Source organism: Dendrobates tinctorius, unplaced genomic scaffold (genome assembly GCF_039654945.1).
Source record: "Dendrobates tinctorius isolate UK_male_01 unplaced genomic scaffold, ASM3965494v1 ptg000162l, whole genome shotgun sequence".
Lineage (NCBI taxonomy): Eukaryota > Metazoa > Chordata > Amphibia > Anura > Dendrobatidae > Dendrobates > Dendrobates tinctorius.
This window is the reverse complement of record NW_027361829.1, coordinates 67,692,501-67,915,000: the sequence shown is the minus strand read 5'-3', so window position 1 is coordinate 67,915,000 and position 222,500 is coordinate 67,692,501. Positions and strand designations below refer to the sequence as shown.

The following is a 222,500-nucleotide window of genomic DNA, read 5'->3' as shown; positions in this document are numbered from 1 at the left end:
GGCTATTAATATCAGCTCACAGTTGTCTACATAGCCTTTTCTTGTTATTAAAATGGGGGACTCCCCCCAAAAATGATGTAGAGTCCCCTGTATGGTCCCCACATAATTAATAACCATTACTTAATAACCATTATGTGGGCTTCCCCTCTATTATAGATAACTAGCAAAGGCTAGGCAGACAGCTGTGGGCTGATATTAATAGCCTAGGAAGGGGCCAGGGATATTGGCCCTCTCCCAAACTTAGAATATCAGCCTCAACCACCCCAAAAATGACACATCCATTAGATGTACCAATTCTGGCTCTTAGTTTTCACTCTTCCCACTTGCCCTGGTATGGTGGAAAGTGGTGTAATAGTATTGGTGTTGATGTCAGCTTTGTATTGTCAGTTGACATCAGATCCAGGCGTTAGTAATGGAGAAGCGAATATAAGACACCCTTATTATTAACCCAATAGTTAAATGTAAACAAAACATACACAGAGTAAAGGTCTTTATTTGAAATAAAACTCCCCAACCCTCTTTTCCCATTTATTAATATCCAAAGGAAAATAATAAATCAAAGAAATCCTTACATTTCACCCGATAATCCATTTGTCCCATGACGAACCCAACTCAGCTACATCTGTATGCTTTGCTGAGCTGTTACATAAACTTTGAACGCTCAGTCTGGCATCTAAAAGACACTCAGCTGAGAGTGAGAACGCACCTTCAATGCTGAGTGCTTATGTCAGTAAAGTGAATGAAGTTCAGAGCTGATGAACTCCGCTCTCCTCACTGACGACATCGCTTGCTACGAAATTTCTCATGTGACAATAAACATCAGCCCCCAGCTGTCTGTTTAGCCTTTGCTCGTTATTAATAATAGGGGTACCCTGCATCTGCATAATTTTTTAAGGGGATGTCCTTCTTTAATAACCAGTAAAGGCTATGCAAAAAGCTGTGATGACACGACTTTGTTGTAAGGTATCTCAGGCCAGGAGGTCGTTTACTGTTCTTAATGCTAGCGGTGTCCTAGCTATCCCTTTTCCCTGAATTACTTTTAATGGTGAAGACACTGGGGCCACATACTGTACCTTGCTGAACTCTGGAATCTGCCACCTAGAGAAGAGGAGAGTAGTAGTGTATGGCTGTACACCAACCAAACTAATAAGGTAATATGAACAGGGATAAAGGAAACTATCAATCATACAAAAAATGCAGTCACAAACAACAGAGGGAGACACCAGGGAGTGAAGAACGGGAAAAACCCAAAGCAGGAGAAGGAGAGATTTTGCACACAAACGGAACCTAGCAACACTTTTAGATAAATCCACCAAATGCCTTCTCAAACAACACACCCCAACTCCTGGACCATGCAGCATGAAGTTAACTCTGGCAATGCTTATGGGTCGCCTTCCCAGGGCTGCGGAGTACTCGGTACCGGGCCGGTGTCAGGTAGATGTGTCACAGCAGCGGTGACCCAGTCCGTGGCCCTGGGCGCCCAAGTCAATGGCGGAATGTATGTGTAGTTAATAGTTCGTGACGCCACCTGTGGTGTTTGGTAAGCAAGATGTCAAGCCAACACTGCGTGCAGATCCAACACTGCGTGCAGATCCTCTGGGGCTGATGGTGTGTTGCAGCATAGACGGTGTAGCTCCCCACAGGTGAAGCTGTAACCCCAGGGCAGTGTAATTGCAATAGATGAGGACAGGCGCAGGCGGCGCGAGGAATGCTGGCACCCAGATGCTGCGGCGCCGACGCTGCCAGCGCACAAATGAATGAAAGACACCAAGGCCCGCGGCTCCAAAGCTCCACTCACAGTCCTCGGCACACACTGGCGCCTGCCTCCGTGCCGTGTCCTCCGGGCAGAGACCCAATCAACCTCCCGGGCAAGTCAGGATTCTCCTCTCCAACACTCCGCCAACACGTACCCCTCCTGAACGACTCCTCCACCGCGCCTCAAGGTGTGAAGTGGTCCAGCACCGTGGTACTCTGGAGTTCCTCCTGTCAGATGTTCCTAACAACTCTACTCGTATGGCAGACAGCTGTAGCCTCTCTCAGGGACTCCCTTCTCCGGAGTCCTGGCTCTCTATTCAGTTGCTGTTGTGCCCCAAGTCTTAGATGGGAGTAGTGCATTTACAGCCAACTACTCCACCGATGTCTGCTGCAGAACCATAAGCGTCCATACAACCTTGGGGACCGGGCCCCTGCCTTGCGCTGAGAACCTATAGGCAGGGTTCCTCTTCCAACCCAGATCTCCTCTCTGTTCTCCTATTCCTTTGTTCCGCACTGTTCCTTCTCTCTCTTATGGAAGCTTAGTTTGCAGTTCTACGTCTTTCTCCTTCTGTTCCTTTCCCGTGCCAGCTAGCTCAGATCACTGAGGCAGCCGCAGCACTCCTTCTCCTCGGACCCGTCCTCAGACTCTCCTGACTGACTGTCCTTCTCCCGCCTGACCTCCCGTCAGACTGACCTCCAGACTCCACTCCTCAGACTGATCTGATCTGTAATTCTAAACCTTCCCAACCTTTTATATGGATCTCAACTCCACCCACCTCCCAGCACATCCAGTGTTCCAAGCAGGGAACCACCAGAGGTGCTCTGCTACTCTCTAAGCACTGAGCCGCAATGTGGTTGTGCAGAACTACCCTGTTGTGTGGGGTGCGAGTGTTGGAGTGTAGAAAGGAGCCCCCAACTTACCTAGGCGGTGGGGCACTACACCTTAGGAGAAGGTGCAGTACCTCTGTGGCGACACTTACACATCAAAAAACTGCAAAGAGATCCCTGCTGTTTGTAAGGTATCCCAAAGGCATCAATAACTATATATAAATAAAAAAAAACTTAAAAAATGCCAAGACTGAAACAGTCATTTATAAATTTAAAAAGTTGTATACTTTATTAGATAATAAAAGACTATAAAAAATCTAAAATACAGACACAAATGCATACAATAGTGGGTGTGTAATCAAGGGGACCCAACAATAAATAAAATAATAGTGTAAATATTGCACAAGCTGAGTAATGAACATGTATAATAAATTTGTAGTATCATTTCTCCTTGCGGAGCATGACATGCTCCGCAAGGAGAAATTATATTTCTTGGATACCGGTCAGACGCTTCTCTCACAGCCAAACCAGATCTCACACTTTGCACTGACAAGGGGCAGTACCCCAAAACACAGTGTCTGCAAATTGAGATTCTAGCTTGGCTTTTATCCTAAGTCATGTAACAAGGCTCGATAAAGGGTAGACATTGACTTTTAGGATTGCTACTTCCAATAGGTGGCACTAGAGTTCTAGTACTCTTCCTCTCTGAAGAGACAATTTGCATAATTTTAATAAATTTGTAGTAATCATACATACTCAGCTGATATAAGTAAATATGTGCACACATAAAATAGGAAATATTCCCCAATCAAAAGACATGAAACAATCATATAATAAACAATGAAAATAACTTACTCACCAAAGACCCAATGCGCATTTCACAATTGCTTCATCAGGGGTAGCTGAAAGGGTGGTGAGACACTTGTTTACGGCACAGTCACCCAATCAGATACATCCAATTGAAGAAACAACAGGTGCAATATAAATAGAGCGACTAAACATATAGCTTTTAAAAGTAGGCTCACCAAGTGTGGTATGAACTCCAGCACACACGCATTTGAATGTATGATCCAGTGCCGCATGTGCACATTAATAATACTGTACATTTTATAGAGCCGTGCATGCGCATTACGAGTCGCCACCACATATGATGAGTCATTCCATCAGCGCGTTAAAATGATGACGCGCGTGAGAGATCACATGTAAGGCACATGACCACCTGACACGCTGATCATGTGACAGTGTCCTTATGATGATGCGGAAGGGGCATTCTGCGCATTCATGTGCCTATAGAATGAGGATCATACACAGTGGCATAACAAGTGATTACTACATCACAATAGCGTGAATGAGGGAGAAACTATATCGAGAAGGGCCATAAAAGGAAAAGTTAGATAAAATCCTCATAAGACAAAAATAAGATAAAACAATAAAATATATAGATAACCATAGTGGAGTATGCAGTCATGTCACCGCCATGCCACTCATCAGTGCATACTGACATAATATTGAGAGCAACGATAAAGTTACCAATTATCCTCTTTTTCACATAACAAAAATCAATTATTGGGTGCCAAGACTTATACATATTAAAAATAGAATACCATTGTGTAGAATGTTGAAGATGAAAAAGAAAAAGTGAGAAGGTGAAAAGGTCACTATGGGAGCAAATAGATAGTAGAAATAGTTGAATTTTTCAATAAAAGTGCATTCATTTAGTGTTTAGTTATGATACCATTATTCAATGCTTTTCCCAGGAGAACACTCAACTGAGATTAATAAGCATTGAGAGGGTTGAAGGTCAACGTTTTGTAATAAGTTTCATTTCAAAGTTGTTTATATATCGCCCTCTCATACATTTGTACAGGCCACAAGACCCCATTACACAGATTAGCACATGGCTTGATTACAGCATACTTCATTTGACAAAGTTCTTTGAGGGCTAATCTTTGTGAGGGTGAGAGATTATCCATAGCAAGTGATTCAGGGATCCTTTTGAGGCCTTGTGTTACCAATTGGATAAACAGATTGAAAATTGTGGGAATTTTTCGGATCTAAGTAAAAGTGCCCGTGGGTCTCATGTCCCCTTTGCTTCTCCAAAAGTTATTTCAACATATTTAATGCTCGTTGTTCATTTGTTGTGGTGAATATATCCTCTCTGGCAATGATTAGTTGCCAGAGTTCAGTTTATATAGGAGAGGGGAAAGGCAAACAGTGAACAACTGAGAGCTTTTAGGCAGGTAAGCTTCTAAGGGCTCTCAATTGAGTAGATTAACCCCTGCAGTGCTACAAGAAATCTGCACTGATCAGTATGAAGGTGAAGTGCTTCTGGTCAGTGCAGGAGTAAGAGAATTCAGACGGTGTGGTCTTCTGGCTCCTCTCCATTGCTGCAACCTCTCGACATGTGAGCCATTATTAATAAGCTGGGACGATCCATGGATAGTGGCCCTTCCCAGAATAGAAACATTAGCCCTCAGCTGTCGGTTTTCCCTCAGCTGGTAGTGAAAAATGAGGGGGGATCCTACGCCATTTTTTTAAATTGAAAATGCCCAAATTTGTGACAATGTAAAATCACACCAAAGCATGGTAGACTTGGTAGACTACATGAAAAGACAAGTTCCTGGGCAAAGTCATCCCTGTTATAGCCATACTTACGGTATGTATTTAAAGTTCCCCTTTCTCCCAATCTATCTAATCAATTTAATTACCACGAGATTAATGTGAATTTCACATATTTTTGAACATTACATTTAATTTCCTTTTGGGATTAGGTGGAAAAGAAGAAAACATACACATTTGAACAAAAAAAATAAAATTTATTAAGGCACAAAAAGCAAACAGGTCAAAAAGGCATATTTCTGTACGCCAAAACCTGACAAATGTACAAGCAAACAGTAATTCAAGAAAAAAAAAGTGAGACAAAACAACAAAGCAGAAACAGGAGTGTAGACATAAGAGGTAAGTGAGGGAAGTCGACTAAAGGTTGGAAATACACCATGGTTCAGAGGGCTGGGTTGATATCGCTGGTGCGGCCCAAAAATACCATCCTCCTGCCTTGGTTCAAAGTGATTTAGTGGATGTGGTGGCATTTCTGTGCATATATCCTCAGTCCCAGATTTTCGTCTGGCCTTGTCTTCTGGGGTTTGACCATCACGCCAACAAGACAAGGGTGATTTAGGCAGGAGACGTGGATGTGAGAGGGTTATTGGCTGCTGTGATGCAGGCACTGGAGATGGCTGGCAAGATATTGTCGCAGGAGGAGGAAGTGGTGGCTGCCAAGATGTTTTTGCTGTAGAAGGTGGTCGTGGCTTCCAAGGTGTCGCTGCAGAAGGAAGTTGTGGCTGTGGTGATGTTTGTACTGGAAGTGGTGGTGGTGACTGCCGAGTTCTGGTACTGTAGATGGTGGTGGTGGCTGCTGTGATGCTGATACTGGAGGTGGGGGCTGCTGTGATAATTGTTCTGTTATGGGTCTGCTGAATGCCCTATAGTGGGTCCAATGGCTAGTTTTTGTTTGCTCCTGAAGGCTGTCACATTTTGAGGAATTCAAAAATGGCCATCGGAGAATTAGGTGGTGTGGTTGCAGGCAAAACAATTTAAAGGGGGCGACCATGGTCCACAGCCTCAAACAATAGGTAAGATGCTGTTAGGGGCTAGTGGAACAGACCCAATAATAAAGAGGGTTGTTGTGAATGGGTCACCGAGGAGGATAGCAGGCCCAGGCTAAGCCACAGTAAAACAGAGAGGTTGGTAACTAAGTGGATGCAGACCCCTGATCCTGTCCACACAGCTAGCAGTAGCCGTGGAGCATACCTACGATGATCCTAAACGCCTCAGCACAGTTGGAGAGCTAACTAAGCCTAAAGCAAGAGAGGAGAAATCTAAACTGCCCCGGAGCAGACCCCAAAGGAATAGAAAGCCCCCAAACATATCTTGTCGATGAGACAAGATGAAAACACAAACGCAGGCAGAAAAATAGACTGAGCAAATGATGGGGCCCACACTGACTAGACAGGACAGGAAAGGAAAGACACTGTCTGCAATCACGCAAAAAACCCTGCAAAAAGGCCAACATGACTGATGCACAAAAACACTGAAGTCACACGACTTCGCCCCCCACTATATCAGCACTCTGGTATATTCTGAAAGCAAAGCAAAAAGAGACCAATATAAAAGGGGACAAAACAAATTGGCACATGCAGTAACATATGGGCGGTGATTCAGCATAGCCCCAGCTGGAGCTAGCTGACCCGCACAAAGCAGAGATAAATAAAACCAGATCAAATGCAAACAGAATAGCTAATGAACCACTTACCTGGACATGCAGGGAAAGAGCAGGAGACATCAGACCTCAGGGGGCACAGGAAGAATATCACCAGCAGGGATAGAGGGAATCAGCTGTCTTAAATCTCAATCAGAAACCTGAGATCTCCAATCGTCTTCCTCATTATCAGGTGTCAAGCCTCTGTCAATCAGATCAGCTCCACTACCTCAATTTACCACCAGAGGGAGCCCAGAAAGAGAACTCTCAATCTGACCAGCTCCACTATCTTCAGTAATCACCAGAGGGAAGCCAGAGAGAGAATTCACAACAGATGGTATTTAGGTGCATTCACAGCCCGGGGTCCACCGTGCAGAGATCTTAACTGCTGCTCGGTAATGGCAGACATTATATGGTGGTATAATAGAGGAACACACGGGGTTAACTTCACCCAGTTTACCCAGAGGAAAGCGCTAAACTTGCACACTGTGCCGCACTGGCGGATGCAGCCACTTAATGCGGTACTGAGGTGCCAAGAGCAGGATGGCACCGTATGGCGCTGGGTGAGGTGCTGTGAGATGTAGCACAGTGGCGCAAGACGAAGCCACTAATAGGCGCTGACTCTAAACCCTAAAAACATGCGTATCCAAGGAGAGGTGTTATAATAAATGAGTCACCAGTTTCATGCATCCATCATCATTCACACTAATAGCATAAATAGTCTATACTAGCGCATGGCCGAGCGGCCATGTGAGCCTTTTATAGCAGTATCCTTCAGGGACTTTCCTGATGGTCCAATCCGAGCTGCTTGAGGATCTGAGCACATGACCTCAGACCTCCAATGAGAGTTCGTCCCACGGGCATGCTCAGTAGGCTGCAAAAAGGACTCTGGAGCTGCTTGCTGCTGGCTAGTGCAAATTGCTAAAGCTGACCCAGAGGTGGCAGCAACAACCAACCTGAGAGCGCTAGCTTGAGCAAGACGCCGAGATCAATGCCTTTGCTGAGCAGCCTCCTCTGTGGCCAGAACCAAATGGGAGACCGCAGAAGGCAAGGCTTGGGCTTCCTCTCGTGCAGTGGCAGGAACCCGAGGCCTAACAGATGCCTGAAATAACAGGCCAGGCTAATACAAAAATAAAACCCTCCTCCCCATCATCACTGACAGCTCCTCCAACGTCAGGTCCGACAGTGATGTGTGGGGCCCTACTTCGGCACTAGCATAGCTGGCTTATAGGTGCATGTGGGGAGGTGTTGAGGGGCTGTGGTGTGCGTGTGCTCCCCATAGGCTTCTCTTCTTCCTGTCCCCCAGCTCCGACCTCCACTTCTGATTCTTCTCTGGCCTCCAGAAGCTCCAAGCTAGAGGTATTTCCTTTTTTTGGTATGGTCAGATCAGTAAGGTCCAGGATGATAGAGTAAAAACAATTTAAGTGTGCAAAATCATAGAACATTACAAACAAAAACAGACAAAGTGAAAAAGGTATCCACTTACGGACGAAAATCTAGGACTGGTGCAAAAAATTTAAGCTGGTGATAATATAGATATGGTAATTTTTTATAGCCACACCACCAATCTTGCTACACTATGGTCTTTTGCTGTGCAACTCCTTCATCATTTTGTCACCCACTGAAAAGAAAAGTGTAAGAGATTAGAGAGATTATATCAAATTTATAGAGGTCCATGATGCTGTATGCTATAACATGTATATTGTTCATCAATATAATATTCAACAATGCTATATTCAGCTATGGCGCTTCCCATCAATTAATAACACTACTCTTTACTCATAATAGAGAAAGAACAAACAAACAGATCCATAAAATAATTATATTTATTTAAATCCAAAATTAAAAAACAACCAATATCATAATAAAAAAGCAAAATGCCTCAAAAAACAGGATCGGATAGCGTCCACAGTAATATTCCCATATAGGTAATTCTATGTAAAGATATATTCCCAAACAATCACTATAGCCAATATAAATATATAGTTAATCATAAATATGCCAAATCTCTATAATAATATAAAGTGCAGTGCAAATAAATAATCAGATCAATTTATAGGTAGCAAAATTCTCAAAAATATAAATATTGGACTAATAGGGAAGAGGAAACTAGAACAATAGTGAATTAATCCAACTTGGGTAAGTTCATATGGACAGGTAATGCCATATTAAAAATAGGGGAGTCAGATGTCTCATTAAATAGATTATAATATGCAGCAAGTAACTTAAGTAGCTGAGAGTCCTGAAAACGATTCACCTTGTGTGGAGCTGTATACACCATCCTGGTACCCCGACGCACGTTTCACAGCTTGGCTTCTTCCTGGGGGTGTCTGGAGAGGGGACAGCATGAAGTGTGGAATGTGTAGAGGCCATAGTTTATAAGGTAGGAACTTTGGGACAACATATGGTTTTGCAAGGACATAGAGTGTTCATACAGTTCATATGAGAGGACATTGTGTGGGCAATGTTTTATTGGTGAGTGCAGTATGGAAGACGTGTTTCATTACAGGTCAGTATGGAGGTCATATTTTGTGAGGTAGCACAGTGAAGGGCAATTATTTATTTATTTATTCAGTGATAAAGCATAGGCAGATATTTTTATTCATAGACAATACAATCAAAATTATTTTTAACTGTACTGTGTTTGGATGTGCTGCATAAGGTTGGAGAAAATGGAAATATGTTGAGACAAGTGGTGGACCACATGGAGAAGAAAAATGTGAGAATTACTCCAATCAAAGAAGATGTCATCTGTAAGGTACCTGGATGCAAACATATATAGTAATATGGTTCCTGTATGGCCTGTAGGAGCTGTAGGTTCATGCAATAAAAAATGTAAATAGCAGGGACTAATCTAAAATTACAGTTGATCGTTGTACTAAACTTGGTGTTATATTCATGTACTGATGATGGTTCTGGTGTTGTATTCATGTTCTAATGATAGTTCTGATGCTGGATTCATTTACCAAAGTTTAATACAGTGCTACATTCATGTACTGATGTTGGTTATTGTCCTGTAATCAGGTATTGATGTTGGTTATGATACTGTATTAATATTCTGATGATAGTTCTGATGGTGGTTTTGTGCTGTTTTCCTATACTGATAGTAGTACTGGTGGTGCCATATACTGATGATGGTTTTGTTGCTCTATGAAGGATGGTGGTAATGTTGATAGTTCTGATGGTGGATTCATATACTAATGTTGCTTCTGGTGGTGTAATCATCTACTAATGTTGGTTTTGTGCAGATTGTATACAGATTTAGCAATCCATAACTTGCCAGATGATGTGCTACATGACTATGTTATTATGGTAGTGCAATGTCTGACAAAGTAAGGGTTACTAAATCTGCATTTATGTTAGGACCATTAAACTTTTGTATTTTTTCTGAGGCAAAAAGATGAATATATTACGTGAAGGAAAATGTGTATTTCATTTTGTTTACCATTACTTTTATCTCATGGGTAATGGGGGAAGTATAGCATAGCTGGGTGTGGCACAGCGATAAAACATCCTCTTGGAACTAGGTATAAATGAGCCAAGGTAGAAAGAGGAAAAAAAGACAAAGACCAAACACCATTTCTTTCTTACTCTGGCTTAGTTATCATTGACATTTACTGTACATATATTTGATAGTACAGTCAATACTAATGCTGTCTGTTAATACATGGGAGGATGGCCTTTGTGCAAAGTGCACATGTCTGCGATATGTCCTTGTCCTAGTCCATTAAAAAAGTAGTTGTAGCTCTGGTTGGCTGTAAGAGCTTAAAACTAAGAGTCATATGACATTGTAATGAACGGAAGCGGAGGCAGAGATGATGAAGTTCACATTCGTTTTTATTTTTAAAAACGAATGTGACATTTCCGAAGGGGGCGTGACTAGTGAGCCCCGGGCACCCGTAGTAAAGCCCCTCAGACAGGGCCAGAATGGAATACCTGAAGGACACAGGTGCTACCTCCAGTTAGACCCTGAACATGTGGCAGCTGTCCCAGCGGGACCAAAAGGGATAACAGTAGTTACAGCAGAGTCCGTAATGAGCCGGGTCCTGGATCCGGGTAGATGGTAAGGAGTCGGTTCCAGTGACCTTCACACAGTCCTCAGACACGGATAGCTGTTGGCGGAACGGGATGGCTTTCGCCCAGATGACTGCAGATATAACCAGGAAGCACAGGATGCTGATATGCTGTGGAGACAGAGAGCATTAGAAAATGCACAGAGACTGCAGACGCAGCGCAGACAGGTTAGCATGAGAACCGGATGTAGCAATGATACTCGTTGCTCCGGCGCTCTCCCAATGGAGGAGAGGCCAGAAATAGCAGCCAGTGCGCTGCCATTGGTTAATTGCACTTTTTGAATAATGCACGCCATCCTTTTAAGAAGGCAGGAGAGCGGGCGGGCATGCCCTAATAGCCTTAGCTACAGATCTCCTCACAAGACGCCAGGAGGGGGAGGCAGGAGGGAGGCCTGAATGCTGAGCAGCAGCATGAGATAGCGAGGAGGCCGGCTGCTGCCTAAGGACAGCATGTGAGGCTCTAGGTGAGTGCCTATAACGGAGGGCAGCGGCAGACCTGGACGCAGTGCCAGGACGGGGACCACGTGTAACTGGCACACCTGGGCGCCGCGCCAGGACAGGGACTGGGTGTAACAGACATCATTTATTGCCACAATCAAATCAATCATAGAATCTTATAACCAGATCTACTGTGGATGTACTCTTTGAAAACACATTCACCTGTAGATTTGTTTGAAGGCTTAAAATATCAGTATGTCTAAAGGCGTAATATGTACCAAGATGACAAAATCTATGTGGTGCAAGCCATACCTCCCAATTCTTGAAGAACAGTAAGTGGGACAGATCATGCGGCTGTGGCAAATTTTGGCCACACTAATCCATGTTCATTTCATGTAAGAGGGACGGTGGTAGCAACGAACATTCAGCAAACGAACTAGAGTGAAGGGTGTAGACCCAAATCTGGGACTGTTCGCTTTATCAGTAGGGACTAGAGATGAGCGAATCAATTCACAGGACTCCAGTCCAGTTTCTAGGTCAGTGGTACTGGGCAGCTAGACGGGAGGTCGTGAATTTCCAGCATCGCCGACGCAGCTTTTGATTAACCAGGGCCGGCGCAACGTCATCTGTGCATCCTGCTCATCTCCAATTGGTACCTATCGATTTATTTGTTGTTCCTTCATTCACAGTTGTAGCCTCCAGAACTTTCTCATCTTTATGTAACTTCATTATATGACATCTGACTTTTTTGTGTCTGTAAGGCTAGTTTCACACTTGCTTTTTTTTGCAGCGCGTTTTTCCCGCAAAAAAACGCATTGAAAAAACGCATACAAAAGCATACACCTGCTGCGTTTTTTTCAAGCATTTTTATGAGCATGCATGAAAAAAACGCAGCGTTTTTATGCGTTTGTATGCGTTTTTAGTGCGTTTTTACCGCGTTTGCGTTTTTTTCCAACATTTTTAGGTGGCCCCTCACACTACCCAAACCATGACTTTACTAACCCTAACCCTGACCCTAACCCTAACCCTAACCCTGACCCTAACCCTAACCCTAACCCTGACCCTAACCCTTAACCAAACCATACTTAACCCTAATCCTGACCCTAACCCTGACCCTAATCCTTAACAAAACCATACTTAACCCTAACCCTGACCCTAACCCTGACCCTAACCCTAACCCTAACCCTAACCCTGACCCTAACCCTTAACAAAACCATACTTAACCCTAATCCTGACCCTAACCCTGACCCTAACCCTTAACCAAACCATACTTAACCCTAACCCTGACCCAAACCCCAACCCTAACCCTGACCCTGACCCTAACCCTAACCCTAAACCCCCTTAACTAACCCTAACTCTAACCCAAACCCCTAAATTCCTTGTTTAAAAAAAAAAACGCATATGCAAAAAAACGCATACATGAGCATGCCAGTGCGCACATATGCGCATCCATAGGCTATAATGGCCATTTTTAGCGCAAAACGTGCGCATATGTGCGCATGCACTTTTTTGCAGGGCCAAAAAATGCAACATGCTGCGTCTGGAAAATACAAACGCACACCCCAAAAAAACGCAGCGCATGAAAATCGCATACATGCGCTTACAAGCGCGCAGGTATGCGCACCCATGTTAAATATAGGGGAAAAAACGCATGCGCACATGTGCGTTTTTTTCCAGCGCTAAAAAACGCAAATATGAAACCAGCCTAAGCTATGCTTTCATGTTGCAGAAATACTGTGTTTTTTTATTTTTTGCAGTTGTCTGTACCAAACTACACAATAACAATCTACTCTCCCTTATTTGATCCATTACTGGTGCAGATGTGAAGCCACAAAAAACACATTGTACAAGTTTTGATTCTGCACTTAAAACTCCAGATCTAACGCCGTTCGGATGGCTTTACAAAAGGCTTGGCCTATCCTCCGCATTGACCCAGTCATCAATAAATTCACCACCGAAAGACCGTCTTTGGCATTTCGACGGGCAAAAAAAATTTAAGAGACCATTTGGTCTCCAGTCACTATTCTGGTGGTCATAGACCCTCATTCTTGGATTCTTTTACTCTCAGGGGTGGTTGTTCTCCATGTGGTCACTGTGTTGCCTGCCCCAACATATTGCGATGTAATGATTTCACCAACTCGGATGGTGATCAAACCTTCACCATTAAACAACGAATCACATGTACGACAAGATACGTAATATATTACGCAACATGTCCGTGTGATCTTATTTATGTTGGCCTCACAACACGCCAACTAAAGGTCCGGGTACGGGAGCATGTGTTGGGGATTCAGGCGGCACGGGACCACATGGATGAATCCACCCTGAGAACTATTCCCAGGCACTTTAAAGATTATCATAAATGTGACGCATCTTCACTTAAAGTGCGTGGCATTGAGGCTCTGAGAATTGATATCCGAGGTGGGGCCTATCTAAAAGGCTGGGTCAATTGGAAGCTAGGTGGATCTGGAAGTTGCAAACGGTCCTTCCGAGGGGTCTTAATGAGTGTCTGTCATTTGCTCCATTTTTATTTGATTGTCCTCTTTATCCCCTCCTTTTTGCTGCTGCCATTTGGGTGACATTTTTTGTGTTGTTGGTTTTAACATTTCTTTTTATTTCAGTTTTATATTTAGGCACCTGTCTGATGGTTCTTCTGTGGCTTTTCTTGCTGGGTTGGATGGATATCTTTTTCAGGAAGATGAAGATATATCCATTTCTCCATCTTGTTGTATGGAGAATATGGCAGTGTCCAAGGCCTCATACTTTCCCTTATCGCAATACTATGAATGCTAGACTAATAATGTCTTTGTATTTATGTGCAAGTTTACTTTATGATTGAAATCTGGCACATTTTCAATATCTTTGGATATGTATACTGACATATATATTGACACGTATACAGCATTTGTGCGACTTTACGTGTCTAAAATCATGTGTTTCAGTGGTAGATTCGATTATATATGATATGTACGGGCACTGATTACTTGTTGTTGTTATTAATTTTGTAATTTTGTATTATTATATGCTCTGTCTCTCATCTTATCGAATATTTTCACTGCTCATGTGAGATGTATACACTTATTTTGCAGTGTTTTTTTGCTAATGTCCTATTGGCGCTCTCCTATATATTAGATAATTTGTATATCATTGGTGATTCATAATTATATTATTATATTAATGAACTCTAACAGTTGCAGCGTTATCCAGCCTGTTTTATCTAATTCTGTGAGGCTCTTTTAGGGACGCTAACTATTTCTATTTATAGTTCTGGCAGGTTTCCTGTCCTCTGCCCATATCCAAGATGGCCGCGGCCGTCCTTCCTTATTTTTGTACATGCGTGGGTGGAGGCACTTCCTGCCCCGCCCCCGTCTGCCTGTGGTCTGGCATCTGACATCACGGGGCCCCGTGCTAGGTAAGTGCCAGCCTAGGCAGCGATGGGGGACGTGGGGGGATTGGCCAGCGTCACCCCTCATGATTGGTGCTTGTTTTTACATCCCCTCCTTATACCGCAATTAACATCCCATTGACACGCCCCCTGAGGAAGGAAGATCATTTCCGAAACGTATGTCGGGGTCAGCTGAGCTTGGGATCCAGTGTCTCTCCCTTCCCCCCCCCCTGGTGTTTACTTTTGATAATGGGTAGAGTGAGTTTTTTGACACTGTATATCCCTTAGCTCCACTTTTTCTTGTGTCATCCTTTGTTTGCCATTGTTTGTGCTATTTTTACCTGTGCTATTTAATAAAGATTTGTGACCTTATATCATACTTTGGACATCTATGCACTGATTTCCTTCTGCTGTTTCTTACTGATTACAGTGTGTCCTACACTGATTTTCCGTGGGCTGATTGTGATGGTTTTCTTTTCATCTGTATCCACACGTAATATATGATGTTATACTGTTTCAGCCTTGTGGTCTGTCATTTTTGTTTATTATGCTTTCATGTTGCAGAAATACTGTGTTTTTTGATTTTTTGCAGTTGTCTGTACCAAACTACACAATAACAATCTACTCCCCCTTATTTGATCCATTACTGGTGCAGATGTGAAGCCACAAAAAACACATTGTACAAGTTTTGATTCTGCACTTAAAAAAGTACCATATTTTTCGGACCGTAAGATGCACTTTCTTCCCAAAAAGTTTTTGGGGAAAATAGGGGTGCATCTTATGGTCGCAATATACTTACAAATCCTGTGGCGGTGGCTGGGGCAGCAGCGCGGGGGGGCTCTGTGGTGTGGTGGTGGCAGGCTGTGCTCCAGGGCAGTGTCAGCGGCTCTCTGTGTTCTGTGGGGGCTCCGCCGGCATTTCGGCAAAGCCCTAAGGCCCCCACACATCCGTTGCTGCAGGGCCAGGGGTGGCACATGCTCAGATTCATATCTCGTACCGAGATCTCCGGAGATGAGATCTCGGGATGAGATCTTGTTGCCGAGATTTGAATCTGAGCATGCGCCACCCCCGACCCGGCGGCCATGTTCCTGGAGGCCATGTTCCCAGAGGCCACTGTAACATGGCAGCAATGGATGTGCAGAGACCTCCCGGCTTTGACAAAATGCTGGTGGAGCCCCCCACAGAGCACAGAGAGCCGCTGCCATTGCACCGGAGCACAGCTCCCCTGCCCCAGCGCAGCCTCCCACGGAGCACAGAGAGCCACTGCCCCTGCACCGGAGGACAGCCCCTGCCCCAGCACAGCCACCCTGCTCCAGCACAGCCCCCACGGAGCACAGAGTGCAGCTGCCACTGCACCGGAGCAAAGCCCCCTTGCCCTGGAGCACAGCCCCCCTGCCCCAGCACAGAGCACTGCCACCGCACCAGCTTTTGATGGGATTTCCCGGAGGCCACCGCACCTGCCTGAACCACCAAACGACCCCTGTGACCACTTCTGCACCTGTACCGATTATTTCCCTGGTAAGCTGAATTCGGACTGTAAAACGGACCCCCATTTGACACATTTATTTTTCCTATCTTCCTTCTGAAAATTTGGGGTGCGTATTATGGTCCGATGTGTCTTATAGTCCGAAAAATAGTGTAACTGCAGTTTTTTACATGCATTTTAGCTAGGCTCCACATAGAAGTCACCAGGCTTCTTATGAAAAAATGCATGAAGAAAAAAAACACAATTGCATTCTTAAGCACAGAATCAAAGCTTTTCTGTGGTATTAAAAAGTCTTCTTCATATCTGCCCCAAAATTGCATCAAATAAGGGGGGGAAAGCATAAAAAAACACCGGAAACACACAATAATCAGAGAAGATATTGTTATTGCATTGTGTGGTGAAAACATCTGCATAAAAAAGCAGCAGAAAGAACGCAGCATTTATGCTATGTGTGAACACGACCTCAGTGTTACATTTTTAATACATTTGTATTATTTTAGTAAGTTTATAGGATGAACAAAATTCTTATTCTCCCTCTAGAATAAAAATACATAGAAATAAATTGGTGTGTACAATGTACCAGTACAATCTGTCTGTGGAATCAAAGCCTACAATACAGAACAAGTACACAAAATTCTCCCCATTACATCCCCAAAACTTGTAGCTAAGTAGCCTTAACTCCTGCCTGTAATGTTAAGGTTGTGCATTTGAGACCTATGGAGACTCACTAAATAGAAAAAAATAACATTTTTTTTAATTGCTTCTTATCTTTTTAACTACTTTTATAGGAACACAAAAAATCTGTTTCTTCAGCTCAGTATACAGGGAACATAAAAATATATTGAAATATACAATGTGTATATGAGACATAATTTGCATCTGGATTCACTGTCTGCAATATACGTCAATATTACCAAATTCTCCTTTGTATCATTATGAACTGTGGCTCATAGATAAAGCTGCAGTTTGCAAAAATAGAGAAGAGAGTTTGTGTCCTAGGGAGACCTCATCACAAGGCAAAGAAAAAGTGAATAATTTAAATTATGCACTAAGCAGACATAAAAGACCCCGCCCCCGAGGAGGAGCTACGAAGTGATGAAAACGTCGGAGAGAGGTGAGTATCCGCGACAAAGCTCTGACCTGCTGGAACTGTGGGACTGAGCCTTCAAAGTCCTGCTTAATCTGGGACAGTTGGGAGCTATGGAGAAGCAAATGCAAGTTTGGCCTTGTCTGAGAATTTCCTGTCAAGGGATGTTGTTGTGGAGCATAATACAGGTGCCTCTCACAAAAATAGAATTTCATCAAAACGTTAATTCATTTCAGTTCATCAATATAAAAAGTGAAATTCATATATTATATACAGTAGAGTCATTACAGACAGAGTGATCTATTTCAAGAGTTTATTTCTGTTAAAGTTGATGATTATGGCTTACAACCGATGGAAGCTCAAAAGTCATTATCTCAGTAAATTAGAAAAATTAACAAAAAACACCTGCAAAGGTTTCCTAAGCATTTAAAAAGGTCCCTTAGTCTGTTTCAGTAAGCTCTACAATCATGGGGAAGACTGCTGACTTGATAGATGTCCAGAAGGCAGTCATTGACACACTCCACAAGGAAAGTTAATTTCGCATTTCATTTGGAAATCAAGGTCCCAGAGTCTGGAGGAAGAGTGGAGAGGCACACAATCCAAGCTGCTTGAGGTCTAGTGTGAAGTTTCCTCAATCAGTAATGGTTTGGGGAGCCATGTTATCTGCTGGTGTAGGTCCACTGTCTTTTATCAAGACCAAGTCAGCACAGCCGTCTACCAGGAAATTTTAGAGCTCTTCATGCTTCCCTCTGCCGACAAGCTTTTTGTAGATGGAAATTTCATTCTCCAGCAGGACTTTGCACCAGTCCACACTGCAAAAAGTATCAATACCTGGTTTGAAAACAACAGTATCACTGTGCTTGATTGGCCAACAAACTCGCCTGACCTTAATGCCATAGAGAATCTATGGAGTATTGTCAAGGGGAAGATGAGAGACAGCAGACCCAACAATGCAGACGAGCTGAAGGCTGCTATCAAAGAAACCTGGGCTTCCATAACATCTCAGCAGTGCCACAGGCTGATCACCTCCATACCAGTCCACATTGATGTAGTAATTGATGCAAAAGGAGCCCCAACCAAGTATTGAGTGCATTTACTGAACATACATTTAAGTAGGCCAACATTTCAGATTTTAAAATCATTTTTCAAGCTGGTGTAATAAAGTATTCTAATTTACTGAGATAATGAATTTTGGGTTTCCATTGACTGTAAGCCATAATCATCAAATTACCAGAAATAAACACTTGAAATAGATCACTCTGTCTGTAATGACTCTAAATAAGATGAGTTTCACTTTTTGAATTGAAGAACTGAAATAAAATAACTTTTTGATGATATTCTAATTTTGTGAGAAGCACCTGTACTTTGAGCATTCATTTGTTTAATGAATACTCTTCTAAGAGGAACACTTATTTAACAAAACTGTGCCAAATTAACAAAACAATCTTGTATAGGCACACCATTAACCTTCACTAGGCTTCAACAAGGCCTCACTGTTGGACCGAAGGTCCTATGGAAATTCACTTAAGATAGCGCAACATTTTCACATGTATGAGGGTTGATCTTTTCAGAGCCCTTTCTAACCTGCTTATATTAACATCCTTATGGTGTCTTGCTCAATTTAGAGCCCCCTTAGAGTATGTTCACACATTGTCTTCATTTTTGACTGGAAAATTGTATCATTTTACTGTCCAAACAAAATGAATGAGATGTCTGAAATCTCATACAGATGTTGTTTGTTTTTCCTTCCAGATATGAAGCAGTTTCATATCTGCAGCGTGTCAATTCTTTTTAATGAATTGGGAAAAACAGCATCAAAAATGCATAAAAAATAACACATAAAAACACATTTTTTAGGAAGCATTTTTCCTGCATGCAAGAGACGTATTTTTGATGAAGAGTAGAGTTGAGCGAAATGGGTCAAAAAATTTCAAAAGTCGCCAACTTTTGGCAAAGTCGGGTTTCATGACACGAAACCCGACCCTAGGATGAGGTCGGCCACGAGGTCGGCGACTTAAGCGCCAAAGTCGCGTTTCAAAAATTTGTTTTGCGCTCTTTTTCAGCCAATCAGGATCCATGGACACTGTGGGCAACGTGATGACATAGGCAGGGGTCACCACCATCTTTCAGAAGGGCATGCAAGTGATTGGCTTGCTTTGGTGGGCGTCACAGGGGGTATAAAAGGGCGTGCACGCCGACCGCCATGTTACTCATGCTGATCTCAGAATAGGGAGAGCTGCTGCTGCTGCTGCTGATTTTGTAGGGAGAGCGTTAGGCAGGGAAGAAGACACCAAAAACTGCTTCTGCTGCTAGCGATTTTGCCTGTACAACAAACCAGTCACTGTGTGTGCAGTGCAAGTGGAGGCTATATTTTGCTGGATCAGCGGTGTTGGTTGTTAGGCTGCCTTCTAAGGCTTCCTGACGGCTGCATTGCTGTTTGCCCACTGCTCTGCAAACTGCTTTTTTAAAAGCAATCCCAATTTTTTTTTTGTCCTGGTGAGGTACTGAGCGTGCATTTTTTCACACCATACAGCGCTGCACACTCCTCACACAGTACCGTGTAACGGCTGTTATCACAGCCACAGTGAAGCTATCTGTGTGTCACTCTGTAAGGATAAGTCGAGGACATGTTCCGTTCTTACAGACCTGCACCTTCTAGTTTTGTCTAGCTTTCAAACAGTTAAATATATTTACCCTCCGTCAGGAACAATGGATCTGACAGGAGCAGCTCTTCTACTTTCATTTCTCCCTTCTCACCAGATTTTCAGGAAACCCCCTCCCTCTAGATAGTCTCCTGGCTCTAGCTGCTGTATGAAACCTGATTCCACAGTTGGTCTGCAGAGCTTCAGGAAGGAAGATATAGCTGTGCTGGCTTCTCAGGCTCATTGGTCCCGAACACATCACACTTTATAAGGATGGTATGTAATGTTTTTAGTCATTAACCCCTTCACCCCCAAGGGTGGTTTGCACATTCATGACCGGGCCAATTTTTACAATTCTGACCACTGTACCTTTATGAGGTCATAACTCTGGAACGCTTCCATGGATCCCGGTGATTCTGACATTGTTTTCTTGTGACATATTGTACTTCATGTTAGTGGTAAAATTTCATTCAAATAACTTGCGTTTATTTGTGAAAAAAATGGAAATTTGGCAAAAATTTTGAAAATTTCGCAATTTTCCAACTTTGAATTTTTATGCCCTTAAATCACAGAGATACGGCACACAAAAAACTTGATAACTAACATTTCCCACATGTTTACTTTACATCAGCAAACCAAAATTTTTTTTTGTTAGGAAGTTATAAGGGTTAAAAGTTGACCAGCGATTTCTCATTTTTACAACACCATTTTATTTTTAGGACCACATCACATTTGAAGCCACTTTGAGGGGTCTATATGATAGAAAATACCCAAAAGTGACACCATTCTAAAAACTGCACCCCTTAAGGTGCTCAAAACCACATTCAAGAAGTTTATTAACCCTTTAGGTGCATCACAGGAATTTTTTTGAATATTTAAAAAAAAATGAACATCTAACTTTTTTTCACAAAAAAAGTACTTCAGGTTCAATTTTTTTTATTTTACCAAGGGTAACAGGAGAAATTGGACTGCAAAAGTTATTGTGCAATTTGTCCTGAGTACGATGATACCTGATTTGTGGGGGGGAACGACTGTTTCGGCGCATGGCAGAGCTCAGAATGGAAGGAGCGCCGTTTGACTTTTTCAATGCAAAATTGGCTGGAATTCAGATCGGACGCCATGTCACGTTTGGAGAGTCCCTGATGTACCTAAACAGTGGAAACCCCCTACAAGTGACCCCATTTTGGAAACTAGACCCCCCAAGGAACTTATCTAGATATGTGGTGAGAACTTTGAACCCACAAGGGCTTTACAGAAGTTTATAACGTACAGCGGTACAATTAAAAATCATATTTTTTCCACAAAAATGATCTTTTCACCCCAATTTTTATTTTCCCAAGGGTAACAGGACCCTAAAAGTTATTGTGCAATTTGTCCTGAGTATGCTGATACCCCACATGTGGGGGTAAACCACTATTTGGGCGCATGGCAGAGCTCGGAAGGGAAGCAGCGCCATTTGACGTTTTTGGCTGGAATTGAGATCGGACATCATGTCACGATTGGAAAACCCCTGATGTACCAAAACAGTGGAAACCCCACACAAATGACACCATTTTGGAAATTAGACCCCCTAAGGAACTTATCTAGATGTGTGGTGAGCACTTTGAACCCCCCAGTGCTTCACAGAAGTTTATAACGCCCGGACGTGAAAATAAAAAATTCTTATTTTTTCCACAAACATGATTTTTAGTCACCAATTTTTTTATTTTCCCAAGGGTAACAGGAGAAATTGGACCCCAAAAGTTGTTGTCCAATTTGTCCTGAGTACGCTGACACCCCATATGTGGGAGAAAACTACTGTATGGACACACGTCAGGGCTCGGAAGGGAAGTAGTGACGTTTTGGAATGCAGACTTTGATGGAATGGTCTGCGGGTGTCATGTTGCCTTTGGAGAGCCCCTAATGTACCTAAACAGTGGAAACACCCCACAAATGACCCCATTTTGAAAACTAGACCCCCTAAGGAACTTATCTAGATGTGAGGTGAGCACTTTGAACCCCCAAGGGCTTCACAGAAGTTTATAATGCCAGGGCATGAAAATAAAAAAATCGTATTTTTTCCACAAACATGATCAATTAGTCCCCAATTTTTTTATTTTCCCAAGGGTAAGAGGAGAAATTGAACCCCAAAAGTTGTTGTCCAATTTGTCCTGAGTACGCTGACACCCCATATGTGGGAGAAAACTACTGTATGGACACACGTCGGGGCTCGGAGGGGAAGCAGTGACGTTTTGGAATGCAGACTTTGATGGAATGGTCTGCGGGTGTCATGTTGCCTTTGGAGAGCCCCTAATGTACCTAAACAGTGGAAACACCCACAAATGACCCCATTTTGGAAACGAGAACCCATAAGGAACTTATCTAGATGTGTGGTGAGCACTTTGAACCCCCAAGGGCTTCACAGAAGTTTATAATGCCCGGGCATGAAAATAAAAAAATCGTATTTTTTCCACAAACATGATCAATTAGTCCCCAATTTTTTCATTTTCCCAAGGGTAACAGGAGAATTTGGACCCCAAAAGTTGTTGTCCAATTTGTCATGAGTACGCTGACACCCCATATGTGGGAGAAAACTACTGTATGGACACACGTCGGGGCTCGGAAGGGAAGCAGTGACGTTTTGGAATGCAGACTTTGATGGAATGGTCTGCGGGTGTCATGTGCGTTTGGAGAGCCCCTGATGTACCTAAACTATTGAAACTCCCCACAAGTGACCCCATTTTGGACACTAGACCCCCCCGCAGAACTTATCTAGATGTGTGGTGAGCACTTTGAACCCCCAAGTGCTTCACAGAAGTTTATAACGCTCGGACGTGAAAATAAAAAAATCATTTTTTTCCACAAAAATGATATTTTTTCCCCCAATTTTGTATTTTCCTAAGGGTAAGAGGAGAAATTGGACCCCAAAAATTGTTTTGCAATTTGTCCTAAGTAGGCTGATACCCTACATGTGGGGGTAAAACACTGTTTGGGCGCATGGCAGAGCTTGGAAGGGAAGGAGCACCATATGACTTTTTCAACTCAGAATTGGCTGGAATTGAGATCAGATGCAATGTTGCATTTGGAGAGCCCCTGATGTGCCCAAGCAGTGGAAACCCCAATTCTAACTCCAACCCGAACCCCAACACACCCCTAACCCTAATCTCAGCCCTAGCCCTAACCCTAGCCCTAACCCAAGCCCTAACCCTAGCCCTAACCCTAACCCTAGCCCTAACCCTAGCCCTAACCCTAACCCTAATGGAAAAATGGAAATAAATACATTTTTTTTTATTTTATTATTTTTCCCTAACTAAGGGGGTGATAACGGGGGGTTTGATTTACTATTTATGGCGGTTTTTATGTTTGGCAGCTGTCGCACGCTAAAAGACGCTTTTTATTGTAAAAATAGTTTTTGCATCACCACATATTGAGAGCTATAATTTTTCCATATTTTGACCCACCGAGTCATGTGAGGTGTTATTTTTTGCGGGGCGAGTTGACGTTTTTATCGGTACCATTTTCGGGCACGTGACTTTTTTGATCGCTTTTTATTCCGATTTTTGGGACGCAGAATGAACAAAAACCAGCGTTTCATGAATTTCTTTTGGGGGAGCGCGTTTACACTGTTCCGCGTGCGGTAAAATTGATAAAGCGGTTTTATTCTTCGGGTCAGTACGGTTACAGCGATACCTCATTTAGGTCGTTTTTTTATGTTTTGTCGGTTTTATGCAATGTAAACTATTTTATATAAAAAATAATTATTTTTGCATCGCTTTATTCTGCGAGCTATAACTTTTTTATTTTTTCGCTGATAATGCTGTGTGGCAGCTCGTTTTTTGCGGGACAAGATGATGTTTTCAGTGGTACCATGGATATTTATATGCGTCTTTTTGATCGCGCGTTATTACACTTTTTGTTTGGCGGTATGATAATAAATCATTATTTTTTGCTTCGTTTTTTATTTTTATTTTTTAAGGGGTTCGCTAAAGGGGTTAACTAACATGACAGTTTTATAGGGCAGGTCGTTATGGACGCGGCGATACCTAATATGTGTACTTTTATTGTTTGTTTTTTTTTATTTTCAAAAAATGAATTTATTGGGGAATTTTTTTTTTTTTTTTACTAATTTATTTGGCGATTTTTTTAAAATTATTTTTACACTTTTTTTTATTTTTTTTTTACTTTATTACATAGTCCCAGGTGGGACATCACTGTCCTGTGACAGATCGCTGATCTGTCACATCACAGGTCACTGTGACAGATCAGCGATCTGTCACAGGCAGTGCCGAAGGCTTCCTCATGCCTGCGCTTTGCAGGCACTGAGGAAGCCAGCTTCCTGCAGGCCCCCGAAGGCCCCCGTCGCCATCTTGGATTCAGGGGCCTGGAGGAAAGGAGCCCCCCGCAGCAGCGCTGCACATTGCGCTGCCATGGGGGGCTCAGGGAAGCACGGAGGGAGCCCCCTCCCTGCCGATGCTTCCCTTTAACCCCCGGTACACTGCGATCATGTTTGATCGCGGTGTGCAAGGGGTTAACGTGTCAGGGGCGGTCCGTGACCGCCCCTGACACATTGTGCCGGGTGTCAGCTGTGATAATCAGCTGACACCCGGCCGCGATCAGCGGCGCTCACCACGTGGGCGCCGCTGATCGCTGAGACGTACTATCCCGTCCATGGGCATAGGGGCCCAGGTCCCATGGACGGGATAGTACGTCGGATGGCAGGAAGGGGTACTATTGTTTATTTAGCTTGTTTTATGAATTGATAGAGAAAGGTTTGTGGATATTTCATATAAATAAGGCAGATTTTCTTACAAATGAAAGTGTACTTCTCAGGAGTTTTGAAATTTGTATATATCAAAGTTATTACTTTTATGTTGAGTAAATGGGTTTGTTTTGCACCTGATAATGTGTAGTCTCTTTTATTACATCCCTATGAAGGTCTCTGATCACTTTTAGATCACTGAAATTGAGAAAATTAGATATTCTAGGCATTTTTCTAGCCTGCGCTTGACAGGCACATTGTTCCATTATGAGTTAGTGCGAATATTGTTCCTGACGGAGGGTTAAAAAACATGGAGCTTGACAATTTTACGTACACCGGACAGCCGTGTACGTGCACGCTCCTCTCTCAGTACCGTGTAACGGCTGCTATCACGGCCACAGTGAAGCTATCTGTGTGTCGCTCTGTAAGGATAAGTCGAGGACATGTTCCGTTCTTACAGACCTGTACCTTCTAGTTTTGTCTAGTTTTCAAACAGTTATATATATTTGCTGTTTGATCACATTCAAAACTATAGAGAGACAGCGTGTGTCAGTCCGTATACTTAAAAAGCATGGAGCTTGACAATTTTACGTACACCGGACAGCCGTGTACGTGCACGCTCCTCTCTCAGTACCGTGTAACGGCTGTTATCACGGCCACAGTGAAGCTATCTGTGTGTCGCTCTGTAAGGATAAGTCGAGGACATGTTCCATTCTTACAGACCTGCACCTTCTAGTTTTGTCTAGTTTTCAAACAGTTAAATATATGTGCTGTTTGATCGCATTCAAAACTATAGAGAGACAGCGTGTGTCAGTCCGTATACTTAAAAAACACGGAGCTTGACAATTTTACGTACACCGGACAGTCGTGTACGTGCACGCTCCTCTCTCAGTACCGTGTAACGGCTGTTATCACGGCCACAGTGAAGCTATCTGTGTGTCGCTCTGTAAGGATAAGTCGAGGACTTGTTCCGTTCTTACAGACCTACGCTCTAGGGAGATTCCTATTCTGCCCAATTCTATATACACCTTGTAGTTTGTCATACACTAGACAATTTCTGCCTGTGACATAGCGCTGTGATATTCACTGGGCCTCACACAATCCAAAAGTGTCCAGTGTCCACAAGTGTGTGCTGAAATTCAAAATCTCCGTTATCTTCTAGTCACATTTTTCACACCTGCGAGATCAAGCCTGTGACATAGCGCTGTGATATTCAGTGGGCCTCACACAATCCAAAAGTGTCCAGTGTCCACAAGTGTGTGCAGAAATTCAAAATCTCTGTTATCCTCTAGGGACATTTTTCACACCTGCGAAATCGAGCCTGTGACATAGCGCTGTGATATTCAGTGGGCCTCACACAATCCAAAAGTGTCCAGTGTCCACAAGTGTGTGCAGAAATTCAAAATCTCCCCTGTCCTATAGACACCTTGTACCTTGTTTTACATTACTATATAGTTTGTTGGATTTTGCCTACATTTCTCCCAAAAATGAGGAAGGCTGGTGGAAGAGGCCGTGGAATTGGGCGGGGGTTGGCAGCTGGTAATGATAGTGTTGTTGGTGGATCTGATGGTAGTGGCAAAAGCAAAATAGGACCGAATGCAGGAGGTGTTGAGCCTGCGTCATCGTCTGGCTCCACAAGGCCTCGAAGGCTTAGTTTTCTAGGAGTTGGCAAACCGCTTTTAAAGCCAGAGCTTCAGGAAAAAGTTTTGTCTTACATTGCTGACTCAGCCTCCAGCTCTATCGCCTCCTCTTCTGAAGTTGTAAAAAATAAAAGCACTGAGTCGTCATTGGAGGCTCATGTTCATGAACCACACCTTTCCTTGTGTCCTTCACCCCAACCAAGATTGAAGGATGACGAAGGCCATACTAATGATTACTCCATGGAGCTGTTTTCACATACCATGCCTGGATTATCAAGTGAAATGGTGAATTACCCAGGCCAAGATGAATCTGACATGGAGTGCACTGATGCACAGCCACTGATAGATGATTCTGCTGGTACATTCACTCAGAGCACTACATTGTCCTCGCACTGTACAGAACCAGATTCTGACCCTGATGAGACTCAGGTGCCCCTTCCCGCACACTATACCACCATACACGGTGACACAGAGGAAGGTGCACATGACATTGAAGAGGAGGTGATGGATGACCCAGTTGTTGACCCAGATTGGCATCCATTGGGGGAAGAGGGTGCTGCTTCCAATAGCTCAGATGAGGAGGAGGAGCATCCACAGCAGACATCGACATCGCAACAGCTGTTATCTGGCAGGCCCGGAGCACTCCAAAGACAGGTTCCAAAAATCAAAAGAGTTGCTGGACAGCTTGTCCAGAGGGTCAAAATATCATAGCGTGCTAGGCCGCAAAATGTCTGCCAAAGTAGGAAGAGTGCAGTGTGGCACTTTTTTGAACAAAATCCTCATGATCAGGCCAAGGTTATCTGTAAGAAGTGCGCAAAGACTTTTAGCCGAGGGAAAAATCTGAAAAATTTGAATACCAGTTGCATGCTTAGACGTTTAACCAGCATGCACTTGCAAGCGTGGACACAACACCAAACCTCAAGTACCACATGTGCAACTGATCACAAAGAAGGTAGTCAGCAACGCTACATTTTTTCCCCCACTGTAAGCCCACCGGTTAGCACAGCAGCAAATGTTGAGGTGTCATTGCAAGGCCACAGCAGTCAGGGAATCCCACTGTTATATCAACGAAAGACTGAATCTAGGCCATCAGAAAGAACACCAACTCCATCACCATCATCAACCCTCTCTCAGTCCGCCCTGTCCACCGCTACTTCCACCATATGCAGCTCTCAAGTCCAGCTCACCCTCCCAGACACTATGAGTAGGTCAAGAAAGTACTCAGTCTCTCATCCGCGTACACTGGGTTTGAATGCCCACATTGCCAAACTAATCTCATTAGAGATGATGCCCTATCGGTTGGTGGAAAGCACAGCTTTCCGCGAACTCATGGCCTATGCAGTACCACCCTATGACCTACCCAGTCGCCACTTCTTCTCTCGCAAAGCCATCCCAGCCCTCCACCATCATGTGAAAGACCGCATTGTCCATGCAATCAAGCAGTCAGTGAGTGGAAAGGTGCACCTCACAACTGATGCATGGTCCAGTCGGCATGGCCAGGGCCGTTACAAGTCCATCACTGCACACTGGGTTAATGTGATGGATGCAGGGTCCACAGGGGACAGCGGTGGTGGGACAGTGCTGCCTAGCCCACGGTATAGGAAACAGTTGGCTGTAGGCGTTCGACCCTCCTCCTCCAGAAGCGAAAGCTCGTCCACAGAGCGCAGTCGTACGAGCACTCCATCTGCAGCTGCCACTGTTGCACACGAGGTGTACCCCTATCGAGCAGCTAGTGGAAAGCGTCAGCAGGCTGTGTTGCAGATGATGTGTTTGGGCGACAGACACACTGCTGGCCGAGTACTTTCAGCGACAAACTGAGTCATGGCTGGGCAGTGTACATCTTGAGGCAGGCAAGGTAGTTAGTGATAGCGGCCGTAATTTTGTGGCAGCCATAGCCCTTTCAAAACTCAGCCACAAACCTTGCTTGGCTCACACCTTGAACCTGGTGGTGCAGTGCTTCCTCAATAATTATCCGGAGTTAACAGCCCTGCTCCAGAAGGTGCAAAGACTGTGAGCGCACATCCGCCGGTCGCCTGTACACTCCATTCGTATGCAGAAGCTGCAGCGATTGCTCCACCTTCCCAACCACCGCCTCATTATTGACATTGCAACAAGGTGGAACTCCACCCTGCACATGGTTGAGCGGCTGTGCAAGCAGAGGCAGGCCATAATGCATTTGTGGGAGGATACACGGCCAGGCACTTTGAGAGCAGACATGGAGTTGACAGGTGTGCAGTGGTCGAAGCTGAAAGACCTCTGTAAAGTCCTTCAGTGTTTTGAGGAATGCACACGGCTGGTAAGCGCAGACGACGCCATCCTAAGCATGAGCATCCCACTTATGCGTCTGCTCATGCAAACTTTGACGCACCTTAAGGAGCAGGCGTCTGCAGCCAATGTTGACGAGGAGGAAGAGGTGGAGGGAATCCTTGATGACATTCAGCCATTGTCTGCTCAGGGACCTCTCCTGGATGAGGTGGAGGAAGAAGAGGAGGAGGAGGATGATGATGGGGATGATTACTTAGGGGCGGAGGATGCATCTCGTGGGGCAAGTGAAAATGTTGGCGTGGCAAGGTCTGGTACAGGGTTTGTGCGTGACTGGAGGGATGTGGATTTGCCAGAAAGTGCTCCTCCACCCAGCACTCGCAGTGCATCATTGACACTGGTAACATTGGCCCACATGTCAGATTATGCCTTGCAGATCCTAAAAAGGGACCCACGCATTGCCAAAATGATGAACGATGACGACTACTGGTTGGCCAGCATCCTGGATCCACGCTATAAAGGCAAATTACAAAACATCATGCCACAGGAGAACCTTGACCTAATATTGGCTACTAAACAAGCAACTCTGGTTAACCGGTTGGTTGAGGCATTCCCAGCACACAGCAGCCGTGATGGTTCTCACACGAGCCGTACGGGCCGGGGTCAGCTTGGCAGAGGTGTCCGTGGTGCACACAGCAGAAGTGGCATTGGAGACAGGGGTTTCATGACAATGTTGTGGACTGATTTTTCACGGACCGCTCACACAACTGTTAATACAGCATCGATGGAAAGTGACAGGAGACAGCAGTTGTCAACTATGGTAAACAACTACTTTTCCTCCCATATCGACGTTCTCCCGCACAGGTCATTCCCCTTTGACTACTGGGCCGCTAAACTGGACACCTGGCCTGAATTGGCACAATATGCCTTACAGGAGCTTGCTTGCCCAGCTGCAAGTGTGCTATCGGAAAGAGTCTTTTCTGTAGCTTGTATGGTAGTGGTTTCCCGGGCGCAGTCCAATTAAGCCACAGGCTCCACTCCTGGTGGTGCCCTTTTGGACATTCCTTTAAGGTTCAGCTTTGCAATCATACTGCCCTCGGAAGCGAAAAACTTAGCCTTCAGGGACGCTGTTTGGAGGTTCGTGGGAATAACGCCGCCCGATCAGCAGTCGGCATATTGGTCGCCCTCCCAGGGCTGTGGGGTACTCGGTACCGGGCCAGTGTCAGTGGGATGTGTCACAGCAGTGGTGACCCGGACGGTGGCCCTGGGCGCCCATGTAAATGGCGTGGTATAATGGTAAAGAGTTTATATAGATAGTTTGACGCCCCCTGTGGTGTTCGGCAACATAGATGTTAGGCCGACGCTGCATGCAGATCCTCTGGGACTGATGGTGTTGTGCAGCAAAGATGGTGAAGCTCCCCACAGGTGGAGCTGGAGTCCCAGGGAAGTGTAGCTGTAGTGATGGGGGAAAGGCACAGGCGGTGTAGGTGCTGGTACCCAGATGTAGTGGTGCTGGAATAACTGTAGGACACCAGAGCGTGCAGTTCCAAAGCTTTACTCACAGTCTGCAGGTTACACAGATGCCTGCCTCCGTGCTGTGTCCTCCGGGTCAGGACCTCTGCCAACCTCCGGGACCAGAATGGAAAGCTCCCTTCCAACACTTCGCCAACATGTACCTTCCTGAACGTCTCCTTTCTAGCGCTTGTGGGGGAAGCACTCACAGGACCGTGGTTCACTGAAACGCCTCCTGTCTAACAGATGTTCCTCAGACTTTACTTGTATGGCAGACAGCTGTAGCCTTTTCCTTCTGCCTCGCACACGTTGATGCTGGGGCCTCCGAGCCTTAGTTGGGTACAGAGCATTTATAGCTGCTACTTCCCCCAGTTTCTGCTGCAGGAACGTCAGTGTCCCTACAAACTCGGAGACCGGAATCCGGACCATGCGCTCCAGCTAGGAGTGAGCCTTAACTCTGCTCATCCTCCAGCTCCCCTTCTCACGTCCACACACTTCCCCTTCCCTGCACAGAGTGCCCTAACTTACCTCCTCCCGACCACAGAGAGCAGCTCCTCAGCAGTCAGGTTCAGAGGTCTCCCTGCTGGCCTGGAGTGGGAAATGTGTTGTGTGTTGGTTTCACTGCTAGAGAGATCCTTCGTTGCTCCCAAGCTTGACAACACACTCCCTAGGAGGAAGGCAATGCCACAGTGGCGACCGTACTCTTGGGGACGCCACAAGTGCACTGAGGCCCAGCCACTGCTGGATGATGCTGCTAGTACATTGACCCAGACCACTACATTCCCCTCGCACTCTACACAGCCAGAATCTGACCCAGAGGAAACTCAGGTTCCCCTTCCCGCATACTATACCACCTTACACGGTGACAAAGAGAAAGGTGCAGATGAAAGTGCAGGTTCCTTGAGCAGGTGGGGGGGGCATACTCATGGGCGATGGCACTGGCACAGGGCACCGCATAGTACGCAAAAGTGTCTCTGCCGGTGGGAGGGCCTAAACAGCCAAGTGCAGTGAGATGGAAGATGGGGACAACAAGGAGTTCAGAGTAGTGCAGGGATTCCCTAGCAAGGAGACTTATGTAATTGTTTTCAATGTTGGGACAGCAATTTTTGGGGAGCACTGTACTCTGGTGAATGATATATGGGGCCCACCATACACTGGAGCATTCCAAAGGTGGACATCAGACACTGGAGCAGCATTTACAGGGCCCATTATACACTAAAGCAGTAGAAATGGGGACCATTATATATGGAGCATTATTTGGGCCCATAAGACAGTGGAGCTTCATCCATTGGGACCAACATATACTGTAGCATTATGTGGAGCTCATCATATACGGTTTGAAACATTATATGGGAATAATGATTCCGTATGGAGAAATATATGGGCCTCATTACTCTGTATAGCGCACTAAGCGCTGGCCATAATACTGTATGTAGTTATATACTGTCCGTTTTTGGAGGTATTGGAGAATTTAAAATGGATATCAGTCATGAGATGTAAGAAGTGAAGTATTTTTCATTGTACTATACTGCTATTTCTCTGCCGTATCGGAGCATCATGAGTTGTGGTATGTGTTAAAGGGGTGCTCTTTGGCCCTGGGCCCACGAAAACCTGGAGCCAGCCCTCCCCCCCACAACTGTAGCCAAATATCCCCCATTTTTCAGTGCGTAACTAGTATTATGAAGTTAATTAAGGTTGACAAGCTTCAGTAACAAGAATTTATGCTTTTGGCATTCAAATGGGGACTGTTGGTGTGTTTCCTGTCCTCCTCTCACTGCCGACTTTAATTCTCCATTGACTTACATTGGGTTTCGTGTTTCGGGACGACCCCGACTTTTCCCTATAGTCGGCCGATTTTGCTCGACCCGACTTTTGGAAAAGTCGGGTTTCATGAAACGAAACTCGACCCTAAAAAAACAAAGGTCGCTCAACACTAATGAAGAGATGTCTACAGCAAATAATTAACATTTGCACATACCCAGAAACTGCCTGTAGTTGCTTACTAACATTTCAATGTCTGCAATCATTCAGTATAGAACCCCTTTATAATGTCTGTATTTGCCAAGTAAAAAGTCCCTCATTGTGTTGCTTAGCAAAGAACTGTAGTGCTTCAGTAAAGATTAACCCATGTCCCACCCATCATCAAAAAGACCTCATTCTGCTCACCCCTGACTGTTTTGCATGCAAACCCATCTCATTTGTATCCTAGGGACGCGCTAGGTTACACTGAACACACACATGTACATTAGGGCTCCATTTGTCACACACAGTCATACGGAAACATGCCATGACCTCTCTGAACAGACACGCACAGGTCAGGGACTTCTTGCTCCTCAGGCTCTCCCCCATTATATACAATTGCAACTTTGGGCCCTTCATTTATCACACACTTGTACCCAAGGGACCCCACTTTTAACACACATCTTCACTAAAGGTAGCCACATCATTTCATACATTCTTGCACCCCAAAGGCCCTCTTCATCACAAAAACACTTGCATCGAAAGGACCTCACCTGTCACATATATTTGTAGCCCAGTGGTCCTCCCTGTGCATCTCAGAGGCCCTTCATGTCATACACACTGTCACGCCCGTGCTTTGGCAGGTTGGCGTGAGCGAGGGGGTTGTGGACCCACTGTGCCAAAAACCAGACTACCCTGGAAGGGGCCTGACTAATGCAGCTACCTTGATCTTCACTGGAGCACATGATGGTGAGGTCAGGCTTGTGCAGCAGGTAGTTGCCAGGTGCCACTCCAGGGTGGTGTCTGGCAGTGGCTGCTGATCCTACTGGTGAACAGAACACTAGGACAGGTGCCATTGACAGACAGGCAGATGAGCACGGTGGGTACGGCTGAGACATTGGCAGGCAGGCATGACTGAGACATTGGCAGGCGGGCATGGCTGAGACACTGGCAGGCGAGCACGGCTGAGACACTGGAAGGTGGGCACAGCTGAGACATTGGCAGGCAGGTACAGCTGAGACACTGGCTGGCGGGCACAGCTGAGACACTGACAGGTGGGCACAGCTGACTGGGAAGGCACAGGGACACAGACAGGAAGGAGTGGTGTATGGAATAGGTAGAGACCTGTTCACACAGGAGGTGCAGGTACTGGTATGGGAAGGAAGGAAATGTAGATGAGTCTGAAGGAACAGGTTTGGATCTGTTCACACTGGAGAAGAACAGCAAGGCTGCTGAGAGGAGCTGCAGTTAGCAGCAAGAGGTGCTGCAGCAGCAGAAGCAGAACAAAGCAGAACCGCAGGAGTGCAGAGCACAAGCAGAGCCGCAATAATGCAGAGTACAGGCAGAGCCACAAGAGTGCAGAGCACATGAAGAGCCACAAGAGTGTCGAGCACAGGCAGAGCCGCAAGAGTAGGGAGCAGGCAGCCACAAGAGTGCGGAACACAGGCAGATGGAGAGGACACAAGGATAGACACAGCAGGGAAAGGAGCTACAGACAAGAGACTGACAGACAGAGGTAGGACTGAGTTCAAACAAGGTAACAGTACAAGACAAGGTACAGGAACAAAGACACAGGAACCAGAATATTCTGTCTCCTGGAGGGCAGAGAGGACAGGAACAAGGCAAGACTAGGAACAATAGCAGAGAGACCAGGATATTCTGCCTCCTGGAGGGCAGAGCACACAGGCACAGATACAAGACTAGGAATAAAGCCTCCAGAGAAGGCGAAACACAGGACAGGACCTGGCAACTCCGTAGCAAGACACTAACTGTGTGAAGGCATTGCTCAGGCAGCTTCCACCCGGTGGAGCTGCCCAAAATACTAGAGGCCTCTTGATGATTGGCCGGGAGCACATTAGGCAGGTGCAAGCTGATCCCATAAGAACCAGAGAGTGCCAGTGCCGCCCCCAATGCACACAACCAGGAAGCATGCAGAGAGCAGGCAGGAAGCAAGAAGCACACAGCATGGAGCCGGCAGCAGACAGAACTCACAGTATGGCCTGGAGCAGTGAGTAAGTTGGTATGTGGGGGATGAGAGGCCATGAAGTGATGCCGGCAGGGTTGTTACACACACTTGCTCCCCAGGGATCCCCACTCCACATCACACACTTACATCCCAAGGGTCCTTCCTGTCAAAGGCACTTGCACTTCAGGGGCCCTCCCAATCACACACATGTGAGCACCCTGGGACCACCAGACTAATACTCTTAAAATATTACTCCTTTCCCTACACACTTGCACACAGTGCTTATCATTACACAAACTACACTATATTACCAATCTGGAGTGACGCCTCCCACTTGGAGGCACATCCCATACACTCATACCCCATTGCCCACCCCATCACACACACTTGCACCCCATTAGTCACAACAATTACACAGAAACCTGCATTCCAGAGGTCTTCCCCATCGGACATTTTTTGTCATGATCCCAGTGCAGGGTTTTGAGCTGCACATCAGGGGTTAATGTCTGGAGCTCAGTGCAGGTTTTCACCTGCACACCTGGGGTTAATGATTGTGGCCTCTCTTTGGTTCTGGGAGAGCTTCTTAAACCCCTGGGAAGCTCCAATCCCAGTCAGTTATACTTTTGCCTTTGGCCGAGTGTGGTGACCTCTGTGTGCCTGTGCCTGTTCGTTGTTATAGCTTGATTATATGATTCTGACCCGGTTCTGTTCCCCGTTGTGAGTTTGCCTGTTGATTCTGTACTGCGCTTTCCTCTCCGTGTAAGACTCATTGCCTGTGATCTGACTACTCTCTGCTCGCCCCTCTTGTACCTTGCAGCTATCTCTGTGTATGACTCATTGGCTATGTCCTGACTATCCTCCCTGTCTATGCCCCTTGGTAACTTTGTCTCGCAGTTACCCTGTTAGGAGTTCTCTTTCAGCTCCTAGCTCTCTTGAGTTTAGGCCACGCCCTAGCAGTCGTGTGCTTCAGGTCCTGCTGCTCTGAAGTACGCATCTACTCGGCTGCTGTCCGCTCCACAGGTATCTTTGAGCACAGTTCACTTTACTCAGGACACACGCACTGGCTCAGTGAGCAAGTTCAGTGCGGTGTTCCTGACAGTATAACTGACCTTGAATTTTTTTTTTCTCTCCTCACTTCTGCAGCATGGATCCAATGTGTGCTTTATCTGAGCAGGTGAAATGCTTGACTCAGTCGCTGCAGAAGCTTAGTATGGAACACCAAGCTCTGGCCCAGTCCCAATGGCGGGTTGAGGACTCAGTTCAGGGGGTACTTTCCGCAGGCTTTCAGCAGTTGGGGAAAAGAGATGTCATTTTAGTCCCACCCGAATCCCCGGTTAAATTGCCAGATACGTTTTCTGGTAACAAAGATGAATTCAGAGCATTTAAGGAGGGCTGTAAGCTCTTTTTCTCTTTGAGACACCGTTACGCTGGGGATGAGAAACAGAGGGTGGGGGTGGTTATGTCCCTGCTTAGGGAGTCCCCCCAAGCCTGGGAATTTCCACTTTCCTCTTCTGCCCCTAAGAGAATGTCTGTGGATGCGTTTTTTGAAGCCTTAGGGCTTATTTATGATGAGCCTGATAGAGTGCATTTGGCTGAGGACAAGGTGATGAGTGTCTGTCAGGGGAAGCACTCGGCTGAGTGGTTATAAACTGAATTCAGACGTTGGGCAGCCGAGATTTCTTGGAGTGATGCTGCCCTTCAGGGGCTGTTCCGTAGAGGCCTGTGTGAACGTCTGAAGGATGCCTTGGCACTCCATCCTCCACCTGACTCCCTGGAAGATGCCATGACCCAAGCGGTTTGCATGGATTGCAGACTGCGGGCTAGAGGTGTTATGCAACTGGAAACACCATTATTCTTCAGTGGAGATGAGACCCGGACTCTTCCTGTGGCTATGGAGGTGAGCGCCGTTACCTGTGAGGAAAAGGAAAGAAGACGCTGCCGGGAGAAGCAGTTGTGCTTCTATTGTGAGGAATCTGGACACAGGAAGAAGGACTGCCCCTCCTGTCCGTCATCCTCCAAGATGGTGGAAAATGGCTAGGTCTGGGTAGTAGTCGAGGAGGCTTCCCAGACCTTCAGGTACAATTTTCCTCACGAGCAAAAATGGTGCTGCAGGTGGAACTGGAACTTGGTAATGGTCCGGTTCAGACTACTGCTTTTGTTGACTGTGGTTCTGCTGTGAACCTGATTGATACCAAAATTATGACTCTTAATAAGATAGGGACAGTCAGGCTTCAGGATCCTGTTAAACTTGTGGCAATCGACTCGTCCCCTCTTACCCAGGAAGGTATCTGTTGCAGGTCTAAACTTTTTTCTCTAAAAGTGGGTTCCACTCATGTGGAAAAACTAAGTTGTCTTGTGCAAGATAACTTGCCTGCAGGACTGGTACTGGGGATGCCTTGGCTTCAACGCCATTATCCTACCATTGATTGGGTTACAGGGGAGATCACTCAATGGGGATGTAAGGATAAATGTGGTAACCTGGGACATCTTGTTAACGCTGTTAAATCCGTATCTGTGTCGTCCGTCAGTCTGGAAGATATTCCGGAGTACCTGAAGGATTCGAAGACGTTTTTTCTGAAAGTGAGGCTGAGGCGCTGCCCCCACATAGACCCTATGATTATGCCATTGATTTAGTACCCAGAGCCAAGTTACCTAAGGCTCGATTGTTCAATTTGTCTGGGCCTGAGCACCAAGCCATGAAGGAGTACATAGCTGAGAGTCTCCACAAAGGGCATATCAGGCCTTCTGTGTCACCTGTGGCAGCAGGATTCTTCTTTGTGAAGAAGAAAGATGGTGGTTTGCGGCCGTGCCTTGACTTTCGGGAACTGAACAAGATAACGGTTAGGAACACTTACCCGCTTCCCCTCATCCTAGACTTATGTAACCAGTTAGCTGGGGCCCAATGGTTCTCCAAGTTAGGTCTCCAGGGGGCCTACAATCCGGTAAGGGTTCGGGAAGGGGACAAGTGGAAAACTGCATTCCTCAAATCAGAAGGACTCTTTGAAAACCTGGTAATGCCATTTGGGTTAACTAATGCACCCGCTATTTTCCAGAATTTCATCAATGTTGTGTTTTCTGACCTGATAGGCCGTTTTGTTATTATTTATTTGGATGACATTTTGGTGTATTCCCCCGACAGCCAGTCTCACTTGCAACATCTACAGACAGTTCTCCAGAGACTCAGGGAGAACCAATTGTTCGCTAAATTGGAAAAATGTTCGTTTTTTGTACAGGAACTGTCTTTTTTGGGGTTGATTGTGTCCTGTGAGGGGTTTCGTATGGATCCTAAGAAGGTGCTGGCGATCGCTGACTGAGTTCAGCCTCGAGATCTCAAGGGGCTCCAGCGCTTCTTAGGATTTGTGAACTATTATCAGAGATTTGTTAAAGGTTTCTCACAAGTGGTTAAACCACTCACGGATCTTACCCAGAAGGGCGCTGATGTAAAAAATTGGTCTGTACTCGCTAAGGAGTCCTTCTCAGCTATTAAGAAATGTTTCATGTCCGCCCCGGTGTTGGTACAACCAGACCCGTCCAAACCATTCATTGTGGAGGTGGATGCTTCTGAAGTGGGGGTGGGGGCTGTGCTGTCCCAGGGTCCGGCCACCCTTACCAATCTCAAACCCTGTGCCTTCTTCTCCAAGAAGTTCTCTTCAGCCGAGGGAAACTATGATGTAGGCAATAGAGAGCTTCTTGCGGTCAAGCTGGCATTTGAGGAATGGAGGCACTTTTTGGAAGGGGTGGCTCACCCTATCACGATTGTCACGGATCACAAAAATTTGGCATACCTTGAATCTGCTAATAGGATTACTCCTAGACAAGCCCGTTGGTCACTTTTTTTTTCACGATTTCAGTTCTCCGCTACTTTTCGACCGGGGTAAAAAAATGTTAAAGCGGATGCCCTGTCCAGAAGTTTTGACCCAGTGTCTCCCCTGAGCCGCCGTCCTCCATTCTTCCCCCAGGGGTGGTAGTGGCGGGGGTTTCATCTGAGTTGGAACAAGAAATTCTAAGGGCTCAGGCCCTAGCTCCGGCAACCAGGCCAGGGGATAAATTGTTTGCTCCATATTTATTGCGGCCTAGACTTCTGCAGGAGTTTCATGAGTCTAGGCTGGGTGCTCATCCAGGTATCACGGCCACTAGAGAGGCAGTAGCCAGGGGTTTATGGTGGTCTTCACTAAGGTCCGATGTCAAGAAATTTGTTTCTGCTTGTGTCGTGTGTGCCCGTTCCAAAAGCTCGCATAACCGGCCGTTCCAAAAAGCTCGCATAGACCTTTACCAGTTCCTGATAGGCCATGGACTCATCTTTCCATGGATTTTATTACCGGCCTTCCACCTTCCAGGGGCAATACCGTGATCTGGGTGGTGGTAGATAGGTTTTCTAAACAGGCCCATTTCATTCCCTTGGCAGCATTACCCTCAGCAGAAACATTGTCAAGGTTGTTTGTGCAGCATGTGGTCCGATTGCATTGGGTACCCCTGAATGTTGTGTCTGACAGAGGTGTGCAGTTTGTGGCCAAATTTTGGAGGGCATTCTGTATGAAATTGGGCATCTCACTCTCCTTCTCGTCGGCATATCACCTGGAGAGTAATGGTCAGACAGAACGCACCAATCAATCCCTGGAAGAAATTCTCAGGTGTCTGACCTCCACCAGACAGGAGGAGACACCAGACACCAGACATCTCCCCATTCCTGATTAACTATGGGTTTAATCCGCATTTTGGGGAGTTTTCACGGGTGGATTCCGGTTGTCCAGGGGTAGAGGGGTCCGCTCAATGGTTAAAAAACCTCTGGGCTGAAGTCCAGCGTAACATCTCTCGGGCCCAGGGGAGGTACAGATATTTTGCTGACAAAAAGAGAGCCTCGGGAGACATGTTTCAGGTGGGAGAGAAGGTTTGGCTTTCCACACGTAACATCAACTTAAAGGTACCATCAGCTAAGTTGGGACCAAAATTCATTGGTCCGTACGAGATTATGGAGATAATCAACCCAGTGGCATATAGGTTGCGTTTCCCCACCTCCTTAAAAATATCCAATGTGTTCCATAAATCTCTGTTGAAATCCGTAGGGTCTGTCAAAGAGGACTCCAAGCCTGTTGTTCCTCCAGTGCTGGTGGAGGGTCAATTGGAGTATGAGGTCGGACATATTGTGGACTCTCAGCGGATGCATCGCTCTTTGCAGTACCTGGTCCACTGGAAGGGATATGGACCAGAGGAGAGCTCATGGGTCCCTGCTCGCTCTGTACATGCAGATCACCTGGTTCGGGCTTTCCATGCCAAGTACCCAGGGAAGCCTGGGGGTCCAGAGGCCCCCCGTTGAGAGGGGGGTACTGTCATGATCCCAGTGCAGGGTTTTGAGCTGCATGTTAGGGGTTAATGTCTGGAGCTCAGTGCAGGTTTTGACCTGCACACCTGGGGTTAATGATTGTGGCCTCTCTTTGGTTCTGAGAGAGCTTCTTAAACCCCTGGGAAGCTCCAATCCCTGTCAGTTATACTTTTGCCTTTGGCCGAGTGTGGTGACCACGGTTTGCCTGTGCCTGTTCATTGTTATAGCTTGATTATATGGGTCTGACCCGGTTCTGTTCCCCGTTGTGAGTTTGCCTGTTGATTCTGTACTGACTCATTGCCTGTGATCTGACTGCTCTCTGCTTGCCTCTCTTGTACCTTGCAGTTATCTCTGTGTATGACTCATTGGCTACGTCTTGACTATCCTCCCTGTCTAAGCCCCTTGGTAACTTTGTCTCGCAACTACCCTGTTAGGAGTTCTCTTTCAGCTCCTAGCTCTCTGGAGTTTAGGCCACGCCCCTAGCAGTCACGTGCTTTAGGTCCTGCTGCTCTGAAGTATGCATCTACTCGGCTGCTGTCCGCTCCACGGGTATCTTTGAGCACATTTCGCTTTACTCAGGACACACGCACTGGCTCAGTGAGCAAGTTCAGTGCGGTGTTCCTGACATTTTTACAACTTAGTGGACCTTTCCTATCAGACATACTTGCACTCCAGGGGCTCTTGTCACACAGACTCACACCTCAGAGGCCATTCCCTGCCACACACATCTGCACCTCTGAGACCCTCACCTGCCGATCTGGTATCTACCACTATATGGTCATTGTTTGGTGGCAATATTTGTCATTCTCTTTGTAAGTTGATTTTTATTAAGTAATAGCATTATCGACTGCCGTGGTGCTCCCTATAGTCATTCTAATAAGGAAGGGGCTCTGCCATTGTAAACATACATTACCTGGATTGACTTGCCTGGACAACTCTTACCCAAGTGATGAACTATCTACACCTCTGACATGCAGGTATGGTTTGTTTTCCAGTCTTTGACAGGATGCTTACTAACAAGTAAAATAACATTCATTTTTCAACATATGCAAATTATAATAAGCTATTTTGCTTGAATATGTATGTATGCACATTAACAGATCTATAGTGTATGGTATAAATTTCCCACATGGATATAAGTCTGACCGACTGCAGATGCTCAATCATTTCTAATAATACATTGTAGCAGAGTTTTACACTCTGAAGTTCCCTCCAGAATAATTCTTATTACTTTATACTAAAACAAATCTACTTGTATATGCCCTGGGCTTTAAAAGAAGTACTAAAACACGAGGCCAGACAAAAAATATAGTTCCTACCTTGATCGATTAAACTTACGGGTATATCTCAATATTTAGAAGCTGAAAAATAATATACTGAGATACTGTTTTATTTTACCTAGTTGTAAAATTGCAATAGCTAGATAGTGTGAGGTAGTGACCCCTATTAAAGCTAGGGAGCGCTGTGTGTTCTCCCCAGGATACGCACAGAGGCATATTGAGGCTATGGGAATGCATTGCGGTCACAGGCGTAGCTGGGATTGCAATGGTGAAGCAGGGACCGATGTCACAGGTAGGGGTCTGAGGAGTCTCAGGTGTGTCAGGGCCAGAGTGGGGCCTGGCAACCCACAGAGTACACAATGGGGCTGCCGTCCACAGTGACTGGTATCGGATGTGGATGTCTTGTGCCCGGAGGTAGACTGTTCCTGTGCCCGAAGAAAGACTGACATGTGTAACGGCTGCAAACAGATGAATATGGTGCCCGGCTGTGATCCGGAGGATATCAAGCACTGTATACGACTGTGTGCATGAGTAAAGAGACTAAAGGAGGCTGTAAGGGAGAGATGTTGGCACGGCGTGCAGTCGCCCATGGAAACTGGACTAGGTAAAGTTCAGCATGTTTAGGGACTGTGTTATAAAGCCGTGCACTATGTAGTGCTATGAACTGGTGTGAATTGAACACTGATAGTATGCACTGAATTTATATGCAATTGTGTGGATTGGAACCTTTCTGTGTGAAGATAACACATTAAAGAGACTTTTATGTTTGAACGTTGTGGATCACTGTCTCATCACTGCGTATGGTGCTACAGCTGCACTACAATAGATAGATAGATAGACAGACAGAGGGTGAAATAAGTATTGAATATATCATCAATTTCATAAGTAAATATTTTTCTAAAGGTGCTATTGATATTAAATTTTCACCAGATGTCGGTAACAACCCATCCAATCCAGACAGGCAAAGAAATCAAACCATAGGTGTCCATAAATGAAGTTATCTGTAATAATGAGAAATAACACAGGGAAAAAGTATGGGAGTCGCTTACTGACATTTAATTAATACTTCGTACAGAAGCCTTTGTTGGTAATGACAGCTTCAAGACATTCTCCTGTATAGAAAAACTAGTTACATGCATTGCTCAGGTGTGATTTTGACCCATTCTTTCACAAAAACACTCTTCAAATCATGAAGGTTCGGTGGGCTCCTTCTATGAACTCTTAGCATTAGTTCCTTATATAACTTTTCTATTGGATTCAGGTCAGCTGATTTGCTGGGCCATTCTAGCAGCGTTATTTTCTTTCTCTAAAACCAATTGAGAGTTTCAAGAGAATGATTTCAAACACACAGCCAAGGAAACTCTCAATTGGTTTAAAGGGCCTGTCACATTAAGCGATATGGCTAGCAATATCGCTGTAACGTCACTGGTTTTTGTGACGTTATAGCGATATTGCTAGCGATATCGCTATGTGTGATACTTACCTCCGACCGATTCCCCGCTGGTTATCGCTGATCGCGCGAGAACGTCCTGGGCCGCTTCTCGTCGTCAGCTTCCTGCTGGGGCTTCCTGCTGTGGAGACGAGCGACGCGTGGAGCCGGGCGGGAGGACGTCAGGATCGCCTCGTCTGACACGTAAGTAGCGACCCCCGACCCCTGCGATGTCGCTGGTGAGATCTGCCTGTGTGGCAACTCACTAGCGACCACTTAGCGATGCACCAGCGATCCTGACCTCGTCATATTGCTGGTCGGGATCGCTGGTACATCGCTAAGTGTGACAGTACCTTTAGCGAAAGAAACTTTTTCACTTTGTGAAAATTAATATCAGCTGTTCAACTGAAGGCCTATAAAAGATGCCTTGTTCAAGGTGCTACACAAGAAACATCTCATTATGGGTAAAATCAGTGAGCTGTCAATTCAGTAAACGTATTCAATACTTTTTCCCTGTGTCATTTCTTACTATTACGCGTACATATAACTTAATTTATGGACATCTATGGTTTAATTTGTCCGTGTGGATTGGATGGATTGTTACTGTCATATAGTGAGAGGTTGCTTGTCATCACTACCCTGCACCCATGAATAGCTGAATTTTACTGCTATTCACGGATGCTGGAGACATCGGGGAATATGGACTACATCAGAGAAGCTTTGTGAGACCATTTGTGATAATAAATAGGTGAACGACTGATAGTGTAGAGGATTTTTTACTCAAATAAAGTGTTTTTTCCTCTGTGTCTGTGTGTGCGTGTTGTTTTTTTATTACTGGATTAGTAAAGGGGTGTCATCGCTAACCCCAGTGCTTGATGACAGCTGTCATTACACTGACATGAACCCCAAAAATATTACCCCGATTGCCACTTCACCAGAGCTAATCTGGGGTGGCTGCAGGATGGAAGTTTTAGGCTGAGAAGGGCTCAATAGCCATGAACCTTCCCACCCTGATAATATCAGCCCTCAGCTGTCTGCTTTACCTTGGCTGGTTAACAAATATTGGGGGACCCCAAGTCGTTTTTTTTTTTAATTATTTATTTATTAGATTAAACATAAGCTCTCCCTCCTATAACAACTCTCCCTGAACAGCTTCCTGAACACAGTGTGCTGGGCATCACATCACCGGGTCTCATATAAAACTCAATGTCACAGTCACAGTAATGACAGTAGTCAGCATGGCTACGGCATTACCCTGTATTGCGGACAATTACCTAGTAGACCTAATGGACAAGAGAACTGTGTAGATGGGCAAAATGAGGAATTGTAAGTATACAGTCCCAAAGAATATGATGAATGCAACATATTAAGAGGATACATAGTTTAATGGGAGTGTTTCTTTAATGGTGTCTTCTATTCTGAGAAATATAGAATGATAATTATCCATCTTCCACTTATAGAAGAACAAAGAAAACTGGAAGTGAATATATGGAACCCACATGGAATTGATTTTAACATAATCAAGTTTATATGGGATTACAGGAAGAGCCAGAAGGATTTGGGAAAACCTACATCCACAAGAGATCTGTGGTTAGTTCTCCAAGATGGTTAGGACTACCTTCCTATCGAATTCCTTCAAACACTGTGTGTTAGTGTATGTAGAAAAATTGATGCTTTATGCTGTTTTGAAAGCAGTTACACAAAATGTTGATTTGATTTAAATTTCTCTTTTCTTCATTCACTTTGCCTTTTGTTAATTGCTAAAAGTAATAGTACACATATATAATTATTGTTTAAATGCATGCATTATTTGCTGCAATTGTCTCATTACAATATATGAATGCTTCTCATAAACGACCAAGAAGCAACTTTGGGAAACAACTCGTGTTTTCATATTACTTTTGATGAGCAGTAAAAATGAGTTCTGGCCACTAGATTGTAGGATATGAGGTTCCTGACATACCGATTACGGCAAGTAGAGTAAAAATGATTACGTAACTTATGACATTTACAATTGAGGTATACAGTATATTTTGTGGGAGTTTGTTTTTCATAAAGATACAGAGAAATTATGTTCCTGGGTATAAGCAATAATTCTAATTCGGTTTCATCATAAGGGAAATAGGGTTTGTCTTCAGGATATAGTGACAAAACCACACTACTCAAGAAAGATTCAACAAAGATTTTTAATACTTGAAAAATGTTTACTATCTCACAGTCTTACCATATTATAAAATTCACTGATTTACTGTTTTGTTTTGTTTTTTTCAATTCATAGAATAGTGCAAAAAAGTCCAGAATTCAAAATATCTGAACAAGATTGATTTCAGGAAAAGTTGTATGGAGATTAAAACTGATCCCTGTAATTTTTTTTCCTTGAAAAATCATATATTATTATATTCCTGCTTCTTTATTTTCACTGCTTTCTGTTCACAGTTGTGACCTTATAAAGAGATAAAATACACAGGGTAAATAGGTTATGCAAATAATGCATTTTACTCTTTTATCGGAAAAGTATAATTGTCTTTCATCATTTTCAAAGAAATCGATATGCGGAATGCATCCATTCAATTCCATGCAAAACCTTTTCAATATCTATTGCTCACCCAATACTTTTAGCAAATACCAATCTCTGTGCTCAAAACCAGAATTTATAAACCAAATAATTTACTAACATTACATTGGTATAAAATAACAAAAGGTGTAATACTCTCCTTGCCAATCTCTTGCCACGCCTCTACCAATCCTTCCCCCATGAGTCTCCTTTGGTCTCCGGAAATGCTGATATGAAATCTGACCACTGCAGCCAAATATTCATGGCAGTGGTCACCTCAGTTTTGCTGGCACATCATCACTCTAGTTGTAGTGGTTAAGTGTCAACTGGTGGAAGGCCAGGGAAGTACAGAAGCACCAGAAGTACCTAATTAGGTAAGGCAGTTTTCTTTAATGTTTCCTCCTCAGCCTACTTTGACAAATTTTGACACACCAAGTCTGTTAAATTCTAAGTCCAATTTCAAGCAATCCTATGTTGAGCATTTGGAGGAAAGAAAAAAAAAAGCAATATGAAATCACTTTTTTCCATTCATATTTCATACTTCAATCTCTAGTAATCAGATGCTAGTTATGCTGTAATTAGCCAAAGGGGCCCTGACAAACCTGAAAGAGAATCTTAGGGACAAGCATGCTCTTCATCCCTTCCTAATAAATCGGGTGCGCTTTTTGCTGTAATGTGAATAATGCTGTAGAGTGTTTTTATATTAATGTTGTGATGACTCATGTGTATTTTGATAACGGTGACTCAAATGACATGTGCCTGCAATAGGCGCAGGTGGATTCGCGATCCACCTGCGCCTATTAACTAGTTAAACGCCACTGTCAAATGCTGACAGCGGCATTTAACCAGCGCTTCCGGCCGCGTGGCAGGAAATGCACGCATCGTGGACCCCGTCATGTGATCGGGGGTCAGCGATGTGTTGGCATAACAGCCAGAGGTCGGTGCTCATGGCAATGCTGTGTTTCTGCTACATATAGGCGATCTGAGCACCTCCTATATGTAGCAGAGCCGATCAAGCTATGGCAGCTTCTAGCCTCCCATGGAGGCTATTGAAGGATGCTAAAGGTAAAATAAAATGTTTTTAAAAATATGGAAAAAAAAAAAAATAAACGTTCGAATCACCCCCCCTTTCACCCCATTGAAAATAAAAAAAAATCAAACCTAACATAATTGATATCGCCGCATTCAGAATCGCCCGGTCTATCAATAAAAAAAAGGATTAACCCAATCGCTAAATGGCCCCGCAGTGTGAATACATCTTAACACACACACTGCGGGCCATGATCTGGGGCCTCGACAACACGCAGGCGTGATCGCCTGATGTCAGTTCGCGGGCAGCGTGCACTGCACATGCCCGAGAACTGTTTTCACAGAGCAGGCGCTGCCATAGGAGACAGAAGGAGGTGGGGCACAGACGGCAGAGCAGGAGCATGATGGATGCCTATGGGAGGCGGGTCCCAGACCGCAGCACAGGGGCATGATGGACGTCAATGGGAGGCGGGGCCCAGACAGCAGCACAGAGGCATGATGGATGGCTATGGGAGGCGGGGCCCAGATGCTGCAGAGACATGATTGACGGCAGGGAGGCGGCTGCTTCAGGGGGACACATCATACCTATGGGACACATAACAGGTATGAGGACTGTGGTGTAATGACCACTGTGTCCACTAGGGGGCGCTGTGTGGATGTCCCAAGAGAACGGTTGAGTGGCAGAATCCTGAAGGATAGTTATGTATCTCAAAGTGGGTGGCTTTGAGATGGAGACTTGTGTATGTGTGATCAGCAATATCATTGCTGAGGTGTTGTTTCTAAGTGTAAGGGAGAAGTTTTCAGGTAACTAGAGAGATGGGCGGGTTCTGGTTACCTACAAATCCACCCAGGGGTGTGTCTGAAAACGCCTATAGTAAAAGGCTTTGTAAGTGTGTGAAGGACATGTGATGAGGTCATAGCCATGTGACCCAGTGGGCGTGGCTACGGACCATATAAGGTGGCCAGGGTAGGTCACAAGGTGTGAATGCTGGGACCTGATTGGTCCAGTTTGGAAGGTCCCGTGAGGAGAAGGATCTCGTGGCTAACAGCCTATGGAGCGGCTGTGTGAGCATTGGTGATGTGTGCCTGAGAGCTCCCTGGAGGGAACTAACGTATGCAATGGTGAAGCCGCATAAGGAACCCTGACGGGTGAGATAATGATGAGGCTGAATAGCCTATATAATGGGCGCTATGCTGATATGAACTTTGTGGTGCTTACTTTGGTTTATGCTGAATAATAAACCTCACGGACTGACATGGTTTTATGGAAAACCCGTACCGGATATGATTTATTTGCTGCCAAGCGAGTGTCCCCCAACCTTGAATGACAGCGCTACCTCTCAGGACCTATTTATAAAAGTTAATATTTTGGCGTTACTGGGGGTCAGAAACAGAAGAGCCACCATCACAGAATGCAGCCTCAGTGCTGCTGAAGGTGGCTCTTTTACTTAAAAACGCCAGGGGGGTGACAGGTTCCCTTTTAAAAATATAAAAGTTAAAATTACCCCCCTTTTGCTCCATTCAAAATAAAACAATAAAAAAATACAATTTGGTCCCTCTGCGTTCAGAAACTCCCAACCTATCAAAACATATAAAAATAATTAATCCGATCGGTAAACGGCATAAGGAGAAAAAAAAATCAAAACACCAGAGTTACGTTTATTTGGTTGCAGCAAGAATGCAATAAAATGTAATAACAGGGGATCAAAACATTGAACCTACTCTAAAATTGTATCAATAAAAACATCAGGTCAGCAAGCAAGAACTAAGCCATCACCCAGCCCCAGATCACTAAACATGGAGACGCTTCAGGTCTCGGAACATGGTGCAATTTTTTTTTTCAAAACATTGGATTTTTTTTCATCAATTATATAAAAAAGAACCTATACATGTTTAGTATCTATGAACTTGTAATTACCTGGATAATCATAATGGCAGGTCAGTTTTAGGCCTCTTTCACACATCAGTTTTCCGCCGTCAGGCGCGATCCGACTTTTTTTTGTAAAACCGGATCCGGCGAAATGCAATGCCGGATCCAGTTTTTCCCCATTGACTTGCATTAGCGCCGGATCGCGCCGGATGGCATTGCGTTTCATCCGTTTTTTGCTGGATCCGGCTACTTGTCTCATTCCGGCGTCTGGAAAAAACGGCTACTGTAACGTTTTTTGTCTCCGGCTAAAAAGCCGGAAGCGCCGGATCCGACGCTTCCAGCTTTTTGCCACAATGAAAGTCTATGGGCGCCGGAATGCGCCGGATCCAGAAAAAGACGGATCCAGCCACCGGATCTGTTTTTTTAAGTCTGCGCATGCTCAGATCCAATTGGCCAGCCCACAGGAAACAGATATAACCTGCTAGACGGATCCGGCAGAAAAACGGGTCCGTTTCTACAGTTCTCCAAAATTTATGCCGGATCTGTTTTTTCTAAAAATAGCCGGATCCTGCCTGACGGCAAAAAACTGTGTGAAAGTAGCCTTAGCATTTACTGAACAAGGTAGCAAAAAAAATTGTGTAATTGCACTTTTTTTTGCAATTTTACAGCACTTGGAATTTTTCTCCTGTCTTCCAGTACACTATATAGTAAAATATATGGTGTCATTCAAAAGTACAACTCATCCTTCAAAAAACAAGTCCTCATAGGACCATATTGACAGAGAAAAAGTTATGGCTCTGAAAAGAAGGGGAGCAAAAAACAAAAATGCAAAAATGGAAAATCCCAAGGTGATGAAGGGGTTAATCAGTTTTTGGTTAGTGTGTTTGCTTTTACCCTCAATTCTCAATTGTTTTTTCTCATATAAAACAAGAAAATGGATGGACATTTCTCAAACTTCTCCAAGCAAACAGTCATTAAATAACAGACATTACTAGGATGAAACTATACTGCCATCCATGTGTTGTCCAAGTTTTTCATGGACCCATAGACTTACATAGGTGAGTTCTATCCAAGACTATTATAAAATACGAATTTGTTTTCTTTTTGTTTTGTTTATTTTTTGAGGGGGTGGGTTGCAAAAAAACAGATATGTGAAGCGACCCATATATGAAAAAGGATACATGTTCTATTTCTGAAGAACACAAGTAGGACATTCAGTATATAGCAAAACCAGACTTGTGAAAGGGCTTTTGTCAGGTCTACAAAGGTATTATGAAGAGTGTTCTAGAGGTGAGCAGTATTTTCATTTTTAGGGAGCCGTCAAGGAAAGAAATTATCATCTGGCAGAGAGTTATATTGTATAAAAGTGTAAGTGGTATCATGTCACCTTGTGGACAGTGAAATGAATGATATGCCAGTGTAAGGAGACTTATAGGGCATGCAATGCTCCTCTGGTAAATTAAATATGAAAATTCTCTCTTCAGAGAGCACTTAACTCTAGTGCCATCAATTGGAAGTAGCAATTCTAAAAGTCAATATCAATCCTTTAACCAGCCTTACCATATGACTAAAAAGCCAAACGAGAATCTCAATTTGCAGACACGTGTTTCGAGTTGCTGCCCCTCATCAGTGCAAAGCATGATCTGATTTGGGTGTATGAGAGGCTTCTGACTAAAATCCCAATAGTGATTGACCTGCTTCCTTCTGCAATCCTTATAATTCAGCAACCTATTTGCATATGAACCTATCAAGAATCAAAATGCAAAATGTATAGACATATTTTAAGTGATTCTGGCTTATATAAATATCAAATATGCTTGAGAATTAAGTGGCAAACACCAGAAGGACAAAAGAAAGAATGTTAAAAATCCACTCTTAGTTATGTAGAATTGTAAAGTAAAATTCTCTGAATCTTACTATTCCCATCAATCGCTCTATTACCATCTTCTGACAGGAGTGAGAAAAATAGTAAAGTCACACTGTAATGTAAATTAATGCATAATTTTAAAGTTATGTGCCCATGGGGTGGATATGGTGCTGATTTTTAATTTTTACTTTCCATGAAGCAATATTTAACATGCTGTAGATTTGTACGAATAGATCAAACTATGGTCTTATACAACATTTTAGAAGGGGTTTTCAAGTAAAGTGTTTCTAGAATTCATTGTGCCAACTAAATTCCTTAGATAGCATCCTGCAAATGCTAGCAGAAGCTGGAAAAGCAAATCCTATTAGCAAGGTGACAGGCAGAACAATGCGGGACAGATAGAGGTTGACATAGACACACCTATAGTTCAGGAGTTCACAGAACCACAAATATTCCATAAATAAATAAATAAAAGTCATGGAGCATTAACCCCTCAATGGCTAGTCTTTTTTGTCCTAAATAACCAGCACTTTTTAATGACTTTTCTCACATTGGAATTTAACATCCTAATTTTTCAATTTCTTGGACCTCCGGAATTAGTTTCACAGTGCTTGTTTTCTTAACACAAAAAGTCGTTTTTAATACATTTTTTGCATATTGATAACGTATAAAAAATCAAAAGAAAAATATTGTTTTAATTTATATTTTTTATTTTATCAGTATTATAGATTTTTTATACTTATATTTGTATTATTCTCTTTTACATAACATGCCGCCCCACCTCATTACTACAGGCAGACATTAACTCTACTACAAACAAAAGGTAACAAAACAAAAGGTAGGAACAAAAAGGTAACAATATTTTGAAGTTTTGACTTTCCTGCTTCATATCTCACCATGCACTACTGCTTCTAACGTGAGACTACAATCATTTTATAAACAATCATGCTGGTTATCTCACACATAAATTTGACTTGCAACTTTTTATCATATGATTAGTTATGCAGATTCTTGTCATCCCACCACATTGTTACTGTTTTCCTCCTTGTGGTGGAAAAATGTTTCTCTTCCTTGCTGGTGACAAGGACGAGACACTGACCCATGAGGATGAGATTCCCAATTTGGGGATTTCTGGGGGGAATTTTTGGACCACCCAATTACAAGATCTTACCTGAAAAGGGGCATTTGATAATGTGACTGTGATAAATGGGGTTACTCAAGAGCTGGGAGCCGACACTAGGTTTCCATATTTTACTCTAAATGAGTAGCTGCTTTATTGAGTCACTAAATCAAGAGGGGAAGTGATAGGGAAGTTGTTGGTGCCAGGTCCATATAGGCATAGGGTATTAGATCTGACCTATTCTCAGGTCTTGGGTGGGCATCTTGAAGTAGAACAAACTCAAGAGCAGGTCCTTCTGAGGTTCTACTGACCTGGGTGTCACCAGGACATTGTTAATTTCTGTTGATCCTGCTCTACCAGTCAGCTAACTGCTCCTGTATCCCACTTCGCAGTCCCATATTGGACCTTGTTGGGTCCTCAGTTAAGTCTGCCAGGGGTAACCAATACATTCTGGTGATACCTCTGAGAAACTCCTCAGCCAAGAGTATAGTGCAAGAGCTAGTCCATATTTTGTCCCAGATGGGCCTGCCGAAGGAGATCCTGACAGACCAAGGTACTCCTTTTATGTCCAGAATGATGAGGGAGTTGTGTAAGGCTCTCCAGATTACTCAACTCTGGAAGTCAGTGTACCATTCACAGATAGACAGTCTGGTGGAGAAGTTCAACAAGATCTTGAAATCTATGCTGAAGGAGGTCATGGAGAAGAATGTCTGAGACTGGGATTACCTACTGTTCTCCATTACAGAAGTCCCATAGGCCTCTACAGGGTCCTCACCATTCAAGCTGCTATACAGACAGCACTCTCAGAGACCTCTGGACATTGCAAAGGAGACCTGGATGTGGAGGTAACACCCAACCAAAAGATTATCAAACATGTGGCCCAGATGCAGGAAAGGATCGTGAGGGTAATGCCAATTGTGAGTGAGAGCCCCCTCCAAGCCCAATTTTTGTCCCAGGCAAGGGCCTACAATTGGTTGGCAAGACAGACACTCTTTAGCCCTGGAGACAAACTGTTGGTCTTGATCCCCACAGTGGAAAGTAAATTTGTGGCCAAGTGGCAAGTACCATACAAGATGGTCGATAAATTGAATGACGTCAACTACAAGGTCCACCAACCAGGGAGAAGAAAGCCGTACCAGGTGTACCACATTAACCTGCTTAAACTATGATGAAATAGGGGACCAGTGGAAGCAATGTGCCTAGGGGCCAATCCTGAAGCATTCTCGAGGATGTCGCAGTGGCAGAGACATTGTCAGCAACCTTGAAGCAACAGTGCCGAGAGCTGCTTCAGCAGATCCAGGACCTGTTTTCAGAGTTGCCAGGTTGTACGCAGGCTGTGGAGCATAAAATCCTGACAGAACCGTATGTGAGGATGAACCAAAAGCAGTATCAGATTCCTGAAGCCCGCCACCAGGTGATATTCAAGGAGGTGAGGAGAATGTTGAGTCTGGGCGTCATCGAGGAGTCAAAGAGCAACTGGTTAAGCCCCATTGCCCTTGTGCCAAAGCCGGATGGAGAGTGGCCCTTCAGGAAGCTGAAACTTTGGTGTCCAAGTTCGACACATCCGATGCCCATGGTCGATGAGCTCCATCTGTAAAAAAAAAAAATTAAGATGCTAATAATTTTTTTAAAGTTGACTAAAATTATATAAATTATTTTGACTGTAATTATCATCATTTTGCAGTTGACAATGAATGCTGCTGATATGTCTAAACATCAGATTTAAGAGCTGTAGACATGCATCACTTGTGATCAGAATAATTTATTACAGTTTCACAATGTGTCCATAAAACATTGTCTGTCCATTATTTTTTTTTATAAGTTGTCCAGAGAAAAATAAAAATCAAGTTGTCAACCCTGCCGGCTGTTACTGAAGTGTATGCATGGAGTAACGATTGCAGTTTTCAAAGAGGAAATTACAAGTAATGAAATGGAAGCAGTGCTGGATTAACAAATGGAGAGGAGACAGGGCTGACAAAAAGGGACAGAACTGTACCTACAGTTGTGCACTAGGGTTGGAAATACATTTACAGTTGGTGAGGCAATGGGTTAGAGCTAATCTAATAACTAAAGGGATGCTATCAACTGAAAATGACCTACTGTTTAAATCATATAATTGTGTTAAATAATTGGATTGGGTTTTTTTGGCAATGTTTTTTTTCCCACATCACAATTTATATTAAAAATAAAAAATAGAAAGCTTGTAATGATCACACCAGCCCCTGTGGCTTTTAAAGACTTTTCACTTTCTATTGTTTCTGGAAACAACACATGTACATAGCCATAATGGTAATATCCCAACCATATATTTTGTATTAAAGTGTCTATTGAACCTTTTAAAGGTTATTGTGAAAAGAGGAGGAGCAGGGGGAACTGTGTCATTTCCTATTGTAATTGTTGGATCTTGTGTTATGAGGTTTGTTAAGGTATGTGGGCACTATGTCTTAATTCCATCGACCAAGTCGCCATGGTTTTACAAGGCGAAAACGCTTCAGTAAAAAGCCAGCTATCTTTTTTTTCACTGGTATTTTTTTATTTCTGATAGCTTCGCCGCCAGCAGAATCCACCTGAAAAAAATGTTGCGTTTACATACCCTTAACCTGTCATTGTAATCCTGCCTCTGATAATTAGAAAACTTGCATATTTCCTGCTGAAAGGACAGGAAGTATGAGTCTGAAACTAAGTGTTGAGGATATGTATTTCATTTTGAAGATATCCAAAACAGATGCTTCCAGACAAAATGGAATATATATATATATATATATATAAATACATTTACTAATTAATGTGTGTGCGTGCTCTAAAGGCCCTTTTACATTTAGCGATGCACCAGCGATCCGACCAGCGATACGACCCCGTCAGGATTGCTGGTGCATCGCTAAATGATCGCTAGTGAGCTTCCACACAGGAAGATCTCACAGCAATGCAGCAGCGATGCAGCGCACGATACTCACCTTTCACACACAGCGATCCAGACGTCCTCCCGCCCGCATCCAGCGTCGCTCGTCTCACACAGCAGGAAGCCCAGCAGGAAGCAGACGACGAGAAATGGAGCAACCCGATCTCGCGCGATCATCGATGAGCAGCGGGGGAGCCGGTCGGAGGTAAGTATCACACATAGCGATATCTCTAGCAATATCTCTGCTGCGTCACAAAATCAGTGAAGTTGTAGCGATATTGTTAGCGATATCGCTATGTGTAAAACACCCTTTAGTCATACCTGTCAGCAAGTTATACAACACCCAAGTGGACTCTGATATGATGGTGTGATCCACTTAGCTAATCAAGAAAGAAGTAATACTTAGGATAAAAACAGGATGATAAAAGATAGCCAACATATCGATTGACTTTGAAGATTATGTGCAAGACAGATGTCAGCTTGACCCAATTGACTAACCATTAGCGTAATATAGATAATGACATGTGGGCGACAGATGTCAGCAATGACTAGCAATAATTATGAGATAAGGCAATGAGGTAATGTGTGGTAAAACCCCTTATTTTTCCCTATAAAATGTTGCACAATTCAACCAATAAACCAGAATTCATATGAGACACGACTCACTGTTTATGTTCGGTGATTTCTCCGGCCGTAAACCTCCAATATACAATTTGGCGGCAGACAACTAAGACGAGAACACACACATTTTGCTTTGCTATTTTCCAATTATGGGGTTCCCCATTTTAGGATTCCTTTCTATGAACCGTAATAAACAGCTCCTCATATTATTTGTTTTAATAATACTACAGGGTGGGCCATTTATATGGTTACACCTAAATAAAATGGGAATGGTTGGTAACCCAGATCGGCGTGCTGAATTTGCAAAAATTGGAACAGGACCCTCAGTTTACACAGAACATTATGTTCAGTGATGAGACAAACTTTTTTGGGTGGGCCATTTATATGGATACATATAAATGGAACACTCTGTACATTTGCCATGCATTTGCTAGGGAAATGACAGGCCAGTTGTATTACCTGGGTGCTGAGTGCCCCATCTGCAACAGCTTCAATATAGAAAAGAGTTGTGTCTCTGATGACAATCTATTTAAGGGTTCGCTCACACTGGCATATAAAGTTGATCCATTCTCATCCAGAAGAGTGGGACTTTTTTTCTCACTTTTCATCCATGTGTTGTCCATGTGCTGTCCATATACAATCCATTTTTTCACTCAGAAGCTATTCATCTTTTCCAGGACACTTCTCAATTTCCTGTGCTACAGAATTGTACTGTATTCTTGAAAATCGGATGTCATACTGATGGTCCGCATGGCATGCGATTTTTCTCTCATGATGAATACAGCTGACAAATACGCAGATCTGCACTGCCTCATTGAACAATAATGGTCCAAGTGCAATCTGATTTTTTTTATCAGATTGCACTCTGCCGATTTATGCGCAAGTGTGAGCGAACACTAAAGGAGATTTGAGAGGGTATTTTCACACAATGTGTATTTGCTGTGTATTTTTAAGGTGGATACAGGAGCAGCTAAGTAGATGAAATGTTAACAAATCTCATCTACACATTGAGGATTTTGGTGTAGGGGAGTCTGAAAATCCAAAATACATAACTTTTTTGTGTGTGAAATTCATCGGGTATTTAAACCTCTGTATGTCGAAGGGTAAAATCAGCTGAGTGCAGATAAGCAACAAAATCCACAGCAAAACCAAATAACTTTTATTACTGTTATTGTGAACAGTTAAGCAAGTTGAAGATGAAATGATGTCTAAAGAGGACTAAAGTTAAAGATGACACATTTCCTCTGTATTTTAGACTATATAGATATATATTCATCTTTTAAATTTTAAAAATCACAAAAAGAAAAATGGGTTGATGCAAAAGTTTTGGCACCTGCATGGTTAATACCTAGTAGGACCTCCATTTACAAGTATCACAGCTTGTAAATGCTTTTTGTTTCCAGCATAGAGTCTTTCAATATTTGTATGAGGGATTTTCATCCATTCTTCCTTGGAAAAGTCATCCAGTTCTGTGAGATTCCTGGGTCATCATGCATGCACTGCTATTTTGAGGTCTAGCCACAGATTTAAAATGATGTTCAGATCAGGGGACTGTGAGGGCCATTGTAAAAACTTCAGCTTGTGCCATTTATAGACGCAATCCTCTTTTCAACTTCAATTTTAATACAGAAGGTGTTATGTTTGCATCAAGAATGTGTTGAAATTTCATTGAATCCATTCTTCCCTCTACCTGTGAAATGTTACCCATCCCATTGGCTGCAACTCAACTTGAATGCACGATTGATGCACGGCCAAGCTCTATGATTGGTGAGATATTCTTTTCCTGAAATTCTGCTCCCTTTTTTCTCCACACATACTTTTGATCATTGTGGCCAAAGAGTTCTATTTTAACATTATTGATCCACAGAACATATTTATGAAATGCATCAAGCTAGTTTAGATGTTTTTTGCGTATATCTGAAGCTGAATTTTATGGTGAGTACGCAGGATAGGTTTTCTTCTGATGACTCTTCCACAAAGGCCACATTTGTGCAGATGTCTTTGAACAGTAGAACAACGTAACACAAGTCCAAAGTCTGCTAAATCTTTCTGAAAATCTTTTGCACTCAAACGAGGGTTCTGATTTACCGATCTAGCAATCCTACAAGCAGCTCTCACTAAAATTTTGCTTGGCCTTTCGGACCTTTTCTTGACCTCCACTGTTCCCATTAACTGTTATTTCTTAATTACATTTTGAGCTGAGGAAAGGGCAACTTGAAAATGCTTTTTTATCTTCTTATAGCAATGGGGGCCTCCATCATTCTCATTTTCAGAGTTCTAGGCAGCTGCTTAGAAGAACCCATGGCTGTTGTTTTTGACACATGGTTAGAGAAGACTAAGTTTTTATAAAGCTGAGAAGTTTGCATTACCTGGCCTTTCCTAACAATGATAGTGAACAAGCCATAACCCTAACAGGCTAATTAAGGTCTAAAACCCTGATCAACGTTATCTGAACACCCAAATCTCTAAGGGTGCCCAAACGTCAAACTTTGGCCCATTTTCCTTTTTGTAATTTTTAAAATGTAAAAATTACAATTTTTTTTTGCTTGAAATTCAAAGGAGATGTTTAGCCCTTTTAGGGATCATTTTATCTTCAACTTGCTTTACTGTTTATAATAAGAGTAATTTTGACAAGGGATGCCCAAACTTTACATGCCACTTTAGCTGTACTAAAGGAAAACTAGCAGGAAATCTAAGTGACAGCATACACTAAAGGCCCCGTCACACTAAGTGATCTCGGTAGCGAGATCGCTGCTGAGTCACAACTTTTGTGACGTAACAGCGATCTCACCAGCGAGATCGCTGTGTGTGACAGCGATCAGCGAGCGGCCCCCCTGCCGGTATTGCTGATCGCTGGAAGAAATCTCTGGACATTTCTTTGGTCGCTGGTCTCCCGCTGGCCAGCACGCATCGCTGTGTGTGACAGGCGGGAGACCAGCGATCAGGTGTAAAAAATAATTAAAAAAATAAAAAATATAGTTATTCTCACCTTCCGACGTCCCGTTCAGCCATCCTGCCTCTCTCCACGCTCCGGTTCCAGTGATCCTTTGCACGATTGACCGCGAGACTTTGTTATCCCTCGAGACCGTGACATCTCGCGGTCATTCTCGCAAAGGATCACTGGGACCGGAGCGTGGAGAGAGGCAGGATGGCTGAACGGGATGTCGGTAGGTGAGAATAACTATATTTTTTATTTGGATTCTATTTTTTACAGGGATGGCCAGCGATGCCGCACGCTCGGCAGCGCTGTGCTGATCGCTGGTGAAGCTGTCTGTGTGACAGCTCACCAGCGATCACATAGCGACTTACTAGCGATCCTGACACCTTGATATTGGTGTCGGGATCGCTGGTAAGTCGCTTAGTGTGACGGGGCCTTAATACTAAGTTTCTACAGTGAATATTGGGTAAGTTTTTCAAGGTGCAGCATGTCTGTATCTATAAGCTAAATTAGGTTTTGCATTTTTTTCATTGTATTTTTATTTCAATCTTACATGCATTTTTAGCACGTTTTTGATGCAGCATTTTTTTGGTCTCTTTTTCATATGCAGTGTTTTAAGTCTAGTTGCTTTGTTTTTGATACTTACTGGTATTTAACTTTGACAAAGCTTTAACAGTCATATGTTGTTTACATGAATTTTTAGTACGTATCCGCAGTGGAAAAGCACTAAATATGCATATGCGTTCTTTACCTGTGGATTTGCTGCATCTGATTGCATTTGATGCAATTTTATGTGGAAATCTGCACATAAAATTCAACGTACCTGCAGAAAAGAAATTGATGTGGATTTCCAAAACATACCGAAGATTAGTTTGCGCAGTGAAAAAAAACTACAGTGGGCATGAGATTTCGATAAATCCTATCCTCTTTGTTGGAACTGTAAGACGCTGCATTTTTTGCAGCATCAAAAGATCATCATGAGAATTTACCCTTAATTTAAAAAAGGAGAAATATTACATAAAAAGATTTATAAAAACCTAGGTAAAAACTAGAAAATATATTCAGTTGAAAACAGTGGTGACTAAGTCATAAGTTAGGTCTGTTTTAGAATAGGAGAGATCATGATTTGTGTGTTTTTATTACTCATTGTTGTACACTCACTGGCCACTTTATTAGGTACACCTGTCCAACTGTGTGTTAAGACTTAATTTCTAATCAGCCAATCACATGGCGGCAACTCAGTGCATTTAGGCATGTAGACATGGTCAAGACAATCTCCTGCAGTTCAAACCGAGCATCAGTATGGGGAAGAAAGGTGATTTGAGTGCCTTTGAACGTGGCATGATTGTTGGTGCCAGAAGGGCTGGTCTGAGTATTTTAGAAACTGCTGATCTACTGGGATTTTCACGCACAACCATCTCTAGGGTTTACAGAGAATGGTCCGAAAAAGAAAAAAAATCCAGTGAGCGGCAGTTCTGTGGCCGGAAATGCCATGTTGATGCCAGAGGTCAGAGGAGAATGGGCAGACTGGTTCGAGCTGATAGAAAGGCAACAGTGACTCAAATTGCCACCCGTTACAACCAAGGTAGGCAGAAGAGCATCTCTGAACGCACAGTGCGTCGAACTTTGAGGCAGATGGGCTACAGCAGCAGAAGACCACACTGGGTACCACTCCTCTCAGCTAAGAACAGGAAACTGAGGCTACAATTTGCACAAGCTCATCGAAATTGGACAGTAGAAGATTGGAAAAACGTTGCCTGGTCTGATGAGTCTCGATTTCTGCTGCGACATTCGGATGGTAGGGTCAGAATTTGGCGTAAACAACATGAAAGCATGGATCCATCCAGCCTTGTATCAACGGTTCAGGCTGGTGGTGGTGGTGTCATGGTGTGGGGAATTTTTTCTTGGCACTCTTTGGGCCCCTTGGTACCAATTGAGCATCGTTGCAACGCCACAGCCTACCTGAGTATTGTTGCTGACCATGTCCATCCCTTTATGACCACAATGTACCCAACATCTGATGGCTACTTTCAGCAGGATAATGCGCCATGTCATAAAGCTCGAATCATCTCAGATTGGTTTCTTGAACATGACAATGAGTTCACTGTACTCAAATGGCCTCCTCAGTCACCAGATCTCAATCCAATAGAGCATCTTTGGGATGTGGTGGAACGGGAGATTCGCATCAGGGATGTGCAGCCGACAAATCTGCGCCAACTGTGTGATGCCATCATGTCAATATGGTCCAAAATCTCTGAGGAATGCTTCCAGCACCTTGTTGAATCTCTGCCACGAAGAATTGAGGCAGTTCTGAAGGCAAAAGGGGGTCCAACCCGTTACTAGCATGGTGTACCTAATAAAGTGGCCAGTGAGTGTATATCAACATTATATTGAGACAGAAGAATGCAGGTTAGTTTCTGGACATTTATGCATTGTGAAATTTCTGCAGTGGAAAATCTGTAACAAATTCCTCTGTAATGAGAAAAAAACAGCAGGTTTTTTAGGGCTCACTAACACGAACGTATAGCTCAGTCGGTTATATCAGATAGCCCAATGTTATTCTATGGGGCAGTGCGAATCAGGGATTTTTTTTCTCATGACGATTTGGTATGAGAAAGAAATCGAAGAATGCCGCAAGTGGCTCCACAAATTGAATGGCACGCACGCGTTTACGTCTATGTCCGATAAGTGCAGTACGAATTACGTGGACACAGACAGAGGAGAAGGAGAAATTATGTTTTCCCTCTTTTCCGCACCCGTGATGCAATCATGTCATGCGAGAATCGGATCAAGGAAAGCTGACGCTCGGATCAAACTCTGATTGTCATTAGCATAATTGACCCAATTCTCTTGCATAAGAGAATTAATGCTCGTGTCATTATGGTGTTAGTATGACAGATACAATTTTACCACACAAATCACACTTTGGGTTGCCAAGCAAGAAAATTTACAGCATTAATTGAGCAATTCATATATGCAGAGTCAATCAGTAGATTTCCACCACAGCATTTAGAAGAGAGTTTGGAAAATATCATGCACAATGATTCTACTTACAATATAATATGGTGCAGCTTTTCATTCTAGAAAATTTACTGCTTAGGCCCCGTTCACATGTTCAGTATTAGGTCAGTATTTTACCTCAGTATTTGTAAGCCAAAACCAGGAGTGGAATAATCAGATTAAAAGTATAATGGAAACACGTCACCACTAGTGATGAACAAGTATACTCTTTGCTTTGGTTTTCCAGAGCAGCTCGGGTGTCCTCCGAGTGTTTTGGTGTGCTCAGAGATTTAGTTTCTGTCACCATAGCTGCATGATTTGCGACTGCTTGACAGCCTGAATACATGTGGGAATTCACTAACAAACAGGCAATCCCCACATGTACTGTATTCAGGCTGTCTAGCAGCCACAAATCATGCAGCTGTGTTGACAAAACCTAAATCTCTGAGCACGCTAAAATACTCGGCGGACACTCGAGCAGCGATTATACTCGCTCATCACTAGTCACCACTTCTGCATTTTTCATCCACTCCTGGCTTTGGCTTGCAAATACTGATGTAAAATACTGAGCAAATACTGAAAGTGTGAACGATGCGTCATATTTATGGTGGGAACACATCCTAGCATTGCTGATCAGAGTTGCCAACTGGGATGACGGGGATGATTTAGCGAATCCTGCTTTCAGCAGGGGGTTGGACCAGATGGCCCAGGAGGTCCCTTCCAACTCTACGATTCTATGATTCTATGATTCTATGACTTTTATTTTTTTCTGGACAGCTTATAAAAAAAAATCAGACAGACCAAAATGTTTACGGACACATTGAAAAACCATTAGCATCATCATTATAAGTGATACATATCTACAGGCCATAATACTGATATGTAGACATTATTTGCATTTACTGTAAATTGTAAAATGATAATAATTACCATCAAAATTATCAGCATACGTTTCTTTAACATCGAAAAAATCACAGATGCCTTAAAAAAATGTATGTATTGGCCAGACTAAAAAGTGCCCTTGTTTGTCGGGTGAAATGATCTTTTCTGCTGCTCATTGTGCCTCATCGTCCTGTATAAAGAAGACTCACATTGCTGTGAAATATGGCAGCCTATGAACACTGAATGATCAATTACTGATCGTTCATTTGCTATCTGAAGAGCCGTCCTCTTATGTAAAAAGGCAATTAAATGACCGCCAATCAGCAAACAAGTAATTGATCTGCGGGGCATTTAGTGCCGCCAGTCGGATTATGGTCTTTAGAGCCAACATGTAAAATTGCATTTGTACTTATTTCCCCAAAATCTAATGTTTCACATTCTGTTTTAACATGTAAAGTCAAGAGACAGCAGGTCACTTTTAAAAAGTCAACACAGAATCTTGATACCAGCGATGACATGAACAAGAGAAATACTATTTTCATAGACGCATGACAGATCAGAATGATGATAGAACTAAACATGCAGAGAGATGAGAAACATGTAGAAAGATGAGTGCATAATGATGTAAATGGAGGCCAAAAGGGCAACAATAATTTCAAGTTTGCTTTATACAAGTGATGTCAGTTGCTGTTACAGTGCTCTGTTATTAATGTTTAGGCATTTATGATGGCATGTCTGTATAGTCAGTGAAATATTTAAAATCTGGTTATTGTAAAAATGATTTTCTTTAACCCCTTCCCAACATTTGTAGTACAAGTACATCATGATCGGGAAGTACATCACAGCGATCGCCTGTGCACAGGGGCCTGTACGCCTATGATCGCCAATGGGTGTCAGCTGATACAGAGAACTGACACCAGGCTCTCAGTGCCAGGAGTGGTGCCCGTATCGCTCCCAGCACTTTAACCCCCTAAATGCTGTGAACAGTGAGATCGCAGAATTTAGAAAGCAGGCAGAGGGAATAAAACCCTTCTGCCCTTGGATCAGAGACCCTGTACCCCCTGACATTATCGTGGGCTCAAGATCACTGCCATGGTGACCTGATGTTGCAATGACGACATCTGGGTCACCAGGCACTAGAAAGTTAGCTAAATCATGCTCAGTGCATGATCTAACTAACTTGTCTCTGCAGGGTTGGCCTTATAACTGATCATACTGAAGAAAGCAAAAGTCCCATAGTGAGAATAAGCAAAAAAGTTTTTAAAAAAGTTGTAAAAATGTTTTTAAAAAGCACAACATAAAAAAGTGTGTGTATATATAAATATATATATATATATATATATATACACACACACATACACACATATATACAGTCATATGTAAAAGTTTGGGCACCCCTATTAATGTTAACCTTTTTTCTTTATAACAATTTTGGTTTTTGCAACAGGTATTTCAGTTTCATATATCTAATAACTGATGGACTCAGTTATATTTCTGGATTCAAATGAGGTTTATTGTCCTAACAGAAAATGTGCAATCTGCATTTAAACAAAATTTGACCGGTGCAAAAGTATGGGCACCCTTATCATTTTCTTGATTTGAACACTCCTAACTACTTTTTACTGACTTTCTGAAGCACTGAATTGGTTTTGTAACCTCATTGAGCTTTGAACTTCATAGCCAGGTGTATCAAATCATGAGAAAAGGTATTTAAGGTGGCCACTTGCAAGTAGTTCTCCTATTTGATTCTCCTATGAAGAGTGGCATCATGGGCTCCTCAAAACAACTCTCAAATGATCTGAAAACAAAGATTATTCAACATAGCTTTTCAGGGGGAAGGATACAAAAAGTTGTCTCAGAGATTTAACCTGTCAGTTTCCACTGTGAGGAATATAGTAAGGAAATGGAAGAACACAGGTACAGTTCTTGTGAAGCCCAGAAGTGGCAGGCCAAGAAAAATATCAGAAAGGCAGAGAAGAAGAATGGTGAGAACAGTCAAGGACAATCCACAGACCACCTCCAAAGACCTGCAGCATCATCTTGCTGCAGATAGTGTCACTGTGCATCGGTCAACAATACAGCGCACTTTGCACAAGGAGAAGCTGTATGGGAGAGTGATGCGAAAGAAGCCGTTTCTGCAAGCACGCCACAAACAGAGTCGCCTGAGGTATGCAAAAGCACATTAGGACAAGCCAGTTACATTTTGGAAGAAGGTCCTGTGAACTGATGAAACAAAGATTGAGTTGTTTGGTCATACAAAAAGGCGTTATGCATGCGCTGTATTGTTGACCGATGCACAGTAACACCATCTGCAGCAAGATGATGCTGCAGGTCTTTGGAGGTGGTCTGTGGATTGTCCTTGACTGTTCTCACCATTCTTCTTCTCTGCCTTTCTGATATTTTTCTTGGCCTGCCACTTCTGGGCTTAACAAGAACTGTACCTGTGTTCTTCCATTTCCTTACTATGTTCCTCACAGTGGAAACTGACTGGTTAAATCTCTGAGACAACTTTTTGTATCCTTCCCCCTGAAAAGCTATGTTGAATAATCTTTGTTTTCAGATCATTTGAGAGTTGTTTTGAGGAGCCCATGATGCCACTCTTCATAGGAGAATCAAATAGGAGAACTACTTGCAAGTGGCCACTTTAAATACCTTTTCTCATGATTTGATACACCTGGCTAAGAAGTTCAAAGCTCAATGAGGTTACAAAACCAATTTAGTGCTTCAGGAAGTCAGTAAAAAGTAGTTAGGAGTGTTCAAATCAAGAAAATGATAAGGGTGCCCATACTTTTGCACCGGTCAAATTTTGTTTAAATGCAGATTGCACATTTTCTGTTAGTACAATAAACCTCATTTGAATCCAGAAATATAACTGAGTCCATCAGTTATTAGATATATGAAACTGAAATACCTGTTGCAAAAACCAAAATTGTTATAAAGAAAAAAGGTTAACATTAATAGGGGTGCCCAAACTTTTACATATGACTGTATATTGCACCCATAAATAATTATTATAGACCTATAATACTGTCCCATTAGTTAACCCCTTTAGTGAACACCTTTCACCAAAACATAAAAAAATATAAATGTGGTATCGCTATAATCATACTGCCCTGAAGAATAAAACTGCCTTATCAATTTTACCACACGCGGAATACCATAAAAAAACAACTACTGCATTGTTGGTTTTAGTTTATTCTGCCTCCCAAAAATCAGAAGAGAAAGTGATCAAAAAATGTCATGAGCCCAAAAATAGTACCAATAAAAACATCAACTTGTCTAATGAAAAACAAGTCCTCACATGACTTTGTCAGAAGAAAAAAGGAAAAATTATAGCTCTCAAAATAAGATGATGCAAAAAACTAGTTTTTGAAAATAATAAAAGTGTTGTTTAGTGTGTGACAGCAGCCAAACAGAAAAACCCAACATAAATATGGCATTGCTGTAATCGCACTGGCCCGAAGAATAAAGTTATCTAATCACTTATACCACATGTGGAACGGCGTAAAACGTAAATAAAATCAATACTCACCTGCTGTTGATTTGTTCATTCTGCCTCTCAAAGATCATAGTAAGGCTCGGCTCACATTTATCCTGCACTCTACGCTGAGCGCTTCTACCAAGGTTTCCGTTTAAATCTCTGAAATACATGATCCAGACTGAACCAGTGGTGGAAGATTCCCTATAATGAGGCAGATGGAGGCACTGTGAAGGCTGTCTGGCCAATGATGTGGCTGTTTCCATCTTTTTATTAGGAGTGCATAAAAGTGCCTTTGGCCACAGTTTTCTGCACCTCTGAAAAAAGAACACCGCTGAACAGAGGCCAGACGGGGTCCAGAGTAACTCTGCTGTCTCATTATAGTGAATGACTTCCTCATGGGTTTCATCTGAAATGAGCTTCCCTTTAAATCTTCAAGTGACTCCTCGATATAAGAGCTCAGCGTAGAGTGTCAGATAAATGTGATCCAAATTGTAACGTAAATTGTTCACAATTAAGGCTTCAAATCAATCCACAAAAATGCAAGTACCCACTCAAGTCCGTCATCTGTTAATGGAAATATAAGGGGTTTCCTTGTTACTGGTAGCACAAAGGCTCTGGAAAAATGAAATGTCCATCACCCGCCAAAAGAAATTCAGCAAATTTTGTGCTCCCAAATCCAAATGTCTCCTCCCTTCTGAGCCCCACAGTGTGTCTAATCCACATTTAGCATTCACATGTTTACGATTTCTGTAGCGATGAGAGCCCGACTAATTTACAGTTGCATGAGCTGGGCACAATGTACAGGCACTACAATGTACTAGTCACTACAACATACTGGTCACTACAACGGCAGTTTGCAATTTTCACTCAGCAACATCCACTGCTGCTTGTTTCTGGAAAACTCCCATGGAGTCAAAATCGTCACGACACCTGTAGATAAATTCCCATAGGGGTATAATTTCCAAAATGGAGTCACTTAAAGGGGGAATCTGCTTTTCTAGCACTTACTGCAGGGGTCCCCAACCTGTAGCTTGGGAGCCACATGTGGCTCGCCGTCCCATGAATTGTGGCTCCTGGCTGTTTGCCAGCTTGGTGCATTAGCTCCAGGTCTAGTAAACAGGTATGAGGAGAACATCTCAAAATTGGTAATTTTGTGAGTAGCCCTGCACAGAAGAGTAGATCTGGATGCACATACACTGGTCTTAAAGATTTAAATTTAATTTAAGTATGGTACACTGGAGACAGGATGATTGTCATGATTTCCACTCCGTTTCTGTGTTTTTGTTACTTTTTGTCGTGGCTCTATGTCTGTGCTGGGTCTGTGCTGCAATCATCTGAGTTCATATTCTTTAATCATGCTTCTAGGTAAGCATGCTTGTTCCTCCCCCCAGTGTCAATCGTACACTTGCTGTTGCCTGTGGAACAATGATCCCTCTGAGCTCTGTGTCTGACCCAGCTTGACTTTATTCTCTTCCTGGACTCAGACCCTTTGCTTGTGACCTGACTTTGCTTGTGCCTACTCGCCTGTGAACTATTTTGTCTCTCTGGCTTTCCTGACCTCAGCTCGTGTATTGGACTTCTTCTCTGACTTCCCTTTGTCGTACTGTGCCATTTTCTGGACATGACCTCGGATTGTTTGACCTCCCTTTACTTACAGTAAGTAGTATATATATTTACTACCGTGACTCGCGTGACATTGATACAACCTGTGAGAGGTGGTGCCTGAAGCTGGATGTGACAGTGTGTTGGGAGTGCTGGATGGGAGTATACTGTATGGGGTATTGTGGGGATCTCTGGATCTTGTTGAACTGCTTCATGGTGATTTTTGTGGAAAAGCGTTGTTTATCATTTTACCCAAAATGGCGGCTCTGGTTGCCACTACTGTGAGGGGTGACGGAGCTGGATGTTGCTCGCGGCCATCTCTCAAAGCTGAATGTGGCTCTCTAGGTCAGAAAGTTTGGGGACCACTTAGGGGCTCAGTACATAGAGTCTGCAAACTTTCAGAACAGCAGAGAGAATTATAGGTTCCCCCTGCCTAAAATCCAGGATCTTTATGATAAGAGTATTCGATCCCATGCATTGAAAATTTCATCCGATCCCTCTCACCCGGGGACACTCCTCATTCCAACTACTCCCTTCAGGACGTCGCTTCAGAGTCCCCAAATGCAGCACCAACCGCCATATGAACAGCTTCTATCCACTCTCTGTTCAACAATTAAATCGTCATGTGTAGACTATATACTGTATCTGTCTTGTTAGATGTTACTTGTTGTATCTGTTGTTATATATTATGTTGCCTCTTTGCCACAAAGAATTCCTTGTATATATGTAATATGTACTTGGCGATAATACATTTGATTGATTGATTGATTTGATTGATTGATTATAGAAAATGCTGCAATCCAGGATGCCTCTTGTGAAAATGCAAAATTTGTGATTAAAAACATTTTTGTGGGGAAAGCGCGATTTTTTTTATTTTCACAGCTCAACATTATAAACTTCTTTGAAGCATCTGGGGGTTAAAGGTGCTCACCACACATCTAGATAAGTTCCCTAAGGGGTCTAGTTTCCAAAATGGTGTCACTCATAGTGGGTTTCTTTATCAGGGGCTCTCCATACTCAACATGGTGTCCGCTAATTAATCCAGGAAATTTTACATTCAAAAAGTCAAATGAAGCTCATTCCCTTCTGAGCCCTGCCATGTGCCAAAACAGTGGTTTTCCTTCACATAAGGGGTATCGGCATGCTCAGGAGAAATTGCACAACAAATTTTGGGTTCCATTATTTCCTGTTACTCTTGCAAAAATAAAAAAATTGGGGTAAAAAGTAAAATTTTTGTGATAAAAAGTTAAATGGTCATTTTTTACTTCCAAACTGTGCTGATGTAAAGTTGACATGTGGGAAATGTCATTTATGTCCCCAGATTCAGTGGGATCCATTGAAGCAATCCAGAGTTAGTATCATATAAAGTGACACTAGTCAGTAATGTAAAATTTGGCCTGGTCATGAAGGTGAAAATAGACTCGGGTGTGAACGGGTTAATTTTTCTGATGGTATTTTTTTATTAACTTTATATTCTAATATTCAGGGATCCAAGATAGAATTCAAAGGAGAATTTAGATGGATTTTTAACTACAGTTGTGGCCAAAAGTATTGACACCCCTGCAATTTTGTCAGATAATACTCAGTTTCTTCCTGAAAATTATTGCAAACACAAATTCTTTGTTATTATCTTCATTTAATTTGTCTTAAATGAAAAAACACAAAAAGAATTGTCCTAAAGCCAAATTGGATATAATTCCACACCAAACATAAAAAAGACGGTGGACAAAAGTATTGGCACTGTTCGAAAAATCATGTGATGCTTCTCTAATTTGTGTAATTAACAGCACCTGTAACTTGGCACCTAACGGGTGTTGGCAATAACTAAATCACATTTGCAGCCAGTTGACATGGATTAAAGTTGACTCAACCTCTGTCCTGTGTCCTTGTGTGTACCACATTGAGCATGGAGAAAAGAAAGAAGACCAAAGAATTGTCTGAGGACTTGAGAAACCAAATTGTGAGGAAGCATGAGCAATCTCAAGGCTACAAGTCCATCTCCAAAGACCTGAATGTTCCTGTGTCTACCGTGCGCAGTGTCATCAAGAAGTTTAAAGCCCATGGCACTGTGGCTAACCTCCCTAGATGTGGACGGAAAAGAAAAATTGACAAGAGATTTCAACGCAAGATTGTGTGGATGTTGGATAAAGAACCTCGACTAACATCCAAACAAGTTCAAGCTGCCCTGCAGTCCGAGGGTACAACAGTGTCAACCCATACTATCCGTCGGCATCTGAATGAAAAGGGACTGTATGGTAGGAGACCCAGGAAGATCCCACTTCTTACCCTGAGACATAAAAAAGCCAGGCTGGAGTTTGCCAAAACTTACCTGAAAAAGCCTAAAACGTTTTGGAAGAATGTTCTCTGGTCAGATGAGACAAAAGTAGAGCTTTTGGGGCAAAGGCATCAGCATAGAGTTTACAGGAGAAAAAGAGGCAATCAAAGAAAAAAACACGGTCCCTACAGTCAAACATGGCGGAGGTTCCCTGTTGTTTTGGGGTTGCTTTGCTGCCTCTGGCACTGGACCGCTTGACCGTGTGCATGGCGTTATGAAGTCTGAAGACTACCAACAAATTTTGCAGCATAATGTAGGGCCCAGTGTGAGAAAGCTGGGTCTCCCTCAGAGGTCATGGGTCTTCCAGCAGGACAATGACCCAAAACACACTTCGAAAAGCACTAGAAAATGGTTTGAGAAAAAGCACTGGAGACTTCTAAGGTGGCCAGCAATGAGTCCAGACCTGAATCACATAGAACACCTGTGGAGAGATCTAAAAATGGCAGTTTGGAGAAGGCATCCTTCTAATATCAGGGACCTGGAGCAGTTTGCCATAGAAGAATGGTCTAAAATTCCAGCAGAGCATTGTAAGAAACTCATTGATTGTTACTGGAAGCAGTTGGTCGCAGTTATTTTGGCTAAAGGTCGTGCAACCAAATATTAGGCTGAGGGTGCCAATACTTTTGTCTGGCCCATTTTTGGAGTTTTGTGTGAAATGATCAATGTTTTGCTTTTGCTTCATTCTCATTTGTGTTTTTTCATTTAAGACAAATTAAATGAAGATAATAATACCAAAGAATTTGTGATTGCAATCATTTTCAGGAAGAAACTGAGTATTATCTGACAAAATTGCAGAGGTGTCAATACTTTTGGCCACAACTGTAATTGGTATTACTTTATTTCTATCATTTTAGAGTATGCTGTACATTTTTTGGAAATTAAATTCAGAGGTAAACAATCCTTTCAAACTATACCCTTATGAAAGTCTGCCCATGTCACTACTGGTGTGCCAATAGCCTTTAGCTACCCACCCATGAGCTGAGTAAATATGGGATGCAGCAATCTCCATATCTACAGTGGGTAGAGAAAGTATTCAGACCCTTTTAAATTTCTCACTCTGTTTCATTGCATCCATTTGTTAATTTAAAAAAAAGTCATTTTTTCTCATTAATGTACACTCTGCACCCCATCTTCACTGGAAAAGCCAGAAATGTAGGAATTTTTGCAAATTTGCTAAAAAAGAAATGAAATACCACATGGTCCTAAGTACAAAGAAAGTACCTCAGATTACCACCACAGAGATGAACGATAATCATCTCATAAAAAAATCATATCCATCTTATATAAAACTCTGATTTAGTGCCATGCAAAAAACAAAAAAATAATCTGATACATGTATAAATTATGGTCCTAACACGTCAAGACAGGAATCCATCATATGCTCATATCACAAGGATGAATGTGGGTTACCTTTTACCGAAAAGATACATACATGAGTGTCTATATACTGAGAGATAGAGAACACCACACGCTCAAGATTGAGAGACCGCTTTAGAAAAATACACAGAAAGGGCAAAGATATCAATTTACACATACCACCAATAACACAGTCCAAAAGACATGCCGACAAGGGCCAGTGACCGGTGAGGTGTGCTCCGCAAATTCCCTGCAGATACTGGCTTCCTTATATGCCAGTAATGAAAGACACTTCCGGGGTAAGTGTCAGCGTGCATCAAAATCGACTGCGCATGCGCCGCTGAAGGCTGACGGAAACACGTGAGGTGCAAAAGCATCGTGAAGCCGAAGATAGCTGGGAAGTCCAAAAGTCCATTTAAAGCTGCTGACTGTGTTCAAGTGGATAAGGTGTGCAGACACCGTCACCGATTCATGAAGGAAAAGACTCATTTATCGCCGGTGTTATCAGTTTGTAAATGAAAAGAAAAAAGATGAGTAAAAGAGATTATTAGTAAAAGTGTAATCCCTATTCACTCCGAGAAAAATGTTTTCTTTTTGTTATTACCCTCAAAGGAAAAAAAGGAAAAAATACTAAAAAAATCCATCGATCAGATTATTCTTTTATAACAAAAAGAATCAAAGTAACATCATACACTGTACCAAAGCACACATTAGCAATATACCAAGAATAAGGTTACGTCTACATTGGGCAATATCTAACAATAATAAAAATGCTGTGAAAACAGAAATAAAGGAAAAATCCTGCTATGGGTGACAAAACCTAACAACATACATTGAGATCCTTTTAAAGGGAGGAAGGATTATCCTACACCTTTAAACTAGCCAATAATATCATATTCTCTGTTCAACCCCAGTGGTGCTAGGGTTTGTAGAGTGTGGATCCAATAGGATTCACGTTCCTTTAATGTTTTTACCCTATCACCTCCTCTCCTAGCCATTAAAACTTGATCAATAACTTGATACTTGAATTGAGTGACAGATTGGCCACAAGACACAAAGTGGGCTGGAATGGGCAATAATGTCAGCTCACACCTAATTGTAGATTTGTGTCGTGAGATGTGGTCGCGGATATGTTGGGTAGTCTCCCCAACATATCCGAGACTGCATGGGCACTTAATAAAATACACTACAAAAGAGGAATCGCATGTAAAATATCCATTAATTGAATAGCGACAGCCCGTGCGGGGATGTGTGAATAAATCCCCTTTTGTAATGTTAGAACACTGTAAACACCCCATAAAGGGAAATGTACCCCTGCAGGAAGTAGCTAGTGTTTTTTTAATATGTTCTTTCTTATTAGAGCCAACATCAGCCCTAACTAAAAAAAATGTAATATTATTTGGTCTCTTGTAACACATAATGGGTTTAGAAAGAAACTCTGGAATAGTGAGATATGAATTTTTAAATAAATCCCAATGTTTAAGGATACACTGATTTATTAAATTATTGAAAGGATGGAATGTGCTCACGAAAGCCACTCTGTTTTTATTATCCCTACGGGGGGACGGATTCCTAAATTTTTTAAGTGTCTGTATCGGATAACCTCTACTCTGGAACCGTGCCTCCATTTCCTGATGTCTAAGTTCCCTAGTAGTGAGATTTGAAACAATCAAATCTATCCTCACATGTTGTGATCTTGGTAACACCCATTTTATGTGTTTTGGATGACTGCTCCCAAAGTGAAGTAAACTATTCTTATCAGTTGATTTGATATACAAATCAGTTTCAATTGAACCATTTGGTTTAACTGTCACAAGAGTATCAAGAAAATTAATAGAGTGACAATCATGGTGAAGGGAGAAGGTGAGACCCGCAATAGTTGTATTTAAATCATTAAAAAAAACAAGAGTGTCCTCACCCCCGTCCATACCAAAAAAAGTCATCAATATAACATTTCCAATACAATGCATGTGATATAAATAGAAGATGATTGTACACAAAAGAGTCCTCAAAATGAGCCATAAATATATTGGCATAGGGGGTGCCACATTTGAACCCATAGCCGTTCCATTATTCTGTATATAGAACTGATCTTCGAAAAGAAAAAAAATATTTGTCAGGATTAATGTGAGTAAGTCCCTACAGAACTCGATCTGATTACCAGTAAAGTTAGTACTCTTAGATAGAAATGTGACCATAGACTCACTACCATCTTGGTGTACAATGCTCGTATACAAGCTGTTCACATCAACTGTGACCAGTCTACTACCCGTGGGGATAGGACCAATTGATCTGATGCTCTGTAAAAAATCCGAGGTGTCTTTTATATAAGATTTGATAAGAGGAACGTACGGGGTGAATATTTTCTCTAATGTAATAGATAGCGGAGACAGGACTGAGTTAGTGGAGGCAACTATAGGCCGTCCAGGTGGTTTTGATAAATCCTTATGGATTTTTGGGAAAGTGTAAAACACTGGTATTGTAGAACTGGGATTGATTAGAAATTCCCCAAGCTTTAAATCAATAGTGCCTAACTGGCAATAAAAATTGACAAGATTTTTAATCTTTCTCGCTATCTCAAAGGTTGTATTATAAGAGATGGGGGTATATTTATGTTCCAAATACAAAAAAACTAAAGCAATGAGCTCTAACACATGCTGAAATAAGTGCAATGAGTAGGTGTAAATTCACAATGTGGCAATTAACAGACAAAACCTATTATAAAAACAAAAATTAGCAAATAAATTAGTAAATGCAGTAAGTAAATAAATAAATAATTGGTAATAGCACAAGTACATAAACCTATGGTACTTAGTTGTCACTATTTTGATCAAAGGAATGTAAAAGAAATTACATGGTGACAAGGTATACATGTAAGCAGATTGAAGAATGTAGTGACAGACAGAAGGCAGAGCAAGAGTTAACAAGTTAAACAGTTTAGGCTGGTTTCACATTAGCGCTTTTGTGCGCAGCGCATCGTGCGCACCCGTGCGCATGCGCACTGCGCACCTATGCTTAACATGACGTGCGCATGGTCTTGCGCATACTTGCGATTTCGTGCGCATGCGTTTTTTTGTCTTTTGCGCCAGGCGCGCCAGACGCAACATGTTGCATTTTTGGTTCCGCCCTGTCTCGTCAAAAAAACGCATGCGCACGCTTGCGCACGGAATGCGCAAAAACACCACATTGGAGCCTATGGGAACGCATGCGTGCGCATGGTCTTGCGCACGCTTGCGTTTTTTTGCGCATGCGTTTTTGAGTTAAACAAGTCTAGAATGTTCTCTAGACAATGGAAAAAACGTCACACTTAAAAACGCATGCGCATAAAAAACGCCAACGCATGCAAAAAACGCATGTAAAACGCAAACAACGCTGCGTTTTTTTTACACATCAGCGTGCGCATGACGTTAAAAAAACGCGCGTTTGTTTTGCGTTTTTCTTTGCGTTTTTTATGCGCCCGATGCGCTGCGCAAAAAAACGCTAATGTGAAACTAGCCTTAATTGAACAAGGGATTAACTCCTGGCAGGGAGACAAATAATTAAGGGGAAAATATGCAGAACAATAAGTGCAGAATGAGAACAGTCTTTTTAGAGATAACTTATCATGTCCTTGCTACTCCTCCACAGCAGATGATCCCGCAGGGAGTTGCAGTGTCAGCCACAGCTGAAATGATATCCAGAGGTGAATCCTTCACACGGCGGTCCGTCTTCTGGTGGCAGCGGTCGGTGTCCATTACCTTCCGCTGAGCCCCTAGTCCATGAATTGCTGTGGCTGAAGTAACAAGAGCCACAGCACCTCTCAGGTCCTGATTGCACCTGCTGAGGTCCACTGGCAAGGATGGCCGCAAATATTTCTCCGGTACCTGCCCTCCTCTACTCTGTACACCCGCTGTGCTCACAGTACTGGAGCACACAGCGACTTTCTTCCCAGAGATCCTGCAAGTGGCTCAGGTGCTCAGGAGATGGAGCACCCTGCTTCGCTTGCCGCTTACTGCCTGTTCACGCCAAAAACTGACTGCTTCCGCATGTGCTGCAGCTTAACCACACCCCTTGCTTCCAGATAAAGAGATTTGTTTGGTGTCTTATTCTTTCCCCTGGACAACAGAGGGGACAGTTCCCAAAGTTCTGGACTCGGCACAGAAGAGGTACCCACAGAACAGTCTTCCTCCTTACACTCCCGCTCTCCTTTAGCTCGCCATTCCATGGGTGAGAGTTCTTGCAGTAAGCGTTGACATTCCTCCATCTCTCAAATGATATGCTGCCAAATAAATTGGTCTTGTTCATAACGGTTGGGAGGTATTCTGGCTGTTGTTCATTCTGTGCGTCGTAAATTGGGTTGAGTAGTTGAGGCAGGTTGAGTGGTTGAGTCAGGTTGAGTGGGTGAGGATGAGCACATGTTCAAGTTCAATGGAGCAGTCATCTCGGGAGTTTCAGGCTCCTGTACCTCTTCTGGATTGATGAGTGGTGGGCCGTCCGGGTCAGAGAATTCTTCTTCTTCACAGTCGTAAGCTGCCAAAGGGGGCACCTCAGTAACATTTGGCGCTTTCTCCAGTTGGTCAGGATCTCGTGACAAGCAAGGACGTAGCATACTACTTGAGTGGGGGCATCTTCTTCTCCTTCAGGTTGAACCTCATAGACAGGACCGTCAGATCCCATTTGGCGTTTCACCCGATACAGAGTTTTTTCCCACCGGTACTCCAACTTGCCTCAGGGTCATTTGTTTCAAACCAGTACTTGGTCTCCAGTCTTGAGAGCTGTCCCTCGCAGGGGCATCATCTCATGGTGTTCAAGCTCCCAAAACTTGGTCTGTACCAATCGATGTAGAGTCTGCAAACGGTGTCGATGTTCTCAGACCCAGGTGGACACCCCCGTCCGTGGGTAGTCCTCCTCTGGATCCAATTCCAACTCAGTAATCTCTCACCCTTTTCGGCCGAACAGTAGGGTGTATGGCGTGTATCCATTTGTGCTGTGCACCCGGTTTTGTACACCCAGACTAATTCGGCTGCATATTCAGGCCAGTGAACTTTCCTGTCTTCTTCCAACTTTCTCAACATCTGAATCAGTGTCCAGTTGAAACACTCACAAGCCCCATTTCCTTGTGAATGGTGGGGCGTAGTCCTGGACTTCTCAATCTGATACATACAATGCAATTCTTCCATCACTACTAGCCCTTGGAAACAGGCACCTTGGTCCCGGTTAGCGATCGCAGCGTGGATCTCCTGCAGCGCATTCATGTATTGGGTCACAGACTCCCCCTCCCTTTCGACATGGCTAAACAAGCGCATTCGCAATTCACCAAGGTCCATGGGGTCCCCGTGCATTTCTTGTAGGATTTGTAAGACCTTGATGAAAGTGTCTCACTCGTGCGAGGGCCGAAACATGATGGAGCACCTAGCCTCTCCGTCCAGGGTCATAATCGCAATCTCCATTTGCATCATGGGAGTCATGGGGTGCATTCTCAACATACCCTTAACCCGCTCTGTCCAGTCCCATAACATTAAATTGCTCCTGGTAAAATTTGGGAGGTTACTAAGCATGGCCCCCAATGGTAAGATGGCCCTTGGGACACCCCCAACCGCTTGGTCTGTCACCTCTGTACCTGTAGACTGCATCCTGCCGACTACGCCAAGTGTAAGCAAGTTGAAGAATGCAGTGACAGACAGAAGGCAGAGCAAGAGTTAACACGTTAAACAGTTTAATTGAACAATGGATTAACTCCTTGCAGGGAGAGAAATTATTAAGGGGAAAATATGCAGAACAATAAGTGCACAATGAAAACAGTCTTTTTAGAGATAACTTATCATGTTCTTGCTTCTCCTTCACAGCAGATGATCCCACAAGGAGTTGAAGTGTCAGCGACGGCTGAAATGATGTCCAGAGGTGAATCCTTCTCACAGCGGTCCTTCTTCTGGTGGTAGCAGTCATTGTCTGGTACCTTTCGCTGAGCTCCTAGTCCATGAATTCCTGTGGCTGAAGTAGAGAGCCACAGCGTCTCTCAGGTCCTGATGGCATCTGCTGAGGTCCACTGGCAAGGAGGGCCGCAAGTATTTCTCCAGTACCAGCCTTCTCTACTCTGTCCACCCGCTGTGCTCACAGTACTGGAGCGCACAGCGCCTTTCTTCCCAGAGATCCCGCAAGTGGCAGCGGGAGCTGGCACACAAAACCTTTTGCAGCACCGGTGCTCAGGAGGCGGGGCACCCTCCTTTGCTTGCTGCTTGCTGCCTGTTCGCGCCAAAACTGACTGCTTCCACGCACACTGTGGCTTAACCACACCCCCTGCATACGGATAAAGAGATTTGTCCGGTCTCTTATTCTTTCCCCCAGACAAAAGAGAGACAACCCTGACCGTTCCGGACCCGCCAAAGGAGAGGTACCTGCAGCCCGGTCTTCCTCCTTACATACTCAATCAGGATGGTTTCAAACTCTTGCAGTTCATCTCGCTTTGTGCCTGCAAGCCTCAAAATAGATGGGGGCAGAGCAGGACCCAGACCTGACTGTTTCAAAAGATGTCTGTGGAAAGCTATACAGATAAAATGCACAGGCCAAAAAGGGGGAGCAACTTCCCTATATGTACAAAGTGCAAAAAAAAAACAAAGTAAAACCAAAGAAATGAGATGGCAGCCATGTTGATATCAGTGCAATGGGTAGGTGCACATTCATGCTTTTTTATGTATTCTCTGATTAGAGATGATCGAATCAATTCAACTCAAATTGAATTCAAATAAAATTTCCTGAAATCTACAGAGTCCACTGAATTCAAACAATGTATGATTTGGATTCACAAGGATCTCCCAAAAGCAGCCATCACAATTTAAAGCATTGTAGCAGATTGTATTTGTCACAGACTGCTTTTTGGGCTTTTTCTGTACTGAAAACGCCCCCTTAGCTTATTCACGAGTCATTGTCCCAGAAGCCGCTGGAGGAGGGGGAGCGGCGGGTCACAGAAGGCAGGAACTGGTGGCTGCGGCTGTAAGTGTGCCCGCTGCTAAAGAGAAACAAATATTCACTGCACTGGCAATTAATATTTATTTCTCTTATAGCATGCACACAGTTACAGCCACAGCCGCCGGCTTTCAGCAGCTGTAAAAAAAACTCCTACTTACCTTTCCTGCGCACCCTCACAGCATCTTGTCCCAATGCCAGCAGCTCCTGCGGCCTGCCGATCACATGTCTCGGCTGAGTGGAGAGAGGTCAATATTTATTACCTTAATGAGCGGGGACACGTGATCGCTCGGCAGCTCCAACCAAAGGAGCTACTGGAAGCCAGAACAAGATGCTGCGAGGGTGCGCAAGGAAGGTATGTAGGAGGGTTTTTCTAATGTTTTTCTCATTGGGGCCATGCATATAAGGATAGGGATGAGTTAGCATGCATATAAGGATAGTAATGAGGAGCCATGCATACCAGGACAGTGATAAGGAGCCATGCAGACAAGGACAGGGATGACGAACCATGGAAACATAGATGGGGATAAGGAGCCATGCATACCAGGACAGGGATGAGGAGCCATGCATACAAGAATAGGGATGAGGAGCCACACATACCAGAATAGGGATGAGGGAACAATGCATACCCAGCTTATACTTGAGTCAATATGTTTTCCCAGTTTTTCGTGGCAAAATTCGGTGCCTCGGCTTATACTCAGATTTGCTTATACTCGCGTATATATAGTATTTCAAATTCTTTTGCATGTTTGTCATAATTAACTGTTTCAGATCACCAAACAAATGTAAATATTAGACAAAGAAAACAAAAGTAAACAAAAATGCCATTTTTAAATGAAAATCTTTATTCTTAAGGGAAAAAGAAATCTAAACCTACAGGGCCCTGTGTACAAAATTGTTTGCCAACTAAGCCTATTAACTGCTTGGGCCACCCAGGCAATGAGTCTTTTACAACACTGGAGGAATTTTGTCCCACTCATCTTTGCAGAAGTGTCGCAATACAGCAACATTGGAGGGTTTGCAAACATGAACTGCCTTTTTAATGTCCTGCCCTAGCATCTTAATTAGCTCAACTGAGAAGTATGGTGAGGGAAATGTTATACTTTGGGGGTGTTTTTCTGCAAAGAGGACAGGAAAACGGTGTGGTATCGAAGGGAGGATGGATCGGGTCATGTATCTCAAGATTTTGTCCAATAACATCCTTCTCTCAGTAAGAGCATTGAAGCTGGGTCATGCCTGGGTATTCCAGAATGACAATGACCCGAAACACACAGCCAGGGCAACTTATGAGTTTATGAGTAGCTTAGTAAGAAGCATTTCAAGGTCCTGGAGTGGCCTAGCCAGTATCCAGACATGAACCCAATATATAATCTTTGGAGAGATCTGAAACTCAATGCTGCCGAGAGACAGCCCCAAAACCTGAAAGATCTGGAGAAGATCTGTATGGAGGAGCGGGCCAAAATCCCTGCAGTGTGTGCAAACTTGGTCAAGAACTATAGGAAATGTCTGACCTCTCTAATTGCAAACAAAGGTTTCTGTGCCAAATATTAAGTTCTGTTTTTCTATTGTATCAAATACTTATTGCATGCAATAAAATGCAAATTAATTATGTAAAAATCATACAATGTGATTTTTTGAATTTTTGTTAAGATTCAGACTAATAGTTGAGAGTCCTCTCCATTCTTTTTATGTGGGAAAGCTTGCAAAATTGGTAGTTTATCTATTACTTATTTTCCTCACAATATATATTACATATATAAATATAATATAAACTAGAATTTAAGTATCATAAAGATGTAATTTTTAGTTTTTCAAATAAACTCATGGGTAGTATTGTGTCCCAGGGCTCTTTGGATCACTGAATTTAATCTCAAATAACTGTGATAATTAGTTTGCCAAGTGGACATAATTAAAGGGAAATGTCTTAAGAAGGACATTCCACATTATTAAGCAGGCCACAGGTTTCAAGCAATATGGGAAAGAAAAGTATATCACTGCTGCTTAAAATGGAAAATCTTTAGATTTCAGTAAATGTGACTAGAAATGAGCAACTTTGCCTTTTTTAGGGTCGAGTCGGGTTTCATGAAACCCGACTTTCTCAAAAGTCGAGTGGAACGAAATTGGCCGACTATCGGGAAAAGTCGAAGGTCCAACTGAAACACGAAACCCAATGCAAGTCAATGGGGAAGCAAAGTCGGCAGGGAGTGGAGGACAGTAAACACACCTACATGCCGGAACGCTTTTTTAAAGTGCGCAAAAACTCTCTCTCTCCCCGGACGCTGCACATGTCATCTCGTTGCCCACAGTGTATGTCCTTGCTCAGTGACTGAAAAAAGTCACGTGCAAGCATTCTGGGAAATCCGACTTTGGCGCTGGTTTTGCCGACCGCATGGCCGACTTCACACTGTGGTCGGGTTTCGGTCGGCGAAACCCGACTTTGCCATAAGTCGACGACTTATGAATCTGGCCGACCGGTTTTGCACAACTCTAAATGTGACCACTTAATGCTGAAAATGTAACAAATGACAATTTTCAGTTGTTTACAACCTCTAAAATGTTTGGAAACTCTATTGTGCATAATAATTTGGAGCAGTGTCGATTATGTCCAATAAAATGTGATTTATACTCTAATCTCATCCCATTATCATACTCTTTCCTATAGAATGCCTTTTAAGAATTAGGTAAAAGTGCTCAAAACACTCAATAGAGTACAACTAACAACTTTCTTCCTATTAATAACTTCTCATTTCTTCGCACTTGCTTTTCCCCAGTTACCCCCCCTTTTAAAACTAATTTTAAATTATTTAAATAGTCTACCATTTTACATAATGACTATGGTGAAAATACACAGGATTCATCATGTCAACAAAACACAAGCCAGAATTGTGCCCAACTCTCTCACATATCACTTCGACCTAATTGAGACCATTTAAACACAGTAAAACAAGCAGCATACACTACAAGGAAACCACACACTGTTAGGACTCATACTCACTTGCGAGAGACTCGCATGAAATCCTGGCACTGCCGCCGGCACTCGAACCGGAGCGTGCGGCTACATGTACTTCTATGCATATACCCTGCACAAAAAACCTAAATCAAAACCAAAGAAATGAGCTGGAACACATGTTGGTATAAGTGCAATATGGAGGTGCACATTTACACTGTAGTTAATAATGGACAGAACCTGTTATAAAACCAAAATACCCTGCAGTAAGTAAATAGTAATAGTATATCTAAACAACATAGGACACCTAGTTAACATGATGAAACTGATGACAAGGACATTATTTGTGGGTGTGAATTTGTTACCAGAAAGACGATCACAAGGAGAAGATGGACCCTTCCGCATCTTGCTGGTCAGTTTTCTTTACACACATAAGCTGTGTGCATATGTTGTAATATCTCATGTGACAACAGAGTGATATAGTTTCAAGTTGATGTGTGCCAGGATGTACATATACTGCAATAGATTGGTCCTCTAACAACGTAGAACAAAATTCCCACTCTCGAGATACCTGCACATCACCATGACCACCCCCACAGCTTTCACACATTGTTAATTTTCCTTCAATAACAACAGCACATGCAACATCTACTCCAGAGCTGACCACAGAACATGCAGATTTTGCTTCAGAGAGTCTTTTAGCCACATATTGATTGCATTGTGTACTGCCGATGCCACCACCCTCCTTCTTTGATGATATCATCGTTCCTGCACCCCTATCTGATTCCCAGGTATTGTTCACCACAAAAACATCATCATCTTCCTTCTAGATTCGACTGGAAGCTGCATTACAGTGGTAAATGGCCTGAACTCCTTGTCCCACTGCTTCAAACCTACCTCAAGAGTTTTCCTGGTTCAGGGTGCTGCTATCAATACCCTTGCCCCTACTAATGCCCTTGCCCCTACAACCATGACTCACAGAGCCAGCAACACAGCTTGGCATTAGAATTAGAAAACATCTTCTGCCCCATGTCATCTAAGTACAATGGCCGACTGGTCATCTCTTTCAGTGAAAACTGGAAGAAGTTGTTCTCTGGTAATATTTTTCTAAGTGTCTGGGATACTGTGGGTTAGGGACCTCTGGAAAAGAGAAGCAGGTGTAATTTATGAAATAGATATTCCTCTATGTTTAAAATTATGTATTATGGTGGCGTAGGAGGTAGATTCAGCAGAACACTGACTCAAGCTGAAAGTGTTGCTGTCAGATACTACATCATCCTACTGTGAGATGATGCATGATTTCACATATATTCCATGAAGCCCTCTGATTTTTTTCCCACTGATACGCTAGTCAGGGGCAAAGTAGGCCAATTGTGTGACAAACATTCGAAAAGGTAATTAGCCACAAATGCCAGGTAGGGTTCACATGATACCCAAAACAGTTAAGGCATCACCTGCCTCCTTGTGCTATTGGTTCAGCATGAATGTATCTTCAATTTGATTATTAAATGTTTAAATTTACTGTAATAAGTGTATTTCAATGTTTGGTTAAAGCATATTAATTCCCCTGTTCTTGAAAATGGAACAAGTAACAGATGTCAGGAGATGGGAACCCAGCCTCAAAATTCAGCATCATGCCCACGGTATACAGGGTGGGCCATTTATATGGATACACCTAAATAAAATAGGAATGGTTGGTGATATCAACTTCCTGTTTGTGACACATTAGTATATGGATGGGGGGAAACTTTTTAAGATAGGTGGTGACCATGGCAGCCATTTTGAAGTTGGCCATTTTGGATCCAACTTTATTTTTTTCAATGGGAAGAGGGTCATGTCACACATCAAACTTATTGAGAGTTTCACAAGAAAAACAATGGCATGCTTGGTTTTAACATAAGTTTATTCTTTCATGAGTTACTTACAAGTTTATGACCACTTATAAAATGTGCTCAAAGTGCTGCCCATTGTGTTGGATTGTCAATGCAACCCTCTTCACCCACTCTTGACATTAAAACCAAGCACGCCATTGTTTTTCTTGTGAAATTCTCAATAAGTTTGATGTGTCACATGACCCTTTTCCCATTGGAAAAAATAAAGTTGGATCCAAAATGGCCAACTTCAAAATGGCCGCTATGGTCACCACCCATCTTGAAAAGTTTCCCCCATCCATATACTAATGTACCGAAAACAGGAAGTTGATATCACTAATCATTCCCATTTTATTTAGGTGTATCCATATAAAAGTCCCACCCTGTAGTTGTAATTATACTTGCCATATTGAAATATTTAAACAAGTATGTAAAAAAATTAATTGTGTATATAATGTTTTCAAATTTCAATTTTTGATTTTTAAAATAATATTATCCACTATGACCAAAAAACAATGAAGAACATTATGTTTTCGTTAGGTACATAAACAATAATTATTTGCAACAGCTAAGATTACTGTAAATCGAATGTTTGCCAAATTCAACTCAAACTCAGTTCAAATTGAAGCTAAAAGAGTTGCAAAAACCTTAACTTTTTTAAGTTTAGTTTGTGGCAAAAGAAATAAAAAAAAGTTGAACCTAATGAATTTGAATTAAAAAGATTAAATCATCTCTATTGTACATGTTTTACTAGAAACAACCTTTTTAGAGGACTAGAGTCTATAAAGAAGATATGTAAATACAATATACATATACAGTATATTCCAACAGAAAACTTATGTCACACCACCATAATAAAATATAATAACATTATTGAACAAATATTTTAAAACATACATATCATAAAAGATTAATTGGGAAATACAGTACAAATAGGCGGGCATGCCTAGATATAAGTACCAAATGTAAACCAATTGATCAATGCCTATAATAAAATGTAAGGAAAGAATTAGTGCATAATGACAGAGAATATAGATGTATTTATATAAAAGGGTTATAACCCCTTGAGAATGAAGAAAGCTGAGACCCTGATGTGCCTAAACAGTTAAAACTAGTAGGGAAGAGCAAACCCCAACTGGAAAGTTCATCATCCATACCGGACACCTAGTATCCATTACCAGACCCCGAACACTGACTTTTTACTGTATGTCTGTTTTCCTATTCGGGTTCGCCAGTCTAATAAAGCTGTTGAAAGGAGGCAGAACAGCCAATCAGCATGCTTATACATTGTCTGCACTATCAGAGTTATCCTAGCCATGCCAAATATTGACATGAACCCAAGGCAATGCCTTGGGTCGCTTGTGAGAGGGAACAGGGCGTGGGGGCCTATGCAGGCACCTTTGTCTGGCTTAGACCTGTCTCCACCGCGAGGGTTTTATTTTAACATTGTTATTTTAAATTATTTTCTTAAGGAAAAATGGCAGAGGATCCCCAAATCCAGGTGTGAAAAACTTGTTGCTTCATTCCCAAGACGACTCATGGCTGTATTAGCTCAAAAGGGTGCTTCTACTCAATACTGAAAAAAGGGTCTGAATACTTATGACCATATGATAGTTCAGTTTTTCTTTTTTAATAAATTTGCAAAAATTTCTACATTTCAGGGGTTTTTTTTCAGTCAAGATGGGGTGCAGAGTGGACATTAATGAGAAAAAAATGAACTTTTTTTGAATTTACCAAATGGCTGCAATGAAACAAAGAGTGAAAAATGAAAGGGGTCTGAATACTTTCTGTACCCACTGTACATCAGGTCATTCTGGACACGGAAAAACCAAATATGTGTACTCTTTTTGCTTATTTTTGTTTTACATAAATATACGTATTTATGGGAATAATGTTTTCTTTCATGTTTGGTTATATTATTTTCTGATTTTCTTTAAATATTTTTACAAATTTTTATTTTACTTTTTTTTTTTACTTAGGCCCTGTATGGGATTTTAACTTTTATTACTCTCATCACAGTGGTTTTCCTCCACATATGGGTTATCAACATGCTCAGGATAAATTGCTCAACAAATTGTATGGTTCATTTACTCCTGTTATCCTTATGAAAATAAAAAAATTGGGTCTAAAAGAAAATTCCTGTGAAACACCTGAAGGGTTAATACACTTCTTGATTGTGGTTTTGAGTACCTTAAGGCTATGTGCACATGTTGCAGATTTGCTGCGGATCTGCAGAAGATTTTCCGCACGGATTCACTGCAGATCCGCAAGTGTGTGACCAACCAGTGTAATTCAATAGGTAAAAAAAAGCTGTGCACATGTTGCGAAAAATTCCGCATGGAATCCGCAGCAGTTTATTTTCCGCAGCATGTCAATTCTTTTTGCGGATTTGCATGCGTTCTTACACCCATTCCATTAATGAAATCTGCAGGGCTAAAAACGCATGCCAATCCCCAAAGAATCCGCCCAAAAAATGTACAAAATCCGCAAAAAAAGCACGGATTTTTACCTGCGTTTTCTGCCAAGAGATGCAGATTCTGTGCAGAAAATTCTGAAGGCAAATCTGCAACGTGTGCACATACCCTAAGAGGTGCAATTTTCAGAATGGGGTCACTTTTGGGTATTTCCTGTCATATAGGCCTCCCAAAGTCACTTCAAATGTAAGGTGGGTCCTAAAAAAATAGTTTTGTAAATTTTGTTGTAAAAGAAATCGCTGGTCAATTTTTAACTCTTATAACTTCCTAACAAAAAAAATTGTTTCAAAAATTGTGCTGATGTAAAGCAGACATGTGGGAAATGTTATTTATTAACTATTTTGTGTGACATATCTCTCTGATTTAAGGGCATAAAAATTAAAGATTTGAAAATTGCAAAATTGCTAAATTTTCACCAAATTTTTGATTTTTTTCACAAACAAATGTAAGTTATATCAAATAAATTTTTACCAGCATTATGAAGTACAATAAGTCATGAAAGAACAGTGTCAGAATCGGTGGGATCCTTTGAAGCGTTCTAGAGTTAAGACCTCATAAAGTGACAGTGGTCAGAATTGAAAAAATTGGCCTGGTCAGGAAGGTGAAAACAGGTTTCGGGGTAAAGGGGTTAAAAACTGAAACTGTGGATTTATTACTACCAAACAAGCCTGCAACATTTTGGCTCAACAATGAGCCTTTCCTAAGCAACTTTCTTTTTTTCTTATGTTTTTGGATTACTTTCAAAGATTTGCTCCACCCTATTATGGCAATGTGCACAGAATATTCTGGTAGGTACCAGATGATAGGGAATGCAGTCTCCATTTTGATGATTATATATATATATTTAAGGCTTAGCTCTCACAATTAGTATTTTTTGCAGCATTTCTTTACCAAGTATCTAAACTAAGTTTCCTGCGTTTTTTAACTGCATTTTTGAGTATGTTTTTTACATATGTTTTTATCGTGTTTTTTTCTGTTGTGGTTCTTGTCTACTAAATAAAACTGCTTTGGTTTTGATGCTTCCTGTTAATTAGCTTTGATAAAACTATGTTGATAAAGTATGTGCAAATCACATGTGATTTTTGTTCTTTTCTGCTATGGAAATACACTGAAAACACATATTCATATTTTCACATTTGGATTCCTCTAATCTCATTCAAGTCTATGTGGAAAATCTGAAAGTAAAATGCATATTTACTGCAAGAAAATTTGACAGTTTGACAAATTTTAAAATGGACTGCAGGTCAGTTTACACTGCACAAAAGAATGTGGCACTGTGGGTATGAAACATGTAAATCCCTTTCACTTTAATGGAAAAGCATTACCCTGCATTTTTTTTTGCACAGCAAAAAAATGATGTTGGACAAAAACTCACCAAATACTCATAGTGGGAACTTAACCTAAGAGTATGTGCACACAGCAACTTTTCCAGGCAGATTCTGCCTGAAAAAAACGCCACACACGTGTCTCATAAAATGAACATAGTACACAACAATGTCAAAATGGCATTGCTGTACACATATTCCGTCTTATGTCACTTTTAATCGCTTCAGGGTCGGAAACCCAAATTGAGTGACATGCTTATTTTTCAAGCGGCTTCTTCTTAATTAACAGTATAGAGTGAAAGTTGCACCAGCATCTGAGCCGCTGCAAGAACATTTCCCAAAAGCATTTTTTCCTAGGAAAACTGAGCAGCTGCACCGGCGTCCATGTGGGTGCTTCATATCCGGCTATATGTACATTACATTAGCCCTAATTCTAAAAGATCAGTCATTATTTAAGATTATTTCACTACTCATATTCCATTATTACACTAGTGCATTTTTAATGTGAATTATTACAACTGTGCCTCTATTGTTGCCAATACATTCATTGTATCCTCCTTCTTGCGCGAGTAATTACTTTTCATTAAATGAAATGGAAGCTTAATGGGGGTTTAATGGGAGATGGTGATCATCCTGCCTGGGATGAAATCATAAAACCAATAAATACAAATCATGACAATGAGGCTGGAGTCACACTAACCTGCGCAAAATGCGCTCCGTATTTTACATGCGTAATACGGATGAATGACCACTAAATAGTGGTCCGTAGGTTATCCGTAAGCAAGGTGAGGTCGCGTATTTTGCGCATGTTTGTATCCGTATGTAATCCGTTTGCAATCCGTATGGCGAGACTTTCTCGCAGCCTTGCAAAATGGACATTTAATGGTTTTGAGGCCTGCAAACAATTTAAATCATTAGCCTGCACCCTATTTAGACACTCAGAAACAGGTGGCTGCCTACATTCTGTACATTTGTCACCTTGCTTTCACGAGGTGTGTTGGTGTTCTTTGTGCAGCATGGCAGAGGGTCTGACATTCAATACAACCGAGCAGGTTCTCTTTACCTGGCTTTTGTCACGGCGCTTTGGCCAACCATATCCTGTGATAGTGGATCCGCGGAGGAGGAGACGCATGTGGGTACATCCACTTTTGAGGCAACGGCTCACAAGAGGTCATTTTCACCGCCTCTATTCGTCTCTGCGGGAGCATCCGGAGAAATTTTACCAGTACTGTCGAATGAGCATTTCCACATTTGATCGCCTCTTGGAGACAGTGCGCCCTGGGATCACCTTTCAGGACACTAGGATGCGCAAAGCCATATCTGCAGAGGAGCGACTTCTACTCACAATACGGTATGTACTACACAACCACATTCTCTATGTTCATAATGTGTGTGTTAATTTATGTTTTTTGGCCTTCTTGGACAAAGTTTAAGGGTGAGGCTACGTGCATAGGCCTCCTCACCATCATCTGTAGTGACTCTGGACAAGTAATTCAGCACCCCTGTGTCCACATTGGTCCTGCTCTCTTGAATGGTGACCTGGCACCTTCTTCTTATTCGCCGTGATGCTAGAGCAGCCTGTGGAGAGGGCCTGATCTGGGCAGTTGGGCTGCTGCTCAAGTTGCCCGGCTCTTCCAGGATGGGTGAGGTTGCAGCAGCAGACCGTCCTGGTGGTGTGTTGTGTAGGGCAGCCATTGTGTGTTCTGGTGATGCCTCCTCTTCAGCCATCCTTCTTGTAGGGGGAGAAGATGGGCCAGCCACCTCATCCCCTACAGGATCTATAATGGGCTCTGCCTCTGAGGCCGTTCCTCGATCCGTAAGGTTGGATTGAGTTCTGTTATGAAATAGAACAGAGGCAAAAATACATCAATACTTTTGCCCCTGTAAAGTATTTGTGTAATGTTTTTGTGTCATGTGGTGTGAGGTATGTACTTACGGTCTCAGAGCCAGAATTGGGGCGAGGAAGTTCAGTCGGTCATAGTAGATATATTTGCGCTTTACATGGCCAGCATCCCCACTCCTGGACCGCTGCTGGTGTTCCCGGCGGTACTGGTCCCGGATGCTTCTCCACCGTTTCATCACATCTTCCACTGCAATGTGACAGGAAAGATTGTCAAAATCACATATTTGAGAGGTCACATTTTCAAACAGTAGTCTAGGCATGGGGCCTTCTGGGGTGTGCGTTCTACCCATGGTGGCATATGTAATTGGGCCGATACCCAGGGTCTCATTAGCTCCAGTGAAACTAATTTTAGTGGCTAGGAGGATGAGGAGCTTGTGGCCTAACCCCTAATTATGGCTGTGTGAAGCCACGTGTCACATCCTAATGTAACGGCCTCATGAGGCTAATAAAAGTGCATGCACAGGAAGGGGGGGTGCTGATTGTAGATTCATTTTATAGCGCGCGCTAAGGTTAATTATATTTTTATGGTTGCACTTACGAATTTTATGCTGCTCATCACGTGGTCTGTCACCAAAGTCATGGTACATCTGGCGACAGATGCGCCTCCATGACGCCTCCTTTCTTGTGCGGTTCGCATAGTTTGCGTCGCGTGGGTCCCATATTTCTGGACGCTCCTGCACCAGCACAATGAGCATCTCTACATTAATATATGTGGACGCCATGCTGCTGCTGTACTCCATGGAGGCTGACTTCCTGGATGTCTGGAGCGGTTTTTGAGCTCATTTGCATGTCTAGGCTTCCTGATGATGGATTGGCCCATTTCCTGTTCACCAGCCAAAAGACCTGCGTATTGCTCGCAGGTCACACGTGTGTTCCGTGTGTAATGCGTATTTTTTGCGCACCCATAGACTTGCATTGGCGTACTACGGGCGTAGTACGCTGACAATCGCAGCATGCTGCGAGTGGCACGGAGCGTAGGATACGGAGGAGAAATATACGCCTGGTGCGAGTGACCCCATAGAGAATCATTTGTCCGTGTCTAATGCGTGCTTTTAGCGCCTCTCACTCTCCCGTATTCCTCGCCAGTGTGACTCCGGCCTTAGACAAAATATCAGGTTATTAATCCTGCATTGTTGTAACCAACTAAATATATTTCCCATGACCACACCTTAGCAAGATTTTGATGTCCTGAATTTTCTATTGTTTGTTGAATGGACGGCTTTATTTCTTGTTGATGTAATGTGTGATATGATATACCGGCAACAGCTTTCTTATTTTCAAACCCCTTGCTCGTGTTAAATCACATTTCATAGCATGTTGACATATGCTCCAGAGATTAGTAAATTAGCTCAATAGATTACTGCGATGGAGAGAAGAGACCCGCTGCTGGCTGAGCAGTCAATAAACAAATTTGAAGTCTCTGCTATTTGACTGAGCCTCTCTTTCATTCTATCTCTCTTAGGTTATCAGTCGTGTAGAGGGAAAATCAATAAAGTGCTAGCTGAAGAACTATGGATTCTGTGACTAGTCCAAGAATAATGTACACTAGTAGTGTATTTGGCACAATGAAATAAAATATAGCTATTTTTCATAAGTTCAGCTCTACACTGACCTTTCTATGAAATGCATCTAATGACCACACATACTGTTAGACTACCGAGATATATTAGCTGAAAAATATTGCACGTTTTACCCATTCCCATCATCGAACTGGAGTCCAGAGAAAGGTGTCTGACAGTGGATCCCATCTGCCCCTTCATATGGTGCTAAACATTGAGATCGTGTATGTTTATGAAGAAAGTGATGGGGAAAATATAAAATTTCAATCAGACATTACAGTTTTTTTGCAAATTGTAGGGCTGTAGGAACAACTCCACATCAAAAATTGACAGCAAATTAAAAAAACAGTGGCAGCCAATCTTACAATTTGGGGGCATGCTGCTGTTTTACAATCCTCAGCATTCATTTTTCTTGAGGATTTGTCACCCGTTTTCACAGAAAAATTCAATTTTCAAAATGCAAAGCAGAAATGCGGCAAATTAGCACCAAAATCTGTAATAAAAATTTGTATTCACAGCAAATCCATAGCAGAGAAATCCACAACATCTGAATGTACCCAAAGGGTGGCTTCAGAGTTTTTCACCCATGGATTTTACATTAAGTTTAATGTAAACTGGTGTAATAACACTGTCACCTGGCTATTTGCAATCACATAAACAACAATCTTACATTATTAACACACAAGAAACACTCAATGTCAACTACAATGCAACACATGTACTGCAACTGCCCTAAAGTTCAGAGGAAACCCTAGACCACTTATACTAAGGTGATAATATCTGCACTATGCCCTGAAATCTGCAGATTTTTTTCTCAACTACAAGTATATAGTGTTTTAAAAATCCATCCATATTATAATAGTTGCTCCTTAAGCACTCCACAACTGGATGCGGCTTTTCACGTTAATTACTAAACCTAATTTTCCTAAACATTTACAGACACAAAGGGTTCTCAAATCAAAAAAAGTAATTTTAAACTTAAAAGAGTTGTCCGGTCTAAAATGAAAAGTCTTCAGTCACTCTGTGTGACTGCAGACTTATGAATCCCCCCATCGCTCGAAATGTATACTGCTAGGATTCACCAGTTTGGGAGCCAGGATCAGTGGGGGAACATATGAGTTATACATATACCCAGCCTGAGCCCATCTGGTGGACACGGCCTGCTCCATACAATTGCAATGAGCGAGGCCGTGCTCCCACTGGATAGCCGTGTCACTAGACTGGTGAAGCCTTGCTCAGTACAAGTGTATGGAGCAAGGCTGCGCCCACTAGATGGGCTCTGGCCAGGATTATGCATACATCACCACCATTCCCGGCTCAGAAACCAGCAAATTCTCACGGTGCACAGTGCATGCTTTGGGGGCAACTCAGAAGTCTGCAGTCACACAGAGTGAAAAAGAACACCCAGTGTGTTTGAAATGCATAGCTGGTATATGCTGCTATTTGGTCATGTGAACTTGCCTTTACAAATCTGTTTTTTACATGCAAGCAATAAATTACTCCTTTTAGACTATTTGGAAGCTGGAACAATCCTTCTTTTTCCACTTTGATCTTATCAGCATGCAACTGCACGTGCTCCTTGCTTCCCCACACCACAAGCCGCATCAGGTGAGCTGGTTTCTCGTTTTGCCTTCCAGTCACACAGAGTGAATGCAGAATTATCAATTTAGACTTGACAACTCCTTTAAAAAATCATATATTTGTAGAAATGTTAGAATTAATTTGCAGAACTTAGGTCCAGAGTCAAAGTTAGAAATCTGTGACTGCAAGATGGGAGAACTGTGAATCCTTATTTACTTCTTGCCATCTCTGCTTACCTCCTAGCATTCCAAGCTCATCTTTTGAGTAGGCATTACACTGAAATGATGATGTCGTGCCAGCCCAACTTATCATAATAAGAACTGAGGATGGAAGTGGAGATTTGCAGGTCTCTTGTTAGGTTGTAAGAGGAAGCTGGAATTTCCTTGACGAATCCTTGCAGAATACAAACATAGCGAGGAAGGACCACCACCTATTGGCAAGGCGCAATCAGGTAAAATCAATTTGTTTTGGGTTTCGGAGAGGCAGCTTCATGTGCTGATCCTGGTCAGGTGACTCACGAGGTGTAGCCCTGGGGAATAAAAACTTTGCACACGAAACAACAGTGGTGTTTGGCTCCAAGAGCAAGAGAGAATAATGCGCGATACCAGGATATTATGGAGGCCAATGTGATTAACCTCAAAAGAAAGTTTATGCCACCAGAATACTGGACACTGCCTTGTAAGGGTCAGGCCACATTTCAGAATATCCAGAGAGCCGGCTTTACCAGTCAAGAGCCGAGTACCAGTCCTCTCCGTTATGGGCCCAGCAGATATTCGCCGACAGTCAAATCATGAGGATCCGTGAGGAGATGATGTCACAGAAGGCACAACAGCGACTGCAGTGAGGCGACATGAGAGAGCAGGGCCATCACTTCCAGCCTGGACATATGGTACTGGGGTTGGCTGGTATTAGAATGACAGGTTGGGAGGTGGTCGCTAGGTGCACGGGAGACTCAACACGTGTTAATAGACTACTTCAGAAAGAGAATTGAGGTCTAACTGGGCCAGAATTCTAGAGTGAGTTAGAGCATCTATGTGGTAAATCCTGTGAACGAGTGTACCACCTTTGCGCAGATCACTTCAGTATTGAATACTGAAGAACTTATTTTGCTAATCTGCGCATAGCAGTATCTGGTTTATTGTTTGATATGCCTGGTTACTAGTGTTGAGCGATACCATCCGATACCCTAAAATATCAGATCGGATGGTATCGGCCCGATACGAAAAAAGTATCGGGTATCGCTGATTCCGATACCGGAAGTCCCATTCAAGTCTATGGGACTTCCGGTATCGGAATAAGAAAAACCCTTTTCTGTCCTTGTACATCCTCTCGGGGGGGTGTACGGACCTTCCGGGGGTCTGTGCTGACTGCCCGGGGGTCTGTGCCGACTGCTGGTGGTCTGTACCGACTGTCCGGGTGTCTGTGCAGGCTGCGGGGGTCTGTACCAGCCTGCTGGGGGTCTGTACCGACTGTCCGGGTGTCTGTACATGCTGCGGGGGGCCGTGCCGGCCTTCCGGTGGTCTGTACCGACTGTCCGGGGGTCTGTGCAGGCTGCGGGGGTCTGTACCGGCCTGCCGGGGCTGTGCCGGCCTGTCGGTGGTCTGTACTGACTGTCCGGGGGTCTGTGCAGGCTGCGGGGGTCTGTACCGGCCTGCCGGGGGGCTGTGCCGGCCTGCCGGGGGGCTGTGCCGGCCTGCCGGTGGTCTGTACCAACTGTCCGGGGGTCTGTGCAGGCTGCGGGGGTCTGTGCAGGATCGTCTGATGGGACAACAAGTCCCATCGGGCGATGCCTGCTACCGTGACGGTGATTGACACATTAGCCAATGATGAGACAGTAGTAGTCCCATCATCCGGCTAATGTGTTGAATGTACAAAAAAAAAAATACATACATACTACATGCTACATACATACTACATACATACTACATACATACTACATACATACTACATACATGCTACATACATGCTACATACATACTACATACATGCTACATACATACTACATATATACCACATGCATGCAACATGCATATATACAACATATATACTACATGCAACATACATACTACATATATAAGACATGCATGTAACATACATATATACTACATGCAACATGCATATATACAACATATATACTACATGCATGCAACATGCATACTACATATATACCACATATATACTACATGCATGCAACATACATATATACTACATGCAACATGCATACTACATATATACTACATGCATGCAATGTACATACTACATATATACCACATGCATGCAACATGCATACCACATATATACTACATGCATGCAACATACATATATACTACATGCATGCAACATACATATATACTACATATATACTACATGCAACATGCATACTACATATATACTACATACTGTATATACTATATGCATACTACATATATATGATTGGCTGCCGAAAAGACGCCATCATGATGCGCGGTCTGTGCGCATCATGATGCGCCGTCAGTTCGGGCCTTCCGGGGGGTCTATGCCGACTGCCCGGGGGTATGTACCGGCCTCCCGGGGGTCTGTGCCGACTGCCCGGGGCTCTGTACCGGCCTGCCGGGGGTCTGTGCCGACTGCCCGGGGGTCTGTGCCGACTGCCCGGGGGTCTGTGCGGACTGACGGGGGTCTGTACCGGCCTGCCGGGGGGCTGTGCTGGCCTGCTGGTGGTCTGTACCGACTGTCCGGGGGTCTGTGCAGGCTGCGGGGGTCTGTACCGGCCTGTCGGGGAGCTGTGCCGGCCTGCCAGTGGTCTGTACCGACTGTCTGGGGGTCTGAGCGACCTGCCGGGGGTCTGTACCGGCTGTCCAGGGGTCTGTGCAGGCTGCGGGGGTCTGTACCGGACTGCCGGGGGGCTGTGCTGGCCTGCCGGTGGTCTGTACTGACTGTCCGGGGGTCTGAGCGACTGTCCGGGGGTCTGTGCAGGCTGCGGGGGTCTGTACCGGCCTGCCGAGGGGCTGTGCCGGCCTGCTGGGGGGCTGTGCCGACTGTCCGGGGGTCTGTGCAGGATACGGGGGTCTGTACCGGCCTGCCGGTGGTCTGTACCGACTGTCCTTGAGTCTGAGCAGACTGCCGGGGGTCTGTACTGGCCTGCCGGGGGGCTGTGCCGGCCTGCTGGTGGTCTGTACCGACTGTCCGGGGGTCTGTGCAGGCTGCGGGGGTCTGTACCGGCCTGCCGGGGGGCTGTGCCGGCCTGCCGGTGGTCTGTACCGACTGTCCGGGGGTCTGAGCGGACTGCCGGGGGTCTGTACCGGCCTGCCGGGGGCTGTGCCGGCCTGCCGGTGGTCTGTACCAACTGTCCGGGGGTCTGAGCGGACTGCCGGGGGTCTGTACCGGCCTGCCGGGGGTCTGTACTACAAGTCCCATCGGGCGATGCCTGCTACCATGACGGTGATTGACACATTAGCCAATGAAGGGACAGTAGTAGTCCCATCATCCGGCCTATGTGTTGGATGTAAAAAAAAATAAAATAAATACATACTACATACATAGTACATACATAATACATACATGCTACATACATGCTACATGCATGCAACATACATACATACTACATATATACCACATGCATGCAACATGCATACTACATATATACCACATATATACTACATGCATGCAACATACATATATACTACATGCAACATGCATACTACATGCATGCAACATACATACTACATATATACCACATGCATGCAACATGCAAACTACATATATACCACATAAATACTACATGCATACTACATATATACCACATGCATGCAGCATACATATATACAACATATATACTACATGCAACATACATACTACATATATACTACATACATACTACATATATACTACATGCATGCTACATATAAACCACATGCATGCAACATACATATATACAGCATATATACTACATGCATGAAACATGCATACTACATATATACCACATATATACTACATGCAAGCAACATACATACATACAACATATATACTACATGCATGCAACATGCATACTACATATATACCACATATATACTACATGCATGCAACATACATATATACTACATGCGACATCCATACTACATATATACTACATGCATGCAACATACATACTACATATATACCACATGCATGCAACATGAATACTACATATATACTACATGCATGCAACATACATACAACATATATACTGCATGCAACATGCATACTACATATATACAACATATACTACTTGCATGCAATATACATATATACAACATATATACTACATGCAACATACATACTACATATATACTACATGCATGCAACATACATATATACTACATATACACTACATGCATGCAACATGCATACTACAAATATACCACATATATACTACATGCATGCAACATACATGCAACATATATACTACATGCATGCAACATGCATACTACATATATACCACATATATACTACATGCATGCAACATACATATATACTACATGCAACATGCATACTACATACAGTATATACTACATGCATGCAACATACATACTACATATATACCACATGCATGCAACATGCATACTATATATACCACATATATACTACATGCATGCAACATACATATATACTACATATATTCCACATATATACTACATGCATGCAACATACATATATAATACATATATACTACATGCAACATACATACTACATACATACTACATATATACCACATGCATGCAACATGCATACTACATATATACTACATATATACTACATGCATGCAACATACATATATACTACATACAATACATTCATACAATACATACATATAGACATACAGTACATATAACATAGAGTCTGAAAAAGACCTGGGTGTATGGGTGGACAACAAACTCACATTTAGCGACCAGTGTCAGGCAGCTGCTGCAAAGGCAAATAAAATAATGGGATGCATTAAAAGAGGCATAGATGCTCATGAGGAGAACATAATTTTACCTCTATATAAGTCACTAGTGCGACCACACTTAGAATACTGTGTACAGTTCTGGTCTCCGGTGTATAAGAAAGACATAGCTGAACTGGAGCGGGTGCAGAGAAGAGCGACCAAGGTTATTAGGGAACTAGGGGGTCTGCAATACCAAGACAGGTTATTACATTTGGGGTTATTTAGTTTGGAGAATCGAAGGCTTAGGGGTGATCTTATTACAATGTATAAATATATGCGGGGACAATACCAAAAGCTTTCTAATGATCTTTTTACTCTTAGACCTGTGACGGGGACAAGGGGACATCCTCTACGTCTGGAGGAAAGAAGATTTAAGCATACACACAGACGCGGATTCTTTACTGTAAGAGCAGTGAGACTATGGAACTCTCTGCCATATGATGTTGTAATGAGTGATTCCCTACTAAAATTTAAGAAGGGACTGGATGCCTTTCTTGAAAAGCATAATATTACAGGGTATATACACTAGTTTCCTTAATATTGCGTTGATCCAGGGAGCAAGTCTGATTGCCGTATGTGGAGTCAGGAAGGAATTTTTTTCCCCAATGTGAAGCTTACTTCTTGCCACATGGGTTTTTTTTGCCTTCCTCTGGATCAACATGTTAGGGCAAGTTAGGATAGGATATGGGTTGAACTAGATGGACTTCAAGTCTCCCTTCAACCTTAATAACTATGTTACTATGTTACTATGTTACATACTCACCATCATTTGCCACTTTGATCCCCGAAGCCATTGTCATATGTGGAATAAATATTAAAATAACAAAGCACCAATATACTTACTCCTGATCCGCAGAAGTCCGCGAGTGTCCCACGACGATCTTGCGTGGAGAACAGCAGCATCAGCTGATGCTACTGTTCTCTACGGGCTCCAGGAAACCAGTGTCGGGAGGTAGGTATCCTTCCGCCCTGTATTCCTCCGCCACTGTAAAAAAAAGTCCCTAGTCTCACTTTAAGGCAAAAGCTGCGTGGGAAATTTCTCACACAGCAATGCCAAAAAATGAGACTAGGGACTTTTTTTTTTTTTTTAACAGTGGTGGAGGAATACAGGGAGGAAGGATACCTACCTCCCGACACTGGTTTCCTGGAGCCCGTAGAGAACGGTAGCATCAGCTGATGCTGCTGTTCTCCACGCAAGATCGTCATGGGACACTCGTGGACTTCTGCGGATCAGGGGTAGGTATATTGGTGCTTTGTTATTTTAATATTTATTCCACATATGACAATGGCTTCGGGGATCAAAATGACAAGTGATGTGAGTATGTACTCTTTGTTATATGTACTGTATGTCTATATGTATGTATTGTATGAATGTATTGTATGTAGTATATATGTATGTGGCATGCATGTAGTATATATGTGGTATATATGTTGCATGCATGTAGTATATATGTGGTATATATGTAGTATGTATGTTGCATGCATGTAGTATATATGTAGTATGCATGTTGCATGTAGTATATATGTATGTTGCATGCATGTAGTATATATGTAGCATGTAGTATATATGTATGTTGCATGCATGTGGTATATATAGTATATATGTGGTATATATGTAGTTTGCATGTTGCATGCATGTGGTATATATGTAGTATGTATGTATGCATGTAGTATATATGTGGTATGTATGTATGTTGCATGCATGTAGTATATATGTAGTATGCATGTTGCATGCATGTAGTATATATGTTGTATGTATGTATGTTGCATGCATGTAGTATATATGTAGTATGCATGTGTTATATATGTAGTATGTATGTATGTTGCATGCATGTAGTATATATGTAGTATGCATGTTGCATGTAGTATATATGTATGTTGCATGCATGTAATATGTATGTTGCATGCATGTAGTATGCATGTTGCATGCATGTAGTATATATGTTGTATGTATGTTGCATGCATGTAGTATATATGTAGTATGTATGTTGCATGTAGTATATATGTTGTATGTTACATGCATGTGGTATATATGTAGTATGCATGTAGTATATATGTGGTACATATGTAGTTTGTACGCTGCATGCATGTGGTATATATCTAGTATGTATGTATGTTGCATGCATGTAGTATATATGTACTATGCATGTTGCATGTAATATATATGTCTGTTGCATGCATGTAGTATGCATGTTGCATGCATGTAGTACATATGTTGTATGTATGTTGAATGCATGTAGTATATATGTTGCATGCATGTGGTATATATGTAGCATGCATGTTGCATGCATGTGGTATATATGTAGTATGTATGTATGTTGCATGCATGTAGTATGTATGTAGCATGTAGCATGTATGTAGTCGGCACAGCCCCCGAGCAGGCCGGCACAGCCCCCCGGCAGGCCGGTACAGACCCCCGGCAGTCCGCTCAGACCCCCGGACAGTCGGTACAGACCACCGGCAGGCCGGCACAGCCCCCCAGCAGGCCGGTACAGACCCTTGCAGCCTACACAGACCCCCGGACAGTCGGCACAGCCCCCCGGCAGGCCAGCACAGCACCACGGCAGGCCGGCACAGCCCCCCGGCAGGCCGGTACAGACCCCCGGCAGTCCGCTCAGACCCCCGCAGCCTGCACAGACCCCCGGACAGTCGGTACAGACCCCCGGCAGGCCGATACAGACCCCCGGGCAGTCGGCATAGACCCCCTGGAAGGCCCGAACTGATGGCGCATCATGATGCGCACAGACCGCGCATCATGATGACGTCATTTCGGCAGCCAATCAGAGCCACAGCAGTGGCTCTTTGCATTATGGTAACTTCCGATTCCGATATCCGATATTGAAAAAATATCGGTACTCGGTATCGGAATTCCGATACAGCGAATATCGGCCGATACCCGATATTTGCAGTATCGGAATGCTCAACACTAGTAGTATGTATGTATGTTGCATGCATGTGGTATATATGTAGTATGCATGTAGTATATATTTTGTATATATGTAGTATGCATGTTGCATGCATGTAGTATATATGTATGTCGCATGCATGTAGTATATATGTAGTATGCATGTTGCATGCATGTGGTATATATGTAGTATGCATGTGGTATATATGTATGTATGTTGCATGCATGTAGTATATATGTAGTATGCATGTTACATGTAGTATATATGTATGTTGCATGCATGTAGTATATATGTAGTATGCATGTTGCATGCATGTAGTATATATGTGGTATATATGTAGTATGCATGTTGCATGCATGTGGTATATATGTAGTATGTATGTATGTTGCATGCATGTAGTATGTATGTAGCATGTATGTAGTATGTATGTAGCATGTAGTATATAGTATATAGTATGTATTTTTTTTTTTTTACATTCAACACATAGGCCAGATGATGGGACTACTACTGTCCCATCATTGGCTAATGTGTCAATCACCGTCATGGTAGCAGGCATCACCCGATGGGACCCCCGCAGCCTGCACAGCCCCCAAACAGTCGTCACAGACCCCTGGCAGTCCGGTCGGACCCCCGGTACAGACCACCAGCAGGCCGGTACAGACCCCCGCAGCCTGCAGAGACCCCCGGACAGTCGGTACAGACCACCGGCACAGCCCCCGGGCAGGCCGGTACAGACCCCCGGCAGTCCGCACAGACCCCCGGGCAAGCGGGACAGAGCCACCCGGCAGGCCGGCACAGACCCCCGGCAGTCCGCTCAGACCCCCGGACAGTCAGTACAGACCACCGGCAGGCCGGCACAGCCCCCCCCGGCAGGCCGGTACAGACCCCCGCAGTCTGCACAGACCCCCAGACAGTCGGTACAGACCACCGACAGGCCGGCACAGCCCCTCGGCAGGCCGGTACAGACCCCCGCAGCCTGCACAGCCCCCCGGACAGTCGGCACAGCCCCCCAGCAGGCCGGCACAGCCCCCCGGCATGCCGGCACAGCCCCCCGGCAGGCCGGTACAGACCCCTGGAAGTCTGCTCAGACCCCCAATACCCCGAAACAGCTGTATGTGGATGGATACCATGTTTTGGCATAGGTGGTTTCCTTCATTGGAGACTGCCCTTCCCGTGGTTGTTCCTTCCCGGACAAAGACCTGGCTGGTCATTGCTTGCGTTGAGAAACACGTGATGGTGTCTCCGCGGCTTCTGTTTTGCATGTTTTGCATATTTCCCATAAGGGATGGGGGCAGTGCTCTAGAATCACTGCGTTGAGAAACACGTGATGGTGTCTCCGCAGTGTCGGATGTTGATCTCCATGAGTTCATTCATCCTCCTCTTCATAGTCTTTTTACTAGGCATTGCTCCTACCAGCCAGTTTCCTACTCCACACTGATGAGGGGCAATACCCCGAAACAGCTGTATGTGGATGGATACCATGTTTTGGCATAGGTGGTTTCCTTCATTGGAGACTGCCCTTCCCGTGGTTGTTCCTTCCCGGACAAAGACCTGGCTGGTCATTGCTTGCGTTGAGAAACACGTGATGGTGTCTCCGCGGCTTCTGTTTTGCAGACCCCCAGACAGTCGGTACAGACCACCGGCAGGCCGGCACAGCCCCCCGGCAGGCTGGTACAGACCCCCGCAGCCTGCACAGACCCCCGGACAGTCGGTACAGATACCCGGCAGGCCGGTACAGACCCCCGGGCAGTCGGCATAGACCCCCCGGAAGGCCCGAACTGACGGCGCATCATGATGCGCACAGACCGCGCATCATGATGACGTCATTTCAGCAGCCAATCAGAGCCACAGCAGTGGCTCTTTGCATTATGGTAACTTCCGATTCCGATATCCGATATTGAAAAAAATATCGGTACTCGGTATTGGAATTCCGATACAGCGAATATCGGCCGATACCCGATATTTGCAGTATCGGAATGCTCAACACTAGTAGTATGTATGTATGTTGCATGCATATGGTATATATGTAGTATGCATGTAGTATATATGTTGTATAAATGTAGTATGCATGTTGCATGCATGTAGTATATATGTATGTTGCATGCATGTGGTATATATGTGGTATATATGCAGTATGTATGTTGCATGCATGTATTATATATGTAGTATGCATGTTGCATGTAGTATATATGCATGTTGCATGCATGTAGTATATATGTAGTATGCATGTTGCCTGCATGTAGTATATATGTGGTATATATGTAGTATGCATGTTGCATGCATGTAGTATGTATGTAGCATGTATGTAGTATGTATGTAGCATGTAGTATGTATGTAGTATGTATTTTTTTTTTTTTTACATTCAACACATAGGCCGGATGATGGGACTACTACTGTCCCATCATTGGCTAATGTGTCAATCACCGTCATGGTAGCAGGCATCGCCCGATGGGACTTGTAGTCCCATCGGACGATGCCTGCACAGACCCCCGCAGCCTGCACAGCCCCCTGGACAGTCGGCACAGCCCCCCGGCAGGCTGGCACAGCCCCCCGGCAGGCCGATACAGACCCCCGCAGCCTGCACAGACCACCGGACAGTCGGTACAGACCAACGGCAGGCCGGCACCGCCCCCCGGCAGGGCGGTACAGACCCCCAGCTGTCCGCTCAGACCCCCGGGCAGTCGGTACAGACCACCGGCAGGCCGGCACAACCCCCCGACAGGCCGGTACAGACCCCCGCAGCATGCACAGACCCCCGGACAGTCGGTACAGACCACCGGCAGGCCGGTACAGACCCCCGGGCAGTCGGCACAGACCCTCGGGCAGTCGGCACAGACCACCAGCAGGCCGGCACAGACCCCCGGCAGGCCGGTACAGAACCCCGGGCAGTCGACATAGATCCCCCGGAAGGCCCGAACTGACGGCGCATCATGATGCACACAGACCGCGCATCATGATGATGTCATTTCGGCAGCCAATCAGAGCCACAGCAGTGGCTCTTTGCATTATGGGAACTTACGATTCCAATATCCGATATTGAAACAATATCGGTACTCGGTATCTGAATTCCGATACAGCGAATATCGGCCGATACCCGATATTTGCAGTATCGGAATGCTCAACACTAGTAGTATGTATGTATGTTGCATGCATGTGGTATATATGTAGTATGCATGTAGTATATATGTTGTATATATGTAGTATGCATGTAGTATATATGTAGTATGCATGTTGCATGGATGTGGTATATATGTAGTATGTATGTATGTTGCATGCATGTAGTATATATGTAGTATGCATGTTGCATGTAGTATATATGTATGTTGCATGCATGTAGTATATATGTAGTATGCATGTGGTATATATGTAGTATGTATGTATGTTGCATGCATGTAGTATGTATGTAATATATATGTAGCATGTAGTATGTATGTAGTATGTTGTTTTTTTTTTGTTTTTTTTTACATTCAACTCATAGGCCGGATGATGGGACTACTACTGTCCCATCATTGGCTAATGTGTCAATCACCGTCATGGTAGCAGGTATCGCCCGATGGGACTTCTAGTCCCATCGGACGATGCCTGCACAGACCCCCGCAGCCTGCACAGACCCCCGGACAGTCGGCACAGCCCCCCGGCAGGCCGGTACAGACCCCCGGCAGTCCACTCAGACCCCCGGACAGTCGGTACAGACCACCGGCAGGCCGGCACAGCCCCCCGGCAGGCCGGTACAGACCCCCGCAGCCTGCACAGACCCCCGGACAGTTGGTACAGACCACCGGCAGGCCGGCACAGTCCCCCCGGCAGTCCGCACAGACCCCCGGGCAGTCCGCACAGACCCCCGGGCAGTCGGCACAGCCCCCCGGCAGGCCGGCACAGCCCCCCGGCAGGCCGGTACAGACCCCCGGCAGTCCGCTCAGACCCCCGGACAGTCGATACAGACCGCCGGCAGGCCGGCACAGCACCCCGGCAGGCCGGTACAGACCCCCGCAGCATGCACAGACCCCCGGACAGTCGGTACAGACCACCGGCAGGCCGGTACAGACCCCCGGCAGCTCGCACAGACCCCCGGGCAGTCGGCACAGACCCTCGGGCAGTCGGCACAGACCACCGGCAGGCCGGCACAGCCCCCCGGGAGGCCGGTACGGACCCCCGGCAGTCCGCACAGACTCCCGGGCAGTCAGCACAGACCCCCGGCAGGCCGGTACAGAACCCCGGGCAGTCGGCATAGACGCCCCGGAAGGCCCGAACTGACGGCGCATCATGAAAAATGGGGGTTATTTGGCTAAAGTTGTGGGGGGGAGGGCTGGCTGCAGGTTTTCATGTGCCCTGGGCGAAAGAGCGCCCCTTTAACACATACCACAACTCATCATGCTCCGATACGGCAGATAAATAGCGGTATAGTACAATGAAAAATACCTCACTTTTTACATCTCATGACGAGGCCCATCTATTTCTCCATACAGAATCATTGGTCCCATATAATGTTTGAAACAGTATATGATGAGCTCCACATAATGCTACAGTATATGTTGGTCCCCATGGATGAAGCTCCACTGTCTTATGGGCCCAAATAATGCTCCAAACATAATGGGCCCCATTTCTAATGCTCTAGTGTATAATGGGCCCTGTAAATGCTGCTCCAGTGTCTGATGTCCACCTTTGGAATGTTCCAGTGTATGGTGGGCCCCATCTATCATTCTCCAGAGTATAGTGCCCCCCAAAAATTGCTGTCCCAACATTGAAAACAATCAAATAAGTCTCCTCGCTAGGGAATCCCTGTACTTGTCTGGACAGGTGCTGTAGCTTGCTTAACAGCTCGCCAGCCGTTCTCACGCCCAGTATGGATTGCACGTGATTGCACAAAGGTTAGAAAGGGTACCGTATCCCCGGATAACATGTATGGATAGCGTACACATTCAAAATATATGTCTCAGGAGGCAGGCTCAGACGGTGTTAGGCCCAGTATGGATTGCACGTGATTGCACAAAGGTTAGAAAGGGTACCGTATCCCCGGATAACATGTATGGATAGCGTACACATTCAAAATATATGTCTCAGGAGGCAGGCTCAGACGGTGTTAGGCCCAGTATGGATTGCACGTGATTGCACAAAGGTTAGAAAGGGTACCGTATTCCCGGATAACATGTATGGATAGCGTACACATTCAAAATATATGTCTCAGGAGGCAGGCTCAGACGGTGTTAGGCCCAGTATGGATTGCACGTGATTGCACAAAGGTTAGAAAGGGTACCGTATCCCCGGATAACATGTATGGATAGCGTACACATTCAAAATATATGTCTCAGGAGGCAGGCTCAGACGGTGTTAGGCCCAGTATGGATTGCACGTGATTGCACAAAGGTTAGAAAGGGTACCGTATCCCCGGATAACATGTATGGATAGCGTACACATTCAAAATATATGTCTCAGGAGGCAGGCTCAGACGGTGTTAGGCCCAGAATGGATTGCACGTGATTGCACAAAGGTTAGAAAGGGTACCGTATCCCCGGATAACATGTATGGATAGCGTACACATTCAAAATATATGTCTCAGGAGGCAGGCTCAGACGGTGTTAGGCCCAGTATGGATTGCACGTGATTGCACAAAGGTTAGAAAGGGTACCGTATCCCCGGATAACATGTATGGATAGCGTACACATTCAAAATATATGTCTCAGGAGGCAGGCTCAGACGGTGTTAGGCCCAGTATGGATTGCACGTGATTGCACAAAGGTTAGAAAGGGTACCGTATCCCCGGATAACATGTATGGATAGCGTACACATTCAAAATATATGTCTCAGGAGGCAGGCTCAGACGGTGTTAGGCCCAGTATGGATTGCACGTGATTGCACAAAGGTTAGAAAGGGTACCGTATCCCCGGATAACATGTATGGATAGCGTACACATTCAAAATATATGTCTCAGGAGGCAGGCTCAGACGGTGTTAGGCCCAGTATGGATTGCACGTGATTGCACAAAGGTTAGAAAGGGTACCGTATCCCCGGATAACATGTATGGATAGCGTACACATTCAAAATATATGTCTCAGGAGGCAGGCTCAGACGGTGTTAGGCCCAGTATGGATTGCACGTGATTGCACAAAGGTTAGAAAGGGTACCGTATCCCTGGATAACATGTATGGATAGCGTACACATTCAAAATATATGTCTCAGGAGGCAGGCTCAGACAGTGTTAGGCCCAGTATGGATTGCACGTGATTGCACAAAGGTTAGAAAGGGTACCGTATCCCCGGATAACATGTATGGATAGCGTACACATTCAAAATATATGTCTCAGGAGGCAGGCTCAGACGGTGTCAGGCACAGTATGGATTGCACGTGATTGCACAAAGGTTAGAAAGGGTACTGTATCCCTGGATAACATGTATGGATAGCGTACACATTCAAAATATATGTCTCAGGAGGCAGGCTCAGACGGTGTCAGGCACAGTATGGATTTGACGGCCCAGATTACACAGCGGAGGAGCAGGGAGAGGTAAAGATTGCAAATGCTGGGGCCCTGCCCAAGCAAGGGGGGCCCACTCGTGGGCGTCGGTACTGGCACTGGGCCCCTCATAGTACAGCGGTGTGTCTGACGGCGGGTGTGCACCACCACCGTCAGAGACACTTGATTGCACTTTGAGGGACCCTGTGCCAGTGCCCGCGCCCAAGAGTCGGCCTACCCACCTGTCCAGGGCAATGGCACTCGCACGGTGTCGTGCGCTAGGTGGTGACCCCGGCCATGGGGGGGGAGGCAGCACAGTTAGGGAGTTTTAGAAAGTGGCATATGTTGATGTTGGACATTCAGCTGATGCAAAAGGCGAAATAGGTGAAGTACCAGGAAGAGGTGGACCAAAAGCAAGCCATTTTTCTGTCACCCTATGTGTCATCAGGGGAAGGTGGGACAAAATCCTTGGAAACCCATGCGTGGTTCATTTTAATGAAGGTTAGATCATCCACATTTTGGGTTGACAGACGGGTCCTTTTTTCTGTCAGGATTGATCCAGCTGCACTGAAGACTCTTTCCGATAGCACACTTGCAGCTGGGCAAGCGAGCTCCTGTAAGGCATATTGGGCCAATTCAGGCCAGGTGTCCAGTTTAGCGGCCCAATAGTCAAAGGGGAATGACCTGTGTGGGAGAACATCGATATGGGAGGAAAAGTAGTTTGTAACCATAGTTGACAACTGCTGTCTCCTGTCACTTTCCATCGATGCAGTATTACCAGTTGTGTGAGCGGTATTTGAAAAATCAGTCCACAACATTGTCATGAAACCCCTGTCTCCAACGCCACTTCTGCTGTGTGCACCACGAACACCTCTGCCAAGCTGCCCACGGCCCATACGGCTCGTGTGAGAACCATCACCGCTGCTGTGTGCTGGGAATGCCTCAAGCAACCGATTTACCAGAGTTGCTTGTTTATTAGCCAATATTAGGTCAAGGTTCTCCTGTGGCATGATGTTTTGTAATTTGCCTTTATAGCGTGGATCCAGGATGCTGGCCAACCAATAGTCGTCATCGTTCATCATTTTGGCAATGCGGGGGTCCCTTTTTAGGATCCGCAAGGCATAATCTGACATGTGGGCCAATGTTCCCGGTGTCAATGATGCACTGCGAGTGCTGGGTGGAGGAGCACTTTCTGGCAAATCCACATCCCTCCAGTCACGCACAAACCCTGTACCAGACCTTGCCACGCCAACATTTTCACTTGCCCCACGAGATGCATCCTCCTCCCCTAAGTAATCATCCCCATCATCCTCCTCCTCCTCCTCTTCTTCCTCCACCTCGTCCAGGAGAGGTCCCTGAGCAGACAATGGCTGAATGTCATCAAGGATTCCCTCCTCCTCTTCCTCCTCATCAACATTGGCTGCAGACGCCTGCTCCTTAAGGTGCGTCAAAGTTTGCATGAGCAGACGCATAAGTGGGATGCTCATGCTTAGGATGGCGTCGTCTGCGCTTACCAGCCGTGTGCATTCCTCAAAACACTGAAGGACTTTACAAAGGTCTTTCAGCTTCGACCACTGCACGCCTGTCAACTCCATGTCTGCTCTCAAAGTGCCTGGCCGTGTATCCTCCCACAAATGCATTATGGCCTGCCTCTGCTCGCACAGCCGCTCCTCCATGTGCAGGGTGGAGTTCCACCTTGTTGCAATGTCGATAATGAGGCGGTGGTTGGGAAGGTGGAGCAATCGCTGCAGCTTCTGCATACGAACGGAGTGTACAGGCGACCGGCGGATGTGCGCGCACAGTCTTCGCACCTTCTGGAGCAGGGCTGTTAACTCCGGATAATTTTTGAGGAAGCACTGCACCACCAGGTTCAAGGTGTGAGCCAAGCAAGGTATGTGGCTGAGTTTTGAAAGGGCTATGGCTGCCACAAAATTACGGCCGTTATCACTAACTACCTTGCCTGCCTCAAGATGTACACTGCCCAGCCATGACTCAGTTTGTCGCTTCAAGTACTCGGCCAGCACCTCGGCGGTGTGTCTGTCGCCCAAACACATCATCTGCAACACAGCCTGCTGACGCTTTCCACTAGCTGCTCGATAGGGGGACACATCGTGTGCAACAGTGGCAGCTGCAGATGGAGTGCTCGTAAGACTGCGCTCTGTGGACGAGCTTTCGCTTCTGGAGGAGGAGGAGGAGGAGGGTCGAACGCCTACAGCCAACTGTTTCCTATACAGTGGGCTAGGCAGCACTGTCCCACCACCGCTGTCCCCTGTGGACCCTGCATCCACCACATTAACCCAGTGCGCAGTGATGGACACGTAACGGCCCTGGCCATGCCGACTGGACCATGCATCAGTTGTGAGGTGCACCTTTCCGCTCACTGACTGCTTGAGTGCATGGACAATGCGGTCTTTCACATGATGGTGGAGGGCTGGGATGGCTTTGCGAGAGAAGAAGTGGCGACTGGGTAGGTCATAGCGTGGTACTGCATAGGCCATGAGTTCACGGAAAGCTGTGCTTTCCACCAACCGAAAGGGCATCATCTCAAACGAGATTAGTTTGGCAATGTGGGCGTTCAAACCCAGTGTACGCGGATGAGAGACTGAGTACTTTCTTGACCTACTCATAGTGTCTGGGAGGGTGAGCTGGACTTGAGAGCTGCATATGGTGGAAGTAGCGGTGGACAGGGCGGACTGAGAGAGGGTTGATGATGGTGATGGAGTTGGTGTTCTTTATGATGGCCTAGAATCAGTCTTTCGTTGATATAACAGTGGGATTCCCTGACTGCTGTGGCCTTGCAACGACACCTCAACATTTGCTGCTGTGCTAACCGGTGGGCTTACAGTGGGGGAAACAATGTAGCGTTGCTGACTACCCTCGTTGTGATCAGTTGCACATGTGGCACTTGAGGTTTGGTGTTGTGTCCACGCTTGCAAGTGCATGCTGGATAAATGTCTAAGCATGCAACTGGTATTCAAATTTTTCAGATTTTTCCCTCGGCTAAAGGTCTTTGCGCACTTCTTATAGATAACCTTGGCCTGATCATGAGGATTTTGTTCAAAAAAGTGCCACACTGCACTCTTCCTACTTTGGCAGACATTTTGCGGCCTAGCACGCTGTGATCTTTTGACCCTCTGGACAAGCTGTCCAGCAACTCTTTTGATGTTTGGAACCTGTCTTTGGAGTGCTCCGGGCCTGCCAGATAACAGCTGTTGCGATGTCGATGTCTGCTGTGGATGCTCCTCATCTGAGCTATTGGAAGCAGCACCCTCTTCCCCCAATGGATGCCAATCTGGGTCAACAACTGGGTCATCCATCACCTCCTCTTCTATGTCATGTGCACCTTTCTCTGTGTCACCGTGTATGGTGGTATAGTGTGCGGGAAGGGGCACCTGAGTCTCATCAGGGTCAAAATCTGGCTCTGTTCACTGCGAGGACAATGTAGTGCTCTGAGTGAATGTACCAGCAGAATCATCCATCAGCGGCTGTGCAACAGCTCCATGGAGTAATCAGTAGTATGGCCTGTGTCATCCTTCAATCTTGGTTGGGGTGAAGGACACAAGGAAAGGTGTGGTTCATGAACATGAGCCTCCAATGACGACTCAGTGCTTTTACTTTTTACAACTGAAGAAGAGGAGGCGATAGAGCTGGAGGCTGAGTCAGCAATGTAAGACAAAACTTTTTCCTGATGCTCTGCCTTTAAAAGCGGTTTGCCAACTCCTAGAAAACTAAGCGTTCGAGGCCTTATGTAGACAGACGATGACGCAGGGTCAGCACCTCCTGCATTCGGTCCTATTTTGCTCTTGCCACTACCATCAGATCCACCACCAAAACCATCATTACCAGCTGCCAACCCCCGCCCAATTCCACGGCCTCTTCCACCAGCCTTCCTCATTTTTGGTAGAAATGTAGACAAAATCCAACAAACTATATAGTAATGTAAAACAAGGTACAAGGTGTCTATAGGACAGGGGAGATTTAGAATTTCTGCACACACTTGTGGACAGTGGACACTTTTGGATTGTGTGAGGCCCACTGATATCTGAGCGCTATGTGACACGCTCGATGGCACAGCTGCCTGTGACCAAAGTGACGAGAGGATAATGGAGATTTTGAATCTCTGCGCACACTTTTGGACACTGGACACTTGTGGATTGTGTGAGGCCCACTGATATCTGAGCGCTATGTGACACGCTCGATGGCACAGCTGCCTGTGACCAAAGTGACGAGAGGATAATGGAGATTTTGAATCTCTGCGCACACTTTTGGACACTGGACACTTGTGGATTGTGTGAGGCCCACTGATATCTGAGCGCTATGTGACACGCTCGATGGCACAGCTGCCTGTGACCAAAGTGACGAGAGGATAATGGAGATTTTGAATCTCTGCGCACACTTTTGGACACTGGACACTTGTGGATTGTGTGAGGCCCACTGATATCTGAGCGCTATGTGACACGCTCGATGGCACAGCTGCCTGTGACCAAAGTGACGAGAGGATAATGGAGATTTTGAATCTCTGCGCACACTTTTGGACACTGGACACTTGTGGATTGTGTGAGGCCCACTGATATCTGAGCGCTATGTGACACGCTCGATGGCACAGCTGCCTGTGACCAAAGTGACGAGAGGATAATGGAGATTTTGAATCTCTGCGCACACTTTTGGACACTGGACACTTGTGGATTGTGTGAGGCCCACTGATATCTGAGCGCTATGTGACACGCTCGATGGCACAGCTGCCTGTGACCAAAGTGACGACAGAATAATGGAGATTTTGAATCTCTGCGCAAACTTTTGGACACTGGACACTTGTGGATTGTGTGAGGCCCACTGATATCTGAGCGCTATGTGACACGCTCGATGGCACAGCTGCCTGTGACCAAAGTGACGAGAGGATAATGGAGATTTTGAATCTCTGCGCACACTTTTGGACACTGGACACTTGTGGATTGTGTGAGGCCCACTGATATCTGAGCGCTATGTGACAGGCTCGATGGCACAGCTGCCTGTGACCAAAGTGACGACAGGATAATGGAGATTTTGAATCTCTGCGCAAACTTTTGGACACTGGACACTTGTGGATTGTGTGAGGCCCACTGATATCTGAGCGCTATGTGACACGCTCGATGGCACAGCTGCCTGTGACCAAAGTGACGAGAGGATAATGGAGATTTTGAATCTCTGCGCACACTTTTGGACACTGGACACTTGTGGATTGTGTGAGGCCCACTGATATCTGAGCGCTATGTGACACGCTCGATGGCACAGCTGCCTGTGACCAAAGTGACGAGAGGATAATGGAGATTTTGAATCTCTGCGCACACTTTTGGACACTGGACACTTGTGGATTGTGTGAGGCCCACTGATATCTGAGCGCTATGTGACACGCTCGATGGCACAGCTGCCTGTGACCAAAGTGACGAGAGGATAATGGAGATTTTGAATCTCTGCGCACACTTTTGGACACTGGACACTTGTGGATTGTGTGAGGCCCACTGATATCTGAGCGCTATGTGACACGCTCGATGGCACAGCTGCCTGTGACCAAAGTGACGAGAGGATAATGGAGATTTTCAATCTCTGCGCACACTTTTGGACACTGGACACTTGTGGATTGTGTGAGGCCCACTGATATCTGAGCGCTATGTGACACGCTCGATGGCACAGCTGCCTGTGACCAAAGTGACGAGAGGATAATGGAGATTTTGAATCTCTGCGCACACTTTTGGACACTGGACACTTGTGGATTGTGTGAGGCCCACTGATATCTGAGCGCTATGTGACACGCTCGATGGCACAGCTGCCTGTGACCAAAGTGACGAGAGGATAATGGAGATTTTGAATCTCTGCGCACACTTTTGGACACTGGACACTTGTGGATTGTGTGAGGCCCACTGATATCTGAGCGCTATGTGACACGCTCGATGGCACAGCTGTGACAAAAGTTACTAGAGGATAAGGGAGATTGGATTGCTTTTAAAAAAGCAGTTTGCGGAGCAGTGGGTAAACAGCAATGCCAGCGTGTCAGGAAGCCTTAAAAGGCAGCCCAACAACCAACACCACTGATACACCACTATATAGCCTCCCCTTGCATTGCACACACAGTGACTTGTGTGTTGTGCAGGCCAAATCGCTAGCAGCAGAAGCAGTTTTTTTGTCTTCTTCCCTGCCTAACGCTCTCCCTACAGAATCAGCAGCAACCTCTCCCTATACTAAGATCGGCAGAAGTAAGATGGCGGTCAGCGTGCACGCCCTTTTATACCCCCTGTGACGCCCACCAAAGCAAGCCAATCACTTGCATGCCCTTCTGAAAGATGGTGGTGACCCGTGCCTAGGTCATCACGTTGCCCACAGTGTCCGTGGATCCTGATTGGCTGAAAAAGAGCGCAAAACAAACTTTTGAAACGCGACTTTGGCGCGTAAGTCGCCGACCTCGTGGCCGACCTCATCCTAGGGTCGGGTTTCGTTTCATGAAACCCGACTTTGCCAAAAGTCGGCGACGTTTGAATTTTTTCGACCCGCTTCGCTCAACTCTAGTAGTATGTATTTTTTTTTTTATTTTTGCATTCAACACAGGCCGGATGATGGGACTACTACTGTCCCATCATTGGCTAATGTGTCAGTCACCGTCATGGTAGCAGGCATCGCCCGATGGGACTTGTAGTCCCATCGGACAATGCCTGCACAGACCCCCGCAGCCTGCACAGACCCCCGGACAGTCGGCACAATCCCCCGGCAGGCCGGTACAGACCCCCGGCAGTCCGCTCAGACCCCCGGACAGTCGGTATAGACCACCAGCAGGCCGGCACAGCCCCCCCGGCAGGCCGGTACAGACCCCCGCAGCCTGCACAGACCCCCGGACAGTTGGTACAGACCACCGGCAGGCCGGCACAGCCCCCCGGCAGGCCGGTACAGACCCCCGGCAGTCCGCACAGACCCCCGGGCAGTCGGCACAGACCACCGGCAGGCCGGCACAGCCCCCCGGCAGGCCGGCACAGACCCCCGGCAGTCCACTCAGACCCCCGGACAGTCGGTACAGACCACCGGCAGGCCGGCACAGCCCCCCTGGCAGGCCGGTACAGACCCCTGCAGCCTGCACAGACCCCCCAGACAGTCGGTACAGACCAACGGCAGGCCGGCACAGCCCCCCGGCAGGGCGGTACAGACCCCCGGCTGTCCACACAGACCCCCGGGCAGTCGGTACAGACCACCGGCAGGCCGGCACAGCCCCCCGACAGGCCTGTACAGACCCCCGGCAGTCCGCTCAGACCGCCGGACAGTCGGTACAGACCGCCGGCAGGCCAACACAGCACCCCGGCAGGCCGGTACAGACCCCCGCAGCATGCACAGACCCCCGGACAGTCGGTACAGACCACCGGCAGGCCGGTACAGACCCCCGGCAGTCCGCACAGACCCTCGGGCAGACGGCACAGACCCTCGGGCAGTCGGCACAGACCACCGGCAGGCCGGCACAGCCCCCCGGGAGGCCGGTACGGACCCCCGGCAGTCCGCACAGACTCCCGGGCAGTCAGCACAGACCCCCGGCAGGCCGGTACAGAACCCCGGGCAGTCGGCATAGACCCCCCGGAAGGCCCGAACTGACGGCGCATCATGATGCGCACAGACCGCGCATCATGATGACGTCATTTCGGCAGCCAATCAGAGCCTCAGCAGTGGCTCTTTGCATTATGGGAACTTCCGATTCCAATATCCGATATTGAAAAAATATCGTTACTCGGTATAGGAATTCCGATACAGCGAATATCGGCCGATACCCGATATTTGCAGTATCGGAATGTTCAACACTAGCAGTATGTATGTATGTTGCATGCATGTGGTATATATGTAGTATGCATGTAGTATATATGTTGTATATATGTAGTATGCATGTAGTATATATGTATGTTGCATGCATGTAGTATATATGTGGTATATATGTAGCATGCATGTTGCATGGATGTGGTATATATGTAGTATGTATGTATGTTGCATGCATGTAGTATATATGTAGTATGCATGTTGCATGTAGTATATATGTATGTTGCATGCATGTAGTATACTGTATATGTAGTATGCATGTAGCATGCATGTGGTATATATGTAGTATGTATGTATGTTGCATGCATGTAGTATGTATGTAGTATGTATGTAGCATGTAGTATGTATGTAGTATGTATTTTTTTTTTTATTTTTACATTCAACACATAGGCCGGATGATGGGACTACTACTGTCCCATCATTGGCTAATGTGTCAATCACCGTCATGGTAGCAGGCATCGCCCGATGGGACTTGTAGTCCCATCGGACGATGCCTGCACAGACCCCTGCAGCCTGCACAGACCCCCGGACATTCGGCACAGCCCCCCGGCAGGCCGGTACAGACCCCCGGCAGTCCGCTCAGACCCCCGGACAGTCGGTACAGACCACCGGCAGGCCGGCACAGCCCCCCCGGCAGGCCGGTACAGACCCCCGCAGCCTGCACAGACCCCCGGACAGTTGGTACAGACCCCCGGGCAGTCGGCACAGACCACCAGGAGGCCGGTACAGCTTCCGGCAATCCACACAGACCCCCGGGCAGTCGGCACAGACCCCCGGCAGGCCGGTACAGAACCCCGGGCAGTCGGCATAGACCCCCCGGAAGGCCCGAACTGACGGCGTATCATGATGCGCACAGACCGCGCATCATGATGACGTCATTTCGGCAGCCAATCAGAGCCACAGCAGTGGCTCTTTGCATTATGGGAACTTCCGATTCCGATATCCGATATTGAAAAAATATCGGTACTCGGTATCGGAATTACGATACAGCGAATATCGGCCGATACCCGATATTTGCAGTATCGGAATGCTCAACACTACTAGTGGTTACTATTATCAATTGTTTATATTTGCTGTAAATTGTTATTGTATTTAAACAATGTTATATCGTTCACTGACTGTCTCCACCTTGTGTTTTCTGAGCGTTGCATTCGGTCACCTGCATTCGGTCACAGATTATTGATCTGGCCACTAGACCAGAAACTTGTGAATTGATTCTTCCATCTCTATCCCCAGCTTTTCTTTTCATTAGTTAGGTTGGCAAGCATGTAACATTTCCGTGCAGAACATTGCCCAGAGCAACGACTGGCCTCCACTGACTTCACTTTTTTGCCATAATGCATCCTAGTGCCATTTCATTAAAGGGAAGCAATTTACTAGTATGATGTTAATGAAAGCATTATGTATCCTTCTTTTATTTCTTCATGGTCAGTTTTTAAACTCATTGTAGGCTCTGTTCGAAAAAAGTAAGCAAAGGTACACTAACAAATCTGCAGTTTTGCAACAAGGTGTGATTTACTGTGTATTTCTGACACCCTGGTATCAATGTCAGCATTAACTTTTTCCAGCAATTTATGTTATAGTAGTTCATCTTTGAGATTGAAAAACATGGACTAGGCCTCACTTGTGCATATTAATGAACATTAGGAGCATATGACCTGGTAGCCAGATCACAGGTTGCCCTTACCTTGACCACTTTTGATAGGCACTAACTAGAGATGAAAAATTGAACACAAATCGATTCAATTTAAGTCACATTAATGTAATTTTTTTAAAAATTCAAATGTCTAGTGGAATTAGAACAAATTGTAATTTGATTTGCGCAAATTGAAAAAAAAATGCCCCACACTATTTTACACATTAGCAATTAAGCAACTTTTGGGATTTCTTTTTTTAATTTAATTTTTAAGGCGTTCACCTAACCATTTAACCCCTTCCCAACATGCACCGTACATATACTGCTCTGTGGGAGCTGCGTTCCCGCAAACAGCAGTATATATATGGCAGCACGATTGCGCGGCCTCGCAATGAGCACCACAGAGATCGGGTGTGGGTGTCAGTTCTGTGTGAGAGATGCAACAAGGTCCATTCCCAATGCACTGATCGAGGGCATTTAACCCCTCTGATACCCCTGTCAGTAGTGACAGCGACATAGAGAAGCATTGCGCAAGGAACTCATTCCCTGTGCGCTTCCATCAGGACAACGCGATGCGATCTCGTTGTCCTGATGGTCTCCATGGAGACTCCAGGCCGCAAGATGGCTGCGGGATCCTTCAGGGCCCTGCAGGGAAGGCAGCTTAATAACAAACCAACCAAGGCACAAGAATAATTGGGACAACCGTCCGAATTACAACCATGTTAGGTCATAAAAGGGTTCCCAGAAGGACACTCCACACTAAGACTTGATAAACATGAGAACCATAAGGGGTATAAAGTCCAAATTGTATAAAAAATATATATTTTATTAAACACATGCCACAAACAACGTTTAGATGTATTACAAACAGGATCAAGTAATGAAGGCTGGGTCATCAATTAAATATACATATAAAATGTCCAAGTGCTGTTCACAATAAAACTTAACGCCATGGGAATTAGTACTATAAAAACATGCCAGTATGAATAAAAATTCCCCAAAGTTGGGACTGGTCAAAGTAAATTTAGTTAGTAAAGTGCATCAAGTGCTTACCCATCAGCGACACAGTTCAGGACCACAGCCGCCCGCCACCGACACGCGTTTCGCTGCTCTTTTTCAAGGTGCGGTACTGTGTGTCAGGCCAGACCTCTTTTTATATCACTCCCTTCAGTCATCCATCAATCACGCCGCATCTACCCGGTAACGCCCCCCCCGGAAGTTGCATCACCAGTGTCATAGTAACATGACGCTATGCGCCACATGAATTATCATTCATCGCTAACACCACTCACAATAGCCACGCATACTTTCGATAGCGCCCCACCAAAAACAGTATCATCCGTGTTCATAGTAACATGACGCTATGCGCCCGCTTCATCCAAAGACCTGCATGGTTAACGCCGCTCACAATATCGGCACGTACTTTCGGTAACATCCCCCAGAAGTCGCATCGCATGTAGGCATGGTAACCCGACACCGCAGACTAGCTAGTCAGAAACGACACTGACCTGCAAACGTCAGTACCAAGCGCCTCCTGTAATGCTCCATGTTAAAGGACAACCGGAAGTAAGCACACTTGTGAAAACGGCCGATGGGCATCAAAGCGTCATACCACAATCTCAAACCAGAACCATATTAAATATAGTGCCAAATATAAATGTGCAATATTCCATCCATTATGACAATTTTATCATATTAAATGATATGTGACCATATTAGAAATTAAGACAAATACACCAAGTAATATGAATATAAAAATATAAACATGAAAAGATTTATATATATACACAAAAAATATATATATAATATATAGCAGTGTAATTAGATTATGAATAAATACATACAAACTTTTATATTATAAATGAAAATAGAAAATAAATAAAATAAAAGATAATAAAGAAATAACATATATAGTTAGTTGTCTTGTGAAATACACTGGATATGCGCCTGAAAAGTAGATCATAAGAGGTCCATGGTATGAACATATCTCTTCAATAAATCTTGTTAGTTGTCCTATGAGATAAACTGGATATGCGACTGGAAAATAGATCATAGAGGGCCCGTGCTGTGAATTCATCTCTCCAAAATTCCAATCCATAACACAGTTATAACTAAAAACTAAAAAAAACACAAATAAAAAAAAGTTAATAATACATGAGACAAACCACAAAAAGACACACATAATAAAAGACAACCAGGATGATGAGAAAAATCCAAAATTACCTTAAAGATATGAGCTAAAACTCAATTGCTCTTTGAGACCAGCCGGGGCTATGGTATCAAGAACCGCAATCCACCGACATTCTCGTTAGGCCAACGCACACTTTTGGTCACCTCCTCTGATGCCAGCACAAACCTGATCAATCCCCCAAGAAACTAGGCCTGAAGAATTGCAATCATGCTGGTGGCGAAAATGCTTAGGGATGGCCTTTAGAGTACTAATGTCCAATACCTCTCAAGCAGCCTCAATGTCTCTAATGTGCTCCCGTATTCTAACACGTAGCTCTCTTGATGTCAAACCAATATAAATTAGTCCACAGGGACAGGTAGCATAATACACCACAAATGTGGTTCTACAAGTAATATGTTCTCTAATTTTAAAAACATTGAGGCAGCTCGAAGAGGAAAAAGACACAGCATGTTTCAAATTTTTACAGGGCAAACATTCACCACAAGGGTAAAAACCCACTCGCGGCTGGCCTACACCAAACAACCTAGGAATCCTTTTCACAAAGTGACTTTTAACCAAAGTGTCACGTAAATTTTGACTCCTACGTGCCGTCATCAAAGGACGTTTTGGAAGACATTGGCGTAAAATGGAGTCTGTTTGAAGGACCGACCAATGACGATTCAAGATCGTTCTCATCATATTCCATCTGTGATTGAAGGTTGATATAAAACGTAACTCTACCTCAGTTTTTTCAAATGTTAGATCCCCCACCCCTCCCTTCAAAAGATCAGCCCTAGATGAATTCCTTGCCCTCCAATAACCTTTCTTAATAGCCCGGTTGCTATAACCCCTCCTCTTAAACCTCCGCCCAAGGTCCACTGATTGTTTTTCAAATAAATCATCTGTAGTACAAATCCTCCTGGCCCAAAGAAACTGACCAACCGGGATGGAACTGATTGTGGATCGCGGATGGGAGGAAGATGCATGTAACAGGGCATTCACCGAGGTCTCCTTATGATACAAATCCGTATGTTTCAGACCATTCTCCTGTACCCCAATTGTAACATCAAGGAAAGAAATCTCCTCATGAAAAATGTACGTGAGTCGAATGTTGGAATCATTGCAATTCAACCCTGCCATAAACGTATGTAGATCAACAATGGGGGCCCTTTCATATGAAAAGGATGTCATCGATATACCTAAACCATCCTACAATTTGGGGAGCGGCATGTGCACCATCCAAAAATAAACCACGCTCCCAAAAACCTACAAATAAATTAGCATAGGATGGTGCACAAGCCGCTCCCATGGCAGTCCCCTGTCTCTGCAAAAAATATGTCATTAAAAGTAAAAAAAATTATGAGTCAGGATGAATTGCAACAACTCCAATACCAACTCACGCATGTCTGGGTCCAAATTACTATTTTCAAGAAAAAATCTAGAAGCCCTCATTCCATCTTCATGTCTAATACTCATATAGAGCGCCTCCACATCCACCGTAACGATGACCATATCCGAATCCACAAACAGCCCATCTAGGTGGCGAAGAATATCATTAGTGTCCCTGATGTGGGAGGGTAGCATCTCCACCTGAGGATGCAGATAATACTCAATAAACTTACACGTAGGTTGACATAATCCCCCCACACCAGAAACAATAGGACGGCCAGGTGGAGAGACCGGATCCTTGTGGACCTTGTGGAGGAGATAGAAAGTAGGCACGGCCGGGGCCCGTATGCACAATCCATTCAACACCTTTTTCGTGATTATGCCTCTTTCAAAAGCCATCTCCAAAATGTTTTATAATTGGCTCTGAAAACTAGATAATGGGCTATGTGAGAGCAAGGAATATGTTTCCTTATTACGTAGTTGACGCAAAGCCTCTTTTTCATATTTATCCACAGGCCAGATAACCACATTTCCCCCTTGTCTGCCGGTTTAATTACCACATCATTCCAATTCTTGATATCCTGTGGAGTCAATCTCTCAGATGTAGTCAAATTATCTTTTTTCCTTTTATTATCTATTGACTTAAGGTCTTCCGTAACTAAATGGGTAAAGATTTCCACCTGTGGGCAGATAGACAAGGAGTGAAACATAGTACATCTGGCCGTGATAGGAGGCAAGGGAATACTCACTGGAACGGGGTTGGATTCACTCTCAAGTTCCTCCAAAGTGCGCACAACTTCACGTTCCATATCAGTGAGCATCCGCTCAGTTGAAGAACGCATGTGTAATCGTCTAAGAATGATCTTTCTAGAAAAGAGGTGGAGGTCTTTCAGTGCTATAAAAAAGTTAAAATTATTAGCTGGAGAAAAAGATAGTCCTAATTCAAGAACAGATTTCTGAGATTCAGAGAGAACATGAGAGGAGAGATTAATTACCTAGAGAGTGCCAGTACGAGGTTTTTTATCATTTTTAGGTGGGGTTACATTTTTCCTTTTATTATTTGTTTTTACACCCTTCCACCTATACTCTCTCATATGATCTCTCCTATCCCAGAGTGTTCTGATATTCTCAGCACCCGAAGTAGACTCCTCCACAGATGAGACAGATGAGAAGGAAACATCTCCCCCCGTTGTGTATTACGATTGACGTTAGATTGACGTACACGCCATCGGTACATACGGTCCTGTTGTCGGTCATTCAAATCACGTTGATATTTTTTAGATTTTTGTTGTACAATTTCAGACTCCCATTTCTTAAGTGAGACATCCAAATCACTTTTTAATTTCGTTACTCTATCAACAGTTAGATGCTTGTTAGCCTCATCTTGGATCCCTCCAATCTCCAAATCCAATGTATTTAGTTGTTTTTCATTTAGTTTGGACAATAATTCCATAAACTTGTTAGAACAGGCAGATGCAGCCTCCTCCCATTGTGACACAAATTCCTTATCCTCCACTGTAAATGATGGGAAGACCTGGATATGTAAACCACGTGTTATCAGTCCACATTTCACATATCTGTCCATAAACGCCTTATTCCACCATAAACGTGTACGTCAATTGAGAAGCTCTTTATATTTATATTTAATAATCAAGGCATCAACATCACTGGTTTTGTCATCTAAAACACTACCCGATCCATCATTAAATACTTTCTCCAGCTCTGTGAGCCAGATTTTTTCACTTTCCCAGAAATCCATATGCTCTTTGGTGGAAGCTGTGAAGACATACAGAAGGAACAGATAATAACAAACCTACCAAGGCACAACAATGATTGGGACAACCGTCCGAATTACAACCATGTTAGGTCATAAAAGGGTTCCCAGAAGGACTCTACACACTAAGACTTGATAAACATGAGAACCATAAGGAGTATAAAGTCCAAATTGTATAAAAAATATATATTTTGTTAAACACATATGCCACAAACAACGTTTAGATGTATTACAAACAGGATCAGGTAATGAAGGCTGGGTCGTCAATTAAATATACATATAAAACGCCCAAGTGCTGTTCACAATAATATTTAACGCCATGGGAATTAGTACTATAAATACATGCCAGTATGAATAAAAATTCCCCAAAGTTGGGACTGGTCAAAGTAAATTTAGTTAGTAAAGTGCATCAAGTGCTTACCCATCAGCGACACAGTTCAGGACCACAGCCGCCCGCCACCGACGCATGTTTCACTGCTCTTTTTCAAGGTGCGGTACTGTGTGTCAGGCCAGACCTCTTTTTATATCACTCCCTTCAGTCATCCACCAATCACGCCGCATCTACCCGGTAACGCCCCCCCGGAAGTTGCATCACCAGTGTCATAGTAACATGACGCTATGCGCCACATGAATTATCATTCATCGCTAACACCACTCACAATAGCCTCGCATACTTCCAATAGCGGCCCACCAAAATCAAATGCACTTTAAGCCTGTGACTGTCACTGATAGGAATTACCCGCTTTTGTGTCTCTGGATATAAAGATGGATTTTGGACTTAGGTGCTTTTTAATGAAAATGGAATAAAAGCTTTTTTATGGATATCACCCTGGCTGGACTTCTGCTTCACCTTCAATGTAAAAAAAAGTAATAAAAAATTAAGTGTACATTTTTTTAAAAAATCCCCAAGTAAAGAAAAAAAATTATATTTTCAAATAAATACATTTATTTATGTAAATAAAAAATAAACAATAAAAGTACACATATTTGGTATTGCCGTGTCCGTAACAATCCGCTCTATAAAACTGTTCAGTGAACACCGTAAATAAATAAATAAATAAAAAACGAGGCAAAAAACAATGCTTTGTTATCAGACCATTGAACAAAAAGTGCAATAAAACACAATTAAAAAGGCAAATGTAAATAAAAATGGTACCGCTGAAAATGTCATCTTGTCCACAAATAAGCCACCATACAGCTCAATCAGCAGAAAAATAAAAAAAGTTATAACTCTCACAATAATGAGATGCAAAAATATTTACTTTTTCTATAAAATAGTTTTTATTGTGTAAAAGCACTAAAACATAGACAATATAAATTGGATATCACTGTAATCATACTGACCCGAAGAATAAAGCTGCCTTACCAATTTTACCACACATGGAATGATATTAAAAAAAAACCTAGAAAGCAATTCCTGAATTGTTGGTTTTTGTTCATTCTGTCTCCCAAAAATCTGAATAGAATGCAATCAAAAAATGTCATGTGCCCGAAAATGGTACTAATAAAAACGTTAGCAAAAATAAAGCCATAACATGACTCTGTGGGCCAAAATATAGAAAAATTATAGCTCTCAAAATGTGGTGATGCAGAAACTAGTTTTCACAATCTTTTAGTGTGTGACAGCAGTCAAGCCTAAAATCCCCAATATAAATCTGGTATCGCTGTAATTGCGCCGACCCAAAGAATAAAGTCGCCTAATCACTTCCCTAATCTTCCCCTTTCTCCCCTGAAGAAGGCCCGGATGCTGGTGGCGATACGTGTGGGGTCTGCTCCTCCTTAAGTCTCTTGTTGGCTCTAACAAAAACTTGATTCCAGCTCACACAGTTGCTCTATGCTCATCCACCTGGGGCTCAGACACCGGCCTCACCCTGGTCGCCCATCAAGGTTAATAGGAAAAATTGGAGTCTGGCTCAACAGGACTGGATTTTTATTTTATTTTTATTTTTCAAAAGAAAATATAGTGCATACAAAAGAAAAATTTTCATGGTCGACATGACCCCGTTGCCACGTTTTGACTTCACTAAGCAGTTATGAGTAAGTCATGAGTAAGACTGCTTAGTGCAGTCGAAACGCATTGACTGGGTCATGTCGACCTTGAAAATTGTCTTTTGTATGCACTATATTTTCTTTTGAAAAAGAAAATAAAAGAAAAATCCAGTCCTGTTGAGCCTCACTCCAATTTTTTCTATTACTCTTGTGGGCTGACATGGCTTCAGCTTTAAATCTGTTACTTCGATGCCAGCCGGTTTGAAATTCGACCATTTCCTACAAATGCAATTTACTAAAAGAAGCGTCTTCCTGCTATTAGCACTCTTCATTGTGCATCGGATATCTTCTTATAGGGTTATTTGACTCTGCAATTTAATTCCGCTTATACCAGCTGCACTTATGCACATTATAGTTGCCTGGCATGTCCCAAATCACAATTTTTCTACCTACTAAGGTGTTAGTTTATTGCATGGTGCTGTGAATAGGGGCTCTTATTTCTACAGGTTAGCTGCAAAGTTGTCTTAAATATTTTGTCCACTTTTTGCGCATTAATGGGTTTATTGACACATTAATTCAATAGAGTATCTTGTATAAACTCTTTGATGCTCCAACCATTTTTTGGTAGCCATGTATTATAAAATTATCAACTGAAACTAGTGGAGGTTTGTTATTGCCACACCATGGGTATAACTTGGTATCTAACCATGTGTTGGTTTTTAAATGTTTTTATTAGTCTGTCCAATTGCATGTGTTGTTGTTAACACAATTCATATTTTTTTTGCTAATTTTTGGGCGTTCCCCATCTTTGAGCATGCATTTTTCTGCCCTCCTGTTGTTTAATTAACAGGGGGCTTCCACATTACTGATAGCACAAAGAATCTGGAAATGTGAAATGGCTCCTCGCCCCCCCCAAAAGAAATTTAGAAAATTCTCTGCTTCTCTGCTCCCAAATCCAAATGCCCCCCCTCCCTTCTGAGCTCCAGTGAGCCTATACCACATTTAGCGTCAACATGTTTGGCATTTCTGTAGTGATGAGAGCTCGCCTAATTTATAGGTACGGACTAGGCATAATGTACTAATGACTGCAACAACAGTTTGCAATTTTCAATCAGCAACATCCACTGCTGCTTGTTTCTGGAAAACACCCATGAAGTCAAAATCGTCACTACACCTGTAGATAAATTCGCAAAGGGTTATAATTTCCAAAATAGGGTCACTTGAAGGGGGATTCTACTTTTCTATCACTTATCTGTGTTCCTGAAGGCAAATAGCGTTTCTCCTCTCCCGAGTCTCTCCGTATGGCTAAGTAGTACTGTACAGCCACATATGGGGTATTGCCACTTTCAGTAGAAATTGTGGGATAAATGTTGGTGCCATTTTTACCAATTGCTCAGTATGAAAATATAAAACTTAGGGCTAAGACACAATCTTGATGGTAAAAATGTACATTATTTTATCTTCACTGCCCAATGGTATAAAAGTCTGTGATACACATGTGGTGTCAATACAATCACTGCACCCCTAGATGAATTTATTGAGAGGTTTAGTTTGTAAAATAGTGTCATTTATGGGGGGTTCTTCTGTGTTGGCACCTCAGAGGCTCTGCTAATGTAACATGGTACCCTCCAACAAGTGCACCAAAATCTGCACTGTAATACGGTGTTTCATTCCCTCTGAGCTTTGCAATGTGCCTCAAAAGTAGTTTTTGACGACATATGGAGTAATTTGGAGGACTCAGAAGACTTTGCATAACAAATTTTTGGGCCCGTTTTCTCCTGTTACGCTATACAAGATGTGAGTTATTTTCCCAGCTCTACGTTATAAACTTCTGTGAAACACCTGTGGGTTCAAGGTGCTCAATAAACATTTAGATAAGTTCCCTAAGGGTTCTAGTTTCCAAAATGATGTCACTTGGTGGGAATTTCTACTATTTAAGCACATCAGGGGCTCTCCAAACGTGACATGGCAGCCGCTGATTATTCCAGCAAATTTTACATTCGAAAAGTCAAATGGCACTCCTTCCATTCCAAGCCCTGCCGTGCACCCAAACAGTAGTATTCCCCCCATAGGAGGTGTACTCAGGCAAAATTGCACAAAAATTTTGTTGATGAGCAATATCTCCTGTTATCCTTATGAAAATGCAAAATTTGGAGCTAAAAAAGATTTATCTTGGAAAAATGTGATTTTTTTTATTTTCACGGCTTAACGTTATAAACTTCTGTGAAACACTTGGGAGTTCAAGGTGCTCAATACACATCTAGATAAGTTACCTAAGGGGTTTAGTTTCCAAAATGGTGTCACTTGTTTGGGGTTTCCACTGTTTAGGCATGTCAGGGACCCTCCAAACATGACATGCATACTCAGGAGCAATTGCACAACAAATTGTATGGTCCATTTTTTTCTTGTTACCCTTGCAAAAGTAAAAAAAATAGGTCTAAAGGAAAATTTTTGTGAAAGAAAGGTAAATGTTTTTTTCCTTCAACATTCCAAAAATTCCTGTGAAGCACCTGAAGAGTTAATAAACTTCTTGAATGTAGTTTTGAGTAGCTTGAGGGGTGCAGGTTTTAGAATGGTGTCACGTTTGGGTATTTTCTGTCATATAGGCCCCCAAAGTCACTTCAAATGTGAGGTGGTCCCTAAAAAAATGGTTTTGCAAATTTTGTTGTAAAAATGAAAAATTGCTGGTCAATTTTTTTTAAATTGTACTTATGTAAAGTGGACCTGTGTGAAATGTTATTGATTAACTATTTTGTGCGATCTGACTCACTGATTAAAGGAAATAAAAACTAAGTTTAAAAATTGCTAAATTTTCAAATTTTTTGCCAAATTTCTGTTTTTTCCACAAATAAATGTGAAATAAATGTCATATCAAAGAAATTTTACCATTAACCTGAAGTACAATATGTCACGAGAAAACATTCTCAGAATCAGTGGGATCCGTTGAAGGGTTCCAGAGTTATGACCTCATAATGTGACAATGGTCAGAATTGTAAAAATTGGATTGTCAGGATGGTGAAAACAAGCTTCGGGGTGAAGGGATTAAATGATATGTTCAATTAATTCTTCTGGTCAGCCCAATTAATGCAATGCAGATTTTCTATAGTTTTTTATATTTTATTACTTTTGCAGAAGAAAACCATTTAAAAAAATAATTTCTTGGCTTAACCCCTTACCTACAAATGACGTAATATTCCGTCCATGTGACCATGGACCTAATTACCATGGACGGAATATTACGTCATCGCGATCAGCGGCGCCCACGTGTGAGCGCCGCTGATCGCGGCCGAGTGTCAGCTAATTATCATAGCTGACACCCGGCATAATGTGTCAGGGGCGGTCACTGACCGCCCCCGACACGTTAACCCATTGCACACCACGATCAAACACGATCGCGGTGTACCGGGGCTTAAAGGGAAGCATCGGCAGGGAGGGGGCTCCCTCCGTGCTTCCCTGAGCCCCCCACGGCAGCGCAATGTGCAGCGCTGCTGCCGGGGGCTCCTTTCCTGCAGGTCCCCGGATCCAAGATGGCGATGGGGACCTCCGGGGGCCTGCAGGAAGCTGGCTTCCTCAGTGCCTGCAAAGCGCAGGCATGAGGAAGCCTGTGCAGTGCCTGTGACAGATTGCTGATCTGTCACAGTGATCTGTGATGTGACAGATCAGCGATCTGTCACAGGACAGTGATGTCCCCCCTGGGACATTGTAATAAAGTAAAAAAAAATTTAAAAAAAGTGTAAAAATAATTAAAAAAAATCGCCAAATAAATTAAAAAAAAAAAAATATTCCCCAATAAATTCATTTTTTGGAAATAAAAAAAAAAAAAACAATAAAAGTACACATATTTGGTATCGCCGCGTCCGTAACGACTGGCCCTATAAAACTGTCCCAATAGTTAACCCCTTAAGCGAACCCCTTAAAAAATAAAAATAAAAAACGAAGCAAAAAATAATGATTTATTATCATACCGCCGAACAAAAAGTGCAATAACGCGCGATCAAAAAGACGCATATAAATATCCATGGTACCGCTGAAAACGTCATCTTGTCCCGCAAAAAACGAGCCACCATACAGCATCATCAGTGAAAAAATAAAAAAGTTATAGCTCGCAGAATAAAGTGATGCAAAAATAATTATTTTTTATATAAAATTGTTTTCATTGCATAAAAGCGCCAAAACATAAAAAAAAGACCTAAATGAGGTATCGCTGTAACCGTACTGACCCGAAGAATAAAACCGCCTTATAAATTTTACCGCACCCGGAACGGCGTAAACGCACCACCCAAAAGAAATTCATGAAACGCTGGTTTTTGTAAATTCTGCGTCCCAAAAAACGAAATGAAAAGCGATCAAAAAATGTCACATGCCCGAACATGATAACAATAAAAGCGTCAACTCGTCCCGCAAAAAATAAGACCTCACATGACTCGGTGGGTCAAAATATGGAAAAATTATAGCTCTCAATATGTGGTGATGCAAAAACTATTTTTACAGTAAAAAGCGTCTTTTAGCGTGCGACAGCTGCCAAACATAAAACCTGCCATAAATAGTAAATCAAACCCCCCGTTATCACCCCCTTAGTTAGGGAAAAATAATAAAATTAAAAAAATGTATTTATTTCCATTTTCCCATTAGGGTTAGGGCTAGGGTTAGGGCTAGGGTTAGGGTTAGGGCTAGGGTTAGGGTTAGGGCTAGGGTTAGGGTTAGAATTGGGGGTTTCCACTATTTGCGCACATCAGGTGCTCTCCAAACGCAACATGGCATCTGATCTCAATTCCAGCCAATTCTGCATTGAAAAAGTCAAATGGTGCTCCTTCCCTTCCAAGCTCTGCCATGCACCCAAACAGTGTTTTACCCCCTCATATGGGGTATCAGCCTACTCAGGACAATTTGCAAAACAACTTTTGGGGTCCTATTTCTCCTGTTGCCCTTAGGAAAATAAAAATTTTGGGGCAAAAATATCATTTTTGTGGAAAAAAAATGTTTGTTATTTTCACGCCTGGGCGTTATAAACTTCTGTGAAGCACTTGGGGGTTCAAAGTTCTCACCACACATCTAGATAAGTTCCTTGGGGGGTCTAGTTTCCAAAATGGGGTCATTTGTGGGGGGTTTCCACTGTTTTGGTACATCAGGGGCTTTCCAAACGCGACATGGTGTCTGATCTCAATTCCAGCCAAAAAAGTCAAATGGCGCTGCTTGCCTTCCGAGCTCTGCCATGTGCCCAAATAGTCATTTACACCCACATATGGGGTATCAGCGTACTCAGGACAAATTGCACAATAACTCTTAGGGTCCTGTTACCCTTGGGAAAATAAAAATTGGGGGTGAAAAGATCATTTTGTGGAAAAAATATGATTTTTTAATTGTACCGCTGTACATTATAAACTTCTGTGAAGCCCTTGTGGGTTCAAAGTTCTCGCCACATATCTAGATAAGTTCCTTAGGGGGTCTAGTTTCAAAAATGGGGTCACTTGTGGGGGGTTTCCACTGTTTAGGTACATCAGGGGCTCTCCAAACGCAACATGGCGTCCGATCAGAATTCCAGCCAATTTTGCATTGAAAAAGTCAAACGGCGCTCCTTCCCTTCTGAGCTCTGCCATGCGCCAAAACAGTGGTTCCCCCCAACATATCAGGTATCAGCGTGCTCAGGAGAAATTGCACAATAATTTTTGCAGTCCAATTTCTCCTGTTACACTTGGTAAAATAAAAAAAATTGAACCTGAAGTAATTTTTTTTGTGAAAAAAAGTTAAATGTTAATTTTTTTTAAATATTCAAAAAATTCCTGTGATGCACCTGAAGGGTTAATAAACTCCTTGAATGTGGTTTTAAGCACCTTAAGGGGTGCAGTTTTTAGAATGGTGTCACTTTTGGGTATTTTCTGTCATATAGACCCCTCAAAGTGGCTTCAAATGTGATGTGGTCCGTAAAAATAAAATGGTGTTGCAAAAATGAGAGATCGCTGGTCAACTTTTAACCCTTATATCTTACTAACAAATAAAAATTTTGGTTCCAAAATTGTGCTGATGTAAAGTAAACATGTGGCAAATGTTACTTATTAACATATTTGTGTGCCATATCTCTGTGATTTAAGGGCATAAAAATTCAAAGTTGGAAAATTGCGGAATTTTCAAAATTTTCGCCAAATTTCCATTTTTCTCATAAATAAACACAAGTTATATGAATGAAATTTTACCACTAACATGAAGTACAATATGTCACGAGAAAACAATGTCAAAATCACCGGGATCCACGGAAGCGTTTCAGAGTTATGACCTCATAAAGGGACAGTGGTCAGAATTGTAAAAATTGGCCCGGTAGTTAACGTGCAAACCACCCTTGGTAGTGAAGGGGTTAATATTTTGAGGGCTATAATTTTTCCTGTAGATGGAGTTGTGTGAGGGCTCGTGTTTTTGAGAGAAGAGATGTTTCTATTGATATAATTTTGGAGAACAACTTTTTGATAGTCTCTTATTCATTATTTGTGAGATGGGATGAAGAAAAACAGCAACTCCACCAAGGTTTTTCGTTTTATTTTTTATCACATTCATTATACGAGTTAAATGACATGATCAGTTTTGTTAGGGGCATAACAGACATGTCAATACCAATTATGTGTCCCTTTTTCTTAGTATTTTATATACACAATTTAATGTTGGGAAAATGTATTTTTTTATTTATACTCTTTTTTAGACCTTTTATGGAACTTAAAAATGTATGAGCCTGATCACTCAAATAATACACTGCAATAACTCAATATTGCAGTCCATTGTGATTCTCAGTGTAAAGGCATGTGCATACAACATGTTTTTGTCATGATCTCAGTGTGGGTTTGACTCGCACACGTGGGGTTAATGTCTGGAACCAGTGCTGATGACTGGCATTTCTGGGGTTAAAGGTTGTGATCCCAGAGCAGGCTTACCTGCATACCTGGGGCTATGATTGTGGCCTCTCCCTGGTTCTGGGAGAGGCTTCTTATAGCCTCAGGACGCTCCCATCCCCATCAGTTATACTTCTGCCCTTGGCATTATGTTGTGACCCCTGAGTGTGTTTGTGCTGTGTTCTGGTGGCTTGATTCTCTGTGTATGACTCGGTCTGTTCTCTGGATATTGCTTTGGATTCTGCTTGGTACCTTCTATGTCTGTACGGTTTTGACTTCTGCTTGGCCCTGACTATCCGTTCTGTCTCATCCCTGGTACATTACTGATATCTCTGTGAATGACCTCCGTTTTGCCTGACTCTGAGTATTTCTGTATAGTATCCTGCCATCTCTGACAACAGGATGCTAAGCCCCGCCCCCTTGCAGTCACATGACCGTAGGTCCTGTGACTGCTTGCTAAACTTCAGCTTCCACAGGTCCTGTGTATCTGTACTTTCTGGCTGTACCTGACCCCAGGCCCCCCTACATTGCTGGTGAGTCCCTGCTCAGTGGAGGCTGCACGCCAGCGCTGACAGGATCCTGACATTATAACTGACCATTAAGTTTTTTTTTTTTTTTTCTTTCTCTGCTGAGAAATACGGATCCCATACAATCTCTTGCTGAGCAAATGAAAAATCTGAGTCAGATGTTTCAGGGTTTATCTCTGGAGCAGCAAGCTCTGGCTCATTCTCAGCAGCAGGTTTCTGAGACAGTGCGGGGGGCTTTAGCTGCTGGGTCTCTGGGGGCTGGGGCGAGTGATGGTGTTTTGGTGTCCCCACAACCACCTGTTAATATGCCTGATTTATTTTCTGGGAAAAAAAGGAGTTCAGGGTCTTCATGGAGGGGTGCAAACTCTTCTTTAGTTTGAGACCACGTTCCTCTGGGGACGAAAGTCAGAAGGTTGGGGTCATTATGTCTCTGTTAAGAGGGTCCCCACAAGCTTGGGCTTTCTCCCTTCCTCCCACTGCCCCTGAGAGAGTGTCTGTGAATGCGTTTTTTGAGGCCCTCGGGCACATATATGATGAGCCGGGCCGAGTGTGATTGGCAGAGGACATGGTGTTGAGTGTCTGTCAGAGGAAACACTCGGCTGAGTAGTTTTGTACAGAATTCCACCGCTGGGCCGCCGAGGTCTCTTGGGACGACGACGCACTCCGAGGACTCTTTCGCAGAGGCTTGTCCGAGCGGTTACAGGATGCCTTGGCATTACATGCCCCACCTAACTCACTCGAGGACGCCATGACCCAGGCCGTCCGGATGGACCACAGACTGCGGGCCAGGGGGGTGATGCAGGTGGAGACTCCATTGTTCCCTAGTGGAAAAGAGACTGTTTCTGTGCCCATGGACGTAGGGGCTCTCTCCCTGAAGGAAAAGGAGAGACAACGCCGGAGAGAAAAGCAGTTATGCTTCTACTGTGGTAAAACGGGACATTGGAAAAGGGAGTGTCCTGATTGTCCATCCTCAACTCGGTCGACGGGAAACGACAAGGTCTGGGTAGTCAGCGGGGAGACTACTCAGACCCTCAGGTACTCTTTTCCTCGTTTTCTAAGGTGTTGCTTCATGTGGAACTGTTAGTGGACGATTGTTGTTTTCCCTCTACAGCTTTCGTGGACTGCGGATCATCCATCAATCTCATTGACTCCCAATTGGTCACATGCTGTAAGATAGGGACAGTTAGACTTAAGGTTCCGATCAAAGTGGTGGCCATTGACTCCTCCTTGTTTGGTTCTGGACAATCTACCAGCAGGATTGGTGTTGGGCATGCCCTGGTTACAACGCCATAACCCAGTCATTAACTGGAAAACGGGGAAGATTGTTCAGTGGGGGTTTAATGATTCGATGTTATGTGATAAGTCTGCACTATTGGTTGAACCTGTTAAATCTGTATCTGTGTCATCTGTCGAGCTGGAAGGTATTTCGGAGTACCTGAAAGAATTCGAAGATGTGTTCTCTGAAAGCGAGGCCAAGACGTTGCCGCCACATAGACCCTTTGACTGCGCTATCGAGTTAGTCCTGGGGGCTAAATTGCCTAAAGCCCATCTGTTTAATTTATCTGGCCCTGAGCGCTTGGCCATGAAAGATTACATTGCTGAGAGTCTTCGCAAAGGACACATACGTACCTCAGTCTCACCTGTGGTGGCAGGGTTTTTTTTTGTAAAGAAAAAAGATGGTGGTTTACGTCCCTGCCTCGATTTTCGTGAGCTCAACAAGATTACTGTATGAAATGCGTACCCCCTTCCGTTGATTCCCGATTTGTGTAACCAACTTTCAGGGGCAAAATGGTTCTCCAAACTGGATCTTTGGGGGCCATATAATTTGATACGGGTCCGGGAGGGGGATGAATGGAAAACTGTGTTCCTCAAGACCGAGGGACTGTTTGAAAATTTAGTCATGCCGTTTGGTCTTACCAATGCCCCAGCCATATTTCAGAATTTCATCAACGTGATATTCTCGGATCTCATTGGTCGTTTTGTTATTTACTTAGACGATATTCTGATATACTCTCCCGACAGTCAATATCATCTGAATCATGTACAAACCGTTCTCCAACGACTGAGGGAAAATCATCTGTATGCCAAATTGGAGAAATATGTGTTTTTTGTTCAAGAATTGTCTTTTTTGGGATTAATTGTGTCCTGTAAGGGTTTTCGCATGGACCCCAAGAAGGTGCAGGCCATTGCGGATTGGGTGCAACCCCGAGACCTTAAGGGTCTTCAGCGCTTCTTGGTGTTCGCCAATTATTACCGCAAATTTATTCGGGGGTTTTCACAGGTGGTCAAACCACTCACAGATCTTACTTGTAAAGGTGCCGATGTGAGAAACTGGTCCTCACTCACAAAAGAGGCCTTTGCGACCCTGAAAAGAAGCTTTATGTCTGCTCCCGTGTTAGTACAGCCAGATCCATCCAAACCATTCGTCGTGGAAGTGGACGCCTCTGAGGTGGGAGTGGGGGCAGTGTTGTCCCAAGGGCCTGCCACTCTAATCAACCTCAAGCCATGTGCTTTCTTTTCCAAGAAGTTCTCTGTTGCGGAAAGAAATTACTATGTAGGCAATAGAGAGCTTCTTGCGGTCAAATTGGCGTTTGAAGAATGGAGGCACTTTTTGGAGGGGGCCAGTCACCCGGTTATGGTGATCACGGATCACAAAAATTTGTCATACATTGAGTCTGCTAAAAGACTAACGCCCAGACAGGCCCGTTGGTCATTTTTTTCCCGTTTTCAGTTTACGATTATATTTCGTCCAGGGTCTAAGAATGTCAAGGCTGACGCCTTATCGCGCAGTTTTCAGCCAGTGTCGCCCCCTGAGCCACCGTCCTCCATTCTTCACCCTGGGGTTGTGATAGCAGAGGTCTCGTCTGAATTGGAACGGGAGATTCAGGGGGCCCAGTCGCGGGCCCCGGCGGCCAAGCCGGAGGGGAAGTTGTTTGTCGCAGAGCAACTTCACCTGAAACTCTTGCAGGAGTTCCATGAATCCAAGCTGAGTGCTCACCCTGGTATTTCAGCCACGCGTCTGGCAGTGGCTAGGATCTTTTGGTGGCCTACCCTTGGTTCGGACATAAAAAAATTCATTGCTGGTTGTGGGGTCTGCGCTCGTTCTAAAAGCTCTCATAGCCGGCCGGCAGGGGAGCTGATGCCCTTGGCAGTGCCTGAAAGACCATGGACTCACTTATCCATGGATTTTGTTACCAATCTCCCTCCATCTAAGGGTAATACAGTGGTATGGGTAGTGGTGGACAGGTTTTCTAAGCAGTCTCATTTTGTACCCCTGTCCGCACTACCGTCAGCTGAGACGTTGTCCAGGTTGTTTGTGCAGCATGTGATCCGGTTGCATGGGGTACCCCTGAATGTGGTGTCTGATCGTGGTGTGCAGTTTGTGGCTAAGTTTTGGCATGCTTTCTGTAAAAAATTAGGGATGTCTCTGTCCTTTTCGTCTGCATACCATCCTGAGTGCAATGGTCAGACGGAGCGCACTAACTAGTCCCTGGAACAGATCCTCAGGTGTTTAACCTTTGCTAGACAGAATGACTGGTGCGATGCACTGCCGTTGGCTGAATTTGTCTTCAATAGTCGGGTGAGTCAATCCACGGGTATGACTCCTTTTTTGATCAATTATGGGTTCAGTCCTCATTTTGGTGAGTTTTCTCGTCTGGACTCTGGGTGTCCCGGGGCTGAGGGCTCTGTTCAGCTATTACAGAATACATAGCAGAAGTTCAGCAGAGTATATCTAGGTCTCAGGGCAGGTATAAGTTTTTCGCGGACAGGAAATGAACACCAGGGCCCACGTTTCAGGTTGGAGACAAGGTTTGGCTCTCCACGCGAAGCATTAAGTTGAAGGTTCCTTCAGCCAAGTTGGGGCCCAAATTCATTGGCCCATACAAGATTGTGGAAAAAATCAATCCAGTGGCGTACAGGCTGTGCCTTCCACCCTCTTTCAAGATCCCTAATGTCTTCCACAAATCTCTACTGAAACCTTTTGAAGCAGTCCGGGGAGACTCCGAGTCCGCTGCTCCTCCTGTTTTGGTCGAGGGGCAGGTGGAGTACGAGGTTGGTCATATCGTAGATTCCAGATTGGTACGGCGGTCTGTACAGTACCTGGTTCATTGGAAGGGGTATGGACCAGAAGACAGGTCCTGAGTACCGGCCCGGTTGATGCATGCTGATCGCTTGGTGCGGGCTTTCCATGCTAAGTACCCGGGCAAGCCTGGGGGTCCAGAGGCCCCCCGTTGAGAGGGGGGTACTGCCATGATCTCAGTGCGGGTTTGACTCGCACACGTGGGGTTAATGTCTGGAACCAGTGCTGATGACTAGCGTTTCTGGGGTTAAAGGTTGTGATCCCAGTGCAGGCTTACCTGCACACCTGGGGCTATGATTGTGGCCTCTCCCTGGTTCTGGGAGAGGCTTCTTATAGCCTCAGGATGCTCCCATCCCCATCAGTTATACTTCCACCCTTGGCATTGTGTGGTGACCCCTGAGTGTGTTTGTGCTGTGTTCTGGTTGCTTGATTCTCTGTGTACGACTCAGTCTGTTCTCTGGATATTGCTTTGGATTCTGCTTGGTACCATCTATGTCTGTTTGGTTTTGACTTCTGATTGGCCCTGACTATCCGTTCTGTCTCATCCCTGGTACTTTACTGATATCTCTGTGTATGACCTCTGTTTTGCCTGACTCTGAGTATTTCTGTATAGTGTTCTGCCATCTCTGAAAGCAGGATGCTAAGCCCCGCCCCCTTGCAGTCACATGACCGTAGGTCCTGTGACTGCTTGCTAAACTTCAGCGTCCACAGGTCCTGTGTATCTGTACTTTCCGGCTGTACCTGACCCCGGGCCCCCCTACAGTGCGGGTGAGTCCCTGCTCAGCAGAGGCTGCACGCCGGCGCTGACAGGATCCTGACAGTTTTCAGGCAAATTTCACTCTGAAAACCAGTTGAAAAAGTACTAGCTAAAAGTGATTTGTCATTCATATATTCAGTATTTTGAGCATCTTTTACCTCCTTAAAATGTCCAAAGACGTCAAGTTGTTAAAAGAAGTGAGCTGATCAGTTTTCAGGTGTTTGCTGCTCTGAAGATGCTCTATATTTTATAATAAAAGTCAATAGGAAGGCTCAAAAGATACAGTGCCTTGCGAAAGTATTTGGTTCCCTGGAACTTTTCAACCTTTTCCCACATATCATGCTTCAAACATAAAGATACCAAATGTAAATGTGACAGAGTCAGCTTATGCTGAGTCGTTTTCTTTAGAGTGGACCCTCTGGGTCGTGGCACCCACCCACCTAGGGCGAGCTGACCTTGTGAGGAACCACCTCCTATACAGGGAGTGTCAGGGGCAAGACCAAGGGGATGAGCCACAATGACAGCTGGGACCAGACGGCTGGCTCAGGTAGACACTAAATACGAGTGTCTGACGACAAAGGACGTGCAGTAAACAAGACAAGACAAGACATGAATTCAAGGTATCTTCATTAAGGCAAACTCAGGGTAAGATCAGGTGCAAAACGTGATAACAGGCAAAACACAGCAAGGTGCGTGCATGGCACGCCAAGGTCCATGGCATGGTATGCGCCAGGTGGCACGTCAGGATACCGGCAAGGCTCGATGGCATCGGACTCTGGACAGCTGGCAACGATTGACAGGATCAGGGCATCAGGCTGCGGACATCAGCTCCGGACATCAGGCCGCAGTCGTCAGGCTTACGATCTCTGGCAGCGATCGGCAGGTTCCGGCAGCCGGCAGGCAAACCAGGGTTCAGGCAAGGAGGCACAACAGATCTCCAGACATGGTGCATGTTAGGGAACACGCCAAGGTCCAAGGCAAGGTTCCAGGCAGGGTGCGTGCTAGGGGCACACCAGGGTCCAGGGCAAGGTGCGTGTGTAGGGGACACGCCAGGTTCAAAGTACAAGACACGGTGCGTGTGTAGGGGACACGCCAGGGTTCAAAGTTCAAAGTACAAGACATGGTGCGTGTGCAAGGACACGCCAGGGTTCAAGGTCCAAGGCAAGGTCCTGCATGTGCTGAGGGACATGCCAGGGTCAGGGTTCAAGGCAAGGTCCTGCGTGTGCCGAGGGACACGCCAGGGTCAGGTTCAAGTCAGGGTGCGTGCTAAGAGACACGCCAGGGTTCAGGCTAAGGCAAGGGCCTGCGCGTGCTAGGATGCACGCCAGGGTACAGGCTAGGGCCTGTGCGTGCAAGAGGGCACAACAGGGTACAAGCTAGGGCCTGTGTGTGCAAGAGGGCACGACAGGGTACATGGCAAGACCTGCACGTACTTTTACAGAAGCATGGGGAGGTATGACAAGGAGCAGGCTAGGGCCTGCGCATGCTATTAGAGAAGCACGCAAAGCACAGTGCAGAGACAGCGTGGGTGCAAGGAAGCACAGAGAGCATGGCTGGGGCACTGTCTAGCTGGTCAGGCTGAGGCACAGACAGACGGGCAAGACTTCGGCGAACTCGGCTGGGGCATAACAGGCGACACAGCTGTCACTGGCCGACGAGCACGGCTGAGGCACAAGCAGGCTGGCACAGCTAGCGCGGGCACGGCTGAGGCACAAACAGGAGGCTAGGAAGGCCAGGTACATGCAAAGGGCACACGAAGAAACAAGGCAAAGCTAGACTAGGTACGGAACAAGGAGCGGAACGTAGGCAAAAGCACAGAGCGGGATCAGAGAGAGAAAAGGGCTAGCAGAAGAGTGTAGGCCGAAGCCCAGAGCCGGGTCAAGGGAGTACCTTGAGACTAGCCATGAAATGTGCTATAGAGCACAATAGGACAGAGTCTAGCAGCGGAGCGTAGGCCGAAGCCCAGAACCGGGTCAAGGCAGAACCTTGAGACTAGACATAGAGTGTGCAAGAGGGCACAAAAGGTAAGAGAGGTGGAATGGTGCGTGTGCCAGGAGGCACAACAGAGCACCATAGGTAAGAGAGGAGGAGTAGTGCGTGTGCCAGGAGGCACAACAGAGCACCATAGGTAAGAGCAAGGAAGAACAAGCACGGCAAAGCATAGCAAAGGCAAGACATGGCAAAGCAGGCAAGGCAGAGAACACAGGAAGGACTACAAGTCCAAGCATGGCAGAGACAAAACATGGCACAAAGGACAAACACGAGACAAGGCACTGGACAAGAGACAGAGTACAAGCACAGAGCGTGTGCAGAGACGCACTACAGGGCAGAGTGCAGGGGCACAGATTACAGAGAGCGACCGAGCAGACCAAGCAGCCATGCAGGGAAGCAACACGATACTCAGGCCCCGACCATAGGAAGGGGTGGTCTGATATAGCACCATAGCACCTGCACTTCTGGGTCAGCACCAGGGAAGGACTTCCAGTTCAGATCCTCCAGGATCATAGAGAGCATTGCTAGATCAGACTGGGTTGGACCATAGAGAAGGTCACATGATCAGGGGCTCCAGAAACACTGAAACGTTAGCTGGGTCAGACAGTGCTGGAACATAGGAAAGGTCACATGATCAGGGGCAGAACCACAGAGACAACCACAGCAGGCAGAGCAGAGACGGGCGCGCACACAGCAACGGTGTGCAGCCATGAGGTACACATGCGCTACACACTGCTCCAAGAGTCACGCAGCACAGCAGTCATAAGGTGCATGTGCACACTGCTCCAGGGTTCTTGCAGCATATCAGACATAGCGGGCATGACAGTAAATTTTTGGTCAAGAATCAACAAGTGGGACAAAATTGTGAAGTTGAATGAAATTTATTGGTTATTTTACATTTTTGTGGAAATTCAAAAACTGAAAAGTGGGGCAAGCAATATTATTCGGCCCTTTGACTTTCAGTGCAGCAAACTCACTCCAGAAGTTGATTGTGGATCTCTGAATGATCCAATGTTGTCCTAAATGACTAATGATGAAAAATACAGTGGGTAAAAAAGTATTTAGTCAGTCAGCAATAGTGCAAGTTCCACTACTTAAAAAGATGAGAGGCGTCTGTAATTTACATCATAGGTAGACCTCAACTATGGGAGACAAACTGAGAAAAAAAAATCCAGAAAATCACATTGTCTGTTTTTTTTTCATTTTATTTGCATATTATGGTGGAAAATAAGTATTTGGTCAGAAACAAGCACTCAAGATTTCTGGCTCTCACAGACCTGTAACTTCTTTTTTAAGAGTCTCCTCTTTCCTCCACTCATTACCTGTAGTAATGGCACCTGTTTAAACTTGTTATCAGTATAAAAAGACACCTGTGCACACCCTCAAACAGTCTGACTCCAAACTCCACTATGGTGAAGACCAAAGAGCTGTCAAAGGACACCAGAAACAAAATTGTAGCCCTGCACCAGGCTGGGAAGACTGAATCTGCAATAGCCAACCAGCTTGGAGTGAAGAAATCAACTGTGGGAGCAATAATTAGAAAATGGAAGACATACAGGACCACTGATAATCTCCCTCGATCTGGTGCTCCACGCAAAATCCCACCCCGTGGGGTCAGAATGATCACAAGAACGGTGAGCAAAAATCCCAGAACCACGCGGGGGGACCTAGTGAATGAACTGCAGAGAGCTGGGACCAATGTAACAAGGCCTACCATAAGTAACACACTATGCCACCATGGACTCAGATCCTGCAGTGCCAGACGTGTCCCACTGCTTAAGCCTGTACATGTCCGGGCCCGTCTGAAGTTTGCTAGAGAGCATTTGGATGATCCAGAGGAGTTTTGGGAGAATGTCCTATGGTCTGATGAAACCAAACTGGAACTGTTTGGTAGAAACACAACTTGTCGTGTTTGGAGGAAAAAGAATACTGAGTTGCATCCATCAAACACCATACCTACTGTAAAGCATGGTGGTGGAAACATCATGCTTTGGGGCTGTTTCTCTGCAAAGGGGCCAGGACGACTGATCCGGGTATATGAAAGAATGAATGGGGCCATGTATCGTGAGATTTTGAGTGCAAACCTCCTTCCATCAGCAAGGGCATTGATGATGAAACGTGGCTGGGTCTTTCAACATGACAATGATCCAAAGCACACCGCCAGGGCAACGAAGGAGTGGCTTCATAAGAAGCATTTCAAGGTCCTGGAGTGGCCTAGCCAGTCTCCAGATCTCAACCCTATAGAAAACCTTTGGAGGGAGTTGAAAGTCCGTGTTGCCAAGCGAAAAGCCAAAAACATCACTGCTCTAGAGGAGATCTGCATGGAGGAATGGGCCAACATACCAACAACAGTGTGTGGCAACCTTGTGAAGACTTACAGAAAACGTTTGACCTCTGTCATTGCCAACAAAGGATATATCACAAAGTATTGAGATGAAATTTTGTTTCTGACCAAATACTTATTTTCCACCATAATATGCAAATAAAATGAAAAAAAAACCAGACAATGTGATTTTCTGGATTTTTTTTCTCAGTTTATCTCCCATAGTTGAGGTCTACCTATGATGTAAATTACAGGCGCCTCTCATCTTTTTAAGTGGTGGAACTTGCACTATTGCTGACTGACTAAATACTTTTTTGCCCCACTGTATAATCCACCTGTGTGTAATCTAGTCTCCGTATAAATGCACCTGCTCTGTGATAGACTCGGGGTTCTGTTTGAAGCACAGATAGCATCTTGAAGACCAAGGAACACAACAGGCAGGATGATACTGTGATACTGTTGTGATACTGTTGTCTGTGATACCATTGTGGAGAAGTTTAAAGTCAGATTTGTATTCAAAATTATTTCCAAAACTTTAAACATCCCAAGGAGCACTGTGCAAGCGATCATATTGAAATGGAAGGCGTATCATACCACTGCAAATGTACCAAGACCCGGCCGTCCCTCTAAACTTTAATTTCAAACAAGGAGAAGACTGATCAGAGATGCAGCCAAGAGGCTCATGATCACTCTGCAGCTGAGGTGGGACAGTCTGTTCATAGGACAACAATCAGTCGTACACTGCACAAATCTGGCCTTTATGGAAGAGTGGCAAGAAGAAAGCCATTTCTCAAAGATAGCCATAAAAAGTGTTGTTTAAAGTTAGCAACAAGCCACCTGGGAGACACACCAAACATGTGGAAGAAGGTGCTCTGGTCAGATGAAACCAAAATCGAACTTTTTGGCAACAATGCCAAACGATATGTTTGGCGTAAAGGCAACACAGCTCATAACCCTGAACACACCATCCCCAATGTCAAACATGGTGGTGGCAGCATCATGGTTTGGGCCTGCTTTTCTTCAGTAGGGACAGAGAAGATGGTTAAAATTGATGGGAAGATGGATGGAACCAGATACAGGTCCATTCTTGAAGAAAACCTGTTGGAGTCTGCATAAGACCGGAGACTGGGACGGAGGTTTGTCTTCCAACAAGACAATGATCCCAAACATAAAGCAAAATCTACAATGGAATGGTTCACAAATAAACGTATCCAGGTGTTAGAATGGCCAAGTCAAAGTTCAGACCTGAATCCAATCGATAATCTGTGGAAAGAGCTGAAAACTGCTGTTCACAAACGATCTCCATCAAACCTCACTGAGCTCGAGCTGTTTGCCAAGGAAGAATGAGCAAGAATTTCAGTCTCTCGATGCACAAAGCTGATAGAGACACACCCCAAGTGACTTGCAGCTGTAATCGCAACAAAAGGTGGCGCAACAAAGTATTAAGTTAAAGGGGCGGAATAATATTGCACGCCCCACTTTTCAGTTTTTGAATTTCCACAAAAATTTAAAATAACCAAAAAATTCGTTCAACTTCACAATTGTGTCCTACTTGTTGTTGATTCGTCACCAAAAATTTACATTTGGTATCTTTATATTTGAAGCATGATATGTGGGAAAAGGTTGAAAAGTTCCAGGGAGCCGAATATTTTCACAAGGCACTGTATATGGAAAATGCTCAGTTGAGAGCATTTTCCAGAATTTTTGCTCACAAACCGCTAAGGTTTCTTCATTGTTCAATTCAATAGAGTTAAAAAAAAACAATTAAAAAAGTCAGTAAAAAGACGCTACAAAAATGATGGGAAAAAGTTTTTTAAAAAAGCCTGCGTTCATAAACATCGAAAAAATGCTGAGGAAAGAACAAAAATAAAAACTTTAACCCCTTTACCCCCAAGGGTGGTTTGCACGTTCATGATCGGGTCAATTTTTACAATTCTGACCACTGTCCCTTTATGAGGTAATAACTCTGAAATGCTTTCATGAATCCCAGTGATTCTGACTCTGTTTTCTCGTGACATATTGTACTTCATGATAGTGGTAAAATTTCATTGATATAACTTGCATTTATTTGTGAAAAAATGGAAATTTGGCAAAAAAATTGAAAATTTCGCAATTTTCCAACTTTGACTTTTTATGCCCTTAAATCACAGAGACATGGCACACAAAAAACTTAATAAATAACACTTCACATATGTTTACTTTACATCAGCACAATTTTGGAACCAAAGTTTTTTTTTGTTAGGAAGTTATAAGGGTTAAAAGTTGACCAGCGATTTCTCATTTTTGCAACACCATTTTATTTTTACGGACCACATCACATTTGAAGTCACTTTGAGGGGTCTAGATGATAGAAAATACCCAAAAGTGACACCATTCTAAAAACTGCACCCCTCAAGGTGTTTAAAACCACATTCAAGAAGTTTATTAACCCTTCAGGTGCTTCACAGGAATTTTTTGAATGTTTAAAAAAATGAACATTTAACTTTTTTCACAAAAAAATTACTGCAGCTCCAATTTTTTTTATTTTACCAAGGGTAACAGGAGAAATTGGAATGCAAAAGTTATTGTGCAATTTGTCCTGAGTACGCTGATACCTGATATGTTGGGGGAACCACTGTTTCGGCACATGGCAGAGCTCAGAAGGGAAGGAGCGCCGTTTGACTTTTTCAATACAAAATTGGCTGGAATTCAGATCCGACGCCATGTCACATTTGGAGAGCCCCTGATGTGCCTAAACAGTGGAAAACCCCCACAAGTGATCCCATTTTGGAAAATAGACCCCCCAAGGAACTTATGTAGATATGTGGTGAGAACTTTGAACCCACAAGGGCTTCACAGAAGTTTATAACATACAGCCGTACAATTAAAAAATCATATTTTTTCCACAAAAATGATCTTTTCACCCTAATTTTTATTTTCCCAAGGGTAACATGACCCTAAACATTATTGTGCAATTTGTCCTGAGTACGCTGATACCCCATATGTGGATGTAAACGACTATTTGGGCGCATGGCAGAGCTCGGAAGGAAAGCAGCGCCATTTGACTTTTTTGGCTGGAATTGAGATCGGACGCCATGTCGCGTTTGGAAAGCCTCTGATGTGTCAAAACAGTGGAAACCCCCCACAAATGACACCATTTTGGAAACTAGACCCACCAAGGAACTTATCTAGATGTGTGGTGAGAACTTTGAACCCCCAAGGGCTTCACAGAAGTCTATAACCCCCGGGCGTGAAAATAAAAAAAATCATATTTTTTCCACAAACATGATCTTTTAGTCCCCAATTTTTTATTTTCCCAAGGGTAACAGGAGAAATTGGACCCCAAAAGTTGTTTTGCAATTTGTCCTGAGTAGGCTGATACCCCATATGTGGGGGCAAAACACTGTTTGGGCGCATGGCAGCGCTCGAAAGGGAAGGAGCACCATTCGACTTTTTCAACGCAGAATTGGCTGGAATTGAGATCAGACGCCATGTTGCATTTGGAGAGCACCTGATGTACCCAAACAGTGGAAACCCCCAATTCTAACTCCAACCCTAACCCCAACACACCCCTAACCCTAATCCCAACCCTAGCCATAGCCCTAACTAGGCCCGGACTTATATTGTGCCCAACTGGGCATTTTCCCGCTGGGCCGCAGGCTGGCAGCGCCCACTCATCTGGCCTCTTGCCAGCTGATGCGGCCACTAGCCTGGCTATTCTTCATGCCGCCGACCCTCTGCGGGCACGGCAGTTATAGCTCCCAACCCTTCCAGGATTTTTGCACTGCAGGGGGATAAGCCGCCATGCCCCCCCACGCACCCCATCCTTGCCCTCCAGAGACCCCCTCCGCAGCCACTCACAGCGTCGCTTGGCTGCTCTCTTCTCTACAAACAGGACCTGTGATGAGGTCACAGGAGGGGAGGAGTCAGGGGGTCACATGATCAGGGTCCTCTGTCCAGAACCCTGATCATGTGACCCCTGACTCCTCCCCTCCTGTGACCTCATCACAGGTCCTGTGCGCACATCCCTGCCTCTTGGTGTCTGCAGGAGTCTGCTGTGCTGGTTGTCATGGTGCTGGATGAGGGAAGTTTGTGTGGGGTCAGGAGGGGTTTACAGGGTGGATGTAGCAGAGCTGCATGTGTGTGCGAGGTGTATGGAGCGGAGCCGTGTGTGTACGAGGTGTACGGAGCGGAGCCACATGTGTATGAGGTGTAAAGAGCGGAACCGTGTGTACGAGGTGTACGGAGCGGAGCCGTGTGTGTTCGAAGTGTACGAAGTGGAGCCGCATGTGTACGAGGTGTACGGAGCGGAGCCGTGTGTACAAGTTGTATGGAGCGGAGCCATGTGTGTACGAGATGTACAAAGCAGAGCCGTGTGTGTACGAGGTGTACAGTGCGGAGAAGCATGTGTACAAGGTGTATGGAGCAGAGCGTGTATGAGGTGGATGGAGCAGAGCCATGTGTACGAAGTGTACAGAGCAGAGCCATGTGTGTACGAGGTGTAAGGAGAGAAGCCGGATGTGTACGAGGTGTACGGAGCAGAGCCGTGTGTGTACGAGGTGTACGGAGCAGAGCCATGTGTGTACGAGATGTACGGAGTGGAGCAAAGCCGGGTGTGTACGGGGTGTACGGAGCGAAGTCATGTGTGTACGAGGTGTACGAGCGGAGCCGGAGGTGCATGAGGAGTATGGAGCGGAGCCGGATGTGTACGAGGTGTATGGAGCAGAGCCGGAGGTGTACGAGGTGTATGGAGTGGAGGTGTGTACAAAGTCTACGGAGCAGAGCCGTGTGTGTACGAGGTGTATGGAGTGGAGCCATGTATAAGGTGTACAGCGCGGAGCCGTGTGTACGAGGTGTATGGAGTGGAGCAGAGCCGGGTGTGTACGGGGTGTACAGAGCAGAACTGCGTGTGTACGAGGTATACGGAGCGGAGCTGGAGGTGTGTACAAGGTCTATGGAACGGAGCCATGTGTGTACGAGGTGTATGGAACGGAGCCCTGTGTGTACAAAGTGTACGGATCTGAGCCTTGTGTTTACGGAGCGGAGCAGATCCAGGTGTGTACGGAATGAAGCCGCGTGTGTGCAGGGTGTATGGAGCAGAGTGGAGATGCGTGTGTATGGAGCGGAGCCGCATGTGAATGGAGCAACGCCGCATGTGTACAAGGTTTACGGAGTGGAGCCATGTGTGTACAAGGTGTACAGAGCATGGCTGCGTGTGTACAAGGTGTATGGAGCAGAGTCACATGTGTACGAGTTTTATGGAGTGGAGCCATGTGTGTACTGAGTGGAGCCATGTGTGAGCGAGGTGTACGGAGCAGAGCCGTGTGTGTACGAGGCATACAAAGCTGAACCGTGTGTATGAGGTGTGCGGAGCCATGCGTGTACGAGGTGTATGGTGGGGAGCATTCATACCTCCCAACCATCCCGTATCCAGTGGGACAGTCCCGATTTTGAAAGAGAGAGTCTGCCCCAGCTGGGAGCTTACTTTTCCTGTGGACACAGGAGTACACGGCGGAGCCCCGAGGAGCACTTTAAAACTCGCACGTGACATTCTACCGGAAGTGACATTCTAGAAGCTGACCGGAAATTAGGTAATTTCAGGAGGAGATTGTGACGGAACCATGGAGGCACTTCAGGGAATGCTTCAGATCACCATGTCCTCCTCTGACAGCGTGGACAGTGGGATTGCCTTGGAATCGGCGATGCCGGCCATGTGAGCAGATCATGATATGTCCTGCACCGGGAGGCTCAGGTGGGCACTACAATGGGAGCCGGGCTGTTATACTATCTTTATAGAATATTTCTTTCTTTCTTTCTCTCTGTTCTTTCTTTCTCTCTCTTTTTCTTTCCTCTCTTTCTCTCTCTGTTCTTTCTTTCTTTCCCATCTTTCTTTCTCTCTCTCTGTTTTTTCTTTCTTTGTCCATTCTTTCTTTCTCTCTCTGTTCTTTCTTTCTCTCTGTTATTTCTTTATTTCTTTCCCCTCTTTCTCTCTGTTCTTTCTTTCTTTCTCTTTCTTTCCCCTCTTTCTTTCTTTCTCTGTATTCTTTCTTTCTCTCTCTAATCTTTCTTTCTCTCTCCAATCTTTCTTTCTTTCTCTGTTCTTTCTTTCTCTCTGTTCTCTTTCTTTCCCTCTTTCTTTCTCTCTCGCTGTTCTCTCTCTCTGTTATTTCTTTCTCCTTCTTTCTCTCTCTCTGTCCTTTCTTTCTTTCTTTCTTTTTCTTTCTCTCTCTCTGTTCTTTCTTTCTCTTTCATTCTCTCTCTGTTCTTTCTTTCCCATCTTTCTCTCTCTCTGTTCTCTCTTTTTTCTTTTGTTCTTTCTTTCTTTCTCTTTCTTTCTTTCTCTCTATGTTCTTTCTCTCTCTCTCTGTTTTTTCTTTCTTTTCCTCAGTACCAGCCACTGTGCCCAAAATGGCTGATGTATATACACTGTATATACATCAGCCTCGAGTCAGCACCTATCTATATGCAAGCCTCAGCAACAGTATATACGTAAGCCTCAGCACTTTCTTTTTTTCTCTCTCTCTGTTCTTTTTCTCTCACTCCCTGTTCTTTCTCACTCTCTGTTTTCTCTCTCTGTTCTTTCTTTCTTTTCCTCAGGAACAGCCACTGTGCCCAAAATGGCTGATGTATATACACTGTACACTGAATATACATAAGCCTCGAGTCAGCACCTATCTATACGTAAGCTTCAGCAACAGTATATACGCAAAACTCAGCACCAGTATATACTGTACATCAGCACCTGTATAATACACAGGTGCTGGGGCTGATGTATATACAGGTGCTGGCGGGGGTGATGTATATACTGGTGCTGACTTGAGGCTGATGTATATATGGGCTGTATGTATATACGTCACTGATCAGCCTCTAGTCAGCACCTATATATACACCAGCCCCAGCACCTATATATACATCAGCCCCAGCACCCATATATTGTCAGCGCCGGGATTTTTTCTCTAATCACCAACCTCGGGTAAAGCTCCTGGTTTCAACTTAATAGAAACAGGTGTTATTTTTAACAAACCCACATCTGTTTTATCTTTTACTCATAGTGCAGCTGGCATTTGCTCAAGCATCTGCAGTATCTCCTCATCTTGCTCAACCTGTTGTTTTTCCTGTTCTTCTAACCGCATCATGGACATCACCATGGACATTGCTTCTTCCGATAAAGGGCCTGAAACAGTAATTCCCTTTTTTCCAAATTTAATAATTGCATTGACAGCATTTAAAATATCAGCTCCTATCAAATTCAGGGGGCATTTTTCTGATACTAACAGTTGGGCACATAAGTCAGTAGTTTGAGCTATTCGTATATTCATAGGTTCTGTCTCATACAAAGGATGAACCACTCCCTCTGCTCCTATTCCCTTCACCGTTTTCCCTGTCATGAATCGTTGTGGCATATCTTGTTTTCTTATAATAGTACGGCTCGCCCCCGTATCAATTAAACATTTCAATTGCTTCCCATTGGGAAGTTGTAATTGGGTTGTGGCCCTTGGACCATCCCTAGGGGGAACCACTATTACAGAATCATATTGGGGGCTGCCAAGTTCCTAATCTGACAAATTTCCTGCCTCATCAGTTGCTACCAGTGAAACACGAGTCTGCTCTGGGTTAGTTGTTCTATTCCTGAAACAATTCCTTTTGAGGTGCCCTCTCTGGCCACATTCATAGCAAAGCCCTTTCCGTCTGCACTCCTCTGGGTCTATTACCCCATCTCTCCTTTTTCTGTCTCCTCCCGCAGCTCTGTTATGTATGCCTGATGCTTGGACCGCAGTTCTGACAGCATTATTAAAGGCATCAGGAGGTATATTTACCATGACAGGCACCGGCTTCTGCTGTTTTTTTACTTTGCGATTATTAATTTGGGCTTCTATCCCCCGGAATACAGGAAGAGAATTCTCCAAGGTAGCAAATACACATTCAGTTCTATATATTACCATAATTATGAATTTACCATGTCTCGCTAACACGTTACTCACAAAATAGACATAACTTCCCTCAATAAAATCTGTATTCCTCTGAGATAGGGCAATAAGTAGAACAGAGGTAGGGAAAAGAAGGTCTGATTTCCAGGTATAACCTGAATGGATACGCAGCAGGACTGGTATCCCATGATATACATAGGACAAGCCGTGTATTTTGTGAAGTAGGGTTATCTTGCAGGCCTCGGATAAAGGCAAGGATAGATAGAGGTAGGTAGACAGAATGATAAAAAGAGGGGAGTTGTCAAAGAAATGGTTAATCTTAGTTTCTATAGACCAGAAAAATAACTGAAAAACAACTTGTAACAACTTGTAACCCATGACACTATTTTAATTGTTATCATCTGTCTACGTGGTTAGACAATTCTGCCAAGTGGTCAGTTCCAAAATTCTCTTTTCTTAGAATAATGTCTAAAATGTCAAGGCCAAGTATTCTGGCCTATTAGTATTACCGGATGCAGTTCCACGAATTGTTAAATTGATATCAAGGAAGTGCCATATTCCCGTCATCCCCAATTAGACACATAATATATCATTTTGTCATATCTGTTATATAACTATTGTTTTTGCCAACTATCCATCATTTCGCAATTGTTACATAATATTACGGAAATTGTCTATATTTGTCTATTTCCTCTTTTGTGATCCTATAAAAGAAGTACCCATCTTAATAAAGGGGAGAGATTAACTTGAAAGACAAGCCTCCTGTGTCTCTCTTTTTACGTCTCCATTCCTAGGATCCTAGGTAAGAGAAGCTCTAGATGAGCTTTACCCGAGGTTGGTGATTAGAGAAAAAATCCCGGCGCTGACAATATACATTATACCCAGCACCTGTATATACATCAGCCCCAGCACCCATATATACATTAGCCCCAGCACCCATATATACATCAGCCCCAGCACCTGTGTATACATCAGCCCCAACACCCGTATATACAGTACATCAGCCCCAGCACCCATATATACATCAGCCCCCCGCACCATATATACATCAGCCCCAGCACCTGTATATACATCAGCCCCAGCACCCGTATACACACCATCCCCAGCACCCATATATACATCAGCCCCAGCACCCGTATACCGTATACATCAGCCCCAGCACCTGTATATACATCAGCACCCATATATACACCAGCCCCAGCACCCGTATATACATCAGCCCCAGCATCCGTATATACATCAGCCCCAGCACCCGAATATACACCAGCCCCAGCACCTGTATATACACCAGCCCCAGTATATACTCCAGCCCCAGCACCCGTATATACACCAGCCCCAGCACCCGTATATACACCAGCCCCAGCACCCATATACACATCAGTCCCAGCACCCGTATATACACCAGCCCCAGCACCCATATATACACCAGCCCCAGTATATACACCAGCCCCAGCACCCGTATATACATCAGACCCAGCACCCGTATATACACCAGCCCCAGCACCTGTATATACACCAGCCCCAGCACCCGTATATACATCAGCCCCAGCACCCGTATATACATCAGCCCCAGCACCCGTATATACATCAACCCCAGCACCCATATATACATCAGTCCCCCGCACCATATATACATCATCCCCAGCACCTGTATATACATCAGCCCCAGCACCCGTATATACACCAGCCCCAGCACCCATATATACATCAGCCCCAGCACCCGTATACCGTATACATCAGCCCCAGCACCCATATATACATCAGCACCCATATATACATCAGCCCCAGAACCTGTGTATACATCAGCTCCAACACCCGTATATACATCAGCCTCAGCACCCATATATACATCAGCCCCCCGCACCATATATATATCAGCCCCAGCACCTGTATATACATCAGCCCCATCACCCGTACATACACCATCCCCAGCACCCGTATATACATCAGCCCCAGCACGCGTATACCGTATACATCAGCCCCAGCACCCATATATACATCAGCACCCATATATACACCAGCCCCAGCACCCGTATATACATCAGCCCCAGCATCCGTATATACATCAGCCCCAGCACCCGAATATACACCAGCCCCAGCACCTGTATATACACCAGCCCCAGTATATACTCCAGCCCCAGCACCCATATATACACCAGCCCCAGCACCCGTATATACACCAGCCCCAGCACCCATATACACATCAGTCCCAGCACCCGTATATACACCAGCCCCAGCACCCATATATACACCAGCCCCAGTATATACACCAGCCCCAGCACCCGTATATACATCAGCCCCAGCACCCGTATATACACCAGCCCCAGCACCCATATATATGCCAGCCCCAGCACCCATATATACACCAGCCCCAGCACCCGAATATACACCAGCACCCGTATAAACACCACCCCCAGTATAAACACCAGCCCCAGCACCCATATATACATCAGCCCCATCACCCGTATATACACCATCCCCAGCACCAGTATATACACCAGCCCCAGCACCCGTATATACACCAGCCCCAGCACCTGTATATACATCTGCCCCAGCACCCGTATATACATATGTATATACAGTAGTCTCAATGTGATATATATTCAGCAGTATATAACATAATATAGTATAATACTGTCAATTATAATGTAGAGTTGTGTATATAGTGTAGAGCTGTTCATATATTATGTTGCTGTGTATACAGTATAGTGTGGAATCCACACTATATACACTGGCCCATCGCTACACTCTACAGTATATACACAGCTCCACTCTATATTCCTTACCACAGTATATAGTGTGGAGCTGTGTACATTGTGTATACTGCTCCTGTACTGTATACATGGTGTAAATATAAGTATCTGCTCTAAGTGTGTGTAAATGAAAATAAAAAGCGCTCTGATGAATTGTGCAAAGTGGTGGACTCTTTATTAGCCCATGTGACAAAGTTTTGTATCTATAACAGATCATATCTCTGCTATGGAATTGAAATATTACCACATGGGCTAATAAAGAGTCTGCCACTTTTCTCTTATTTAATCGGTGTGCTGATTATTTTCTTTTTATAAATGCCTTTGATTTAAGGGTTCGTGTCCTAAAAGCATTTCACCCACTGCTTAATATTTGGTGGTGCTCAACTATGACACATATCAAGGCTGACATCACCACTCGGCAAAAGCGGGCAAGTGCCGTCGGGACTTTGCATTCTATGGGGCTCGTAAGTAGGGGCTCCGGTGCCAGCGTCGACACAGTTGAAAACAATGATGAGTGAGGGAGCCATCTGCTGATGCTCCCTCTCTCATTATTCCCCCTCTGTGTCTGAGCTCTGTGACGTCTTAGTGCAGAGGGTGCAATGACATCACTACAGCGAATCGTCTGTGCCAAGCAGTGCAGAGGATCAGAATACACTGAGGTGACCAGAGCAGTGTGGACAGGGAGAAGTATTATATGGGGCCCATTGTACTGTATGAAGTAATATATGGGGCCCATTATACTGTCTGAAGTAATATACAGTATGAGGGCCCATTATACTGTATGGTCCATTATATGGGGCCCATAAAACTGTATACCGTAATGTATGGGGCCCATAATAGTGTATGGAGGATTATATGAGCTCATTGTACCGTATGGAGGAATATGTAGGGTGCATTATACTGTATGGAGGACTATGTGATGCCCAAAATACTGTATGTAGGACTATGTCGTGCCCATAATATTATGAACGACTAAGTCATGCCCATAGTACTCTATGGAGGACTATATGGTGCCCATAATACTGTATGGAGGTCTATGAGGTGCCTATAATACTATATGGAGGACTATGTGGGGCCCATAATACTGTATGGAGGACTATATGGTGCCTATAATACTGTATAGAGGACTATATGGTGCCCATAATACTGGAAAGAGGACTATGTGGTACCAATAACAATGTATGGAGGACTAAGTGGTGCACATAATACTGTATGGAGGACTATGTAGTGCCCATAATACTGTATGGAGGGGTATCCAAATTCGGATGTTCGCCCCATCTTTTGGATAGGGGATGACTTTCTGTTTGTTGTGGATCTGACCGCTGGGACCCCCATGATCCTAGGAAATGTAGCTTTGAAGAGCACCATGTAAATGGAGCTGTGGTCCAATCATACGCACTGTGACGCCATTAACATGTGGCTCTTTAAATAACTCCTTTAATAGAGTGATGAGGGGACGGCAAAGTATAGCAAAAATTCACTGATCGGTGCTGATGAGTGTTATAGTTTGTGGGCTGGTGGGGTTTGTGTGGCAGGGCTGCTTTTTTGTCCCAGTCCGGCCCTGGTCCTAACCCTAGCCCTAGCCCTAACCCTAATCTTAGCCCTAACTCTAACCCTAGCCCTAACCCTAATGGGAAAATGGAAATAAATACTTTTTTTAATTTTATTATTTTTCCCTAACTAAGGGGGTGATAAAGGGGGATTTGATTTACTATTTATGGTGGGTTTTTATGTTTGGCAGCTGTCATACGCTAAAAGACACTTTTTATTGTAAAAATAGTTTTTACATCACCACATTTTGAGAGCTATAATTTTTCCATATTTTGACCCACCGAGTCATGTGAAATCTTATTTTTTGCCAGATGAGTTGACGTTTTTATTGGTACCATTTTCGGGCACTTGACATTTTTTGATTGCCTTTTATTCCGATTTTTGGGACACAGAATAAACAAAAACCAGCATTTCATGAATTTCTTTTGGGGGGTGCGTTTACACCATTCCGCGTGCAGTAAAATTGATAAAGCGGTTTTATTCTTCGGGTCAGTACTGTTACAGCGATACCTCATTTATGTTTTTTTTATGTTTTGGCGCTTTTATGCAAAGAAAACAATTTTGTATAAAAATAATTATGTTTGCATCGCTTTATTCTGTGAGCTATAACTTTTTTATTTTTTCACTGATGATGCTGTATGGCAGCTCGTTTTTTGCGGGACAAGATGATGTTCTCAGCGGTACCATGGTTATTTATATCCGTCTGTTTGATCACGCGTTATTGCACTTTTTGTTCGGCGGTATGATAATAAAGCATTATTTTTTGCTTTGTTTTTTATTTTTATTTTTTAAGGGGTTCGCTAAAAGGGTTAACTAATGGGACAGTTTTATAGGGCGGGTCGTTATGGAAGCGGCGATACCAAATATGTGTATTTTTATTGGGTTTTTTTTAATGTCCAAAAAATGAATTTATTAGGGAATATTTTTTTTTAATTTATTTAGCAATTTTTTTTATAAATTATTTTTACACTTTTTTTTAACTTTATCACATTGTCCCAGGGGGGGGACATGATTGTAATATGTCAGATCGCTGATCTGACACCTTGCACAGCAGTGTGTCAGATCGGCGATCTGCAGGCAGTGAGAAAGACGCCTCCCTGCAGGCCCCCGAAGGTCTCCGCCGCCAAATTGGATCCGGGGACCTGCAGGGAAGGAGGCCCCTGCGGCAGCACTGCACATCGCACTGCACTGGGGGTCTCAGGGGAGCATGGAGGGAGCCCCCTCCCTGCCGATGCTTCCCTAAACCCCCGGTACACTACGATTGTGTTTGATCGCAGTGTGCCAGGGGTTAATGTGCTGGGGGCGGTCCGTGACTGCCCCTGACACATAGTGCCGGGTGTCAGCTGTGATAATCAGCTGACACCCGGGCGCGAACAGCGGCGCTCCCCCCGTGAGCGCCGCTGATTGCTATGACGTACTATCCCGTTCATGGGCATAGGGGCCCGGGTCCCATGGATGGGATAGTATGTCAGATGTAAGGAAGAGGTTAAAAAAAGATGCTTCCGGTGTTTCCTGAAATGTCTAATTCTTCAAAAGCTCTAATTGCCAGCCAAGAAAAGACGTTGCTTGGACATACCTGAAAACTAACATGCAATCTATTCATTCCTGTTTGAAGCAGTGTTTAATAGGAGTTCTAAGGTGGCAGAAATGAGGATCATTGATGAGTCTTCAGCTACCATAGAAAATTGGCAGGAATATCACAAGGTGGCCATAGGGGTGATAGAGGGAGCCCCATTCTTTTCTCCAACCACTTACATGCCACTGTCCCTGTTTAAAGCACCATCTGAAGAGTAAAATGTTCAAACAGTGGCGGATTAAGTGGACTATGGGCCCGGGGCTGTTCATAAAACCTGGGCCCCTGTACCCCCCTTCCCACCTGAGCGCTGCGGTCCCCGTGCGGGAATTGACAGCCGTACGGACCGCAGCACTTGGTTTGCTGCTGGTCCATACGGAAAACCCGCCACCATTCCACCACGTGTGGACATGGCCTAAAAAGACGTTGCACATAAGCTGTAGGCCTACGGCCAATACGCACAAGATCGCCCAACGTGATCCTGGCCATAGGGGATCCACTTTAATGTCCCCACTTAAATTTGAAGTCCCCTTACTTCATCCATTGCAGTCCCCTATCACCCACTCACTTCATCTGCAGTGCCGCTTCATCATTTGTAGCCCCTTATCCCCCCTTCCATTTCATCATGTGCAGTCCCCTTCCCCCCCAACTTCATGTGCAGCACCACTCCCCCATCATGTGCAGTTAATTTTACCTCCACATCATGTGCAGTCCCCCTTACCCCCACTTCATGTGCAGTGCCCCTTACCCCCAATTCATCATGTGCAGTCCCCCTTACCCCCAATTCATCATGTGCAGTCCCCCTTACCCCCCCTTCATCATGTGCAGCCCCACTCACCCCCCTTCATCATGTGAAGCCCCCACTCATCCCCCCTTCATCCTGTGAAGCCCCCACTCACCCCCTTCATCCTGTACAACCCCAGTCACCCCCCTTCATCATATACAGCCCCCAGTCACCCCCCGTCATCATATACAGCCCCCAGTCACCCCCCCGTCATCATATACAGCCCCCAGTCACCCCCCTTCATCATATACAGGCCCCAGTCACCCCCCGTCATCATATACAGGCCCCAGTCACCCCCCCGTCATCATATACAGGCCCCAGTCACCCCCCCGTCATCATATACAGGCCCCAGTCACCCCCCTTCATCATATACAGCCCCCAGTCACCCCCCTTCATCATATACAGCCCCCAGTCACCCCCCTTCATCATATACAGCCCCCAGTCACCCCCCTTCATCATATACAGCCCCCAGTCACCCCCCGTCATCATATACAGCCCCCAGTCACCCCCCCTGTCATCATATACAGGCCCCAGTCACCCCCCTGTCATCATATACAGGCCCCAGTCACCCCCCTTCATCATATACAGCCCCCAGTCACCCCCCTTCATCATATACAGCCCCCAGTCACCCCCCCTTCATCATATACAGCCCCCAGTCACCCCCCTTCATCATATACAGCCCCCAGTCACCCCCCCTTCATCATATACAGGCCCCAGTCACCCCCCCTTCATCATATACAGGCCCCAGTCACTCCCCTTCATTGTGTACAGCCCCCACTCACCCCCTCCCCCATTTAATTCATTTTATAAATAAAAAAAAATAAAAAAAGTTCCCCATACTTACCTCACAGCCGGCTCGCTCCCCAGCAGCGCCTCTGCTTTCAGCATCCTCCGGGACATGTCGGCGCGTGCACGATGACGTCATCGCGCACGCCCGACATCTGACCCGGAAGTACAGCCGGAGGGAGCCGGAGCTGAGCAGCCGTCAAGGTGACGGCCGTGCACAGCTCCCGGCCCCTCATAGAATTTGACGCGGGCGGCTGTCTGCTGCCGGCGGCGTCACAGCACAGGGCACGACTGGCCCTGTACAGGTGCTGGGGGAGCGGTCCGGGGGGCATTTGCCTCTCTGCCACCCGGCCCAGCCTGCCCCTGCCCCTGCCCCTGGGCCCCCAAAAAACCTTGGGCCCGGGGCGACCGCCCCATCCGCCCCTATTAAGATCCGCCATTGTGTTCAAAGCTAGCAAGCAGATGTAATAAGAGCAGGGCTATGTGTTCTGACCCTGGTCCTAATGCTGAGCTCATCTATGCCTTGCCATCTATGCGCCCACAAGTTCAACTTGACAAAAATGCAAGTCATGGTCTGGGAATTGGGACCTAATCATGTCTTACATTCTTGGCATAGGCCCCGAACCAAGTTGCTTTTATTGCTGATTAGTGTATAGAAAATATTTGTATAATAAATAGTTGCAAATATGGAGATATGATAATTGATATATGAAAATCTATAAGGCATAAATGCAGCTGAAATTGTTGGACACTCCTGTACTGCTAACAGAAACGAGGCTTTTCTGTCATTAAATTAGACATTTAGGCAGGATATTGTAAATGCATGTCATGAGTATAAAGAACTGTGTATACTCTAGGTCACTGAAAGCATGGCTATAAAAACATCAAAGAGAAACTAATGGATGGAAAAAATAAAATAAAAATCCTTCCATAAGACCGTATAACCTTCATGACACAGACATGTTTCAACTTTATCTTCACAATATAGAGTAAGAATTAAGGATTTATTGTAGTAGCATCAAGACTAAATTATTCACTACTAAATGTAGTAGGAGATGTCTCACAAATCTTGATCACTGTTATCACAGTTTGCATTTGGAAAAGTGCACTAGCCAAAATAAATCATAATGCCAGAGATAGAAAATAAAATAGAGCCTTCAATCTGTATAGTAAAATTCCATCCACAGCAAGACTGTGCATTCGATTTACCAAGGTTTTTATGAGATATGATTTACAGATTTTAACTAAATGAAATAAAGGTTATGGATTATCTACTTTAGGCAAGGGCTATTACTGTAGTTTTATAAAATTACATTTTTATGCCCTTTCACAAAATGCTGTAGGACGTAAGAGAGTCACATAACACAATTTTTAGTTAGTTTCCCAAAGAACTATAGATTATCATTTAGCATCTACAAACACATACGCAAGGAGTCATAACAGCATAACTGTGAATTTCTATATAAATAAATATGTAAATATATAACAAGAAAAAACTGGAACAGCAACTAAGGCCTCTTTCACACTTCAGTCTTTTGACGTCAGTTGCAAAACGTCAAAGTGAGAAAAAACAGATCCGTTTCCGCTATGTATAAAACGGATGCACGGGATCCGATTTGTGGATGGATCTGCCAGTGTATGAAATCTAAAGGAACAGAACTCTGGGAGAGAGAGATAAATAAATTGCTTGCATGGTAAAATCTTCGGGGCATGCTCAGTTTAAAAAAGCGGGTCCGCCGCTGAAAAAAACATTCCTTTGTCCGTCCACTTCAGACTGCGGACGCTAAAATTCAAACGGATCCGTCAAAAAACGGATGCAACGGACAACCATCCATCACAATCCGCCGCTAATGTAAGTCTATATATATAGCAGTATTTCACAAATGTTTTAGGCAGGTCTGAAAAAAGTGCTGCAAAGGAAGACTACTTTTAAAAATAGTAGCGCAATTTTTTTTTTATCAATCACCAAATTGCAAAATTATGCAAACAACCTTTGCCTTCAAAACTGCAGTAAAGCATCAATTCTTGTAGGTGCACTTGCACTCAGTTTTTGAAGGAACTTGGTAAGGAGGTTGTAATAAACATCTTGGAGAACTAACCACTAGTGATGAGCGAGTATACTCGTTGCTCGGGTGTCCTCCGAGTATTTTGGCATGCTCTGAGATTTAGTTTTTGTCATCTTATCTGCATGATTTGCGACTGCTAGACAGCTTGAATACATGTGTGGAATTCCTGTTTGTCAGTCTGTCTACAAGTCGCAAATGATGCAGATAAGACAACGAAAACTAAATCTCCGAGCACGTTAAAATACTCAGAAGACACCCGAGCATGCTCAGGAAAACCTGAGCAACGAGTTTACTTTCTGATCACTACTAACCACAGATCTTCTGAAGATGTACTGTAGACTTGTACAAATCTTTCTGTTACTTCATGTAATACCACACAGACTCAATGATGTTGAAATCAGGGATCTGTGGTGGTCATATCTTCCATTCCAGGGCCCATCACCCATCTTTACTCTGAAGTTAGTTCTTTATGACGTTGGCTGTATTTTTGAAGTCGTTGTCTTTCTGCACAATAAATTTTGAACTAGATGTCTTCCTTATGATATTCCATGATGGATAAGAATCTGCCTGCAATTCTCATAATTGAGGACACTATTAATTCTGATCAAATCCCCAACTCTATTTGCTGAAATGTAGCAACAAACTTGAAAGGAACCTCAACCATGCCTTAGTGTTGCCTACAGACACTAGTGTTGCCTACAGACGGTACATTCTTCAGTCAATCGGCAAAGAAACAGTCTTCTGTTACAGCCAATATTTCACAATTAGACTCATCAGTCCAGAGCATATGCTGGGATTTTTCTACATCTAAGTTCCTATCAACTGCTGCCCTAAGTTTCTTTGGCTAACCACTACATATGCGGCCACTAATGTTGCACATTTGTTGGTGCTTCTCCAAAAGAGCTTGGATAGAAAATATTCTTTAAAATGTTGGCCTAAATGAAACCTTGTGTCTTGCTTCTGAGATCAGTCTTGCCATAGTGTATTACCTATGACGTGTCTCCACAATCTCATCTCTTTAGCATAGTCTGGCTGCTCCTTATCAGATGTTATGCCTCCTCAAAGCTGTTTCTGTTTTAGTTAATGACTGTGTTTAAACCTATATACAGTGGGTACGAAAAGTATTCAGACCCCTTTAAATTTTTCACTCTTTGTTTCAGTGCAGCCATTTTGGTAAATTCAAAAAAGTTCATTTTTGTTCTCATTAATGTACGCTCTGCACCCCATCTTGACTGAAAAAAAACAGAAATGTAGAGATTTTTGCAAATTAACTAAAAAAGAAAACCTGAAATAACACATGGTCATAAGTATTCAGATCCTTTGCTCAGACACTCATATTTAAGTCACATGCTGTCCATTTCCTTGTGATCCTCCTTGAGATGGTTCTACTCCAACTGGTGGAGGGATGCAGTGATAGTTGACTTTGTGGAACTTTCTCTCATCTCCCAACTGCATCTGGTCCTTTATGGCAGAGTGGCCCGACAGAAGTCTCTCCTCAATGCAAAACATATGAAAGCCCGAATAAAGTTTGCTAAAAAACACATAAAGGACTCCCAGACTATGGGAAATGAGATTCTCTTTTCTGATGAGATGAAGATAGAACTTTTTGGTGAAAATTCTAAGCGGTATGTGTGGAGAAAACCAGCACTGCTCATCACCTGCCCAATACAATCCCAACAGTGAAACATGGTGGTGGCAGAATCATGCTATGGGGGGGTTTTTCAGCTGCAGGGACGGGATGACTGGTTGCAATTGAAGGAAGCATGAATGCAGCCAAGGACAGAGATATCCTGGATGAAAACCTCTTCCTGAGTGCTCTGGATCTCAGACTTGGCCGAAGGTTCACCTTCAAACAAGACAGTGACACTAAGCACACAGCTAAAATAGCAAAGGAACAACTTCAGAACAACTCTGTGACCATTCTTGACTGGCCCTTCCAGAGCCCTGACCTAAACCCAATAGGGCATCTCTGGAAAGACCTGAAAATGGCTGTCCACCAACGATCACCTTCCAACCTGATGGAACTGGAGAGGATCTGCAAGGAAGAATGGCAGAGGATCCCCAAATCCAGGAGTGAAAAACTTGTTGCATCATTCCCAAGAAGACTCATGGCTTTGCTAGCTCAAAAGGGAGCTTCTACTCAATACTGAGCAAAGGGTCTGAATAATTATGACCATGTGATATTTCAGTTTTTCTTTTTTAATAAATCTACAAAAACTTCTACATTTTTGTTTTTTTCAGTAAAGATGGGGTGCAGAATATACATTAATGAGAAAAAATATTAACTTTTTTTAATTTACCAAATGGCTGCAATGAAACGAAGAGTGACAATTTTAACGGGATCTGAATGCTTTCCGCACCCACTGTATATAACAAACATAACATAAAGGGAATTATATGTAATATCACATGACCACCTTCTCAGATGTGTCCAACACTTGGGATACTTGGGATTTTGCTGTCTATATCTGCAGAATCACTAGACGAGTCAAGTGCCGGCACGGAAGTGAGGAGAGCCAAAGAGTAGTTTACTTGATGAAAGATAAAGTTCAGGATGGTCACTAAAGGCCCTGTTACACATAACGATGTCCCAGCGATCCTACCAACAATCCGACATGATGGGATCACTGGGACATCGTTAGGCTGATCGCTGGTGAGCTGTCACATAGACTGCCCCTCCAGTGATCAGCATCAGCGATCAGCTATGCTGGACGCTGGTTTCTAATGTAAACGTCGGGTATCTATGAGCCTCGCGGCTCTTGGATACCCGCTGTTTACCTTGGAAACGAGCGTACATGCTGGTTTCCAGGGTAAACATCGGGTATCTAAGAGCCCGCGGCTCCTAGATACCCGATGTTTACCCTGGAAACCAGCGTGCACGCTCATTTCCAAGGTAAACAGCGGGTATCCAAGAGCAGCAGGGCTCCTAGATACCCGACGTTTACATTAGAAACCAGCGTCCAGCGTCGCTGATCGCTGGTCTCTCGCTGCCACATGCAACGATGCACGCTGGGCAGTGGGAGACCAGCGATCAAAAAACGGCCCGGGATGTTCGAGGACGATCAGTGATAACCAGCAGGGGGGCCGGTTGCTGATCCCCGTCACACACAGCGATCTCGCTGGACAGATCACTGATGTATCACAAAATCAGGCATCTCGCTAGCGAGATCGCTGTGTGTGACAGGGCCTTAACTCTTGTAGTTCACCTATCTACATGCAAATAGGTCTCAATAAAGACGTGGACAGAACAGGATCCAGACTTAACTGTTTCCTGCCCATGGAAAGCTATATAGCAAAAATGCACAGCCCAAAAAGGGGGAGCCATTCCCCTATATGTTCAAAATACAAAAAACTAAAGCAAAGCCAAAGCAATGAGCTCTAACACATGTTGCAATAAGTGCAATATGTAGGTGCAAATTCACACTGTGGAAACTAACAGACAGAACCTATTATAAAAAAAATTAGCAAATAAGTAAGTAAATGCAGTAAGTAAATAAGTAAATAGTAATAGTACAAGTACATAACCTATGGTACTTAGTTGACACTATTTTGATCAAAAGAGCATAAAAGAAATTACATGGTGACAAGGTGTACTTGTAAGCAGGTTGAAGAATGCAGTGACAAACAGAAGGCAGAGCAAGGGATAACAAGTTAAACAGTTTAATTGAACAAGGGATTAAAGGGCCTGTCACACTAAGCGATATCGCTAGCGATATCGCTATAACGTCACTGGTTTTTGTGACGTTATAGCGATATTGCTAGCGATATCACTATGTCTGATACTTACCTCCGACCGCTGCCCCGCTAGTTATCGCTGATCGCGCGAGAACGTCCTGGACCGTTTCTCATCGTCAGCTTCCTGCTGGGGCTTCCTGCTGTGACGATGAGTGACGCGTGGACACGGGCGGGAGGACGTCAGGATCGCCTCGTCTGACAGGTAAGTAGCGACCCCCGACCCCTGTGATGTCGCTGGTGAGATCTGCCTGTGTGGCAGCTCACTAGCGACCACTTAGCGATGTACCAGCGATCCTGACCGCGTCATATCGCTGGTCGGGATCGCTGGTACATCACTAAGTGTGACAGTACCTTAACTCCTCTCAGGGAGACAAATGATTAAGGGGAAAATATGCAGAACAATAGGTGCAGAATGAGAACAGTCTTTTTAGAGTTAACTTATCATGTCCTTGCTACTCCTCCCGCAGGGAGTTGCAGTGTCACCCATGGCTGAAATGCTGTCCACAATTGAAACCTTCACACAGCGGTCCGTCTTCTGGCGGCAGCGGTCGGTGTTCGTTACCTTCTGCTGAGCCCCTAGTCCACTAACTGCTGTGGCCAAAGTAAAGAGGGCCACAGCGTCTCTTAGGTCCTGATTGCTCCTGCCGAGGTCCACTGGCAAGGAGGGCCGCAAATATTTCTCCGGTACCCAGCCTCCTCTACTCTGTACACCCACTGTGCTCACAGTACTGGAGCACACAGCGACTTTCTTCCCAGAGATCCCACAAGTGGCAGCGGGAGCTGGCACACAAGGCCCTTCGCAGCACCATTGCTCAGGAGATGGAGCACCCTGCTTCGCTTGCCACTTGCTGACTGTTCGCGCCAAAACTGACTAATTCTACACGCTGCGGTTTAACCATGCCCCTTGCTTCCAGATAAAGAGATTTGTCCGGTCTCTTATTCTTTTCCCTGGACAACAGAGGAGACAGCCCCGACCGTTCCGGACCTGGCACAGGAGACTCACCCGCAGCCCGGTCTTAATCCTTACACTCCTCCTCTCCTTTAGCTCGCCATTCCACAGGCAACAGTTCTTGTAGTAAGTGTTGACATTCCTCCATCTCTCGAACGATCAGCTGCCAAATAAATTGGTCTTGTTTGTAACGGTTGGGAGGCATTCCAGCTGTTATTCATTCTGTGCATTGCAAGTTGGGTTGAGTGGTTGAGTGGTTGAGTCACGTTGAGTGGGTGAGGACGGGGATGAGTCCGAGTTCAATGGAGCAGCCATCTCAGGAGTTTCAGGCTCCTATACCTCTTCTGGATTGAAGAGTGGTGGGCTGCACAGGTCGGCGCATTCTTCTCGTTCACAGCCGTAAGCTGCCGAAGGGAGCATCTCAGGAACATTTGGCTCTTTCTCCAGTTGGTCAGGAACTCGTGGCAAGCTAGGATGTAGCATACTTCGGTGGACTACTCAAGTTGGGGCTCCTTCTTCAGGTTGAACCTCATATACAGGACCATTAGATCTGATTCGGCGTTTGACTTTATGGAAATTTCTCCCATCTCCCAACTGCATCTGTGGAGCTCAGCCACAGTGATTTTGGGGTTCATCTTTAACTCTCTCACCATTGCTCTTCTCCCACAATTGCTCAATTTGGCTGGATAGCCAGGTATAGTAAGAATTCTGGTGGTCCCAAACTTCTTCCATTTAAGGATTATGGAGGCCACTGTGCTCTTAGGAACCGTGAGTACTGCAGAAATTCTTTTGTGCCTTGGCCAGATGTGTGCCTTGCGACAATTCTGTCTCTGAGCTCCATGGAGGGGGGCGGTTGCCTGGTATGTTAATGCATAATAAAAACCTTGTATGCGGCACTGTTCACACTCTGGCCATGCACAGTATCCAGGCCAGCCTAGTAGTGACACCCTTCTATTAGCTCAGGCGGGCTGCCCAGCGCTATCAAAATGCATGCCATGTGAACAGACACCGCAGTTTACAAGATCAAATGGGCCCAACTGCACCCTGAATAAAAAGCGCAAAAAACACATTAAAATATGTGGAGTATTAGCTGATATTTTGGCCAAAACTAAATCCTAACACTAAATCCTAACACTGAAATAACACAGAGAGATTTCAGTGTTAGGATTTAGTGTTAGGTACCCGTAAACGTGGAGACCTTTGGCGCAGGTTACAGGCTCACGTATTTTGGCCAAAATATCAGTATGTATGTAAGCATCTGGATAAGAATGAAGTGATTAAACAGAGTCAGCATGGGTTTGTAACTAATAAGTCATGTCAGACTAACTTAATTTCCTTCTATGACAGAATCACTGACTGTATGGATCAGGGAAATGCTTTAGATATAGTATATCTTGACTTTAGCAAAGCATTTGTCAAAGTATCTCACACAATCCTTATAAAAAAAATGACTAAGTATGGAATGGACAAAGCAACTGTTAGGTGGATTCATAACTGGCTTAGTGATCGGACCCAAAGAGTAGTCGTAAATGGCTGCACATCCCGTTGGAAGAATGTCTCAAGTGGGGTACCACAGGGCTCTGTTCTGGGCCCTGTATTGTTCAACATCTTTATCAATGATTTAAACGAAGGAATTGAGGGTAAACTAATTAAATTTGCTGATGACACAAAGCTAGGAGGGATAGCTAATACTAGAGCAGAGAGAGAGGATTCAAAAAGATATAAATAAACTGGAACAGTGGGCAGCAACTAACAGAATCGTTTTTAACAGGGTAAAATGCAAAGTACTACATCTGGGAAATAAAAATGATAAAAGCATATACAGAATGGGAGGACTATGGCTAAGCAACAGCAGATGTGAAAAAGGCTTGGGTATACTAATAGATCACAGACTGAATATGAGTCAACAGTGTGATGCAGCAGCAAAAAAAGGCAAATACAATTTTTGGATGTATTAACAGAAGCATACAGTCTAGATCACATGAAGTCATTATTGCCCTCTACTCCTCTTTGGTCAGACCTCATCTGGAATACAGTGTCCAGTTTTGAGCAATACATTTTAAAAAAGACATCAAAAAACTGGAGCAAGTTCAGCAAAGAGACCAGAATGGTGACCGGTCTGCAAACCATGTCCTATGAGGAACAGTTGCAGGATTTGGGAATGTTTAGCTTGCAAAAGAGAAGATTGAGAGGAGACTTAATAGCTGTCTACAAATATCTGAAGGGCTGTCTCATTGTAGGAGGATCATCATTATTCTCATTTGCACAAGGAAAGACTAGAAGCAGTGTGATGAAACTGAATGGGAGGAGACACAGATAAGATATTAGAAAAAACTTTTTGACAGGGTGATCAATGAGTGGAAAAAGCTGCCACAAGAGGTGGTGAGTTATTCAATAGAAGTCTTCAAAAAGAGGCTGGACAGACACCTGTCTGGGATGATTTAGTAAATCCTGTGTGGGAAGTAGGGGGTCGGACCAGATGGCCCAGGAGCAGTGGTGGATTAAGTGGACTATGGGCCCGGGGCTGTTCATAAAACCTGGGCCCCTGTACCCCCCTTCCCACCTGAGCGCTGCGGTCCCCGTGCGGGAATTGACAGCCGTACGGACCGCAGCACTTGGTTTGCTGCGGGTCCATACGGAAAACCCGCCACCATTCCACCACGTGTGGACATGGCCTAAAAAGACGTTGCACATAAGCTGTAGGCCTACGGCCAATACGCACAAAATCACGCTCCATCACCCCATCATTGCCTGCTCCATCACCCCATCACTGCCTGCTCCATCACCCCCATCATTGTCTGCTCCATCACCCCATAATTGCCTGCTCCATCACCCCCATCACTCCCATCATTGCCTGCTCCATCACCCCATCACTGCCTGCTCCATCACCCCCATCATTGCCTGCTCCATCACCCCATCATTGTCTGCTCCATCACCCCCATCATTGCCTGCTCCATCACCCCATCACTCCCATCATTGTCTGCTCCATCACTCCCATAATTGTCTGCTCCATCACCCCATCATTGCCTGCTCCATCACCCCCATCATTGCCTGCTCCATCACCCCATCACTCCCCTCATTGCCTGCTCCATCACCGCCTGCTCCATCACCCCATCACTCCCATCATTGTCTGCTCCATCACCCCATCACTGCCTGCTCCATCACCCCCATCATTGCCTGCTCCATCACCCCATCATTGTCTGCTCCATCACCCCATCATTGCCTGCTCCATCACCCCCATCACTCCCCTCATTGCCTGCTCCATCACCGCCTGCTCCATCACCCCATCACTCCCATCATTGTCTGCTCCATCACCCCATCACTGCCTGCTCCATCACCCCCATCATTGCCTGCTCCATCACCCCATCATTGTCTGCTCCATCACCCCATCACTGCCTGCTCCATCACCCCCATCATTGTCTGCTCCATCATCCCATCACTGCCTGCTCCATCACCCCATCACTCCCCTCATTGCCTGCTCCATCACCCCATCACTCCCCTCATTGCCTGCTCCATCACCCCATCACTGCCTGCTCCATCACCCCATCACTCCCCTCATTGCCTGCTCCATCACCCAATCACTGCCTGCTCCATCACCCCCATCATTGCCTGCTCCATCACCCCATCATTGCCTGCTCCATCACCCCATCACTGCCTGCTCCATCACCCCATCATTGCCTGCTCCATCACCCCATCATTGTCTGCTCCTTCACCCCATCACTGCCTTCTAGACAATCACTCCCATCATTGCCTGCTCCATCATACACACAGACATACACACACACACACACACAGACATACATACATACACACAAGACACCACCTCTCTCCTCTCACCTGTCCGCAGCATCGCCCGAGCTTCCTCCCTCACACAGCAGCGGCCGCTGAATGATGACGTCATTCAGCGGCGCTCCTCTGTGTGAAACAGGAAGCGCGGCCTCCGGGCAGGAAGCAGGACGGACCCTTGCCGCTCCGCTCCTGCTATTCACTCTTGCAGGCAGCGGAGCTGCCGTGATCGCATCGCTCCCTGCCCGCCGCTGCACTGCACTGCAGGGTGGAATTGCTGCTGCCGTGCCGCCCCCACACACATGCCGCCTGGGGCGGACCGCCCCCCGCACCACGCTACGCCAGTGCCCTGGGCCCCCAAAAAACCTTGGGCCCGGGGCGACCGCCCCATCCGCCCCTATTAAGATCCGCCATTGCCCAGGAGGTCCCTTCCAACTCTACCATTCTATGATTCTACTTGTGCTTGTGGCTTTCTATATGTGGGTTGCACCACACAGACAGTGTGATTGCGTATGAATGGTCACAGGCACAACATCAAAAAAGGTTTTTTAAAACATAGTCTGTCCAGACACCTCATTGTTAAACATCACACAAAATTTGACATAAAGGTAACTTCTATGGAACAAATACCACAGAATGACATAATGACATAAGCGTGCCTTAAGATACCGTCACATTTAGTGATGCACCAGCGATCCCGACCACGATACGACCCGGTCAGGATCGCTGGTGCATCGCTAAATGGTCGTTAGTGAGCTGCCAAACAGGCACATCTCACCAGCAACATAGCGACGCAGCAGCAGTCGTTACTTACCTGTCGGACGCGGCGATGAAGACGTCCTCCCGCCCGCGTCCACGCGTCGCCCGTCGGCGCCAGCAGGAAGCCCAGCAGGAAGCTGTCCGACGAGAAATGGCCCAGGACGCTCTCGCGTGATCAGCGATAGATAGCGAGGGAGCTGGTCGGAGGTAAGTATCACACTTAGCGATATCGCTAGTATAATGGCTGCTGCATCACAAAATCGGTGATGCTTAAGCGAGATCGCTAGCGATTTCGCTTAGTGTGACAGGGCCTTTAAAAACGCATTTGTTCAGACTGGCCTATTGCCTCAACGCATTAACCTAAATATTCCTGTGTGGCTCATTTCAAAATTTTTACCATAACCAGGTGTCTTGCATCATGTTCTCACATGCTTTTTGCATTTAATAGCCCTCTGTGTCTGTACTGTTACATATTTAGACTGTTAACTGGTTCATGCAGCAACAGGAACACCCAATTCTTACACTAGGGATGGTCCAAACAATAAAAGCAATATAAGCTATTGTTACCATCCACCTTTCGTGTCTACCCTTTTTCCTTAGAGATTGTAAGCTTGCGAGCAGGGCCCTCATTCCTCTTGGTATCTGTTTTGATCTATGTGTTTATTGCTATGCTGTGCTGTAATGTCTTTTGTCTGTAGGTCCCCTCTATGATGTAAAGTGTTGCGGAATATGTTGGCGCTATAGAAATAAAATTATTATTATTATTATAAACAGAATACAGAAATTAAATAGAAAAGAGTCCTACTTGATTTTCCGGTTGAAAACCTTATATATGGACGCCTCAATGAAACAATGGAAAATGTATAGAGATTTTCAATGCAGAGGGAAGAGAGGAGAGAGAGAGAAGAGGTGAATAAAAGCTGAAAAAAATTTTTTTTATTTTCTCCTTTCTGAAATTTTAAATTTTGCTCAGACGATATGTAATTTAATTGTTTTATAAATACTTGTGGAAAGGATTGCAGGATCCACTGTGTAATTTTACAATTTATAGTATGTTTTGCATATGTTTTTTATATATATATATATATATATATATATTTTTTTTTTTTTTTTCTGTTTTATACACCATTACACCATTCTGATATACCAGGATTGGTTTAAGATCATAAAGACCCACTTGCGGTGGGGTGTTAATCCCAATTAATTGTATAGGGATTTTCAATGGAGAGGGGAGAGAGGAGTGAGAGGGAGAAGAGGTGAATGAAAGATGAAAAAACATTTTTTATTTTCTCCTTTCCGAACTTTTAAATTTTGCTAAGACTATATGTAATTTAATTGTTTTATAAACACTTGTGGAAAGGACTACAGGATCCACTGTGTAATTTTACAATTTATAATATGTTTTGCATATATATTTTTTATTATTATTTTTTATATATATTTTTCTGTTTTTTTCATATACCATTATGCCATTCTGATATATTAGGATTGGTTTAAGATCACACTGACCCACTTGGGATGGGGTGTTAATCCCAATTAATTGAGGTACACCCCTGCTATATGTCAGGATTCACCAGTCTATAAAGACAACTCTCTTTTAAAAAAAAGTTAAAAGCAAATATTTTAGCTGATGAAGGCCGTTTTGGGCTGAAACGCGTTGTTTTTTTTCCTATTAAAGTGTCCTAATAAATTTGTTACTGAGCAAATCATCTCAACCTCTAAACTATCCTTGTCCTCCGGAAGCGCCAAGAAAGGATATTTTTTTTTTATCATTGTATTCATATACAATCCTTGGATCAAGGCTGGCATAGTTCTTGCAATTGTGCTGCATACCGGAAGATTATAAGGAGTGGATCCATCATACGGATCAATTGAACATTGTACATACAAGACATCCAAAGGGTGAGTGCAACAATAAATAATCTTCTTGCGATGAATATACACCTACACTTAGACTCTGCGCCCCTTGTCTCCCCTTTTATATCTCTTTCCGATATCCTTGTGATGCACTGTCCTATCAGTTTAATTAAACACAGCTGGACTCCAATGAAGGAGTAGAAACATCTCAAGGAGGATTACAAGGAAATGGACAGCATGTGACTTAAATATGAATGCCTGAGCAAAGGTTCTGAATACTTATGACAATGTGATATTTCAGTTTCTCTTCTTTAAAAAATTTGAAAAATATTCTACATTTCTGGACTTTTTCAGTCAAGATGGAGTGCAGAGTGTACATTAATGAGAAAAAAATGATTTTTTTTTTTAAATTTACCAGACGGCTGCAATGAAACAAAGAGTGAAAAATTTAAAGGGGTCTGAATACTTTCCGTACCCACTGTATGTATATATATATATATGTATATATATATATATATATATATATATATATATCTAATATATAAAGCTCAAAGTGGGTATGTATGTGTGTATGTATGTATGTGTGTGTGTATGTGTGTATGTCCGGGTTAGGCATCCACACCGTCGCAGCTACAGCCACAAAATTTGGCACAGTCACACGTCTGGACCCCGAGAGCGTCCTAAGCTATGTTGTGAGGTGAAATTTTAACCCCGCGCGTTCCAATTCACCAAACAATTTTGCCCCCGTCTACATACTGGGGAAAAAGGGTGTGCGTGTCAAGCCCCACCCCTCATTGTGATGTCATAATGCCCCTATTTGCATACTGGGGAATCAGTGTGTGTGTATCAAGCCCCGCCCCTCATTATGATGTCACAATGGTTGCCATGGCGACGCTGATGTCATCATGGGTTGCAAGCCCTGCCGCCGCTCATTATGATGTCATAATGGTTGACTATGAGATGGAGGATGTGTGATGGGTATATGGGCACTGGACTATGGGATGGAGGATATGTATGATGGGTATATGGGCTCGGGACTATGGTATGGCGGATGTGTATGATGGGTATATGGGCACTGGACTATGGGATGGAGGATATGTATGACGGGTATATGGGCACGGGACTATGGGATGGAGGATATGTATGACGGGTATATGGGCACGGGACTGTGGGATGGAGGATATGTATGACGAGTATATGGGCACGGGACTATGGGATGGAGGATATGTATGACGGGTATATGGGGACGGGACTATGGGATGGAGGATGTGTGATGGGTATATGGGCACTCGACTATGGGATGGAGGATGTATGATGGGTATATGGGCACTCGACTATGGGATGGAGGATATGTATGATGGGTATATGGGCATGGGACTATGGAATTGAGAATATGTATGATGGGTAAATGGGCATGGGACTATTGGATGGAGGATGGGTATATGGGCACTCGACTATGGGATGGAGGATATGTATGATGGGTATATGGGCACGGGCCTATGGGATCGTGGATGTGTGATGGGTATATGGGCACGGGACTATGGGATGGAGGATTATTATAATTTGTTATAACTAACCACAGTTAGTTACTATGCCCGGGCAGCGCCGGGCTCTTCAGCTAGTATATTTATATAGATATATACTGCTCAAAGAAATAAAGGAAACACAAACAGCCTGTTGCAAATGGAATAGTGTTCCCTTTATTTTTTTGAGCAGTATATATATATATATATATATATATATATATGTACACGTATATACACATACAGGGTGGGCAATTTATATGGCTACACCTAAATAAAATGGGAATGGTAGGTAATATAAACTTCCTGTTTGTGGCACATTAGTATATGGGGGGGAATTTTCAAGATGGATGGTGACCACCAAGTTTATGACTACTTACAAAATGTGTTCAAAGCGCTGCCCATTGTGTTGGATTGTCAATGCAACCCTCTTCTCCCACTCTTGACACACTGATAGCTTCACCACAGAAGAAATGCTAGCACAGGCTTTCAGTATCCATTGTTTTAGATGCTGCACATCTCGTATTTTCACAGCTTAGACAATTGCCTTCTGATGACCCCAAAGATAAAAGTCCTAGGGGGTCAGATCGGGAGACCTTGGTGGCCATTCAACTGGCCCACGATGACCAATCCACTTCCCAGGAAACTGTTCATGTAGGAATGCTCAGACCTGACGCCCTTAATTGATGGTATGGTGTGGTATATGCGGTACAAAGATAGTGGGGCCATTCTTCATCAATGGAAACGTCAATGCCACTGGATATCTGAAATTGTTACATGATGATGTGTTGCCCTCTTTATGCACTGAAGATGGCACGCTCCCTGAGTTTTTCCAGCAAGATGGTGCACAACCACATTATGGGTGTCAGGTCCGAGCATTCCTACAAGGAATCTGACCCCCTGAAACTAGCATTTCTTCAGCGGTGTTTCTATCAGTGTGTCTACAGTGGGAGAAGAGGGTTGCATTAACAACGGGCAGCACTTTGAACACATTTTATGGCTGGTCCATACAATCAGGGCAACTGTTACCACACACCTTTCGTGTCTACCTCTTTCCTCATAGACTGTAAGCTTGCGAGCAGGGACCTCATTCCTATTGGTATTTGTTATAATCTATGTGATTATTGTTATGCTGTAATGTCTATTGTCTGTACAAATCCCCTCTGAAATGTAAAGTGCTGCGGAATATGTCGGCGCTATAGAAATAAAATTTATTATTATTACAGTTGTGGCCAAAAGTATTGACACCCCTGCAATTCTGTCAGATAATACTCAGTTTCTTCCTGAAAATGATTGCAAACACAAAATTTTTGGTATTATTATCTTCATTTAATTTGTCTTAAATTAAAAAAAAAAAAGAGAATGAAGCAAAAAGCAAAACATTGATCATTTCACACAAAACTCCAAAAATGGGCCAGACAAAAGTATTGGCACCCTCAGCCTAATACTTCGTTGCACAACCTTTAGCCAAAATAACTGCGACCAACCACTTCCATTAACCATCAATGAGTTTCTTACAATGCTCTGCTGGAATTTTAGACCATTCTTCTTTGGCAAATTGCTCCAGGTCCCTGATATTTGAAGGGTGCCTTCTCCAAACTGCCATTTTTTAGATCTCTCCACAGGTGTTCTATGGGATTCAGGTCTGGACTCATTGCTGGCCACCTTAGAAGTCTCCAGTGCTTTCTCTCAAACCATTTTCTAGTGCTTTTTGAAGTGTGTTTTGGGTCATTGTCCTGCTGGAAGACCCATGACCTCTAAGGGAGACCCAGCTTTCTCACACTGAGCCCTACATTATGCTGCAAAATTTGTTGGTAGTCTTCTGACTTCATAATGCCATGCACACAGTCAAGCAGTCCAGTGCCAGAAGCAGCAAAGCAACCCCAAAACATCATAGAACCTTCGACATGTTTGACTGTAGGGACCGTGTTCTTTTCTTTGAATACCTCTTTTTTTCTCCTGTAAATTCTATGTTGATGCCTTTGCCCAAAAAGCTCTACTTTTGTCTCATCTGACCAGAGAACATTCTTCCAAAACGTTTTAGGCTTTTTCAGGTAAGTTCTAGCAAACTCCAGCCTGGCTTTTTTATGTCTCAGGGTAAGAAGTGGGGTCTTCCTGGGTCTCCTACCATACAGTCCCTTTTCATTCAGACGCCGATGGATAGTACGGGTTGACACTGTTGTACCCTTGGACTGCAGGGCAGCTCGAACTTGTTTGGATGTTAGTCGAGGTTCTTTATCCAATATCCGCACAATCTTGCGTTGAAATCTCTTGTCAATTTTTCTTTTCCGTCCACATCTAGGGAGGTTAGCCACAGTGCCATGGGCTTTAAACTTCTTGATGACACTGCGCACGGTAGACACAGGAACATTCTGGTCTTTGGAGATGGACTTGTAGCCTTGAGATTGCTCATGCTTCCTCACAAGTTGGTTTCTCAAGTCCTCAGACAGTTCTTTGGTCTTCTTTCTTTTCTCCATGCTCAATGTGGTACACACAAGGACACAGGACAGAGGTTGAGTCAACTTTAATTCATGTCAACTGGCTGCAAGTGTGATTTAGTTATTGCCAACAACTGTTAGGTGCCACAGGTAAGTTACAGGTGCTGTTAATTACACAAATTAGAGAAGCATCACATGATTTTTCAAACAGTGCCAATACTTTTGTCCACGCTCTTTTTTATGTTTGGTGTGGAATTATATCCAATTTGGCTTTAGGACAATTCTTTTTGTGTTTTTTAATTTAAGAGAAATTAAATGAAGATAATAATACCAAAGAATTTGTGTTTGCAATCATTTTCAGGAAGAAACTGAGTATTATCTGACAGAATTGCAGGGGTGTCAATACTTTTGGCCACAACTGTATTATTATTATTTTATAAGTGGCCATAAACTTGCAAGTAACTCATGAAAGAATAAAGATACATTAAAACCAAACACACCATTGTTTTTCTGGTGACATTCACAATAAGTTTGATGTGTCACATGACCCTCTTCCCATTGAATAAAATAAAGTTGGATCCAAAATGGCCGACTTCAAAATGGCCGCCATGGTCACCACCCATCTTGAAAAGTTTTCCTCCTCCCAAATACTAATGTGCCACAAACAGGAAGTTGATATCACCAACTATTTCCATTTTATTTAGGTGTATCCAAAAAATGGCCCACTATATATATATATATGTATATATATATATATATACACTGCTCAAAAAAATGAATGGAACACTTAAACAACAGAATATAACTCCAAGTAAATCAAACTTCTGTGAAATCAAACTGACCACTTAGGAATAGAGTTGAGCGATACCGTCCGATACTTCAAAGTATCGGATCGGAATGGATCGGCCGATCTTAAAAAAAAGTATCGGTATCGCCGATTCCGATACCGGAAGTCCCATTCAAGTCTATGGGACTTCCGGTATCGGAATAAGAAAAATCCTGTTTTTCCCTTGTACAGCCTCTCTGGGGTCTGTACGGGCCTTTCGGGGGGCTGTGCCGGCCTGCCAGGGGGTCTGTGCAGGCTCCGGTGGTCTGTGCCGGCCTGCCGGGGGGCTGTGCCGGCCTGCCAGGGGGGCTGTGCAGGCTCCGGTGGGCTGTGCCGGCCTGCCGGGGGGCTGTGCCGGCCTGCCGGGGGGCTGTGCAGGCTCCGGGGGGCTGTGCCGGCCTGCCGGGGGGCTGTGCAGGCTTTGGGGGTCTGTGCAGGCATCGTCCGATGGGACTGCAAGTCCCATCGGGCGATGCCTGCTACCATGACAGTGATTGACACATTAGCCAATGATGGGACAGTAGTAGTCCCATCATCCGGCTAATGTGTTGAATGTAAAAAAAAAAAAAAAAATTACATGCTACATACATACAACATGCATACTACATACATGCTACATTCATACTACATACTACATACATGCTACATTCATACTACATATATACTACATGCAACATACATACTACATACATACTACATGCAACATACATACTACATATATACTACATGCATGCAACATGCATACTACATATATACTACATGCTACATACATACTACATATATGCTACATACATACTACATATATACTACATGCATGCTACATACATACTACATACATACTACATGCTACATACATACTACATACATACTACATGCATGCTACATACATACTACATGCTACATACATACTACATATATACTACATGCATGCTACATACATACTACATGCTACATACATACTACATATATACTACATGCATGCTACATACATACTACATGCTACATACATACTACATATATACTACATACATACTACATACATACTACATGCATGCTACATACATACTACATGCTACATACATACTACATATATACTACATACATGCTACATACATACTACATATATGCTACATACATACTACATATATACTACATGCATGCTACATACATACTACATACATACTACATATATGCTACATACATACTACATGCTACATACATACTACATACATACTACATGCATGCTACATACATACTACATGCTACATACATACTACATATATACTACATGCATGCTACATACATACTACATGCTACATACATACTACATATATACTACATACATACTACATGCATGCTACATACATACTACATGCTACATACATACTACATATATACTACATGCATGCTACATACATACTACATGCTACATACATACTACATATATACTACATGCATGCTACATACATACTACATGCTACATACATACTACATATATACTACATGCATGCTACATACATACTGCATGCTACATGCATGCTACATACATGCTACATACATACTACATGCTACATACATACCACATATATACTACATACATACTACATACAATACATTCATACAATACATACATAGACATACAGTACATATAACATAGAGTAACATACTTACCAATACTTGTCACATTGTTCCCCGAAGCCATTGTCTTTTACGGAATAAATATTAACATAACAAACCACAAAAATACTCACCCACGATCCGAAGCAGTCCACGAGTGTGTCCCACGACGATCTTGGGTAGAGAACTGCAGCATCAGCTGTTGCTGCCGTTCTCTACGGGCTGCAGGAATCCAATGACGGAAGGTAGGTATCCTTCCGCACTGTATTCCTCCGCCACTTAAAAAAAAAAAAAAGTCCCTAGTCTCACTTTATGCCATTGCTGTGTGGGAAATTCCCACGCAGCAATGGCATAAAGTGAGACTAGGGACTTTTTTTTTTTTTTAAGTGGCGGAGGAATACAGTGCGGAAGGATACCTACCTTCCGTCATTGGATTCCTGCAGCCCGTAGAGAACGGCAGCAACAGCTGATGCTGCAGTTCTCTACCCAAGATCGTCATGGGACACACTCGTGGACTGCTTCGGATCGTGGGTGAGTATTTTTGTGGTTTGTTATGTTAATATTTATTCCGTAAAAGACAATGGCTTCGGGGAACAATGTGACAAGTATTGGTAAGTATGTTACTCTATGTTATATGTACTGTATGTCTATGTATGTATTGTATGAATGTATTGTATGTAGTATGTATGTAGTATATATGTGGTATGTATGTAGCATGTAGTATGTATGTAGTATGTATGTAGCATGCATGTAGCATGCAGTATGTATGTAGCATGCATGTAGTATATATGTAGTATGTATGTAGCATGTAGTATGCATGTAGTATATATGTAGTATGTATGTAGCATGTAGTATGTATGTAGCATGCATGTAGTATGTATGTAGTATGTATGTAGTATATATGTAGTATGTATGTAGCATGTAGTATGTATGTAGCATGCATGTAGTATATATGTAGTATGTATGTAGCATGTAGTATGTATGTAGCATGCATGTAGTATGTATGTAGTATGTATGTAGTATATATGTAGTATGTATGTAGCATGTAGTATGTATGTAGCATGCATGTAGTATATATGTAGTATGTATGTAGCATGTAGTATGTATGTAGCATGCATGTAGTATGTATGTAGTATGTATGTAGCATGTAGTATGTATGTAGCATGCATGTAATATGTATGTAGTATGTATGTAGTATGTATGTAGTATGTATGTAGTATATATGTGTTATGTATGTAGTATATATGTGTTATGTATGTAGTATGTATGTAGTATGTATGTAGTATGTATGTAGCATGTAGTATGTATGTAGCATGCATGTAGTATGTATGTAGTAATTTTTTTTTTTTTTTTTTTTTAAACATTTAACACATTAGCCGGATGATGGGACTACTACTGTCCCATCATTGGCTAATGTGTCAATCACTGTCATGGTAGCAGGCATCGCCAGATGGGACTTGTAGTCCCATCGGACGATGCTTGCACAGACCCCCGGACATCAGCACAGCCCCCCGGCAGGCCGGCACAGCCCCCCGGCAGGCCGGTACAGACCCCCACAGGGTGCACAGACCACCGGCAGGCCGGCACAGCCCCCCGGCAGGCCGGTACAGACCCCCACAGGGTGCACAGACCACCGGCAGGCCGGCACAGCCCCCCGGCAGGCCGGTACGGACCCCCACAGGGTGCACAGACCACCGGCAGGCCGGCACAGCCCCCCGGCAGGCCGGTACAGACCCCGGGCAGTCCACACAGCCCCCCGGCAGGCCGGCACAGCCCCCCGGCAGGCCGGCAGAGACCCCTGGAAGGCCCGAAATGACGGCGCATCATGATGCGCACACACCGCGCATCATGATGACGTCAGGCTGTCAATCAACTTTGAACTTCCGATTCCGATGCCGACTTCCGATATTGAAAAAATATCGGAAGTCGGTATCGGAATTCCGATACAGCAAGTATCGGCCGATACCCGATACTTGCGGTATCGGAATGCTCAACACTACTTAGGAAGCAACACTGATTGACAATCAATTTCACATGCTGTTGTGCAAATGGAATAGACAACAGATGAAAATTATTGGCAACTAGCTGAAGAGCCCGGCGCTGCACGGGCATAGTAACTAACTGTGGTTAGTTATAGCAAATTATAATTATCCTCCATCCCATAGTCCCGTGCCCATACACCCATCATACATATCCACGATCCCATAGGCCCGTGCCCATATACCCATCATACATATCCTCCATCCCATAGTCGAGTGCTCATATACCCATCATACATATTCTCCATCCCATAGTCCCATGCCCATTTACCCATCATACATATTCTCCATCCCATAGTCCCATGCCCATATACCCATCATACATATTCGCCATCCCATAGTCGAGTGCCCATATACCCATCACACATCCTTCATCTCATAGTCCCATGCCCATATACTCATCATACATATCTTCCATCACATAGTCCCGTGCCCATATACCCATCATACATATCCACCATCTCATAGTCCCGTGCCCATATACCCATCATACATATCCTCCATCCCATAGTCCAGTGTCCATATACCCATAACACATCCTCCATCCCATAGTCCCGTGCCCATATACATATCCGCCATCCCATAGTCCCATGCCCATATACCCGTCAAACATATCCTCCATCCCATAGTCAAGTGCCCATATACCCATCATACATATTCTCCATCCCATAGTCCAATGCCCATATACCCATCATACATATTCGCCATCCCATAGTCGAGTGCCCATATACCCATCACACATCCTTCATCTCATAGTCCCATGCCCATATATCCATCATACATATCTTCCAGTCCATAGTCCCCTGCCCATGTACCCATCATACATATCCGCCATCTCATAGTCCTGTGCCCATATACTCGTCATACATATCCTCCATCCCGTAGTCCAGTGCCCATATACCCATCACACATCCTCCATCCCATAGTCCCATGCCCATATACATATCTGCCATCCCATGGTCCCGTGCCCATATGCCCGTCATACATATCCTCCATCCCATAGTCCAGTGCCCATATACCCATCACACATCCTCCATCCCATAGTCCCGTGCCCATATACATATCTGCCATCCCATGGTCCCGTGCCCATATACCCGTCATACATATCTTCCATCCCATAGTCCAGTGCCCATATACCCATCACACATCCTCCATCCCATAGTCAACCATTATGACATCATAATGAGCGGCGGCAGGGCTGGCAACCTTTGATGACATCAGCGTCATCATGGCAACCATTGTGACATCATAATGAGGGGCGGGGCTTGATACGCACACACTGCTTCCCCAGTATGCAAATAGGGGCATTGTGACATCACAATGAGGGGCGGGGCTTGACACGCACACACTTTTTCCCCAGTATGTAGATAGGGGCAAAATTGTTTGGTGAATTGGAACTCGCGGGGTTAAAATTTTGCCTCACAACATAGCTTAGGACGCTCTCGGGGTCCAGACGTGTGACTGTGCCAAATTTTGTGGCTGTAGCTGCGACGGTGCGGATGCCTATCCCGGACATACAAACATACACACATACATACACACTTTGAGCTTTATATATTAGACTAGCTGAAGAGCCCGGCGCTGCCCGGGCATAGTAACTAACTGTGGTTAGTTATAGCAAATTATAATTATCCTCCATCCCATAGTCCCGTGCCCATACACCCATCATACATATCCATGATCCCATAGGCCCGTGCCCATATACCCATCATACATATCCTCCATCCCATAGTCGAGTGCTCATATACCCATCACACATCCTCCATCCCATAGTCCCATGCCCATATACCCATCATACATATTCTCCATCCCATAGCCCCATGCCCATATACCCATCATACATATTTTCCATCCCATAGTCCCATGCCCATATACCCATCATACATATTCACCATCCCATAGTCGAGTGCCCATATACCCATCACACATCCTTCATCTCATAGTCCCATGCCTATATACCCATCATACATATCTTCCATCCCATAGTCCCGTGCCCATATACCCATCATACATATCCACCATCTCATAGTCCCGTGCCCATATACCAGTCATACATATACTCCATCCAATAGTCCAGTGTCCATATACCCATAACACATCCTCCATCCCATAGTCCCGTGCCCATATACATATCCGCCTTCCCATAGTCCCGTGCCCATATACCCGTCAAACATATCCTCCATCCCATAGTCAAGTGCCCATATACCCATCATACATATTCTCCATCCCATAGTCCAATGCCCATATACCCATCATACATATTCGCCATCCCATAGTCGAGTGCCCATATACCCATCACACATTCTTCATCTCATAGTCCCATGCTTATATACCCATCATACATCTCTTCCATCCCATAGTCCCGTGCCCATATACCCATCATACATATCCACCATCTCATAGTCCTGTGCCCATATACCCGTCATACATATCCTCCATCCCATAGTCCAGTGTCCATATACCCATAACACATCCTCCATCCCATAGTCCCGTGCCCATATACATATCCGCCATCCCATAGTCCCATGCCCATATACCCGTCAAACATATCCTCCATCCCATAGTCAAGTGCCCATATACCCATCATACATATTCTCCATCCCATAGTCCAATGCCCATATACCCATCATACATATTCGCCATCCCATAGTCGAGTGCCCATATACCCTTCACACATCCTTCATCTCATAGTCCCATGCCCATATACCCATCATACATATCTTCCATCCCATAGTCCCGTGCCCATATACCCATCATACATATCCGCCATCTCATAGTCCTGTGCCCATATACTCGTCATACATATCCTCCATCCCATAGTCCAGTGCCCATATACCCATCACACATCCTCCATCCCATAGTCCCGTGCCCATATACATATCTGCCATCCCATGGTCCCGTGCCCATATACCCGTCATACATATCCTCCATCCCATAGTCCAGTGCCCATATACCCATCACACATCCTCCATCCCATAGTCAACCATTATGACATCATAATGAGCGGTGGCAGGGCTTGCAACCTTTGATGACATCAGCGTCGCCATGGCAACCATTGTGACATCATAATGAGGGGTGGGGCTTGATACGCACACACTGCTTCCCCAGTATGCAAATAGGGGCATTGTGACATCACAATGAGGGGCGGGGCTTGACGCGCACGCACTTTTTCCCCCAGTATGTAGATAGGGGCAAAATTGTTTGGTGAATTGGAACGCGCGGGGTTAAAATTTCGCCTCACAACATAGTTAGGACGCTCTCGGGGTCCAGATGTGTGACTGTGCCAAATTTTGTGGCTGTAGCTGCGACGGTGCGGATGCCTATCCCGGATATACAAACATACACACATACATACACACATACACACGTTGAGCTTTATATATTAGATTATCAAGACACCCTGAATAAAGGAGTGGTTCTGCAGGTGGGGACCACAGACCACATCTCAGTACCAATGCTTTCTGGCTGATGTTTTGGTCACTTTTGAATGTTGGTTGTGCTTTCAGACTCTTGGTAGCATGAGACAGACTCTACAACCCACACAAGTGGCTCAGGTAGTGCAGCTCATCCAGAATGGCACATCAATGTGAGCTGTGGCAAGAAGGTTTGCTGTGTCTGTCAGCATAGTGTCCAGAGGCAGGGGGCGCTACCAGGAGACAGGCCAGCACACCAGGAGACATGAAGTGGGCCATAGGAGGGCAACATCCCAGCAGCAGGACCACTACCTCCGCCTTTGTGCAAGGAGGAACTGGAGGAGCGCTGCCAGAGCCCTGCAAAATGACCTCCAGCAGGCCACAAATGTGCATGTGTCTGCACAAACGGTTAGAAACAGACTCCATGAGGATGGTCTGAGTGCCCGACGTCAACAGATGGGGGTTTTGCTCACAGCCCAATACCTGGTCATCTATTGGTTAGACAGAGACCTGGAGAGGCGTACAAGCCACAGTGTCTTGCACCCACTGTGAAATTTGGTGGAGGATCAGTGATGATCTGGGGATGCTTCAGCAAGGCTGGAACTGGACAGGTTAATCTTTGCGAAGGACGTATAAATCAAGCCGCATACAAGGTTATACTGGAAAAACAGTTGATTCCTTCTGCTCAGGCAATGTTTCCCAACTCAGGACTGGTTTTTCAAGCAGGACAATGCACCTTGCCACACAGCTAGGTCAAACAATGTGTGGATGAAGGACCACCACATCAAATCCCTGTCATGGCCAGCACAATCTCCAGACCTGAACCTCATTGAAAACCTCTAGAACGTAATCAAGAGGAAGATAGATAGTCACAAGTCATCAAACAAAGAACTGCTTACATTTTTGTACCAGTAGTGGCATAAGGTCACCCAAAAGCAGTGTGAGAGACTAGTGGAAAGCATGCCAAGACGCATGAAAGCTGTGATTAAAAATCATGGTTATTCCACAAAATATTGATTTCTGAACTCTTCCAGAGTTAAAACATTAATATTGTTGTTTCTAAATGATTATGAACTTGTTTTCTTAGCATTATTTGAGGTCTGCAAGCACTGCATTTTTTTTGTTCTTTTGACCATTTCTCAATTTCTGAAAAATGCAAAATTTAGTGCTTGGAAATTCGGAGACATGTTGTCAGTAGTTTATAGAATAAAAGAGCAATTTACATTTTACTCAAAATATACCTATAAAAAGAAAAATCAGACAAACTGAAAATTATATATATATATAAATATATATATATATATATATATACACATAGGCACTACTAAGTATACTGGCAATTTGACTGTTTAAAAAACCTGAAATTGTGAATTTGATGATAATGAAGTGTTTCCCAATACCTTTGTCCATAAAGTGTATGTGTGCATTATCTATGTGTGTTTATGTGTTTGTGTGAGTATATATAGACAAAAGTATTGGCACATGTATCTTACTCATTGAATTAAGGGTAACAGGAACCTATAAGTTATTGTGCAATTTGTCCTGAGTACGCTGATACCCCATATGTGGGTGTAAATGACTATTTGGGCGCATGGCAGAGCTCGGAAGGGAAGCAGCGCCATTTGACTTTTTTGGCTGGAATTGAGATCGGACGTCATGTCGCGTTTGGAAAGCCCCGATGTGCCAAAACAGTGGAAACCCCAGACAAATGACACCATTTTGGAAACTAGACCCCCCAAGAAACTTATCTAGATGTGTAGTGAGAACTTTGAACCCCCAAGGGCTTCACAGAAGTTTATAACGTACAGTCATACAATTAAAAAATGATATTTTTTCCACAAAAATGATCTTTTCACCCTCAATTTTTATTTTTCCAAGGGTAACAGGACCCCAAAAGTTATTGTGCAATTTGTCCTGAGTACGCTGATACCCCATATGTGGGGGTAAACCACTATTTGGGCGCATGGCAGAGCTCGGAAGAGAAGCAGCACCATTTGACTTTTTTGGCTGGAATTGGGATTGGACGCCATGCCGCTTTTGGAAAGCCCATGATGTACCTAAACAATGTAAACCCCCCACAAGAGACCCCATTTTGGAAACTAGACCCCCTAAGGAACTTATCTAGATGTGTGGTGAGCACTTTGAACCCCCTAGTGCTTCACAGAAGTTTATAACGCCCGGATGTGAAAATAAAAAAATCATATTTTTTCCATAAACATGATCTTTTAGTCCCCAATTTTTTTTATTTTCCCAAGGGTAACAGGAGAAATTGGACCCAAAAGTTGTCCATTTTGTCCTGAGTACACTGATACCCCATATGTGGGCGAAAACTACTGTATGGGGACACGTCAGGGCACGGAAGGGAAGTAGTGACGTTTTGGAATGCAGACTTTGATGGAATAATCTGCGGGTGTCATGTCGCGTTTGGAGAGCCTCTGATGTGCCTATTCTGTTGAAACTCCCCACAATTGACTCCATTTTGAAAACTAAAGTGTGGTGAGCACTTTGAACCCCCAAGTGCTTCACAGAAGTTTATAACGTTGGGCGTGAAAATAAAAAAATCATATTTTTTTCCACAAAAATGATATTTTTGCCCCCAATTTTTTATTTTCCTAAGGGTAACATTAGAAATTGGACCCCAAAAGTTGTTTTGCAATTTGTCCTGAGTAGGCTGATACCCCATATGTGGGGGTAAAACACTGTTTGGGCACATGGCAGAGCTTGGAAGGGAATGAGCACCATTTGACTTTTTCAACGCAGAATTGGCTGGAATTGATATCAGATGCCATGTTGCGTTTGGAGAGCACCTGATGTGCCCAAACAGTGGAAACCCCCCAATTCTAACTCCAACCCTAACCCCAACACACCCCTAACTCTAATCTCAGCCCTAACCCTAGCCCTAATCCTAAAACTAGCCCTAACCCTAACCCTAGCCCTAAACCTAACCCTAGCCCTAACCCTAAAGGGAAAATGGAAATAAATACATTTTTTAATTGCATAATTTTTCCTAATGGGGTGATAAAGGGGGGTTTGATTTACTATTTATAGCGGGTTTTTATATTTGGCAGCTGTCGCACGCTAAAAGACGCTTTTTATTGTAAAAATAGTTTTTGCCATCACCACATTTTGAGAGCTATAATTTTTCCATATTTTGACCCACTGAGTCATATGAGGTCTTATTTTTTGCGGAACGAGTTGACGTTTTTATTGGTGCCATTTTAGGGCACGTGACATTTTTTGATCGCTTTTTATTCTGATTTTTGGGAAGCAGAATGAACAAAAAACAGCATTTCAAGAATTTCTTTTGGGGGGTGCGTTTACACCGTTCCGCGTGCGGTAAAATTTATAAGGCGGTTTTATTCTTCAGGTCAGTATGGTTACAGCAATACCTCATTTATGTCTTTTTTTATGTTTTGCCGCTTTTATGCAATGAAAACAATTTTGTATAAAAAATAATTATTTTTGCATCACTTTATTCTGCAAGCTATAACTTTTTTATATTTTTGCTGATGATGCCGTATGGTGGCTTCCTTTTTGCGAGACAAGATGACGTTTTCAGCGGTACCATGGTTATTTATATCCATCTTTTTGATCGCGCCTTATTGCACTTTTTGTTCGGTGGTAAATAAAGCTTTATTTTTTGGTTTGTTTTTTATTTTTATTTTTTAAGGGGTTCGCTAAGGGGGTTAACTAATGGGACAGTTTTATAGAGCGGGTTGTTATGGACGCAGCGATACCAAATATGTGTACTTTTATTGGTTTTTTTTTATTTCCAAAAAATGAATTTATTAGGGAATATTGTTTTTTAAATTTATCTAGCGATTTTTTATAAATTATTTTTACACTTTTTTTTAACTTTATTACAATGTCCCAGGGGGGACATAACTGTCATGTAATAGATCGCTGATCTGTCACATCACAGATCGCTGTCACAGATCAGCAATCTATCACAGGCAGTACAGAAGGCTTCATCGTGCCTGCGCTTTGCAGGCACTGAGGAAGCCAGCTCCCTGCAGGCCCCTGAAGGTCCCCGCTGCTATTTTGGATCCGGTGAGCTGCAGGGAAGGAGGCCCCCACAGCAATGCTGCACATTGCGCTGCTGTGGGGGTCTCAGGGAAGCACGGAGGGAGCTCCCTCCCTGCTGATGCGTCCCTTAACCCCAGGTACACTGCGATCGTGTTTGATCGCACTGTGCCAGGGGTTAATGTGTCGGGGGCAGTCCGTGACCACCCCTGACACATAGTGCTGAGTGTCAGCTGTGATAATCAGCTGACACCCAGCCGCGATCAGCGGCACTCACCACGTGGGTGCCGCTGATCGCTATAACGTACTATCCCATCCCTGGGAATTAAGTCCCAGGGCACATGGACTGCATAGTACATCATATGGCAGAAAGGGGTTAACAATCAAGTTAATCTTTTTTTATTGATAGATCGGGCGATTCTGAATATGGCAATACCAAATATGTGTATGTTTGATTTTATTTTTATTGTTTAATTTTGAATGGGGCTGAAAGGGGGGTGATTTAAACATTTATTTTTTTTATTATTTTCATATTTTTAAAAACTTTTTTTAACTTTTGGCATGCTTCAATAGCCTCCATGGGAGGCTAGAAGCTGCCATAGCTTGATAGGCTCTGCTACATAGAGGCAATGATCAGATCACCTCTATGTAGCAGAATGACAGTATTGCTATGAACGCTGGCCACAGGGTGGCGCTCACAGCAATCCAACATCAACAACCATAGAGGTCTCAAAGAGACCTCTGGTTGTTATGCCGATGCACCGATGACCCCTGATCATGTGACGGGAATCAGCGGTGCACGTATTTCTGGCATGGTGGCCGGAAGCACCATTTAAATGCTGCTGTCAGCTTGACATGTCCCAGCTTTGATGCGGGCTCACCGATGGAGCCCTTATCAAAGCGGGGGATGCTGCCAGCTGACGTACTATTCTGTCAGTTGGCAGTAAAGGGTTAATGCTTCAAGATACTAAAACATACCATGACAACTGTTTGCGGAAGGTCCTTTTTTTGTTCCAGCATGAGTTTGCCCCAATGTACAAAGCAATGTTGATAAATGCATGGTTGGGGGAGTTTGGTGTGGAAGAATTCGACTGGCCTGCAGAGTGCCCATAAACCCCATGAAACACTTTTTGTGATGAGTCAGAAAGAAATTTGCAAGCCAGGCCTTCTTAGTATAACCCCACAAATAGTAATGTGTGAACCTGTGGATGTTCGGGTCTGGCGGGTTAGGCCTATCCTCTAAAATTAAGTTTGGCTTGGGTACCAGACAGGTACCTAAACCCGAACCAAGACCCCATTCAGATGAATGTTGGGCCCAAACATCCATTGTTTGCCATGCTGTCATCTGCATGACAATGCGGCAAATATAAACTCTAATCAGAGAACTGCGGTTCCCATGCTGTCAGATGACAGCATGAGCCAGCAGTTGTGAATGATGGTAAAAAGTTACCTCTGGTCACAGACATCGGTGATAAGAGAATACTACTCTCATCAGCCTATGCCTTCTGTCACTGATAACAGCGAGAGCAGGTGCCCCTGATGGTAGTATACATAGGCCATTTATTTAAAAAAATAATTTAAAAACCGGTGTGGGGTGCCCCCATTTTTGACAACCTGCATAACTAAAGCAAACAACTGGGGGCTGGTATTCTCAGATTGGTAATGTGTCATGGATATTGGCCCCCCAGCTTTAAAATAGCAGCCTGCATCCATCCAAAAAAGGAGCATATATTAGATGCACCAATTCTGGTGCTTTGCCTGGCTCTTCCCACTAGCCCTGGAGCGGTGGCAAGTTGGATAATATTTGTGGGGTTGATATCAGCTGTTTTATGGCCACTAACATAAAGCCCACAGGTTAGTAATGGAGTGGCATCTATATGACGCCCCCATTACTAACCCCATAGTTAGATTGTAAAAAGACACAGCCAGAATAAAATCCTTTAATTGAAAGAAAGACTCTGACATCTTTATTTGAAATAAAAATAAAAAAGCACAGTTACTCACCTGTACGCCTAATCCATTGAAGCCCATGTTACCTGTAAAAAGCAGAAAATAATAAACAACCATTATACAAACCTTTACACCTAATCCACAAATGTCCATGTCCAATGGAAAGGAAGAAAAATAATTAACAACAATATCATTCACCTGTCCGATGTGAAGATAATCTATACTGTCTCATGACGATCCAGATGATTTGGACAGCTGTCACATCAGAGAAAATTCTCAAGCAGCGAACAGTGCCATAAGTGAGGTCACCGGGGTTCATCAGCTTTGAATTCAGGTGAACTTTCTCATGGCATCTTCATGCTAGACACTGCAGGGTCTCTGTGTCTCTGTGTTCCAGCTGACGCAGATAGCAGTCACGTCACTGATGTGACCGCTATGCAAATCATCCAGGTCGTTGTGTGACAGTATGGATTATCTTCACATCGGACAGGTGAGGGATATGGTTGTTTATTTTTCTTCTTTTCCAGGGGACTTGGGCATTGGTGAATTAGGTGTAAAGTTGAATATTATGGTTGTTTGTTGCTTTCTTGCTTTTACAGATGACATGGGCTTCAATCGATTAGGTGTAAAGGAGAGTATAACTGTTTTTTATTTTTATTTCAAATAAAGGAGTCAGTCATTATTTAAATTAAACTATTTTATTCTGGCTGTGTCTTTTTCACAATCTAACTATGGGATTAATAATGGAGGCGTCTTAAAGACACCTCTCCATTACTAACCAATAGGCTTGATGTCAGCGGCCATAAAACAGCTGATGTCAACATTACATGACAGTGTGGGAAACACCCAATGTTCAGTGTGCCGAACCCAAACAGTATCATGGACTTCCTGGAGAAGTCCGTGTTTGGGGACCATGCACAAACACTAGGACAGTAAACTCTAACACTAAAAGCACTAGAACAATACTAGAACACTAACAATACTAGAACGCTAACACGAGGGACCCCAAACTTTACTGGTCAGGTTCTACCATCTCTACTTGCAAATGCACTTTTGGATGAAGGGAAAAAATTCTCACAGGCATACTCCAAAATCTTGCAAAAATACTTCCCAAAAGAGTGGTAGCTGTAATAGCTTCAAAGGTGGGGTAGATTCTAAAAGTTACTGTATGTGTCCCAATACTTTTGTCCATACAGTGCAGATATTGATATAAATAAATACATCATATAAATGAAGCATCTGCATTACATTACAAATTGTGTTATGGCATTGCACATTTCTTTTTATAGGGGGTTTTCCCACTAACTACATTTGTCAACTATCTACAGAATGGGGCCAATGGAACCCACACGAATTCTGAAAACAGGGATCCTAAAGTCTTCCTTTGAGGATGAAACAGTTGAGCCAACTCACAGTTGACTTTGCGATCACTGTTCTCGGGAGTGGTGAGGGTTAGAGAGGTTAAACATCTACCAATAATATATGTATCACCTATCATGTGGGTAGTGAATAAATGTATTTAGTAGAAAACACATTTAAGTAATTTTTTGTTTACTGTATATTTCAGAAGTTGATATTGTTGATGCTATTCTAATATGTTAACCTATGATACATTTTTATGGTTATATTATTAGAGAATTGTATTTTGGGAATTTAGGGACAAAATGTCTTTTATTTACTGTAACTTTGTGGAATTATAGTATATGTTTGTTATTTTGGATTAATAATACTTTTTTGTATATCGATAATGGTTTAAGTATTAGATGAATGAAACACTCGATAAATGGGCACATATGGAGGTTTATTACATGAAAGATGAAGCAGACACATACACGCGAATATAATGCAGAGTTAATTTAAAGCTAAAATCTCTATTCATAAAGATTACAGAATTGTCTTAATACGCAGTGCTATTGTGTACAGTAACTAACAAAAGTAAAGCAATATTTCATACAAGAAATTTTTTTGTGTGCTGTACCCATTCAGACCGTAAGTGCAGCTGAAAGGTTTGGTCTATACAGGCTGCTGTCAAAAACAATCACTAAGGTAGAACAATGAGTGATCATTGCATCTAGTCAGCAGCATTGCTGACTATCTCTTCTCTTGCAAGGACAATGAGTATTTCGAAGTAAACCCTTCCAATCGGCACACTAGATAGATGCCAGAGATGATGGTATGCAAAAAATATTCACCATTTTAGAATTTACTAAACAATCATATTTTTACTTTAATTACAGGAGGTTAAGTAATATATTTCAAAATATAATCTTTGTGAAAATGTTTTTTTAAATTACAATAGACTTGGGTAATAGAGCTTGCAATATCTGCCAGAACTAAAAAATTAATATGGTAAGAAAGGTAATACATATGATATAAAGATATATCCCTGAAAAGGGAAAAACACACTATCATGCATTCACATTGGCATTTACCACAAATGTTTTAGCAAACCAGGAAGCTACTAAACATTTTCTCCTGATATATCGATGAAGACATATTTGTAATTACTTACATCAAAGACTATATGAAGAAAACCCAAATGGATTAAGTAGAGCATGGGCACACCTCCAGGTGGGTCTAAAGAGTGTGCAAAGCTTAAAAAACACAGGATTATTTCTTGGGATTGTGAGTCCTTCCTACATACATCCTCTCCAAGAAGAAAGATGGGTTGACAAGTCTGGTGACCTCTGACAATGAATGGATTACTGAACTGTTCCACAATTTAACTATTGTGGGTCTAGAAACCAATATGTGTCTTATAACTCCGGTAACATGAAGCCGTGAATGATCTGCCCTAACAAGACAAAGAGCCACAGTTGGGTCAAGCCACAAAGTCATAATGAGGGTGTGACTAAGACTGCTCACCATGAGTGAAGCTGGGATCATTACTACCATACATGTAAATGTGTCCCTTTAGAAGAAGTCTCAATGGGATGTACATGACAAGCATTTACCACCCTCCATAAAATAAAATATGTCAATATTTAGGCAGCTTTATCCTCTCTAATCCTTAATCTTCTAATCTTCTATAGCAATCCATATCTCCAGTACATAAACTGAAATAGCTCAAGTGAAAATGGGAATATTGAAAAACAAGTATTGGATGTATATATACACATGGTCAAAATTGGCTCACTGACTGATTCCAAGATTGTAGACACCTGTGATGCTAAATAGTGGACACACCGTGATTTAACATGTCCCTTTTGTCACATTATTTTCAGGGGTACCATCATTTCTGTCCAGGCCTATTTCATGAGTTTTATTTTTTTTTAAATTCTATGGAAGCATGGTTGAAAAGCAATGTCTGACTTTCATTTGTTCATTTTCATAGATTTTTTAGTTTTTATTACTTGTGTCAGATTCAAGCTATTTCTGAGACCATTGTGAGTTTTTCTGTCATTAAACGAGGGGTACCAACAATTTTGACCACGTGTGTGTGTGTGTATATATATATATATATATATATATATATATATAATGAAGAGGGTTTAGTAGATCTACTTTTGCTACTTTTAAGTAATGATCCAATTAAGATTTATGTAGATGGTTTATAACTGAAAGTATATGTTCCTTCTTTTCCTTTTTTTGAAGGGAAGGTAAATAATTTTATGTTATAAGTTTAGAATAAGACCTTTAAGACCTTCGTCTTATGCAGTTTTTATTCATTTTAGCGGGTAATAGTGCAAGAGAGAGAACAAGCAACCAACTCAACATTTGACATCATAGATGTGTTACTACTGGAGCCTAGTGTGAAGAGCAAGGCACTGACATAAATAATAATAATCTTTATATAGCGCTAACATATTCCGCAGCGCTTTACAGTTTGCACATATTATCATCACTGTCCCCGATGGGGGCTCACAATCTAAATTCCCTATCAGTATGTCTTTGGAATGTGAGAGGAAACCGGAGTACCCGAAGGAAACCCACGCAAACACAGGGAGAACACACAAACTCCTTGTTGTCCTTGGTAGGATTCGAACCCAGGACTCCCGTGCTGCCCATATAATGTATAAGTATCACAGTACGGTAATTAGATATTTCTGCAAGGAGAGCCTGATCTACAAATAAATAGGAACAAAATGTGCTTTGTTTTATGGAGTGGATTGGTAATTCATGTGAGGACTTTCTTACACTTCTTAGTAGACTTCACATTTACCTAAGTTTCTCGTCCATTAATTCTGCATTTTATATACATGTTAGATACAAAATTATTTAACATTTTTCTTTAACTAATACATGTACCATCCTATTTTCACATTTTTAGTTTTTTTTTAAAAAATCAAGATTTCAAATTTGCCCTTAAATTTAAAACATCTGTAATATGTAGATTGGTTAACTATCAAATGTTTTTGATGCTTTTGCCCTTAATAGATAAATTGGCCCACCTTTTTACACAAATACTGTACATATATTTTCTTCCATAGATTCACATTGCAGGTGCATTTTCTATCCTTTGGTTGGGGAATATTGTGGCAAATAGCACAATTAGTGATATGCTGGTCAATAAAAATAAGCAAGAATTGAAAGCCTTAAAGGGAATCTGTCACCCCTTTTTTGAGATATCATATAATGATATCATTCAATTGTGTGTCACAAAAGGATTCTCTTAGTACTTTTGCTTCCCCCTGACCCCGCACCTTTCATGCATAAATACCTTTTTTATATCGGTTCAAATGTATGTAAACTGCCACGGTCCGGACCAATGGGCGGGACTTATTCACCCGCTCCCCCCTCCCTGTCTTGCTCTACACAAGAAGAAATGTGTAGAGCAAGACAGGGAGGGGGGAGCAGTTGAATAAGCCCCGCCCAGCGGACCAGACAGCGGCAGTTTACATACATCTGAACCAATATAAAAAAGGTATGTATGCATGAAAGGTGCGGGGTCAGGGGGAAGCAAAAGTACTAAGAGAATCCTTATGTGACACACAATTGAATGATGTCATTTTATGATATGTCAAAAAAGGAGTGACAGATTCCCTTTAATATCTATGTGATGTTGATTTAAATGAACCCTCCAACTTTCTATTTATTTTTTTGTATAGTTAGTTTTTATATGTTTACAAGCAAAAAGTGTGTGTGTATGTATATATATATATACAGTATATATATATATAGAAGCAGCACTCCTTGTTGTGTAGAAAAATATGCCATTTAATAGCCCATTAGGCGACGTTTCGATGTCTTGAAGACTTGAAGAAGGCTCTCACATAGAGCCGAAACGTCACCTCATTGGCTTAATTAAGGGTTTTAGGACTGGTATGCGCCTGAGAGGCTTTGCACCCATATTGCTGGTAATGTTCTTGCTCTTATACTGTATATTGTTTTTTGGTTTTTTTCTATCTTGTCTAGTTGTGGATACAGATTTATGTCTATGGAAAGGCCAATAGGATATACAGTGTCATTAGCACAGTCCAATGCTATATTACAGACACAGAAATTGGGCTTCATAATTCCAAACGAAAGCTTGCAATGATGGCAGTAACCCAACAGATCGGTAAAAAGGTTGAACGTTTGTTTTGTCTTATGTTATTCACGAAATGCTATTTACTGGAAGAGTTCATTGACACCTAACTCGCAATAAGCTATTATGAGTAATATGTTGGTAATACATAAGGAAATTCACCTCTCGATCCCTAGTGAAATGGGACCAATCTCCAAGAGCTTTAAACGTATGGGAAAATAAGTAGCATTGCACATAAATTCATTCCAACTATGAACTTATATTTAACATGCCAACATCAAAAATCTATTACATTCAGTATGGCACACTATTGATTAAATCTAGATGATTCATTGTAGACTTTATTCTCATAGCGTTGACTTATTACTCACTTATTCCATGTGAAACTCTTACATATCGATAACAGCGATTTCCTGTGCATTGCAGCATGGAGCAAGTAACTGTCCACTATGTCGCCGAGTATAGGCATCAGACGTGTCAGATTTTAAGAACCTGTCAGTTAAGCCGCCAAATGAACAATACATGTTGCAACGAGGCTCTAACACTATAAGGCTCTATAAGGAATAAGTCAAATACATACCAAAAAGACCAAGAAAGCTAAACAAAGCCGTGCTAAAGAAGGACAACACATGAATTTGTATGACAAAACAATGAACCCTGAGTAATCCGGCTTCAATAGGACGAGGAAAAAAAACATTAATCCTTAAGGTTGTACACGGTGAATACATTGCAACTTAATTATGGTTTGGATCAATAGAAATGGTAAAATTATTAATCAACCGCATGTCACTTTTTATCAATCAAGCTCAACAAATCCTGCTAAATCTAGCCGCTAAAACCACAGTGGAAAAGGGTGAAACATTAATATTCTTTCCTGAAATGTTCAATTAAGGAGGTTTGGAAATTTCTCAAAAAACAAACCACCTTGAGTTGTCAGCTGTTACCCTTAGTCATCAAGCTAGGAATTTATACTCCCTCTATAACTCTTAACTCGTATGTTTCCAGTGGATCGAAAAAACGCTTCGCCTTTTAACCTTGGATCAGCATTGCTGCAAGACAAGTAAATAAATAATTTAAATGCTATCGCACCTCTCCTAACAAGCCCTGTCATAGGAATCATACGTTAGGGCTCCACTTTCACAATAGTGCCCTCTGCTGTAACTTTGCACAATTCTTTCCTTGCGGTTCTTGACAAGAATTTGTGCTCTAAGTCATATTCGCTATAGGTTTTTTCATCTTATACAAAACAACTAATCTCTATACTTTTGTGACTTTGTCAATTGTTTAGTTCAAGCGAATTATCTTGAATGGCACTAAAAGCTATAATGTCATTTCTAAAGCAATATCGAGTAAAAAATACATACTATTATGTGTCATTTATGGCTGTTGTTACCAAGATTCTGGATGGAAAATAAAGAATCTGCTGATTATCGGACTCGTTGCTATTGGTCTGAATACATTGTTCATTACATTTAAACTTTCTCAGTGACTGAAATTCTTAACCATTAATTAAGATTTGATATAGTGATTAATAAGGGCCATTTTGTTCCATTTTTTATATTTAAATGTTCTATACTGTCTATATTTGTTAGATGTCACCCCCCACACTCCCCCGTCACATCGGTCCAAGTTCATTATCAGATAAATTAGGGAAAACTCAAACAAAAAGTTCTGATATTTCAAAAAATGTCACTGCCCTATATAGAGCCTTGCTTATTAATATTTCAACTGATGGAATGAGAATTTCGGCCCTTAATTTTCATTACCATGACAACCATAGAGCAGGTCTATCAAGAGACAATGGGAAGCGGTATACGTAAGCGTAAGGAAAACAGGCTAACAATACAAACACATAGTGACATATGGTTCTAAAGAAATGTGTACTCTAACTTCTCTCGGTAGCTATGGAGGATTGGCTACAATGCTAGGTGCCAAGTGTAAAGCTCCAAAAATTACTGTCAATTATCTCCAATGAAGCTTCGGGCTATGTAATAGCAGTGTGTGATGGAAAACCATTTGTTGGACTTTTGAACTAAGCCATACATAGTATGATTAATTCAGGGACAAGTATAGGTAATCATATTAATGCAACAACAGTATTGATATAGCTATAGACAGCCCATATGCTTGCTCGTAGAACCAGGGGGAATAGTGTCGGTTTGATAGCCACTTGGTGCTCTGACTGTAATGAGCAATGAGCAAACTGCTGAAAAATTGATGCCGCCTGCAGATTGCACAATCCACTGAACAGCAGGGGGTCGGCTTCTTACATCTCCTACTCCTGGTATAATATGCTAATTTCTGCCAGAGCGCAAGGGTAAAGCGAAAGAAGAAAAGATTTCACAAAAGAAGGAAAAAAAATGCTAATGAAAACCACAAAGATGACTGCAGAGAAATCCTAGAGCTTTGTATGGATTAACTGTGTTGGAGATGTCCTTGTCAAATTTTAACCCCTTTATTTATCCTACCTATGTGTCTTCACTATTTCTTATAAAAAACCACTGTGTGATTTGGGTGAACTCACTGGGCCGCCATCAATTCATTATTTTGTTTTTTTTTGTCAACATCTTATATGCTTAGGGTATTTGTTTGTAAGGAACGCATTACCCATTACTGTAACCACTTGTGACAGAATCGTAGACCCAGGCCGTATTGTGTTACCTTATCTATCTGTACAATATAAGCAATATGAATGGATGGGAGTGCATTCTGGAAAAAAAAATCCAAAATAGTGTTTTTTATAAAAATAGGTTTAAAATATTGAAAATCTTATATACGCGAGCACAAAATTGCATATTATGTGACAATATAGGAGGATAAAGAGAATCAGGACGTAAAGACGTTGCTTGCAGGGAATCTGAAAGAGGAACCCACAATGCAATACTTCAACCTTTAATAAAATGCTGCTGATTATCAGAAAAATAAACTCTGTCTACAGATATAATCTATATGTATAGAGATATATTTATATGTGTTTGTACCTGAGTGTGTGTATATACTTTATATGAATATATATGTTTGTATATATATATATATATATATATATGATTATGTGTGCATATGTAGATACATTCAGTCACTATAACAATTTTAGTATACAAGCACTACCTTCTTAAAAAATAGTACAAATTGATAGACAGACAGACAGACAGACAGATAGATAGATAGATAGATAGATAGATAGATAATGATAACAAATAATTATAATGTCAAATATTCATCATAATAGGAAACTATCATAGCTGCACAGGTAAATCAATAGTTGACCCTATGTGACACCATGGAAAAATGTAACAATAGCATTATAATGTATATCTACTTGGCCTTATTATTCATATTTTCACAATATCAACATTATTATTGCAATCTATATTAGCAAAGTCCAAAATAAATGAGGGCCATCTCACAATTACAGAATGTTAGAAAAGAAAGGATTAATATGGAAAATAATTGCATAGATAGATAGATACTTATTCAATACCTATATTTGTCAGTAAAGCTGGAAATCCATACACTCAGAGTCGCTGAGACACACAAGTGATTTCTGCATGTACAAACATTTTGTTAAAAAGATAGAAAAGGGATTATTTCAAGCATTAAAGTTGAAGATGAAGACTGACAAACCATGTCCGTGTCCATCGGCCAATCTTCAGGCATAGAATGGAGAAATAAAGCTTCTTATTTGTGCCCTTCATTTCACTAGCGTCCCCGTCCTCTGCAGGGAGCCTTGTGAAAAATAAGAAAGTGTGCATTTTTCTCTTTTCTATCACCCTTTCCCAAAACCAAGATCTTTTTTTTCTCCCCATCTCTGATTTCATGCCAGAACGGTAAATGACATAACAAATAGTGCTTTTAATTGGAATGAAGCTAATGATTGTATATATACGGTATATATATATATTCACATTTTTTTTATTATGTTCATATATACTTGTTAAGAGTACTCAAATATTTAAAGAAAAATATATAAAATAATTTTTGATGCTTTGTGATTAAAACAATGATTTTACATTGTGTAAAACTGCACGCACCCGAATTTTATTTATTCAAAAATTAAAAAAGGTACCAAACATAAAGGCCTTTACCAATCGTGTAATTTATCCTATCATGGCATATATCACATTAGCATATATAAGCATGTAGTAAAGTTTTTCCTAAAAAAATTATGAAAAGCATTTCTATTATTAATTGTACACAAAAAGATTGATATTACGGTTTGCAATAAAATCTAATACTCCAATATGAAAACAGGTAGAACTTTACGATCACCTTTCCAGAATATTACGATTAGCAGTAACATTATTACAAAGTGTGGTAATAATTTACTAATATAAAATGGTATTATCCATACCAATTCATGTTGGCAGATGGAGAAACAGATCAGAATCTGGAGAAAAAGGTACAGATGGCAGGCCTTTTTCTTTTTCTATTGGAAGAAAGCCGAACAGTGAAAAGGTTTTGCAAGGGGCCTACACCGCACTGATAAATTGATAAGTCAAAGTGTGAACATTCCTCTAAGTCGCTGTATATGTTCCCATAGCTTAAGAATTAGACCGGGGATAAGCTCCATTTAATGTGGGTGCATGTGATCATCCTTTGTGGTATACCGACACAGTAGGATGCAATCCGTAGAAGAAAAAAAAGACTATCTGAAAAGAAACAATAATGAGATAAAAGGAAAAAAAGATATATGGGATTTCGACAACTAGGGAAAAAAAATATGCAAAAACTGCCGTATACATAGACTTATTGTTGGGTTTGTGATTTCTTGTTTTAATTCTAAGCTCGGCCTACTAAAAAAATAGCAGAGGTGTAAAATAAATGATAATTTACGTTCAAAAGTCAAAGGGTTAAAAGTGGAGTATAAAAATGATCAAAATTAATACGTTTATACAATAATAAAAAGCAAGAGATACAATAAGCCCTTGGATGTAATGATTGAATGTAGTGTGATTTATTGCACCGTATTAAATAAAGAGTAAAATACACCCAAAAACATATAGAGCAATATTGAGTTTATGATACAGTGCATATAGTAATTTGCATAGTATACAAAATATTGGCAAAATCAAAAACGATCAATCTATCGATCTATCTATATATACGTGTATATTGTATAAATTAGAAAATATATATATAAATTTATGTATATATATTTATATACATATATTGTGTTTTATTTATATAGCATACACATATGCATAGAAAGATTGAGATATATACACATATATCTGTGTGTGCGTAATAGTGTAGAGTCTTATATGCTTTTGTGTATAGTGCCCCGCATCCTAGATAATTGCTGTTTACGTTATCAAAGAAAATATCTAAAAAAAATTTAATATTGTATTTTTTAACTAAATTTACTCCTTTATAGAAAAACATGGATTCAGGCAAATTTATCATAAGATATTGTTAGAATTTATTCTGTAAAAAGGAAGCTATTGATTGTGGGCCCGTGTTGAGGAAGCAGAAAGCCAGAGATCAGGTTGGCAGTCAAAGCTTTGTGTTAACCCCCTCTCTGCTATAAAGAACTTGACATTGATTCAATAAGTGAGGCAGAACCCACTAGAAGAAACAAAATAAGAGGTTTAACCAGCCAGAACATTTCATTGGGTTTAGTCCGGTGTTTTGGCCACTTCATTGAGGCTAATAAAGACGTACGCCATAGAGCTGCTAGTGCTAGGAAGATATATAATAATGTACACAACTACTTCACTGCGCCTTATGATTTATAGGTTTTTCTTTACATTGAAGCTCCTCACTCTAACTTATTGTGAGTTGAATAATAAATGGGCAGAAGTTTCTTTAGAAAATAATTAAAGGTATAGTAAATCTTATTACATGCATATATGTATATACAACACCCAGTGTATATGATTCCGTGAAAAGCCTTCTTTCAATGTTACGTCTTTAGGAGCACAACCTTTATAATTAATATTTTTGTTCTGTCTGATACACAAGATGTTCTCATAATAGTCTTACAGGTTTCCTATATGTCATCTATACTGGCTCATTGTGTCGCAAAACCGTAAAGTAGGAAAAGACGCTGGTCTTCAGCATCAAGACAGGAGCATTAATACAATTATGAAAATATGCAATATTATGGATAATATTTATAGTGAATACTATACATTTGCGTTATTTGAATTTTCAAGGTACTAATATATGTATATAGCATGTTTTCATTTATATCTATACTTCAAAGTCTAGTGGAAAAATACAAAGTGAATATTTACACACCCAGATGTTTCAGCTTTGTTCAATTGAGCCTTCTTGAGTCTGGAAGAGTTATTGCAACCAAATCGTGTAAATATATTAAATATTAAGTGTGTCTCAAGTTCTACACGGCGTGGACCTGAGTGACAAAGGTAACATTACACTTACACGGCTGCAGCATTTTATATTTCGACACAATGTGTCCAAGAACATCAATTTGTAATCCCAACAAGTTTCCTACTGCCTTTCTATGAGACGAATAGGTATGTAAACTCTAAAGTAGATATTCTCTCTCTTATATAGTTACTGTTTTATGCTTAATTACCAGGATTTGTAATAATAACAGCATGTTATTAAATATATAAAGCTGTTGCCAAAAACAGAGGGATCGAAAAATTATTGTATCTATTTATAAGTGACTAGCCCAATATTGCTATCAATTTGACACCATCGGAAAACAACTACATTTCTAATGGATGGTCTATTGATTTTCCTATTGCTTTTGAATATTCTTATATTTTGTAGCAAAAACATTAACCATTGTCTGAAAAGCATTTATACATCCAACCAAAAAAAAAAATCGGTCGTAAATAAAGATCAAAAAGTACAAGAAATGTTTAAAAATCTCAGACAGCGCACCATGCAGGCAAAAATTATTGGGAAATACATTACATTATATGAAACATAAAAACATTCTTTTTATTTTGCTTTTAAAGTTTATTAAAAAATGAGTTGAAAATAATATTTGCCAATATGAAATTACAATTTGCTTGTCGTGAGCAAATATCTGGCTATCTGGATGCACAGAAAGGAAGCTTTCTACTGTATAGCCGTACATAGATTAGCCGTACATAGATCTGTATGTTTGGAAGGCCAAATGACAACACTGTATTTACTAAATATTAGAATTGGTAATTTTCCCCAAAAAACATCTCATAATCGATCAAGAAATCCAGATTTTGAGAAAGTTTTTAATCTTCTCTTCCATAGTCATATGTATTATATTTTGGCAAAAGAAACTGTTGAGTGCTGTGGACAGGTGATTCATTATATTTGATGTGACCTAGTTAAACCTAAGTTTCTTAGAATGTAACATATACATTTTATAAAATTTGATATGTAGCTAACGTGGATTATTCTACTTGCTGTAGAAAATTAGTTATTGAATTACTGTGATATAATGCTCTCTTACTGATGCAAGATGATGACGAGGATGAGTATTACTTGTGGTAGTAAGAGCATTTTATCGACCTGTATGTGTGAAATATTTATCCCTCTAAAATGTAGGGGCGACTGCGAAAAACACAATTAAAGACAAAAAAATGTTATGTGTTAGGTATTATGGAGTATGTACATATTAGGGTGATAGAATTTCTAGAATTTCACATTTTGATGATTGTTTTTAGTCAGTTTGCTATTATAAGATAGCTTATTATTATTATTATTTATTGTTATAGCGCCATTTAGTCCATGGCGCTTTACATGTGAGGAGGGGTATACATAATAAAAACAAGTACAATAATGTTAAACAATACAAGTCATAACTGGTACAGGAGGAGAGAGGACCCTGCCCGCGAAGGCTCACAATCTACAAGGGATGGGTGATAATACAGTAGGCGAGGGTAGAGCTGGTCGTGCAGCTTATCTTAGCTATGACTGTAATATGTATATATTAATACACAATCAATACATAATAAATATATAATAGGTTAATCTTTTACATTCCACATTTAAATAGATATTTCCCTGATACAATAACATACAATATTTTGCCAAATCTCTGATTAGATAGACAAACAGATAGATAGATAGATAGATATCCCAACAAATTGATGCAACACTCCAACATAGAAAGATAGAAAAATATTTAATAACCCACAGTTTCAATGGCGACGTTTTTGTCCAAATGATGACCTTTCTCAAGCCTTTGATCAAGATGTCACCATTATATTGGAGAGCTACCTCAATTTTTTGGGAAAGAATGGAGGATTGGTTGTGGCTGAGAGGACTTGCACCCTATGGCTGGTTCTACATCTACGATTTTATTGATAGATAGATAGATAGATAGATAGATAGATAGATTATAGAGTTGGTGCATATCTTGTTCCACATCTCCTTCCATCGGCCATGATAGTGGTCTGTGGCAGGTGCACAGAAATGAACCTACTTGATGATATCCACAGTTCTTCTTTTGAGTAGCCCACCTGGAACAACATCATCGGTGTGACGCATATGTGATGCCACGCAAGGTTGACTAATTAAATGAAAAGCAGTGGACATCAGCAGGTAAAAGTCGGTATTCCCATTCCTATGCACCCGCCACAGATCACTGTCATGACCGCTGGAATGGGCCGTGTGAGAAAAAATCATACCAAATCTAACAGATTGATAAATACTGTATAAGAAAAGCAGACAGCAAGTCAAAAGATTTTTTGATGAAAAAAGAGGACTTTATTAGCCCATCTGGTGTGGCAACATTTCAGCCTTTCTCAAGATAGATAGATAGATAGATAGATAGATGGATGGATAGATAGATAGATAGATAGATAGATAGATAGATAGATAATGTCATTATTTATTCCAATTTTATAGACATAGAAAAGTTTAGCTTTCATCAGAAAATATATTAATGGATAGTAATATGTGTATTATTTCATGATAATACAATTTACTTTCTTGGCATTCACTATGGCTTGAATATTCTGATGCCTTTAATTCTTTATATTCTTTATACAATGTGTTTTATAGGTGACTTGTTTGTTTTGAGAGGGATTGTCCATTTTTAATTAGTCACAGTTACATAGCAAAAATGATTTATAAGGTTGAACCTAAAAGAAGACAATATCCCTCCCTTTTTATTAACCAGCACCATTTCTTAAGTTTTCATTGTGCATTATTTGTTCAAGGGAAAAAAAGACTTCTATCCGATGATTCTATTGTACTTAGGTATTTACTGGTTTATTTCAGTTTTCAATAATGTCAACTGATGGAATAAGCCTAAAATTTTTTAGTAAGGCCATAATGTTACAGAAATTTCATTAAATATATTTCTATGTCAAAAAGAGCATTTCTAAACAACCTTTCCCTGGGATCACACTATCAGTAATATTTAGCATGGTCATTTCTTTCAGTTATAGCCAAGACTCCTTGCACAAATGATACATTTCACTGAGAGATGTATTGTTAGATCTCTTCTCCAATATAGAGTTTTAAAATAGCAAGATAGGAAGCTAAAGAAGGTATGGATGTTCACAGAAGGCGCCACTCTTCCATAAAGCTGGCCATACTCTAAATTCCAATAATCCACTATACAGCCGATCAGTCATTCTTTAGATAGCTCGTAATAATGATCCGATCATAACCCCACCACTCTGGACTGACAGAACAGTTCATACCGTTGCTTATCCAAATGCATTATATATGTACATTGGCAATTTTTGTCAACATTTCAATTAAAAGCTATGTTTTCATTTTGGTGACATTACAATCATTGATCCAGATCAAAGATATTCAAAGGTTAAAGAATAAAAAAAGCGATGAAAAATAAAAGTTGAAAATTTTTAAAAAAATGCTAATAAAAATTTGGTAAAAAAGAGTAAAATGAGTTGACATGAAGTATGCAGGCAATTTCAGCCGATGACAAGATTAAAAAAAAATCCAACTTGAGCAATAACCAAATGTCCACGCGAATGGGTAACGCTCATTGTTCGCAAGTTTTCTAAAATAATTTGCCGTAATGTCCAATTTCTGCATTTTTTTGCTGAAAGCCATTTAGTTCGTATAATATATACCCCAGGTTTTGGCACAGACTAAAATGTCAATTTTTTTTCTTTGATCACCAAATTTAGCAAACAATAGAAAAGTTAATATAGTACCTAAAGGTGACATAGTTTAGGCCATGCTTAATAAATCCACAAAACTAAATAAATGAACTGGACTATAAGCTGGTATATGTACAAAGTGTAAGAGCATGTTCACACTGTGGCCATTTCGCAGACAAAACTCAAGAAAAAACAAAATGAGCATATACAAATAAATAAGTAAATAGTAATAGTACATGTAAATAACATAGGTCACTCAGTTTTCATTATTTTGATTAAAAAAACATACAAGCCATCCTACAACGACAAGGTGTACCCATCAGGACTGTCATAACCTGTCTAGAATTAAAACCTTGGGTGGGTATCTCAGTTGGGTCCATGTTATTTACAAGTACTATTACTATTTACCTATTTACTTGCTGTAGGGTATTTTCTCATTTTATTGTTTTGGGGTTTTTTTTGTTTTGTCATTTAATAAAACAGGTGGAATTTGTGATAATTTGGGCACAATTATAATATATATATATATATATATATATTGCTCCAAAAAATAAAGGGAACACAAACAGCCTGTTGCAAATGAAATAGTGTTCCCTTTAATTTTTTGAGCAGTATATATATATATATCTATCTTATATATTTAATTCCACCCACTGCAAATTAGCCCAAAATATTAACAATAATAAAATTTGAATAATATCAATTGCAAATATCTCCAACAGCTCCCTATATGTAGCAAAGATCCAAATGGATAAATCAAGTCAGACAGGCTGCTCTGCTGAATAAACTAAATCTTCGCAGCATGGAAAATATGCTTTTTATTCACTTTTTACCGTAGTGTTCTGGGTTGGCTAGAATGTTAAGAGTATCTTTTACGTAGTCTTCCAAATCCTCTAATACTATACCCCCCAACTTTGTCAGCAGATGGCATGATAATGTTGGGGTTATTTTTCATGGACTGAACAGCCAATTTCTCTAGTTTAGTGAAATTATTGGTTGACCTTCTGTGTGCGCTATATTTCTTGTTTTTAAAATCACCTAAGGCCAAATCTAAAAAGGTGTCTACAAAATGACCTTGACTTTCAACTGTATAGAAAATTTACTTAGGCTAAACATTGACGTGAAAATCAATGGATGGAATGTGACATGGTTGAGGCTTATTTGACCAATATCACAAATATACTATATGTAGAATGGCATCCAAAGACACCAAACATAATGCGAGTAGGCCAGTGAGTATATGTGTGTGGTGTGTGTGTGTGGTGTGTGTGTGTGCGGTGTGTGTGCGTGGTGTGTGTGTGTATGCGTGCATGGTGTGTGTGTGTGCGTGGTGTGTGCGTATGGTGTGTGTGTGTGCGTGGTGTGTGTGCATGGTGTGCGTGGTGTGTATGTGTTTCAAAGAGTTTTGTGTTTGAACTAATTGCTACACTGGGTCATATTGCATAAGACATACATAACAGAAAATTTATACATGTACGAACACAATGTTCATACCATTGGGTTTCCGCCATAATGGGAGCAGCAATAGAATATATAGACTTGGTATTTCAAAAATATATTATGTTACAAATAAAATCTCCATTGTCTGCAGCACCAGACTAGATGTATTGCCAAGAAAAGAATATTTCCTAAAATACAAATTATTCTTCCCCTTCATTTATGAGAAACAACTTATTTTCAAAGGTTGTATTTCAAATATTTCATAAATGCCATAATTATATTTGTGTTCCAACTGATGAATGACTCTGTAAATGACTTTACTCATTCCAACCTATCCAACTAAACAATGTATTTGATTTCTGCGTGTTACTTAATAATATTGATTCCTCCAACTTTAAAAGTAAAATGAAACATTATAAAAAAAAGCGATAATCCAAACAAATCCGAAAGATACTGTAAAGTGTTTGCAACTTTGACAAGATAATATGGAATCTACCACTTAAAATGCATAGTAAAACTGACCCGGGCATATAGCGATCTATGAGTTCTGAAATATTCTATTGTGAGTCTTATTAAAAAATAGGCACAAATAGAAAAATTATGTAATGGTTCCCAGTAAAACACATGGCATATGTAAAGCAGAGAATCTTAGTATGCAAACAACAAGCTGAATGTCCGGAGTCCACAGTCAATATTTGTCTTTGGACATTTGTAAAAGTGGGTTTCGTAGTTTGCAAAGAAAGCTTAAGAACGTGCTAAGGCCATGGCTTTCTTCAATGTGATGACCAAGGGTAGAACAGATACTATAGGGACATTCATAAAAAGCTAATGAGTGTGTTAATGATGCCAAAATCACACCGCATAATCATTTGATTACGTGTCTTTTGTGTATTTGTTTTCAGCACATATAAATGATTTGCATTAACATAGAGGACAAATGGATCACAAATACTTCACCAGCCCCTCTAACAATAGCATTACTGAGCAAGTTCAGTTTCAGTGTCTGTTACTCCCACATCACTATAAATGACTCTATGGAGTCGCGCTGTTGAGTGATGTGTACAGAATACTGCAAATCTGTGGCTGCTGGAGGTGAAATGCAGGTCATTTATCAAAGTCCTGGGTTGGGGAGAAGGGATTTTTATAAGTCATAAATGTTAATGATTTGAAAGCAAAACTTTTTTATTCCCCATTCGGATCCCAGCATTACTTGTTGTACGGACAAAACAATATGTGTTTTAAGATTTTGTTTGTAATATAGTTTTAAATATCTTTGATTAGATATATTTCATGTTGTAATAAAAAAAGAGAGCAAAAAATATAATGCATAGATATATATACATCTACTTATCTATCTGCATAAATAAATACCGTAAATCTAAATATATATATACATATATGTATACATATATAGGCATATATGCCTATATATATATATATATATATATATATATATATATAAATAAAAATTCTCCTTTCATGTATAATTCTAACTGCAAGTAGAAAGATTCAGATCTGCGGATAACATTTTGCAATCATACATTGGGTTTTTATTTTGGCTATCTGTTACTATTCTTTTTTCTTTTATTCTTTTTAGATTTGTATTCTATATTGTGGAGTTTACATCTAAACTATTTATAATGGTGCTACATTCTGTTTTGAAAAGCCACATCTTTGACAGTAGTAGCATCAGTCTTCTCCCGAATTCTACATTACAAAACCCTTTTTATTTTCTTAAGCCACCGAGGTCAGTTTAGTCGCCTAAAGCAAACATATGTGTTTCATCGATAGGTCACTGGCATTAAAAGACCACACATAAGATAACTATCTAGTTTTCAGATAACTCCTCTATTTGTGTCCAAAAAGTGCAGGAATTTGTTTAAATCCATTTTTCAACCTCATAACTCTGATATAAAGGAAACATCTGAATTGACGTTGTGTCACCAAGGCTGTTCAATGTCCTCTGGTAGATCAATGGATTTTCTTTCTATTCTTAGGTATGGCAAATATTTGTTAGTTTGAAGTCTATTTTGATACATTAGGTTTATGTAGATTGTTATTTTAAATACTAATTTGAAAAGCAAACATTGGTAATTTTAAAAAGAAAATATATATTTTTAATGTGCTTGTGTTTATTTTAGGCAATTTCCATTGAGACAACCGATTTGGGTTCAAATTAAAATCTTATTACCGTAATTGCCTGTGTATAAGCAATACTTAAACGACATATCTATATAACTAGAATAATAGCATATTGCTTTATTATTGTGCTAAGTATTGATGGATTTCTGTAACGTTTATTATGAAGAATTATATAGTAAAAATAATTATTGATAGATTAAGACAGCATCTAAACAGACAATAGCAGCATAGTGTCTGACCCCGAAACAATAGTCATGACAACATCAAATACTTATAAAATTAGTAAGATCAAAAAATGGGGTTGATATTGTTAACCCTATAAGCTAAATATGGAATACAGTATATGATTGTGCGAGTAAAAGCTTCACAATGCACAAGTTATCAAACTTCAAAAACAGAATTCTTACAGTCAAAGTCATTATGGAAAAACAAAGAGATACATTCTAAAATGTAGTGATATTATTAAAGAGATCAAAAAATGCATAAATTAGACTTCGTAAAAGTGGCACTAAGTAAAATTCACAACAATAAAACTCGAGCTGTATTGACCTTGAAAAAACATACAATAATTCTATGTGTTATTGAGACTGTATGCTTACTATGATAAAAGCCACGAGCTTGGGAAAGAAAGGTCATCAGAGGTAAGAAACTAAGAATTGTATGAGTAAGTAAGGCACATGAGCATTGTTAGCTGCAATCTCTTTTTACAGCAGCAATATTAGAGGCAATAAAAATGCAAAATGTATCTCTAGTTATATGGTGAACACTTTCCTTTTTCCCAAAGTTTGGCAGTTTCTAAAACTATATTGCAAAAACTTTACATTTTTATGGGAATAAGGCAAAATGAAAGCTATTTCCAGCCCGAACACACACAAACTAGGAATAGTAAATGGCTAAATCTCTGCAATACTTTCCACTCTAGTGCTGACAACACGACAATACCATGTCATTACCTCAAACTGTTTCTAATTTGTACCTGCAGATGCAAACTGTGGCCCACAAACTAATACACCCAGGAGCTAGAGAAAAGAATACATGCAGCAAGTCTCAATGTTTACAGCATAGCTGGCAAAGAGGAGATAACAATTATTCTGAAACATAAAGTAACCAGCAATTTCCCACTGACATCCCTAATACTGCAAGTGTAGGTGAACAGCAGAAAAAAGTGATAAAAGTACCTCCACCAGCCGGCATCACAGCCTCCTTCTCAACACTGTGTACCAGGACACAGCTTAAAATTTCATATTTGTGCCACTTGCAACATGTTTTAAATGCAGGAACTATGTGCATTTTCAACATTGAAGAAATCAGCTTACTATCTCACACTGTGTTTTCATTTGTATTATAGAAGAAGAGGAGTCACATGACACTGACCCCCAACTGAGCGATCACAATAGGAAAGGCCCTATAAGCCAAAAAACCTCAGCAGTGAACAAAACTAACTCAGATAAAAGCTTGGTTCTAAAAAAGATCTAGTAAAAAAACATTCCTGTTCTACCAATACTTCAAACATATCAAAAGTGCATTGAAACATAGCGTAGGACTACAGCAGACAGTATTTGCCTATTACAAACCTTAAGTATAAAGTTACAAAAATAATGACTGAAAACTCAGCGAATTTAAAATATAGAATAGTGAATTTCAATCTGCTCATACAATTACCTATGACCAATTTACTGTAGTATTGAGGAAAGTCTAACCTTTTTTGGACTACTATTCTAGCCGGTGTTCTTGTTAATAAGAGAGTAATATTTTATATGCAATATAAATAAAGCAATAAATTGAGAAAAAAAAGTTTTGAATTAATTTTAATCAAGTTTCATAAACCAATGATCAGTTATTGACCTGACAACCAATGCGTCCTACTTTGTCATACTAAAAGGGGGTTTTTATTTTCCAACTTTATAAAATAGTATTCAGAAATTCTTATATGTTTACCCTTTAAATTAAAAGCAGCTTCCTGCCTCCAATGACTTAGATTCCACCCACTTCCTGTTGTCAGAAAATCTCAACCCCTACCTAACAAGACTGTCAAATGTCAAAGGTAAGTAAATTTATTTTTTTATTTTTTTTTTTAACATTGTACTATTTACAGATAAATAACCAAAAAAACTCTTAATTAAGAACACTTTAACCATCTTTTATTTATAGGGCATCAGCATATTTTAAAGCTGTTACAATGTATTTATTCACATTAATCCCTGCCCTATAGAATGTAAAATCCACCTATTTTATTGCTGACAAACTCGTGCTAAACACAGATTAGGGCCCATTTTCATGGATAGGTTAGAGTTGAGAAAGTCAGAGGTGGCATGATAGAAACATTTAATTATATAAAGGGCATTATAGAGTTCAAGAGGGCAGCATCTTTAAACATAAGAGGATTTTTAGGACAAAGGCACATAACATTAAGTTAGAGAGAGACTTAAAGGAAAGAAAGAAAAATAATAACTAAATAAGATAATCTTTACCCATACAACTCCATCGAAAATCCGTAAAGAGCAAACCATCGTCCACACATAAAACCTTAGATATACAAAAAGCATATTTAGACTATACCATTGGCAAGTCAATTGTGAATTCAACTGTGTTATTTGTTTTATTATATGACATTATGTGTTGTTGTTAGTATTCTGATTAATTACTACTATTTGCTGCATATTTATTTTCATGACAAGATGGAGGCAGTCTCAGAGAAGGCAATAAAAGGCCACATAAAAGTGAGGGACATAAAAAATCAAATTCTTTTGCAGAAAATCGGACTAAAAACTGTCCACAATTATGCAAAGAAAGTATTAACCATAAAAGCAGACTAGGTCCTCTTCAATCACTCAGTCACATTGTAACATATGGTTTAAAACGCAATCTTTGGTTTGGAGCTTAGCTTTACTCTTGAGATTTTCCTAATCCTCCAGGACGGATGCAGTCAATACTGATTATTTAAAGGAAAGAAGTACAGTAGACTACTATTGACTACATTAGCACAGAAGAATATCAAAGGTTTTATATATAAATAGTTATTATATTATTTAATACGAATTACGTTTTCATACACTTCACCTGGGTTTATACTTGTAATATTGTTTTCATATTTATGTTATGCAAGTTTGTCATTTTTGTTGATGCCAATACCAAGAGCTCAAGAGCATGGCTGTAAGGAGGTTTTGTGAATTTTTCGCATATGCTCCTTTGTAATACAATACAGCCTATGAATAACCTGCCAACATTGAAGTCAATATACACAACATGGTAACATTGTGATCGTTGCTCTTATTTATGAGCGCAGCATTAAACATTAAAAAATGGGAAAAAAATCAACTATTGCTTAAGTTAAGTTTTTATGTTAAATGTATGTTTAAAAAAAAGAGAATTTTTTTAATTTTCCATTTCACTCTCTATAAGAAAAAATACAGCAAAAAATGAAATCTTGCCATTTTCTTCCTGTCCACTAGGCCTAATAATACTTCTAGTTCTGTGCAGATGACCTTACTCTCTGCACATTGACTGATAACACCTCTAGAGTGAGATAAGTATAAGAAATAAGACAGGATCCACCAATCATAATATATAATGTTACAGCTCTCCTTTTCCCCTCCCTTCACAATGACCTATGCCCAGATTAAAGCTTCCTCAATTTACAGTGGCTTCCAAAAGTATTTACCCCCTCTCCCCTTGACGTTTAACCTATTATGTTACATTACAACTTGTGTTTAAATATTTTTGTAATCCGACTTGTGTGTAATGCATCAGCACTAAATAGTCTAAGTTAGTGAAGTAAGAAATATATAGGCAGAAACTAAATTTATGGGATCAAATAACTAAAAATTGGTGTAGCAACACAGCATTATATCTGAATTATCCAGATGTATTATTTCAGTAGGCCCAGGGACATGAGCTAAAGTTTATGTGAGAATTTTAATGTTGACTCTTATTGTCACTGAATTATTGCTCAATGGCTGCAATTTGTTGACTGGCTGCAGATTAGCTATTGTATCTGTACTAGTATTGCAGTCCTAGAATTGTTCCACTATCTTTGGGAAACAAAGGCACAATGCTTGTTAATGTGCTGATGACCCATCGGTGCTCTGCAAATATGAAGGATAATCTATGCATGTTGTTTAAATACTCCAGCAGTGATGGTTGGCCTCCTTTCACTTTCCTCCAAGCTTGAGGAGGAATGCCGGAATGAGAAGTTGTGAACTATAAAAAGGAGAATCTGTGTTTAGAGGGTCTCTACTTTACAGTAGCCATGGCATCATGGCTCCGACTGCAGAAATGCAGAGCTGCTTCACTGAATATCACTGAACCCTCAAATACATTTAGAGAATCCAGGTTGGGACAATCAAGTCACCTGGCCTCAAACATCAATGGACTGTCAGCTTCTTAAGCTGGTCATTACCTCCTCTCTGTGGGGGCCCGCGAAAAGCAGGGAACCACTGGTGAGGGTACTCGGCCCTGGAAGCAGCTCTATGCCCGGTGAGTCAACAAAAGAGTGAGACTCTGTAATTTGCACCATCTTGCGTATTTGCTGGGACTGTTCTAGATGCTATTCTGTGTTGGTGGTTGATTCAATTATTGCCACACTATTTTACCCATACCCTGTGTTGCCTGAGTAGTGTTCTGCCCACAGGGAGAGAGAGTGGGCATTCAGTGGTATGAGCCCTGGTCCATGCAGTTTTTCTAAAGACAGCTGGCCCAGCACCCACTAACCTTGTGTCTCTACAATTGGCATGTGCATATGTATTCAACCCCTTTTGCCATTAAGTCCCTAAAAATATCTCATGCAAGTAATTACCTTCCAACGCATAGTGAAAGGAACTCCAGCTGTGTGCAATCTAAGTGTCACAGGGTCTATCAGTATATACACACCTTTTCTGCAAGGCCACAGAGGCTGCAACACAATTAAGCAAGAGACACCACTAACCAAACTACACCATGAAGGCCAGGAAGATCTCCAAACAAGCCAGGGACAAAGTTGTTGAGAAGTACAAGTCAAGGTTGGGTTATAAAAAAAATCCCAATCTCTGATAATCCCCTGGAGCACCTTCAAATTCATTATCATCAAATGGAAAGAACGTGGTACCACAACAAGAATGCCAAGAGAGGGCCACCAACCAAAGTTCTCACCCCAAGCAAAGAGAGCATTAATCAGAGAGGCTGTAAATAGACCAAAAGTAACCCTGAAGGATCTGCATATTTCCCATGCAGAAACTGGAGTATCTGTCTGTGAAGGATCCACACCTCAATATTACGTCAATGTAATCACATGGTAAGGTCTCCCCACTTGTACCAAAGTGACATTCCGCACCCCTGGGACACATAAGGTCAGCTTGGCAAAGTTTTACATAGACATTCCCTGTCCACACAGGCCCAGTGAGGCACAGGTAGTGAGAGGATACGGCCCACGCAGTCTCTGACATGGCACCACACTCGCCCACAGCGCTGACAGGCTGAGAGGCCCCTTTCACTAGCACCAGTGAAACAACACCACCAGTTCCTCGTTTGATATGCACCTGGTCCGTTAACAGGTTTACACCTGGCCAGCTCGGGTAGCATGGGAAATTAAACAAAAAAATGGACGTGTGGATTCGTAGATCGAGATAAAAGAGCAGCCCAAGGTTAAATTATATATTTAGTCATCTTAAGGGCACACTAAACAATACACTATATCACTATATACATGATGGTCATACATATACAATGGTCAGATATTCAAAAAAGGTGAAGTACACCAGATATAAGCAGGTATTATGAGTCAGTTACCTCTGGGGAGGGGCTTCCACATGGAAGGCTTGCAGTCCCCTCTATTCCTGGACTTTTCCTCACACAATATGTCGTCGCGACCTCCCCAGAGAAAAATGCCCTAGGCTGAGCTCTGCAGGAACATTTAACCCCTCTTGGTCACCTGCCTCCTGCCCTCTGGGCTGAATCTAAATCTTATCCTCTTGCCTCTGCGGCTGCAAAAACTCCAAAACCTATGAAAGATTATAACTCCATTCTGGACGGTCCTAAGGCTCCGGTTCTGGCGCCTTTGGATCCGTCCGGGCTCCTGCTACGCATTAAGACCAAACACAGCTTTGCTATCTGGTTGCTACTGGCTGTTCTGGGTATCTCCTCACCTCTAGGTTCTAGGATGGATTGAGACCCAGCCGGACATTCGCCATGTCCTGGGGATCTTGGAATTATAATTGTTGTGTGGCCAGGACATACAATAAGCCCATATTCTCCTCACAAAATCCTAGTTGTCTGAACAAAGCAATTTTGACTACATGGTCTCCACACAGCAGCAAGCCTTTTGTTCTACTCTGAGCTGGACAAGGTGTCAGGTCTGTCACTCACAGCCCTTTGACTTGTGACCCCCCTACTGCTGGCTGGTGTTCTTTTACAGCTGCACACTGAAGGGATTTTTAGAAGTCCATGCCAAATAGGATACAAATAATTGACATGGAATTATATCTCCAATATTCTTCACACTGTCCATATGACCACAGTAAGCCATATGCTACATAAAGGTAGCCTTTATAGAAGAGTGGGCAGAAAAAAACCTTAACTTACACACAAAAATTGTGAGGCTCATTTTGAATTTGCCAAAAGATTTGGTAAACTGCACAAAAGTATGGAGGAAGGTACTGTGGTCAGATGAGGCCAAAATTGGCCTCCAAGGTAAACACTATTTCTGGTGACAAACCAACAATGCTCATCCCCCCAAGAACACCATCCCCACAGTGAAACATTGTAGAGGCAGCATCATGCTGTGGGGATGTTTCTTGTCAGTAGAGCCAGAGAAAATTGTTTGAGTCAAGGGGAAGATGGAAGATGTGAAGTACAGGGATATTCTTTAGCAAAAGCTGTTTCAGTCTGTCAGTGATTTGAGACTGGAATGGAGGTTTTGGCATAGCCTAGTCAAAGCCCAGACCTTAGTCCAGTTAAGAATCTGTGATCAGACTTGAAGACTGCTGTTCATCTGAGGAAACCATTAACTTGAAGGAGCTAGAGCACTTTTGCTTTGATTAATGGGCAAAAATCCCAGTGGCAATATGTGGAAAGCTCATAGAGACTTATCCAAAGTGACATGCAGCTGTAATTGCAGCATAAGGAGGCTGTATAACGTACTTACCTTTGGGCGGACTGAATAGTTATGAATACTGAAGTATTCAGTTATTTTGTTCTATGGTTTACTTCACAATAAAAAGAAAAACAAATGTTGACAGTTGTAGGCATGTTCTTTGCAGGTTGTGAGGTAGTAAAAGACAAAAAATGCCAAGGGGGAGGGTGAAGACTTTTGCCAGCCGCTGTATAGTTTTCTACAAAACAGTACAGTAGTATTTGCAATAAAATGTGTTTTTTTAAGTCTGTGACAGTAGCCAAACAGAATAATAATAATTTCATTTCTATAGCGCCAACATATTCTGCAGCACTTTACATTTTAGAGGGGACTTATACAGACAATAAAATGCATTACAGAATAGCAATAATCACATAAATCAACAGATACTAAGAGGATTGAAGGCTCTGCTCATAAGCATAAAATCTATAGAACCTTAGAAAAAAACAATATAAATCTAGTATCATAATCGCACCTGCTCGAAGAATAAAGGCATCTCATCACTTATACTACACGAGAAGCAGCATAAAAACTAAATAAAACCAATTCCTTCATTCAGACTACAGTATTGCTCAGTTCCTCAGCTTATCCTGGGCTCTGTGCTGAGCGCTTGCACTAGGGGTTTCCGTAAATCTTTAAAAAAAATGTGATTCAGATGTAACCCCCGGAGGAAGTTTCCATAAAATGAAGCAGATGAAGGCACTGTGGACGCCGCCTGCTTGCCTATGATCTGGTGCTGTCCAACTTTTCAGGTGTGCATAAAAGCATGATCGGCCATGGTTTTGTGCACTTCTGAAAAGAAGGACAATGCTGAAAAGAGGTCAGACAGAGTCCAGAGTAACTCTGCTGCTTCATTATTGTAAATGGATACCTTGGGAGTTTCATCTTGTCACCAGGAGATTTAGATGTAAACCCCAAAGTAAGTGCTCAGCGTGGAGCACCAGATAAATGTTATCTAAAATGTTATGTAAAATATTCCCCTGCAAAAGAAATTCAGCAAATTCTGCACTCCCAAATCCTCCCTCTTAATGAGCTACAGTGGGCCACATTTAGTGTCAACGTTTGTCATTTCTGTAGTTAAGACAGCACGCCTAATTTTGGGATGTGTGTCTCGAAAAGCATGAGCTGGGCACTACAATGTACTGGTTACAGTAGAAATTCCACGGCACATGCAGGGATTGCCTGTTTGTTTGGTAATCCCTGCATGTGCTGTGGCTGTCTACCACAGCAAAACATGCAGCTGCAGGGGCTCGAATATATTATCCAAGTACGCCCAAGATACTCAGATAACACCAAGCATGCTCGGATAACATTATCCGAGCACAGTCACTCATCACTAGTCACTACAATGTACTGGTCACTACAATGGCAGTTTGCAATTTTTACTCAGCAATATCCACTGCTTCTTGTTTCTGGAAAACACCCACAGAGTCAAAATCATCATTACGTTTGTAGATAAATTCCCAAAGGGATATAATTTTAAAAATGGGGTCACTTGAGGGGGGATTCTGCTTTTCTAGCACTTACGGGCTCTGTATACAGTCTGCAAACTATTCTAGGAAAAACTGCACTTCAGGCGACAAATAGTGCCCTGTCCCTCCCGAGTCTCTCTGTATGCTTAACAGTATTGTACAGCCACATATGGGGCATGTCTACATTCACCAAAAATTGTGGGACATATTTTGGTGCCATTTTTGCCCATTTTCACATGTGAAAATGCAAAATCTGGGGTTAAAACAACATTTTGGTGGTAAAAATGTAATTATTTGTCTTCACTGCCAAATGGTACAAATTTCTGTCACACCTGTGATGTCAATATGATCACTGCACCCGTAAATGAATTAATTGAGAAGTGGAGTTAGTAAAATGGTGTCACTTATGGAGGGTTCTGCTGTTCTGGCACCTCAGAGGCTCAGCCAATGTCACATGGCACCCTCAAACCAGTCCAGCAAAATCTGAACTCCAATATGGTGATTCTTCCCTTCTGACCTTTGAATTGTACCTCAAAAGTACTTTTAGGCCATATATAGGGTGAGTTTCTCTCAAGAGAAACTACACAACAATTTTTTTGCATCCATTTTGTCTTGTTACCCTTGTGAAAATAAAAAATGAGGATAAAATAACATTTTTGAGGGCAAAAAAAAGGTGATTTTTTTATTTCCATGGCTCTTTCATAAACTTCTGGAAGGCATCTTGGGGTTCAAGGTTCTCACCACACATCTAGATACATTCCTTGAAGGATTTGGTTTCCAAAAGGGGGTCACTTATAGCAGATTTCCACTGTTTAGGCATATCAGGGGCTGTTCCAATGCAACATGACACTAGCAGACAATTCCATCAAAGTCTGCGTTCTAAAACATCACTACTTCCTTTCTGAGGCCTGCCATGCACCAAAACAGTAGTTTTTCCCCACATATTGGGTATCTGAGTACTCATGATAAAATGCACAATAAATATTGGGGTCGACTTTCTCCTATTAGCCTTGTGGCAATAAAAAATTTGGAACTAAAATAACATTTTTGTGGGAGAAATTTGTTTTTTTTTTCATTTTCATGACTCTACATTATAAACTTCTGTGAAGCTCCTTGGGATTCAAGGTTTTCACCAGACATCTAGATGCATTCCTTGAAGGGTCTATTTTCCAAAATGGTGTCACTTGTGGAGGGTTTCCACTGTTTAGGCACATTAGAGGATCTCCAAATGCAACATGGCATCCACTAATTATTTCAGCAAATTTTGCATTCAGTTAAATGGCGCTCTTTCCCTTCTGAGCTCTGCCATGCACCCAAACAATAATTTTCCTCCACATATTAGATATTGGAGTACTCAAGAGAAACTCCACAACAAATTGTATAGTGAAAATTATCCTGTTACACTTGTGAAAGTTCAATATTTGGGGCTAAAAAATATTTTTGTGAGTAAAATGTAATTTTTTTTTATTTTCACGGCTCAACGTTATAAACTTCTGTGAAGTTCCTGGGGGTTCAAAATGCTCAACACAATTCTAAATAACTTGCCTAAGGGGTCTAGTTTTCAAAATGGTGTCAATTGTGGGGGGTTTCCACTGTTTAGACACATCAGGGGCTCTCCAAACATAATATGGCGTCATGAATTTAAAAAAGTCAAATGGCGTTCCTTCCTTTCCAAGCCATGCCATGTGCTCAAACAGTAGTTTTCCTTCACATATTGGGCATCGGTGTACTCAAGAGAAAGTGCACAACAAATTCTAGGGTCCATTTTCTCATGTCTCCCTTGTGAAAATAAATAAATTTGGGTCTCAGGTAAAATTTTTGTGAAAAAAAGTTAATGATTCATTTTTTCTTCCACATTCCATTAATTCATGAGAAGCATTTGAAGGGTTAATAAACTTTTTGAATGTGGTTCTGAGCATCTTAAGGGGTGCCGTTTTTAAAATGGTGTCACTTTTATGTATTTTCTGTCATATAGGTCCCTCAAAGTCACTTTAAGCGTGATGTGGTCCCTAAAAATTGATTTTGTAAATTTTGTTGGAAAAATGAGAAACTTTTAACCCTTATAACTTCCTAAAAAAAATGTTTCAAAACTTGTGCTGTTGTAAAGTAAACATGTAGAAAATTTTAGTTATTAAACGATTTTGTGCGACATAACTTTATGAACTAAAGGCATAAAAATGAAAAGTTTAAAAATTGCAACATTTTCAACAAATTCCTGTTTTTTTTCACAAATAAATGCAAGTCATATCAAATAAATTTTACCACTATCATGAAGTACAATATGTCACACAAAAAAATCTCAGAAACAGTGGGATCCATTGAAACATTCCCTTGACACTGGTCAGAATTGTAAAATTTGGCCTAGTCATGGAGGTGAAAACAGCTTTGGAGGTAAAGGGGTTAAAAACTTGAGATAATTGGGGGTCCTGTCGGAAACTTTGCATTGATGCCCAATAGCATCAAATTACACCACTGTTGAGCAGAGACAATACTAAGACCTGGAGTCCTGAGTTTTAATTCTAATAAGGACAACATGTGCATAGTGTTTGTACATTCTCACTTCTTCTGTGAAGCACCTGGGGGTTCAAGGTGCTCATCACATATCTAGATAGGTTCCATAAGGGGTATAATTTCCAAAATAGTGTCACATGTGGGGTTTCCACTGTTTGGAGACATCAGGGGCTCTCCAAATACGACATGGTGTCCGCTAATTATTTCAGCAAATTTTGCACTCAAAAAGTCAAATGGCGCTCCTTCCTTTCCAAGACCAGCTGTTCACCCAAACAGTTGTTTTCCTCCACAGTTTGGGTATCGGCGTACTCAGAAGAAATTGCACAATAAATTGCATCATGCAATTTCTCCTGTTACGCTTATGAAAATGCAAAATTTTGAGCTAAAAATCATTTTTGTGAGAAAAATTAGATTTTTTTGTTTTCAAGGCTCAACTTTATAAACTTCTGTGAAGCACCTGGGGGTTCAAGGTGCTCACCACACATCTAGATAAGTTATCTGAGGGATTTAGTTTCCAAGATGGTGTCACTTGTGGGAAGTTTCCACTGTTTAGGCACAACAGGGACTCTCCAAACTCAAAATGGTGTACTCGAATTATGTCAGCAAATTTTACATTAAAAAAGTGAAATGGCGCTCTGTTATGCTTGGGTAATCGAGGAGGAAAGTAAGACCAAGCTAAGCCTCAGAAAACCAGAGAGGTTGGTAACTAAGCGGATTGCAGACCCCTGATCCTATCCACACAACTAGCAGTAGCTGTGGAGCGTACCTACGATGATCCTAGATTCCTCGACACAGCCGGAGAACTAAATAAGCCTAAAGCAAGAAAGGGGAAATTTAAACTGCCCCAGAGCAGACCCCAAAGGGATAGATAGCCCCCAAACATATATTGTCAGTGAGACAAGATGAAAACACAAACGCAGATAGAAAAAAAAAACTGAGCAAACGATGGGGCCCACACTAACTAGACAGGACAGGAAAGGAAAGATTCTGTCTGCAATCACGCAAAAAACCCTGCAAAAAATGCCTAACACGTCTGACAGAAAAACACTGAAGTCACTAGACTTCGCCCACTATATCAGCACTCTGGTATATTCTGAAAGCAGAGCAAAAAGAGGCCAATCTAATAAGGGACAAAAACAAACTGGCACAAGCAGTAACGTAAGGATGGAAATTCAGCACAGCCCCAGCCGGAGCTGGCTGAACACACAAAACTGAAATAGACAAAACCAGATCAAATGTGAACAATAGCAAAGGAACACTTAGCTGAGCATGCAGGGACTCAGCTGGAAACTAAGACCTCAGGAGGCAGGAAAAAAATCACCAGCAGGGATAGAGGGAGTCGTGTTGTAAGTTCATTCTCACCAGTTGTGAGTTCCCCTTCTGGACTCCCTCTGGTGGTGACGGGAGGTGGTGCGGCTGGTTTGATCGGTGGAGATCTGCCACCTGAGAATGAGGATGATGATTGGATCTCAGGATTTTCAGATTGGATTTAAGACAGCCGACGCCCTATTCAGTTGCTTGTGATTCCTTCTGGCTTGTCAGCTCTTGGTTTTCAGCTCTGTTCCAGTCATCTAAAGCTAAGTTTTTCTGCTAATGTTCACACTTTATTTTGCTGGTCTATTCAGTTTTTTGTGTGGTCTGCCAGCTCCGACTGGGGGCTGAGCTGAATTTCCACTCTTATTTATCAGTATTTTGCCAATTGGCTTTTTGTCCCTTACTAGCTTGGTCTCTTTTTGCTCCATCTCAGAATATTCCAGAGTGCTGATATAGTGGGAGAAGTCTAGTGACTTCAGGGTTAATTTTGCAATCAGAAGTGTTGGACATTATTTTTGTAGGGTTTTTTGCAGGTTGCAGACAGTGACTTGCCTTTCCTTTCCTGTCTAGTTAGCTTGGGCCCCATCATTTGCTCAGCCTATTTTCCTGCCTGTGTTTGTGCCTTCATCTTGTTTCACCGTCAATACATGTGTGGGGGCTATCTATTCCTTTGGGGTCTGCTCTGGGGCAGTTAGTTTTCCCTTTTCTTGCTTTAGGCTTATGTAGTCCTCCGGCCATGACGAGGCGTCTAGGAACACCTTAGGCATGCTCCACGGCTACTGCTAGTTGTGTGGTAAGATCAGGGATCTGCAATCTGCATAGTTACCAACTTCTCTGGTTTTCTGTGGCTTAGCTTGTTTTGGTTTTTTTTCTCCTCGGTGACCCATTCATAACAGAGTCGGCTGTCTTAAATCCAGTCAGAAACTCCAGATCTCCAGTCATCCTCCTCATTATCAGGTGGCAGGCCTCTGTTAATTAGATCAGCTCCATTACCTCCAGTAACCACCAGAGGGAGCCCGGGAAGAAACTCGCAACTCCTCTGTCAATATAACCAGCTCCACAACCTTCACTAGTAACGAGAGGTAGGCCAGAAAGTGAATTCACAACAGTACCCCCCCTTGAGGAGGGGTCACCGAACCCTCATCCACGCCACCAGGCCGATCAGGATGGGCCCGGTGAAAAACACGAACCAATCTATCGGCATGAATGTCAGAAGCAGAGACCCAAGAATTATCCTCCTGGCCATAACACTTCCATTTGACCAAGTACTGGAGTCTCCGTCTAGCCAAACGAGAATCCAATATTTTCTCTACCTCATATTCCACATTGCCTTTAACCAATACAGGGTCAGGAGGCACCGCCATAGGAACTACTGGCTCCACAAACCTCTTCAACAGAGATTTATGAAACACATTATGGATCTTAAACGTAACTGGAAGAGCCAATCGAAAAGAAACAGGATTAAGAATCTCCAAAATCTTATAAGGTCCAATGAATCTTGGCTTGAACTTTGGAGACGCATCCTTCATAGGAATATTCTTTGACGACAACCAAACCATATCACCCACTTTAAACCGGGGACCAATGGTCCTATGCCGGTTGGAAAACCGTTGGGCCTTTTCCTGAGAGAGGGACAACTTATCCACCACTTGGTCCCAAATCTGCTGCATTCTCTCTACCACAGTGTCCACACTTGGGCAGGTCGAAGATTCCACTTGCCCTGAAAAAAACCGAGGATGAAACCCAAAGTTACAGAAAAAGGGCGACATCAAAGTGGCAGAACTAGCTCTATTGTTTAGCACGAATTTGGCCCAGGGCAAAAATGAGACCCAGTCATCCTGATCAGCAGAAATAAAACATCTCAAATAGGACTCCAAAATCTGATTTGTTCTCTCAGTCTGCCCATTGGTCTGAGGATGAAATGCAGAGGAGAAAGATAACTGGAATCCCAGTTTGGAACAAAAAGCTCTCCAAAATCTGGAAACAAACTGGACTCCTCTGTCCGACACAATGTTCTCAGGAATCCCATGCAACTGAACCACCTGTTGTAAAAACAAGGGCACCAACTCTGAAGAAGATGGCAACTTTGGGAGTGGTACAAGATGGATCATCTTAGAAAATCTATCACAAATCACCCAGATAACAGTCACTCTCTGAGAGACAGGAAGATCAGAAATAAAATCCATTGAGATATGGGTCCATGGCCTCTTGGACACCGGCAGGGGCATCAACAACCCACTAGAACGAGAACACAGTTTAGACCGAGAACAAGTCCCACAGGACTGCACAAAATTCCTGACATCACGAGATAAGGCAGGCCACCAAAAAGACCGACTCACCAAATCTCTGGTACCAAAAATACCTGGATGACCAGCCAACGCGGAGTAATGAATTTCAGACATTACTCTCTTCCTCCACAGATCAGGAACATACAATTTTCCCATAGGGCAACGTTCAGGTTTGTCCTCCTGAAATTCCTCCAGGGCATGTCTCATATTGAGTGAGATGGCGGAAAGAACTACTCCCTCATTTAGAATGGTAGTAGGCTCGGTCACACTAAGAGAATCTGCAAAGAAACCCCTAGAAAGGGCATCCGCCTTGACATTCTTAGTGCCCAGAAGAAAAGAGACCACAAAATTAAAACGCATGAAAAACAAGGCCCACCTAGCCTGTCTAGGATTCAAGCGTTTGGCTGATTCAAGATAAATCAAATTCTTGTGGTCGGTGAGGACCACAACTTGATGTCTAGCTCCCTCCAACCAATGTCTCCACTCTTCAAACGCCCATCTCATGGCCAACAATTCCCGATTCCCCATGTCATAGTTACGTTCAGATGGGGTGAATTTTCGAAAAAAAAAAAGGCACAGGGATTCATTTTAGAAGTCACAGGATCTTTTTCGGACAAAACGGCTCCTGCACTAATCTCAGAAGCATCTACCTCCACCTGAAATGGGAGTGAGACATCAGGTTGTCGTAGAACCGGAGCAGAAGTGAATCTCCGCTTAAGCTCCTGAAATGCCGAGACTGCCTCTGGAAGCCAATTCACCACATCAGTGCCCTATTTGGTCAGATCCGTCAGTGGTTTGACAATACCAGAAAAATTACTTATAAATTTACGATAGAAATTAGCAAAACCCAAAAACTTCTGGAGAGCCTTCAAAGAAGTGGGCTGAACCCAATCATAAATGGCCTGTACCTTGGCTGGACCCATTTCAATAGCCAACGGGGACAAAATAAATCCCAAAAATGAAATCCTCTGTACACCAAAGAGGCATTTCGATCCCTTAACATACAGGGAATTTTCCCTCAAAATCCGGAGCACAGTCCGGACATGTTCCACATGAGAATCCCAATCACTGGAAAAGATCAAAATATCATCCAGATAAATGATCAAAAACTTATCCACAAAGTCCCGGAAAATATCATTCATAAAAGATTGGAAGACAGAAGGGGCATTAGTGAACCCAAAAGGCATCACCAGGTATTCAAAATGGCCCTCCGGAGTATTAAACGCCGTTTTCGATTCATCCCCGTGCTTGATGCGAATAAGATTATACGTCCCCCTGAGGTCAAGCTTGGTAAACCAGTAGGCACTTTTAACTCTGGAAAATAAATCAGAAATCAGGGGTAATGGGTACTGATATTTAACAGTGATTTTGTTAAGGGAACAATAGTCAATACAAGGCCTTAATGAACCATCTTTCTTGGCCACAAAAAAACAGCACCTAAGGGTGAAGAGGATGGTCTAATATGACCCTTCTCCAATGACTCCTAAGATCGCATAGCATCATGTTCAGGTACCGATAAGTTGAAAAGCCAACCTTTGGGAAATTTACACCTGGGCATTAACTCAATTGCACAGTCATAACTCCTATGAGGAGGCAAAGACACAGACTTACTCTCACTAAATACATAAGAAAAATCAGCCAAATAATCAGAAATATCATTAGACTGGGGAGAGGTGGAGAAAACAGGAGTGTCACTAAGAACACACTGACAACCCCAACTCACCACAGACACAGACTTCCAATCCAAAACAGGATTATGAGTTTGTAACCAGGGAAAACCCAGAGCAATAGTATTATGGAAATAGTGCAACACCAAAAATTTACAATTTTCTTGGTGGTCCGGGGCGACCCGCATTATCACCTGGGTCCAAAACTGGGGTTTATTCTCCGACAAAGGAGTAGCATCAATACCCCTCAAAGGGATAGGAGTCTGCAGGGGTATCATGGGAAAACCACAACGTTTAGCAAAGTCTAAATCCATCAGATTCAAAGCTGCTCCTGAATCTATAAAAGCCTTAGTGGAAAATGTAGACAAGGAGCAGATCAGAGTAATTGCCAAAAGGAACTTAGGTTATACAATACCCACAGCAAATGTTTTTCTCATTTAGGGCAGGCAGAAATAGTATGAGAGGCGTCTCCACAGAAAAAACACAGCTTATTACGCCTTCTAAACTCCTGACGTTGTGCCCTAGACAAAACCCCATCTCATTGCATGGGTTCAGACGTTCATTCAAAAGGCAGCAACACCTCTCGTGTAGTTTTACGCTCACGTAAATGCAGATCAACTTGAATGGCTAACGACATAGAATCATCAAGACCAGAGGGAACAGGAAATCCCACCATAACATCTTTTACGGTTTCTGCCAAACCCTTCCGAAAGAGTGCTGCTAAAGCACCGTCATTCCATGTAGTAAGGACCGCCCACTTTCGGAATTTTTGACAGTATAACTCTGCAGAATCCTGACCCTGGTTCAATGCCAATAGGGTTTTCTCAGCTTGATCAATAGCATTAGGTTCATCATACAACAACCCCAAGGCTTGAAAAAATGCATCCACATTAGTCAGAATAGGGTCTTCAGGTGTCAAAGAAAAAGCCCAATCCTGGGGATCGCCGTGCAGCAAGGAGATGACAATTTTAACCTGCTGCACAGAGCTCCCCAATGAGTTAGGCTTCAAGGCAAGAAATAGTTTACAATTATTCTTAAAATTCAAAAATTTAGACCGATCCTCAGAAAACACATCAGGAGTAGGGATTTTTGGTTCAACAGCAGATGATTGAGCGAGATAGGCGGAAATTCCCCACACTTCAGCAGCGAATTGCTCAACACGATCAGACAATTGCTTGATCTCCATTAAAGAAAAAAAATCCTCCTACAGCCCCAGAGAAAAAGAGGAAAAAATATATAATAAAAAAAAATTCTGACACCTTTTTTTTTGTTTTACAATTCTCTCCTGCTTTTGAGCACCCTAGAATCTGCTGTTTAGGCTGGTGATTAAGTTATGATTCGGTCACCGAGGAGGAAAGCAAGACCAAGCTAAGCCACAGAAAACCAGAGAGGTTGGTAACTAAGCGGATTGCAGACCCCTGATCCTATCCACACAACTAGCCGTAGCTGTGGAGCATACTTACGATGATCCTAGATGCCTCGACACAGCCAGAGAACTAAATAAGCCTAAAGCAAGAAAGGGGAAATCTAAATTGCCCCAGAGCAGACCCCAAAGGAATAGATAGCCCCCAAACATATATTGTGGGTGAGACAAGATGAAAACACAAACGCAGATAGAAAAATAGACTGAGCAAGCGATGGGGCCCACACTAACTAGACAAGACAGGAAAGGAAAGATTCTGTCTGCAATCACGCAAAAAACCCTGCAAAAAATGCCCAACACGTCTGACAGAAAAATACTGAAGTCACTAGACTTCGCCCACTATATCAGCACTCTGGTATATTCTGAAAGCAGAGCAAAAAGAGGCCAATCTAATAAGGGACAAAAACAAACTGGCACAAGCAGTAACATAAGGATGGAAATTCAGCACAGCCCCAGCCAGAGCTGGCTGAACACACAAAACTGAAACAGACAAAACCAGATCAAATGTGAACAATAGCAAAAGAACACTTAGCTGAGCATGCAGGGACTGAGCTGGAAGCTAAGACCTCAGGAGGCAGGAAAAAATCACCAGCAGGGATCGAGGGAGTCGGCTGTCTTAAATCCAGTCAGAAACTCCAGATCTCCAGTCATCCTCCTCATTATCAAGTGGCAGGTCTCTGTTAATTAGATCAGCTCCATTACCTCCAGTAACCACCAGAGGGAGCCCGGGTAGAAACTCGCGACCCTTCTGTCAATATAACCAGCTCCACTACCTTCACTAGTAACCAGAGGTAGGCCAGAAAGCGAATTCACAACAGCGCTCATTCCCTTCCGAGTTCTGTCATGTGCCCAAACAATAGTTTTCCCCCACATATGGGGGGATGCTAAGGAGAAATTGCACTACAAATTGAATGGTCCATTTTGTCCTGTTACCCTTGCAAAAGTAAAAATAAATAGGTGTAAAGGAAAAATTATGTGAAAGTTAAATGTTTATTTTTTCTTCCACATTCCATTAATTCCTGTGAAGCACCTGAAGGGTTAATAAACTTCTTAAATGTGGTCTTGAGCACCTTGAGGGGTGCAGCTTTTAGAATAGTGTCACTTTTGGGTATTATCTGTCATATAGGCCTCTCAAAGTTACTTCAGCTGTGAGGTGGTCCATAAAAAATGGTTTTGCGAATTTTGTTGTAAAAATGAGAAATTACTGGTCAACTTTCAACCCTTATAACCTTATTCATGTTTCAAAAATTGTGCTGATGTAATGTAGACATGTAGGATATGCTATTTATTAACTATTTTTGTGACATGAACCTCTATTTTATGGGCTTAAAAATTAAAGTTTAAAAATTGCAAAATTTGCTAAACTTTTGCCAAAATTCCCAATTCACAAATATACTTAAGTCATATCAAAGAAATGTTATCACTATCATGAAGTAATTGTCAATATGTGAC

The 222,500-nt window shown here is 43.0% G+C and overlaps 1 long non-coding RNA gene across 1 annotated transcript; it reads right to left on the bottom strand.

Annotated features, from left to right (window-relative positions):
* Positions 1-50,065: 50,065 nt before the first annotated feature.
* On the bottom strand, positions 50,066-204,571 carry LOC141052781 (uncharacterized). The gene is made up of 2 exons (XR_012220889.1): positions 204,447-204,571; positions 50,066-52,089 (listed from the first exon to the last, which is right to left on the bottom strand). It is a non-coding gene; the product is annotated as an uncharacterized lncRNA (long non-coding RNA).
* Positions 204,572-222,500: the final 17,929 nt, after the last annotated feature.